This window comes from Salmo trutta, chromosome 18 (assembly GCF_901001165.1).
Source record: "Salmo trutta chromosome 18, fSalTru1.1, whole genome shotgun sequence".
NCBI lineage: Eukaryota > Metazoa > Chordata > Actinopteri > Salmoniformes > Salmonidae > Salmo > Salmo trutta.
Genome location: NC_042974.1, coordinates 34,151,159 through 34,436,003, shown reverse-complemented (window position 1 = coordinate 34,436,003; position 284,845 = coordinate 34,151,159). Strand labels below are relative to the sequence as shown.

The 284,845-nt window shown below is 42.1% G+C and overlaps 2 protein-coding genes and 1 pseudogene across 4 annotated transcripts; 2 read left to right on the top strand and 1 right to left on the bottom strand.

Annotated features, from left to right (window-relative positions):
- Positions 1-24,748: 24,748 nt before the first annotated feature.
- On the bottom strand, positions 24,749-56,604 carry LOC115153219 (phosphatidylinositol 3,4,5-trisphosphate 3-phosphatase and dual-specificity protein phosphatase PTEN). Of its 2 annotated transcripts, XM_029698428.1 has the most exons (11): positions 55,596-56,604; positions 39,007-39,091; positions 38,734-38,778; positions 38,592-38,635; positions 38,232-38,470; positions 37,857-37,998; positions 35,966-36,034; positions 35,312-35,478; positions 30,346-30,630; positions 29,754-30,212; positions 24,749-25,348 (listed from the first exon to the last, which is right to left on the bottom strand). In XM_029698428.1, exons 1-10 carry the CDS (start codon positions 55,672-55,674, stop codon positions 30,027-30,029), a joined length of 1,341 nt encoding a protein of 446 aa, XP_029554288.1. In that variant the 5' UTR covers positions 55,675-56,604; the 3' UTR covers positions 24,749-25,348; positions 29,754-30,026. The 2 variants fall into 2 exon arrangements, with proteins under 2 accessions (XP_029554288.1, XP_029554289.1); XM_029698429.1 differs by lacking the exon at positions 35,966-36,034.
- Positions 56,605-71,867: 15,263 nt separating this feature from the next.
- Positions 71,868-88,061, top strand: LOC115152668 (phosphatidylcholine:ceramide cholinephosphotransferase 1-like; annotated as a pseudogene).
- A 27,873-nt stretch (positions 88,062-115,934) lies between these two features.
- On the top strand, positions 115,935-283,299 carry LOC115153218 (cGMP-dependent protein kinase 1-like). 2 transcript variants are annotated; one of them, XM_029698427.1, is made up of 18 exons: positions 115,935-116,377; positions 139,413-139,579; positions 188,737-188,850; positions 243,076-243,181; positions 249,224-249,287; positions 254,264-254,341; positions 255,292-255,386; positions 273,339-273,404; positions 275,513-275,587; positions 279,248-279,344; positions 280,906-281,045; positions 281,166-281,255; positions 281,394-281,535; positions 281,651-281,814; positions 281,913-282,035; positions 282,129-282,191; positions 282,646-282,712; positions 282,801-283,299. In XM_029698427.1, exons 1-18 carry the CDS (start codon positions 116,118-116,120, stop codon positions 282,897-282,899), a joined length of 2,010 nt encoding a protein of 669 aa, XP_029554287.1. In that variant the 5' UTR covers positions 115,935-116,117; the 3' UTR covers positions 282,900-283,299. The 2 variants fall into 2 exon arrangements, with proteins under 2 accessions (XP_029554287.1, XP_029554286.1); XM_029698426.1 differs by lacking the exon at positions 115,935-116,377 and adding an exon at positions 133,541-134,237.
- The last annotated feature ends 1,546 nt before the right edge of the window (positions 283,300-284,845 follow it).

Genomic DNA, 284,845 nt, shown 5'->3' with positions numbered 1-284,845 from the left:
AAACAGAGAATTGCTAGGACCGTTACCCAGGTAAGGCTGGTTCTTCTGAGCCTGGCAGATACGGGACTCGATGTCCCAGGTGAATGGCACAATGGCTTCTGGCTCCGTACCCATGTTGTCGGTGGTGAACTGGCAACAGAGGGCATCAGGCTTGGTATTCTTAAACTGGGGCGAGAGAGGTTAAACAACCGGCTACTGGGGAGAGGATCTCCAGGCTGGAGTTCAATGGCGCAGTTGTACGGCCGATGAGGCGGCAGCGACGGAGCGTGGTGCTTGCTGAACACAGGCGCTAGATCGTGATACTCGGGAGGAAGTGATGACAGGTCCGGAGGTTCTGGAATGGACTGGCGCGCAGACAAGGCAGGAGCAAGGGCAGAATGTAGACAATTCGAGTGACAAAATGAACTCCAAGTGGTTACCCTTCTAGCGGTCCAGTCAATCTGTGGGTTGTGTAGCTTTAACCATGGATGGCCAAGAACCAGGAGAGAGTGACGACAGTCAATTATGTGGAAACTGATCTTTTTCTGGTGGTCTCCAGGTAGATGCAGGATGACAGGGATGGTTTTCACAAACACAGGCGAGGAGTTGTCCGTTGAGAGCACTGGCATCGAGAGGTGAATCGAGTGGGACAGTGTCCAGGCCCAACTGGGTAATGACACCTTGGTCCAGGAAGCTCTCGTCAGTGCCCGAATCGATGAGAACAGACAGAGGAAAAGCCTGGCTCTGCCACACAATGTGGCCTTCAAGCAGGGGTCTGGGGGAAGATGGGCCTGCGATTTGGCTCAACAGTATATCCCTTTTCTTTGCTGGACGCAGGGAACAAGTGGAGACATAGTGACCAACCTGGCCACAGTATAGGCAACTCCTAGTGCTGATTTGCCACTGCCTCTCCTCTGGAGAGAGACGGGCCCAGCCGAGCTGCATGGGTACCGGATCTGGGAGAGCTTTGGAAAGGGTTGCAGTCAGAGAAGGAGGACAAGCCACTGAAGCAGATGTTATGAGGCATGCAACCCTACCTACACTCTCCCTCCGATGCTCACGGAGACGATTGTCGATGCAGATAGCGAGAGAGATGAGTTCATCAAGTCCATCAGGCTCATCCCTGGACACCAACTCGTCCTTGAGGGTCTCAGTGAGCTCATTCCGAAATACTCACTGAAGGGCATCCTCATTCCAGCCGCTCTTAGTGGTGAGGGTGTGACACTCACATGCCATCTCAGCAGCACTATGGGAGCCTTGACAGAGGGACAGAAGTCGATTAGTGGCATCCTTACCGCAGACCGGGTGGTTGAAGATGTTTTTCATCTCCTCCGTGAATCTGGAGTAGGAGAAGCAGATGGGGGACTATCTCTTCCACACCGCCGTGGCCCAGGAAAGCGCTGGTCCACGGAGGCAGCCAATCAGGAAAGAAATCTTGGCCCATTTGCTATCATAAGAGTAGGGCTGTTGCTAAAATACTAGCGAACATTGTACCAAAAAGGCTCTGCAAGCTCTGAGGTTGCCATCGTAATGCTCGGGAGTCGGAAAACAAACGGCTCCCGGAGCAGAGAAGAAGGGCTTGGGACTGGTTGTGAGCTCTGGGTTAAGGTTCAGTCCTGTAGGTCAGACAGGTTTTGTGAAGACTCCTCAATGTGCTTCAGAAGGGTTTTCAGGGCTTGGTCATATTGAGGGCCACATGGTCGAGGGTTTGGTAGAGAGTATTTGAGTCTGCTGGGTTCATCTCCTTGGCCAGATCGTACTGTTACGTGGAGTGGAACAGGAGAACTCAAGAGTAGACTCAGATGAGGAGATTGGGATGAAGTAACCAAGGTATTTATTGAAACACAGGGGGAAGATGAGGTGCAGGCCAGGGGAAGCTTGGGTGGGTTGCAGGAAACCAGGTGCGGAGGCTGAGGCTGGAGCGAGAGGTGTTGGGACAGGGTAAGCATGTCCGGAGGGGAATCCAAGGGAGTAGTTGAGTGGGGAATCCAGGACAGAGTAGCAGGATGACGAGATGTGAAACTGGAGACAGGGACCAGAGTCAGAGCGGGCAGAATTGCAGCGGAGAGGAAAACAGCATCAGGCAAGGAAAACAGGCTCAACTGGATAACAGGCTCTAATAGTAACAACGGCTAGAAACGTAGACTGACTGAGCAGAGATTACGATCTGGGGGGGGGGGGGGGGGGGGCCTTAATCGACATCCACGTGGGTTAACTGCCTTGCTCAGTGGCAGAACAACAGATTTTGGGTTATCCTATTGGGACAGCTGGAGAACCCTTTTAAGTTCTAGATAGCACCTTGTTTGGTTCCAATGATTCAACAGAATGATAATTTTTTTCTCTTGCACTAGCTTTGCTATTCCACAGAGAGGGATTCATTATTTTAGCTTCGTTCTCTTTCAACTAAGCTATCAATGTTACCACATAATATTAATGTTAATACATGTGGTATTATGTTCACATTGAATATTCACATTGAATATCCATCATAATTTAGCAGCCTTTATTACTACACTGTACCATTACTACTAAAGCTCATTATCAACTTAAAACATCATTTTGTCAAATTTTTGCAAAACGTTATGCTTCAACCAATTGATGCATATGTCAACTGGCCATGCTCCCCGCAGGCCTTGCGGTGCCAATAGGAAAAGATGAGCATCAACCAATTGATGCTACTGTCAATATATTGCAGTCAATGGGAAAATATGAGTGACACAGGGTTGATGCTTATGTCAGTACATTGCATTCAATGGGAAAAGATGAGTATCACAAGGTTGATGCTTATGTCAATACATTGAAGTGAATGGGAAAAGAGAAACATCAACCAATTGACGGTTCTGTTAAGCAGCACTTGGGACATTGAAAAATTGCCTCCTTCAACTTAAAAATAGTCTAGAATGTATAAGATTTACTTTGAAGTCTATGTCATTATGCTTCTGTTATCATGAAGGCATACAAATGATAACACTTTTGAAATTTGATCCAGTGTATATTTTTTATATACAATTTTGAATGATTTATCTTGAGGACAAAAAATAACACTTTTAGGGATATTGTCCCAGTAAAAAAATCATGTAATTGTGAACATAAAGAAAGCCAATGGCTGTAAAGAGTCCTCATGTATAATTCAAAGGTGTCTTCGCAGGCAGAGAAATGAGAAAGGACGCGTCTGTCTGCATTACACGTGTTGCCTCATCATTGCATTATCCTCCTGTGTATTTGGTTTTCAGAACTTTAATAGGTTCCCTATCAGTTGTGTTGCTGCTCAGGCTCAGATACTTGCCATTGAGTTGCTTCAAAACCCTGTCTGGTCACATACTGTGTGTGGCCATTTTGTGTTAATTTATGGTTAAAATACATCTTTGAAGATTAGTGTAGTAAGGTTGTTGTGTGTTAGAATGTTAACATCTGACAGACTGAGTATGTACTGCTGCTTTACATGACTATTTTGTCTTTAAGTGGTATTCACACACACATGCACACACGTGATAGATAACACAAGGCCTCTACTCACTGTCATATCAACCCAACCCGAATCCCCCATACACACACACATGCACAACCGTCTCACTACACAAAGGAACCGTGCATGTGTGCAGTCTTTCCCACGCGCGCGCAAACGCACGCACACACACAGCTGGCTGCTGGTCTGTCTGACCTATTTAGTTGTGTGGGCTACTCTAATGGAGAGAGCTGGCCCTGGTGGATTATAGGGATGCAGCTGATTTGCATTTCTGCCCTGTAACTCGCATATGGCACAGGAGGTCGGCAGGAGAACTGGAGAGATCCCTCTTCACTCTACACACACTACACATACATATACTGTATATGTATAGCATATGTATGCAGGGTCCCTATGCACATACTACAATACTTCACTAAACCAGCACACACACATACATGCACAGAAGGGGTGGAAAGAGTTTACACCCTGTGCTCTTGCGCTATTCATGCTCAATAGGAAGGAAGTGAGGAATCACACTCATTTATTTGTGGTCGTGGGCGTTCAAGTGCAGGTCTTAAGAATTCCTCTCTTTCGCTAGTTCTTTTGTTCTCTCTCACGCTCTGCTAAAATCACAGAGGAAGTGAACAGATCTGAAACCTCAGCACATTGTCATGTACACCTAGTGTACAAAACATTAAGAACACGTGCTCTTTCCATGACATAAACTGACCAGGTGAATGCTATGATCACTTATTGATGTCACTTATTAAATCCACTTCTATCAATGTAGATTAGGGGTCAACAACCGGTCAAGTGGTCAATGTCTAAGGTATTCGTAGTTGACCACCAAATATTTCTGTAAAAAACAACAAAGTCTTGTTCCTTTTTTTGTTTTGTTTTTGTTGTTGTCGGTAGGTGACCTTGATTCAGCAGCCTTAGTGCCAGAAAGGCAAAGTGTTCCCATTTTGAACCATTTCATTTGTCTGAAGGTAGAACTCTGACTACCCAGCAGGCCCAGAGAGCAAATCAAGTGCACCTTTAGGCCTACCGCTGGCCAATCAGATAGCTTTGATCACCGTGTCTGTCACGACTTCAGCCAAAGTTGGTCCCTCTCCTTGTTCGGGCAGCGTTCGGCGGTCGACGTCACCGATCTTCTAGCCATCGCCGATCCACTTTTCATTTTCCATTGGTTTTGTCTTGTCTTCCATTGTTCCAATTCCATCAATTACATGTTGTATATTTAACCCTCTGTTCCCCCCCATGTCCTTGTCCGTAATAGTTTTTTTTGTAGTATATGCTGGTTTGTACCGGGTTTTGTTTGACCCATTTCATGTATTGTTCTGTTGACGGTGGTTTATTGTCTATTAAACGACACCGTTGTAAATCAGTTTTCGCTCTCCTGCGCCTGACTTCTCTGCCGCCAGTACGCACCTCACTACAGTGTCTGCACACCTCGAGCCATAGGCTGTAAAAAGAAGCCTCGAGCGCACAGCACAGTTGATACTTCTACTTCTACATATGCACTATTGAGAGCATTCTGTCTGGCTGCATCACCGGCAACTGCACTGCCCTCGACCACAAGGCTCTACAGAGGGTTGTGCGAATGGCCCAGTATACCCCCCCTCCCCAACTGTGGGTTGTCCTGGCGCAGCAAAAGCCCCCCCAAGGAGGCCAGTTTGGATTTGGCTTGACACCAATCAAATCACTTCCTAAGCAAAACGTACTGTTTAGAAAAACGTGTCTGTTTCTGGTCTGGTTGTGTTGATGTCCTGCAGTAGCTGACTTGCTAAATTCTCTGTACAGGCAAAATGATTATGATGGAGATTCTGATGTAACCGTGAATGAATATGTTGTGCCACTGGCCTGAGACAATTGAAGTTCAATATGTAGCCTAGATGTATTTAACCCAACCCCTCTGAATCAGGAAGTTAGGCTAGCAAGTATTTTAGCTAGATACCCTTTTACAACATAAACTAAAAGTGTACTGTATGATAGAGCATAGACCATTTTGCCAAGATGAAAGAGAGGAGGAAGGCATTGGTGTTCAACTAGTCTACAAGTAGGGTGAGTAATAATGTTTTGTTTTACTTGCAAGCACACACAGACAGAAATCAGTACCATGGATAGCCACATGATATTTAGCAACATTGATTGGACACATTTTTGGGGTATCTTTAAGTTTGTTTTCAGTTCATTAAACTGAGCATGTAGTGCATACACAGGGTGTACCGGTACAGAGTCAATGTGCAGGGGCACAGGTTAGTCGAGGATAATTTAGGTAATATGTACAGTTGAAGTCAGAAGTTTTCATACACCTTAGCCAAATACATTTAAACTCAGCTTTTCACAATTCCTGACATTTAATCCTAGTAAAAAGTCCCTGTCTTAGGTCAGTTAGGATCACCACTTTATTTTAAGAATGTGAAATGTCAGAATAATAGTACAGAGAATGATTTATTTCAGCTTTTATTTCTTTCATCACATTCCCAGTGGGTCAGAAGTTTACATACACTCAATTAGTATTTGGTAGTATTGCCTTTAAATTGTTTAACTTGGGCCAAATGTTTCAGGTAGCCTTCCACAAGCTTCTCACAATAAGTTGGGTAAATTTTGGCCCATTCCTCCTGACAGAGCTGGGGTAACAGGTTTGTAGGCCTCCTTGCTCACACACACCTTTTCAGTTCTGCCCACAGATTTTCTAGAGATGAGGTCAGGGCTTTGTGATGGCCACTCCAATACCTTACTTTGTTGTTCTTAAGCCATTTTGTTCACAATTTTGGAGGTATGCTTGGGGTCATTGTCCATTTGGAAAATCCATTTGCGATCAAGCTTTAACTTCCTGACTGATGTCTTGAGATGTTGCTTCAATATATCCACATAATTTTCCTCCCTCATGATGCCATCTATTTAGTGAAGTGCACCAGTCCCTCCTGCAGCAAAGCACCCCCACAACATGATGCTGCCACCCCCGTGCTTCAAGGTTGGGATGGTGTTCTTCAGCTTGCAAGCCTCCCCCCTTTTCCTCCAAACATAACGATGGTCATTATAGCCAAACAGTTCTAATTTTGTTTCATGAGCCCAGAGGACATTTCTCCACAAAGTACGATCTTTGTCCCCATGTGCAGTTGCAAACCGTAGTCTGGCTTTTTTATGGCAGCTTTGGAGCAGTGGCTTCTTCCTTGCTGAGCGGCCTTTCAGGTTGTTTTACTGTGGATATATGATACTTTTGTACCTGTTTCCTCCAGAATCTTCAAAAGGTCCTTTGCTGTTGTTCTGGAATTGATTTGCACTTTTCGCACCAAAGTACGTTCATCTCTAGGAGACAGAACGAGTCTCCTTCCTGAGCGGTATGACGGCTGCGTGGTCCCATGGTGTTTACTTGCGTACTATTGTTTGTACAGATGAACGTGGTACCTTCAGGCGTTTGGAAATTGCTCCCAAGGATGAACCAGACTTGTGGAGGTCTACAATTTTTTTCTGAGGTCTTGGCTGATTTCTTCTGATTTTCCCATGATGTCAAGCAAAGAGGCACTGAGTTTGAAGGTAGGCCTTGAACTACATCCACAGGTTTACCTCCAATTGACACAAATGATGTCAATTAGCCTATCAGAAGCTTCTAAAGCCATGACATCATTTTTTGGAATTTTCTAAGCTGTTTAAAGGCACAGTCAACTTAGTGTATGTAAACTTCTGACCCACTGGAATTGTGATACAGTGAATTATAAGTGAAATAATCTGTCTGTTAACAATTTTGGGAAGAATTACTTGTGTCATGCACAAAGTAGATGTCCTAACCGACTTGCCAAAACTATAGTTTGTTATCAAGAAATTTGTGGAGTGGTTGAAAAACAAGTTTTAATGACTCCAACCTAAGTGTAAACTTCCGACTTCAACTGTATATTGCACTGGTCATCCCCAAAGCCAACACTTACTTTGGCCACCTTTCCTTCCAGTTCTCTGCTGTCAATGACTGGAACGAATAGCAAAAATCTCTGAAGTTGGCGTCTTATATCTCCCTCTCTAACCATCAGCTGTCAGAGCAGCTTACCGATCACTGTACCTGTACACAGCCAATCTGTAAATAGCACATCCAACTACCTCATCCCCACATTATTACTTACCCTCTTGCTCTTTTGCACCCCAGTATCTCTACTTGCACATCATCATCTGCGCATCTATTACTCCAGTATTAATGCTAAAGTGTAATTATTTTGCCTCTATGGCATATTTATTGCCTACCTCCCTACTCTTCTACATTTGCACACACTGTACATTGATTTTCTATTTCTTTTATTTTGTGTTTATTGACTGTGCGTTTGTTTATGCGTAACTCTGTTGTTGTTTTTGTCACACTGCCTTGCTTTATCTTTGCCAGGTAACAGTTGCAAATGAGAACTTGTTCTCAACTGGCCTACCTGGTTAAATAAAGGTGAAAAAAATTAAATAAATTGGAACACAGGAGTGATGGTTGCTGATAATGGGCCTATGTAGATATTCCATAAAAAAAATCAGCCGTTTCCAGCTACAATAGTCATTTACAACATTAACAATGTCTACACTCTATTTCTGATCAATTTGATGTTATTTTAATGGGCGAAAAATTTGCTTTTCTTTCAAAAACAAGGCAATTTCTATGTAACCCCAAACTTTTGAACGGTAGTGTATATTTTATATTGTAGATTTTCCAAAGTAGCCACCCTTTGCCTTGATGACAGCTTTGTACACTCTTGGCATTCTCTCAACCAGCTTCATGAGGTAGTCACCTGGAATGCATTTCAACTAACAGGTGTGCCTTGTTACAAGTTAATTTGTGGAATTTCTTTCCTTCTTAATGCGTTTGAGCCAATCAATTGTGTTGTGACAAGGTAGGGGTGGTATACAGAAGATTGCCCTATTTGGTAAAAGACTGTAACGGCTGTCTGAAGAGAGAGTAGACTAAGGTGCAGCGGAGTTAGTGTTCATCTTCAGGAATTTATTAAACAACGTGAACACTATACAAAAACAAGAAAACCGACAGCCAAACAGTACTGTCAAGTGCAAACACGAAACAGAAACAATCCCCCACAAAACCCAAATGAAAAACAGGCTCCTTATGTGTGACTCCCAATCAGCAACAACGAACGACAGCTGTGCCTGATTGGGAGCCACACACGGTCCAAAACAAAGAAATACAAAACCATAGAAAAATGAACATAGAATGCCCACCCAATGTAACACCCTGGCCTAACCAAAAATAAAGACCAAACCCCTCTCTATGGCCAGGGCGTTACGGTACCCCCCCCCCCCCCCCAAAGGTGCGGACTCCGGCCGCAAAACATGACTCTGAAGGGGAGGGTCCGGGTGGGCCTTCTTACGGCGGCGGCTCAGGTGCGGGACGTGGCCTCCGCTCCACCCTCGGCGTCACCCACTTAGGTGGCGCCCCTGGCCGCGCCGGAGCACTGGTGGGTAAACCTGACTGCGCCCGGCTGGCGGGCGATTCTTGCTGTGCCCGGCTGGCGGGCGTCCTTGGCTGCGCCCGACTGGCGGGCGTCCCTGGCTGCGCCCGGCTGGCGGGCGACCCTGGCGGCTCTGGCGGCTCCGGGCTGGCGGGCGGCTCCGGGCTGGCGGGCGGCTCCGGGCTGGCGGGCGGCTCCGGGCTGGCGGGCGGCTCCGGGCTGGCGGGCGGCTCTGGTGGCTCCGGACTGGCGAGACCCACTGGAGGCCTGGTCCTAGGAGGAGGCACAGGACGGACCAGGATGGGGAGACCCACTGGAGGCCTGGTCCTAGGAGGAGGCACAGGATGGACCAGGATGGGGAGACCCACTGGAGGCCTGGTCCTAGGAGGAGGCACAGGACGGACCAGGATGGGGAGACCCACTGGAGGCCTGGACCGAGGAGGAGGCACAGGATGAACCAGGCTGTGGGGGAACACTGGAGTTCTGGTACTTAGGCTATTTACCCACACTCCAGGCTGAATGCCCACTTTGGCCCGGCACGGGTGGAGCGCAGGCATTGGGCAAACTGGACCCTCCCAGCGCCCTGGAGACACAGTGCGCAGAGCCGGTGCAGGATAACCTGGACCGAAAAGGCGCACTGGAGACCAGACGCGCTGATGCCTGCACTCGCATGGCACTTGCGGGGGGCTGGCCTATAGCGCACCGGGCTATGCACGCGCACTGGAGACACCGTGCGCTTCACAGCATAACACGGGGCCTTACCAGTACCACACTGCCTGCCGTAAGCACGGGGAGTTGGCTCAGATCTCCAAACTGACTCTGCCACACTCCTCGTGTGCCCCCCCCACATTTTTTGGGGGGGGCTGCCTCTCATGCCTGTTGCGCTCCCTTGCCTCATACCAGCGCCTCTCCACTCTCGCTGCCTCGATCTCCCACTGCGGGCGGCGATACTCCCCAGCTTGAGCCCATGGTCCTTTACCGTCCAGTATCTCCTCCCATGTCCACGAGTCCTGAACGCTCTTCTCCTGGTGCTGCTCCTTCCTCCACTGCTTGGTCCTTTTCTGGTGGGGGATTCTGTAACGATTGTCTGGAAGAGGGGACCAAGATGCAGCGTGGTAAGTGGTCATAATGATTTTTAATGAGACACTTCAAAAACAAACAGGGAAAACAAAAGCCAACAGTTCTGCCAGGTGAACACACACAAGACAGAAAACAACTACCCACAAAACCCCAAAGGAAAACAGGCTGCCTAAGTATGATTCCTAATCAGAGACAACGATAGACAGCTGCCTCTGATTAGGAACCCTACTCGGCCCAAAACAAAGAAACACAAAAACATAGAAAAAGGAACATAGAACGCTCACCCAATGTAACACCCTGGCCTAACCAAAAATAAAGAACAAAAACCCCTCTCTATGGCCAGTGCGTTACAAAGACCAAGTCCATATTATATCAAGAACAGCTCGAATAAGCAAAGAGGAATGACAGTCCATCATTACTTTAAGACATGAAGCTCTGTCAATGCGGAACATTTCAACAACGTTGAAAGTTTCTTCAAGTGCACACTATTAAGCGCTATGATGAATCTGGCTCTCATGAGGACCGCCACAGGAAAGGAAGACCCAGAGTTACCTCTGCTGCAGAGCATAAGTTCATTAGAGTTAACTGCACCTCAGATTGCAGCCCAAATAAATGCTTCATAGAGTTCAAGTAACAGACACATCTCAACATCAACTTTTCAAAGGAGACTGTGTTAATCAGGCCTTCATGGTCAAATTGCTGCAAAGAAACAACTACTAAAGGACACCAATAAGGACATCAATAAGAAGAAGACTTGCTTGGGCCAAGAAACAAGAGCAATGGACATTAGACCAGTGGGATTCTGTCCTTTAGACTGATGAGCCCAAATTTGATTTTGGTTCCAACTGCCATGTCTTTGTGAGATGCGGAGTAGGTGAACAGATGATCTCCGCATGTGTGGTTCCCACCGTGAAGCATGGAGGAGGTGTGATTTAATTTGTTCAATTACTCACTTTTTATAGCTACTGTTTACAGGCCTCCTGGGCCATATGCAGTGTTCCTTACTGAGTTCCCTGAATTCCTATCGGATCTTGTAGTCATAGCAGATAATATTCTAATTTTTGGTGACTTTAACATTCACATGGAAAAGTCCACAGACCCACTCCAAAAGGCTTTCGGAGCCATCATCGACTCAGTGGGTTTTGTCCAACATGTCTCTGGACCTACTCACTGCCACAGTCATACTCTGGACCTAGTTTTGTCCCATGGAATAAATGTTGTGGATCTTAATGTTTTTCCTCATAATCCTGGATTATCGGACCACCATTTTATTGCGTTTACAATTGCAACAAATAATCTGCTCAGACCCCAACCAAGGAAGATTAAAAGTCGTGCTATAAATTCTCAGACAACCCAAAGATTCCTTGATGCCCTTCCAGACTCCCTCTGCCTACCCAAGGACGTCAGAGGACAAGAATCCGTTAACCACCTAACCGAGGAACTCAATTCAACCTTGCGCAATACCCTAGATGCAGTTGCACCCCTAAAAATTAAAAACATCTGTCATAAGAAACTAGCTCCCTGGTATACAGAAAATACACGAGCTCTGAAGCAAGCTTCCAGAAAATTGGAACGGAAATGGCGCCACACTAAACTGGAAGTCTTCCGACTAGCTTGGAAAGACAGTACCGTGCAGTATCGAAGAGCCCTCACTGCTGCACGATCATCCTATTTTTCCAACTTAATTGAGGAAAATAAGAACAATCCGAAATGTCTTTTTGACACTGTCGCAAAGCTAACTAAAAAGCAGCATTCGCAAATGGAGGATGGCTTTCACTTCAGCAGTAATACATTTATGAACTTTTTTGAGGAAAAGATCATGATCATTAGAAAGCAAATTACGGACTCATCTTTAAATCTGGGTATTCCTCCAGGGCTTCATTGTCCAGAGTCTGCACAACTCTGCCAGGACCTTGGCTCAAGTGAGATACTAAAGTGTTTTAGTACTATATCTCTTGACACAATGATGAAAATAATCATGGCCTCCAAACCCTCAAGCTGCATACTGGACCCTATTCCAACTACTGAAAGAGCTGCTTCCTGTGCTTGGCCCTCCTATGTTGAACATAATAAACGGCTCTCTATCCACCGGATGTGTACCAAGCTCACTAAAAGTGGCAGTAATAAAGCCTCTCTTGAAAAAGCCGAATCTTGACCCAGAAATTATAAAAAACTATCGGCCTATATCGAATCTTCCATTCCTCTCAAAAATTTTAGAAAAAGTTGTTGCGCAGCAACTCACTGCCTTCCTGAAGACAAACAATGTATACGAAACGCTTCAGTCTGGTTTTAGACCCCATCATAGCACTGAGACTGCACTTGTGAAGGTGGTAAATGACCTTTTAATGACGTCAGACCGAGGCTCTGCATCTGTCCTTGTGCTCCTAGATCTTAGTGCCGCTTTTGATACCATCGATCACCACATTCTTTTGGAGAGATTGGAAACCCAAATTGGTCTACATGGACAAGTTCTGGCCTGGTTTAGATCTTATCTGTCGGAAAGATATCAGTTTGTCTCTGTGAATGGTTCGTCCTCTGACAAATCAATTGTAAATTTCGGTGTTCCTCAAGGTTCCGTTCTAGGACCACTATTGTTTTCACTATATATTTTACCTCTTGGGGATGTCATTCGAAAACATAATGTTAAATTTCACTGCTATGCGGACGACACACAGCTGTACATTTCAATGAAACATGGTGAAGCCCCAAAATTGCCCTCGCTAGAAGCCTGTGTTTCAGACATAAGGAAGTGGATGGCTGCAAATTTTCTACTTTTAAACTCGGACAAAACAGAGATGCTTGTCCTAGGTCCCAAGAAACAAAGAGATCTTCTGTTGAATCTGACAATTAATCTGGATGGTTGTACAGTCGTCTCAAATAAAACTGTGAAGGACCTCGGCGTTACTCTGGACCCTGATCTCTCTTTTGAAGAACATATCAAGACTGCTTCAAGGACAGCTTTTTTCCATCTACGTAACATTGCAAAAATCAGAAACTTTCTGTCCAAAAATGACGCAGAAAAATTAATCCATGCTTTTGTTACTTCTAGGCTCGACTACTGCAATGCTCTACTTTCCGGCTACCCGGATAAAGCACTAAACAAACTTCAGTTAGTGCTAAATACGGCTGCTAGAATCCTGACTAGAACCAAAAAATTTGATCATATTACTCCAGTGCTAGCTTCCCTACACTGGCTTCCTGTTAAGGCAAGGGCTGATTTCAAGGTTTTACTGCTAACCTACAAAGCATTACATGGGCTTGCTCCTACCTATCTTTCCGATTTGGTCCTGCCGTACATACCTACACGTACGCTACGGTCACAAGACGCAGGCCTCCTAATTGTCCCTAGAATTTCTAAGCAAACGGCTGGAGGTAGGGCTTTCTCCTATAGAGCTCCATTTTTATGGAATGGTCTGCCTACCCATGTGAGAGACGCAGACTCAGTCTCAACCTTTAAGTCTTTACTGAAGACTTATCTCTTCAGTAGGTCCTATGATTAAGTATAGTCTGGCCCAGGAGTGTGAAGGTGAACGGAAAGGCTGGAGCAACGAACCGCCCTTGCTGTCTCTGCCTTGTCGGTTCCCCTCTTCCCACTGGGATTCTCTGCCTCTAACCCTTTTACAGGGGCTGAGTCACTGACTTACTGGTGTTCTTCCATGCCGTCCATGGGAGGGGTGCGTCACTTGAGTAGGTTGAGCCACTGACGTGGTCTTCCTGTCTGGGTTGGCGCCCCCCCCTTGGGTTGTGCCGTGGCGGACATCTTTGTGGGCTATACTCGGCCTTGTCTTCGGACGGTAAGTTGGTGGTTGTAGATATCCCTCTAGTGGTGTGGGGGCTGTGCTTTGGCAAAGTGGGTGGGGTTATATCCTGCCTGTTTGGCCCTGTCCGGGGGTATCATCGGATGGGGCCACAGTGTCTTCTGATCCCTCCTGTCTCAGCCTCCAGTATTTATGCTGCAGTAGTTTATGTGTCGGGGGGCTAGGGTCAGTCTGTTACATCTGGAGTATTCTCTTGTCTTATCCAGTGTCCTGTGTGAATGTAAATATGCTCTCTCTAATTCTCTCTTTCTTTCTTTCTTTCTCTCGGAGGACCTGAGCCCTAGGACTACCTGGCATGATGACTCCTTGCTGTCCCCAGTCCACCTGGCCATGCTGCTGCTCCAGTTTCAACTGTTCTGCCTGCGGCTACGGAACCCTGACCTGTTCAGGGAACCCTGACCTGCTTGTTGCACCCTCGACAATTACTATGATTATTATTATTTGACCATGCTGGTCATTTACGAACATTTTAACATCTTGACCATGTTCTGTTATAATATCCACCCGGCACAGCCAGAAGAGGACTGGCCACCCCTCATAGCCTGGTTCCTCTCTAGGTTTCTTCCTAGGTTTTTGGCCTTTCTCAGGAGTTTTTCCTAGGGAGTTTTTCCCAGCCACCGTGCTTCTTTCACATGCATTGCTTGCTGTTTGGGGTTTTAGGCTGGGTTTCTGTACAGCACTTTGAGATTTCAGCTGATGTACGAAGGGCTATATAAATAAATTTGATTTGATTTAGATAACCTGGCCTCCACAATCACCTGACCTCAACCCAATTGAGATGGTTTGGGGTGAGTTGGACTGCAGAGTGAAGGAAAAGCAGACAACAATTGCTCAGCATATGTGGGAACTCCTTCAAGACTGCTGGAAAAACATTCCAGGGTAAGCTGGTTGAGAGAATGCCAAGAGTGTGCAAAGCTGTTATCAAGGCAAGGGTGGCTACTTTGAAGAATCTCAAAAATAAAATCTATTTTGATTTCTTACATTTCTTTTAGTTACTACATGATTCCATACAGTATGTGTTATTTCATAGTTTTGAGGTCTTTACTATTATTCTACAATGTAGAAAATAGTAAAAATAAAGAAAAACCTTTGAATGAGTAGGTGTGTCAAAACTTTTGACTGGTACTGTATATTCAGTGTATTTGACCCCTAGAAGAATCTATTGGAAAAAGCAACAATCATAGCAAAATATAAACTTACTTCTTATCAAAAAATCATTATATAAATAATGTTATCTGAAAAAAAAATTACCCAAACAGATTATTTTCCATATTCTGTGAAACTAAAATATAAAATGTCCCTCATAAATGTGAACTTTAAAAAAAATACTATCCACATTAGCATAAAAAAGTGGATTCAAATAATTATTCAAATTATTGTAGTATAACTTAGTTTTTTTAACTTTGAAGTAAATATAAATGTTGTCATATTTATTATGGTAAAAACTATTGCAATTTAAAGGGGGAGTACACAAAAATTGAAATAGTGACTCATCCATTGATCCTGAGAGACATTAACTAAAAGTTTGGTGTGGTTTTCATTACCTACTTACCCGATGGCCAGCATTAGCATCGCTGTTAGTGAAACAATGGGAGTGTTAGGGCCTATGGCAGGATGCTTCAAAGAGCATTCCCAAATCCTCAAAGTCAATTCAAACCAAGTGTTATACCACCCAAAATACTATAACAAGTTGCGCATTTAAAATATTGGAGGGTATTATAGGAATTCCGGTATTTATATAAAATATTTTGTTGAATACGTTTTTTATGGAGAAAACCCATCAATGCAGCACTATGTACATTCAAAGGGTCACAACTAAGCATATATCTAAGGTTACTTAGATTTTGTATACGGTCATACCTAGTTATAACCAGTTATAACCTCGGAGAGTGCATAAGGTGCTACATCTTTGCAGGTGATCTGAAGATTACTCCAACAAGCCCCACTCCACACCCTGAGGATATGTATACCCACAGAAACTTGGATTCAAATATACTTTTTTCAATTTTGGGATTTAGATTTGCCCTAGAATAACTCCTTTATGGAGGAAACACACCCCAATACAGCTCCCTTTGTAGATTCAGAGTATATCTGAATTCTGTATTGCAGTTCTATCAAGCATTTATACCATTTTCAGCCTTTGTATACAGCTTTCTTTTTTTATGCACAAAATAAGGTCATTTTGGTTTTGTACACAGCCATATAACACATGGTATAGAAAAGTACAATCTTAGTTGAATACATGGGGAGCTATATCTTTGCAGATGATCTGTCTATCTGGTCAAAATATGGTGGTTTGGATAACTTGTTATTATTTCTGCAGAGAAACCTAGATTTAAATAAAATGTCCTATCAACCAAACTACCATAGGCGGAAGTAGGTGTTTTTGGCTGAGGTCAAAATGACCCCAAAGGACTTTAATTTTTTTTAAAGTCCATACTGATAAAGAAACAGTAAACAATTATTTCGATTTATTCAAAACAAGTTCATTGACAAAGTCATGAAAATCAGACGAATTGAATAAATCACTTTTGGGCTATGATAAAAAAAAACATGACTCTTGGGTCAAAATTACCTGACAGTAGTTTGAGGGTTAAATGCATTGATGATTTGTCTTTGTCAGGGTTCATACTTGATTGAACAGAGTTATTGTCTAGAGAGAGCCATTAGAGCTGGTCTTGTCTATCAGGGTTCAGTGACTGAGAGTAGAATCGGCTGAATAGTTCTGTAACAGGTCTGTAATCAATAGAGGCGATATCTGTAACTGGTTTGTCTGGATCCAGGTCATGCTAGAGGGATGGTAGTTCTTCAGTCAGAGTAATTCAAGCCTATGTCTATCAGTCCATGTTATTCATACAGACGTCTGGGTCCTCAACCTCACCCTCTGCTTCATTGGCATTTTGGTACTTTACTGTTGAAATGTAGTCTCTTCAAATAATCAATGTGTTATTTGCTTCAAAACATATGAGAGAGTGTGTGTGTGTGTGTGTGTGTGTGTGTGTGTGTGTGTGTTTGGGGTTAGAAGTCCCGGTCTCTGTGGGTCTTAGTGTGGGTCATGTCGATCTGCTGCAAAGTAGTTTGAGAGGCAGGCAGCATAATCTGTAGGCTGGCTTTGTGCTGCTCTCGGATTAAAGACATTATGTTTCAAACCTTTCTCACGGCAGTAATATGCCTTCAACTCTCTCCCTGTCCCTCTACCTGTGTCTGTGTGCCTGTGTGCATGCCCATGTGTATGACAGTAGAATGTGTATGACAGTGGATTCACACAGCTGGGTTCAAGAAAAGGACACATTTCTCATTATTTATGAATCGGCTGGGTTTTAGCATTATCTGAGACGACACACGCATGTCCTATTCGTCTATTCATTTGCCGTCAGCAGCGCAGCGTAGACGTGGCGTATCGCCTCGGGTTTAAGGGGAAACAGCTGCTAATCCTAATCCCCCTTCCCCCCTCGGGATTCTGTCAAATCACAGGCCCATTAAAAAGCCCTGGCTGCCTAGCTGGCTGGCTCCAAATAAGAAGACACATGCACACTGTCGCGTGAGTGTCATGCATAGTACAGTATAGCCTATGCACACATGTAGCACCTTGAAGTTGTGGTATTTATGTAATACAACCACTCACATGCACAGACCCATAGTACTTTTCTTTTCAAATAAACACTTTTCAAAGAAACATAAGTAATATTACACAGAAACAAACATGAACAGTGCATTATTTCAAAGAAACATGAATGATAACAGAGAAATATGAACACTACCCACTAACGCACATTCACAAACATACCACCGCACGCATACAGTCACATGCACAATATCCTACCATAGACTTATTGATGTACGCCCACTAAAATTCTCAGATGCTTGGTACAGTATATCTTATTTAGAGGCCTCATGCTATTACCCATTCTCACACACATAACCCACTTCACTTCCCCCTATACATGTCCATGATTTAAATATCTAACAAACATCTATCTCTTTCCTATAACTCTCTGCATATCAACCATGTCAAATAGCGACACTCATATGTGGTCAGGACACCTTTATAGAGTGAGGGGAAGGATATACTGTAGCTATCGTATGAGCACACGCACACACTGCTGCTCTCCTCTCGGTATGGGGATGAGACTACAGCGGGTGGGTAACAATCAGTTATCAGTGTAAGGATTAGGGGCTGTCATCAGCAGCCATATGCCTCATATTACCTTCTGCTGACACTTGATAAAGAGGGAGAGGAGAGAGGGAAGATTACACCGGCTCTAAGATTTCAGAGTAAAAGTCAGGTAGAGGGACATGTCACAGTAAAGGCTGATAAATGTGGTCTTTATTCCCCTAGAGGGTGCAGGCCAACACAACTTAGCAGAAAGATGCTTTACCACCACACCCCTGAGCCAAGCCAAATGCAAGTTCCTGTGTGTGGTGACTATTTCTGTGTGAATAATTTATACTGTAATTGTACACTGTTTATGGACATGTACGTATGTACATGCCTTTCAATATGCAATGGGCACTGGACACCAGTCGACTCTACTTATAACACACTTTAGGGAATGGATGGGCACGCACTAGGCTAGTGTGTGTTGGGTAGGGCAGTGTTTTCCAACACACCTCATTCAACTAATTGAAGGCTTGATGATTAGTTGAAAAGTTGAATCAGGTGTGCTTGTTCAGGGTTACAACAAAAATGCGCTCCCACCCCTACACTGCGGTAGGGGGTTAGTGGTGGTGACAGCAGCAACTGTTTCCATGTGCTTCTCAAATGCATAGGCCTACATTGAAACACACGCAAACTACACACACATACACGATTTATACAACAGATGCACCTATGATGTATGTCACATGTCAAACTCATTCCACAGAGGGTCGAGTGTCTGCAGGTTTTCGCTCCACTCTTGTACTTGATTGATTAATTAAGGTCACTAATTAGTAAAGAACTCCCCTCACCTGGTTATCTAGGTCTTAATATAAAAGGAAAACCAAAATCACGAAGACACGAGGCCCTCCATGGAATGAGTTTGACACCCCTGGTTTATACAATAGATTAATGGAAAGAAAAGGCCCAACACCCTGAGATGTTGTCAGACCTGCCTTGGTGTTAAAAGGGAGGGTGGGGAACAGGACACATCACCACATATTTCTAGGGAAAGCAACCCATTTTAGGGTCAGTTTTTTGTTTAAATATACTTTTTTAAAGTATTTGTAAATTTATTGGACAGAGACAAAAGGAAGCATAGGGTGCTGAAAGAGCAGTGGGATGGATTTAAACCCAGGCTGGCAGCGGTACATCGTAAATGCACTCCAGAGGCAGTGGCTTAGACCGCTAGGCCACCCCAGGCCACTTAGGATAAGTTCTAAAGTTTTAATTTAACCTTTGTGACCTCTTATTAAACCCATGGCCTGCCTTTCCTAATATGGCATATCACAGGAGATTTCTGAAGGGAGGACGGCTCATAATAATGGCTGGAACGGAGTAAATGGAATGGCATCAAACACATTTTTTGATACCCTTCCACTAATTCCGCTCCAGCCATTACCACGAGCCCGTCCTCCCCAATTAAGGTGCCACCAACCTCCTGTGCGGTATATTGTGTATAAGCCTAATACATGTACACATGCATCTCCGACTTGTCACCTACCAAATGTCAACTCTAAAGCTCCCATTTGGTATTTTATTAGGATCCGCATTAGCTGTTGCAAAAGCAGCAGCTACTCTTCCTGGGGTCCACACAAAACATGAAACAATACAGAATGACATAATACAGAACATCATTAGACAAGAACAGCTCAAGGACAGAAATCAACTCAGCAAAAAAAGAAACGTCCCTTTTTCAGGACCCTGTTTTTTAAAGATAATTTGTAAAAATCCAAATAACTTCACAGATCTTCATTGTAAAGGGTTTAAACACTGTTTCCCATGCTTGTTCAATGAACCATAAACAATTAATGAACATGCACCTGTAGAACGATCGTTAATTAAGACACTAACAGCTTACAGACGGTAGGCAATTAAGGTCACAGTTCTGAAAACCTAGGACACTAGAGGCCTTTCTACTGACTCTGAAAAACACCAAAAGACGCTAAGACAGCACTCACAGTACGGACATTGCAATTTATTGCCCTGGCCACATCTGCAGTCCTCATGCCTCCTTGTAGCATGCCTAAGGCACATTCACGCAGATGAGCAGGGACCCTGGGCATCTTTCTTTTGGTGTTTAAAGTAGCTAAATTACACGTTTTGTATAAAAAAGAAAAACAAATGCATTACTTGAAGCTCTGAGCCTCTCTGTTAGGAAGAACATTCAGGGAGAGGAGAGTGATATTCCACAGATGTTTCTACCATTTATTATTTTGAGGATCTTTCAGCTGCAATACCCCTCATGAGCTACTACAATAAACGACCAAAAGGGGGGGGTGGGGGGGGGCAGTGAGGCACTTCGCATGTGGACCATACTGTATGGGGTGCATATAGGGGTGTGAAATGTGTCAGACTAAATGTATCTAATTGTGTTCACATTATGACTGAACATGACTTTCAATGTTCTTGAAATGTTCTGCATTGACAGAGCTTCATGTCTTAAATGAATGATGGCCTATTGTTTCACTTTGCTTATTTGAGCTGTTCTTGCCATAATATGGACTTGGTCTTTTACCAAATATGGCTATCTTCTGTATACCACCCCTACCTTGTTACAACACAACTGATTGGCTCAAACGCATTAAGAAGGAAATAAATTCCACAAATTAACTTTTAACACGGCACACCTGTTAATTTAAATGCATTCCAGGTGACTACCTCGTGAAGCTGGTTGAGAGAATGCCAAGAGTGTGAAAAGCTGTCATCAAAGCAAAGGGTGGCTACTTTGAAGAATGTCAAATATAAAATATACACTGCTCAAAAAAATAAAGGGAACACTTAAACAACCCAATGTAACTCCAAGTCAATCACACTTCTGTGAAATCAAACTGTCCACTTAGGAAGCAACACTGATTGACAATACATTTCACATGCTGTTGTGCAAATGGAATAGACAACAGGTGGAAATTATAGGCAATTAGCAAGACACCCCCAATAAAGGAGTGGTTCTGCAGGTGGTGACCACAGACCACTTCTCAGTTCCTATGCTTCCTGGCTGATGTTTTGGTCACTTTTGAATGCTGGCGGTGCTTTCACTCTAGTGGTAAAATGAGACGGAGTCTACCACCCACACAAGTGGCTCAGGTAGTGCAGCTCATCCAGGATGGCACACCAATGCGAGCTGTGGCAAGAAGGTTTGCTGTGTCTGTCAGCGTAGTGTCCAGAGCATGGAGGCGCTACCAGGAGACAGGCCAGTACATCAGGAGACGTGGAGGAGGCCGTAGGAGGGCAACAACCCAGCAGCAGGACCGCTACCTCCGCCTTTGTGCAAGAAGGAGCAGGAGGAGCACTGCCAGAGCCCTGCAAAATGACCTCCAGCAGGCCACAAATGTGCATGTGTCTGCTCAAATGGTCAGAAACAGACTCCATGAGGGTGGTATGAGGGCCCGACGTCCACAGGTGGGGGTTGTGCTTACAGCCCAACACCGTGCAGGACGTTTGGCATTTGCCAGAGAACACCAAGATTGGCAAATTCGCCACTGGCGCCCTGTGCTCTTCACAGATGAAAGCAGGTTCACACTGAGCACATGTGACAGACGTGACAGAGTCTGGAGACGCCGTGGAGAACGTTCTGCTGCCTGCAACATCCTCCAGCATGACCGGTTTGGCGGTGGGTCAGTCATGGTGTGGGGTGGCATTTCTTTGGGGGGCCGCACAGCCCTCCATGTGCTCGCCAGAGGTAGCCTGACTGCCATTAGGTACCGAGATGAGATCCTCAGACCCCTTGTGAGACCATATGCTGGTGCGGTTGGCCCTGGGTTCCTCCTAATGCAAGACAATGCTAGACCTCATGTGGCTGGAGTGTGTCAGCAGTTCCTGCAAGAGGAAGGCATTGATGCTATGGACTGGCCCACCCGTTCCCCAGACCTGAATCCAATTGAGCACATCTGGGACATCATGTCTCGCTCCATCCACCAACGCCACGTTGCACCACACTGTCCAGGAGTTGGCGGATGCTTTAGTCCAGGTCTGGGAGGAGATTCCTCAGGAGACCATCCGCCACCTCATCAGGAGCATGCCCAGGCGTTGTAGGGAGGTCATACAGGCACGTGGAGGCCACACACACTACTGAGCCTCATTTTGATTTGTTTTAAGGACATTACATCAAAGTTGGATCAGCCTGTAGTGTGGTTTTCCACTTTAATTTTGAGTGTGACTCCAAATCCAGACCTCCATGGGTTGATAAATTGGATTTCCATTGATTATTTTTGTGTGATTTTGTTGTCAGCACATTCAACTATGTAAAGAAACAAGTATTTCATAAGATTATTTCATTCATTCAGATCTAGGATGTGTTATTTTAGTGTTCCCTTTATTTTTTTGAGCAGTATATTTTGATTTCTTTAATATTTTTTGGTTACTACATGATTCCATATGTGTTATTTCATAGTTTTGTGGTCTTCACTATTATTCTACAATGTAGAAAATAGTACAAATAAAGAAAAACCCTGGAATGAGTAGGTGTCCAAACTTTTGACTGGAACTGCATATATTCTCAAATAAATAACTCATACAATTCTAAAACCTCACGTTTACAAGGCAATCATATCACAATAACGTATCTTCTGATCACAAAGGTCATCATTATGCATTCAGATAGGAAAATGGACATTTCTATAACTATGTGGGTGTCCTTGTGCAGCAATGTACAGTAATGGGTAAGTAGAGTGCAGGGCAGAAGGGTTGTGATCACTAGTGTAAAAGTTGGAGTTGACTGTGTGAGGGCGAGAGGCCGAAAGGACTGGAGCACTCCTATCAAGCAGGGCCCACATGTGGGTGCACTCGGAGAATCTCCATAGCTTGACCTGCATGTATTTATAGAACCCAAATTATATTGAGATCATTGCAAATGTTGGGCTTAACTCTCCTACAGCCCCAGTTGAATCACATGGAATATTCAACATATCAAACGTAAGGGTAAAGAGGACACTGCCTCGACAGACAAGGAAATTCTTGTTTGGATAAGTTACAATTGGTTACATGATTCCATGTGTGTTATTTTATAGTTTTGATGTCTTCACAATTATTCTACAATGTAGAAAAATTGTAAAATAAAGAAAAACCCTGGAATGAGTAGGTGTGTCCAAACTTTTGACTGGTACTGTATGTGCTTTCAATATGATACTGTAAATGTGTGTAGTGTTTATGTCTGTGCTCTTTTTCCACAGGCTGTCAGTTGTGCCGCTGAGTCTGGTAACTTTACAGCTCCTGTGTTTTTTTTAAAGCTTTTGTTTATTTTCGACTTTCTGATTTATTATTGGCCTAATCCAAACGCAACACAGCTGTTCAGCCAGGCAGAGGGGTGGGGGGAGGATTGCCAGGTCCTGCTGTGCTGAGCCATACTTTGCAACTACCCTATTTAATCATAATAGTGTGTTTGAATCTATATATTTGATGTATGCTCTACCCCTCACATTAACAGCTAGTGCTGTGAATGTATATAAGATGGTGAAGCCAGAGAGATACAAGGAAATACCATGAGAAACCCAGTATATTAGAAGAGCTATTCGCTATACCAACATCATGCTGCGTATTTATTTTATTTATCTATATATCACTGCGATTAAGGCCTAATTAAAAACAACATGTGGGTTGCCGGCTTGAATTGGAATCTTCCAGAGCCCAGTGTATTAAGCTTCAGTCTTTATTTGTCCATCGAAGGCTGAGGCATCTCTCCCAACCCAACTCATTCAGTAATAATCTAACATACTAGGGACTCTACACTCCACCACTCTAGCCAATTACAGTAAGGCCCTAGCGACTCCTGCCAGACTCTTTGAGACCAGGGGAGCAACTCTTAATAGAGCAGAGGGGGATTATGTGACTGACTGTCCCTGGGGTGGTAACACTTTAAAAAAAAACTTTATTCATATTCTATTTTGTTGTCAGAGGACAAGTGGTCTTGCTTTAGCCAGGGTCCTGCTTCCTATCAGTGACATGGTACTTAATCCTGTTCCTCTTTCATTTGGGGAGCCACAGAAGTGTGGGGAGCGGAGTAAGCTGCTTTACCCAGGCACAGGCAGCTCTCTCTCTCCAGGGCTGCATCTCAATTACCAAGAGTTTACTATGTTTCAGCTGCTGGGATGGAGAAAACCTGGAAAAGCAGACAGGCAGACAGCCCACTGGCATGATAATGATAGCTGGGTATGAAATCAACTGCTTATGGTTGAAAAAAATTGGCATTCACTACAAGACTATGATGCTTGCCTACAGAGCAGCAAGAGGAACTGCCCCTTCCTATCTTCAGGCTACCTATACTCAAACCCTACACCCCAACCCGAGCACTCCATTCTGCCACCTCTGGTCTCTTGACCTCCACCCCTTACGGGAGGGCAGCTCCCACTCAGCCCAGTCCAAGCTCTTCTCTGTCCTGGCACCCCAATGGTGGAACCAGCTTCCCCCTGAAGCTTGGAGAGCACAGTCCCTGCCTATCTTCCGAAAGCACCAAAAAAAACTACTTCTTCAAAGAGTATCTTAGATAATGCTTCCCTCCCCCCAAGAGGGATGTAAACAAATGTCTACACAACATTTGAGAGAAATAAGCTTTTGCATGTGGAACATTTCTGGGATCTTTTATTTTAGCTCATGAAACAACACTACATGTTGCCTTTATATTTTTGTTCAGTGTAGTTGCATGTGAGTTAGACCTCTATAATGGTAGCCCAGTGTGGGACAAGATCAAGGGATCCAAGAGCTCATGTCTGTCATCAGTGGTGGTCCACACTACATTGCAATTGGATGAGCTTTCATGTCATATTCTACTCTCCCCCCTCCATGATGCAATTCACCCCAAAAAGACCTGTCAATCCACAGGATAACCTGAGCGCTTAATACATTGGAAAATGTGTTTCTGCAAGAAAAGACAACATTGCATACATTTATTAGGGATGGACGCTAAATTCCAATACATGCACACTGCCACAGTCCTTTAAATGTATATAAAGTGTTGACATTGCAACGCTTGTCTCCCTGCTGTTTCGTGTATTATATTTTTTATTTTAGGATAAAAAAAACCATTGACAATTAAATGGGATGCCTTGTTCTGCATAATTTAAACATATACACAGTGGGAAAAGGAATGGCAATGCTTTAGACATTAGCCTCTTCATAACTCAACCACGCCCCCAACGCACCGCCTTCATGCAGCTTCAAAGGCCAAAAGTCCTCGTCGCGTGACAGCCTGCAAAGGGCACGAGAGGCATTCACAGTAAAGGAGGATGAGTGAAAAGGTGTGGTGGAGGGGGTAGGAGAAGGAAAAGGGGAGGGAGAAGACAGGAATAGAAACAAAGTGACTGCAGCACTGGCCTTGGTTTTGACAGAAGGAGCGTTGTCCTCCTGATTGTTACTCGTTTCCATTGTCTTTGACACAAAGTTTGTTTACACACACACACACACACACACACACACACACACACACACACACACACACACACACACACACACACACCTTAATTTGTAAATCGGGAGGTGCCGGAACAAAAACAGAGAGAGAGGGGGGTGACCTAGGGAGTTCAGAGGTTCTGGAACGCATGAGAAAAAGTGCCACAGAGCAGAGGCACTTACAGAAGTTGCACACATGGAGAACATTTTTAGTAGCCTAGGGTCTTAGAAAAATTTGGCCTTTCATAAACACATTTCATGCAATTCTAAGTAAATTTTACATGACTGCAGACTTTGGCATAATATTTTTTAATACCACACAAATGATAAAAATGGCAGGCTACTTGGACACCGACAAACTGAGCATCTGAGATCAATAAAAACGACCCTGCCTTAAATCCATCAATAGCCTAGACGTAGGTGTGTGGAGACACATATTGTAGGCTACAATACGAGGAAATTATAGTCCTAAAAATGCTTTCCAGTGTTACTGACTCACTCACCCAATGATGCACAGCTCACTCCCTGGTGATGGCTGAAGCACTCATGCCAAAAGCCTCTCTCCCCTTTTACTTTGTAAAACAATATTTGGAAGTTGATCAAATATTTTGGTAGCCTACAGCATAGTCTCCTATTTTCACCATGAGCCATTTGCTTTTCAACTTGTGTTTTCCCTCGATTGTATTTGAAATATTGTGAAAGGCCTGTTTTGTCTGCATGCGTTTTTTTCACTGACAGATTTGCTGCACGTTCCCGACTGTAGGCTATTTGTTGTTATTGGGCTACAATCCACAGCTAGGTTATTTTTTAAAAGAAGCTATTGATCCTCTGTAGCTAAATAATAGGCCTTCTCGTGGTGTAGTAGGCTGATCTGAATTATTTCATTTATTTCTGAACAGACAGCAGTAATTATATAACTTTGGCAAATATATTTAAATTTATCAAGGGTGCTGCAGTTGCTTCAGAGCCCTTCGTACAATTCTATAAGGAAATACATGATGAAGTGCAACACTGGAGAGATGAGTTGCAGGCTCACATCTATCAGAGCAGAGAGGGAGAGAGATCATATAAAGTTAATCTCATTGTAGTTATGTAAGAGACACTGGCCTGCTTCTCACGGAGCCACTGCCACGCGTTGGTCTCAAACATAGGTTACAATGTTGCACAAACCATAAACCCTGGCCGGCCCAAACCTTAGAATATTAGGCCGGAGCTGAAAATGTTCTTTTTCACATTACGTTTATTGTGGGGGCAGGATAATTAACGAATTGGCAACTCGGATGAACTTAGCGCTTTTGTTCGAATTTTAACATTGCAAAAATGTACAATTATTTGTCATGCAACTGAGAGTTACCGGATCCCGGCCAAATATTTCCAGAAACAAAACAGTCCAAAACAGAGTGGATCCAGCGCAAATTAAGCACGGCACACACAATATATACAAAAGTATGTGGACACACTTTCAAATTAGTGGATTCGGCTATTTTAGCAACGCTTGTTGCTGACAGGTGTATGAAATAGAGCACATGGCCATGCAATCTCCAGAGACAAACATTGGCATCATAATGGCCTTACTTTAGAGCTCAGTAACTTTCAACGTGGCCCAGTCATAGGATGCCACCTTTCCACCAAGTTAGTTAGTACAATTTTTGCCCTGCTAGAGCTGCCCGTCAACTGTAAGTGCTGTTATTGTGAAGTGGAAACGTCTAGGAGCAACGACGGCTCAGCCGCGAAGTGGTAAGCCACACAAGCTCACAGAACAGGACCGCTGAGTGCTGAAGCGTGTAAAAAGCGTCTGTCCTGGGTTGCAACATTCACTACAGAGTTCCAAACTGCCTCTGGAAGCAACATCAGCAGAAGAACTGTTCGTCGGGAGATTTATGAAATGGGTTTCCATGGCCGAGCAGCCGCACACAAGCCTAAGAATACCCTGCGCAATGCCAAACGTTGGCTGTGGGGTGGGGTAAAGCGCGGCACCATTGGATTCTGGAACAGTGGAAAAGCGTTCATCTGGCAGTCTGATGGACACATCTGTGTTTGGAGAATGCCAGGAGAACAGTAGCTGCCCCAATGCATATAGTGCCAACTGGTAAGTTATGTGGAGGAGGAATAACGGTCTGGGGCTGTTTTTCATGGTTCGTGCTAAGTCCCTTATTTCCAGTGAAGAGAATATTAATGCTACAGCATACAATGACATTCTAGATGATTCTGTGCTTCCAACCCCATCGAACACCTTTGGATGAACTGGAACGCCGACTGCGAGCCAGGCCTAATCGCCCAACATCAGTGCCTGACCTTACTAATGCTCGTGGCTGAATGGAAGCAAGTCCCCGCAGCAATATTCCAACATCTAGTAGAAAGCCTACCCAGAAGAGTGGAGGCTGTATTAGCAGCAAAGGGGGGACTAAATGTATATTAATGCCCATTATTTTGGAATGAGATGTTCGATGAGCACGTGTCCACATACTTTTGGTCATGAAGTGAGAGACATACAGTACCAGTCAAGTTTGGACACACCTACTTATTCAAGGATTTTCTTTATTTTTACTATTTTCTACATTGTAGAATAATAGTGAAGACATCAAAACTATGACATAACACATATGGAATCATGTAGTAACCAAAAAAAGTGTTAAACAAATCAAAATATATTTGAGATTCTTTAAAGTAGCCACCCTTTGCCTTGATGACAGCTTTGCACACTCTTGGCATTCTCTCAACCAGCTTCACCTGGAATGCTTTTCCAACAGTCTTGGAGTTCCCACCTACGCTGAGCACTTGTTGGCTGATTTTTTTCACTCTGCGGTCCAACTCATCCCAAACCATCGCAATTGGGTTAAGGTCAGGTGATTGTGGAGGCCAGGTCTTCTGATTTTTTTTTTTATTTAACCTTTATTTAACTAGGCAAGTCAGATAAGAACACATTTTTATTTACAATGATGGCCTAAGAACAGTAGGTTAACTGCCTTGTTCAGGGGAAAAATGACAGATTTCTACCTTGTCAGCTTGGGGATTCGATCTAGCAACCTTCCGGTTACTGGCCCAACGCACTGGACCAACTAGGCTACCTCTCCTTCTTGGGCAAATAGCCCTTTTTGACCTGGAGGTATGTTTTGGGTCATTGTCCTGTTGAAAAACAAATGATAGTCCCACTGAGCCCAAACCAGATGGGATGGCATATCGCTGCAGAATGCTTTTGTAGCCATGCTGGTTAAGTGTGCCTTGAATTCTAAATAAATCAGTGTCACCAGCAAAGCACCCCCACACCGTCACACCTTCTCCTCTATGCTTCACGGTGAGAACCACACATGCAGAGACCATCCGTTCACCTACTCTGCTTCTCACAAAGACACGGTGTCTGGAACCTAAAATCTCCAATTTGGACTCCAGACCAAAGGACAGATTTCCACCGGTCTACTGTCCATTGCCCGTGTTTCTTGGCCCAAGCAAGTCTCTTATTCTTATTGGTGTCCTTTAGTAGTGGTTTCTTTGCAGCAATTCGACCACAAAGGCCTGATTCAGTCTCCTCTGAACAGTTGATGTTGAGATGTCTGTTTATTTAACTTTTATTTAACTAGGCAAGTCAGTTAAGAACACATTCTGTTACTTGATCTCTGTGAAACATTTATTTTGTCTGCAATCTGAGGTGCAGTTAATTGTTGATTTCTGAGGCTGGTAACTCTAATGAACTTTTCCTCTGCAGTAGAGGTAACTCTGTCTTTCTTTCCTGTGGCGGTACTCATGAGAGCCAGTTTCATCATAGCGCTTGATGGTTTTTGCGACTGCACTTGAAGAAACTTTAAAAGTTCTTGAGATTTTCCAGATTGACTGACCTTCATGTCTTAAAGTAATGTCTTAAAGTAATGATGGACTGTCGTTTGAGCTGTTCTTGCCATCATACGGACTTGGTCTTTTACAAAATAGGGCTATCTTCCGTTTACCAACCCTACCTTGTAACAACACAACTGATTGGCTGAAACGCATTAAGGAGGAAAGCAATTCCAGAAATTAACTTTTAATTTCTTTAGCACTATTGGTTACTACATTATTTCATGTGTTATTTCATAGTTTGATGTCTTCACTATTATTCTACAATGTAGAAAACAGTAAAAGAAAAACCCTGGAATGAGCAGGTGTGTCCAAACTTTTTATATATATATATATATATATATATATATATATATATATATATATATATATGTGTGTGTGTGTGTGTGTGTGTGTGTGTGTGTGTATATATATATATACACATATACACACACACACACACACACACACACACACACATACATATATATATATATATATATATATATATATGTGTGTGTGTGTGTGTATATACACACACACACACACACACACACACACACACACACACACACACACACACACACACACACACACACACACACATATATATATATATATATATATATATATGTGTGTGTGTGTGTGTGTGTGTGTATATATACACACACACACACACACACACACACACAAGCACCTTTCCCCACGGGCCAACAGTGTCAATACTTTGTGCATGGAACACGGCCGCGCCAAAGAAAATAATAAAAACATATTGGTCAGGATAATAAATTTTTTTACAAAAATTGGCATTTGACATGATGATTCTCTATTGCCATTTTGGGGGAGGTAGGGGGACCAAGGTTCTTCTTTTGAGTTCATATTCAAGTTCTCTCCTGTTTTTCCTCTGGTGTACATCTTTTTTTCCCGATAAAAAAAGTTCACACTTTTGTGATTTGCGTGTGCTGTTCCTCGTCAAAAGGTTCATTTTCCGGATCAGAGTCAGTGGTGTCGGAATATCGATAATGGTCAGGCTCATTGTCGCTAACGTCCGGAGTGACTGATGTCGAAGTACTCACCTCGGAATTCAAAGAATCTTCCACGGTTTTTGTGAAATACAACTTCACCTAAAGCAGCATGAGAGAAAGGGTAAGCCATAATCAGAAAAGGGAACCTTGTAAAAGATTTAAAGATTTGTATTACCTTCCTCATTAATTAAACCACGATAATCCATTACAACCATTAGCTTGAATGGCTCACCTTGAAATTAGGTGAGAAGTAGCGGTTAGCTTTGTCTTTGTTGGCCTTGTCCAGGTCATTCTTGGTCAGCGCGAGGATGAGGTAGTCCCCCTCACTGTCTTTGCTGCTGTCCCTGCGCTTGGCGCTCTGGGGGGGCTGGGCATAGGGAGGGGGGCCGCCCGGGGGCTGGTTCTGGACCCCTTCCATGTCGTTCACCACCACCGACCCGTTCTCCACCTTCTCCATGCTCTCCTCCGATGGCCCGGGAATGAAGAAGGTGTTAACCCAGAAGTGGAACATCTTATCCTGAATAGTGGAGGGAGAGGGTGAAGTACTGACTAACTGTAATGGAGTCTGTCTGAAGATCATCGTGGTTATATTCACCACGCTAATGCCGGGTTTAGAAAAACTAAACAATTACAGTACATAGGTATAAAAATCCTCAATTATTCATAGTAAGATGATTCAACACATTTCCAGGTAAGCTAGCTAATTATAACTTCCGAGTGCTGTTTATAACTTTTGTTCATTAGGATGATCATCAGGACGATCATGTATGATACAATAGAAGACAAACAATAAAACACTAGGGATGGGCACGGTTATTCGAATATCTGAAAGGACGTTAGTATTACTTGAGTATTAATATACCAAAAAGTATATAAAAAAAACCGCCTATTTTAACAATAAAAAGAGTCTAAAATATATATATATATGTATGTGACATTGCTGCATAGCCTACAAGGATAGACATTTACATTAAACATTTTCGTAAAACAACAATTGAGAGTTTTTTTGAGTGCGCCCCATAAAAAAAAGAGGCACCACTAGCCTTCACACGTGTAGCTTGTTCGTCAGTCAATCAAAGCGGCGCTACAGTCAGAGGCTCCATGTGTAGCAAGTGGGAGACTTCGAATCAATTCATTACGTTAGATAAATGAGAAGAAGTAGGCTATAATGATCAACCAACTCAGGGGTTTGTCTGGGGCCAAGTTAACCTCCCTTTTCATGTAAGAAAGTCATGACCATCATGCCTTTAAAGATAGAGGATAATTTTGTACATTTATTAAACAGTGAGTTTGACAAATTACAGTCCCCTTGCTTAGGAGGTCCAGGACCCCGGATAATTTTTTATGTAGGACTGAGGTCAGTTCTGGTGACTTTAAAAACGGACATTCTACTCCCAAAATGTATGAAAATAAAATGCTGACACCATCTAAAATACAATTTCCACCTACAGAAATGGGCCCAATAACATATTGGTAAACATTTTAATATAATTTAACATATTGGACCATGCATATAGCCTATGCATGGTCTATATTATCAGATACACTATTAGCAATAAGCATGAGTAAGACATTTAAAATGTGTTAACCCTCGCAAGGCTGCTGTCCCAAACGGCATCCCTAGACGCGTTTACGGACATATTCAATCGCTCCCTATTCCAGTCTGCTGTCCCCACATGCTTTAAGATGGCCACCATTGCTCCTGTACTCAAGGCGGCAAAGATAACTGAACAAAATTACTATCGCACCATAGCACTCACTTCTGTCATCATGAAGTGCTTTGAGAGACTAGTCAAGGATCATATCACCTCCACCTTACCGGCCACCTTAGACCCACTTCAGTTTGCATACCGCCCCAACAGGTCCACAGACAACGCAATCACCATCACACTGCCCTATCCCATCTGGACAAGAGGAATACCTATGTAAAAATGCTGTTCATTGACTACAGCTCAGCATTCAACACCATAGTACCCTCCAAACTCATCATTAAGCTTGAGGCCCTGGGTCTCAACCCCACCCTGTGCAATTGGGTCCTGGACTTTGACGGGCCGCCCCCAGGTGGTGAAGGTAGGAAACAACATCTCCACTTCGCTGATCCTCAACACTGGGGCCCCACAAGGGTGCAGGCTCAGCTACCTCCTGTACTCCCTGTTCACCCATGACTGCGTGGCCATGCACGCCTCCAACTCAAATCATCAAGTTTGCAGATGACACAACAGTAGTGGGCTTGATTAACAACAACGACGAGGCAGCCTACAGGGAGGAGGTGAAGGCACTCGGAGTGTGGTGTCAAGAAAACAACAGCTCACTCAACATCAACAAAACAAAGGAGATGATCGTGGACTTCAGGAAACAGCAGAGGGAGCACCCAACTACCCACATCCACGGGACAGCAGTGGAGAAGGTGGAAAGTTAAGTTCCTCTGTGTACACATCACGGACAAACTGAAATGGTCCACCTACACAGACAGTGTGGTGAAGAAGGCGCAAAAGCACCTCTTCAACCTCAAGAGGTTGAATACATTTGGCTTGTCACCCAAAACCCTCAAACTTTTACAGATGCACAATTGAGAGCATCCTGTCAAGCTGTATCACCGCCTGGTACGGCAACTGCACCGTCCACAACCACAAGGCTCTCCAGAGGGTGGGGGGGTCTGCACAACACATCACCGGGGGCAAACTATCAGGGAGGTAAAAAAGATAATTAAGGACAACAACCACCTGAGCCACTCCATGTTCACCCCACTACCATCCAGAAGGCGAGGTCAGTACAGGTGCATCAAAGCTGGGACCGAGAGACTGAAAAACAACTTCTATCTCAAGGCCATCAGACTGTTAAACAGCCATCACTAACACAGTAGAAGCTGCTGCTTACATACAGACTTGAAATCATTGGCCACTTTAATAAATGGATAACTAGTCACTTTAAATAATGTCACTTTAATAATGTTTACATATCTTGCATTACTCATCCCATATGTATATACTGTATCTTATACCATCTATTGCATCTTGCCTATGCCGCTCGGTCATTGCTCATCCATATATTTATATGTACATATTCTTATTCCATCCCTTTAGATTTGTGAGTATTAGGTAGTTGTGGAATTGTTAGATTACTTGTTAGATTTTACTGCACTGTCGGAACCAGAAGTACGAGCATTATGCTACACTCACATTAACATCTGCTAACAATGTGTATGTGACCAATAAAAATTTATTTGATTTGATCCAACACCTGTAGCCCAACTGATGCAGAATAGTGACTGTAAATAAATATGCTGAACCATGGGGTTTATCCATCTGCATTTACCCCATTGGACACAACATCCGGATTGTTGTAATTATTATTAATTTAAATAATTATTCTTCACTCAAAACATTCCATTTTTTACAAAGTATGAAATTGCCCTTTTAAAATGACATTGCCCCTTTTAAGAGCTCTGTTGCGCAGCTGTGCCTAAACCATGCTTGTTACTCTGGTTGCAATATATATATACATAGTAGCAATGTAAAACTGGGATCCCATCTTAACAAATGCCAAACCTGCTTTCAAAATACATTTGCCAAAACTGCTTTTAATTTTTTTTCATACGACTGAATTAAGAATTGTTGTGTATTAACTGCTTGTCAGAATACATGTTTCCCTCCCTCCTGGCTCTCGCAACTTGAATGCGCCTCAAGGAATATTTATCACGCATAGAACACACCGACTAGGTAAATAGGTAAACTATTCTACTATGAGGTTGTCTGATTTTGTTTGAATAACATTACATGGCAAAAATCAGTGGTGTAAAGCACATAAGTAAAAATACTTGAAAGACTACTTAAGTAGTTTTTTGGGGGTATCTGTACTTTACTATTTATATTTTTGACAACTTTTACTTCACTACATTTCTAAAGAAAATGATGCCCTTTTTAACACCATACATTTTCCCTGACACCCAAAATAACCCATTACATTGTGAATGCTTAGTAGGACATGAAAATGGTCTAATTCACAAACTTATCAAGAGAACACCCCTGGTCATCCCTACTGCCTATCTTCTGGCTGACTCACTAAACACATGCTTCGTTTGTAAATGTCTGAGTGTTGGAGTGTGCCCCTGGCTATCCGTAAATTTGCTGTCTGGTTTGCTTAATATAAGGAATTTTTTATTATTTACACTTTTACTTTTGATACTTCAGTATAATTAAAACCAAATACTTTTAGACTTTTACTCAAGTAGGATTTTACTGGGTGACTTTCACTTTTCCTGAAGTCATTTTCTATTAAGGTATCTTCACTTTTACTCAAGTATGACAATTGGGTACTTTTTCCACCACTGGCAAAAATAGCAGCACTGGAAAGTTACACCATGAGTGATAAAGTATAGGCTTCGAATTACTTTGCCAGCAGCTACAGTAGGCTACATACATACTGCTGTTGGAGTTGAGCGCTGCTTTGGTGCGCATCAACAATCATTCATGTTAGTTCAGTTGACACAGAATAAGAGAAAATAAAATATTTGAGAATACAATTATTTGGGAACAGACATGCTTCTGTCTGTAGTAGGCTATGTCATCTCCAAACCAGACCCCTACCCCCCAGAGATTTTTATTGCGGCTGTACACTGATCTCAAAAACAACCTCTCCAGAATCCATATGATGGAAATCCGTAGCAGTTATGGGGAACTTTAACCCCTGGGTAGGCTGTTGTTTCATATGTTGTAGACAAGTATGGGGAGAACAGGGAAATAAGCCTCAATTAGCCTTGCCTCTTTAGCTAGCTAGCTGGCTAACTTAGCAGGCTATTGTAACTAGCTAACTTCAAGACAGGCCCTACCAGATAGTATGATAGATAACCTATGCCAGCAACAAGTTTGTCTAAGTAGCGCGAGTCGGTTTAGCTACTTTCTCTCTCACTCTGTGCCACACAGTCTGTCACACACACCCGCCCCTCCCGCTGATACAAGCAGAGCACCGGCTCTCTCGAGTCGCGGGATTAAAAAATATGTATACTTTCTTTAAAACATGTATTTCGACTCTGCGCATATCGGTAAAAATATGAAATATTATTAAAATAGTGAAATCATTTAAAATGCTCATCTCTATTAACCACAATTCATTGAAAAAACAGCAATTGAAAACGGCTGAAGCCAAGGAAATCCAGGGGGAAACTAGGGACACTCATGTGATGGGTGGAACAAACCAACCTTCTTCATCATTTTGTTTTGCTTGTGAAAGAACTCCACTTTGATGTCTCCACACACGGGCAGCGGTTGGGGAAACTCAAATAGCATGTGCTTTTCTTCCCTCCGTGTGTGAGCCGGGTTGGACGTGTGGATCTTGACTTTAAGTTGATACACCACAAACTGAGGATCTAGAGAGGCGTGAGTGTTTCAGAGACAAAAGGGTAACAGAGGTAGAGAAAGAACAAGACCGTATACAAATGTTAGTTTCTTGGAGTTGCTGCCATGTCCACATTAAAGAACAGTTGGACAGTTAAAGAAAACCCTAGTTGTGAGTTCTTGAAAACAGTGTAATCCCATAAAGGAGTGAGGGAAAGAACCAGACCACAAATAACACCCAAAAAGAACCAAAACCAAAGCCATGGGACCCTATTCTGATGACTGTTGCGATTCCGTCAATAACAAACGGACTGCATTACATTTGTGAGAGTTTTAAACTACTCATAAAGGGAGTAGGGTGGTTGGTTGGTCTTTATATGCCGCCACACTGCAATGTCTTAACACTACACCTTCTTCTAGCCTTCACTAGAAGAGCATCTACCTAGTTCTTGTTGGGACTGGGTCCAGATGAACAGTATATGAGGGAAGTACATCAAAATGGATGAAAGGCTCATTTACCCCAATGCCAATTCCCTTTCTTGAAACCCAGAGGGATCGGCTCGCTCCTGTTTTTAATGGTACTGTCCCCTTACAGAGAGAAAGAAGGAGATTAACACACAGCCTGGCTGGGCTGGCACTTTGCTGGGCCTTCAGAACACAGCAGGAACACTTCTATCAGTAAATATATAGGCAACTGCCAAAATAAGGGAAACACTTCAGTAAATGAGGGATACAAAGTATATTGAAAGCAGGTGCTTCCACACAGGTGTGGTTCCTGAGTCATGTATAAAAATGCTGGGCAGGCCATTATTTTGGTTACCATGGCTATACCTCCATAGAATGACAATTCCACCATCCACAGGGCACGAGTGGTCACTGAATAGTTTGATGAGCATGAAAACTATGTAAACCATGTCCTGGCCATCTCAGTCAACAGATCTCAACCCAATTGAACACTTATGGGAGATTCTGGAGCCGCACCTGAGTTTTCCACCAACAAAACATCAAATTATGGAATTTCTCGTGGAAGAAAGATGTAGCATCACTCCAATAAAGTTCCAAACACTTGTAGAATCTATGCCAAGATGTATCGAGGCTGTTCTGGCTCGTGGTGGCCCAACGCCGTATTGAGAAGACACTTTATATTGGAGTTTATTTTATTTTGGCAGTTACCTGTATATGCTAGATTATCAATTATGTACATACGCAGCCACACATCTAGAAACAACATACTTGGCATTCAAATGGAGATCACTCAAAACTAGTCAACAAGACACAGGACACATGGTGCGGTACATTAATAATTCACAGAAAGAAAAAAAACGTGGGAACTTCAGACTAACGTTAGATAGTCCAAGAACGTCTCAAATCCCCATTGCAGAAGGCTGCATCTAGCCTGTTTGTTTCTAAAATGTGCATTCACCAATGAGAAATGTCTTATATGTTAGTATTATATGCTAGTCCCATTGAAAGTCTAGTTTTCTCCAAATTAGCTTCTCACTCAATACACCTCAGCATTTAGCTGACACTTTAGATTGAGTGCTAACAAGTAACATGATGTAACTATCTAGGTCTACGTAAAAAGGGAACATCAAACTCAGAATAGGGCCCTCTTTAGGGAGTGTTAGAGGGAAAGAGAAGGGTGAGTGCAGAGCAGTTGAGCACATTCAGGTGTTAGATGAGAACATCACAGAGAACTCAAGGAGGAAACAAGTGACGCATTGATAAACACCAAAAGGAAAGATGATCTGTGACTCAGGCACATTAAACCAGAAATAGGACCAAAATGGAAAAATATTCAAATAATTGTTTCACAGAGTTTAGCCAAGCAAAATACATACAGTAGCTGCACATGCATAGCAATGCACATATTCAATTAGATGAAAGACATAGGATAGATCATTTGAGTTGTTTGACTAAAGATTGGTGGTGAAAATCTGTCTACTTGAGCTAGGAGTTGTGCGAACAAACTTGTGCAGTTTCTGAAAATCCTTGAACATCAATAATAAATGCAGTTCTTTTACAAGAAGAGCAAGTATTGAGAATAAAAAAACGATAAAAAATAATCTCTGTGAGAGGTCCTTGGTGACTTGTTATTTTGAAACAAATTGAGATGTACTGCATTCATCCTCTGAACTGCAGAAAATAACATACAATTCGGATACGCAGGTAAAACCCAGCCTTGATGAATGCAGCTGAGAGTAGAGATTGTCATCTATTTTGTCTCTCATTAATAACTAACCATCTTTCTTAAAGAGCACAAGCAACTGATCAAGAGCTTGGCTTCAATGTAAAGTATATAATGACTCTCTACTAACGTGGGTGACCGAATGCACACTCAGAGCCTGCCAATTCGTTTAAAGAGTTACGCCCTGGGTCAGAGGTGAAGTTAAACATGAAAGTGACTCACTGCAGGTGCCTCCGCTGAACATTGGCAGCGTCTCAAACACCATTTTATGGAAGAGCAGAGCCACTGGCTTGTAGTCCAGCTTGTTCTTCAGCAGGTGGCTGTAGTAGTACACATAGCGCCGTTGGCTCGGGATTGTCACTCCCTGAAAAGAAAAACAACAAAAAACAGTCAATGCTAGGGAATTAACTCATCATTTAATAATTACCACACAGTTGGATATACAGATTGTAAAAAATATAAAATATGTCTTGGAAATTAAGTATTGAGATCAAGGCAGGTCTAGGACAAAACAAAGAAGATCTAGACCTATTCTGCTTTTATGAGATTTCACGCACTGAGTACTAGCGTAGTCTCCAACCATGGCAAGTCACTGACCTTCTTGTCCCTTGTCCGCACTTCCCCATAGAAGTCGAGGGCCTCCTGGGGCTCTTGGAACTTGCTGCGGTGCAGGAGGTAGGCGCAGATCATCACCCCAGTGCGGCCCTTCCCTGCCTTGCAGTGGATGGCCGCCACATGATTGTCATCCTCGCTCAGCCACTGGTCCAGATCTTCACAGAATGGCTTGATGAGTTCTAGCTGAGGTGGATTGTGGTCTTCAAAGGGGTACTGTGCAACTGGAGGGTGGAGAGAGAAAAATAGAAATAAATACACAAAGTTCCCTTTCAGCCACCTGGCTCTAAAAACTTAAATGTGATAGGTGACAGTGAAGTGTCAGGGATGTTTTTGATGGCGTACCTCTGCAGTTAAATTTGGCAGCATCATAGTGTCGTTCTACACAACTGAAATGGGAAGGATTTCAGTCAGTGGTCATGAAGGAGCAATTCATTTGTAAACAAAACATTGAAATTAGCATGTAAGCGTTTTGTGGTATACTTACAGATTGTAAATCTTATAATGGCTTTTATGTTTTGAGTCAAGAAACCTGTTGAGGCGCAGTTACATTCAGAACATTATACAACTACAGAAATTGACAATGTAATGCATGTAATGACACGCTACAAAATAGACAACGGCGCAAAATATTTGACACTACACCTCAGGATACTTTATGAACTTGTATTGTTTTGTCTAATGTTAGTCACAAAATACATTCTAGACGCAATCATTACAGATTCCTCACCAGACGAGGTCATGAGCGGCCATTACTCACCGTACAACGTCGTCTATATTGTTTCTGTACACTCCTTCGAGTCGTTCTGCAGGAAAGCCCATAGCAATGATGTTTGGATAGATATCTGTGGTCACCAGTGGGTCAAGGACACATAAAACATACATAGAAGAAAATCCTATATATATACACACACACACACACACACACACACACACACACACACACACACACAGAACAAAAATATAAAACGCAACAATTTCACCAATTTACACTTCATAGAAGGAAATCAGTCTATTAAAATAAATTCAATAGGCCTTAATCTATGGATTTCACATGACTGGGAAGGAGCAGAGCCATGGGTGGGCCTGGGAGGGCATAAGGAAAGGGGCCCATCCACTTCAGAGCAATGCTCACCCACTGGGGAGCCAGGCCCAGCCAATAACAAGAGTTTTTCCCCACAAAAGGTCTTTATTACAGACAGAAATACTCCTCAGTTTCATCAACTGTCTGGGTGGCTGGTTTCAGACGATCCCCCAAGTGAAAAAGCCAGATGTGGAGGTCTTGGGCTGGTGTGGTCACACGTGGTCTGTGATTATGAGGCCAGTTGGACATACTGCCAAATTCCATAAAATGACTTAGTCAGATTATGGTAGAAAAATGAACATTACATTTTCTGGCAACAGCTCTGGAGAACATTCCTGCAATCAGCATGCCAATTGCACGATCCCTCAACTTGAGACATCTGTGGCATTGTGGTGTTTGACAAAACTGCACATTTTAGAGTGGCCTTTTGTCCCCAGCACAAGGTGCACCTGTGTAATGTTCATGCTGTTAAATCAGTTTCTTGATATGCCACACCCGTCAGGTGGATGGATTATCTAGGCAAAGGAGAAAAGCTCACTAACAGGGATGTAAACAATTTTGTGCACAAAATTGAGAAATAAGCTTTTTGTGCATATGGAACATTTCTTGGATCTTTTATTTCTGCTCATGAAACATGGGACCAACACTTTACATGTTGAGTACACACACACACACACACACACACACACACACACAACCAGTACCAGTCAAAAGTTGACACCTACTCATTCAACAGATTCTTAATTTTTTAAACAATTTTCTACATTCTAGAATAATATTGAAGACCTCAACTATGAAATAACACATATGGAATCATGTAGTAACCAAAAAAGTGTTAAACAAATCTTAATATAATTTACATTCTTCAAAAGAGCCACCCTTTGACTTGATGACAGCTTTGCACTCTTGGCACTCTCAACCAGCTTCACCTGGAATGTTTTCCAACAGTCGAGGGAGTTCCCACATATGCTGAGCAATTGTTGGCTGCTTTTCCTTCACTCTGCGGTCCAACTCAACCCAAACCATCTCAACTGGGTTGAGGTCGGGTGATTGTGGAGGACAGGTCATTTGATGCAGCAATCCACCACTCTCCTTCTTGGTCAAATAGCCCTTACATAGACTGGAGGTGTGTTTTGGGTAATTGTCCTGTTGAAAAACAAGTGATAGTCCCACTAAGTGCAAACCAGATGGGATGGTGTATCGCTGCAGAATGCTGTGGTAGCCATGATTTGCCTTGAATTATAAATAAAACACTGACAGTGTCACCAGCAAAGCACCCCAACGCTCACTGTGAGAACCACACATGCGGAGATCATCCGTTCACCTAATCTGCGTCTCACAAAGACACAGCGGTTGGAACCAAAAACCTCAAATTTGGACTCATCAGACCAAAGCACAGATTTCCACCAGTCTAATGTCCATTGCTCGTGTTTCTTGGCCCAAGCAAGTCTCTTATTCTTATTGGTGTCCTTTAGTAGTGGTTTCTTTGCAGCATTTGACCATGAAGGCCTGATTCACACAATCTCCTCAGAACAGTTGATGTTGAGATGTGTCTGTTACTTGAACTCTGAAGCATTTATTTGGGCTGCAATTTGTGAGGCTGGTAACGGTAATGAACTTATCCTCTGCAGCCGAAGAAACTCTGGGTCTTCCTTTCCTCTCGCGGTCCTCAAGAGAGCCAGTTTCATCATAGCGCTTGGTGGTTTTTGCAACTGCACTTGAATAAACTTTCACATTTCTTGATATTTTCCAGATTGACTGACCTTCATGTCTTTTTTATTTGAGCTGGTCTTGCCATCACATGGACCTGGTCTTTTACCAAATAGGGCTATATTCTGTTTACCAGCCCTACCTTGTAACAACACAACTGATTGGCCCAAATTCCAGAAATTAACTTTTAATGCACAACTGTTAATTGAAATGCATTCCAGATGACTACCTCATGAAGCTGGTTGAGAGAATGCAAAGAGTGTGCAAAGCTGTCATCAAGGCAAAGGGTGGCTACTTTGAAGAATCTCAAATATAAGATATATTTTGATTTCTTTGATGTGGCTTGTACACCATCACAATAAATCATTTATTTTAAGCAGGTCTAAAGAAGCATAATATGAAGAAAATGTAGCCCATTTCAGAAGAACATATTCTGAGTCGTATTTACTGTATTATTTAGTATATGTAAAAAAAACAGTAATACCAGTGCTTAATTTGGGGGGGGGGGGGGACGACCTGGGGAGCTCTGAGGGACCAGAACGCATGACAACAAAAAGAGAATAAAAACAACTTATAATATCGCAATTGCGTAGTGGCATTGAGCAGTAGAATTGAGGCACTTAAAGAAGTTGCACACATTTTTAGTAGCCTAGGATCCCGGAAAAATGTGTCCTTTTTATAAACACATTTCATGCAATTAACATGACTGGAGACTAGCAGAATCTTTTTTAATAAAGCACAAATGATATAAATGACGGAGTACTTTGACACTGAACTCAATAAAAACGACCTTGTCTTAAATCCATCAATGGCCTAGGCCAAGGTGTGCGTGCAGAGACACATTGTAGGCTACAATATGAGGAGGAAATTATTGTCCTAAAAATACTTTCCAGTTTCACTGACTCACCCAATGATACACAGCTCACTCGCCGGTGATGGCCAAAGCGTTCTTGCCAAAAGCTTATTTCTCTCTTATTTTACTTTGTAAAACAATATTTGGAAGTTCATAAAATATTCATTGTGCAATCGTGTGTGAAAACAGTTTGACTGCCTAATATATAAAAGCCGATCCCAGCTTTCTCCTGCCGCTACATTAAAAATCGATAAATTCTTTAAAAAAAGTAACTGCGCGGGCATCCCGAGAGACGCAGCGGTGTAAGGCACTGGAGGCGTTACCACAGACCCGGGTTCATTCCCCAGGCTGTGCCACAACCGGCCGTGGACGGGAATCGCATAGGACGGCGCACAATTGACCCAGCGTCGTTCGGGTTAGGCCGGTGGTGCTTTACTTTGCTCATTGCACTCTAGCGACTCGTTGCGGCGGGCCGGGTGCCTGAAGGCTGACCCCAGTCGAACAGTGTTTCCTCCGACATATTGGTGCAGCTGGCTTCAAGGTTAAGCTGGCGGGTGTTAAGGAGCACGGTTAGGCGGGTCATGTAGCCTACTGGTTAGGCGGGAGGCAGGTAGCCAAGTGGTTAGAGCATTGGACTTGTAACCGAAAGGTTGCAAGATCGAATCCCCCGACAAGGTAAAAATCTGTCATTCTGCCCCTGAACAAGGCAGTTTACCCCACTCTTCCTAAGCCTTCATTGAAAATAAGAATTTGTTCTTAACTAACTTGCCTAGTTAAATAAAGGTAAAATAAAACTGTTTCGGAGGACGCATAACTCAACCTTCACCTCTCCCGAGCCCGTTGGGGAGTTCCCAGCGATGAGACAAGATTAAGCAATCGCTTTCTTCTGGCCACTCTTCTGTAAAGCCCAGTTCTGTGGAGTATATGGCTTAAAGTGGTCCTATGGACAGATACTCCAATCTCCGCTGTGGAGCTTTGCAGCTCCTTCAGGGTTATCTTTGGTCTCTTCTGATTAATGCCCTCCTTGCCTGGTCCGTGAGTTTTGGTGGGCAGCCCTCTCTTGGCAGGTTTGTTGTGGTGCCATATTCTTTCCATTTTTTAATAATGGATTTAAAATTGTGCTCCGTGGGATGTTCAAAGTTTCTAATATTTTTTTTAATAACCTAACCCTGATCTGTACTTCTCCACAACTTTGTTTCTGACCTGTTTGGAGAGCTCATTAGTCTTCATGGTGCCACTATGGGGCCTTTCAGAACATAAACTGAGATCATGTGACACTTAAATAAAGTCCACCTGTGTGCAATCTAACAAATTATGTGACTTCTGAAGGTAATTGGTTGCACCTGATATTATTTAGCGGCTTCATAGCAAAGGTGGTGAATACATATGCACGCACCACTTTCGGTTTTAGATTTTTTTGAAACAAGTTATTTTTTTAATTTCACTACACCAATTTGGACTATTTTGTGTATGTCCATTACATGAAATCCAAATAAAAATCAATTTATATTACAGGTTGTAATGCCACAAAATGGGAAAAATGCCAAGGGGGGTGAAGACTTTTGCAAGGCACTGTATATAAAATAAAAAGTAACTGCACGTTACCTCCATTCGCTATTCAAGTGCAGGCTATGGATTACTTTTTTGTGGGCCATTTCTAAATCAAAAATAATTCCACACATACAGTATATTAGTAGGTCATATGTAAAGACAAGATTTAATATAGAATACTGCATCTTCATGGTCACTCTGGAGGAAACCAGGCACCGCTCATCACCTGGCCAACACCATCCCTACGGTGAAGCATGGTGGTGGCAGCATAATGCTGTGGGGATGTATTTCAGTGGCAGGGACTGAGAGACTAGTCAGGATCAAGGGAAAGATTAACAGAACAAAGTACAGAGAGCAGGAGCAGGTTCTCAGACTGGGGCAAAGGATCACCTTCCTACAGGACAAAGACCCTAAGTCACATCCAAGACAACACAGGAGTGGCTTCGGGACAAGTCTCTGAAAGTCCTTCAGTGGCCCAGACAGAGCCCGGACTTGAACCCGATCGAACATCTCTAGAGACCTGAAAATAGCTGTGCAGCGACGCTCTCCATCCAACCTGAGAGATTGAGAGGATCTGCAGAGAATGGGAGAAACTCCCCAAATACAGGTGTGCAAAGCCTGTAGCGTCAAACCCAAGAACACTCAAGCCTGTAATCGCTGCCAAAGGTGCTTCAACAAAGTCCTGAGTAAAGGGTCTGAATACTTATGCAAATTTGATATTTCAGTTTTACATTTTTTATAAAACAAAACCTGTTTTTGCTTTGTCATTTTAGGGTATTGTGTGTAGATTGATGAGGATTTATTTATTTAATATATATACACACACATACATACATACACACATACATTATAGCCTTATTTTAAAATGTAACAAAATGTAGAAACAGCCAAGGGGTCTGAATACACTGCTTGAGAAATTAGCTTTAATTTAGAATGGGCCATTGGCATGCACCTGTCGGAACAGGGGCAGGGTAAAAAAAGACATGTCAGCTGTAATGCACTTGAATAGCGAATGGAGGATGCTTTTCCCACGGTTCATTTTCATGCCAGCCAGGTGGGCTACTCTTGTTGTAAAGCGAAGCAATGTACTTAATATATAGAAAGTTCAGAAATAGTGGCCCTAGCCTATAGAAAGCTGATGGGATCCTATTTTTAATAGAGGCCATCAAAACACTGTTTTCTCATGCAATTGCATAGCCTATAGAAATATTGCGCAACAGGAACACATTTTATTCCATGCATCAATCAGCTATGAGGAGCTGGCATTTGCTGTGCAACAGCTGATCCTACTCCGCTCAAACTCTGAATGCCAGGGCTCTCACGAAGTGTTTGATTTGCGATTCTATTAGCATTGATGTCAGAGTGAGTGCAGAGTACCGGCCATTAGCAAGTTTGGTAGGCTACTACGACCATCAGAGGCATCAGAGCACAGTTTTGGAGAAGCATAGTTACCATGACTCATTCATGGAATTTGACTGTGGTCATTACTCCTGACTGCCGGTAATATGGTCACCGTTACCGGCCCAAGTACTGACTGCTACCTTTTCAAAATGAAATTGCATAATTTTTAAGGTATTAAATGTATTTCCCAACTCTCATTATTGACCGTTTGAGCACTGTTTTTAATCTAAGTATCTGGTAGCCTATACAGAGCGGAGCGTGACCCTAGGGGTCTTTCTCCATTCTGATTGTTTTATACTGTTCAATACAAAACTTAAACCAAAAATAATAATTTTCATCACTTTCTGCACTAATTTGAGATAATTTCCACACAGCCACGTAGAGCTGCACGATATTGGCAATAAATCTAGGCCTTATTTTTAACCAACTGTTGCAATTGCAATTTGACTTGCTACTCTCTGTTTATCATCTATGCATAGTCAATTTAACTATACATTCATGTACATATTACCTTAATTAGGCTGACTAACCGGTGGCCCCGCACATTGGCTACCCGGACTATTTTCATTGTGTCCCGCCAACCCCTCTTTTACACTGCTGCTACTCTCTGTTTATCATCTACGCAGAGTCAATTTAACTATACCTACATGTACATATTACCTCAATTAGCCCGACTAACCGGTGCCCCCGCACATTGACTCTATACCGATACCACCTGTATATAGCCTCGCTACTGTTATTTTCACTGTCATTTTACAGTTTTTTTATCTATTGTTTACCTAATACTTATTTTTTTACTTAAAAATTGCACTGTTGGTTAGGGGTTGTAAGTAAGCATTTCACTGTAGGGTCTACACCTGTTGTATTCGGCACACGTGACAAATAAACTTTGATTTGAAAACACTTGGGTGAAATGTTGGAATCATGGAAATAGATTGATTATTATAATTCCATAGTTAGAATATAATAGTGGGCACTTTGAAGAGAGTGAAAATGCAAGGGAGGCGTTATTGTGACAGTGTAGGAACCAAAGTATTGGTCAGTATTTCCTAGGGGACCCTATAATATTTGGCTACATTAAAATGTTCTCTCTTAGCTACTTCATGTTGGTAACATTCGTGCTTCGCCTAATCCTCTATGGTTTAGAAGATACTATTGCACAAAAGATGCTGATTTAGGCTTACACCATCACTGGTATCAGGTTGTATAGCTAGCTACGTTTGCTCTGACAGTACATTTATTAGCTAGCTAGCCAGATAACTAGGAATTAGCATTAGCCGCTAACACGATTTAGCCACAACTTGCTAAGAAAATAAACTAGTTGTTTGCAGATGTAAACAAATACAAATGAAGTGTAATTATATAACACTTGTGGATTTATATTAAGACGCAAAGTGGAAATAGCATCATTGTCATCAACATTGTTGCATATGCTGCATTGACCATGCAGACTGAAAGCAAGTGTCTTGTGGTCAAGCAACAACAAATGTGCTCCTTCAGTGACACAGGCGGGGTCTAGGTCTGTGTGGAAAGCAACATGGAGAGAGAGAGCGGAGAGCGATGACTCAAGTAGCAGAGCAAATGATAAAAATGGACCTTACACACGTCATATCACATTTAACAAACCAAACATTCAAATACCGTTATAGGTCAAGTAAAACCCAAACCGGTCCCTCCATCAATACCAGTATATCGTAAAATACAGTATACCGCCAAGCCCTAGAAAGTGCCATTTGCGGTGAATGCATAGGCCAATACAGACATGATTAGGCATGCTGCAAGGTTTTTAGGACATTACATTTACTATTAGATTAACCAATCTAACTAGCAGCATATTATATTTAGCGATCTAGCTAACATTTTTGTTTCCACTTCCTCACATGGTGAATTGGCCAGAAATGAATTAGCCTATGTGATAGCCTATTTGTAGCGTACACGCAAAATATATAAGCAAAGCTATTGAATAAAAGACAACTGCATTCTGGAGCCCTATTTTCAAAGTAAAATATAGCAAAAATATGGTAATTGTAACCCCAAGAATCATGACAATCACTGGTTTAGATTAAACATTTTCTTGAATCATACCATCTCAGTAGCACTGTGAATGTCTTTATAAGATGATGGCTTTTTTCCATTTTGTGATGTCGCAACAATTTTGGTGCGACCAAATAAACAGGCTGGTGCTACCAACTGAAAATGTCATGGGCTACAGTGCCACCAGGGGGAAAATGTGTCTGGAGTACTGCTAAACCAACACACTCCTTGAGTGCAACTGTCATTTTTGTTTTGTTGATGAAACAGAGCCAAAGAACGTCAGGCAGAGTGGTTGCAGTACATATTCTGCTGTTCTATTGCGCGTTCAATGATGTACATTTTTTAACATTTCTAAGTCGCTCTGGATAAGAGCGTCTGCTAAATGACTTAAATGTTAAATGTTAAAATAAATACTTTTTGTTGTTTGCAGTAACCTCTGTTGTAATATCACAAACGGCAGTTTGTGGCAGTTTCACCAAATAAGGATTTTAGCTTTTAAACTATTGAAACATATCTGTATCTGGATTAAAAATGTCATAACCATGAACAGTTGGAGTCGGAAGTTAACATACACTTACGTTGGAGTCATTAAAACGTGTTTTAATTTCACAAATTTCTTGTAAACAAACTATAGTTTTGCCAAGTTGGTTAGGACATCTACTTTGTGCATGACACAAGTAATTTTTCCAACAATTGTTTACAGACAGATTATTTCAATTATAATTCACTGTATCACAATTCCAGTGGGTCAGAAGTTTACATACACTAAGTTGACTGTGCCTTTAAACAGCTTAGAAAATTCCAGAAAATGAAGTCATGGCTTTAGAAGCTTCTGATAGGCTAATTGACATAATTTGAGTCAATTGGAGGTGTATCTGTGGATGTATTTCAAGGCCTACCTTCAAACGCAGTGCCTCTTTGCTTGACATCATGGGAAAATCAAAAGAAACCAGCCAAGAACTCCAATTGTAGACCTCCACAAGTCTGGTTCATCCTTGGGAGCAATTTCCAAACGCCTGAAGGTACCATGTTCATCTGTATGAACAATAGTACGCAAGTACTAACCTCTCTAGGGTAGGGGGCAGTATTTGCACGGCCGGATAAAAAACGTACCCGGTTTAATCTGGTTATTACTACTGCCCAGAAACTAGAATATGCATATAATTATTGGCTTTGGATAGAAAACACCCTAAAGTTTCTAAAACTGTTTGAATGGTGTCTGTGAGTATAACAGAACTCATATGGCAGGCAAAAACCTGAGAAGATTCCTTACAGGAAGTGGCCTGTCTGACCATTTCTTGGGCTTCTACACTCTCTTTATTGAAAACTGAGGATCTCTGCTGTAACGTGACACTTCCTACGGCTCCCATAGGCTCTCAGAAGGCGGCAAACCGGTGAATGATGTCTTTGCAGGTCCTGGCTGAAAAACACTAGCGCATTTGGATAATGGTCGATCAGAGAACAATGAGACTGAGGCGCATGCACGAGGCGACACCATGTTTTTATTTTTTCGTCTTTGAACTAAAACAGGGTTTCCTGGTCGGAATATTATCGGATTTTTTTACAAGAAAAATCGCATAAAAATGGATTGTAAACAGCGGTTGACATGCTTCGAGGTACGGTAATGGAATATTTAGATTTTTTTTGTCACGAAACGCGTCACCCTTCGGATAGTGTATTGAACGCACGAACAAAACAGAGGATATTTGAACATAACTATGGATTATTTTGAACCAAACCATCATTTGTTATTGAAGTAGAAGTCCTGGGAGTGCAGTCTGACGAAGGACAGCAAAGGTAATAACATTTTTCTTATAGTAAATCAAACTTTGGTGAGGGCTAAACTTGGTGCGTGTCTAAATAGCTAGCCCTATGATGCCGGGCTATCTACTTAGAATATTGCAAAATGTGCTTTCACCAAAAAGCTATTTTAAAATCGGACATAGCGAGTGCATAGAGGAGTTCTGTATCTATAATTCTTAAAATAATTATGTTTTTTGTGAACGTTTATCGTGAGTAATTTAGTAAATTCACCGGAAGTTTGCGGGGGGTATGCTAGTTCTGAACGTCACATGCTAATGTAAAAAGCTGTTTTTTGATATAAATATGAACTTGATTGAACAGACATGCATGTATTGTATAACATAATGTCCTAGGGGTGTCATCTGATGAAGATCATCAAAGGTTAGTGCTGCATTTAGCTGTGGTTTTGTTTTTTGTGACATTATATGCTAGCTTGAAAAATGGGTGTCTGATTATTTCTGGCTGGGTACTCTGCTGACATAATCTAATGTTTTGCTTTCGTTGTAAAGCCTTTTTGAAATCGGACAGTGTGGTTAGATTAACGAGAGTCTTGTCTTTAAAATGCTGTGAAATAGTCATATGTTTGAGAAATTGAAGTAATAGCATTTCTAAGGTATTTAAATAATGCGCCACAGGATTCCACTGGCTGTTACGTAGGTGGGACGATTTCGTCCCGCCGACCCTAGAGAGGTTAAATCAGGTACGTTTTTTTATCCGGCCGTGCAAATACTGCCCCCTATCCCCAACAGGTTAACAGTCTGATGGCCTTGAGATAGAAGCTGTTTTTCAGTCTCTCGCTCCCAGCTTTGATGCACCTGTCCTGACCTCGCCTTCTGGATGATTGTATTGTTGCGAATTGTTAGACACTACTGCACTGTTGGAGCTAGGAACACAAGCATTTCACTCCACCCGCAATAACATCTGCTAAATATGTGTGTGTCAGTATCAATGTGTGTACATATTGTGTGTGTTGAAGTGTGTAGAGTCCTGTGAGTGAGCCTAGAGACAGGCCAAAAATGTAAATAACATACAAGGATCAACTCAGTCTGTGTAGCCATTCTGTTAGACTCCAGCCACCTAAGCCTAACAATTTTTCCGGCCTTCCTTTCACACCCCGGATATAATGTCCGGGGTTACAACCTAAGTCTCGGGTCCTATGGGCAAAATCATTGCACTCTGACTAAGTGTTTAAAAAGCTCCCAGGGTAGTTACATCCCAGGGAGCAGGGGGCATGGCGTTCCGCAGCTGCGACGAAACTCACATGCGGAACCTCAGACGGAAACGCTCTGGCGTTTTCAGCGGTCTTGCCTCAGCTCTGCTCTAGTAGGGCCCTATAAAATCTCTTTTAATTTCTGTCGGATTACGTTTTAGTTTTTCGCCAACCAGCAAGAGACCGTTGTTTGGTTAGCAATTTTTCTGTTGTACTCATGTGACTGCAGAGTTTTCAAAACAAATGGACACTGTATTGATGCAAAAAATCATGATATCATTCTGCCAGGTAGGTATAGGCTACATTTAATTGAGAAAGTTTTTTGGAAAGCCTTTGCATGTTTACCAGAAGACCGATATCATTAGCATCATCGTTAACGGCTACACAAAGTGTAGACATGCGCACACATTCTGTGCAGTTTCAAAACTTTGCAGGAAAATACAAATCACTGATGCATTTTTTTAATGTCTTATGATAAAGCAAATTAATTCATTTTCTAATAAGGTCAATACATTTAGTTAATTACCTACAATACATATTGAATATTGTTGAATTTTATAGGGCCCTACTCTAGCCAACTCCACAGCTGGAAGCACCAGAAAAAGAGTGAGAGTAGATGGGGAGAGCGTGGAAAAGAGAGGAGCGGGAAAGAGAGCAAATGATATGGGAAGTATTAGGGTGGTTAAGAGAAGAGAATGCAGGAAAGAAAGGGTGCAATGGAAAATGGAAAGGTGGTGGGTTAGAGAGGAGCCCGCGCAGACAGCATTGCTGATACAAGATCACTGCTGCTTTAAGGATTGTTCCCAGAACTCTTATTCTGCATTACATAACTGCAAAACGCCTATATTGCTTTAAGACATCATGCCAAAACCGATAAAATGTTACAGCAACATGGTCTCTTTACATTTTAATACTACACTGCTTAAAAAAATAAAGGGAACACTTAAACAACACAATGTAACTCCAAGTCAATCACACTTCTGTGAAATAAAACTGTCCACTTAGGAAGCAACACTGATTGACAATAAATTGCACATGCTGTTGTGCAAATGGAATAGACAACAGGTGGAAATAATAGGCAATTAGCAAGACACCCCCAATAAAGGAGTGGTTCTGCAGGTGGGGACCACAGACCACTTCTCAGTTCCTATGCTTCCTGGCTGATGTTTTGGTCACTTTGAATGCTGCCGGTGCTTTCACTCTAGTGGTAGCATGAGACGGAGTCTACAACCCACACAAGTGGCTCAGGTAGTGCAGCTCATCCAGGACGGCACATCAATGCGAGCTGTGGCAAGGTTTGCTGTGTTTGTCAGCGTAGTGTCCAGAGCATGGAGAGCTACCAGGAGACAGACCAGTACATCAGGAGACGTGGAGGAGGCCGTAGGAGGGCAACAATCCAGCAGCAGGACCGCTACCTCCGCCTTTGTGCTAGGAGGAGCAGGAGGAGCACTGCCAGAGCCCTGCAAAATGACCTCCAGCAGGCCACAAATGTGCATGTGTCTGCTCAAACGGTCAGAAACAGACTCCATGAGGGTGGTATGAGGGCCCGACGTCCACAGGTGGGGGTTGTGCTTACAGCCCAACACCGTGCAGGACGTTTGGCATTTACCAGAGAACACCAAGATTGGCAAATTCGCCACTGGCGCCCTGTGCTCTTCACAGATGAAAGCAGGTTCACACTGAGCACATGTGACAGACGTGACAGAGTCTGGAGACGCCGTGGAAAACGTTCTGCTGTCTGCAACATCCTCCAGCATGACCGGTTTGGCGGTGGGTCAGTCATGGTGTGGGGTGGCATTTCTTTGGGGGGCCGCACAGCCCTTCATGTGCTCGCCAGAGGTAGCCTGACTGCCATTAGGTACCGAGATGAGATCCTCAGATGCCTTGTGAGACCATATGCTGGTGCAGTTGGCCCTGGGTTCCTCCTAATGCAAGACAATGCTAGACCTCATGTGGCTGGAGTGTGTCAGCAGTTCCTGCAAGAGGAAGGCATTGATGCTATGGACTGGCCCGCCCGTTCCCCAGACCTGAATCCAATTGAGCACATCTGGGACATCATGTCACGCTCCATCCACCAACGCCACGTTGCACCACAGACTGTCCAGGAGTTGGCGGATGCTTTAGTCCAGGTCTGGGAGGAGATCCCTCAGGAGACCATCCGCCACCTCATCAGGAGCATGCCCAGGCGTTGTAGGGAGGTCATACAGGCATGTGGAGGCCACACACACTACTGAGCCTCATTTTGACTTGTTTTAAGGACATTACATCAATGTTGGATCAGCCTGTAGTCTGGTTTTCCACTTTAATTTTGAGTGTGACTCCAAATCCAGACCTCCATGGGTTGATAAATTGGATTTCCATTGATTATTTTTGTGTGATTTTGTTGTCAGCACATTCGACTATGTAAAGAAAAAAGTATTTAATAAGATTATTTCATTCATTCAGATCTAGGATGTGTTATTTTAGTGTTCCCTTTATTTTTTGAGCAGTGTATAAAACGCAACATGAAACAATCTCAAAGATTTTACTGAGTTACAGTTCATAAGGAAATCAGTCAATTTAAATATTTTCATTAGGCCCTAATTCATGGATTTCATGTGACTAGGAATAGAGATACAGGTATCTGTTGGGCACAAATACCTAAAAAAAAAAAAGTAGGGGATAGATCAGAAAACAAGTCAGTGTCTGGTGTGACAACCATTTGCCTCATGCAGCACAACACATCTCCTTTGCATAGAGTTCATCATGCTGTTGATTGTGGCCGGTGGAATGTTGTCCCACTCTTCAATGACTGTGCGAAGTTGCTGGATATTGGTGGGAACACGAACACGGTGTTGTACATGTTCATCCAGAGCATCCCAAACTTGCTCAATGGGTGACCTGTCTGGTAAATATGCAGGCCATGGAGGAACTGGGACATTTTCAGCTTCCAGGAATTCTGTACAGATTCTTGCGACAGAGCCATGCATTATCATGCTGAAACATAAGGTGATGGCGGCAGATGAATGGCATGGCAATTGGCCTCAGGATCTCGTCACGGTATCTCTGTGCATTCATGTTGCCATCAATAAAATGCAAATCTGTTCATTGTCTGTAGCTTATGCCTGCCCATACCATAACCACATACCACATCACAACGTTGATATCAGCAAATACATGCCATACACGTGGTCTGTGGTTGTGAGACGGGTTGGATACACCGCCAAATTCTCTAAAACGATGTCTGATATGGCTTACGGTAGAGAAATGAACATTCTCTGGCAACAGCTTTGGTGGACATTCCTGCAGCCGGCATGGCAATTGCACACTCCCACAAAACTTGACACATCTGTGGCATTGTGTTGTGTGACAAAACTGCACATTTTAGTGGCCTTTTATTGTCCCCAGGACAAGGTGCACCTGTATAATGATCATGTTGTTTAATTAGCTTCTTGATATGCCACACCTGTCACGTGGGTGGATTATCTTGGCAAAGGAGAAATGCTCACTAACAGAGATGTAAAAAATTTGTGCACAACATTTTAGAGAAATAAGCCTTTTGTGCATATGGAACATTTCTGGGACCTTTTATTTCAGCTCATGAAACATCTAACACTTCACATGTTGCATTTATACTTTTGTCCAGCGTAAGTTGTTCTGAAAGGCATCACCATTGCATTGCAAATATTAAATTGCACAAAATTCTCCAAATAAACATTGTGCACATTATCCATGTCAACAGAGAAAACTATGAAATTAATGCAATACTTCAGTCGTTTGACCAGAGTTCAATCTGTGTCCTCCCTTCCCACCGTCTCACCCCCATTTGCCTGTCTCCCCTTCTGATTTCCAACATGAACTCAAGTGTCAAAACACATTAAAATTAAAAAAGCCAGGTAGGAGATGTCACAACTTGACCTTTGATGTCAGCTTGTAAGACAGTCTTCAGTCGTTGCTCCAGCATTTTCCTCTGCCAAGGTATTTTACCATACTGAGCAGATTCCAAGCACACACCCGTTCAGTGCACTCGCTTGAACTGGTCTTCAATATCAGGGCCAGGTTTGAGATGTGCTGCAAGGGACTACCATCCTATGGGTTAACAAAATGGATATAGGCCTAAATCACAAACTTCACTTGACAGTATATATGCGCATGTTCTGAAGTTAACCTCTAGAAATGATTAGTGTGAATGTGGGGTGGCAGGTAGCTTAGCGGTTAGAGGTGAGCCAGCAACCGGGATGTTGCCTATTGGATTCCGGGTCCGACTGGATCTTTTGTGAAGTGAGCTTGCAACCGGAGGTTTGCTAGTATCAAATCCTAGATGTCATTGCCTACTGTTGTGCCCTTGAGCAAGGCACTTAACCCCCCCCCACACACAGCCCCCCGCAACTCTCCAAAACCTGTATATGTAGGTGTGTCTTTTGGAGGGGGTTGGGTTGGGTTAATTTCCTAAAGATCTTTTCAATTATAACATTTGCATAAAGATAACTGCATTGAGGCCCTTTTGGAATTCACTAGTGTTCTTCAAATATTTTCTAACCAAGGATACATTACCATTACCCTAATTTAGATCACATTTGACAACTAGCAGCACATGGCACAAGATTGACCAATTCATGACACCATATTTTGTTTCTTTCAATCCGGATAGCAGGACATTTGAAAGGTGCATTGCACGGTCTTAAACATTCAATAGATTGCTTCCCAACATGCGCAATAATTAAATCCATGATAAAATTGGCCTCTGGGCCATAGTGCCAGAACTGTCAGGCTGCATTTACACACTAGCCAAAACCTGACCCATTGCCCATAATTGGACAAAATATCAAAATTGGGCTGCCTGTGTAAATGCAGCCTCTATGTGTTATTGATTAGCTGATCAATAGCTAGGTGCGCTAGTTAGTTGGATGCCTCATAGCTAGATAAGAAAACATGAATAACGCAGCCAACCATCTTCCCTGCACTGTCAAATAAGAAGCCACGTTTTACTTTAGCAAGCTACAGTAGCTACCTAATGGCAAAGTAGTCATGTCTTGAGATGGACTATTTGTAACCAATAAAGTTGTGTAATATTGACTGGCTGCTAATCGGAACCAAGCTCTTGAAAACCCTTCTCTGTATGTAGGGTTTTCTGCGGTTACATTCGCCCACGGTTGGCTCCATGGGAACTACAATTCCGACACTGTTTTAACGTTTAGATGAATCAATAATCATCGCTTTCTAAAAAGCTTTCGAAAGACGCTGATATGCCCCTTATCTTTCATGTGTGCGTGAAATAAAAAAATTCAAAACTGCTACAATAAGTGTTGCACAGATCCATACACTACGTGTGCCTCCAGTTGAGGAAATACACTTCCTTCCCAGTTTATCTTGCACACTAGATAGCTAACATAGCTAGCTAAATTAGAAAAGGTGACCGCCTAGGCTATGTCCGTCTGTCTAATGTAAACAAGTGCTGTAACATGGATATATGGCTGTGTGGGAACATTAACCCTATAAAGATGTGTAGTAACTTAACATCATGACATTTGACAGCTCCACACCACCTTTCAAACATGCTTTCTATTCTGTCGTATCAATAAATTAGCAAACATTAGCCAGCTAGCTACCTTAACGTTAGTTAGCAATCAACGATATTCCATTGACAACAGTAGGTATACTAACGTGGCTAGTTTACTGTATGATAAAATGTATGATAACGTTAGTTATTTAAGAAAAGGATACACGTTAAGTCCAAGTCGAACCCATCCTCCTGGTATCTCCTTTTGTTCCGGCTGACCATTTCTTTTATTATCGCAGCCATTGTAGCTAACTAGCTTGCTGGCTAGTGACAGGAGTCTGTGGGTTTCAAATTATGAAAAGTTAGCTAGTTGCCGTTGCTTTTGCTTCGGTTTGCAATGGCTTTGCTTCACGATCGCCCTTTGCTCTTTGATTTTGCAGCTCCTTCCTCGCAGTGAGACAAGCCAACAGTGGTCGTCGTCGTGAGTAGGATTAACGCGTTAGCTAGCTAGAATGGCTTTTTCTCTGGATCATAGAGACGGGCCTTGCTCTGCTCTTCCGCGCAGGCCAAACTTTCCCAATAATGGAATTTGTCTTGCAACTCCCCCTTGAAAAACACATACAATTATCCTCCCGCCTAACCATAAGGTATAAGACGGTCCGAATCTCTTGATCTACCGAAGCCGCCGTGATTGACCGACCAGCGAGGAGATAACTCTCCGGCGCTCGCTCGAATTTGAAGACTACCGGCCCTTGGAAAGCCCAGTAGTAATTAGTTACCGTATCCACTCAGACTTAGCTAGCCATCTAGCGAGCTGCAATAGCTACCCACTTTTTAAAAAATCCAAAAACCTCCTAGCGAATCAACATCTTCGCCGATGGATTGCCAAAATACACGCGAAAAAGTGTCCGGCTCCAACGTGCATGTATAATAGCTATACAAAGACCAAATATTTGCACAGACTCGTTTGACATATGTCCCGGGAAGCATCTTCTTTTTGCGTTTCTGTCAAGCTTCCATCATGGCTTCCAACGGAGGAAAAAAAAATATGTAGAGGTTTAAAATATATATATCCTACCGCCGCAAATATATAGATCTAGAAATAAAAAAGTCTCTATCAAATAAATACATGTGAATTCTTAGAATAGCTGTTTCCTTGCAGAAGATTTACAGTGTACGTTTTTCCGACTGACGTTTTTTGTAGTCGGCTAGCTAGTTCTTTTGTTGGCAGCGGAAGGACACATCAGAGCACATGCAAGTCTCTCCTCTGTCAAAGTGATCACGTGTTTTTTGTAATTATGAAAGTTTCCAACATGTCATTTTTTCGCTTCTAGTGTACCTTATTGCATTTATCCATGTGGGCCAATTGAGTCCTTGAATTGACAGGGGGATATCTCTGTTTGTGTGTGTGTGACTAGAGTGGGGTGTGGAAGTCTGTCAGTTGTATTCCTAGATACAAAAAACGGCAAACATATTATCTGCTCAATTCAAAGGCTTAGACCAACTCTCCCTGCCTGAAGTTTAGGATGAAAGGCCAATTGATAGGTAGAAAAACTGTTCTGATGGCTAAGACTTGAGGGGAAACGTCCTCCGCTTCCACTCAATCTCATGGGGGTGTCAGGACAAGACCGATAGGCCTACAGTGTAATTTTTATTTTTTCAAAACAACATATTGTCACTCACCAGAGTGTCTCAATTTGACTGGATCAAATGGAACAAACTGTTCACCTGATGTTTACAATGGGGATGATGATGACTTATATTTGATGTATACACTTTTTTAGACAGGGTTTGGTTCAGATTCTGGTGGTGTCTCAGAAGAAACGGTGCCCTTGAATTGAAATGTCTCCTCTTCTGAGGTGATAACTTTGACCCAGACATACTTTGCATAAGTTTTCCCCACATAGCCATTGACAAGACGTTACATTGCACATTTTATCCCGTTTTCCTTTTTGGACATAGACATACTTTTGAGTAAGGCACAGTGAATGTGTTCAGTTAGAATAAACTACACATGTTTTAGATTAAACCTATGAGGTTCTATTAACTGTAAATAATGCTTTTTCTCATGACACTCAATGCACTTCACATCTGGCTTCTTATTCTTCTGTATGTTAAAGAGAAGCAGATGGCAGAGGTGAGGATTTGGAATCTGAAAGTGAAATGAGGTTATCTATGGCAGTGTGTATTTTTGGATATATGTTTGGCCACCAGAAATGTGGCAAAGGAACAATGATTCACACTTCGAGAAGAAATCTGTAATACGTGTATGTGGGAATAAATGTTATCACAACTGTATTTGACTGTAGCAATTAGGCCACCTCACTTGGAAAGGCCACATCACTTTGGAAATGAAATGAGTCAATCTCAGGTGGTAGGCAAGTGGAAAATAATTGTGTTAATTGTTTTCTGCAGCGGCGTCATGCCCCCTCATATTTGTCCTTTTAATGTTTGTGTTGTTGTTGTTTCTCTCTAATACTGCTAGCTACCTAGCAATGTTATGAAGTTGGCTTTGACTAACCCAGACAGGTTCCCGATCTCCCAACCTCATAACTAGCTACCAATAAGCCATTTCAGGCTATCAATCAAGTTAGAGTAGCTAGCTTGTCTAACTATTTTAGCTGGCATGCCTGCTGGCAGGGTTGGTAAAATAGAAAAGCAAACAATAACAAAATGTACTGAATAAGACTCACATTCCTTTCAATCCTTTACCCAGAATTTAGCAGAGATGCAGAGAATCATATTTAGTTTCTTTAAAATAAGAACCACCAGTCAGGAGGATACAGACTAGAGGTCGACCGATTAATCGGAATGGCCGATTAATTGGGGCCGATTTCAAGTTTTCATAACAATCGGTAATCGGTATTTTTGGCCACCGATTTGCAGATTTTTTTACACCTTTATTTAACTAGGCAAGTCAAATTAAGAACACATTCTTATTTTCAATGACGGCCTAGGAACGGGGGTTAACTGCCTTGTTCCGGGGGGATTCGGGCATTCGTTTTTGCAACCTTCCGGTTACTAGTCCAACTCTCTAACCACCTGCCTTACATTGCACTCCACGAGGAGCCTGCATGGCAGGCTGACTACCTGTTACGTGAGGGCAGCAAGAAGCCAAGGTAAGTTGCTAGCTAGCATTAAACTTATCTTATAAAAAACCATCAATCTTAACATAATCACTAGTTAACTACACATGGTTGATGATATTACTATTTTATCTAACGTGTCCTGCGTTGCATATAATCGATGCAGTGCCTGTTAATTTCTCATCGAATCACAGCCTACTTCGACAAACGGGTTGTCATAAGTCTCGTCGTCTGAGGAGTAAGAAATATCGGACCAATACGCAGCGTGGTAAGTGTCCATACTTAACTTTTATTTTTTTAAACGTGAACACTAAACAAAACAAGAAAAACGAACGACAGTCCTGTAAGGCAACACAGCTATACAAAGAAACAACCACCCACAAACACAAGAGAAAATAAACCCACTTAAATATGGCCTCCAATTAGAAGCAACGAAAACCAGCTGCTTCTAATTGGAGGTCGTTCCCAAAACTAACATAGAAATAGACAAACTAGAAACCCCACATAGAAATAGAAAACATAGAACATAAACCAAATACCCCGAAACACCCAACAAACACACCCCTGCCACGTCCTGACCAACTACAATAACAAAATGACCCCTTACTGGTCAGGACTTGACAGTATCCCCCCCAAAGGTGCAGACCCCGAATGCACCTGAAACAAAAAATACCAAAACAATAAACCCAAACCAAAGGGAGGGTGGCCACCGTCACAGACGGTTCCTGTGATACACCCCCCTTCCCAAATCTCCCCCCACGGAGGTGGCTCTGGCTCTGGGCTTAATCCCCACTCTAACCTGTCCACCCCCGCTGAAGGATTAGGGGTGTAGCCCGTCGCTGGAGACCTCGGGCTGAGGTGCGTCTCTGGCTGCGCCGGACTGGCGGGCCGACTCTGGCTGCGCCGGACTGGCGGGCCGACTCTGGCTGCGCCGGACTGGCGGGCCGACTCTGGCTGCGCCGGACTGGCGGGCCGTCTCTGTCGGTTCCGGACTGGCGGGCCGTCACCGGAAGCACTGGACGGGACACTGTCACCGGAAGCTCTAGACGGGGCACTGTCGCCGGAAGCTCTAGACGGGGACTGCGCACTATAGGCCTGGTGTGTGGGGCTGGCTTTGGAGGCGCCAGACTAGGGACGCGCACCACAGGGCTAGTGCGAGGAGCAGGAACAGAACATACTGGACTGGGCAGGCGCACTAAAGGCCTGGTGCGTGGGGCTGGCTTTGGAAGTGCCAGACTAGTGACACGCACCTCAAGGCTAGTGCGAGGAGCAGGAACAGGACGTACTGGACTGGGCAGGCGCACTAGAGGCCTGATGCGTGGGGCTGGCTTTGGAGGCGCCAGACTAGGGACACGCATCTCAAGGCTAGTGCGAGGTGCAGGAACAGGATGTACTGGACTGGGCAGGCACACTAAAGGCCTGGTGCGTGGGGCTGGCTTTGGAGGTGCCAGACTGGTGACACGCACCTCAAGGCTAGTGCGAGGAACAGGAACTGGATACACAGGGCCTTGACTACACACTGGAGGTCTAGAGCGCACAACCAACACAACCCGTTCTGGCTGGATTGTTACCGTAGCCTGGCACGAACGGAATGCTGGCACAGGGCGAACTGGGCTGTGCTGCGGCATGATGGCTGCCATGCGTATTTCCGCATAGCTCGGTGCATTCATGATCCGTTGCTCCCCATAATAAGCACGGGAAGTTGGCTCAGGTCTACGACCTGACTTAGCCATACTACCCGTGTGCCCCCCCCAAAAAAAATATTTTGGGGTTCTGTCATAATTCTCGTCGTCTGAGGAGTAAGAAATATCGGACCAATACGCAGCATGGTAAGTGTCCATACTTAACTTTTATTTTTTCAACGTGAACACTAAACAAAACAAGAAAAACTAACAACAGTCCTGGCATGTATGTTCCTGTTTCCGGTCACAACTTGCAGACTTGTTTACGCTGTTGTGCGTTTTTGTTGCCGTTTTTACTTTGCTACCTGACGGTTTTTACTTTTTCATTACTGTATATTTTTACTTTTTCCCTCACTCAACTTTTTTTTCATTCAACTTTCCTATCCCGGAGGTTTTATCTGGACATGGTTCGTCAGGACTTCAAACAGCCGAAGCTAAGTAACATTAACATGATGCCTTCTAATTGCAGTCGTTGTACTCATAATATACAGGAGAACGATCGCCTTACGGCAAGGATAGCTGTGCTGCAAGCCCAGCTTCAGACGCAATCGTTAGGCAAGGGTCATTTCAGTGTAGGAAAGGATGAAACAGCGTCTGTGCCACCAGTAAGTACAGATAGTAACGTTAGTATAAACCCCCTCGCACGGTCCCCGCAGCCGGACATCTTTCTCATGGCTTCTGGAGGGAAACGCTGTAGGAATGCTCAACCGGTGTTGCTTATTCAGCCGACAGAAACTTTCAACCGGTTCTCCCCGTTAAGCGAGTCGGAGTCGGAGGCCGAGACTTCTCTGGTCTCTGCTCCTCCCGTTGTGGGGTCTGAGACGCCGACGGCTCCCACCATTAGCTCTGACAAATTGAAAACCCTAGTCATTGGCGACTCCATTACCCGCAGTATTAGACTTAAAACTAATCATCCAGCGATCATACACTGTTTACCAGGGGGCAGGGCTACCGACGTTAAGGCTAATCTAAAGACGGTGCTGGCTAAAGCTAAAACTGGCGAGTGTAGAGAATATAGGGATATTGTTATCCACGTCGGCACCAACGATGTTAGGATGAAACAGTCAGAGGTCACCAAGCGCAATATAGCTTCAGCGTTTAAATCAGCTAGAAAGATGTGTCGGCATCGAGTAATTGTCTCTGGCCCCCTCCCAGTTAGGGGGAGTGATGAGCTCTACAGCAGAGTCTCACAACTCAATCGCTGGATGAAAACTGTTTTCTGCCCCTCCCAAAAGATAGAATTTGTAGATAACTGGCCCTCTTTCTGGGATTCACCCACAAACAGGACCAAGCCTGGCCTGCTGAGGAGTGACGGACTCCATCCTAGCTGGACGGGTGCTCTCATCTTATCTACGAACATAGACAGGGCTCTAACTCCTCTAGCTCCACAATGAAATAGGGTGCAGGCCAGGCAACAGGCTGTTAGCCAGCCTGCCAGCTTAGTGGAGTCTGCCACTAGCACAGTTAGCGTAGTCAGCTCAGCTTTCCCCATTGAGACCGTGTCTGTGCCTCGATCTTGGTTGGGCAAAATTAAAAATGGCGGTGTTTGCTTCAGTAATCTTACTAGTATAAAGACCTCCTCCATTCCTGCCATTATTGAAAGAGATTGTGATACTTCACATCTCAAAATTGGGTTACTTAATGTTAGATCCCTCACTTCCAAGGCAGTTATAGTCAATGAACTAATCACTGATCATAATCTTGATGTGTTTGGCCTGACTGAAACATGGCTTAAGCCTGATGAATTTACTGTGTTAAATGAGGCCTCACCCCCTGGTTACACTAGTGACCAAACCCCCCGTGCATCCGGCAAAGGCGGAGGTGTTGCTAACATTTACGATAGCAAATTTCAATTTACAAAAAAAAAAACAATGACGTTTTCGTCTTTTGAGCTTCTAGTCATGAAATCTATGCAGCCTACTCAATCACTTTTTATAGCTACTGTTTACAGGCCTCCTGGGCCATATGCAGTGTTCCTTACTGAGTTCCCTGAATTCCTATCGGATCTTGTAGTCATAGCAGATAATATTCTAATTTTTGGTGACTTTAACATTCACATGGAAAAGTCCACAGACCCACTCCAAAAGGCTTTCGGAGCCATCATCGACTCAGTGGGTTTTGTCCAACATGTCTCTGGACCTACTCACTGCCACAGTCATACTCTGGACCTAGTTTTGTCCCATGGAATAAATGTTGTGGATCTTAATGTTTTTCCTCATAATCCTGGATTATCGGACCACCATTTTATTGCGTTTACAATTGCAACAAATAATCTGCTCAGACCCCAACCAAGGAAGATTAAAAGTCGTGCTATAAATTCTCAGACAACCCAAAGATTCCTTGATGCCCTTCCAGACTCCCTCTGCCTACCCAAGGACGTCAGAGGACAAGAATCAGTTAACCACCTAACCGAGGAACTCAATTCAACCTTGCGCAATACCCTAGATGCAGTTGCACCCCTAAAAATTAAAAACATCTGTCATAAGAAACTAGCTCCCTGGTATACAGAAAATACACGAGCTCTGAAGCAAGCTTCCAGAAAATTGGAACGGAAATGGCGCCACACTAAACTGGAAGTCTTCCGACTAGCTTGGAAAGACAGTACCGTGCAGTATCGAAGAGCCCTCACTGCTGCACGATCATCCTATTTTTCCAACTTAATTGAGGAAAATAAGAACAATCCGAAATTTCTTTTTGACACTGTCGCAAAGCTAACTAAAAAGCAGCATTCGCAAATGGAGGATGGCTTTCACTTCAGCAGTAATAAATTTATGAACTTTTTTGAGGAAAAGATCATGATCATTAGAAAGCAAATTACGGACTCCTCTTTAAATCTGGGTATTCCTCCAGGGCTTCATTGTCCAGAGTCTGCACAACTCTGCCAGGACCTTGGCTCAAGGGAGATACTAAAGTGTTTTAGTACTATATCTCTTGACACAATGATGAAAATAATCATGGCCTCCAAACCCTCAAGCTGCATACTGGACCCTATTCCAACTAAACTACTGAAAGAGCTGCTTCCTGTGCTTGGCCCTCCTATGTTGAACATAATAAACGGCTCTCTATCCACCGGATGTGTACCAAGCTCACTAAAAGTGGCAGTAATAAAGCCTCTCTTGAAAAAGCCGAATCTTGACCCAGAAATTATAAAAAACTATCGGCCTATATCGAATCTTCCATTCCTCTCAAAAATTTTAGAAAAAGTTGTTGCGCAGCAACTCACTGCCTTCCTGAAGACAAACAATGTATACGAAACGCTTCAGTCTGGTTTTAGACCCCATCATAGCACTGAGACTGCACTTGTGAAGGTGGTAAATGACCTTTTAATGACGTCAGACCGAGGCTCTGCATCTGTCCTCATGCTCCTAGATCTTAGTGCCGCTTTTGATACCATCGATCACCACATTCTTTTGGAGAGATTGGAAACCCAAATTGGTCTACATGGACAAGTTCTGGCCTGGTTTAGATCTTATCTGTCGGAAAGATATCAGTTTGTCTCTGTGAATGGTTCGTCCTCTGACAAATCAATTGTAAATTTCGGTGTTCCTCAAGGTTCCGTTCTAGGACCACTATTGTTTTCACTATATATTTTACCTCTTGGGGATGTCATTCGAAAACATAATGTTAAATTTCACTGCTATGCGGACGACACACAGCTGTACATTTCAATGAAACATGGTGAAGCCCCAAAATTGCTCTCGCTAGAAGCCTGTGTTTCAGACATAAGGAAGTGGATGGCTGCAAATTTTCTACTTTTAAACTCGGACAAAACAGAGATGCTTGTCCTAGGTCCCAAGAAACAAAGAGATCTTCTGTTGAATCTGACAATTAATCTGGATGGTTGTACAGTCGTCTCAAATAAAACTGTGAAGGACCTCGGCGTTACTCTGGACCCTGATCTCTCTTTTGAAGAACATATCAAGACTGCTTCAAGGACAGCTTTTTTCCATCTACGTAACATTGCAAAAATCAGAAACTTTCTGTCCAAAAATGACGCAGAAAAATTAATCCATGCTTTTGTTACTTCTAGGCTCGACTACTGCAATGCTCTACTTTCCGGCTACCCGGATAAAGCACTAAACAAACTTCAGTTAGTGCTAAATACGGCTGCTAGAATCCTGACTAGAACCAAAAAATTTGATCATATTACTCCAGTGCTAGCTTCCCTACACTGGCTTCCTGTTAAGGCAAGGGCTGATTTCAAGGTTTTACTGCTAACCTACAAAGCATTACATGGGCTTGCTCCTACCTATCTTTCCGATTTGGTCCTGCCGTACATACCTACACGTACGCTACGGTCACAAGACGCAGGCCTCCTAATTGTCCCTAGAATTTCTAAGCAAACGGCTGGAGGTAGGGCTTTCTCCTATAGAGCTCCATTTTTATGGAATGGTCTGCCTACCCATGTGAGAGACGCAGACTCAGTCTCAACCTTTAAGTCTTTACTGAAGACTTATCTCTTCAGTAGGTCCTATGATTAAGTATAGTCTGGCCCAGGAGTGTGAAGGTGAACGGAAAGGCTGGAGCAACAAACCGCCCTTGCTGTCTCTGCCTTGTCGGTTCCCCTCTTCCCACTGGGATTCTCTGCCTCTAACCCTTTTACAGGGGCTGAGTCACTGACTTACTGGTGTTCTTCCATGCCGTCCATGGGAGGGGTGCGTCACTTGAGTAGGTTGAGCCACTGACGTGGTCTTCCTGTCTGGGTTGGCGCCCCCCCCTTGGGTTGTGCCGTGGCGGACATCTTTGTGGGCTATACTCGGCCTTGTCTTCGGACGGTAAGTTGGTGGTTGTAGATATCCCTCTAGTGGTGTGGGGGCTGTGCTTTGGCAAAGTGGGTGGGGTTATATCCTGCCTGTTTGGCCCTGTCCGGGGGTATCATCGGATGGGGCCACAGTGTCTTCTGATCCCTCCTGTCTCAGCCTCCAGTATTTATGCTGCAGTAGTTTATGTGTCGGGGGGCTAGGGTCAGTCTGTTACATCTGGAGTATTCTCTTGTCTTATCCGGTGTCCTGTGTGAATGTAAATATGCTCTCTCTAATTCTCTCTTTCTTTCTTTCTTTCTTTCTTTCTTTCTTTCTCTCGGAGGACCTGAGCCCTAGGACTACCTGGCATGATGACTCCTTGCTGTCCCCAGTCCACCTGGCCATGCTGCTGCTCCAGTTTCAACTGTTCTGCCTGCGGCTACGGAACCCTGACCTGTTCACCGGACGTGCTTGTTGCACCCTCGACAATTACTATGATTATTATTATTTGACCATGCTGGTCATTTACGAACATTTTAACATCTTGACCATGTTCTGTTATAATATCCACCCGGCACAGCCAGAAGAGGACTGGCCACCCCTCATAGCCTGGTTCCTCTCTAGGTTTCTTCCTAGGTTTTTGGCCTTTCTCAGGAGTTTTTCCTAGGGAGTTTTTCCCAGCCACCGTGCTTCTTTCACATGCATTGCTTGCTGTTTGGGGTTTTAGGCTGGGTTTCTGTACAGCACTTTGAGATTTCAGCTGATGTACGAAGGGCTATATAAATAAATTTGATTTGATTTGATTTGATTCTGTAAGGCTACACAGCTATACAAAGAAACAACCACCCATAAACACAAGAGAAAATTCAACCACTTAAATATGGCCTCCAATTAGAAGCAACGACAACCAGCTGCTTCTAATTGGAGGTCGTTCCCAAAACTAACATAGAAATAGACAAACTAGAAATCCCACATAGAAATAGAAAACATAGAACATGAACCAAAAACCCCGAAACACACAAAACAACCACACCCCTGCCACGTCCTGACCAACTACAATAACAAAATGACCCCTTACTGGTCAGGACGTGACACGGGTGATGACTTAACAAGCGCATTTGCGAAAAAAGCAAGCCAATGTACCTAACCATAAACATCAATGCCTTTCTTTAAAATCAATACACAAGTATATATTTTTAAACCTGCATATTTAGTTAATATTGCCTGCTAACATGAATTTGTGTCACTTCTCTAGCGTTCTGTTCAAGCAGTCAGGGTATATACAGCAGTTTGGGCCGCCTGGCTCATTGCGGACTGTGTGAAGTCCATTTATTCCTAACAAAGGCCGTAATTACTTTGCCAGAATTGTACATAATTATGACATAACATTGAAGGTTGTGCAATGTAACAGGAATATTTAGACTTAGGGATGCCACCCATTAGATAAAATACGGAACGGTTCCGTATTTCACTGAAATAATAAACATTTCGTTTTCTAAATGATAGTTTCTGGATTCGACCATATTAATGACCAAAGGCTCGTATTTCTGTGTGTTATTATGTTATAATTAAGTCTATGATTTTATATTTGATAGAGCAGTCTGACTGAGCGATGGTAGGCAGCAGCAGGCTCGTAAGCATTCATTCAAACAGCACCTTTGTGCGTTTTGCCAGCAGCTCTTCGCAATTCTTCAAGCATTGCACTGTTTATGACTTCAAGCCCATCAACTCCCAAGATTAGGCTGGTGTAACCGATGTGAAATGGCTAGCTAGTTAGCGGGTGCGCACTAATAGCGTTTCAAATGTCACTCGCTCTGAGACTTGGAGTAGTTGTTCCCCTTGCTCTACATGGGTAACGCTGCTTCGAGGGTGGCTGTTGTCGATGTGTTCCTGGTTCGAGCCCAGGTAGGAGCGAGGAGAGGGACGGAAGCTATACTGTTACACTGGCAATACTAAAATGCCTATAAGAACATCCAATAGTCAAAGTTATATGAAATACAAATCAAATAGAGAGAAATAGTCCTATAATTCCTATAATAACTACAACCTAAAACTTATCTGGGAATATTGAAGACTCATGTTAAAAGGAACCACCAGCTTTCATATGTTCTGAGCAAGGAACTTAAACGTTAGCTTTTTTACATGGCACATTGCACTTTTACTTTTTTCTCCAACACTTTGTTTTTGCATTATTTAAACAAAATTGAACATGTTTCATTATTTATTTGAGGCTAAATTTATAGTATTTATGTATTATATTAAATTAAAATAAGTGTTCATTCAGTATTGTTGTAATTGTCATTATTACAAATTTTTTTTAAATTAAATCGGCCGATTAATCGGTATCGGCTTTTTTGGTCCTCCAATAACCGGTATTGGTATCGGCGTTGAAAAATCATAATCGGTCGACCTCTAATACAGACAGCTCAAGAGGTATGCTTAGATATGCAGAAAAATATACATATTTGGCATAGAATTAAGCATAATAATTATAGCTCTAGATTGCAGGAAAAAGCTGTTTCAGGTGTTTGAAAATGAAAAAATGAGCTTACATAGGCCCCTCTCCGGGCCACCCCCTAGCTATCCTTATGTATTTTGTGCCCCCTAAGACTTATGGGGTACATCACGCACTTGGTTTTCTGTATTTGAGATTATTCAGATTATTTTCACTGTTGTATTGTATTGATCATATACTGTGAAACATTTGTGAGCCCGGTGTGAGTAGGTGTCTGGTGTGAGTAGGAGCAGGTAGACACCGACACATGCTTTCCCATGGAAAGGGGAAAACGATATGTTAGCACTATTTTTAGTTGATAAGTTTAGGACTACTGTTTGATTTGAATACTACTGTTTCATGTGATTGAGAAACAACGATCCTTTGATTTCTGTCCTTTATTACAGTTTTATAACTATTTAACAGCTGATGTTTATAACGTTGTAGCAGGTGATGAAGGTCACTACCTTATTTGGATTTCCTCTAAGTCTCTATAACCATTTGTTGATGATAGAACAGCAGTGTTTTCAGGTTAGGATAAAAGGGCCTGCTTAGAGAAGGCTATTTGGCATTTTCTCTGATTCTGTGCTAGATGCTTTATCCCTGTTGCAACTTGTAAACTATATTTTCCCAAATTTGGATGCATTTTGGTGTTACACCCTTAAAACTGAAACTGTGGCTGATCAACCATCCTGATCAACTACCGGTAATCAAAAACCATTGTGGAACATTTGTCACGAACCGCCTCGAATTGCGTAACAAAAAGGGAGACAATGTGGCAGGGGCGAAAATCTGATATCAACTTTGGAGGGGACAATTACATGAAATTTTCTCAAGAGCAATTCCTGAGGGGGACACCAAAAGTAGTGCTGTAACACATAGCCTACATTGTAATATGGTAAATGTATATTGAGGAACCAAAGAAATAAGGTGTTTGCCGTACTCCTAACTACCGGTACCCAAAACTACACAACTAATCACAGCAGCAATACCATTGCCTTTAACAAATCTTAGTTCAGTCACCAGTTTAAGTTGAGAGTGGGGGTATCCATGGCATTTTCCAATTATGTTCCTATTTTACAAGTCCAAAAAATTGAGAACCTTTCATAATGTTGCCAAACAAAGACTCAACAAACTTACCTGAGACTCCCTGTCCCTGCATATCTGTCCCCAACTCTGCTGTCTGTGTGCCATCTGTTGCCTGCTCTGCCTAATGACATCATTGTGAAACATTTCCATTAGAATTTCATTTCTTTCTTATGAACATTTTATCAACTAGTCTTTGAGATATTAGGCTACTAGGGTTCTTACTTTGCATTTTGGTGTACTGAAAAATACTCTGATGTCCGTCTTTTATTTTTCTGCCATTTTTCTACCTGGCTGGCTGGCTACACACACACACAGTGTGTAGGTTATTTACAGTAGGAGATGGGCTTCTATCATCTTATCTTTTATCATTTTATTTGGGCTTCGATCTAAAAGGTAGCTAGCAAATGAGAAACGGATTAAAATGACAAGAGTAGACAGCTGTATGAGTTCACCATTTACACAACATATGCTGCAACCTTTTGTAATTTTAATAGTTTGTTTCATATTGGCTGGCTTCCAACAATAGCTGAATTTGCAAAGCTAGCGAGCACCAATTCCGTTTCAGTGGTGTTTGCTATAATCTTTGCTACCCGGGTTAAATAAAGGTGAAATAAAATAAAGAAATAAAAGTTCCCTTGCGACAATTTAGCTTTTGCAACGAGACCATTAAATATATTTAAGACAATGGTAGAAGAGAGTGTAGTTCTGTTCAGTTTGGACTTCAGTTTATCGCTAACCTTATCACAGGGACTTTGAAGCACTATTGAGTTCATTGAGTGCCTTCATTGAGTGCCGTTCATTGAGTGCCTTTCAGACAGTGGATACCACCCCTCTGTTACCTTGCCAAATAAGGAACTGGCAGTGGATCAAACCATTGTGAGGCAAAGGGTGGGGGGGGTCGCAATGTTTTGAAACTTAAAAACGCGCTATTAAGTGTCTATAATCAGCACAATTGCTTTCATTGCGCATTATTAATATTATTTAAATTACATAGTTATGTTTCAGTGATATATTGGGGGGGACAAATCATATTTTTCCCAGGATGGGGGGGTCGTGTCCCCCCCGTCCCCCCCGGGATTTCCGCCCCTGCAATGTGGAGATAAGGAATAACAAAAATATATTTATTAACTGAAGTAATTTAAATACAATTAACAATGGTGTGTGTAGTCAGTAATCAGTAGTATAAGTGAGTGGTTGCGTGCATACAGTAGATGTAATAATGAGGGGTGTTGAAAGGTGCCAACGCAGACCAACAAAACTAACACAAAAATGCCACAACCAAAATCTGACAGTGTGTCTGCATGGAGAGAGTCTCCTCAATGAATGGGGAAAATGTGTATTTATCCCGGGACACACCCGAGCCCAGGTGTGTCCCATTTCGCTGACAACCCTCCCAGCTCCGCCTACCGACATCCTATTAAGGAAAATATTCCAAATCCTTCTGGCTTGTGATCAAAACCATGCAGCATTGCATATTATAAGGGCTCAGGGCCTGACCCAGATGCAGACACTGGAGGCAGATGGTTTGAGTGTTTGATATTTATTAGTTCCAAAAGGGGTAGGCAAGAGAATAGTCGTGGCCAGGCAAAAGGTCAAAACCAGATCAGAGTCCAGGAGGTACTCAGGCAGGCTCGAGGTCAGGGCAGGCAGACTGGTCAAGCAGGCGGGTACAGAGTCAAAGAAAACAGGCAAGGGTCAAAACCGGGAGGACTAGAAAAAGAGAGAATAGCAAAAGCAGGAGCACTGTCACGACACCGACGGATGGTGGCGCCCCTCCTCGACCGGGCGGCGCTCGGCGGTCGTCGTTGCCGGCCTACTAGCTGCCATCGATCCTTTTGTTTCACTTTCTGTTGGTTAGGTCTAGGTAGGCACGCACCTGTTTTGGTTTAGTTATTAGTAGGGAGGTTATTTAGTCTAGCAAGGTATGTCTGTGTTTGTGCGTGATTATTTTTCGTCAGGTTGTAGTTCTGGGGAACAGGTGTTTTTTCCCTTCTGCCTGTGGGTTTTGTGGCAGTGTGTTTTGGGCTGCGTCCCTACGCTGTGTTCGGGCTGTTTATGGGTATTTGTTTTACCTTGCCCTGCCCTACCTGTTTTTGGCAAGTGTGGACTGTTTATTAAAAACGAGTGTTCACGGACTTGTGTCTCCTGCGCCTGACTTCAACCCTCCTGCTTCCTTGAGCATTCTGACAAGCACAGGAAAAACACATTGATTGACTTGAAACAAACAAGACGAACTGGCACAGAGAGACAGGAAACACAGGGATAAATACACTGGGGAAAATAAGCGACACCTGGAGGGGTGGAGACAATCACAAGGACGGGTGAAACAGATCAGGGCGTGACACACTATACAGGATTTCAACAAGCAACCCAATCATTGCTGACAGCTGGGCTATAGTTCTCATTTGGACTGGACATAATATATACATTTTGATGTGCAGTTCCCCTGTTGGAAGTCCTACAAAATACTGACGGTACAGTTAGCAGATCTAAAATGGAGATACCTGGGGCATAGCAGATGAAACAATCCGATCCACCTATAATGCTAACTGGAAATCCTCTTCTTATAGACTGGGCCTGCAGTACCAAAAAAACAGACATTATGTCCAGTCAAAGGTTTCTCAGTGGATTATGCTTGTCTAACCTCTACTGTTGCGATTAAGCTTTAGGGCCACCCTGGATTTGCCTGTTAATTGAAATGCATTCCAGGTGACTACCTCATGAAACTGGTTGAGAGAATGCCAAGAGTGTGCAAGCTGTAATCAAGGCAAAGGGTGGCTACTTTGAATAATCAAAAATCTAAAATGTATTTTGATTTGTTTCAAACTTTTTTTGGTTACTACATGATTCTATATGTGTTATTTCATAGTTTTGATGTCTTCGCTATTATTCTACTAGCAATAGCAAAAATAAAGAACAACCCTTGAATGAGTAGGTGTGTCCAAACCTTTGACTGGTACTGTATATTTCGTCAGTAGGATGCCAACTAGTTAAAATATTACATTTGGAATCTAGCTAATGATTAACACAATAGTGTAAATGCAGATAGGCTGTCACACCTGCTCCGGCCCAACATTACGCACACCTGTCACCATTGTTATGCGCATCAGTGCTTCATTGGACTCACCTGGACTCCATCACTTATTGATTGCCTCCCCTATACAGTATCTGTATATTCCTCAGTTTCATCCCCGTGTCAGCATTAATGTCATTTATGTTCCCCGTCCAGATGCTGTCCTTGTTTTGTTTCATGTCAGTTATTTATTAAATATTCACTCCCTGTACTTTCTTCTCGTCTCCCAGCGTCTGTCCTCACAGAATGCTGACACCACAATATCGGAAGCATCAGGGAGTTTTTTGTTGGTGACGTCGGATCCGGGTGCCTCTGCCGAAGGAACCGGGGATGCCTCAGCTGGCTCAAGAGGGCCTGCCTCGGTTGGCTCGGCAGGCTCCCGTCCCAAGTCATACCTCAGCCGTCTCATCGGGCGCCCACGCCTTAGCCGTCTCGTCGAGCTCCCAAGCCTCAGCCGTCTCGTCGGGCTTCCACGCCTCAGTCGGTTCGTCGGGCTCCCACGCCTCAGCTGGCTCATCGGGCTGGGACGTCGGGTGGTGCCCCTAGAGGAGGGGTACTGTCACGCCTGCTTTCACCTCTCTCTGGCTGTTGAGGGCGCCAGGCAGCCCATCGTTACGCACACCTGTCATCATCGTTATGCGCATCAGCGATTCATCGGACTCACCTGGACTCCATCACTTATTGATTGCCTCCCCTATATCTGTCTATTCCTCAGTTTCATCCCTGTGTCAGCATTAATGTTGATTTTGTTCCCCCTGTCCAGACGCTGTCCTTGTTTTGTTTCATATCGGTTATTTATTAAACATTCACTCCCTGTACTTGCTTCTCGTCTCCCAGTGTCTGTCCTCACAGAGGCAACCTCACCCTTATTTATTTATAGCAACTATGATGCATCAGTTGGGCTACATGTGATAATGCTTATTGACAATAGCATACCTGGTAATATGGACCATAGCCAGCCTATGGATGGGCTATATTTATGGTCCAATATGTATAAATAATTTTACTTATTTTGGGGTCATTTCTAGAGGTGGAAATTATATTTTCATTCATTTTGGAGTAGAAAGTCCTTTTGAAAAGTCACCAGAACTGAGCTTCTCAGTCCTTAAAAATACAAATGATCTGGGGGGTCCCTGGATCCCCTTCACCCCAAGAAATTTGGCATGCCACCCCGGGTCCTTCCAAATACTACCGCTGCACCATTGAGGGCGTCTTGACCGGTTGCATCAGCCTGGTATGGGAATTGCTCCATCCACAGCGGCAAGGCCCTCCAGCAGGTGGTGAAAATGGCCCAGTGCATCAGTGGGGACGTGTTCCCACCCATCTAGGATAACTTCTTGAAACGGTGCCTGAGGAAGTCCCGCACATCATCAAGGACTCCACACACTCCAGCCACGAGGTGTTCACTCCCTTACCATCGGACAGACAGTATCGGAGCATGAGGTCTGATGCCAACAGGCTCAGATACAGATTTTATCGACAAGCCATCAGACTGCTGAACACTTGAACTGGTCTGACCACCTGCAATGGAAAAACCAACTTAGCACACATGCACTCACTCACTCTCACACACACACACACACACACACACACACACACACACACACACACACACACACACACACACACACACACACACACACACACACACACACACACACACACAGTACATTCATGCTACACACATATCACAACTGCTTACTCTTATTATGATTGCTAAATACTGCACAATTTAAACACTTTCCCCCCCAATCCCCCGTCCCCAGAACTTGTAAATATTGGAATATAAAACTGTGCCTTCCTGTATTACCCATACAGTGCATTCGGAAAGTATTTAGACCCCCTGCCTTTTTCCACGTTTTGTTTCGTTACAGCCTTATTCTAAAATGTATTAAATTATACATTTTTCTGATCAATCTGCAGCATTGAAGGTCTCAAAGAACACAGTGGCCTCCAACATTCTTAAATGGAAGAAGTTTGGAACCACCAAGACTGAGCAATTGTGGGAGAAGGGCCTTGGTCAGGGAGGTGACCAAGAACCCAATGGTCACTCTGACAGAACTCCAGAGTTCCTCTGTGGAGATGGGAGAACCTTTCCAGAAGGACAACCATCTTTACAGAACGCCACCAATCAGGCTTTTATGGTAGAGTGGCCAGATGGAAGACATTCCCCAGTAAAAGGCACATGGCAGCCTGCTTGGAGTTTGCCAAGAGGCACCTTAAGAACTCCCAGACCATGAGAAACAAGATTCTCTGGTCTGATGAAATCAAGATTGAACTCTTTGGCCAGAATGTCAAATGTCACGTCTGGAGGAAGCCTGACACCATCCCTACCATCCCGCATGGCGGTGGCAGCATCATGCTGTTGGGATGTTTTTCAGTGGCAGAAACTGGGAGACTAGTCAGGATTGAGGGAAAGATGAATGGAGCAAAGTACAGAGATCCTTGATGAAACCTGCTCCAGAGTGCTCAGGACCTCAGACTGGGGCGAAGGTTCACATTCCAACATTACAATGACCCTAAGCATACAGCCAAGACAACACAGGAGTGGCTTCGGGACAAGTCTCTGAATGTCCTTGAGTGGCCCAGCCAGAGCCTAAATTTGAACCCAATCGAACATCTCTGGATAGACCCCATCCAACCTGACAGAGCTTGAGAGGATCTGCAGAGAAGAAAGGGAGAAACTCCCGAAACACAGGTGTGCCAAGCTTGTAACGTCATACCCAAGAAGACTCGAGGCTGTAATTGCTGCCAAAGGTGATTCAGTAAAATACTGAGTAAAGGGTCTAAATATTTATGTAAATGTGATATTACAGATGTTTTGTTTTCAATACATTTGGAAAACATTCAACAAACAATTTAATCAATTTTAGAATAAGGCTGTAACGTAACAAAATGTGGAAGAATTCAGGGGTCTAAATACTTTCCGAATGCTCTGTGTGTATACAGTTGAAGTCGGAAGTTTACAGACACCTTAGCCAAATACATTTAAACTCAGTTTTTCACAATTCCTGACATTTAATCCTAGTAATAATTCCCTGTCTTAGGTCAGTTAGGATCACCACTTCATTTAAAGAATATGAAATGTCGGAATAATAGTAGAGCGAATGATTTATTTCAGCTTTTATTTATTTCATCACATTCCCAGTGGATCAGAAGTTTACATACACTCAATTAGTGTTTGGTAGCATTGCCTTTAAATTGTTTAACATGTGGGTCAAATGTTTTGGGTAGCCTTCCGCAAGCTTCCCACAATAAGTTGGGTGAATTTTGGCCCATTCATCCTGACAGAGCTGGTGTAACTGAGTCAGGTTTGTAGGCCTCCATGCTTGCACACGTTTTTTCAGTTCTGCCCACAAATTGTCTGTAAGATTGAGGTCAGGGCTTTGTGATGACCACTCCAATACCTTGACTTTGTTATCCTTAAGCCATTTTTCCACAACTTTGGAAGTATGCTTGGGGTCATTGTCCATTTGGAAGACCCATTTGCGACCAAGCTTTAACTTCCTGACTGATGTCTTGAGATGTTGCTTCAATATGTCCACATAAGTTTCCTACCTCATGATGCCATCTATTTTGTGAAGTGCACCAGTCCCTCCTGCAGCATAGCACCCCCACAACATGATGCGGGTGGCAGCAAGCACGGTTGCTGCCACCCGCATCATGTTGTGGGGGTGCTATGCTGCAGGAGGGACTGGTGCACTTCACGGTTGGGATGGTGTTCTTCGGCTTGCAAGCCTCCCCCTTTTTCCTCAAAACATAATGATGGTCATTATGGCCAAGCAGTTCTATTTTTGTTTCATCACACCAGAGGACATTTCTTCACAAAGTATGATCTTTGTCCCCATGTGCAGTTGCAAACCGTAGTCTGGCTTTTTTATGGTGGTTTTGGAGCGGTGGCTTCTTCCTTGCTGAGCGGCCTTTCAGGTTATGTCGATATAGGACTCGTTTTGATATGTGGATACAGATTCTTTTGTATCCGTTTCCTCCAGCATCTTCACAAGGTCCTTTGCTGTTGTTCTGGGATTGATTTGCACTTTTCACACCAAAGCACGTTAATCAATCTCTAGGAGACAGAACTCGTCTCCTTCCTGAGTGGTATGACGGCTGCGTGGTCCCATGGTGTTCATACTTGCGTACTATTGTTTGTACAGATGAACGTGGTACCCTCAGGCATTTGGAAATTGCTCCCAAGGATGAACCAGACTTTTGGAGGTCTACAATTTTTTTCTGAGGTCTTGGCTGATTTCTTTTAGATTTTCCCATGATGTCAAGCTAATTGGCACTGAGTTTGAAGGTAGGCCTTGAAATACATCTGCAGGTACACCTCCAATTGTCTCAAATGATGTCAAGTAGCCTATCAGAAGCCTCTAAAGCCATGACATAATTTTCTGGAATTTTCCAAGCTGTTTAAAGGCACAGTCAACTTAGTGTATGTAAACTTCTGACCCACTGGAATTGTGAGACAGTGAATTATAAGTGAAATAATCTGTCTGTAATCAATTGTTGGAAAAATTACTTGTGTCATGCACAAAGTAGATGTCCTAACTGACTCGCCAAAACTATAGTTTGTTAAGAAGAAATGTGTGGAGTGGTGACTCCAACCTAAGTGTATGTAAACTTCCAACATCAACTGTATATATGCTGATCAAAAAAATAAACGCAACATGTAGCAATTTCAATGATTTTAATGAGTTACAGTTCATATAAGGAAACAAGTCAATTGAAATAAATAAATTAGGCCCTAATCTATGGATTTCACATGACTGGGCAGGGGCACAGCCATGGGTGGGCCTGGAAGGGCATAGGCCCATCCACTTGGGAGCCAGGCCCACCCACTGGGGAGCCAGGCCCAGACAATCAGAATGAGTTTTGCCCCTCAAAGGGGCTTTTTTTACAGACAGAAATAGTTCTCAATTTCACCAGTTGTCCGGGTGACTGGTGGACGGTTGGACGTACTGACAATTTCTCTAAAAAAATGTTGGAGACAGCTTATGGTAGAGAAATGAACATTCCATTCTGGTCACAGCTCTGGTGGACATTGCTGTGTTCAGCATGCCAATTGCACGCTCTCTCAAAACTTAAGACATCTGAGGCATTGTGTTGTATGACAAAACTGCACATTTTAGAGTGGCCTTTTGTCCCCAGCACAAGGTGCATCTGTGTAATGATCATGCTGTTTAATCAGCTTCTTGATATGCCACACCTGTTAAGTGGATGGATTATCTTGGCAAATGAGAAATGCTTACTAACACAAAATTGTGTGCACAACATTTGAGAGAAATTAGCTTTTTGTGAGTATGGAACATTTGTGGGATTTTTTATTTTGGCTCATGAAACATGGAAACCAACACTTTACATTTTGCGTTTATATTTTGTTCCGTATAATAGGCACATTACCTTTAGCTACAGAATATCTCACCACTGTGTGTTTCCATCTCCTCTCTCTCATTCATTCCTTTTTTAAGCGCACAGAGAAAGGGGCTGTCAACAGTTTAATTAAGACAAGATTAAATTGAGAAGAGTCTGATGGGTGAAAATATGATCACTTGATGAGAGAACAGTTGTGCATTCTGAGGCAAGGAACAGAGCGCAAGCTTTTTTTGCAACTTTTTCAAATCATCAGTAGTCTATAGCCGCATCATGCAGCCCATATATTTTTTGATTTCTAAGCCATTCTAAGGTTTGTATAATTCACAACTAAATTAGCCTAATAACTTTAAATCTAATGTATAGGACCTGTTTCAAATGATCACTTTTACGCTCAACATAGCCACTTCATATGCGCATGTTTATTCAGCTAAGTTCAATTATATTTTTCTTAATATAAAATCATATAAAATTATGGCATGGGACTTATAAGCATATCTTATCTGCTAAATACACTAGCCTATAGCCTATGGCATGGCGCATAGCCAGATAACATACAGTCGGCCACTCCTATTCGTTTCATTTTCTTGAGATCATAATGTTTCTTTAGACCTGCCTAAAATAAATAATGGATTTATTTTGGTGTGTATTAAATGGATTTATTAGACTATATTTTAAATGTATATGTTCCTAAGGCGTGCATCAGCTGCTTGTATGCGTAGAGGCCTGGAGATGCTAAACATGTTTCTTAATTAACGGTCAATTACTGTGAGACTGGCAGTGATTTGCAATGTCATGACCGCCACAGCCCTAGACATACCAATTAGTTTGTGTTTTTACTGATAACAATTTGGTTTCAAATCAAATTTTATTTGTCACATACACATGGTTAGATGTGAGTGTAGCGAAATGCTTGTGCTTCTGACAGTGCAGTAATATCTAACAGTAATCTAACAATTCCCCAACAACTACCTAATACACACCAATCTAAAAGGGGTGAATGAGAATATGTACATATAAATGTATGGATGAGCGATGGCCGAGCGGCATAGGCAAGGTGCAATAGATGGTTTAACTTCTATGAGCTAGGTGGGACGTTAGCGTCCCACTCTCTTCAACAGCCAGTGGAATCGTGTGGCGCGAAATACAAATACCTCAAAAATGCTATAACTTCAATTTCTCAAACATATGACTATTTTACACCATTTGAAAGATAATACTCTCGTTAATCCAACCACGTCCGATTTCAAAAAGGCTTTACAGCGAAAGCAAAACATTAGATTATGTCAGGAGAGTACCCAGCCAAAAATAATCACACAGACATTTTCAAAGCAAGCATATATGTCACAAAAACCAAAACCACAGCTAAATGCAGCACTAACCTTTGATGATCTTCATCAGATGACACTCCTAGGACATTATGTTATACAATACATGCATGTTTTGTTCAATCAAGTTCATATTTATATCAAAAACCAGCTTTTTACATTAGCATGTGATGTTCAGAACTAGCATACCCACCGAAAACATCCGGTGAATTTACTAAATTACTCATGATAAACGTTGACAAAATACATAACAATTATTTTAAGAACTATAGATACAGAACTCCTTTATGCAAATGCTATGTCAGATTTTAAAATAGCTTTTCGACGAAAGCACATTTTGCAATATTCTGAGTACATAGCTCGCCATCACGGCTAGCTAATTTGACACCCACCAAGTTTGGGGCAACCTAAACTCAGAATTACTATTAGAAAAATTGGATTACCTTTGCTGTTCTTCGTCAGAATGCACTCCCAGGACTTCTACTTCAACAACAAATGTTGTTTTGGTTCCAGATAATCCATAGTTATATCCAAATACCTCCGTTTTGTTTGTGTGTTCAGGTCACTATCCGAAGGGTAACGCGCCAGCGCATATCGTGACCAAAAAATTCAAAATATTCCATTACCGTGCTTAGAAGCATGTCAAACGCTGTTTAAAATAAATTTGTATGCTATTTTTCTCGTAAAATAGCGATAATATTCCAACCGAACAAGGTTGTATTCATTCAAAGAGTGAAAGAAAAAAATGGTGAGGTCTTGTGAACGCGCATCTCCAGAGACAGGAGACGCGTTATTCCGCTTTCTGAAGGCTTTAGAGAGCCAATGGAAGCCTTAGAAAGTGTCACGTAACAGCACAGATGCTGTAATTTCGATTGAGATGCAACAGAAGGACTACAAATTGTCAGACAGGCCACTTCCTGCATGGAATCTTCTCAGGTTTTTGCCTGCCATATGAGTTCTGTTATACTCACAGACACCATTCAAACAGTTTTAGAAACTTTAGAGTGTTTTCTATCCAAATCTACTAATTATATGCATAATCTTGTTTCTGGGCAAGAGTAGTAACCAGTTTAAATCGGGTACGTTTTTTTTCCGGCCGTGAAAATACTGCCCCCTAGTATGTAAGATATGTGAACATGATTAAAGTGGCATTATTTAAAATAGTATTGTTTAAAGTGACTAGTGATCATTTTGTTAAAGTGGCCAGTGATTGGTCTCCATGTAGGCGGCAGCCTCTCTGAGTTAGTGATTGCTGTTTAGCAGTCTGTTTGCCTTGAGAATGAAGAACAGCTTCTGTCTCTCAGTCCCAGCTTTGATGCACCTGTACTGACCTCACCTTCTGGGTGGTGGGGGTGTGAACAGGCAGTGGCTTGGGTGGTTATTGTCTTTGATCTTTTTTGCATTCCTGTGACATCGGGTGCTATAGGTGTCCTGGAGGGCAGGTAGTTTGCCCCCGATGATGCGTTGTGCAGACCGCACCACCCTCTGGAGAGCCTAGCCGTTGAGGGTGGAGCAGATGCCGTACCAGGCTGTTATACAGCCCGACAGGATGCTCTTGATTGTGGATCTGTAAAAGTTAGTCAGGGTTTTGGGTAACAAGCCAAATTTCTTCAGCCTCCTGAGATTGAAGAGGCCCCGACCTGCCTATAAAGGCAACATGCAACAATTTCAAAGATTTTTACTGAGTTACAATTCATATAATGAAATCAGTAAATTTAAATGAATGAATTAGGCCCCAATCCATGGATTTCACATGACTAGGAATACAGATATGCATCTGTTGGTCACAGTTACCTTAAATAAAAAAGTAGGGGCGTGGATCAGAAAACCAGTCAGTATCTGGTTTGACCACCATTTGCCTCATGCAACGGGACACATCTACTTTGCATAGAGTTGATCAGGCTGTTGATTGTGGCCTGTGGAATGTTGTCCCACTCCTCTTCAATGACTGTGCGAAGTTGCTGAATATTGGCAGGAGCTGGAACACGCTGTCGATCCAGAGCATCCCAAATATGATCAATGGGTGACATGTCTGGTGAGTATGTAGGCCATGGAATAACTGGTTAATATTCAGCTTCCAGCTTCTATTTTAATATCGAGAAGTATTTTCATTCTCTCTGATCATAGAAACAACATGAATTTGTACCTGTGCCACTCGAATTTCGGCATCCGGTGGAAGACTGTGTCCCTTCTCTCTGGTCAGTCTCACCGGAGGAAAGAAAGGAGAGAGCAGGGACCGTGAGTGGCTGACCCTCTGCTGCTCTCTCGCTCCCTTCGTTGAAACTAATGCCATCTTTAGAACAACTGGGAACTCGGAAATCTACGACTTCAGTGAGTTCAAGACAACTGGGAACTCAGGGAAAGAAACAAAATCCGACTGTTTTTTTTTTTGGGGGGGGGGGGGGGACTGTCACCCAACTCTGAAACTCGGACATCTTTCCAGAGCTCCGACTTTCCGACCTGATGTTCACTGACATCGGGATTTTACCTCGTTTTTCAGAGTTCCCAGTTGTCTTGAAAGCACCATGACCATCAGATGCAGGTACCATCAATCCAGTAAAATAAAAAAGCTAATTATTTGAATTTAGGCTCAGCTGTGCCTCACAAGTGCTACACCAACATATTCATGTTGTTCCTATGACAAGAGAAAGTGAAATACTCCTCGATATTAAAATAGACTTGACTAGCTCCTAATAATAATAAAAACACAAGGCTTTCGATACACTTGGCTACTCATTCATTGCAGCTGCAGCATGAGTGGAAGTGGAGAGAAGCGCATTTTGTAATAGTGTTGAAGTAAACTTAAATATGAACTCACTCATAAAAACAGCAGCAATTTGCTGTATTCTTTGACAGTCTCTCTCTGGTCATGGTTTTAAAAGTTAAGAAATCTCATGTAGGCTAGTAACAAATTTTGCTGTGGCCGGAGTCATGGAAGCTGTAGGTAGGCATGGTGATTTGAGCTTATCTGATTGGCCAGCACAGTAGGTGCACTCGATTTAGCCACAGATTTCCCTGTCCGCCGCGTAGTCCGAGTTCCTCTTTTCAAACAAATCAAATGGTTCAAATTGGTACAACTTTGCCTACCAGGTGCACAGGGCTTCTGAATCAAGTGCACCTACATGTACCGCCAACCTCGCAACACAGGGGGAAACAAAATAGAACAAGCCTTTATGCCTTTATCGTTGACTAGGAATGCCTTGAAGATAGACCGGTTGGTGACCACAGGCCTAGTCTCATCATGCAGCCCATATTTGTTATGATTTCTAAGACATTTTAAGGTTTGTATCATTCACAACTAAAGTTGCCAAATAATATATATTTTTTAATATATATATTTTTTAACCCCTTTTTCATCATATCCAATTGGTAGTTGCAGTCTTGTCCCATCGTTGCAACTCTCGTATGGACTCGGGAGAGGCACACTTAACCCGGAAGGCAGGCGCACCAATGTGTCAAAGGAAACACTGTACACCTGGCGACCGTGTCAGCGTACATGCGCCCGGCTCGCCACATGAGACACTAGAGCGCAATGGGACAAGGACATCCCGGCCGGCCGGCCAAACCCTCCTCTAACCCGGACGACGCTGGGCCAATTGTGCGGCGCCTTATGGGTCTCCCAGGTGCGGCCGGCTGCGACAAAGCCCAGTATCGAACCAGGATCTGTAGTAACGCAGCTGCGATGCAGTGCCTTAGACCGCTGCACCACTCGGGGGGCCCAAATAACTCTTAACCTAGTATTAATTCGGTGCCAGTATATTATATTATATGATTTTATAGTAATAAGAATATATGTTGAACAAAGAAATAAATGCAACGCATATAACGTGCTGGCCCCATGTTTCATGAGCTTAAATAAAAGATCCCAGAAATGTTCTATACTTAAAAAGCTTGTTTCTCTTCAATTTTGTGCACAAATGTGTATTTCATCCAGGTGTGGCATATCAAGAAGCTGATTAAACAGCATGATAATTACACAGGTACACCTTGTGCTGGGGACAATAAAATGCCACTCTAAATTTAGCAGTTTTGTCACAGAACACAATGCCACAGAGCTGTTGCCAGAGAATTTGACTGTTAATTTCTCTACTTTAAGCTACCTCCAATGTCGTTTTAGAGAATTTGGCAGTACGTCCAACCGGCCTCACAATCGCAGACCACGTGTATGGCGTTGTGTGGGCCAGCGTGTCACATGCGTCGTCAAGAATGGACCAAGGCGCAGCAGGTATGTGGATACTCATGTTTTTTAATTAAAAAAAAAGGAGTAAAGTATCCACTGGACAAAAACAATAAAGACAACAGCAACAGTCTTGCAGGCACATACAACGCAATGCAAGGACAACTACCCACAACCCCCCCAAAAAATACACACCACTATATAGGACTCCCAATCAAAGGCAACTCAACACACCTGCCTTCAATTGGGAGTCTAATCACCAACACAAACCCCTTAACATACAAAAAACCTGCCACATCCTGACCCAAAACTGATACCATACCTCCCTCTGCTGGTCAGGACGTGACAGTACCCCCCCCCCCTCAAGGTGCAGACCCCGGAATGCACCTAACAACAGAAAATACCAAAAAAATGTGACCCCAACTAAACCAATAAACAATAACCCCTAAACAATAAGGGAGGGAAGGGAGGGTGGCTGCCGTCAACGACGGCACTGTGCTACACCCTCCCTCCCCAACCCACCTATCCTGGAGGTGGCTCAGGTGCAGGACGTGGACCTCGCTCCACCTTCGGCGTCGCCCACTTCGGTGGCGCCGATAACTGCGCCGGGCAGACGGGCCACTCGGGCTGACCCTGGCAGACGGACCACTCGAGGTGGGCCGGAGGGCAGGCGGGCCACTCGGGCTGGGCCGGAGGACAGGAGGGCCACTCGGGCTGGGCTGGAGGACAGGCGGGCCACTCGGGCTGGGCCGGAGGACAGGCGGGCCACTCGGGCTGGGCCGGAGGACAGGAGGGCCACTCGGGCTGGGCCGGAGGACAGGAGGGCCACTCGGGCTGGGCCGGAGGACAGGCGGGCCACTCGGGCTGGGCCGGAGGACAGGCGGGCCACTCGGGCTGGGCCGGAGGACAGGAGGGCCACTCGGGCTGGGCCGGAGGACAGGAGGGCCACTCGGGCTGGGCCGGAGGACAGGAGGGCCACTCTGGCAGCTCCGGGCAGTCGGGCCACTCTGGCGGCTCCGGGCAGTCGGGCCACTCTGGCGGCTCCGGGCAGTCGGGCCACTCTGGCGGCTCCGGGCAGTCGGGCCACTCTGGCGGCTCCGGGCAGTCGGGCCACTCTGGCGGCTCCGGGCAGTCGGGCCACTCTGGCGGCTCCGGGCAGTCGGGCCACTCTGGCGGCTCTGGGCAGTCAGGCCACTCTGGCGGCTCCGGGCAGTCGGGCGGCTCTGGCGGCTCCTGACTAGCGGGCGGCTCTGGCGGCTTCTGACTGGCGGGCGGCTCTGGCGACTCCTGACTGGCGGGCGGCTCTGGCGACTCTTGACTGGCGGGCAGCTCTGGCGACTCTTGACTGGCGGACGGCTCTGGCGACTCTTGACTGGCGGACAGCTCTGGCGACTCTTGACTGGCGGGCAGCTCTGGCGACTCTTGACTGGCGGGCAGCTCTGGCGACTCTTGACTGGCGGGCAGCTCTGGCGACTTACGACTGGCGGGCAGCTCTGGCGACTTACGACTGGCGGGCAGCTCTGGCGACTTACGACTGGCGGGCAGCTCTGGCGACTCTTGACTGGCGGACAGCTCTGGCGACTCTTGACTGGCGGGCAGCTCTGGCGACTCTTGACTGGCGGGCAGCTCTGGCGACTTACGACTGGCGGGCAGCTCTGGCGACTTACGACTGGCGGGCAGCTCTGGCGACTTACGACTGGCGGGCAGCTCTGGCGACTCTTGACTGGCGGGCAGCTCTGGTGACTGTTGACTGGCGAGGCTGGGCTGACGCATTAGACTCCTGATGCGTGGGCCTGGTACTGGACGTGCCAGCCTGGAGACACGCACCTCCATGCTAGTGCGTTTAGCGGGAAACACCGGACCGTAGAGGCGCACTGGCGGTCTTGAGCGCAGGGTTGGCATCACCCCTTCCGGCTCGATGCCTACTTCGCCCTGGCACATGCGGGGCGCTGGTACTGTGCCTACCGGCCTGAAAATCCCAGGCCTCACCACAGCCCCAACCCCAAAGCACGGGACCTGTCCAGTCTGCCCTACAAGGGTACGGGGAGCTGGCCTGGGGCTCCAATCTCGCCCCGCCAAATAGCCCTTGTGCCCCCCCCCTAAAAAATTATTGGGGCTGCCTCTCGGGTTCTACCTGCCTCCCAGGCAGGTTGTCACAGTGGATCCGCAACTGCTCCCATGTCCAGTCAATCCTTTCCGTCAATACTTCCAGCGACCAGGAATCCATCACCTCCCGAGCGCGCTGCTTCCAACATTCCTCCCTCACTTGCCTCTGTCCTCTTCTCCGCTGCTTGGTCCTTTGGTGGTGGGTAGTTCTGTCACATGCGTCGTCAAGAATGGACCAAGGCGCAGCAGGTATGTGGATACTCATGTTTTTTAATAAAAAAAAGGAGTAAAGTATCCACTGGACAAAAACAATAAAGACAACAGCAACAGTCTTGCAGGCACATACAACGCAGTGCAAGGACAACTACCCACAACCCCAAAGAAAAACACACACCACTATATAGGACTCCCAATCAAAGGCAACTCAACACACCTGCCTTCAAATGGGAGTCTAATCACCAACATACAAAAACCTGCCACATCCTGACCCAAAACTGATACCATACCTCCCTCTGCTGGTCAGGATGTGACACAGCGGTTTGCTGATGTTGTGAACAGAGTGCCCCATGGTGGGTGTGGAGTTATGGTATGGGCAGGCATAAGCTACGACCAACGAACACAATTGCATTTTATCGATGGCAATTTGAATGCACAGAGATACCTTGACGAGGTCCTGAAGCCCATTGTCGTGCCATTCATCCACCGCCATCACCTCATGTTTCAGCATGATAATGCACAGCCCCATGTCGCAAGGATCTGTACAGAGTTCTGTACACAAAGCTGAAAGTGTCCCAGTTCTTCCATGGCCTGCATACTCACTAGATATATCACCCATTGAGCATGTTCGGGATGCTCTGGATCGAAGTGTACAACAGCGTGTTCCAGTTCCCGCCAATATCCAGCATCTTTGCACAGTTATTGAAGAGGAGTGGGACAACATTCCATAGGCCACAATCAATAGCCAGATCAACTCTATGCGAATGAGATGTCGCGTTGCATGAGACAAATTGTGGTCACACCAGATACTGACTGGTTTTCTGATCCATTTCTTTTTTTTTAAAGGTATCTGTGACCAACAGATACCTGTATTCCCAGTCATATGAAATCCATAGATTAGGGCCTAATGAATTTATTTCAATTGGCTGATTTCCCTATATGAACTGTACCTCAGTCAAATCTTTGAAATTATTGCATGTTGCGTTTTATATTTTTGTTCAGTGTGTTTTGAACTGGAATAAATGCTATATAGATCCAACCCAACTCTATTTGGGAGTGGTACAAAGGAGTGGTACAAATCTTGTGCCTGCCACGCACATGCACATGTGAATATGCTCCAACGCCTTACCGCACCAATGCTGATGACTGGACATTGGTCAATATTCTGAAGCATTGATGAGAACTTAACAAGAACTTGAAGGCACTGGGTTCCGAACAACAATGATCAAAAATGTGAAGAAAAAAAATTGCAAAATTTTCTGGTGGAAATTATAGGCCTACCACCACTGAGAAGGGCACTTTCTTGAGAGGGTGCCGGCCAAGGAGCACACCCCACCACTGCCCGATAAGTTCTTTGACCTTTTTGACCGGGTGGAGTGGGCCTTCTCTTACTGTGAGATCAATGGCATGCTGCTGGTGGGGCTGTGGCTGCTACAGTGGACCCTGCTCAAGTACAGGTGAGACACAATGATAGTGGACTGTTAAAGTAGACCGTGGAGCAATGTTTGCCTGTTTCAATTGTAACCTTAAACTTTGAACCTTGAACTACTTTTCCTGGGCTATCCAATGGCAGCATTCCAGACTGACTGCATTACAAACGTCTGCCAGATCTCACAATGCCTGGATATGTGTTTAACATATCAGCTAATCACAATGCCTGGATATGTGTTTAACAGATCAGCTAACCACATCATATGATATAGCAATCTAATGCTCGACTGTGCAGTCGATGACGTGGCATGCAACCATTGGTTGATGCAATGCAATATCTGCAAACAATATAGATGTCTGGAATGTGGCCAAAGTTAACTAACCAATACCCTGTATTATGGATGTGACAAATTTACAGTTTTGCTTAACGTTTAAACAGACATTTTTGGGGTTGGTTTTCCATTAAAACAATGACAAAAAAACATACAATTCCAAGTCTATTCACAATGGGCCTGGCAATGAAGTTATATCTACCACTTTAGATACCCTTGAAAGAGCCTCTGCTATGGCATGTTTGTTTGTCTAAGGGACACTACGACTTTTAAATGCCGACACAAAACCTTCCCTGGAGTTTCTAAGCACCACTGAACTTGCATTTTACTTATCTGTAAAGTAATGGTGTTTCTGAAGCGAAACTAACGTCCATAACTAGCCGAGCAGAACTGTCAATCAAATAATCTCGAGCTGCCTGCTTTCTCCTAAAAAAGTACTTTCACGTTTGTTAAATACCGTGACTTAGCAAGGAATTTAGTAGAAAGACAGCACATCTTCCGCTAGGAATTGACTCCTAGGATTCAGTATTTTTGGAATGGAGGAGTCTGATTAGTTGCCGTACTTCTGAGCATACAATCACCTGCATCTTTCATAGTGAGGGACGGAGGGACAGGGAGGGGTAGAGTATAGGCAGTTCAGCCACCAGGCAGATGGAGAACCGTGCACTAGGCCTATCTATCGGCAATCAAAAGCTGTATTTCGCAATGGTATGCTGTGTTTTGCAATTTCTTGGCTTGCAATGTCTTGCAACTTCAGTAAAGCAGGGCCTATCATCAATGAATAGGCTAGGATATTCTACATACAGCAGACCTAAGACTGAAAACACTTGCATCATTAGCAAAGAGAAAGAGCAGGCGAGCCAGCTGCACTGTGATTTACATTTTGTGGGGGAAAAACAGTTTTTCTGCTAGGGAATTTTGTTAAAGTTAAGGATCACAATTTAGTTTAAATGTTCACACTCCTACCCTGTATTTCTGTTTCCAGATCAATAATCATCCATCGGTTCTTCATTGTGGGCACCCACTACCTGTACAGGTGTGGCACAACGTACTGTACATCACCACTCTGCCTGTTTCAGGGATGCACTTCCAATTCTCTCCAACGGTTTCTTTCCTTCGAAATCCAAGCCATAATATGCTCCATTAACTCTTCGCTGTCTCAAGAGGTTTTGGTGGTACCACTGGTTTTGCTGGACTCTGAGTGCAGTGGGTTTCTTCTGCATCCTGCTGGCCCATGACCACTATACTGTGGATGTGGTGGTGGCCTACTATCTCACAATACGCCTCTTCTGGTGGTACCACACCCTGGCCAACCAGCAGGTAGGGGGCTAACACATACATCTTTTATAAAAAATCAAAAAAATCTGATGTTGATCTAATTTATTCCTTGAAGTTCCAATTAGTTCCATTTATTTTCCGTTTTGTTATCATTCAGGTGCTGAAAGAGACATCTCAGAGCAACCTGTTCCTCAGAGTCTGGCGGTATCGACTGTTTCAGTACTTTGAGGAGAACGTCGAGGGCATTGTCCTTTGGAATTATCAGCTGCCGTGGTCATCGTGGTGATCGTCTTCTTGGAGCTGGGGTGTGAAGTACAGCAGACTGGACACCCTGTGACCCAGGTCAAGTGACGGGTGGGAGAGCGCATGAGATTTCCTGAAGTTGTGATCTTCTGAAAGAAAAGATGGCGTCGCATCGTGTCACCAAGCTAGTGCTGTTCCCTTCACCTGTAGGACTCATATCAGTCAAATCCCAGTCCAACTGGCTAGGACTGTGACCCTAGTCTTACTTTAGCTATCTAAATCATTTTCTTCTGGAAAAGGTTTTTGAAAACGTAGAGCACTACTTTGATAATCAATTTTTTTCTTGGGACACTTTGCAATTGCTGCTTTGTCTGCAGCAGATCTGGCTAATATTTCAATATAATATTGAAATTATTTTGTTCGGTTTGACCATGGCTGTAAGAAGTAGTTTAGACTTTTTGTAATTCTGGTCCAATAAGGTCTACCAAATGCAAATCATGTCGCTGAAATGTTTTACTTGATAATCAAAATGCCATACGCTATCTTGGGGTGGCAGCGTAGCCTAGTGGTTAGAGTGTTGGACTAGTAACTGAAAGGTTGCAAGATCAAATCCCTGAGCTGACAAGGTACAAATCTGTTGTTCTGCCCCTGAACAAGGCACTTAACCCACTGTTCCTAGGCTGTCATTGAAAATAAGAATTTGTTCTTAACTGACTTGCCTAGTTAAAAAAAGGTAAAATATATCTTGAAGAGCTTTAGATGAAAATCATTATTTATTTTTTTATCAAACTTGGCAACGGTGCAATTTCTTGGGGACTTGTCTAACTATTTCAACAACTGTATTTTTCAAAACGAATGATGGCCCAAAAAACATCTTTAGATTTTTACCTTCTTCAAGATGGAACACTAAAAGCTGAAGAATCTGTGGAATTCAGAATTGTTCCAATGCCTACCTTAGATGGCAGTCCACAAGGTGGCTTGAGGCAGTTCCTAATGATCGTTCAAGTCTTGTTCGCATGAATGTAAGAATAATAATGCCAGTCTTATGTGATAATTGGTCTCCCCAAAACAAAAAACTGTGAGACGAGTGAAATGTCCTGTCTATTTATTTATGTTTTTATATGTAATAATTTTTTCCACAGCTGGTCAATGCTGTTATAGCAATTAACAAAGGACTGTTAAGTTGTTTGGTAATGTCCTAATAATTTCCTCATCCTTAGCCAACCTTGATTGTGTTCTAATCATGTTCCAATCCTATTCCAACCATGTCCCTGCAAGACTGTGGTGCATAACTGCGGTCCCAGAAAGTTTCAAGCCTTTGTAACATGTAATTAACACTTTAAAGCTCATTGGCTTGCTAATCACCTTGTATCAAAGGTGTAGATTACTTGCTAACTTTGACAGAATGATGAAAACCAGAAAACCCTCTGGCCCTCAAGGACTGGAGTTGTGCAGCACACATACAAATCTTTGTAAGATACTGTCAGAATGTCTTACTGATAAAAATAAACTTCTTGGGATTATTTATTGTCTCTTATCTACCTGCATATGCTATTTGTTCTAATAATGAATGTCTTGAACTCAATTTAAATTTTGCCTGTTAGCTTGAAGAGGCAGCGGTGGTTGTTGTCTTCGAATCAAAGTTTGTGACACCTTAGTTGAAGGGGTATAAGACCATCTGTCTATGACTATATTAAAAGTACATCAACATTAATGAGTTCAGCATGTACCCATGTGACGTCAAACTCTGGTCTCTCATTGACAGCTAAAGCATTGTCAGGAAAGTTTAGGAATATATATTTTACCTTTTTTTTAACTAGGCAAGTCAGTTAGGAACACATTCTTATTTACAATGACAGCTTAGGAACAGTGGGTTAACTGCCTTGTTCAGAACAACAGATTTTTACCTTGTCTATTCAGGGATTTGATCTAGCGACCTTTTGATTACTGGCCCAATGCTCTAACCACTAGGCTACCTGCTACTCCAGGATTATATATCTCTATGTATATATTGATGTAAACCAATCTAATGCCATCTACAGTGCCTTCAGAAAGTATTCACAACCTTTGATTTTTTTTCCAGATGTTGTGTTACGGCCTGAATTTAAAACGGATTAAATTGAGATTTTGTGTCACTGGCCTACACACAATACACCACAAAGTAAAAGTGGAATTATGTTTTTAGAAATCTTGACTTCGTTTTCAGTTAATAACAAGTCACATAAGTTGCATGGACTCACTCTGTGTGCAATAATAGTGTTTAACATGATTTTTGAATCTCATCTCTGTACCCCATACATACAATCATACAAGAGATGCATACAAGAGGATTATATCTGGGAGATAAAACAGTTTGCTATTCAGTATTTTAGCAGTGTCCTCGGTCCATTATTGGAAGCTGTGGCCGAAGACGGACCCCAGTAGAAGAAGATTGTTTTGGTCTTATGTCCCATCTGGACAAAGATTGGGGCGTAACAGACCTTGGGTGAAAATGTTGCAATGCACTGAAGGTGGTGCTATAGCACAAATATTCAGATAACTTTTCAACATGCAGTACTTCCACAACCTATGGGCTTTCCTCTTTAATGATTGTGTACATTTCTATGAATAATGGGTGTGGTCTTAAGAACAGATGGTATGGATTTGTTTGGGGATGAGATTTAGACCTTATTGCTGAGCAACCCTGTTCTTTGGGGTGATGATAAAATAACCCTGACCGTATGATGTATATGCCCATCAGACAGGGGCGGAAATCCCGGGGGGGACGGGGGACACACGACCCCCCCCATCCTTGGAAAAATATGATTTGTCCCCCCCGATATATCACTAAAACATAACTATGTAATTTAAATAATATTAATAATACGCAATGAAAGCAATTGTGCTGATTATAGACACTTAATAGTGCGTTTTTAAGTTTCAAAAGATTGCAACCCCCCCACCCTTTGCCTCACAATGGTTTGATCCACTGCCAGTTCCTTAGTTGTCAAGGTAACAGAGGGGTCGTATCTACTGCAACGCCAGGATTGTGGGTTCGATTCCCACGGGGGGCCAGCACAGAAAAAAAAATGTATGAAATTAAATGTATGCATTCACTACTGTAAGTCGCTCTGGATAAGAGCGTCTGCTAAATGACTAAAATGTAAATGTAAAAATGTACTGTCTGAAAGGCACTCAATGAACGTAATTGAAGTGAGGTTAATCCAGTCAATCGCGCACACACACTAGCTGAATATGCAGAGCTAGCGCGCAAATATTAACTATTAAGCTAGCTAGTACCTATTCCATTTATATGGACTCGTCAAAGATGGAATCTTTGCTATCGTCAATTTATTCCAAGAGCAGCATGCAGATGATGTAAGTTAGTGCTTCAAAGTCCCTGCGATAAGGTTAGCGATAAACTGAAGTCCAAACTGAACAGAACTACACTCTCTTCTACCATTGTCTTAAATATATTTAATGGTCTCGTTGCAAAAGCTAAATTGTCGCAAGGGAACTTTTATTTCTTTATTTTATTTCACCTTTATTTAACCCGGGTAGCAAAGATTATAGCAAACACCACTGAAATGGAATTGGTGCTCGCTAGCTTTGCAAATTCAGCTATTGTTGGAAGCCAGCCAATATGAAACAAACTATTAAAATTACAAAAGGTTGCAGCATATGTTGTGTAAATGGTGAACTCATACAGCTGTCAACTCTTGTCATTTTAATCCGTTTCACATTTGCTAGCTACCTTTTTAGATCGAAGCCCAAATAGAATGATAAAAGATAAGATGATAGAAGCCCATCTCCTACTGTAAATAACCTACACACTGTGTGTGTGTGTAGCCAGCCAGCCAGCCAGGTAGAAAAATGGCAGAAAAATAAAAGAGTATTTTTCAGTACACCAAAACGCAAAGTAAGAACCCTAGTAGCCTAATATCTCAAAGACTAGTTGATAAAATGTTCATAAGAAAGAAGTGAAATGCTAATGGAAATGTTTCACAATGATGTCATTAGGCAGAGCAGGCAACAGATGGCACACAGACAGCAGAGTTGGGGACAGATATGCAGGGACAGACTGGCAGAGACAGGGAGTCTCAGGTAAGTTTGTTGAGTCTTTGTTTGGCAACATTATGAAAGATTCTCCATTTTTTGGACTTGTAAAATAGGAACATAATTGGAAAATGCCATGGATACCCCCACTCTCAACTTAAACTGGTGACTGAACTAAGATTTGTTAAAGGCAATGGTATTGCTGTTGTGATTAGTTGTGTAGTTTTGGGTACCGGTAGTTAGGAGTACGGCAAACACCTTATTTCTTTGGTTCCTCAATATACATTTACCATATTACAATGTAGGCTATGTGTTACAGCACTACTTTTGGTGTCCCCCTCAGGAATTGCTCTTGAGAAAATTTTATGTAATTGTCCCCTCCAAAGTTGATAGCAGATTTTCGCCCCTGCCATCAGAGTGAAATAAATTGGTTTGCATAACCTCCAGTGTAGTTCTAATGGTTAGTGAAAAGCTGAAGAACTCTAAAGTGTAATTCGCTGAATGAAAAAAGCAGCAGATTATATTTATCTCAAGTGCTGGGTCCTCGGCTCACTCAGGCCAGAGTGACCATGGTCTTTGGGAGTGTTGGAGAGTGTTAATCTCTTTTAGAATGAAGGCTTGTACATTCATAAATGTCTGTGTGCTCTATTTACTATGAATCCTCTGCATGTATAAGCTGCAAGATGTGAAATATTAAGAGAAACTGTCCTTAAAGACATTGTGTATTTTCTGGCAGAATGGGCCAATCTGCCCTCCAATCTGCCCCTCTACTGTCCACTGTTGTCAAGTCATCTACCAAAATATACAGTAATTCTACACATATACTGTATATGGTAATTGAAGAATGTGTTGGATTCATACACAATGTTTACCATCTCAAAAGCTATGCTGTCTACACCCATAGTTGCAAATCATCTTGAATGATACAAAGATTGCTTAAAAGTGCTCTGTTACACAATGCTACAATCACAACATGATCAACAGGTGTCAAACTAACTACTAGAGAGTACAATTACATAACCTGACCCTAAAACTGTCTGATACTAACATAGCCATAATAAACCAATACTAAAAACAGGCTAGATGAAGCCATTACAGTGTGCTGTCAGATCTGCCCTTCCTTTCATCAAGATGCTGCCAAGGCAAACATCACTCTGATGGAGGAGTTCCCAAATACATTCTATTCCAAGTAGTGGTGCATTCTCAAGCCGTCATACCAAACATAGACTGGGACCATGTTCTTGGAGTGCTAATGGAGAGAGAAAACTATTCATGTATGACTGGAAAGAAGGCGTCATTTGTGGGTCAAAACTTCCATGGGGCTACTTTAGTGACCCCCTCCCCCCTCGCAAGGTGGGCCACACACACCTTGCGAGGAAAACATTTTAGCGGCCCCTTTTGACAGTGAAGAGAAAACAATTAAGAGTTCATTTCCTGCAATTCTACACATTTTACCAGGGCGTGTAGAGAAAATGTTGAAGTTTCACAGCAAGTTTGCTGCTATTCTACACATTTTGCCATGGGGTGGAAATAAGATTTAGCAATTTTATAACTAATTTCATGCAATTCTACTCTTGTTTCCATGAGGAGGAGAAAACAATGAGCAGTTCTACAGCCAATTTTCTGCAATAAAAAAAAACATAGGATGGAGACAAATGTTAGGCAGTTTTTAATATGATATCTGATGATCAATGGGGGGCAGGTCAATAATTAAACCATTATTAGATAGCTGGCCGCTAGACTAATTAACCAATCTAATTGAGTGACAGTCAGTAGCTTGGTTTCCATCCAATTGGCGACAGATGTTAATGCAAATATTCTAAAATCCGCATAAAAACAATAAGCATTTTCCCACCAGAGATGTGTTTCCATCACATTGACATGTTGCTGATAAATTGCTGTGCTTGATGACGTGGTGCACATAAAAATACCTTTTGCGATTAAATTCCCATGAAACCGACAAATAAAATACAAATTAAATGGGTTTCCATCACATTTTCAACTCTACTGATGGTTTTCTCTCAAAACATGTTTCCTTAAATAGCAAGTGTGCCCAGCGCGCTGGGCTACTGTATCTGCACGCTTATGACAAGAGCGCGCACATAAACATACATTATGAGATTATTATGGCCAAAAATTGAATTTGTCAAACGGCAGCCAATCATCGATGTCACCAGAATAAGACCCTCGATATTTATTGGAAAGGAGCATCAAGTTCATCACATTGCAAATTCACCACCCTGTGAAGTTCATCATCATTTATTTCATCTGTAGCCTAATAAACTGCATGCTTTCAACACCTGTTGTGCCAAAAAGCTCCCCCCTGCCAGAATCCCCCCCACTTTACACGTGAATGCACACGCACTCAATTCTTCATTGTTGTGACTTGCTTGCTAGTTGAGATTTCTGATCAGTTAGGCTGCGTTTCATTTTATTTTTTATGTCATTTTGATCTCAGGGGAGGCACTAGTAATGTCTGCAGTTTTCAGTTTGGCTATTTGTTTCAAGTGTATTTGTCGATGAAAAAACCTCTTGACAAAATCCGGCATCTCTCCCATGTCTTATTTGACTAGTAGTTGTTCTGAATTGTTTATTGTTTGCCTACATTTTATTCCCTCCTCTAAACTGCATGCTTTCAACACCTGTTGTGCCAAAAAGCTCCCCCCTGCCAGAATCCCCCCCACTTTACACGTGAATGCACACGCACTCAATTCTTCATTGTTGTGACTTGCTTGCTAGTTGAGATTTCTGATCAGTTAGGCTGCGTTTCATTTTATTTTTTATGTCATTTTGATCTCAGGGGAGGCACTAGTAATGTCTGCAGTTTTCAGTTTGGCTATTTGTTTCAAGTGTATTTGTCGATGAAAAAACCTCTTGACAAAATCCGGCATCTCTCCCATGTCTTATTTGACTAGTAGTTGTTCTGAATTGTTTATTGTTTGCCTACATTTTATTCCCTCCTCTAAACTGCATGCTTTCAACACCTGTTGTGCCAAAAAGCTCCCCCCTGCCAGAATCCCCCCCACTTTACACGTGAATGCACACGCACTCAATTCTTCATTGTTGTGACTTGCTTGCTAGTTGAGATTTCTGATCAGTTAGGTTGCGTTTCATTTTATTTTTTATGTCATTTTGATCTCAGGGGAGGCACTAGTAATGTCTGCAGTTTTCAGTTTGGCTATTTGTTTCAAGTGTATTTGTCGATGAAAAAACCTCTTGACAAAATCCGGCATCTCTCCCATGTCTTATTTGACTAGTAGTTGTTCTGAATTGTTTATTGTTTGCCTACATTTTATTCCCTCCTCTAAACTGCATGCTTTCAACACCTGTTGTGCCAAAAAGCTCCCCCCTGCCAGAATCCCCCCCACTTTACACGTGAATGCACACGCACTCAATTCTTCATTGTTGTGACTTGCTTGCTAGTTGAGATTTCTGATCAGTTAGGCTGCGTTTCATTTTATTTTTTATGTCATTTTGATCTCAGGGGAGGCACTAGTAATGTCTGCAGTTTTCAGTTTGGCTATTTGTTTCAAGTGTATTTGTCGATGAAAAAACCTCTTGACAAAATCCGGCATCTCTCCCATGTCTTATTTGACTAGTAGTTGTTCTGAATTGTTTATTGTTTGCCTACATTTTATTCCCTCCTCTATGTTTAATATGACACACATACATTAACCTCTTACATCTAGATGTTTCGCTAGCGGAACACCGCTCCAATATCCAATGATAGGGCGTGGCGCGAATTACAAACACGTCAGAAATCCAAAAACTTCAATTTTTCAAACATATGACTATTTTACACCATTTTAAAAACAAGACTCTCCTTTATCTAACCACACTGTCCGATTTCAAGAAGGCTTTACAACGAAAGCAAAACATTAGATTATCTCAGGATAGTACCCAGCCAGAAATAATCAGACACCCATTTTTGAAGCTAGCATATAATGTCACAAAAACCAAAACCAAAGCTAAATGCAGCACTAACCTTTGATGATCTTCATCAGATGACACTCCTAGGACATTATGTTATACAATACATGCATGTTTTGTTCAATCAAGTTCATATTTATATCAAAAATCAGCTTTTTACATTAGCATGTGACGTTCAGAACTAGCATTCCCACCGAACACTTCCGGTGAATTTACTAAATTACTCACGATAAACGTTCACAAAAAACATAACAATTATTTTAAGAATTATAGATACAGAACTCCTTTATGCAATCGCGGTGTCCGATTTTAAAATAGCTTTTCGGTGAAAGCAAATTTTGCAATATTCTGAGTAGATAGCCCGGCCATCACAGGCTAGCTATTTTGACACCCACCAAGTTTGGTACTCAGCAAACTCAGATTTACTATAAGAAAAATTGGATTACCTTTGCTGTTCTTCATCAGAATGCACTCCCAGGACTTCTACTTCAACAACAAATGTTGGTTTGGTTCCAAATAATCCATAGTTATATCCAAATAGCGGCGTTTTGTTAGTGCGTTCAAGACACTATCCGAAGGGTAACGAAGGGTGACGCGCCGGCGCGTATCGTGACAAAACATTTTAAAATATTCCATTACCGTACTTCGAAGCATGTCAAACGCTGTTTAAAATCAATTTTTATGCAATTTTTCTCGTAATAAAGCGATAATATTCAGACTGGGAGACGTTGTTTTCGTTCAAAGACTGAAAATGTAAAATGGACTCTTCACGTGCACGCGCGCACCCGTCTCATTGTTCTCAGATCGACCACTATCCAAATGCGCTACTGTTTTTCAGCCAGGGACTGCAGAGTCATCATTCAACGTTCTGCCGCCTTCTGAGAGCCTATGGGAGCCTTAGAAAGTGTCACGTTACAGCAGAGATCCTCTATTTTCAATTGGCGTGTAATGTTCAGAAATGTTTTGCCTCCCAAAACCTCCGGTGAATGAGCACATCAATTTACAGAAATACTCATCAAAATGTTGATAAAATATTAAACTGTTATTCAAAGAATTATAGATATACTTCTCCTTAATGCAACCGCTGTGTCAGATTTCAAAAAAACTTTACAGGGAAAGCACACTTTGCAATAATCTGAGTACAGCGTTCAGACACAAAACCAAACCCGCCATTTTGTGGAGTCAACAAAACTCTGAAATAATATTATAAATATTCACTTATCTTTGATGATCTTCGTCGGAATGCACTCCCAGGAATCCCAGTTCCCCAATAAATGTTCATTTGTTTCGATAAAGTCCATATATATGTCAAAATACCTCCTTTTTGTTTGCGCGTCTGGTCAAGTACTCCAAATGCCCTGTGCTCTCGCATTAAGTTCAGACGAAAAGTCAAAAAAGTTATATTACAGTTCGTAGAAACATGTCAAACGATGTATAGAATCAATCTTTAGGATGTTTTTATCATAAATCTTCCATAATATTCCAACCGGAGAAGACCTTTGTCTTCAAAAAAGAAAAGGAACACAGCTAACTCTCATGTGAGTGCGCACCACTGAGCTCAAGTCATTTTCTCACTCATCTACTTCCAGGAGCTCTTATTCTCTTCCCATTCACAGTAGAAGCATGAAACAACGTTCTAAAGACTGTTGACATCTAGTGGAAGCCTTAGGAAGTGCTAAATTAATCCTAAGTCACTGTATACTGTATAGGCAATCACTTGAAAAACTACAAACCTCAGATTTCCACACTTCCTGGTTGGATTTTCTCTCAGATTTTTGCCTGCACTTTGAGTTCTGTTATACTCACAGACATCATTCAAACAGGTTTAGAAACTTCACAGTGTTTTCTATCCAAATCTACTAATAATATGCATATCCTACCTTCTGAGCCTGAGTAGCAGGCAGTTTACTACGGGCACGCCTTTCATCCGAACGTCAAAATACTGCCCCCTACCCTAGAGAAGTTAATTATTAATTTTGGTTGCCGATCCTGACGTGAAGTTTGTTCTATAGAAAGTATTTGACTCTGATGTGTACCACAGAAAGTATTTGACTCTAGCCACAAAATTAAGGAAATTAGAAGGGGGAGAGGATTTACACAAGGCTGTTTTCTTGCCTGCTGTAATTCTCCCCCCCTTTTAACACTTTTTTGGTTCATAGTTTTGATGTATTTCATATGTTCTCCAATGTAGAAAATAGTAAAAATAAAGAAAAACCCTTGAATGAGTAGGTGCATCCATACTTTTGACTGGGATTGTATATATTACAATTTATGGGGAAATTGATCCACAGGCCTACAGTTGCCCATCCCTGGTCTAGAGTCTTGAGAGGCCTCCTGTCCTCGTCTCCTTCAATTTGTCTACACTGATCTGGAAACACAGTAGATTGGAAGCAATGTCAGCACAGTAGCCAATGGTGGAACTTGATTTGACCACTCCAATATAAGATCTGTGTCCATGAAGTAAAGGGACAGAGGAAAGGAAGCAAAACCATTTGGACATTTGCAACAGAATTTCTCACCCCCTTTCTTTCTCTCTCTAGTTCACCCATTATTGTTAGCACCTTTTATGAGTGGTTTTGGTGAACATGAGTATGATTGCATTCACTAAACAATATTTATTTTGATGGCCATTGTCCGGAGCTCAGTAGATGCTGTTGAAAGATGTGCTGTGCTGTTATGCGGTAGTGGCCTAATTTGCTACACGCAACAATGAATAGAAATGCTTAATAACATGAAAAACTCTAAAACCATGAAACGCTAAATAAAGACTTCACAGTAGTCAGAATATGTTACATTGTTTTTGACACTGAATTATTTAGAAAAGAGACAAATTCAAAAATAACACTTTCAGGATGTTAGAGGGCATGTCAAAGCAAGTCTTTCAATTTGAATATCCCTTTGGCTGAGACTAAGATACAGTAGTATGTATCAATGCGCTTCGGGCACTCACATGGAATTCAGCCAATGAATATGCTGTCTTCTCCACGCGATCATCAGTGGCAGTGCATCAGAGTGGGTGACCCTCAGGGAGCTGCAATCTAAAGATTGTGGAGCCAACTAGGGGTTAAATCACAAGACCATGATTGGCTCAATAATCATCACAGGCACCAGGGTCTGAGAGAGCCTAGAGTTAACGGTCACTGATCTTATGATGCTCTGTCAAGTCCACTATACTTTCCCTAGGGAGATTATTTGGTTTCATGATGCTTGTCATAATAGTTTATATAACACTACAGTAGTGGAGTTACTACTAAGTAGACCTGAGGTAAGTGTCCCCCCTGTAGTACTAGCTCGATAGTCATTTAGTTTAGTGGTTGGTGTTATGTAGGTATTATGACCACTTCAAGCACAACTTCAACACCAAACATTACAGTAGACTACAAGTGTTAGAGTTCGTAGGCTCTACAGTAGAGCCACTTTTACATTGCAGGTTCTCAGCATTAAATATCCTTCTGTCCTCCACAATTGTATGGTGCCAAGGAAAGTGACTTCTATACATCATCCTTTACCCAGAAATAATCTCTGGCTTTTAGTAGGTTTATTTTGGATGGGGTAGGGTGGAAATGGAACATGTTTCTGACAGTGTCTGAGCAGATGTTAGAATGTCTGACTGGTCTTTAGCGACGCCTGTCAGAGCATGTTTGTCAGTGAGTCACATGACATGCTCTTTAACTCAACTCATCATAGTAGCTCTTCTGTATGGATTAATCATGGTCATATGGATTTTAGTAGCAGCTACAGTTGACACCTGTCTGTCTCATACTGTATGTACTGTATGTATGTAGGCCCTCGAATAATAATAAAACACTTGTGACATAGCCTTGGACTAGTGAGGTCATGCAAGTAGAAACTACGCACAAGAAGGATAGAAATTCATTAAAATAGATGTAGGAGCCTATAACTGTTTATGATCATGAAGCTACCAGGTCCATTAAGCCAATGCTTAGAGGTTTTCAAATCTTGGTGAAACATCTGAATCCATATACCATTCCTTTGTACTAGTATTCCACATGCTGTATTCCACATGACTACTGTCAGACACCCCTATCTGACCTTTCAAGGCATCACAAGTGCCATTCCGGACAAATTCAGTATGATTGTATTAATCAATAATTTGCACATGCAGCTGCCCAAAGAGTCTCCCTCTTTCTTCTATCCCTCCCTTCCCTATGTCTTTATCTCATCTCTCATGGTATTTTTAATACTCTTTCTCACAGTCTTACCCATCTCTCTTCAAACGTTGAATAATTTTCAATTAACTATGAAATGTTCCCTTTTGTATTTTCAGTCATGTTTATAACTACTACCAGTTAGAGGTGGTAGTAAATGCTGAGGGGAAATAATTAACCCTGGGTAGTTAACTCCTGGGTTGTTGACACAGCTGGACACTGCTGAGTGTCCAGCTGACCCAGGAATGTGGAGCCCCTGTGGGTACGGGGTATCTGAGATCAACTTCACAGCCTGGGACAGGAAGGGTGAAGGAGGAGCATTACTAAAATACAGTGTTTACTTTACACACAGTGCATCCACACTTGGCACAGGAGCGAGACAAAAAAGGACAACCAAAGAAATATGGTAATGTGTATTATGTTCACTGTTTCCGGGTCCCACAAGTGACGTTCAATTCAGCTTTCAGCAATGCAAACAACATTTCAAAGTGCAAAAACAACGTTTTGACAGACATTGTCTTCATCAGGGAACTAGCCTATATAACTCAACAAACATAAATATAGGCAACCTACACTGTCCCTGTGGAATGAGCAGTCCAAGATGACATCAGTTCACTGGAGACAGAGGAACATTAAAGCAGAGTTATGACCTCTGTTCAGCAGTAGAATAGAGGTACACGTAAGCGGTTGAGGGTCAGAGGAACACTCTCTCCCCCATCAACGGGTACTACCTGGCAGCAGCAAGGCCCTAAGGCCATCTGATTTGTGGGTGTCCTTTTGACTGCCTGTGTCTATCTTTAGCCAGGCAAACTTTTATGAGAGTGTTTAAGTGAAGGCGTTCTGTGGCAATGAGGGTAGGCAGGCCAAAACCCAGCCACTCGTGACAGGTCCTTCGCCGTGACTGACGTTATTTCCTACCTTTGCATAAACATACCCGGGATGCCTGTCATGGTGAGCAAGTTTGGATGGCCGGAGGAAGGCGTGCTTGGAATGCCCGGTGCCAAAAGAGATCTGCATGTGCTGGAGAGGAACAGAAGTATTTTATATGTAATAGCTGTTGGTTTTACTAGCTAACTCATGTGGCACAGCTGCAAGGACTTTTCAGGTTTACTTATGAGAAATGCTTTTTAATTGTGCTGTTCTTTAAAGCCAATTTTGCTCACAGGACCTCCTGCAAATGATGTTTTTCTTTAGTCTTATGTTTGAACATACAAGATTACTTCCTGCTTTTGCAAGAATATTTGCAATTGACTACAACTGAAATGGAATTCTGCCTGCTGGAACCCAGGTGTTCAGTGATCATGTTGTTTACTCACATAAACAGTTGTTTGAAAGCACATGTTTCTGTATATCTTCCACACTTTTCAACAGAGATTCATAATTCAACCATAGCAAAGACACAGAACACAGCATGTTACCTAATGCTCCATGAGTCATCAGGTGTGTTCACGCCTTATTAAGTAAAAACATCTCTGGAGATAAGAAGTATTCGCCACCAGTGTTGCCAGACGTTTCCTTCTCCCAGTAAAATACACAGCAACTCATCTTCCCTGACAGCTTTGTTCTCTGTGACTAAATCAGTGTGGTATGGGTGGTGACCTTTTCAAACAGCTGCTTATCCTGTCTAGACAGACATTTACACATGTGCATGCACGCACGCACGCACGCACACACACACACACACACAGAGGTAAGGTGGCGATGTCAACGGGGTCAATGCATTTTGTACGTAACCCCAATTACATCCAGTTATCCTGTGTATGTCTGGCTGTGTGTCTGACAGTATCACTGCATTAGTTTGCTGTTATGCGGTCTGCTACAAACCCAGTGGATGAGAGAGCCTGTTTGTTGTCTTAAGCCATAGCTGGAGAAGAGGGATTGAGTCCTGCTTACATAACAAATCTTGTCATTTCAAATACATTGGACTCTGTCAGTCTACTCCATCAGTCCGTATCAGAATCATCTATCCGATTGGGTTGTTATTGAACGTTTTTTTTAAGCTGCCAAATAAGCAGAGTATTCAGATAGAATACCCAGACCTAGACACAGATTTAAGAAATAGTAATAGTACAACCATAGAGTTAGGATAACATTTCTATGAATAAATTCCCATGCATTAGGCCAATAGTGCAGTCTTAAAAGTCTACAACATAGCAATTTAAGAGTTCTGTTTCTGAGGGAACAACTTAGCAGAAACAGATGGACAAAGACCAATATTAGGGCCATAGTGTCACGTATACTCTCTCTCCGGCTCTCGAGATCACCAGGCTGCTCATTATTACGCACACCTGTCACCATCATTACGCGCACCAGCGCCTCATCAAACTGACCTGGACTCCAGCTGCCTGATTACCTTCCCTATATATGTCACTCCCTATGGTTATTTCCCTGTTTCAGTGTTTCATGTCTGTACGCTGCCTGTGTTTTCTTGTTTTGTTCTATGTTAATTTATTTATTAAATACACTCCCTGAACTTGCTTCCAGACTCCCAGCGTACACGTTACACATAGATAGAGCAGTCCAAGATGACTTTTTTTTACTGCCTCTACGACAGCATGGAAGAGATGGAGTAAAAGCTTGTTAGAAGCACACAGTAAAAGTACACTTAAAGGATGATTGTCCTGAAGAAACCTAGCAAATTGCCCTGAAAAGGACACAGAATCTTCCATTTCAGGGAAATGTTCCCTCAAAAACAGAACTCTTGAAATCACTGGTCACTTTAGTAATGAAACGCTAGTCACTTTAATAATGTCTACATATTTTTGCATTACTCATCTCATATGTATTTACTGTATTCTATTGTATCTTAGTCTATGCCGCTCTGACATTGCTCGTCCATAGATTTATATATTCTTATTTCCATTCCTTTACTTAGATTTGTGTGTATTGTGTGTATCGTTGTGAAATTGTTAGATATTACTTGTTAGATATTACTGCACTGTTGGAGCTAGAAACACAAGCATTTCGCTACACCCGCAATAACATCTTGTCACGGTTGTCGTTGGGAAAGGAGGACCAAAATGCAGCAGGATTGTGGATGCTCATCTTGACGTTTTATTTACTCCAAATATGAACACCAAAATAACAAACAACGAACTCACGATCAACACAACAGTCTTGTAAGGCTTACTCATGCTAAACAAGAAACAGGCAAAACAAGAAACAATCTCCCACAAAATACAAACACACCTTAATATATAGGACTCTCAATCAAAGGCAAAGAGACAACACATGCCTTCAATTGAGAGTCCCAACCCCAATTAACTAAACATAGAAACAGATTCAATAGACAAAACATAGAAATACATGAATATGACACAGTGCCCAAAAACCCCGGAATACATAAATCAAATGCCCTTCTACCCCTCCCCAACCCACCTATGCAGGTGGTGGTTCAGGCTCCGGCCTACTGTCCTCCAAAATGCAGACCGACCCGATCAGCCTCGGGCCGTAGGCAGACATCCCTCGTTCCGGATCGTAAGCTGACCTCCTCCTTTCCACACTGTCGGCAGACTCAATCATTAGACAGTTCATTATTATTAGTCCTATATTGTCAGGCTTACTCAGTTCCAGGTTGCTGCTAGACTCCCTTGGTTTCGGGTCATCGGCCGACTCTGGGCAGACGGGCCACTCTGGCTGATCCTGGCATACGGGCCGCTCTGGCTGATCCTGGCAGACGGGCCGCTCTGGCTGATCCTGGCAGACGGGCCGCTCTGGCTGATCCTGGCAGACGGGCCGCTCTGGCTGATCCTGGCATACGGGCCGCTCTGGCTGATCCTGGCATACGGGCCGCTCTGGCTGATCCTGGCATACGGGCCGCTCTGGCTGATCCTGGCATACGGGCCGCTCTGGCTGATCCTGGCATACGGGCCGCTCTGGCTGATCCTGGCATACGGGCCGCTCTGGCTGATCCTGGCATACGGCCGCTCTGGCTGATCCGGGCAGTCGGGTATTTTTAGGCCGGTACACACTATACCAGCGCCCCGCATTTACCAGGGGGTAGTGGGCATCCAGCCAGAAAAGGCGATGCCAGGTTTGAGCTGGTACCGGATGTGCAAGACTGAGAACACGCACCTCCAGGCTAGTGCGGGGAGCGGGAACAGGACGAGTCGGACTGGGCTGACGCACATGAAACCTGGTGCTGGTACTGGATGTGCCAGACTGGGAACACGCACCTCCGCTCTGGCTGATCCGGGCAGTCGGGCCGCTCTGGCATCTCCGGGCAGACGGGCCGCTCTGGCATCTCCGGGCAGACGGGCCGCTCTGGCATCTCCGGGCAGACGGGCCGCTCTGGTGGCTCCTGACTGACGGGCAGCTCTGGCGACTCCTGACTGACCGGCAGCTCTGGCAGCTCCTGACTGATGGGCAGCTCTGGCAGCTCCTGACTGTCGGGCAGCTCTGGCAGCTCCTGACTGACGGGCAGCTCTGGCAGCTCCTGACTGACGGGCAGCTCTGGCGACTCCTGACTGACGGGCAGCTCTGGCGACTCCTGACTGACGGGCAGCTCTGGCGACTCCTGACTGAGCCGACGCACTGGAAGCCTGGTGCGTGGTGCTGGTACCGGATGTGCAAGACTGAGAACACGCACCTCCAGGCTAGTGCGGGGAGCGGGAACAGGACGAGTCGGACTGGGCTGACGCACATGAAACCTGGTGCTGGATGTGCCAGACTGGGAACACGCACCTCCAGGCTAGTGCGGGGAGTGGGAACAGGATGAGTCGGACTGGGCTGACGCACTTGAGGCCTGGTGCGTGGTGCTGGTACTGGATGTGCCAGACTGGGAACACGCACCTCTAGGCTAGTGCGTGGAGCGGGAACAGGTTATAATGGACCATGGAGGCTTACTGGCGGTCTCGAGCTCAAACCTGGCATCGCCTTTTCTGGCTGGATGCCCACTACCCCCTGGTAAATGCGGGGCGCTGGTATAGTGTGTACCGGCCTAAAAATACTTGGCCTCGCCATAATACCCACTACCACGAAGCACGAGACCTGTCCATTAACTGGTTTCACAGAAAAGGTACGGGGATTTGGCCTGGGGCTCCAAACTTGCCCCGCCAAACTACCCATATGCCCCCCCCAAAAAAAATGATTGGGGCTTCCTCTCGGGTTTAATCGTCAGTCGTGTTCCTCGGTAGCGTTCCCGGTCTTTGCTCCATTTTTTCCATGGGCCCTCTCCGGCCATAACCTGCTCCCATGTCCATTTCTCCCGTTTGTCCAACTCAAATTCCCTCTGCTCCTTCCAGTCCAACTGTTGCTCCTTCCTCTGCTGCTTGGTCCGTTTGTGGTGGGAGATTCTGTCACGGTTGTTGTTGGGAAAGGAGGACCAAAATACAGCAGGATTGTGGATGCTCATCTTGACGTTTTATTTACTCCAAATATGAACACCAAAATAACAAACAACGAATTCACGATCAACACAACAGTCTTGTAAGGCTTACTCACGCTAAACAAGAAACAGGCAAAACAAGAAACAATCTCCCACAAAATACAAACCCAAACACACCCTAATATATAGGACTCTCAATCAAAGGCAAAGAGACAACACATGCCTTCAATTGAGAGTCCCAACCCCAATTAACTAAACATAGAAACAGATTCACTAGACAAAACATAGAAATACATGAATATGACACAGTGCTCAAAAACCCCGGAATACATAAATCAAATGCCCTTCTACCAAAACCACCACCCCGAACCACATACAACAAATACCCTCTGCCACGTCCTGACCAAACTACAATAACAATTAACCCTTATACTGGTCAGGACGTGACACATCTGCTTAACACGTGTATGTGACCAATAAAATGTCATTTGATTTGAATGACACTCTAGTGTACCATTTCCCTGATGGGGTAGCGACAAAAATGAATGTCCTTTCAACCCTAGCAACAGCATAGATATACTGATGCCCTAGATATACAGTATGCACAGAACATTTATCAGTGTGATAAAGTGCACAGTTAGGATCTATTCTACGATTGATTGATCTGCGTTGCCCAATGCACTGTTCCAGTCACAATCCTATCACATCCAGTTGGATCACAATTCATAAAAATTTGAACAAATTTGGAAAAAGTCAAGGGGTGTGAATACTTTCTGAAGGCACTGTATGATGGACTTGGGAAGGGGAGCAGGAAAACAGAGGCATAATACTATGAACACCACTTGCAAATTCTGGATCTCCTGGCTCTATTTTTAACAACCAAAGAATATCTTTCAATGAAAAAACAGAGAATGACACTCGCAGTGTACCATTGCTCTGATGGGGCCCCGTCAGACAGTTTGGGACAGGCGAGAAAAGCGATCCAGGAATAAATGGAGAAACAGGATCTAAAATAATCCTTTTTCAGCTCAGCAGACACAGAGGAAACTCACCTCTCCTCAAAAATAAGACGATATGTGACTAACCTGGTGCTGAGTGGGGAGAATGACAGGGCATAATCAGACTGATTTGGCTGTCACTTCATATGACCTCCTCTGAGGTTACGCTGAGGTGTCCTTGTCAGAGGAGGCTAGCATCAACACAGACTGACTACATACAGCAGTGGCAAAGTGAAATCAGAATTTAGGTTATTGACTTTTCCATGGCAATACATTGCTCCTTAATACTCACAAATGCCTCCTAAATATGATGTTTTTAAGCAGCTAACAGGCAGAGAGGCCATAACATTGCTTTATCTCAGCCTTACAGAGCATACGCTTAAAATTCCAAGAATTGCATAAGGACTATTTTAAAATAAGTATTTTTCGAAGTAATATTGCCATCACATATAACCCAACATGGTGAATTGGCCTGAAATAAACAGAGTATAGAGTAGAACATTTACTCTGTTGTCTTGTTTGTCCCCATCCCCCATCTGTCTGGATCCTGTTGGGCTTGCAGTCACATGATCTGGGTCACTTAGCCAGTCAACTCACATGGCACACCTGGATAGTGAGGGGAGGAGAACATTCCATCCTATGACCTCTGACCTGTTGCTAATCTCACATGCCTGTTCCCTGTGTGTGTCTCTCTACACACCCATCTAGTACAACTGTTCTGTAAATACTGTAAAAGGGGATCTGCCCAACCTCAAGCTGATTATGATGAAAAACATAATTTTGCCAACCCAATTTCCAATGTTAACAGACCAAAGAATTTCTAAGAGAGGAAAGCACTAAGGCACTATGCTCTCAAATTCCAGAGGAGGGAGAACACTGGTTCCACTTCCAATAATCAGTCCATTATTTTGTTGTTGCTGTGGTGTTATATGATGATGTGGGTATTGAGGCTCAGAGACAGGTGGTCCTCGTCCCCTCTTCAGACTCCTCTGAAGCAGACGCCCCAGGCCTGCAGCCAGCTGCTGGCATCACTGCATCACAGACACCAGAGGCACCAGCAGCAACTCTATCAACCACCACCCCAACCACCACCACCCTCTGAGTCGCAACCCCTCTAGGGTCTCCATATGGGCAGCAGGCAGCCATGAGGGTGTGTGTGTGTGAGGTTGTGTACTGTATTAGTGAACATTTGTAGTAGGGGGTGGATAAGAATTTATAGGGATGTGTGTGCCGGTATAAACCTGTGTGAGTTTGTATGGACGTGTAAAGTTGTGTCTATGTCTATATGCATCTGTGCATATCTGCATATGTGTATGCATCCGTGTGTGTGTCTGTGTGTGTGTTACAGGAAAGCTGTGACTAACGTCTGCCCCTGCTCGTCTGTAACCTGATCTGTCCCAGGGCTTAGTCTGCCCTGACGGTTTGGGAGCACTGCAAAAACATTGACTAATGCAATGGCTCGATGTGAAATCACTTCATAACAACGGAGCCACTCACATCCAGTCATGCTCTCTGAGCCAAACAATGAAAGTAAACCAGGGCTACTCAACACATTCAGAACTGATTTTCAATGCTTTAAATTACCACAACCAACACCCTGTTTCTCAATTACGCTGACCTGACCTCTCTGTGTCAGACACAGGCCTTTGTGCAAATGTCATTGGATAAATGTCCTTTCAACTCTAGAACAGTATAGATATACTGGTGCCCTAGATATACAGTACCCCTTGACTTTTTCCACATTTTGTTACGTTACAGCCTTATTCTCAAATTGATAAAATAGTTTTTTTCCCTTCATCAATCTTTAAAAAAATTATTTAACCTTTATTTAACTAAGCAAGTCAGTTAAAGAACAAATTCTTATTTACAATGACGGCCAAGGAACAGTGGGTTAACTGCCTTGTTCAGGGGCAAAACGACAGATTTTTCTAGGGATGGTTTTACAATTTTTTTGCAAAAAAAAAAAACTTTACTCTGTACTTTGTTGAAGCACCTTTGGCAGCAATTACAGGATCAACTGTGTGGAGTTTGAAGTTTGTGACAGCAACTATGTGATCTTATTACAGTAATAGAGTGCCTTTGGAAAGTATTCAGACCCCTTGACTTTTTCCACATTTTGTTAGGATATAGCCTTATTCTAAAATTGATTGAATTGTTTTTTTCCTTCATCAATCTGCACACAATACCCCATAATGACAAAGCAGAAACTGAAATATTACATAAGAAATCAGACCCTTTACTCAGTGCTTTGTTGAAACACCTTTGGCAGCGATTACAGTCTTGAGTCTTCTTGGGTATGACACTACAAGCTTGGCACACCTGTATTTGGGGAGTTTCTCCCATTCTTCTCTGCAGACCTTCTTAAGCTCTGTCAGGTTGAATGGGGAGCGTTGCTGCGCAGCTATTTTCAGGTCTCTCCAGAGATAGCCAATCGGGTTCAAATCTGGGCTCTGGCTGGGCACTCAAGGACATTCAGAGACTTGTCCCGAAGCCACTCCTGCATTGTCTTGGCTGTGTGCTTAGGGTTGTTGTCCTGTTGGAAGGTGTACGTTTGCCCCAATCTGAGGTCCTAAGCGCTCTGGAGCAGGTTTTCATCAAGAATCTCTCTGTACTTTGCTCCATTCATCTTTTCCTTGATCCTGACTAGTCTCCCAGTCCCTGCCACTGAAAAACATCCCCACAGCATGATGCTGCCACCACCATGCTTCACCGTAGGGATGGTGCCAGGTTTCCTCCAAACGTGACGCTTGGCATTTAGGCCAAAGAGTTATGTCTTTGTTTCATCAGACCAGAGAATCTTGTCGTTAGGTGCCTTTTGACAAACTCCAAGTGAGCTCTCATGTGCCTATTACTGTGGAGTGGCTTCCGTCTGGCCACTCTACCATAAAGGGCTGATTGGTGGAGTGTTGTAGAGATGGTTGTCCTTCTGGATGGTTCTCCCATCTCCACAGAGGATTTCTGGAGCTCTGTCAGAGTGACCATCGGGTTCTTGGTCACCTCCCTGACCGAGGCCCTTCTCCCCTGATTGCTCAGTTTGGCCGGGCGGCCAACTCTAGGAAGAGTCTTGGTGGTTCCAAACGTCTTCCATTTAAAAATAATGGAGGCCTATGTGTTCTTGGGGACCTTCAATGCTGCAGAATCTTTTGGTACCCTTCCCCAGATCTGTGCCTCGACACAATCCTGTCTTGGAGCTCTACGGAGAATTCCTTTGCTTTGGCTTTTGCTTTGACATGCACTTTCAACTGTGGGACCTTATGTAGACAGGTGTTTGCATTTCCAAGTCATGTCCAATCAATTGAATTTACCGCAGGTGGACTCCAATCAAGTTGTAGAAACATCTCAAGGATGATTAATGGAAACAAGATGCACCTGAGCACAAAGTCTCAACGCAAAAGGTCTGAATACTTATGTAAACAAGGTATTTCTGTTCAAATTTCTAAAAACCTGTGTTAGTTTTGTCATTATAAGGTATTATGTGTAGATTGTTGCGGAAAAAATGTAATTTAATCCATTTTAGAATAAGGCTGTAATGTAATAAAATGTGGAAAAAGTCAAGGGGTCTGAATACTTTCCTGAAGGCACTGTATGTAAAGAACATTTGTTAGTGGGATAGAGGATACAGTTAGGATCTAAGCTATGATTGATTGGTCTACGCTGCCCAAGGCACTGTTCCAGTCATGACCCTGTCACCAGGGCTGGCTGCAGGCATAAGCAATCATAAGTGGTCACTAGGGGTCCCCTGAACCAATTTCAGGAACTCCTTTGGGGTCTTAACTTACTCTTGAGAGTTAGAATAGTAGAATATACAAGGAGTAAGTTCAACATTTGGTTGTGCATCAGCAAATTTTAGCTATGTCAGCTAACAATTGCTTGAATAGTAAGTTTGTCTAGCCAGTTATCTAAACTTGTAGAAATTATGGCCAAAAACCGTCCGGGCATGCAGGGCACGTGCCCAGGGGCGCTGACCTCCAGGGGGCCCCTATTGATTTTGTAAGTCACTCTCACTCAGATATCATCAACATGGCATAAGTCATGGCACAATGTGTAGAATTGCAGGAAATAAGCTTTAAAACTGCTAAACTTTCTCTCCACCCCACGGCAAAATGGGTAGAATTGCAGGCAATTAGCTTTAAAATTGCAACATTTTCCCTCCGCCCCATGGCAAAATCTGTAAAACTGCAGAAAACTTGCTTTAAAACTGCTACATTTTCTCTATACCCCATGACACAATGTGTAGAACTGCAGGAAACGTGCTTTAAAACTGCAACATTTTCTCTATGCCCCAATGGCAAAACGTGTAGAATTGCAGGAAATGTACTTTTCCTTTTAATTTTCTCCCCCATCAAGAGGGTGGGCCACTAACCAAATCTCGCTTAGGGCCCTCAATAGGCTAGAGCCGGCCCTGCCTGCCACCCAGAAGCTGTCACATCCAGTTGGATATCACATTCCATAAACCATATCAAGTCTATTGAGACAGCTTTACCACATGTAGTGAAGGCTGGATGTCTGTAAAGATGTGACCCTCAAGCCAAGATAATTTCTCCTGTGGCCAAGGTCTCAAGCATGTCTCTAAGTGATCTCTTGCACAGCACATCAAAAGGTATTGATTATCTTCAAAGCTTAGCCTTTCCGTGTGAGTCATTTGAAAACGAAAATGGTAGGGATTCTAAATTGATGAGCAAATGTGGCTATGTATGTGGTAGTAGTCGGAAAGGCAGCTTACTTTTCAAATCAAATCAAATTGTATTTGTCACATACACATGGTTAGCAGATGTTAATGTGAGTGTAGTGAAATGCTTGTGCTTTTAGTTCCAACAGTGCAGTAATATCTAACAAGTAATCTAACAATTCCCCAACCACACCTAATACACACAATTCTAAAGGGGGGAATGAGAATATGTACATGTAAGTATATGGATGAGCGATGGGCAAGCAGCATAGGCAAGGTGCAATAGATGGTATAAAATACAGTATATACATGTGATATGAGTAATGTAAAATATGTAAACATTATTAAAGTGGCATTATTTAGAGTGCATTGTATAAAGTGACTAGTGACTTTATTGTATAAAGTGACTTTATTAAAAGTGGCCAGTGATTGGGTCTCAATGTAGGCAGCAGCCTCTCTGAGTTAGTGATTGCTGTTTAGCAGTCTGATGGCCTTGAGATAGAAGCTGTTTTTTTAGTCTCTTTTTCCCAGCTTTGATGCACCTGTACTGACCTCGCCTTCTGGATGATAGCGGGGTGAACAGGCAGTGGCTCGGGTGGTTGATGTCCTTGATGATCTTTTTGGCCTTCATGTGACATCGGGTGCTGTAGGTGTCATGGAGGGCAGGTAGTTTACACCCGGTGATGTGTTGTGCAGTCCGCACTACCCTCTGGAGAGCCCTGCAGTTGTGGGCGGTGCAGTTGCCGTACCAGGCAATGATACAGCCCGACAGCATGCTCTCGATTGTGCATCTGTAAAAGTTTGTCAGGGTTTTGGGTGACAAGCCAAATTTCTTCAGCGTCCTGAGGTTAAAGAGGAGCTGTTGCGCATTCTTCACCACACTGTCTGTGTGGTGGACCATTTCAGTTTGTCTGTGATGTGTACGCCGAGGGACTTAAAACTTTCCACCTTCTCCACTGCTGTCCCTTCGATGTGGACAGGGGGGTGGTCCCTCTGCTGTTTCCTGAAGTCCACGATCATCTCCTTTGTTTTGTTGACGTTGAGTGAGGTTTTTTTCCTGACACTTTTATTGATTTTGAGACACCCAGATATGATGGACTATTATGAACTCCACTTGCAAATGTTGGCTCTATTTTTATCTCAGAATCTTAATGAAACATTCCCCCGGCAGCCCAAGTTGCTCTTTCAATTAATTAATTGAGCTGAAATGGATTTAGTCAGAGGGCTCAATGTGTGTGTGGGTGTATGCCTGTGTGTATGACAACATTGGCCTCTCTTTACCTTTACCCAATGCAAACTCAACATACAGACGAAGGATTTCAATTTCAATTTGATCACTCTGTTGTAGGAGAACTTTCAAGCAATGCAGGAAATGTACAACCTGTAGTGTATTTGAGTTTTAAAAAGGGTTCTAAAGTTTGTAATTTCCACTTTGAAATTTCAGAATTGATTTTCCCTTATGAAAAATGTATCAACCCTTACAAAAATGTCCAATAATTATAATCCACATAATAATTCAAATTTCCTGTTGCTGCAGGAATATTTTCCTGCTGTAGAAAACTGGCTCAAATTAAGATCCTACATATGTAGCCTACTACTCAGCTACAGACCACCAAGGATTGAGATAGTGATGTGCTGCTTGAACAGTTTAGTTTATATATTACAGTTTTTTTTAATACGAAACATTGTTAGGTTGGTGGGACATCTCTAATGGAACCACAAGTTCCATGTGTAAAGTACAGGTAACTGCCAAAATAATGGAAACACTTGAGGGCTACAAAGTAGCTGCTTCAACATACGTATGATTCCTGAGTTAATTAAGCAATTAATATCCCATCATGCTTAGGTTCATGTATAAAAATGCTGGGCAGGCCATTATGTTGGCCTTTATTTTGGCTACCATCAGAGATCTGTATATAAGAATGAGATGCTCATGTACTCTACCGGTCAAAAGTTTTAGAACACCTACTCATTCAAGGCTTTTTCTTTATTTTTATGATTTTCTACATTGAAGAACAATAGTGAAGACATCAAAACTATGAAATAACACATATGGAATCATGTAGTAACCAAAAAAAGTGTTAAACAAATCAAAATGTATTTTATATATGAGATTATTCAAACAGCCACCCATTGCCTCGATGACAGATTTGCACACTCTTGGCATTCTCTCAACCAGCTTCATGAGGTAGTCACCTGGAATGCATTTCAGTTAACAGGTGTGCCTTCTTAAAAGTTAATTTGTGGAATTTCTTTCCTTCTTAATGCGTTTGAGCCAATAAGTTGTGTTGTGACAAGGTATGGTTGGTATACAGAAGATAGCCATATTTGGTGAAAGACCAAGTTCATATTATGGCAAGAACAGCTAAAATAAGCAAAGAGAAATGACTGTCCATCATTACTTTAAGACATGAAGGTCAGTCAATACGGAACATTTCAAGAACTTTGAACGTTTCTTTAAGTGCAGTCGCAAAAACCATCAAGCGCTATGATGAAACTGTCTCTCATGAGGACCACCACAGGAAAGGAAGACCCAGAGTTACCTATGCTGTAGAGGATAAGTTCAATTAGAGTTAGCAGCATCAGAAATTGCAGTCCAAATAAATGCTTCACAGAGTTCAAGTAAAAGACACATCTCAACATCAACTGTTCAGAGGAGACTGTGTGAATCAGGCCTTCATGGTTGAATTGCTGCAAAGAAACCAATACTAAAGGACACCAATAATAATAAGAGAGTTGCTTGGGCCAAGAAACATGAGCAATGGACATTAGACCGGTGGAAATTTGTCCTTTAGTCTGGAGTCCAAATTGGAGATTTTTGGTTCCAACCGCTGTGCCTTTGTGAGACGCGGTGTGGGTAAACGGATGATCTCCGCATGTGTATTTCCAACCGTAAAGCATGGAGGAGGTGTGATGGTGTGGGGGGGCTTTGCTGGTAAATCACACTGTCTGTGATTTATTTACAATTCAAGGCACACAACCAGCATGGCTACCACAGCATTCTGCAGCGATACACCATCCCATCTGGTCTGGGCTTAGTGGTACTATCATTTGTTTTTCAACAGGACAATTACCCAACACACCTCCAGGCTGTGTAAGGACTATTTGACCAAGAAGGAGATTGATGGAGTGCTGCATCAGATGACCTGGCCTCCACAATCCCCCGACCTCAACCAAACTGAGATGGTTTGAGATGAGCCGGACCTCAGAATGAAGGAAAAGAAGCCAACAAGTGCTCAGCATATGTGGGAAATCCTTCAAGACTGTTGAAAAAGCATTCCAGGTGAAGCTGGCTGAGAGATTGCTAAAAGTGTGCAAAGCTGTCATCAAGGCAAAGGGGGGCTATTTGAAGAATCTCAAATATAAAATGTTGTTTAACACTTTTTTTGGTTACTACATGATTCCATATGTGTTATTTCATAGTTTTGATGTCATCACTATTATTCTACAATGTAGAAAATTGTAAAAATAAGGAAAGACCCTTGAATGAATAGGTGTTCTAAAACTTTTGACCGGTAGTGTATATGCCCTAACAACCTGTTCTGGCTCGTGGTTGCCCAATGCCCTACTATGACACTTTATATTGGTGTTTCCTTTATTTTGTCAGTTACCTGTAATTGTTTGGGTTGTTATAGCCTAAATGAGTTTCATATAGTCTAATGAGACAACAATGGGGTGAGTGTTTCTGTCTAACAGGCTTGTGAATCAGTCCCTAGCCGGATCGAGTTTCACTGGGCTGCGTTAGCTGCTCGGATGAAAGGTTGTTCGCTGCCATTCCAGAAGCTTTGTGTTGATGATTTCAAGACGGTGAACATTTGTCAATGCAAAAACAATCTCCCTACATGGCTGCAGGAAGATGTTTTGGGGTGGGAGTGCTCTCACACAGGAGTAATAATAAAGGCCTAGTTCACTAATTTGGTGGGTTTTATTTATATTTATTTTAAAAATATTATTATTATTTATTTTTGATTTATCAGGGGATGCTGAGCAACCTCAGCACCCCTACGTCCTGCTTCTACGTCTCCCTAGCTTTGGGACACAACATCAGCAGTCTGTGTATTGGTTGGACTTCCTCAGTTGTGAATTAATGGTTTCTAGGTGAGTGGCTACAACAATATAGTAGGCTACACCAAACAAAAACGTTCCCTGTCAACAAAGGAATCATGTCTAGGAACTCTACTTGCTATATATAAAGTGAACTGTGACCCTCCCTATCAAATAAAGGTCTGAATCCAACTTTTTTTTGAACCGCACCATATTCCTGCTGTGTAGACAGTACATTTCATGGTAGGAAGTCTTGAGTAAAGTGCGTGGTCTAATTGGCAGCCCACAGTCTAACTCAACAGGAATATGCTGCTGTTCGGACAAAAGTTGGATTCAGACGTTTATTTGATAGCGAGGGACACTTTTCATTTTACATCTGGTAAGTAGTTTTTCTAGAGATTGTAAAAATGCATTTGTTGACAATAAACCTTTTTTTTTGTGAGAAGCCGGCTATATTGTGGAAGGTTTACTTTCTGTCGCCAGCCACCAGAACGATGCATAACTCATGGAGTCCAACCAATACACAGACTACTGATGATGTGTCCCAAAGCTACAATCTTCCACACTATGACAGTCTAGCATATGGCTTGCCTCCCCAAAGAGGAAGACTGCTGTATTAGTTTCTCAATGAAGGATCATCAATAGGTCCCTGGAGGGTCAGGGTATATGTTTGTGGACCAGCAGCCCAGCGGACCAGCGCTGCGGATCTATCAACCGCCCGCTCGGCTGTTTAAACACCGATTTAAATCCTCTCCTTTCAGTACCAAACGAAACAAACACGTGGATTGCAAAGGGATCCTTCTCAATACGCACGGTGGAGCCCGTGTATGCATTGGAAATAACGGAATTCTGACCACAAGAAACTGCTTAAATATAGGAGTTGTGTTTTTCGAGAGTAAACAACGGTGAAGTTTCCGCAGATTTCAAAATGAGTGACCTGGAGGAGGATTTTTCCAAGATTTTAATGTTGAAGGAGGAGAGGATACGAGACTTGGAGATGCGTCTGGCGGACAGGGAGGACGAGATCCAAGAACTGAAGAGGAAACTGCACAAATGTCAGTCCGTTTTGCCCAGCGCTCAACTTATTGGACCGAGGACCAGGACTCGGGCGCAAGGCATCTCGGCGGAGCCTCAAAACTACCAAGACCTGTCGAGGCAAGCCTTTCGGAAATATGACAAGTCCGACTGGTAAGAGTTTCAACCTGGTGTTATTGGTGTCGAATTATTTAGGGTTTTTATACAGCAAAATATGTTTGTTTATCCATCGTGTGCAGTTGACGAGGTAGGCTATAGAAAACATATAGAACAAAAATGTAGCCTAATGGTTTGAGTTGCATTTAGACTACTTTAAACAGATAGGTGTGATGTCAGGCCATTGAATGTCAATCATTCACAATGACAACAGGGCTGACCACTAGTTCTACTGTGGAGATGGAGACGTGCTTCCATGAATGGGGCAGTGCGAGCGCGTTCATTCTTGGGGCCGATGACGTAGCTCCAAGACAGGCTTCCAGGAGGAGTTTATGGATCCGATCCATCATTGCATTCCCACCGGAGGTAAAGTGGAGGAAGCACGAAGCATTATTGGCTTTTAGTAGCTGGATGCTAAGCGCCCGAAGTATAGTCTGAGGATATTTAATACTCCATTAGAAAAAGCTTTTTTGACCATATGCTCTCCTTATCACCTTCCGTTTCACCTTTGTAGCTTCAGTGTTGGATGTTCTAAATTATTAGGGTTCATTATTTGTAGGACCGACTCCCTTGGCCTGGTAACTGGATGAAATTTGATTACAGATGTCACATCATGAAAGCAAACACAGAGGAAATGAATGGATACAGAGTTGTTATTTTTTTAGGTAATGAATGCCTCATCTTTAGGCCTAATCAGATTGAGTCAATGGTATCCAGCCTAATGAGTTACTAAACATACACTTCTGAAAAAGTGTTTATCAAAAGATTCAAATATATTCCTGATGGTTTAACAATGGCAGTTCATCATACCAAAGTCATGCACAATAAACACCAAAACGGCCATTTGCAGTAGGTAGTGTGATCAATTAGGTTTCTTTTAACTCAACACAAGCCTATTCATAAAGTCTTCACTGTGGATTTCACTGTAATTTCCATTTTACTCTAAAGGTTTTTCCTGTGAGACTGACACAGCAACTCATCTTCCCTGACAGCTTTGTTCTCTGTGACTAAAACCGTATGGTATGGGTGGTGACCTTTTCAAACTGCTGCTTACCCTGTCTAGACAGACATTTACACACGTGCACGCACGCACACAAACACACACACACACACACACACACACACACACACACACACACGGTCTGAATTAGATTAGAAACTGTACCCACTGCACGTACAGTAAAAGGCCAATATGAGCTGATTGTCAGGTAACCAGATAGCACTAAAATAACTATACAAGGAGAAGATTATAAGAGTGTTATTAATAATTCAGTATTCTACTGTTATGTCAGGCCATAATGATCTGTCGGAAATTTAGAAATCTTTCAAATGATGTTTTCAGCCCTGCTGGTGTTCCATAGTGAGTCATGGGAGAGCGCAGTGATTTTCAGAAGTTAGGAACTAGTGTCACGTGAACGAACAAAATCTTAATTTTTAAAAATGAGTTCCAAGACAGCTGGCTCCTGGCAACATGTGTCGGTTTAGCATGACGCCATCTGTCGGAAGACAATGGTATTATCCATAAAGAGTAATGCCATTAAAGTGCAAAATAATTCCTTTCATGTCCTCTGGTATTTGTTCTCTTTCTATGGGAAATGATCCCTTTAGGGCTACTAGTACAGTGGTGGTCCAAGGCCACAGGCAGCTGATGAAAAGGATGGCATGTCTTGATTCCTGGTTAAAGAATGTGAAGCGTGTCGTTATTTAATGGATCTGGTTGTGCACTTGCTTGTGGCTCTGTTAGGGGTCAGAGACATTGAGACATAGTGACCTCAATTCGTGTCAGAACCAGGCACCAACGGACAGCCTCCTGATCATCGGATTACAGAACCATGGAGCAATGGATCCTGTTCCTATTGATCGCCATAGGAAAGGGCTGAGCTGGAAGTATAGCGAGGTGAAATTTAAGCCTGTCTCCAACACAGAGGTGGTTTAAAGGGCACAGGGAGGATGGGAGGGATGGAGGATAAGAAGGGGATGTACTTATCTGGTTGTTGAAAGTTGACCTATTGACTTTTATTTGGGAGTGGAAGTGTACCTAATGGTTCATTGTCAGTAGATTTAAGCAATGCCCAGGGCCAGGAGTTTATGTGATCAGTGCCCTACTCCCCACAAATGTAAAAGTATTGGTTTAAGCATGGGCTAGACTGAGTTTCCATCCACTACACTGTTTATACCAGTCCTTTTTAAATCCAGGAAAGGGAAGTATCGGGATGCAGGGCATGTTTTCCTGGTGAAATCACTTGGTCAGGAAAGAATCCTGGACCTAGAATGCCTCATTGGTCAGTAGGTTTGTGTAATGAGGTCTCCAGGAAAGTATTTTGTTTAATACTAATACCTTATCTCACGAATTACATCTCAAGCTAAAAGGGAAAAGAGTATAAACTTGCCTCTTAAACTGTTCTTCCCCTTGCAGAAGTGATTAGCATTCTCGTTTTAACAAATGTATTATGTCAGAGTTGTTTAAACTTTGTTGTCCCTAAAGCACCCATTAAAAGGTTCAGGGTCTTGATCTTCAAGCCAGCTCTCATTGCCACACTATTACAGCCAATATTATATATCACTGTCACCATATCATAGCCAGACTTACAGTGTGATAATAGAGCTGTAATAGCATTGTAAAAACAGCTGTTGAGTGGTTGGGCAACATAAACTCTCCTATCCAGACCTTTTGAAAACACATAGAAGGATCCTTCAGACAATGTTTTTGGTCACAGTTTGCTGTCCTCTGTAGCTTAGTTTATTATGGCGCTTGCAACACTAGGATAGTAGGTTAGATTCCCGGCACCACTTGTATGTAAAATGCATGCGCATGACTGTAAGTCGTTATAGATAAAAGCATCTGCTAAATGGCATATATTATTATTATTATGATATATATTACAGTTAAGCATGATTAAGGTCCAATAATGGGATTTCTCTAGATCACTGGTTTCTGAGTTTCATTGATCAAAAAGTGTGTGTGCACCAGACATTCTATTAGTCTTCAGATATTCTCCCTAACTGCTCAGTCACTGTTATCACATACCACAAGAGGGCAGTTTTGATCTTTTTTTCAAGTCATCATACTGTCTGGTGACTGGCTATGGACAGAGCTACAGCACTTTCTTACCACATGTGATTCTAACCACTAACCCTAACCTTGAACTTAGCCCTGACCCTACCTATACATTAAGAATAAAAAGCTCATGTAGGCTACTTGCTTGTCGTTAGTGACGTTAATTCCACTGGCGTTTCTAGTGACTACTGTCCTTTGATCTTACAATATCACACATCACTGCATTTTGATTTAACATAAAAGGTTATTAAAAACGGGCCGCGATAAGCGGCGAAGGTCTCAGACTTCAATTGGAGTAGGGCAGAAAAACACAAGGAGTTTTGCAAGATGCACGGTTCATGGTGCTCACTCCCGTGAGCGGTGTTGCTGGTTCGGCGCTCGAGGTGGCAAAATATTAGCTGAAGTCTTAAGCAGTCGCCGCGCATGGTTGCCCAATGAGCAGAGTTCATCTTGTCAACCAATCAAACATTGTTTTAATGACAATATTCGAGCTGACAACAACCGGGGAAAGAGGGTGGGAAGGGTAAACTGGTTATCTTTGAAGATGGAGGACAAGGGGAAAAAGGAAAAAACTGGAACATATTATGAATAAATATAAAGTGGGGGATTGTACAAACCTCAGGAAGACTTGGTGAAGGAGAAGATGGAGGACAAGGGAAACAGAAGAAAAGTGAAATATGTCCTGAGTGAATATGGAATGGAGGTTTGCACAGAACTTCTGGAAGAGCTAGAGAAAGACATTAAATATGACAAAAGTGAGGGTGAATAAATTGTGGTGGCAGGTGTAGTGATGACAGTCAAGAATGAGTTGAGTGTAGAGGGAAGTGTAAATTAGGGATATGTGATCTAGTAGCTCGGAGATGGAACCTTACAGGAGCCTGAAGTATCCGCGGTGAGGACTGCCGAGTTTTGGACTTGTTCCGAGGATGTAAAGGATGATTCTGGCCCAGTGGGAGGGAGATTGGTGGAGAGATTGGATCCTTGCAGTTTGGCTGAAGAGTGGAGGACTGTGATGAAGAAAAATTGAACAAAAAGTGCAAATGTTGTTAATGAGTATAAGTTTAAAAGGTCTCATCTCTGGTGTTGCGTTGGATGTGGAGGCCTTGTGATTTATGAGGAGCATACCAGGAGTAGTTGTAGCATGTCGGCTGAACCGTGTAGTGGATGGGGGAAAAGAAGAAAGCCTGTCGGTATTATTGATGTTTGATGAAGAGTTTCACCCTTCACATGTAAAAATGGGATATGTTAGATATGCGGTGAGAGCTTTTGTGTCCAAGCCGTTGTTTTGCCAGAATTACAAAAGGTATGGACATGTATGAAGTGTGTGCCGAAGGAATGTTGTTAAGGAATCTGAGGGTGTACGATGTTGTATTTGTGATGGCAACCACATTTCAAATTCCTTGGAGTGCCCGGTTAGGGTAAAGGTGTCACGTCCTGACCAGTAAAAGGGGTTGTTTGTTATTGTAGTTTGGTCAGGGCGTGGCAGGGGGTGGTTGTTTCCGGTTTAGTCTGTGCACCTTACTGGACTGTTATTGTTGTTATTTTGTTTAACCTCTCTGGCCTAGTCAACAGCCAGTGGAATCCCGTGGCGCGATATTCAAATACCTTAGAAATGCTATTACTTCAATTTCTCAAACATATGACTATTTTACACCATTTTAAAGACAAGACTCTCGTTAATCTAACCACACTGTCCGATTTCAAAAAGGCTTTACAACGAAAGCAAAACATTAGATTATGTCAGCAGAGTACCCAGCCAGAAATAATCAGACACCCATTTTTCAAGCTAGCATATAATGTCACAAAAACCAAAACCACAGCTAAATGCAGCACTAACCTTTGATGATCTTCATCAGATGACACTCCTAGGACATTATGTTATACAATACATGCATGTTTTGTTCAATCAAGTTCATATTTATATCAAAAATCTGCTTTTTACATTAGCATGTGACTAGCATGTGACTAGCATTCCCACCGAACACTTCCGGTGAATTTACTAAATTACTCACGATAAACGTTCACAAAAAACATAACAATTATTTTAAGAATTATAGATACAGAACTCCTTTATGAAATCGCGGTGTCCGATTTTAAAATAGCTTTTCGGTGAAAGCACATTTTGCAATATTCTGAGTAGGTAGCCCGGCCATCACAGGCTAGCTATTTTGACACCCACCAAGTTTGGTACTCACCAAACTCAGATTTACTATAAGAAAAATTGGATTACCTTTGCTGTTCTTCGTCAGAATGCACTCCTAGGACTTCTACTTAAACAACAAATGTTGGTTTGGTTCCAAATAATCCATAGTTATATCCAAATAGCGGCGTTTTGTTCGTGCATTCAAGACACTATCCGAAGTGTGAAGAAGGGTGACGCGCCCGGCGCGTTTCGTGACAAAAATTCAAAATATTCCATTACCATACTTCGAAGCATGTCAAACGCTGTTTAAAATCAATTTTTATGTGATTTTTCTCGCAAAAAAGCGATAATATTCCGACCGGGAGTCGTTGTTTTCTTTCAAAGACAGAGAAAGTAAAATGGACTCTTCACGTGCACGCCCACACCCATCTCATTGTTCTCAGATCGACCACTTACCAAATGCGCTACTGTTTTTCAGCCAGAGACTGGAGAGTCATCATTCAACATTCTGGCGCCTTCTGAGAGCCTATGGGAGCCTTAGAAAATGTCACGTTACAGCAGAGATCCTTTGTTTTGGATAGAGATGGCAAAGAAGGCCAAGAAATGGTCAGAGAGGGCGCTTCCTGTTTGGAATCTTCTCAGGTTTTGACCTGCCATATGAGTTCTGTTATACTCACAGACACCATTCAAACAGTTTTAGAAACTTTAGGGTGTTTTCTATCCAAATCAAACAATTATATGCATATTCTAGTTACTGGGCAGGAGTAGTAACCAGATTAAATCGGGTACGTTTTTTATCCGGCCGTGCAAATACTGCCCCCTATCCCCAACAGGCTAAGTGGGGATAGGGGCCAGTTGTCCTCTGAATCTTTCAGATGTTCATTGGCAAACTTCAGACGGGCATGTATATGTTCTTTCTTGAGCAGGGGGACCTTGCGGGCGCTGCAGGATTTCAGTCCTTCACGGCGTAGTGTGTTAGCAATTGTTTTCTTGGTGACTATGGTCCCAGCTGCCTTGAGATCATTGACAAGATCCTCCCGTGTAGTTCTGGGCTGATTCCTCACCGTTCTCATGATCATTGCAACTCCACGAGGTGAGATCTTGCATGGAGCCCCAGGCCGAGGGAGATTGACAGTTCTTTTGTGTTTCTTCCATTTGCAAATAATCGCTCCAACTGTTGTCACCTTCTCACCAAGCTGCTTGGCGATGGTCTTGTAGCCCATTCCAGCCTTGTGTAGGTCTACAATATTGTCCCTGACATCCTTGGAGAGCTCTTTGGTCTTGGCCATGGTGGAGAGTTTGGAATCTGATTGATTGATTGCTTCTGTGGACAGGTGTCTTTTATGCAGGTAACAAACTGAGATTAGGAGCATTCACTTTTAGAGTGTGCTCCTAATCTCAGCTCTTTACCTGTATAAAAGACACCTGGGAGCCAGAAATCTTTCTGATTGAGAGGGGGTCAAATACTTATTTCCCTCATTAAAATGCAAATCATTTTATAACATTTTTGACATGCGTTTTTCTGGGTTTTTTTGTTGTTATTCTGTCTCTCACTGTTCAAATAAACCTACCATTAAAATTATAGACTGATCATTTCTTTGTCAGTGGGCAAACGTACAAAATCAGCAGGGGATCAAATACTTTTTTCCCTCACTGTAGGCTGTCTCATCGTTGTCAATGATCACTGTTGTGTCATCGGCAAAGTTAATGATAGTGTTGGAGTCGTGCTAGGCCACACAGTCGTGGGTGAACAGGGCGTACAGGAGGGGACTAAGCACGCACCCCTGAGGATCAGCATGGCAGATGTGTTGTCGCCTACCCTTACCACCTGGGGGCGGCCCATCAGGAAGTCCACGATCTAGAGGGAGGTGTTTAGCCCCAGGGTCCTTAGCTTAGTGATGAGCTTTGTGGGAACTATGGTGTTGAATACTGAGCTGTAGTCAATGAACAGCATTCTCACATCGGTGTTCCTTTTTTTCAGGTGGGAAAGGGCTGTGTGGATCTGTTGGGGCGGTATGCGAATTGGAGTGGGTCTTGGGTTTCTGCAATGATGGTGTTGATGTGAGACATGACCAGCCTTTCAAAGCACTTCATTGTTACCGACGTGAGTGCTACAGGCAGTAATCATTTAGGCAGGTTACCTTCACTTCTTGGGCACAGGGAATATAGTTGTCTGTAGGTATTACAGACTCGGTCAGGGAGAGATTGAGAATGTCAGTGAAGACACTTGCCAGTTGGTCTGCGCATGCTTTGAGTACACATCCTGGTAATCCGTCTGGCCCCGTAGCTTTGTGAATGTTGACCTGTTTACATTTTAGTCATTAAGCAGACGCTCTTATCCAGAGCGACTTACAGTAGTGAATGCATACATTTCATTTTTTTCTCCATACTTAAAGGTCTTGATCACATTGGCTATGGAGAGTGTGATCACACAGTCGTCCGGAGCAGCTTGTGCTCTCATGCATGCTTTAGTGTTCCTATTTTGTTGTGTAACGCGGGTCGTATAAAGGAGACCAAGGTGCGGCATGTGAAGTGCTCATATTTACTTTTAATGAATATACTTTAACAAAACAGTTCCGTCAGGTGACATACACTAAACAGAAAACAACTACCCACAAAACCCAGGAAGAAAAACCCCTACTTAAATATGATCTCCAATCAGAGGCAACGAGGATCAGCTGCCTCCAATTAGAGATCAACCCAAACAATCCCAACATAGAATTAGAAAAACTAGAACTTAAACATAGAAATAGAAAACATAGAACAACCCAAAACACCCCCTGTCACGCCCTGACCTACTCTACTATAGAAAATTACATCTTACTAGGGTCAGGACGTGACATGTTGCCTTACAACCTGGAATTTAAATAGATTTTTGGGGGGTTTGTATCATTTGATTTACACAACATGCCTCCTACTTTGAAGATGCAAAATATTTTTTATTGCGAAACAAACAAGAAATAAGACAAAAAAACTGAAAACTTGAGCGTCCATAACTATTCACCCCCGCAAAGCCAATACTTTGTAGCGCCACCTTTTGCAGCAATTACAGCTGCAAGTCTCTTGGAGTACAGTGGTTTCTCCTTTAAATGTTGTGTCATACTGCGGACACCTTGCGTGCTGCTGCAGCATTCTGTGGCATGTCATTTAATTCTCAGCCATTTTTTGTTACTGCAAGTTATTGCTAGTTTGACCACCAGAGGGGATCTTTGAGAAGCATTTGATAGTATTCCGTATTGGCATTACCAGAGAATTTAAAACCTTTTTTTTAATAACATAGTATATGGGATTGATTGAAAGGAATTTGGCTTAATTAATTTGATTAATATTATGGTGTTTCTATTTAAAGGAAAAAAACTAAACCCTCAGGGTTTCCATTAGGATGGAATGGAAAATATGGCAATGTACAACATGACCGTCAGGAGTAGGCTACAGGATTGGAGGATTCTAAATTGTTTGCCTTCATTAGACAACTTTGTTTCATTATTTCTGTAAATCAGTGATATTTATTCCCATAGTAATTTGTGGGAATTAATAAATCAACATCTGCATTTTGAAAGAGTATTTTTCATCATTATTTTATTAACGAAATGTGTTTATTTGTTTATTAGGCTACTGTGCAGTCTACAATACATACTGTAGTAAACATGGGAAAGTGCCTAATTCCTTACATAAGGGAGAGCAGGCCATGTCTGTACTACAGAATGCAGGGCACGCTGGAGACCGGTGTTATTTCATAGTTGTGATGTCTTCATTATTATTCTACAATGTAGAAAATAGTAAAAATAAAGAAAAATCTTGCAATGAGTAGGTGTGTCCAAACTTTTGACTGGTAACGTTACTTGCTTAATTAATTTGATTAATATTATGGTTTTAATAATCCATGAAAAATGAAAAACCCTCTGGGTTTCCGTTAGGATGGAACAGAAAATATGGTGCTGTACAATGTGACGCTCATAAATTCAGAGCATTGTCAGTTTGTAAATTCAGACCATTTCGCTCTCGGAGCCCACACTGGACGTTCGGGCCGAGGAGTAGGGTTGATTTGAGTGTTCTGGCCTTACACCGGCAGGCAAGCACCCAAGCTAACATTGGCTAGCTTGCTAGCTACTTCCAGACACAAATGAGACAATTCTGACCATTTTACTCGCCCTAGCTGAGCTGGTAGGACAGTTTTCGTGTTAACCAGAGCGTTGGTGACTGTAAATGTGCTGCTGGATACAATTTAATTACGCTTTTTTTCCGACGTTTACTGACACCGGCCATATACAACGGGTGTTGAGTGCTCGTAAATTAATTATTCTGGGCTATGGTACACACGAGAGTGCTCTGAAATCTGTGTAGATAGTAGGCTGGACACATTACATTTTTAACAAAGTTATTTTCTGATAAAAACGAGTTCATTGCATCCGCCGTGGAGCCCAGCTTCATAATGACCATATTTCCCAGCTGCTTGCCGTCGTTTTGAAGTAATCGCGAAAAAACAGGCCTTATTTTAGTGCATTTTTCTTCATGCCAGCTCCTATTAGTTCTACTGAGCACCGTGGCACCAACTCGCCTTCCGAAAGTTCTATTCCCAGTTTATTGTTAAACGTCACAATGCCTGCTTCGCTATTGTTGGCAATGAGACGTGCTCACATTGTTTTATAGTAAACATCCCAAAAATGATATTGGAACTCTGCGGTCTTCCCATTGTTTCCTATGGGGGAAATATAGGCATGTCTGTCTATTTTGCCAAATATCTCGCAATGTGTATAATTAGATTTTCTTCAGGTCGGACGCCATTTTAATCATGAGAATCTCCTCTTTCTAATTATGTAAACCTGGGCAGCTAGCTCGGTTGTCATCAAATGCTAGCCCCAAAATACTTTTTGCCTTTGGGATGCTGTCCCCCCATTGTTGACCTATGGAGAGGCATGCCGTTCTATTTTGCCAAATTCGGGCACCATTTTAATCAGGAGAATCTCCTCTTTGTAATTATATAAGTCTGAGCAATGAGCTCGTTTGTCATCGATCGCTAAACCAGAAATAGTCATACATTTACATTTTTCCCCTACTTTCTCATTATGCAGACATAAGCACAGTTGACACCATCGAGGTGCGGATGTTTACTTTCTACACAAGTTGTTTTTTTCCAGTTTCGTCCGATGAACAGATTGTATTGGTAAAATAAAAAGGGCTCCATTTTTTGTGCCATTTAGAAATGGAATTCTAAGCATCACTCCAGTCAAAACACGCTCTGCGAACGTTCGATTCCATTTATTTGCTATGTGCTCGCGCTAGTGTTCCAGCTTAGCCAACATTCTTAAGCCATTTTTCAGCCTTGGGTGAATTTTGACTTGTTCTATTGTCCAGTTTATAGCCAGAGCGAATTTACGAAAGCCCCCGAACGTCCATTGAGAATGCACAACGACTATACCATTTAGCTAAGCTAAGAATGACTGGAATAATCAAGTCAATAAACGTTGGGTAGTTAGATAGCCTATAGTTAATATACTGGCAAGTTTGATGTATAACTACTAACGGTAGGTAGCTAGCTAACATACCGGTACATACTGCTGTAATGATATGCTATGTGGTTCGTAAGGACAGTGTAGCAAACAAATTGTCAGCCAACATAATGTGTAAGGTAACTTATTTGAAAAGTCATTACTTTATTACATTGAGTAGCAAGCTACCCCTTGGTCGTTAGGGCAAATCTGGTCTGTGATAGGAGGGGTGGTTTTCACACCGAGCTCGGGTATTAGATTATTCTTTTGCTCAGCTATTAGCCCCCCTCCCCAACTTGCAACAAATTGTTGTTGTTCCCATCTCGTTCCTTTCCCTCTTCCATGCTCTCTCTCTATCCATCTGTCTCTCGTGTGCAGGTATGTTTTGATGTGAGAGAGGAAGCCAGTCCCATCATCGTCACCTCACCCACTCTTAAGATAACCCTCGGGGCAACAGGGGGCCCAATGCTGGTTAGGAGACACTGCAATTGTGATGAACTGAGAGAATATTAGGGTAGCACTGTAATTCATTAATCATGTGCTGTCTGCCTCTGTTCTTACCTCTTTTCCTTTCTGTCTTCTACACCTCTCTCCCAAACTCGTCTTTCTTCCTTGTTTTATAATGCACACCATATGTGCATTGAAGTACAGATTGAACTTATATTTATAATATAATATTAAAATTATCATAATTATAATGCATGTATTATGTATTTATAACACCTGGATAATGAACTTCTGTCAATAAATCGTTTCACATTCTCCACTGGTTGAAATTAAGTATCTTATTGAAAACTGTCCTGTGTCCTCAGATTAATGCAGATGAAGGGAGTTATATATGCATCGATTTTGTTATGTTTATATGAATTACAAATCAGTCATGTTTCTAGTCTATTGCATAGGTACAATGTGTATTTGTAACAGTATAGCTTCCGTCCCTCTCCTCGCGCCTACCTGGGCACAAACCAGGGACCCTCTGCACACATCAACAACTGACACCCACGAAGCATCATTACCCATCACTCCACAAAAGCCGCGGCCCTTGCAGAGCAAGGGGAACAACTACTTCAAGGTCTCAGAGCAAGTGACGTCACCGATTGAAATGCTATTAGCGCACAACCCGCTAACTAGCTAGCCTTTTCACACCGGTTACATAATCATTGATGTCCCAGGAACAGGAGTGGTAAACACCGTTGAAGTGTATAATTGTAATACATACATGCAGACACAGCATCATTCAAATAATGGAGTTTGAAATGACTGAAAAAGAATGTCTCAGATATTCATACCTGAACCGCACCTTTATTTGCCAAGGAAGAGTACATGATTAGTGAATATATTCAATGTACAGGCTACAATGTGGGAATCTCATGCATGGTAATAACTACAGTACATGTATATAGGACTTGCATCCTTGGCACAATAAAGTTATTATATTCTAATCTATCCGTAGGCTTCATTAATGCCAATCAGACTTGAAGTTGATACAACAACTATGATAGCTGAGGTTTATAGAGAGGTTCTGAACTAATATTCATACCAAACGTTTTAGGGTCCATACACAGATCGGCTACATAGTGTAGGTAGTTACACATCCATAGGCATACAGTTATTTTTATCCTCCACTACACAATAAGCAAGTAAATAGTTAGTTAGCTATGTTACTTCAGCTGCATTGCAAGGCAAGCTTACACAATTGTACATTCAATTTGCAGTAAATGCTTTAGCTAGCTAGATTCTTTACATCCACTTTTTTCACAAGACGACAGCCTGGTTTACTGGTTTTTTAAGGAGTCCCTAAAACATTAAACAACACGAATTACAAAATTCTCTTAACACTAGCTAGCTGGCCAATGTTAGCTAGTCCGACAACTTGCTTAATAGCGATTTTCATAAATTAACTTTATGACAAAAAATATGCACAAACGTTTGTCTCTACATTAACTAACATATTCCTCTCAATTGTAATTGTTTTGCTTGACTTATGACGTTATAACTACTTACATTTGTTTTGTCAGCCATCTTTGTTGAAGAACACCACCAGGCACGGGTGGCTTGCATCAAAATTCATCATTGGAACCATTCGATATGATTGGTCATATAAAAACCTTTGGACCCAAATGCATAATGAGTGCTCTAACTCCACGTTGTGGTGGTCAGGAGCATTGAGGCCGTGACGCTGGGTACCTCTAAGTCCCGTGGTGCAAGCTCGCAACTTTTAACCTGTTGGGGATAGGGGGCAGTATTTGCACGGCCGGATAAAAAACGTACCCGATTTAATCTGGTTACTACTCCTGCCCAGTAACTAGAATATGCATATAATTGTTTGATTTGGATAGAAAACACCCTAAAGTTTCTAAAACTGTTTGAATGGTGTCTGTGAGTATAACAGAACTGATTTGGCAGGCCAAAACCTGAGAAGATTCTGTACAGGAAGTACCCTGTCTGACCATTTCTTGGCCTTCTTGATCATCTCTATCCAAAACAGGGGATCTCTGCTGTTACGTTTTTTTGTATAATTTTTTGAAACAAGTAATTTTTTTCATTTCACTTCACCAATTCGGACCATTTTGTGTATATCCATTACATGAAATCCAAATAAAAATCCATTCAAATTTCAGGTTGTAATGTAACAAAATAGGAAAAATGCCAAGGGGGATGAATACTTTTGCAAGGCACTGTAGCTCATCTGGTAGGCTCATGTCACTGGGCAGCTCGCGGCTGGGTTTCCCTTTGTTGTCCGTAATATTTTTCAAGCCCTGCCACATCTGTCGAGCATCAGAGCCGGTGTAGTAGGATTCAATTTTAGTCCTTATTAATGTTTGATGGTTCGTCTGAGGGCATAGCAGGATTTCTTATAAGCGTCTGGATTAGTGTCCCACCCCTTGAAAACGGCAGCTCTAGCCTTTAGCTCGGTGCAGGTTGACTGTAATCCATGGCTTCTGTTTGGGAAATGCACGTACTGTCACTGTGGGGACGACGTCATCCATGCACTTATTGATGAAGCCGGTGACTGAGGTGGTATACTCCTTAATGCCATTGGATGAATCCCGGAACATATTCCAGTCTGTGCTAGTGTAACAGTGTAGGTTCCGTCCCTCTCTTCACCCCAACCTGGGCTCGAACCAGGGACCCTTGCACACATCAACAACTGACACCCCACGAAGCATCGTTACCCATCGCGCCACAAAAACCGTGGCCCTTGCGACGCAAGGGGAACAACCACTTCAGGTCTCAGAGCGAGTGACGTCACCGATTGAAACGCTGTTAGCGTGCACCTCCGCTAACTAACTAGCCATTTCACATCGGTTACACTCGCAAAACAATCCTGTGGCGTAGCATCCGCATTATCTGACCAGTTTAATCTGAATAACTGAGTACATTGAGTTTTGTTTTGTTTAGCTTTACTTTGTTAATTATGTGGGCTAATATACAGCCAAAACAGTAGGTGGTGGCATGCACCTATGGCATTTGTTTGTGGATTGTAGTAATAGCAAAGAAGAAGACCCCGTACAGTAGGTGGCAGCAATACAACAATAGGTGTAGTGTGCCATAAAACTTGAAAGAAGAAGAAGAAGGCACCATCCGGGACCGCTGGTCTCTACACACAATAGGCAGATTTTCTTGCGGTTCAATTGCCTATTACCGTGGCCCGTCTGTAATGGAAGTCAATTGGGCACTAGAACAAGAAGCACATTACAAATATTTTCTAAGATCTGACATATTTAACTTATTCTTTGTAATATTGTGTCATTTTCAAATCGTGACATTACATACTTTTGAGGAAAATAAGCAGTTTCTTGACTTATACCCTGACTTTCTACAAAGAATTTGGTGATGATCAGCTTAGCAACCGCGTATTACAATGTAAGCTTACTTTTAATCAGTCTGTCTGCACATTTCAAGACATGGAATATGGGGGTGTAGTGATATACCCAATGGGCTGGACGATTCTCTTCTCATCACTCATCTTGAAAAAACGGATATTAAAAACATGGAAGTCAATCATTCTGCCATCATTAACACAATGTAAAAATCAAATTATTTATTAGTTAAATATTTAAATAGCATGGGCAACCGAGAAAAACAAATTGGTATAATTTAAGGCCATGTGGCTAACAATAATGCAGGCACTAGGAATGGGGGTGTGACCATGCGGGTCTGGACAGATGAGATGTTTCTGAGTGTCTTTGTTTGTGTCTGTAAGTTGCTGTTTGTGTATGTATGTATGTTGCTTAAGCATTACATTTAGCATTTTAATAATTTAGCTAGCCTGAGTGGGGTTTCTTTCGAGATAAAAAACTGTTGAGGAAGGTTATCTTTTGCACTGTTGAACCAATCCAGTAAATGTGAAGGATGATTTGATTTGATTTTGATTTGATTTATTAGGATCCCCATTAGCCGATGCCAATTGCGACAGCTAGAATTACTGGGGACGACACATAACAAAAAAGACATTACAGACAAAAGATTTTACAATTTACATACAGTACCAGTCAAAAGTTTAGACACACCTACTCATTCAAGGGTTTTTCTTTATTTTTACTATTTTCTACATCATGGGATAACAGTGGAGACATCAACATTATGAGATAACACATATGGAATTATGTAGTAACCAAAAAAGTGTTAAGTGTTAAACAAATCAAAATATATCTTATATTTGAGATTTTTCAAAGTAGCCACCTTTTGCCTTGATGACAGCTTGGCACACTCTTGGCATTCTCTCATCCAGCTTCACCTGGAATGCTTTTCCAACAGTCTTTAAGGAGTTCCCACATATGCTGAGCACTTGTTGGCTTATTTTCCTTCACTCTGCGGTCCAACTCACTCCAATTCATCTCATTTGGTCTTCTTCTTATTGGTATCCTTTAGTAGTGGTTTCTTTGCAGCAATTCAACCATGAAGGACTGATTCATGCAGTCTCCTCTGAACAGTTAATGTTGAGATGGGTCTGTTACTTGAACTCTGTGAAGCATTTATTTGGGCTGCTATCTGAGGTGCAGTTAATTGTTGATTTCTGAGGCTGGTAACTATAATGAACTTATCCTCTGTAGCAGAGGTAACTCTGGGTCTTCCTTTCCTGTGGTGGTCCTCATGAGAGCCAGTTTCATCATAGCGCTTGATGGTTTTTGCGACTGCACTTGAAGAAACTTTCAAAGTTCTTTAAATTTTCCGAATTGACTGACCTTCATGTCTTAGAGTAATGATGGACTGTCGTTTCTCTTTGCTTATTTGAGCTGTTCTTGCCATAATCTGGACCAAATAGGGCTATCTTCTGTATACCAACCCTAAATGTAACAACACAACTGATTGGCTCAAACGCATTAAGAAGAAAATAAATTCCACATATTAACTTTTAACAAGGCACACCTGTTAATTGAAATGCACTCCAGGTGACTACCTCATGAAGCTGGTTGAGAGAATGCCAAGAGTGTGCAAAGCTGTCATCAAGGCAAAGGGTAGCTACTTTGAAGAATCTCAAATATAAAATATATTTTGATTTGTTTAACACTATTTTGGTTACTTCATGATTCCACATGTGTTATTTCATAGTTTTAATGTTTTCACTATTATTCTACAATGTAGAAAATAGTAAAAATAAAGAAAACCCCCTGAATGAGTAGGTGTGTCCAAACTTTATATTGGTACTGTACATAAAATCATTAACATGTAGTGTGTGTGTGCATCTATCAGTTGCACATACATGTCAGTGCATACAACAAGTAGAGATTGAATATGGATTTGTTAACGTACAAAAGCAGAAATCGCTTCACAAGCTCTCTTTCCATTTACCCTGAACACCAGATGCATCTGGTTGTTTTCCAACCTGCATATCACAGTCATATTAAGTTCATTTTTAACTCAATAAGTAGCTATCAGCAAAGTCAGTGCTAGTAAGAAAAGACAAGTGTAAGTGTTAGTTCAGCAGAGCCTTCTGTTACAATAAAGGACACTGGGCTTGAGATGCAAAACCAATTTGTGTGCAAATAGTGAAGAAACTTTCTGTTATTTTACCTGGAGTGTAATTCCATTTTGGGTTTTGTAATAGCATTGATCCTGATATGCAGTTTGGTTTGCTTTGTTCATAAGCTATCCAAATCGGATTATAATGAAGTGCAAACATGATTGATGGTCTGTTTTGATGGTCTGATAGCCATTAAATAGTTGCAGTATTATGATCTGAATTATGCCATTAGAAAATGCTGTGCCACATAGCTTTGATCTTATCAACACACACACACACACACAGACACAGACCAATAAGACAAAAACCAAGACAAGCTTTTTTTTACCACGTATGCTGCATGGCCGTATGCAGTGGCTCATTACACCAATTTCAAAATATTGCCCTGTATTTTAAGGCCAATGCAACCTTAGCTAATCTCAACTTTGGTAATTTCTATTGTCAGTAGTGCCTGGGGTGCCTAGTCCAGTTGACCTGTGTTTTCTTCTCACAGGGTGGACGGCATTGTACCTCGGATTCCTGTAGTCACCCTTCTCCCCTCGCGCCCTCAGGGTCGTAGCCTGACGCACTCCGGGAGGACCGGCCTGCTTCACCACTGACACTTTCAGCCAGAGAGAGAAAGACAACTTTACATTTCCAGAGACTGCGGTGCTCCCGGGGGTTCACTTTGATAGTCATCTCATCCACTGTATTTGCTTATTTAGATATTCAGCACCGGTTGTCAACGGAGATCAAGCCGTTTGGAAATCAAGTAGGACTGGAGGGAGGATATCATGTTTAAAGCTGTAGATGCGGGATAAAGTTGTCAGTAAGGGCGGAAAAGGAATAGGCTACAGTATCGACTGGATAGCTTTGGTTAAAGGTTTGTTAAGTCCCCTTGGCGTCGAGATGAACATGGGTACCTTGCGCGACCTCCAATACGCGCTGCAGGAGAAGATTGAGGAGCTGCGGCAACGGGACGCGCTCATTGACGAGCTAGAACTGGAGCTTGACCAGAAAGACGAGCTAATACAAAAACTACAGAACGAGCTGGATAAGTACCGATCCGTTATCAAACCGGCCACCCAACAGGTCGTCAAACAAACTGAGCTGCACGAGCACCAGCGGACTAAGAGACAGGCGATTTCTGCGGAACCCACCGCCATCAACATCCAGGATCTTAGCCATGTCAGGCTGCCTTTCTACCCCAAAAGTCCACAGTAGGTGTACAGTTACAACAGGGGTGCCTGTTTCTGCATTACTGTGTTTCTGCATTACATGTTTAGATGTTATGTGATACAGCCCGTGGCTGTGTTTATCCATTGTGCATTATTCTTAGTGTGCGTAATTCCTCAATGGTGCATTTGGAGCATCAGGTGTGCGACCTCTTAGACTCATATTATCGATATTTCATCTAGGATCAGTCAGTATGCTAATATAATGTATTTTGCATTTTTTCAGCTTCTTCTGAATGTGATATCACACTTGGTATGCATCAATGATATGGATCTATGTAAAAACAGTATGGGTTATTACTGACATCATCATGTGAGGTGAATGTGTCACCTCAGTGACGCTAGAGACTAGTGTTGTTGAGGTGTAAAGGGTATGAATACAAGCCCGACTCTGTGTAATGTACCTGTGTTTGTTTAATCCAAACTGTGATAAAAGGCGGTGCCATGTTATCTCTCTACGAATTGTTCACATTCTGATGACACACACACACACACACACACACACACACACACACACACACACACACACACACACACACAGGGCTCTAAAGTTTGACCAACCTGGAGTAAAAATTTTGGAGCACAAATGTATTTTTTACATAATAATTGTTCTAATGATAATGCTTCGCTGTAGCGTTATTTGTCGAGTGCAGCTTCATTAGTGTCATGCTTGCACCATTAATACAGCAAAAACGGTTTGTTTCTAACCTAAACAGTTCAAAAGACACACACACCTCTTGCTCTCTTCACACATGCAATATGCACGAGTGGTGGTCGGTGCCGTTTAAGATTAGGGAGGATGATAATTTGTTTATTTCTATTGCAGCATATTTGATGACTGTCATTCATATTCCATTCACCCAGCTCAATATAAATTCGATAGGTTTAGGCTGCTACATGATACAGCATTTCCCCTATACCCATCACGAGGTTGCTACAAACTAGCCTAGGAATTAAAGTTTACAACGTCGGTGCACAGATCGAGAGAAAATTTGGAATAATCAAGGTCACAGACAGTGACACATTTAATTAATACCGCCTAGCACACTCTTGCGTGCATCTAGCTGATCTTGGGTGTAATCATTAGTCCAAACAGTTGCAAACAAGATTTTCTATTGGACAAATTGCGTTATGTTGATCCCGTTTCGATCCATTTGCTTCCGTTTAAGATTTTTTTTTCAACTGAATTGGCTGAATGAATACACCCCTGATCACCTGCAGACACAGTTCACTTTCATAGCAGCCACATACAAACGGCATGATCACTTTGCTCATTGTTTAATTCCTTCTCGAATCCACATGTTTTCCTCCTCTCATCTTTTCTCTTCACTTGTGGACTTTAGTGTACAACTCAACAGCTGTCTCTGACCAGGAAAAAAAAACTTTCCAAGCTAAACCTTCATACCATAACCGCTAACCGCTACACACAGCCTACATCACTGTCACCATAGCTAACATCATAGTCAACATAGCTACTAGAACTAACGCGTTAGTAAACCCGCTACAATCATGCATTACAGTGTACAGCAAGCAGTTTTACAGGGCCCCGGTGGCAATAAATCAATATTTCAAAATCTTACCACCCCTCGTATTTTTATAAGGTTTTACCGACTGGATGTCACTGCACCTTCATTGGCGCATACTGTCCTTAGTTTTTGAGCCTCTGAGGGATAATGCTGTTGGAACTACCCTGGCTTCAGAGAGCATGTCTGTGTTACAGGAGTTGGCCATATCCCATAAGTGACACAAAACGAATATTAGAAATAGAATTTTGGGTTACTAACGTTACCCCGGTTCTATGAGAACACGAGTGAGATGTTTTACCTCTTTTCCCTGCTAGCAAGAGCGCAACGAAGAGAGGCATGTTTGAGAATGACCTGTTGGCGGGCGAGTGGCTCCCTTTATGGAGGACAACGCAGACATATAATATATGGTTGTGAATGCTGAGGTCATTGACAACTATTTTGGGTACAGAGGAATGAGTTTCAATAGAGCTGCTCCTCTATCGATTAGAACAGAGGACTGTGATGTTTACTCAAATGCTTGGAGATCGATGCCTCTTCTCTGTTTGACCAACTTGTTTGTCAGTTTGGGTTTAGATATCTGAATAGAAAATGAGAAACCAGCACACTGTTCTTGCCAGTAGTACTGTTGATTAAGTTTATGTATTGGCCTATCAGCCTTCGTCAGAGGGTTTAGAAAATAGTTTAAAAAAAAAGATTTGGCCATTAAAATGTTCTTTCTTTCCCAGTTTTCCCCCTTTTATCTTTCTAACTGGATTAGTCCTCTGGAATGTGTCTATTGGTCTCTCTCATGTACAGTAGGACCTTAATTTGACTCACCCCATTGCAGGATAACTTTTCTGCGATGCAGAAAATGTATAACTTGCAGTGTATTTGAGATTTAAAATAGCTTCTAAATCTGTAATTACACTTTGACATTTCAGACATGATTTTGTCCAAAAATGTATCAACCCCTACAAATACATCCATTAATTATAATCCAGACAATAATTCACATTCCCTGTTGCTGCAGGATTATTTTCCTGCTGTAGCAAACTGGCTCCAATTAAGAGCCTACATCTGTATCTCTACTTTCACTTGCTCAGCCTCTCTCTCCCTTATTCCTCTAAAAGAGCATATTTTCTCCTTTTAAGGAAGACGGACCGCATTCGGTCCCCAAACCTGACTGAGTGTGTGTATCTTCCCTTCCAGCAGAGAGAAAGAGAAGGAGAGGGGGAGGGGAGGGTAGAGGGTTGTTGTGTACTGGGTTGGATGGCTAGAATCTAGAGGACATGAAACAGAGAAATGTCACAGGACTGCAGGCTCCTCCACTTTGGGGTCTGTAGTGTAGTACGCGAGGCCAGGGACCCTCACTCCTTTCCTGTATGTAAATCTGTCAAAGGGTCAGGGGTTAACCTCCCTGGGCGAGGTGGGACGCTTGTGTCCCACCCTAGTCAACAGCCAGTGGAATCGCGTGGCGCGAAATACAAATACCTCAAAAATGCTATAACTTCAATTTCTCAAATATATTACTATTTTACACCACTTTAAAGACAAGACTCTCGTTAATCTAACCACATTGTCCGATTTCAAAAAGGCTTTACAGCGAAAACAAAACATTAGATTATGTCAGGAGAGTACCCTGCCAAAAATAATCACAAAGCCATTTTCAAAGCAAGCATATATGTCACAAAAACCAAAACCACAGCTAAATGCAGCACTAACCTTTGATGATCTTCATCAGATGACACTCCTAGGACATTATGTTATACAATACATGCATGTTTTGTTCAATCAAGTTCATATTTATATCAAAAACCAGCTTTTTGCATTAGCATGTGATGTTCAGAACTAGCATACCCACCGAAAACTTCCGGTGAATTTACTAAATTACTCATGATAAACGTTCACAAAATACATAACAATTATTTTAAGAATTATAGATACAGTACTCCTTTATGCAATCGCAGTGTCAGATTTTAAAATAGCTTTTCGGCGAAAGCACATTTTGCAATATTCTGAGTACATAGCTCGGCCATCACGGCTAGCTATTTTGACACCCACCAAGTTTGGGGCTCACTAAACTCAGAATTACTATTAGAAAAATTGGATTACCTTTGCTGTTCTTTGTCAGAATGCACTCCCAGGACTTCTACTTCAACAACAAACGTTGTTTTGGTTCCAAATAATCCATAGTTATATTGAAATAGCTCCGTTTTGTTCGTGCGTTCAGGTCACTATCCGAAGGGTGACGCGCGAGCGTATTTCGTGACAAAACATTTCAAAATATTCCATTACCGTACTTAGAAGCATATCAAACGCTGTTTAAAATCAATTTTTATGCTATTTGTCTGCTAAATAGAGATAACATTCCAACCGGGCAATGTTGTATTCATTCAAAGGCTGAAAGAAAAAAATGGAGAATTCTCGTGAAGCGCATCTCAGTCTCACTGTCCCCAGGCTGACCACTCACAAACTCTCCTGCTGTTCTTCGCCCAGAGACAGCAGACACCCCATTCCACTTTCTGGCGGCTTTAGAGAGCCAATGGAAGCCTTAGAAAATGTCACATTACAGCACAGATGCTGTATTTTCGATAGAGATACAAGAGAAGGACAACAAATTGTCAGACAGGGCACTTCCTGTATGGATTCTTCTCAGGTTTTGGCCTGCCATATGAGTTCTGTTATACTCACAGACACCATTCAAACGATTTTAGAAACTTTAGATTGTTTTCTATCCAAATCTACTAATTATATGCATATTCTCGTTTCTGGGCAAGAGTAGTAACCAGTTTAAATCGGGTATGTTTTTTATCCGGCCGTGAAAATACTGCCCCCTAGCCCGGAGAGAAGCTTCCGGAGGTATGCAGATATTGCTCTTGGGAAACAGGGGAGTACTCTAACATTACCGCTCCCTGCTGTGCTTCTCTTTACTCTCTCATGGATAGGATTAAAGGATAGATTGAAAGATAATGTTGTTTTTAAAGTGTCCTCCTTTTATACCTTCATAACATCAACAAAGGATAGGCAGGCCATATGTTTTGGCACAAACTAAATATTGTAGACCTGTAAGTAAAATGTATGCACGCATGACTGTAAGTCGCTTTGAATAGAAGTGTCTGCTAAATTACATACTGTATATTATTATTATATTATGTCTATGTGGCTGTGTGTGGTCGCTCGTAAAAAGGAAGAGAGGGCTGTTTGGTGGTGTGTTGCCAGAGAATGCTGGACGGGACTTTAGAAGCTTGGGACACACTTCAAACCGTCTCCCTTTTGTGAGTTCTATTCCCAGCATCTGTTGAGGGGTAGAAACATTTCCTGTCCCTTTTTTATCCTTAATGACAGAGAAGCTTCTCTTTGAAGACACAAGTCCTTGTTACATGTGATTAGCCTCTTTTACAGTCGGGTGAATAAGCGCTAAATGACTGTCTGCTTCCTTGTGAAATGATTTCAATACAAAACAGACACAGAAAATCTTTGTATACAGCACTCATTACACCCAATATTGTCTAATCGAATTCTATGTTCTGGTCAAAAGTAGTGCACTAGGGAATAAGATATATTTTGTCTGTCTAATCTCCAATGAGTGTTTTACATGTCCTTATAATGACATATGAATCCCATTTATCTACCTCCTTCTCCTCTGTCCTCCCAGGTCCAAAGACCTGATCAAGGAGGCCATCTTAGACAATGACTTCATGAAGAACCTGGAGCTGTCTCAGATCCAGGAGATCGTGGACTGCATGTACCCTGTGGAGTATGGCAAAGACAGCTGTATCATCAAGGAGGGCGATGTTGGCTCACTGGTCTACGTCATGGAAGGTACATACAGTATCTTTACTCACTCCCTGCATCACACACTGTGATTTGTACGTCTGGCATTGGGGTTTTTGTGAGGTTGTGTGAATCTCTAAAATGTTCTTGTTGTTGTTTGAAACAGGATTGGATAACCATTAGTGGGAATAACCATTAGAGTTACAGTGCCTTGCAAAAGTGTTCATCCCCTTGGCGTTTTTCCTATTTTTATTTGGATTTAATGTAATGGACATACACAAAATAGTTTAAATTGGTGAAGTGAAATGAAAAAATTAACTTTAAAATATTCTAAAAAATAAAAAATGGAAAAGTGGTGCCTGCGTATGTATTCACCTCCAAGTCCACCTGTGTGCAATCAAAGTGTCATATGATCGCAGTATATATACACCTGTTCTGAAAGGCCCCAGAGTCTGCAACACCACTAAGCAAGGGGCACCACCAAGCAAGCTGCACCATGAAGACCAAGGAGCTCTCTAAACAGGTCAGGGACAAAGTTGTGGAGAAGTACAGATTAGGGTTGGGTTATAAAAAAATATCAGAAACTTTGAACATCCCACGGAGCACCATTAAATCCATGATTAAAAATGGAAAGAATATTGCACCACAACAAACCTGCCAAGAGAGGACCGCCCATAAAACTCACAGACCAGGCAAGGAGGGCATTAATCAGAGAGGCAACAAAGAGACCAAAGATAACCCTGAAGGAGCTACAAAGCTCCTCTGCGGAGATTGGAGTATCTGTCCATAGGACCACTTTAAACCATACACTCCACAGAGCTAGGCTTTAAGGAAGAGTGTCCCGAAAAAAGCCATTGCTTAAAGAAAAAAATAAGCAAACACGTTTGGTGTTCACCAAAAGGGAATGTGGGAGAGATATAGAAGAAGGTATTCTGGTCAGATGAGTCTAAAATTGAGCTTTTTGGCCATCAAGGAAAATGCTATTTCTGGCGCAAACCCAAGACCTCTCATCACACCAAGAACACCAATCCCATATTGAAATTTGATGGTGGCAGCATCATGCTGTGGGGATGTTTTTCATCAGCAGGGACTGGGAAACTGGTCAGAATTGAAGGAATGATGGATGGCGCTAAGTACAGGGAAAATCTTGAGGGAAAACCTTTTTCAGTCTTCCAGAGATTTGAGAATGGGATGGAGGTTCACCTTCCAGCGGGACAATAACCCTAAGCATACTGCTAAAGCAACACTCAAATTATTTAAGGGGAACCATTTAAATGTCTTGCAGTGGCCTCGTCAAAGCCCAGCCCAGACCTTGAGAATCTGTGGTATGATTTAAAGATTGCTGTACACCAGTGGAACCCATCCAACTTGAAGGAACTGGTGAATAGTTATCTTCTTTTAGCACTGATCCCGTAACCGGGATCAACATCCAGCCAAAAATCAGAGTGCCATATTCATATCCAAATCGAATAATTTCTGTTTCTCAAACATAGGACTATTTTACACCGTTTTATAGATACACTTCTCCTGAATCGAACCACGTTGTCCGATTTCAAAAAGGCTTTACAGCGAAAGCAGAACATTACATTATGTTAGGAGAGTACATCGTCAAAATAGCCACACCGCCATTTTCCGACCAACCACATGCATCAGAAATAACCAAAACACAGCTAAATGAAGCACTAACCTTTGACAATCTTCATCAGATGACACTCCTAGGACATCATGTTACACAATACATGCATTCTTTTGTTCGATAACGTTCATATTTATATATAAAAACAGCATTTTACATCGGCACGTGATGTTCAGAAAATATTTTCCCTCAAATGCATCCGGTGAATCAGCGCTACAATTTACTAAATTACTATTCGAAAACATTTATAAAATGTAATATTGTCATTCAAAGAATTATAGATTAACTTCTTGGGGCTATGTGGGACGCTAGCGTGCCACCCGTGGCGCACCCTATCAACAGCAGGTGCATTTCAAGAGCGGCAAATTTGAAACCAAATAAATGTCAAAATTCAAATTTCTCAAACATACAACTAACTTACACCCTTTGAAAGATAAACATCTCCTTAATCTAACCACGTTGTCCGATTTCAAAAAGGTTTTACGGCGAAAGCATAAAGTTAGGTTATGTTAGGAGAGTACATTGACAATATCTGTGTGTAATGTATTGTCAATTCAAAGACAGGCGTCACCAAAACCATAAAATCAGCTAAAATTATGCACTAACCTTTTACAATCTCCATCAGATGACACTCCTAGGACATTATGTTAGACAATGCATGCATTTTTAGTTCTATCAAGTTCATATTTATATCCAAAAACAGCGTTTTACTATGGCGTTGATGTTCAGGAAATCGTTTCCCTCCAATAACCGGCAGTCAAGTCATGACAACAAAATAATTAATTAATATTAGAAAACATTGGTAAAATATTATATTGTCATTCAAAGAATTATAGATTTACATCTCTTGAACGCAATCGACATGCCAGATTTAAAAATAACCTTACTGGGAAATCACACTTTGCAATAATCTGAGCACTGTGCCCAGAAAAATACGCTTTGCGATACAGACTAACCGCCATGTTGGAGAGATCTAAAATCGAAAATACTATGTAAATAATCCATTACCTTTTGATTGTCTTCATCAGATGTCACTTCCAGGTATCCCAGGTCCATAACGAATGTAGTTTTGTTCAAAAAAGCTCATCATTTATGTCCAAAAAGCTCCGTATTGTTAGCACATGATCTAAGCCAGCCGGACTTCACTTCACGAACGGAAAAAATATATTTACGTTCGTTCAAACATGTCAAACGTTGTATCGCATAAATCATTAGTGCCTTTTTTAACCAGAACATGAATAAAATTCAAGGCGGACGATTGCGTTCTCTTTTGAACCGTATTGGAACGAGAGTACCCAACATGAACTCGCACGCCAGGTGTCTAATGGGCCATCACCGTTCCATGGCTCTTGTTCGGTCAGATCTCACAGTATAAGACTCAAAACACTTTGTAAAGGCTGGTGACATCTAGTGGAAACAATAGGAAGTGCCAAAACATTCCTCAGCCCCTTTGTTTTTCAATGGCATAGGCTTAAAGTCAATTCAACACATCAGGAATCCACTTCCTGTCAGAATCTGTCTCAGGGTTTTGCCTGCCAAATGAGTTCTGTTATACTCACAGACACCATTCAAACAGTTTTAGAAACTTTAGGGTGTTTTCTATCCATATATAATAAGTATATGCATATTGTAGTTACTGGGTAGGATTAGTAACCAGATTAAATCGGGTACATTTTTTTATTCAGCCGTGAATATACTGCCCCCTATACCCTAACAGGTTAACATCTCGTGAATGCAACCGCATTGCCAGATTTAAAAATAACTTTACTGGGAAATCACACTTTGCAATAAATGAGGTGCTATGCTAAGAAAAATAGGCTAGGCGATACAAGTTAGCGCCATCTTGGAACCATCTAAAATCAAATATACTATTGTAAATATTCCCTTACCTTTGATTATCTTCATCAGAAGGCACTTCCAGGAATCCCAGGTCCACAGCAAATGTAGTTTTGTTCGAAAAAGTTAATAATTTATGTCCCAATAGCTCCTTCTTGTTAGCGTGTTCCGAAGGCTACTCAAAATGTACTGAAGCCCGCGGGACTTGTCGTCACGAATGTGCAAAAAAGATATATTTACGTTCGTTCAAACATGTCAAACGTTGTATAACATAAATCTTTAGGGCCTTTTCAACCAGAGCTTCAATAATATTCAATGGGGACGATTGCATTGTCTTACTAAACGTTTCGGAAGATGAGGCTATCCATGGGCGCCCGCCTCATTGTAGTAATGGCCCTCCCTCTATGACCAACTTTCCAAGCCTCTCTTTCCGTCAGTTTCTACCATAGAAGACTCAAACTACTTTGTAAAGACTGTTGACATCTAGTGGAAGCCTTAGGAAGTGCTCAATGAATCCTAACTCACGGTGTGTCTCATAGGCAAAGTGTTGAAGGTGATTCCACTTCCTGTTAGGATCTGTCTCGGGGTTTTGACTGCCATATGAGTTCTGTTATACTCACAGACACCATTCAAACAGTTTTAGAAACTTTAGGGTGTTTTCTATCCAAGTCTACTAATTATATGCATATCCTAGCTTCTGAGTTTGAGTAGGAGGCCGTTTAAAATGGGCACATATTTTTTTCAGAATTCGCTGTAGCACCCCCTATCCTTAAGGAGCTATAAGAGGTTATGCATGCTCAAGTTTTCAGGTTTTTTGTCTTATTTATCTATTTGTTTCACAATAAAAAATATTTTGCATCTTTCAAGTGGTAGGCATGTTGTGAAAATCAAATGACACAAACCCCCAACATTTTCATTCCAGGTTGTAAGGCAACAAAATAGGAAAATTGCAAGGGGGGTGAATACTTTCGCAAGCCACTGTAGGAGGACAGAGTCTGTCCAGACTGGATCTCAAGAGATTTTGGAATGGCCCGTTTAGTTAAAGTTAGATCTTTTCTGATCTTTTTAGACACAAAAAGTTGTCTAAATGGCTCCATTCCAGAATCCTAGAAGTTATGCCTGTGTCTATTCTGTAAAGGAAAAAGAACTCTGAAAGCTTTATTTGTCTAGGACTTTTTTATACAATGTCATTGTTGCAAAGCATTTAAGTGAGTTTAAGGGATCTTGACAATGACAAAGGCAATGTACTACACTATAAACCTCCACAGACCCATGGCAATAGTAATGGAAAAAATATAAAAGTTTTGTTTGGTGCTATATTCTCTGCTTCTCTGTGGGGGGATACTACTCAGAAATAAATGTGTGTGTGTGTGTGTGTGTAATAGTTACAGTGGCATTTCAAGTTAATTGAAGCGGTTATTGATTGACGCCACTGGAGGAGCATTGGTTTTATACAGGCCACTGATTTAAATTATGCAATCTGTAGCAGTTTTCCTAGAAAGACAAAACAGAAGTCTATTCGTTCTGCAAGAGAGAATTATTGAATACCAAGTTGTTTTGTGTATACAGTAAACATTGTGTGTTCTTGATTAAATGAACCCAAACAAGCTTTTGCTCTCTTTAGATCAGGACATAGGAGGAATCCCCGTCAATGCCAATGCTGACTGAATATATTTGTATTGATAATATAAACCACATAAAGCCCCAACATCACTGAAATAGCAGCACAAACTGTACAATGAAAAATTACCAATGTTGAGAATGATGGAAAAATGTCAGGGACACATTTGCATTGTGGTCGTCTAGCTGAGCTAATCCATGTAGGCTACTGAGCAGCGACATAGTGTTGAAGGAAGTACACTCTCTTGACTGATCTTTCTCATTGTCACTGACACAGTGTCACTGACACTGATGGCTCTTCAACAGGATGGCTACTAAAATAAACTCCTTCAAGATTAAATATTACTTTGAGTTTAGAGCAACAGCTCTGTTTTCTTTGCCTCTAGACCTAAAATACGAACAGTGGCATTTCAAGTTGATTGTGTTTGTGAGAAGGTTAGCATCAGTCAGATTGATTGACAGTTTGGGTGTGCAGAGGTTTTCAGATTGTATTGTTTATACAGTGCATTCAGAAAATATTCAGACCCATTCACTTTTGTTTCACATTTTGTTACGTTAGTTTTATTCTAAAATTGATTAAATAAATGTTTTTCCTCATCAATCTACACACAATACCATGTAATGACAAAACGAAAAAAACAGGTTTTTAGATTTTTTTCCATATCTAAAGAGAGCAAAAGCCTTATTTACATAAATATTCAGACCAATTGCTATGAGACTCGAAATTGAGCTGTTTCCATTGATCATCCTTGAGATGTTTCTACAACTTGATTGGAGTCCACCTGTGTTTTAAATTCATTTGATTGGGCATGATTTGGAAAGGCACACACCTGTCTATATAAGGTCACATAGTTGACAGTGCATGTCAGAGCATAAACCAAGCCATGAGGTCGAAGGAATTGTCCGTAGAGCTCTGAGACAGGATTGTGTCGAGGTACGGGGAAGGGTACCAAAAAAATGTCTGCAGCATTGAAGGTCCCCAAGAACACAGTGGTCTCCATCATTCTTAAATGGAAGAAGTTTGGAACCACCAAGACTCTTCCTAGAGCTGGCCACCTGTCTAAACTGAGCAATCGAGGTAGAAGGGCCTTGGTCAGGGAGGTGACCAAGAACCCGATGATCACTCTGTCAGAGCTCCAGAGTTCCTCTGTGGAGATGGGAGAACCTTCCAGAAGGACAACCATCTCTGCAGCACTCCACCAATCAGGACTTTATGGTAGAGTGGCCAGACAGAAGCCACTCCTCAAGGCACATGACAGCCCGCTTGGAGGTTGCCAAAAGGCACCTAAAGACTCTCAGACCATGAAACCAAGATTGAAGTCTTTGGCCTGAATGACATGTGCCACATCTGGAGGAAACCAGGCACCACTCATCACTTGGCCAGTACCATCCCTATGGTGAAGCATGGTGGTGGCAGCATCATGCTGTGGGGATGTTTTCAGTGGCAGAGACTGGGAAACTAGTCAGGATTGAGGGAAAGATGAACGGAGCGAAGTACAGAGAGATTCTTGATCAAAACCTGCTCCAGAGCGCTCAGGACCTCAGACAGGGGCAAAGGTTCACCTTCCAACAGGTCATCGACCCTAAGCACACAATCAAGACAACGCAGGAGTGGCTTCTGGGCCAGTCTCTGAATGTCCTTGAGTGGCCCAGGCAGAGCCCGGACTTGAACCCGATCTAACATCTCTGGAGAGATCTGAAAATAGCTGTGCAGCGATGCTCCCCATCCACCCTGACAGAGCTTGAGAGGATCTGCAGAGAAGAATGTGAGAATCCACAAATACAGGTTTGCCAAGCTTGTAGTCATACCCAAGAAGATTTGAAACTGTAATCGCTGCCAAAAGTGCTTCAACAAAGTACTGAGTAATGGGTCTGAATACTTATGTAAATGTGGCAAAATGTGGAAAAAGTGAAGAGGTCTGAATTATTTCCGAATCCACTGTACACAGGTAACTGACAAAATAAAGGAAACACTTGAGTAAACATGGGATACAAATTATAATGAAAGATGCTTCCACACAGGTGTGGTTCCTGAGTTAATTAAGCAAATAACATCCCATCATGCTCTGGGTCATGTATAAAAATGCCCAGTTGCCCATTATTCTGGCTACCATGGCTAGAAGAAGAGATCTCAGTTACTTTGGAAGAGGGGTCTCAAAGGAGCATAGGGGGTTTAACCTCTTGCGTATATCCTACCACTGGGGGCGCCACAGCGCATTTTGGAAAAAATTTGTTCCCATTTTCAACGGCCTACTAATCAAACTCAGAAGCCAGGACATGCATATACTTATTTTATATGGATAGAAAACACCCTAAAGTTTTTAAAACTGTTTGAATGGTGTCTGTGAGTATAACAGAACTCGTATGGCAGTCAAAACCCCGAGACCGATTGAACCAGGAAGTGGGATTCTGAATTGTGGACTCGACTTCACAGCCTTCCCTGTAATTCACAACGTGAAAAAATGATAATTGAGCACTTTCCAGTGCTTCCACTAGATGTCCCCAGTCTTTACAAAGTGTTTTGAAGCTTCTGCTGTCGAAACTCAGTGCAGGAGACGATGTGGCAATTGGTCACAGTAGGAGGGCCATCAGCATTGTGACGTCGGCGGCCGTGTCTGCCCCCACCTTTGGAAACGTTTTGAAACACAATGAAATCGTCCCACTCGAATCTGATTGGCTCTCTTGTTGAAACAGGCCCTGAAGATTAATGTTATACAACGTTTGACATGTTTGAACGAACCTACAGGAGGGAAAAAAGTCATTTTTTGTTAGCCAAGTCCCGCGCCCGTATCAACATTTGGATACAGCCTTCTGACGCGCTAACAACAGCAAGCTAATGGAACATAAAGGATGGACTTTTTTGACCGAAAATACATTTGTCGTGGACCTGGGATTCCTGGAAGTGCTTTCTGATGAAGACAACTAAAGGTGAGGGATTATTGGCAATATTGTGATGTGCGATTGTTCCAAGATGGCGACAAGCTAGGCTTTCTAGCTCATTTTCTGAGTATCGCATCCCCTTTTATCTCAAAGTGTGATTACCCTGTAAAGTTAATTTAAAATCTGTTATGACGGGTGTTTTCAAGAGATATTCATCTATAAATCTTAGATTGACAATATAAAAAAAAAAATCGTTTTCGAATAGTAATTTATAAAATTGTAGCACTGTTTCCCGGGACGCATTTTATGGGAAAATAGTTAGTCAACGTCAGGTGCCGATGTAAAATGCTGTTTTTATATAGAAATATGACCTTTATTGAACAAAAGATTGCATGCTGTGTGTAACATGATGTCCTAGGTGTGTCATCTGATGAAGTTTGTAAAAGGTTAGTGCTGCATTTAGCTGTTTTTTGGTTATATGTGATGCATGTGCTTGGTCGGAAAATTCATATGATGCTACTTTTACCATGTACTCCTCTAACATAATCTAATATTGTGCTTTTCCTGTAAAACCTTTTTGAAATCGGACAACGAGGGTCGATTCAAGAGAGGTGTATCTATAAAACACACACACACACACACACACAGAGAGAGAGAGAACAAGACCAGCCAGCCAACCCCTCAGGGCATTAGGGATAATATATATTTTTGATCCAGTAGTGTATCGCAATATTATTTTGGACAATATCATATCAATTATTAAATCCCCCCAAAAATTGTGCTCGTCGCTTGTACCTGTGACAAAAAAAATCTGCGCCAACATGTTTTCAGCACTTTTATTTCCATGACTAATCAATACTTGTTTTCTCATGTCTTTCTCTTGTCCCGCTGTAGCAGACATATAGTGAGCAATATGTTTGAAACATATAATCGCAATAAAATTGCAGTATTGAATCACAATACGTATAGAATCCTGATAAATCGTGATTTATTTCTATTATTTCTACTATTTATTTCTCGTAAGTGGAGATTTTCTATTTTTTCCCTCACTCATCTGTCCATCTCCTCATTTGAATTCCATTGTCACTGTCACTTGCCCACTCAAGCATGACATTGGTGTCATCTGTTGCCCACCAGGTGCCCTTAGAGAGTTCCTGAATGAGCTTGACACCTTGATAAGCTCATTTCCTGATGATGGCTCACCGCTCATCGAACTGGGCGACTTCAACCTCCCAACATCTGCATTAGATTATTTTCTTTCTACCTCTTTTTTCCCCTGTTTCCTTCTTTTGACCTCACCCGTTTTCAGTCCCCTCCCACTCAAAAGGCAGGCAATACGCTTGTCCTCATCTTTACTAGAGGCTGTTCACCTACTAATCTCACTGCAACTTCCCTCCAGGTCTCTGATCCCTACTTGGTTTGCTTTCCTGTCTCCCTCTTCTCCAACCCTTCCCACTCAGCCACTACACAGATGGTCATGCATCTTTGCAATCTTCGCTTTCTCTCTCCTACTACTCTCCTCTTCTTTGCTATCATCTCTCCCTTCTGCTAAATCCTTCTCCCTCATGTCTCCTGATTCTGCCCCCTTGACACTACTCTCCACCCTTTCCGCTACCTATTACTAGCACTGTCCCCTTTCCTTCTGGCCAGTTTGGCCCTCCCCTCCTGCTCTGCGGCTGAGTGATTGCGAGCTTACAGAACAGGGCTGCGGGCAGCTGAGTGAAAATGTATCCTTTCACTCCCTCTTCTCTACCTTCTCTTCCTCTGTATTCGCTGCTAAAGCTACTTTATATCACTCTAAATTTGAAGCTTCTGCCTCTACCCTTGGAATCTCTCCCTCCTTAATTCTCCACCTCCTTCCTCCCTCTCCGTGGACAACTTTGTCAACCACTTTGAAAATAAGGTTGATGTCATCCACTCCTCATTCACTCAGCCTATTGAGTCCACTGGTCCCACTCACACAGGAATACCCTTACGCCTTGACCTCTTTCTCCATTCTCTCTCCAGATGAAAACCTGCGACTAGTGAGATGTGACCGCTCGACAACCTGCCCGCTTGACCCCATCCCCTCCTCCCCTCTCCAGAGCATCTCTTCTTCGAGTCCTCACTTTCCTCATCATCTCAACCCTGACCCCTCTGACTTCAAACTGACCAGAGTCGCTCCCCTCCTCAAGAAACCAACACTCGACCCCTCTGATGTCAAACACTTATTTGTTTTCTTTCCAAAACTCTTGAGTGTGCTGTCTCGGACCAACTCTCTCGCTATCTCTCTCAGAACAATCTTCTTGATCCTAACCAGTCAGGCTTCAAGATGGGTCACTCAACTGAGACTGCCCTCCTCTGTGTCATGGAGGCTCTCTCTACTGCCAAAGCTGACTCTCTGATTTTATCCTCCTATCCACCCTCTCAGGGCTTTGTGTCTCAGGCTCTGCACACTCTTGGATTGTCATCTTACCTGGTAGACCGCTCCTACCAGGTGACCTGGGGAGGATCTGTGTCTGCACTATGTAATAACACTACTCGTGTTCCCCAGGGCTCAGTTTTAGGACCTCTCCTCTTTTTTCTATACACCAAGTCACTCAGCTCCGTCATATCCTCACATGGTGTCTCTTATCATTGCTATGCCGATGTCACTCAACTACTTTACTCCTTCCCCCCTTCTGACACCCAGGTGGCGACACACATCACTGCGTGCCTGGCAGATATCTCAGTTTGGATGTCGGCTCACTACCTCAAGCTTAACCTCGGCAAGATGGAGCTGCTCTTCCTCCCGGGAAGGCCTGCCTGCTCCAAGACCTCTCCATCTCGGTTGACAACTCCATGGTGTCCCCTTCCCAGAGTGCAAAGAACCTTTGTGTGACCCTGGATAACGCCCTGTTGTTTTTTTGCAAACATCAAAACATTGACTTGCTCCTGCAGGTTCATGCTCTGCAACATCCATATAGTACAACCCCACCTCACACAGGAAGTGGCGCAGGTCATAATCCAGGCACTTGTCATCTCCCGTCTGTACTACTGTAACTCACTGTTGGCTGGGCTTCCCTCTTGTGCCATCAAACCCCTGCAACTTATCCAGAACGTCGCAGCCCGCCTGGTCTTCAACCTTCCCAGTTCTCCCATGATACCCCGTTCCTCCGCACACTCCACTGGCTTCCAGTCGAAACTCGCATCCACTACAAGACCATGGTACTTGTCTACAGAGCAGCAAGGGGAACTGCCCCTCCCTACCTTCAGGCTATGCTCAAACCTTACACCCCACCTGAGTACTCCATTCTGCCTCCTTTAGTCTCTTGGCTAAAGGTGGCAGAATAACGCCAGCCCAGTCAAAGCTCTTCTCTGTCCTTGCACCCCAATTGTGGAACCAGCTTCCCCCTGAAGCTAGGACAGCAGAGTCCCTGCCCATCTTCTGAAAACATCTGAAACCCTACCTCTTTGAAGAGTATCTTAAATAATCTACAGCACACCTTCTGTCCTTACTTCCCCTCTAGGTCTCTTCCTACACACAATCTGCTTTTGTGGTAAACGTTAGTAGTTTCACCCTGAGGTCAAGAGCCTTGATTTAATTTGGAAAAAGTCCAGAGTCTTTGACCTTTAAAACGGGACTGTCGACAGGACTGCTGGCTTTGTCCTCCCAAAGCCTGTGACAGTCACCCAGCACCACAGTGCCAGCATCTTCTGGCCATTGTTTCTGATGTCATTGGTGTGACTCAATTGCATTGCTGTTTGTGATGAGCTGTTAGCCCCATGGTGGCCGCTCTTCTTCAGTGGATAGCTCTCCTTTAGGGGAGAGCTATACACTGTTAAATTTAAAGTTAAATTGACCTTTTTTTTATTAAATTGTTGCAGAACTTCTCAATTTGATAAGTAATGACCTAAGTGAACGGGTTTGAGTTACTGCTCTGTTCTAGTGTAGTTGACATGGAGCTGCTCTTGAACACTGATTACAGTTAAGGAATGAGACAGACGCCCATGTTTATTGGGGGTCCTGATTGGGTGTTTAAAATCTGAACACTTGCAGGTCGATGATGGGGATAATAATGGGGTTATTCAGATCCAATTACTATCAAATGTTTCATTCACTATACCGTTTACAAATCCCATTTTGTTATAAAGCTGTAGTAATCAAATTAATTCAGTCAGAAACATTTCCTGTTGGGTGCCTGTCTTGTACTGGATTCCCTGCTAACGTAGAAGCAGCTTTGTTGTGGGCCTCAGCTGAACTAGGCTTGGGCGGTATACCACATATACCGTATACCGAAATAGCCACAGGATGGTTTTTGAATACTGTCAATACCGTTGAAACTATTTCATTTAAGTTTTTCAATACATTTTAATATGTATTTTAATATATTTAATATAAGTAAATACCTGCAGTCAATTTGTGCAATGCGTTTGGAGATAAAGCAGATTGCGTTCTTATTTCAACTGTCACATTATTTTACATTATGAAGCTTACATAGTTCCCCAGAACAGTTGAGCCAGTCACGTGTTTGTTTGTAAATAGCAGAACGTGAGAAAGTGGGAGCAGGTGAATCCCAGCTGTATATTGACAGGGGTCACATTTTATATTAAATGTCAACAGTGTTTGTCACGTGTGCTCCCTCTCCGGCCTCTAGGTCACCAGGCTGCTCGTTATGGCACACACCTGTCACACCTGCGCGTCATCAGTTTCACCTGGACTCCATCACTTCCATGATTACCTTCCCTATATATGTCACTCCTTTTGGTTCCTTCCCCAGGCGTTATTGTTTCTGTTCCTGTGTCATGTCTGTGCGTTGTTCGTGTTTCTTATTTTGAATTATGTTGTGTTTATTTATTAAAACACTCACTCCCTGAACTTGCTTCCCGACTCTCAGCGAACATCGTTACAGAATAACGCCTCACTCACCTAAGGGAAGCATCAGGGAGTGTTTTTATTTAGAATTTTTTTTTTTTGGTGGGAATGACGTCGGTTCCAGGAGCCGCTACAGGCTCTCATGCCTCGGACAGATCGCCAGGCTCCCCTGCCTCAGCCGGTCTGTCAGGTTCCCACGCTCCAGTCGGCGACAGGTTCCCGCGCATCAGCAGAGGTGACCGGTCCGCTCTTGATCCCCGTGATCGTCATTTTGGTTGGCGTCCTTCGGCTGGAGCCACGCGTTGGGAGGGGGTACTGTCGCGTGTGCTCCCTCTCCGGCCTCTAGGTCACTAGGCTGCTTGTTATGGCGCACACCTGTCACCATCGTTACGCACACCTGCGCGTCATCAGACTCACCTGGACTCCATCACTTCCCTGATTACCTTCCCTATATATGTCATTCCCTTTGGTTCCTTCCGCAGGCGTTATTGTTTTTGTTCCTGTGTCATGTTTGTGCGTTGTTCATGTTTCTCATTTTTGTATTATGTTGTGTTTATTTATTAAAACACTCACTCCTTGAACTTGCTTCCCGACACTCAGCGCACATCGTTAGTGTTTTTCTTTCTTCAATAGTGATCAGGAACGTGTCACAATAGTTTTCCTTCACAGAAAATACATTAGTGCAAAACAATCGGCAGAAAATAGCTTCATTTTCATCAGATGACAACAGAAGTGCAACGCTATTTGGCTAGCAGCCAACACAAGTAAAAGAGCTAAACATGAAAAAGCAAGGTATTTTTAGTGAAAACGATGCATGGCCACCTACATTTCCCGATGTTTTGCTTAAAGTTAATCTTGCATTTTACATGAAAAAAGTTTGCTGGCTACACTGAGAAAAATACAGGAAAAAAGCAGCTACACATCAGACAGAGCACTGTCCGCTGATATAATGCTTGTTGGTGAATTCTCATCCGAGTTTAGAAGAGCAACTGAAGCACAATATTATTCTGATGCTGAGCATACATTACAATAAAAAGTATTTTAGATTTTTCTTATATGTTTTATATTTTTTTCCTGAGTGAAAACCCTTACGTTTAACTTGCTATCTAAGTCAGTGGCTGAATTAATAAGGTGACAGTCATCATATTGTTTTAGCTTTCTGCCGTGTTTAAGAAGTCAAAGCCCTTTGGATGAGTTATTTGTACACCTGCCTATCTTGGTTTCCTTGCGTTTTTTCTCCTCTCTGTTCTCGGCTGTCTGCTCCTCCCCCCTTTTCTCCGAGCAGGCCCTAGTGACTCCAGACTCCACACAGAATATAGCCATGCTGTTGGAGAGCCAGTATCTGCTTGTGTCAAAAATGTGTTCATTTGCACAATGTCTCGCGTTCACATTTGCTTGTAAATGTCCAAACTCACCAAAAATGACATTTGTTAGTTTTTACCTATATACAGTGCGTTCTGAAACTATTCCGACCCCTTGACTTCTTCCACATTTTGTTACCCTACAGCCCTTTTCTAAAATTGATTAAGTAAAACAATTTCCTAATCAATCTACACACAATACCCCATAATGACAAAGCAAAAGCAGGTTTTTAGATTTTTTGGCAAATTTATAAAAATGTAAAACTGAAATACCATATTTATATAAGTATTCACACCCTATGAGACTTGAAATTGAGCTCAGGTGCATCCTGTTTCCATTGATCATCCTTTAGATTTTTTCTACAACTTGATTGGAGTCCACCTGTGGTAAATTCAATTGATGACATGATTTGGTAAGGCACACACCTGTCTATATATGGTCCCACAGTTGACAGTGCATGTCAGAGTAAAAACCAAGCCATGAGGTCAAAAGAATTGTCCATAGAGCTTTGAGACAGGATTGTGTCGAGGTACAGATCTGAGGAAGGGTATCAAAAAATTCTGCAGCATTGAAGGTCCCCAAGAACACACTGGCCTCCATCATTCTTAAATGGAAGAAGTTTGGAACCACCAAGGCATTTCCTAGAGCTGGCCGCCCGGCCAAACTGGGCAATTGGGTGAGAAGGGCCTTGGTCAGGGAGTTGACCATGAACCCATGGTCACTCTGATAGAGTTCCTCAGTGGAGTTCGTCGGTATGTTTACAAAAATTTCGGAAACCTATTTTTGCTTTGTTGTTATGGGGTATTGTGTTTAGATTGATCAGGAGATGTTTTTATTTAATCCATTTTAGAATAAGGCTGTAACGTAATATGTTTTGAAAAAGTCAAGGGTTCTGAATACTTTCTGAATGCACTGTATGTATAACGTTATGAGCTGGATTGCCTGTCTTTGCAATTCGTTAATTTTAGTTTGCACTCATTAGCATATTTAGCTAGTAGCATCCATGTAAATTCGCTATTTCTTGTGGTAATTTTGTTAACATTCTGGTACTAGACACCCAATGGGCTTTTTTGCATTTTCTGGTGCTCCCTTTTGTACTAAACCAGTAATACCGTAAATCCTGGGGTGAAAGAAGGACAGTATGACAATATTAAAATCTGAATACCGCCAACTCTAAGCTGAACCCCCATCTTTTGATCCCAAGTTTGTTCAGACTTTCCCTTGTTCTATTCTCAGAACTTTTCTAAGAGTCTAGTTAATCCACACAATTGGATTCAGGGGATTTAAAGTTAAAAGGGTCATCCTGTGTGATTTAGTGCTTTGTTGACAAAAATTGGACACACTCAAATGGACACACTCCCCAATTATTTATTTCGACCACACTTAAGAAATGTTGTATTGTGATGTATTTGCTCCTATTAGAGCTCAGTTTGTTGGATTGAAGGCCGGGTTTAGATGTCACTACCATGTATAGAACCAGTCAGACAAAAACTAACACATTTTAGCAAACGATTCACACTGCCTGAGGCTTATGCAAATTCCCTCGAAAGACGTTGTTAGACCAACAGAGCATTTACATTTTTTTGTATCCATTTCCTGGTATGTTTCCAAAACTAACAATGGCCAACTTTGCGTGACGCTTGATTTTATTGTTAATGTTGTGAAATACCTTGACTTGTTTTTCTATGATACTCTAGTTGATATTGGCCAACTATACCCCCATTCAGATGTGCTCTGCATAACTGTTAATTTTCTAGTCTTTGTTTGCATATTAATCTAATATAAAAGCTTTCAGAAAATTATACAGGTGTTTACTTTTCATTCACTTTTCATTTCATTGTGGATATTTTATTAATGTGATGGGCTAATCCCCTAAATTTCCCTGCCATCCCCTTCCATCGTCATCTTGTAGGCTACTGGATCTCTAAGAATCATTGCAATAGATTTGAAATGCGGAGAGACAAATACTTGTTCCTGTACTCTATGTGACATTTGCTGTTTGAAATGATGTACTTGTGTAGATATCTTTTTGTTTGTTTATGATAATTGACGATATAGATTTTGCCGATGTTTGACATTGTGCTAATGTAATTTTTAATCTGTTACAATTAGGGCTGTGACGGTCATGGAATTTTGGATGACGGTAATTGGCCAGCCAAAGGACTGCGGTCACTGTAATAACTGTTTGAATAGCACCCCCCCAAAAAATGGACACAAATTTTCTCCTCTCCTCCACTCCTGATTGCATGTGCTACCATAGAAATATAATGAATAGAACGGGCATCCACATTCAAGTCAATGGTGTTATAATGGGTGGACTGGTGGCCATTGTGAGTGTACCCATAAGAGCAAAGCAGGAAGTAAAATAGATTATGTGATGTGATTTGTTGATTCAGCTCAACTAACAATACAAAACATACCTTCCATTGCATGAGGCACATCAGTTAATATCATTTGAATGAACATTCTACATTACCATGGAATTATTGCATCATAATATCAGGCAGCCATTGCGAGTGTACCCATGAGTTTACCAGTCAAATTGCCAGGGTTAGAGGTTCCAAGCCTGCTCTATTCATTGTATTTCTATGTGTGCTGCTGCTGCATTGTGGTGGTTCAGTCAGCTGTTCGTGACGGTCTTCACCCATAGCCGTTAGTTACATGGTCAGGAATCAGATTTGTATCTGAAGTCAAACCACCTACGAAGGTGGTTTGAAATGTGGATTGAAATATCCGTTACCCTTTTGGCTGTCCAGACTGCAGGAAAAAGAAGATTAGAATCGAATATACATTTATTCATTTTTTTGAGTCACTTCAAACTGCCAATGTGAACAAGGCTTTAGAGAGTTGGGCTTGGTGCTCACTGGCCAATGAGTCAAGGCAGTGAAGAAGCGCCATCTGGCTTGTCTTTCCCCTCGAGTGAACCTCAGAAGTGGGATCAATGATATGTCTGATGACACAGTGCCATAAAAGCAATTTATAAAGAGAGGCAATCAAAAGGAAATCAAAACTGGTTTAAATCGTTCTAGTGAGTGTAAATGGTAATGAAGGACTCATGTTTCACCAATCAAAAACATATTAAATGAAACGCTATCAAAGCAATGGAGTTATTTATGTATACTGAACAAAAATATAAATGCAACATGCAACAATTTCAAAGATTTTACTGAGTTCATTTCATATAAGGAAGTCACTGAATTGAAATTAATTAATTAGGCCCTAGTTTATAGATTTCACGACTGGGAATGCAGATAGTGTATGGATCTGTTGGTCACAGAAAATCAGAAAACCAGTAAGTGTCTGGTGTGACCATCATTTGCCTCATGCAGTGCGACACATCACCTTCACATAGAGTTGAACAGGCTGGGGATTGTGGCCTGTGGAATGTTGTCCCACTCCTCTTCAATGGCTGTGCGAAGTTGCTGGATATTGGCGGGAACTGGAACACGCTGTTGTATACGTCGATCCAGAGCATCCCAAACATGCTCAGTGGGTGACATGTCTGGTGAGTATGCAGGCCATGGAAGAACTGGGACATTTTCAGCTTCCAGGAATTGTGTACAGATCCTTGAGACATGGGCTGCGCCTTTTCATGGGGTTATGGGGGTGGATGAATGGAATGACAATGGGTCTCAGGATCTCGTCACGGTATCTCTGTACATTCAAATTACCATCGATAAAAGGCAATTGTGTTCGTTGTCTTTAACTTAGGCATAAGTTACCATAAGACCGCCATGGGGCACTCTGTTCACAACGTTGACATCAGCAAACCGTTCACCCACACAACACAATACAAGCTGTCTGCCATCTGCCCGGTACAGTTGAAACCGGGATTCATTTGTGAAGAGCACACTTCTCCAGCATGCCAGTGGCCATCAAAGGTGACCATTTGCCCACTGAAGTCGGTTACGATGCCGAACTGCAGTCAGGTCAAGACCCTGGTGAGGACGACGAGCATGCAGATGAGCTTCCTTGAAATGGTTTCTGACAGTTTGTGCAGAAATTCTTCGGTTGTGCAAACCAATAGTTTCATCAGTTGTCCAGGTGGCTAGTCTCAGATGATCCCGCAGGTAAGGAAACCAGATGTGGAGGTCCTGAGCAGGCATAGTTATACATGGTCTATGGTTGTGAGGCCGGTTGGATGTACTGCCAAATTCTCTAAAATGACTTTGGAGGCAGCTTATGGTAGAGATATTAACATTAAATTATCTGGCAACAGCTCTGGTGGGCATTCCTGCAGTCGGAGATGCCAACTGTACGTTCCTTCAAAACTTGAGACATCTGTAACATTGTATTTTGTGACTAAACTGCACATTTTATAGTGGCCTTTTATTGTCCCCAGCACAAGGTGCACCTGTGTAATGACCATGCTGTTTAATCAGCTTCTTGATATGCCACACCTGTCAGGTGGATGGATGCTGACTAACAGGGACATAAACAAATGGGTGTATAAAATTTGAGAGAAAAAAGCTTTTGTGCATATAGACATTTTCTGGGATCTTTTATTTCAGCTCATGAAACATGGGGCCAACACTTTACATGTTGCGTTTATATATTTGTTCAGTATATATTAAATGGCTGAATTAATTAATAAATATCGAATTGCATTCTAATTTACTTCAATTGATTAATTATTTTGTCATATTGAAAGCAGCACAAGTCAAAAATGTTCCTGCACTCAGAGCAACATCGAAGGAAACCTCCAGCTGTCAGGAAATGCACAAAATGGGGACACACACCTGATGGTTGCTAAGCAACTAAAATAATGGAAATCTCCGGTAGTAGTTATTTGTGTTTGGGACTCTGCAGTCAGTGAAGTAGAAGTAGAGATGATTGGAGGTCTTGACAGAAATGTGACATGTTTTCCTTCCATACTGCTTTGAATACAAAGGGATGGTAGGTAAATAAGGTTTGATTCAACCCACTGTTGAACACTGGTAGATTTGTCAATTCCTATTGAGAAAGTTAAAGAAGTGAAATGTCACACACTTTAACCCTTCTCAATGAAATATTGTAAATGGGCTGTGAAATATGTGCATGTCCATTTGTGTGTGTTGTATGTGTGTGTGTGTCTCATAGGCCCTTGCTAAGACCATCACCTTCCACACTGATTCTAATTAGTCCAGGAAGCTCAGTGGAGGTGTAATGGTGGCCCCTAGGGGGTCCAGGTGGGGGGGCTTTAATTGAGATGACATTTGCATGATTCCCCCTTGCAATCTCTTCCATGTTCTTTCTGACTGAGGATTAGCATGGGGTATTATTCTGTAAGCCCACAGGGTTAGCAGGCTGGGGAAACCCGTCAATAGTATTTAGTGTGTTTTTATGTGTGTGTCCTCTCCCAGAGATGATGGAATTTCTGATGGAATCAGGAAGTATGAAAAAGAAATCGTTCTGAAAAAAGACCAGTGAAAAAATCATATTTTTCCCTTCTTTCCCTTTTTTCTCTCATTTGATTTCTACCTGTCTATACCTGTCTATATATGGTCCCACAGTTGACAGTGCATGTCAGAGCATAAACCAAGCCATGAAGTCGAAGGAATTGTCCGTAGATTTCCGAGACAGGATTGTGTCGAGACACAGATCTGGAGAGGGGCACCCAAAAATGGCTGCAGCATTGAAGGTCCCCAAGAACACGATGGCCTCTATCATTCTAAAATCCAAGATGGCGTAGCAGTCAGACGTCTTTGCCCTTCGTCTTGTCGTGTCCCATGTATATATATATATTTACATCTTTTCTTTGCATATCTTTTTATATATATTTTTCTAAAAACTCAACCTCAAAACACTCTCCTGCAACCTGCCTCACCAATTTAAAAAAAAAAGTATTATTTACCTCAAATCTGAAATCCACAACAGAAGCTAGCCAGAGGTTAGACAGAGGTTGGCCAGTTCACTGGCTAACGTTGGAGTTCAGCTAGCCAGGGTTGGCGGTCATCAGCTATCCCTTAGCTCGAAAAGCTATCGGCAGTTTTGTACAGCGCGACTCAGACCAGAGCATACCGGACCTATTTTCTCTCCATATCCCCGGATTTCTACCGCAGGCTCTGGACATTTACACCTGGATCTTGCAGCTAGCTAGCTGCTACCCGAGTGTCTATTGGCTAACGTCGGTCCCGGAGCTAACATCAATTATTCCGGAGCTAGCCAGCTGAAGAGTTCCATCAGCCACTCCTGGGCTACAATCACCTATCCTGACCCATTTTACTGCCGATGCGGAGCCCCATCGGGCCTTCACGACTGGACTACCGATGTTAACTGCCCGAGGGAGTTATCCAACTGGCCCCTCCGTCGCGACGTAACCTGAACGCCCACCTGCGGCCTGCTAATCGTTAGCTGTCTTATCGGCTGCTATCTGAATAGGTCTATCGGACAATTTTCTTGGGCCACTATAACTATTTTGCCAATTGGACTGGTCCCCCCTACCATACGGAACCCCACTAATCTACAGACGGAAACGCACAAGGTGGCTAAAAACAGACCTCCCTCCATTTTCTGCCAGCTTGCTACCTATGGCCCGGCTAGCTGTCTGAATCTCACGGGACCCTTATGATCACTCGGCTAAGCATGCCTCTCTTTAATGTCAATATGCCTTGTCCATTGCTGTTCTGGTTAGTGTTTATTGGCTTATTTCACTGTAGAGCCTCTAGCCCTACTCATTATACCTTATCCAACCTTTCAGTTCCACCACCCACACATGCTATGACATCTTCTGGTTTCAATTATGTTTCTAGAGACAATATCTCTCTCATCATCGCTCAATGCCTAGGTTTACCTCCACTGTATTCACATCCTACCATACCTTTGTCTGTACATTATACCTTGAAGCTATTTTATCGCCCCCAGAAACCTGCTCCTTTTACTCTCTATTCTGGACGTCATAGACGACCAGTTCTCATAGCTTTTAGCCATACCCTTATCCTACTCCCCCTCTGTTCCTCTGGTGATGTAGAGGTGAATCCAGGCCCTGCAGTGCCTAGCTCCACTCCTATTCCACAGGCACCCCCTTTTGATGACTTCTGTAACCGTAATAGCCTTGGTTTCATGCATGTTAAGATTAGAAGCCTCCTCCCTAAGTTTGTTTTATTCACTGCTTTAGCACACTCTGCCAACCCGGATGTCCTAGCCGTGTCTGAATCCTGGCTTAGGAAGTCCACCAAAAACTCTGAAATCTTCATCCCTAACTACAACATTTTCAGACAAGATAGAACGTCCAAAGGGGGCGGTGTTGCAATCTACTGCAGAGATAGCCGCAGAGTTCTGTCCTACTATCCAGGTCTGTACCCAAACAATTTGAACTTCTACTTTTAAAAATCCACCTCTCTAAAAACAAGTCTCTCACCGTTGCCGCATGCTATAGACCACCCTCTGCCCCCAGCTGTGCTCTGGACACTATATGTGAACTGATTGCCCCCCATCTATCTTCAGAGCTCGTGCTGCTAGGTAACCTAAACTGGGACATGCTTCACACCCCGGTCATCCTACAATCTAAGATTGATGCCCTCAATCTCACACAAATTATCAATGAACCTACCAGGTACAACCCCAAAGCCGTAAACATGGGCACCCTCATAGATATCATCCTAACCAACTTGCCCTCTAAATACACCTCTGCTGTTTTAACCAAGATCTCAGCGATCACTGCCTCATTGCCTGCATCTGTAAATGGGTCAGCGGTCAAACGACCTCCACTCATCACTGTCAAACGTTCCCTGAAACATTTCAGCGAGCAAGCCTTTCTAATCGACCTGGCCCGGGTATCTTGGAAGGATATTGACCTCATCCCGTCAGTAGAGGATGCCTGGTTATTTAAAAAAAATGCCTTCCTCACCATCTTAAATAAGCATGCCCCATTCAAGAAATTTAGAACCAGGAACAGATATAGCCCTTGGTTCTCTCCAGACCTGACTGCCCTTAACCAACACAAAAACATCCTGTGGCATTCTGCATTAGCATCGAACCGTGATATGCAACTTTTCAGGGAAGTTAGAAACCAATATAGACAGGCAGTTAGAAAAGCCAAGGTTAGCTTTTTCAAGCAGAAATTTGCTTCCTGCAACACAAACTCAAAAAAGTTCTGGGACACTGTAAAGTCCATGTAGAATATGAACACCTCCTCCCAGCTGCCCATTGCACTGAGGATAGGAAACTCTGTCACCTCTGATAAATCCACTATAATTGAGAATTTCAATAAGCATTTCTCTACGGCTGGCCATGCTTTCCACCTGGCTACCCTACCGTGGTCAACAGCACTGCACCCCTCACAGCTACTCGCCCAAGCCTTCCCCATTCCTCCTTCTCCCAAATCCAGTCAGCTGATGTTCTCAAAGAGCTGCAAAATCGGGACCCCTACAAATCAGCCGGGCTAGACAATCTGGACCCTTTCTTTCTAAAATGATCTGCCGAAATTGTTGCAACCCCTATTACTAGCCTGTTCAACCTCTCTTTCGTGTCATCTGAGATTCCAAAAGATTGGAAAGCAGCTGCTGTCATCCCCCTCTTCAAAGGAGGGGACACTCTTGACCCAAACTGCTACAGACCTATATCTATCCTACCCTGCCTTTCTAAGGTCTTCGAAAGACAAGTCAACAAACAAATTACCGACTATTTCGAATCCCACAGAACTTTCTCCGCTATGCAATCTGGTTTCAGAGCTGGTCATGGGTGCACCTCAGCCATGCTCAAGGTCCTAAACGATATCGTAACCGCCATCGATAAGACAAAATACTGTGCTGCCGTATTCATTGACCTGGCCAAGGCTTTCGACTCTGTCAATCACCTCATCGGCAGACTCAAAAGCCTTGGATACTCAAATGATTGCCTCGCCTGGTTCACCAACTACTTCTCTGAGAGAGTTCAATGTGTCAAATCGGATGGCTTGTTGTCCGGGCCTCTGGTAGTCTCTATTGGGGTGCCACAGGGTTCAATTCTTGGGCCAACTCTTTTCTCTGTATACATCAATGATGTCGCTCTTGCTGCTGGTGAGTCTCTAATCCACCTCTACGCAGACGACACCATTCTGTATACTTCTGGCCCTTCTTTGGACACTGTGTTAACAACCCTCCAGACGAGCTTCAATGCCATACACCTCTCCTTCCGTGGCCTCCAACTGCTCTTAAATACAAGTAAAACTAAATGCATGCTCTTCAACCGATCGCTGTCGGACCTGCCCGCCCGTCCAGCATCACTACTCTGGACGGTTCTTACTTAGAATATGTGGACAACTACAAATACCTAGGTGTCTGGTTAGACTGTAAGCTCTCCTTCCAGACTCACATCAAACATCTCCAATCCAAAGTTAAATCTAGAATTGGCTTCCTATTTCGCAACAAAGCATCCTTCACTCATGCTGCCAAACATACCCTCGTAAAACTGACCATCCTGCCAATCCTCGACTTCGGCGATGTCATTTACAAAATAGCCTCCAATACCCTACTCAATAAACTGGATGCAGTCTATCACAGTGCCATCCGTTTTGTCACCAAAGCCCCATATACTACCCACCACTGCGACCTGTACTCTCTCGTTGGCTGGCCCTCGCTTCATGCTCGTCGCCAAACCCACTGGCTCCAGGTCATCTACAAGATCCTTCTAGGTAAAGTCCCCCCTTATCTCAGCTCACTGGTCACCATAGCAGCACCCACCTGTAGCACGCGCTCCAGCAGGTATATCTCTCTGTTCACCCCCAAAGCCAATTCCTCCTTTGGCTGTCTCTCCTTCCAGTTCTCTGCTGCCAATGACTGGAGCGAGCTACAAAAATCTCTGAAACTGGAAACACTTATCTCCCTCACTAGCTTTAAGCACCAGCTTTCAGAGCAGCTCAAAGATCACTGCACCTGTACATAGCCCACCTATAATTTAGCCCAAACAACTACCTCTTCCCCTACTGTATTTATGTATTTTGCTCCTTTGCACCCCATTATTTCTATTTCTACTTTGCACTTTCTTCCACTACAAATCTACCATTCCAGTGTTTTACGTGCTATATTGTATTTGCTTTGCCACCATGGCCTTTTTTGCCTTTACCTCCCTTATCTCACCTCATTTGCTCACATTGTATATAGACTTGTTTTTCTACTGTATTATTGACTGTACGTTTGTTTTACTCCATGTGTAACTGTGCTGTTGTATGTGTTGAACTGCTTTGCTTTATCTTGGCCAGGTCGCAATTGTAAATGAGAACTTGTTCTCAACTTGCCTACCTGGTTAAATAAAGGTGAAATAAAATAAATAAATACAAATTCTTAAATGGAAGAAGTTTGGAACCACCAAGAACCCGATGGTCACTCTGACAGAGCTCCAGAGTTCCTCTATGGAGATGGGAGAACTTCCAGAAGGACATCCATCTCTGTAGCACTCCACCAATCAGGCCTTTATGGTAAAGTGGCCAGACGGAAGCCACTCCTCTTTAAAAGGCACGACAGTCCACTTGGAGTGTGCCAAAAGTCACCTAAAGGACTCAGATCATGTCAAACACGATTCTCTGGTCTGGTGAAACCAAGATTGAACTCTTTGGCCTGAATGCCAAGCATCCCGTTTGGAGGAAACCTGGCACCATCCCTACGGTGAAGCATGGTGGTGGCAGCATCATACTGTGGGGATGTTTTTCAGTGGCAGGGACTGGGAAACTGTTCGGGATCGAGGGAAAGATGAACGGGGTACAAACAGATCCTTTATAAAAACCTGCTCCAGTGCGCTCAGAACCTCAGACTGGGATGAAGGTTCACCTTCCAACAGGACAACTACCCTAAGCACACAGCCAATACAAAGCAGAAATGAATTCGGCACAAGCCTCTGAATGTCCTTGAGTGGCCCAGCCAGAGCCTGGACTTGAACCCAATCAAACATCTCTGGAGAGACCTGAAAATAGCTGTGCAGTGACACTCCCCATCCAACCTGACAGCTTGAGAGGATCTGCAGAGAAGAATGGGAGGAACTCCTCAAATATAGGTGTGCCAAGCTTATAGCGTCATACCATAGAAGACTCAAGGCTGTAATTGCTGCCAAAGGTGCTTCAACAAAGTACTGAGTAAAGGGTCTGAATACTTATGTACTTATGTATTATTTCCGTCTTTTTATTTTTTTTATTTTTTTTTTAATGTAAAAACCTGTTTTTGCTTTGTCATTATGGGGTATTGTGTGTAGATTGTTGAGGATTTAAAAAAATTCTTTTTTTTGAATAAGGCTGTAACGTAACAACGTGGAAAAGAATCAAGGGGTCGGAATACTTTCCAAATGCACTGCACATAATATCTCTGCTCTGTTAAAATAATTATGTAATTTCAGAAATAGATAAATAAAAAAAATAAAAAGCTGTTTGCAAAGATAGAGTTTGTGGTTAAAGGACATGTAATAGAGACTAATACACACCAATCAGCATGTTATTATTGATTTGCTTGCAGAAGCAAACACACATTTACATGGCCAAACAGACTGTTATCCTTCTGGCACACACAAAATTAGCAAATGTGTAATTTATGTGCAAATAGCTCCTGGACATGGAGTGCAAACTAATCTAAACTCAATGTGGACATTCACTCTGTCTCTTTATCTGTCCACCTATTTCCCCTATCTTTGTCCTCCTGTCTTTCTCCGTCCCTCATCTAACCTTCTATTCCTCTCTATTTGACTACGGCCTATTCTAGTTTCACCTATCATTCCCAACATCTCTTTCTCACTCTCTGTCCTCCCTTCTTCACCCTGTTTCCTTCTCCTTATTAATTATCTTGTTCTCTATTTGTCCCACTTTTCCCTTTCTATCCACTTATTTTATTTTCTCTGTCAGTCCCCTCTTCTTTTTCTCTCTGTATGATTAGTATGTAAAGATTTTTTTTCTTCTATTCATCCCAGTTGAGAATATTGGTTATTTTACCCAGTCCATGGGTTAAATGAATATGCCTTAGAGAGAGCCTTAATGAGTCATTTGTGAGGGATCTCTGAGTCTTTAATTCTCACTCTGTATAAATCTGCTGTGAAGAGCTCCTCAACAATAAGGTCATACATTTATTCTTCATACAGTGGTTCCTCTTTTAAAAGTTGCGAGCTTACACCGCGGGACTTAGAGGTACCCAGCGTCACGGCTTCATTGCTCAAGACCATCACAAGGGGGAGGTAGAGCACTCATTATGCATTTGGGTCCCAAGGTTTTTATATGACCAGTCATATCGAGTGGTTCCAATGACGAATTTGACGCGGGCCACCCGTCCCTGGTGACTTCAGCAAAGATGTCTGACAAAACATTATGGGGAAGCAAATGTAAGTAGTTATAACGTCATAACGAGTCAAGCAAAAATCTACAATTGAGAGGAATATATTAGTTAATGTAGAGAAAAACATTTGTGCATATTTTTTTGTCATAAAGGTAATTTACGTAAATCACTATTTAGCAAGTTTTTTTTTTCAGCCAGTTTATCAAACTCATTCATTATACACTTCAGTGTTTACCACTCCTGCTCCTGGCTATTTGCTCTGAGACCGGCATAATAATGTAATGATGGCGTAGCAGTGCAGGCGTGTTTTGTTCGTCCTCTCGTGTACTTTTGTATTTTTCGTCTTTTTTTATATATTTCAGTTTTATTTTCAATCTCTTTTCCATTTTAATTGATTTATACCTTCTGGTAAGCTGCCTCACTCAATGTGATACGGAACCGCTATTATTTTAAATTTTTAGACCTTATAGCAAGAACCACCTAGCCATCAGAAGCTAACCTGCTAATTAGCTACAAGCTATTTAGTCATTATTAGCCACTGCTAGCGGCCTTTACCTTCTGCACAGATACCAGCCCTTTTTTTAACCTGGATAATACTCGCCAGCCTACGAGTATCGGACTGTCTCTCCACTACAACTCCGGATTCCTGCCGTAATCCCAGGACCATTACTCCTGATCTTCACAGCTAGCTAGCACCCACCGAGTTCCCTAGTACCGAGGCTATCCCAGAGGCCCACCTCTCGGCCTACTCAGTTGTTCACCCGGACTCCACCCAAACACGACTAGAACCCACTACTCCACCGGATCCTCGCTGTAAGCTCTGGACCTTGGCACCGGATCACCGCTGCTACCGAGTGGCTATAGTGGCTAATGCCCCTGCCCTGAAGCTAGCACCAGTTAGCCGTGAGCCAGGCGCATCTCCCGGCTAGCAAACTAAATTACTACAACTACAATACCTCTTTCGCCAGAAATTTGCATCCTGTAGCTCTAACTCCAAAAAGTTTTGGGACACTGTAAAGTCCAAGAACAAGAGAACAAGAGCACCTCCTCCCAGCTGCCCACTGCACTGAGGCTAGGTAACACGGTCACCACCGATAAATCCATGATAATCGAAGATTTCAATAAGCATTTCTCAACGGCTGGCCATGCCTTCCTCCTGGCTACTCCAACCCCGGATAACAGCCCCCCCCCCCCGCAGCTACTTGCCCAAGCCTCCCCAGCTTCTCCTTCACCCAAATCCAGATAGCAGATGTTCTGAAAGAGCTGCAAAACCTGGACCCGTACAAATCAGCTGGGCTAGACAATCTGGACCCTCTCCTTCTAAAACTATCCGCCGCCATTGTTGCAACCCCTATTACCAGCCTGTTTAACCTCTCTTTCGTATCGTCCGAGATCCCTAAAGATTGGAAAGCTGCCGCGGTCATCCCCCTCTTCAAAGGGGGTGACACCCTAGACCCAAACTGTTACAGACCTATTTCCATCCTGCCCTGCCTATCTAAAGTATTTTCGAAAGCCAAGTTAATAAACAGATCACTGACCATTTCGAATGCCACCGTACCTTCTCCGCTGTGCAATCCAGTTTCTGAGCCGGTCACGGGTGCACCTCAGCCACGCTCAAGGTACTAAACGATATGATAACCGCAATCGATAAAAGACAGTACTGTGCAGCCGTCTTCATCGACCTGGCCAAGGCTTTCGACTCTGTCAATCACTGTATTCTTACCGGCAGACTCAATAGCCTTGGTTTTTCTAATGACTGCCTCGCCTGGTTCACCAACTACTTTGCAGACAGAGTTCAGTGTGTCAAATCGGAGGGCATGTTGTCCGGACATCTGGCAGTTTCTATGGGGGTACCACAGGGTTCAAATCTCAAGCCGACTCTTTTTCATCAATGATGTCGCTCTTGCTGCGGGCTATTCCCTGATCCACCTCTACGCAGACAACACCGTTCTGTATACTTCTGTCCCTTCCTTGGACACTGTGCTAACAAACCTCCAAACATCCTTCAATGCCATACAACACTCCTTCCGTGGCCTCCAACTGCTCTTAAACGCTAGTAAAGCCAAATGCATGCTTTTCAACCGTTCGCTGCCCGCACCTGCCCGCCCGACTAGCATCACCACCCTGGACGGTTCCGACCTAGAATATGTGGACAGCTATAAATACCTAGGTGTCTGGTTAGACTGTAAACTCTCCTTCCAGACTCATATTAAACATCTCCAATCCAAAATCAAATCTAGAATCGGCTTTGTATTTCGCAAACAAAGCCTCCTTCACTCACGCCGCCAAACTTACCCTAGTAAAACTGACTATCCTACCGATCCTCGACTTCGGCGATGTCATCTACAAAATAGCTTCCATTATTCTACTCAGCAAACTGGATGCAGTCTATCACAGTGCCATCCATTTTGTTACCAAATCACCTTATACCAGCCGCCACTGCGACCTGTATGCTCTAGTCAGCTGGCCCTCGCTACATATTCGTCGCCAGACCCACTGGCTCCAGGTCATCTATAAGTCTATGCTAGGTAAAGCTCCGCCTTATCTCAGTTGACTGGTCACGATAACAACACCCACCCGTAGCACACATTCCAGCAGGTATATCTTATTGAGCATCCCCAAAGCCAACACCTCATTTGGCCGCCTTTCCTTCCAGTTCTCTGCTGCCAGTGACTGGAACGAATTGCAAAAATCGCTGAAATTAGAGTATTTTTTTGTTTCCCTCACCAACTTTAAACATCAGCTACCTGAGCTGCTAACCGATTGCTGCAGCTGTACATAGTCCATTTGTAAATTGCCAACCCAATCTACCTACCTCATCCCCATACTGTTTTTATTTTATTTACTTTTCTGCTCTTTTGCACACCAGTATTTCTACTTGCACATCATCATATGCTCATTTATCACTCCAGTGTTAATCTGCTAAATTGTAATTATTCGCTCCTATGGCCTATTTATTGCCTACCTCCTCATGCCTTTTGCACACACTGTATATAGACTTTCTTTTTTTCTACTGTGTCATTGACTTGTTTATTGTTTACTCCATGTGTAACTCTGTGTTGTTGTCTGTGTCACACTGCTTTGCTTTATCTTGGCCAGGTCGCAGTTGTAAATGAGAACTTGTTCTCAACTAGCCTACCTGTTTAAATAAAGGTGAAATAAAAAAAATAAAAAAACAAGCATGGAGCAGGTTTCGAAACCTCAACATTCTAACCTGAAGTCCAGCGGGCTATTGACTGTGCCCAAATGTATTAATTGGGGTTGGGGCCGATTGTGGCTAAAACACTTTACCAATTGGAATCTTTAACATGTGGAAAGGGGAAAAAGTATTATTATTAGTTTTTCACAAGCGTAGCAGGATGGGCTATTAGGTGAACAATAGACTATTCAACCTTTACTAAACAATTGTCTAATAGCCGAGCAAGGTGTGAACCCCCCTCCCCTCCCCAACTTGAGCTAGGTGTGAACCCCATCTCCCCAACCCACATATGCACATGTGCCACCCACATACAGGAAAACTTTTCCAAAAAAATTACATTATTACGTGCTCCACCATCCATGTTATCTACATTATTAAATGTTGATGTGGGCTGTGCTATGTAGGTAAAAGCTCTCGTTCTCGCAAACAGAGAATCGGTGAACATAAAAGTTCAATTAGGAGAAACGACCAGGATTATCCAGTCACAGTACATTTTAATGACCTAAAACATGACATTTCTACCTTTTAGATTTTGTGGCATAGAGAAAGTTAAGATATCAGACAGGGGAGGTGATATAAATAATACTCTGAGTAAAAGAGAATGTTTTGGGATTTTCACCCTCCAGACATTATTTCCTAAAGGTCTTAATGATGAAATGCCTATGTATGTTATGTTGTAAATTTGAACATGAATTATGCCCCTATTTCAGATTACTCTGACGTTTTTCTTACACTGTACCCAATCCTTTATGAAAACTTGCTTGGTAGGTCGATGTCCTCATTGCGGTTTTACAGATGTTTTTAATACGTTTTATGTACACACTTTATTTGAATATTTATGAAATGCATATTGTTATATTTGGTAGCACTTATTTGTTTTTCCTTCGCCTCCAACCCCGTTTGATGCGTGGAACAGATGTGGGTGTGGCTAGGTCTACATACTGTAATGGTGCTAATTTAAAAAAACTCACAAAAGCTCTGACGAAGGCCGTGAGGCCGATACGTAAAGCTTATTAAAGATCAGTGATACGATCAAGAGCAGTGTACAGGTTCCTTGTTCTCTTTCCTCGTCTTATCTAGCTGTTGCCATGCACCTGCAAAAAAGATAGCTAAGATGTGCGAGTGCCTTTTGAATTTTGAATTTGACTTTGCAAACAACAAGAGGGCTTAATTGGAGTCTATATTTCTTCGGAACAGCCTAATAGAAGTATGATTTTTTTTTTATTAGGCCTACTTACAATTGCAACTCGTCAAAAATGTAGCATCCTACATAAAATAATCATTAAAAAAAGTCTGCACATTCAAACTAAAACAATATAATTAAAAAGAAAGTGCACATTTGTAATTCCCAAACTAGAAAAGTAATTGGAAAGGTAGATACAAATGAAATGTGGCATTGTGGTTACAATAAAGCAGCCTTTCTTAAAGTATGGGTCGTCGCGAACCTGTTAATGGTGGGTCGCGATGTGTCAGAGTAAATTTATAATTATTTCGTTAATTATTGGAATTGATTTGGCAAGTGCGCTCTTTGCTTAGCAGCAGTCTCTGCTCAGTTTGGCTGCTGCGTGAGTGTGAGAGGCATATACCCGTGTACTTCGCGGTTTACCTGATCTTTTTTCTACAGTTTTCTTGAAGAGCCTCTCACTGTCAACTGTGTTTATTTTTAGCAAACTTAACATGTAAATATTTGTATGAACATAAGATTCAATAACTGAGACATAAACTGAACAAGTTCCACAGACATGTGACTAACATAAATGGAATAATGTGTCCCTGAACAAAGGGGTGGCCAAAATCAAAAGTAACAGTCAGTATCTGGTGTGGCCACCAGCTGCATTAAGTACTGCAGTGCATCTAATCCTCATGGACTGCACCAGATTTGCCAGTTCTTGCTGTGAGAATTTAGCCCACTCTTTCACCAAGGCACCTGCAAGTTCCCATACATTTCTGGGGGGAATTGCCCTAGTCCTCACCCTCCAATCCAACAGGTGCCAGATGTGCTCAATGGGATTGAGATCCGGGCTCTTCGCTGGCCATGGCAGAACACTGACATTCCTGTCTTGCAGGAAATCATGCACAGAACGAGCAATATGGCTGGTGGCATTGTCATGCTGGAGGGTCATGTCAGGATGAGCCTGCAGGAAAGGTACCACATGAGGGAGGAGGATGTCTTCCCTGTAACGCACAGCGTTGAGATTGCCTGCAATGACAAGGTCAGTCCGATGATGCTGTGACACACCACCCCAGATCATGATGGACCCTACACCTCCTAATCGATCCCGCTCCAGAGTACAGGCCTCAGTGTAACACTCATTCCTTCAACGATTAACGCAAATCTAACCATCAACCCGGGTGGGACAAAACCGCGACTCGTCAGTGAAGAGCACTTTTTGCCAGTCCTTTCTTGTCCAGCGACGATGGGTTTGTACCCGTAGGCGAAGTTGTTGCCGGTGATGTCTGGTGAGGACCTGCCTTACAACAGGCCTACGAGCCCTCAGTCCAGCCTCTCTCAGCCTATTGCGGACAGTCTGAGAACTGATGGAGGGATTGTGCGTTCCTGGTGTAACTCGGGCAGTTTTTGTTGCCATCCTGTACCTGTCCCGCAGGTATGATGTTCGGATATACCGATCCTGTGCAGGTGTTGTTACACGTGGTCTGCCACTGCGAGGACGATCAGCTGTCCGTCCTGTTTCCCTGTAGTGCTGTCTTAGGCGTCTCACAGTACGGACATTGCAATTTATTGCCCTGGTCACATCTGCAGTCCTCATGCCTCCTTGCAGCATGCCTAAGGCATGTTCACGCAGATGAGCAGGGACCGTGGGCATTTTTCTTTTGGTATTTTTCAGTCAGTAGAAAGGCCTCTTTAGTGTCCTATGTTTTCATAACTGTGACCTTAATTGCCTACCGTCTGTAAGCTGTTAGTGTCTTAACGACCGTTCGTCAGGTGCATGTTCATTAATTGTTTATGGTTCATTGAACAAGCATGGGAAACAGTGTTTATACCCTTTACAATGAAGATCTGTGAAGTTATTTGGATTTTTACGAATTATCTTTGAAAGACAGGGTCCTGAAAAAGGGACGTTTCTTTTTTTGCTGAGTTTATGTGGTGCCAAACTGGCCTGTGTGTGTGTTCTGTTATTCAGCTGTGTGATGTGATCAAACAGTTGATTCCAGTTCAGAATGAAAATTATTTGTTGTATTTTAACAGCAACAGTTCCAACCTAGACAGATATGTAAGAGTGTTTTTAATGAGGGAAAATAAACATTAATGTATATTTATATGGATCTTTAATTTCATTGTTATTTGTTTTTGTCTATACTGCATTTGTTTTATTTGTTTTAGGCATAAGGGCAAGAAATGTACCAATATTTATGTATAGTTGCATATTTTCCTAATGTTGGGTCCCAGGAAAACACAGAATTTCTCATTTGGGTCCCAGGCTGAAAAAGTTTAAGAACCCCTGCAATAAAGAATGTAGCCCATCATGCAAATGTTTCCTATTAGCAGGACAATATACTTTTTATAGCCCGGCTACTATTGTGAAAATCCCTCAACTTGCAATGTATTTCATGCTTAAGTACTCTAAAGTGTTACATTTCTAACTCAAAACAGCAGTACAGTGTTTCTTCATCAACATCTTTACGCTTTCGTTAATAAAATTAAATAACGAGAAAAAATTACATTCAAATGCGGATGTTTATATTATCTACATTTTAGTCGCACTTCCACCCAGCTTCACGACCACAGGTTAAACCTTGCTGAGATGATCTGTTATTAAGTATTTATTGCATTGTTGTATCGTCAATTTCTCTAGCCAGTCGTGTGGGCAGAGTTACGGATTAATGTTTTCAGTTGATGCCAAACAAGTTCGATCGGGTTTAAATCAGGAGACCTACATGTAGAGATGAAAAAAAAACATGGTTAATGTTCTGATCATTTAAAAAAATTATACACAGTTGAAGTCAGAAGTTTACATACACTTAGGTTGGAGTCATTAAAACTTGTTTTTCAACCACTCCACAAATGTATTGTTAACAAACTATAGTTTTGGCAAGTCGGTGAGGACATCTACTTCGTGCATGACACAAGTACATTTTCCAACAATTGTTTACAGACAGATTATTTCACTTATAATTCACTGCATCACAATTCCAGTGGGTCAGAAGTTTACATACACTAAGTTGACTGTGCCTTTAAACAGCTTGGAAAATTCCAGAAAATTATGTCATGGCTTTAGAAGCTTCGGATAGGCTAATTGACATCATTTGAGTCAATTGGAGGTGTACCTGTGGATGTATTTCAAGGCCTATCTTCAAACTCAGTGCCTCTTTGCTTGACATCATGGGAAAATCAAAAGAAATCAGCCAAGACCTCAGAAAAAAATTGTGGACCTCCACAAGTCTGGTTCATTCTTGGGAGCAATTTCCAAATGCCTGAAGGTACCACGTTATCTTTACAAGCAATAGTATGCAAGTATAAACACCATGGGACCACGCAGCCGTCATACCACTCAGGAAGGAGACGTGCTCTGTTTCCTAGAGATTAAGGTACTTTGGTGCGGAAAGGGCAAATCAATCCCAGAACAACATCAAAGGACACTGTGAAGATGCTGGAGGAAACACGTACAAAAGTATCTTTATCCAGAGTAAAACGAGTCCTATATCAACATAACCTGAAAGGCCACTCAGCAAGGAAGAAGCCACTTTTCCAAAACCACCATAAAAAATCCAGACAACGGTTTGCAACTGCACATGGGGACAAAGATCATACTTTTTTGAGAAATGTCCTCTGGTCTGATGGGTTAGGGTTAGAAATAGAAATAGAACTGTTTGGCCATAATGACAATTGTTATGTTTGGAGGAAAAAGGGGACGCTTGCAAGTCGAAGAACACCATCCCAACCGTGAAGCATGGGGGTGGCAGCATCATGTTTTGGGCGTGCTTTGCTGCAGGAGGGACTGGTGCACTTCACAAAATAGATGGCATCATGAGGTAGGAAAATTATGTGGATATATTGAAGCAACATCTCAAGACATGAGTCAGGAAGTTAAAGCTTGGTCGCAAATGGGTCTTCCAAATGGACAATGACCCCAAGCATACTTCCAAAATTGTGGCAAAATGACTTAAGGACAACAAAGTCAAGGTATTGGAGTGGCCATCGCAAAGCCCTGACCTCAATCCTATTGAAAATTTGTGGGCAGAACTGAAAAAGCTTGTGCGAGCAAGGAGACCTACAAACCTGATTCAGTTACACCAGCTCTGTCAGGAGGAATGGGCCAAAATTCACCCAATTTATTGTGGGAAGCTTGTGGAAGGCTACCCGAAACGTTTAACCCAAGTTAAACAATTTAAAGGCAATGCTACCAAATACTAATTGAGTGTATGTAAACTTCTGATCCACGGGAATGTGATGAAAGAAATAAAAGCTGAAATAAATCATTCTCTCTACTCTTATTCTGACATTTCACATTCTTAAAATAAAGTGGTGATCCTAACTGACCTAAGACAGGGAATTTTTACTAAGATTAAATGTCAGGAATTGTGAAAAACTGAGTTTAAATGTATTTGGCTAAGGTGTTTGTAAACTTCTGACTTCAACTGTGTATATATATAATATATATAAAACATTTCTTACCGAGCCTTTCCATAAGTCCACGCAAGTTTCTTCAATTGTCTTCTGACTGTAATTAGACTGATGTTGATGTCGTGCCATGATGCCAGCAGATTACAAATTGCCTTTGCCTATCGCTCATCATCTTCATGAATATAAGCAAGTGATGTCTGCTAAATAATCAAGTTAGGTTTCTCCAAAATTAAATAATTCTAAATAATTAACTGGCTTTATTTACAAATGTGTGAGAATATCTCACCCCATGTTCAACAATTGCCTTTTTCTCACTCACTCTAGGTTAAATTAAATGAAAACGAAATCTAAAAAATATTGTTACTTTTTAAACAAAGCGATTATTATTAATTATTTTAGAATTGTATAAAAGCCCCTTAGATATTCACACAGATCCTAACGGAAAATGCCTCTTAGATATTAATTTAGAGTCCTCTAATCCTTTAAATGTAATTATTGGCTGAGAGTCACGTCATTGACATTTTTTTTCTTCAATATACCGTAGGCCTACCATAGGCGAAATGAATCTCACTAGTGTTGAGTAATGTGCTGTTAAAAATGGTGTAGGTATTATTTATTTAAAGAGCGTAGAAAAGTTAGAAGCAAAAGCCTACAACTATTTTAGCACCATTTCGCGCTGCACTGAGGCAAGCATGGGGACTGGTCATGATAAATCAATGAGATTTTTATTTTCACTTAATCTCCATTTGGGTATTGGTTAGACAAGAATTAGAAAATGAGGGTTCAGAAATGTTATGCTCTTAGTGTAACCTTTATTTAACTAGGCAAGTCAGGAAATTAAAAAGAAATTCTCATTTACAAGGACAGCCTACTCCTTCCTCGTAAATAGTCCAGTACTGTACTGCCGACCGTTATTTTCCGTTCCAGAAAGTAAAGGTTTGGATGCACCTTCTCATTCCAGGATTTTTCTATATTTTTACTATTTTCTACATTGTAGAAGAATAGTGAAGACAACACATCTATGAAATAAAACATATGGATTCAGTTAAGAACAAATTCCTATTTACAAGGACAGCCTACTCCTTCCTCTCCAACAGAGATTTGAACTCTGGTCTCCCGCGTGCCCTGCACTCTGTGGTACAGGCATGGCCTGCTCTCCCTTATGTAAGAAATTAGGCACTTTCCCATGTTTACAACATTATGTATTGTAGACTGCACATTAGCCTAATAAACAAATAAACACATTTCGTTAATTAAATAATGATTAAAGAAATGCTCTTTCAAAATGCAGATGTTGATTTAGTTATGGATCCATAACGAATTACTATGGGAATAAATATCACTGATTTAAATAAATATTGGAAGAAAGTTGTCTAAGGAAGGCAAACAATTTAGAATCCTCCAATCCTGTAGCCTACTCCCAACCGTCATGTTGTGCAGCGCAATATTTTCCATTCCATCCTAACAGAAACCATGAGGGTTGCGTTTTTCGTTTTTCTCTGAATAGAAACACCATAATATTATTAAAATGAAATAAGCAAGTACCAGTCAAAAGTTTGGACACCTACTCATTCCAGGATTTTTCTATATTTTTACAATTTTCTACATTGTAGAATAATAGTGAAGACATCACAACTATGAAATAACACATATGGAGTCAGTTAAGAACTAATTCTTATTTACAAGGACAGATTACTACTTCCTCCCCATCAGGGGATTGAACCCCGGTCTCCCGTCCGTACGACACAGGGATTTGTTAGCTAAACAGCCCAGTACTGTACTGCCAACCGTCATGTTGTACAGTGCCATATTTTCCATTCCATTGTAACGGAAACGCAGAGGGTTTTTCATTTTTCATGGAATAGAAACAAAATAACATTAATCAAATTAATTATGCAAGTACCAGTCAAAGGTTTGGACACACCTACTCATTCCAGGTTTTTTCTTTAATTTTACTATTTAGAATAATAGTGAAGACATCACAACTATGAAATAACCCCGGTCTCCCACGTGCCCTGCATTCTGTAGTACAAACATGGCCTGCTCTCCCTTATGTAAGGAATTAGGCACTTTCCCATGTTTACTACAGTATGTATTGTAAACTGCACAGTAGCCTAATAAACAAATAAACACATTTCGTTAATAAAATAATGATACAAAAATACTTTTTCAAATTGCAGATGTTGATTTAGTTATGGATCAATAATGAATTACTATGGGAATAAATATCACTGACTTACAGAAATATTGGAACAAAGTTATCTGAAGGCAAACAATTTAGAATCCTCCAATCCTGTAGTCTACTCCCGACCGTCACGGTATAGGGCCATATTTTCCATTCCATCTTAACTGAAACCCTGAGGGTTTTGTTTTTTGTTTTTCTCTGAATAGAAACACCATAATATTAATCAAATGAATTAAGCCAGATTTCTTCAAATCAATCCCATATACTATGTTATTACAAAAAAGGTTTTAAATTCTCAGGTAATGCCAATACAGAATACTATCAAATACTTCTCAAAGATGCCCTCTGGTGGTCAAACTAGCAATAACTTGCAGTAACAGAAAAAAAGGCTGAGAATGAAATGACGTGCCACAGAATGCTGCTGCAGCATGCAAGGTGTACCGCATTATGACACAACTTTTAAAGGAGGAACCATTGTACAGTGTGTATGTGTGTCTGTATGTGGAGGGGCTGTGGGGGGGGGCTGTGGAATTATTTAAGATTCTCTTTGAAGAGGTAGGGTTTCAGAAGTTTTCAGAAGATGGGCAGGGACTCGGAGGGAAGCTTGTTCCGCCATTGGGGTGCCATTACGGAGAAGAGCTTGGACTGTGCTGAGTGGAAGCTGGGTGGGAGGGCCAAGAGACCGGAGGTGGCAGAACAGAGTACTCAGGTTGGGGTGTAGGGTTTGGACATGGGCTGTTCGTCTTGCTGCTCCATAGGCAAGTACCATGGTCTTGTAGTGGATGTGGATGCTTTGACTGAATGCCAGTGGATTGTGTGGAGGAGCGGGGTGACATGGGAAAACTTGGGAAGGTTGAACACCAGGCGGGCTGCAGCATTTTGGATAAGTTCCAGGGGTTTGATGGTACAAGTGGGGAGCCCAGCCAACAGTGAGTTTGTATTTGTATTTATTATGGATCCCCATTAGCTGCTGCCAAAGCAGCAGCTATCCTTCCTGGGGTCCAGCAAAATTAACCTGTTTGGGATAGGGGGCAGTATTTTTCACGGCCGGATGAAAAACGTACCCAAATTAAACTGGTTACTACTCTTGCCCAGAAACTAGAATATGCATATTATTAGTAGATATGGATAGAAAACACTCTGAAGTTTCTAAAATAGTTTGAATGGTGTCTGTGAGTATAACGGAATTCATATGGCAGGTAAAAACCTTAGAAAAATCCAACCAGGAAGTGGAAAGTCTGAGAATTGTAGTTCTTCTTTTGAATCTCTATCGAAACTACAGTGTCTGTGGGGTCACGTTGCACTTCCTAAGGCTTCCATTGGCTGTCAACAGCCTTCAGAAAGTTCTTTCAGCATTCTCCTGTCACTGGGCAGAGTATAGTAGCTCAGTCACTGAGTGGACTGCCTGGGGACAAAGCGATTGGATATGCGCGGTCCTGCGAGCGCACCGTTCCTTCTTTTTCTTCTTGAATGAATATGCTATTGTCCGGTTGGAATATTATCGCATTTTTACGTTAAAAATACCATAAAGATTGATTTTAAACAGCGTTTAACATGCTTCTAAGTACGGTAATGGAACATTTTGACTTTTCGTCTCTGGTACCGCGCTCGCGCGTTATGCCTTTGGATTGTGCTCTGTACGCACGAACAAAACAGAGGTATTTGGACATAAATATGGATTATTTTGAACAAAAACAACATTTCTTGTGGAAGTAGCAGTCCTGGGAGTGCATTCTGACAAAGATCAGCTAAGGTAAGAGAATATTTATAATACTAATTCTGAGTTTAGGTGACCCCGAACTTGGCGGGTGTCTGTATAGCTTGCTGTGATGGCGAGCTATGTACTCAGATTATTGATAAATGTGCTTTCTCTGTAATGCTATTTTAAAATCTGACACAGCGGTTGCATAAAGGAGTAATGTATCTATAATTCTTAAAATAATTTATGTATTTTGTCAACGTTTATGATGAGTATTTTTGTAAATTCACCGGAAGTTTTTGGTGGGAATACATAGCGGAACGCCTGTCCTGTTTACCTAAGACTGTTTACCTAATGAAACAGTGGAGACTGTGAAGCAACACACACACACACACACACACACACACACATTGGCACAGACACATGCATACACACACACACACACATACGATAACATATGCACTATACATACACATGGATTTAGTAATGTAGATATGTGGTAGTGGTGAGGTGAGGCCTGAGGGCACACAATGTGTTGTGAAATCTGTGAATGTATTGTAATATTTTAAAGTTGTATAAACTGCCTTAATTTTGTTGGACTCTAGGAAGAGTAGCTGCTGCTTTGGCAGAAGCTAATGGGGATCCATAATAAATAGAAATACAAATGCAAAATACAAATATCAGTGGGCTTTGTGATGAATGAGCCATCTGATTAAATGAATGAAGGAGCCGAGTTGTTTTTTTCCCCCCAAAATGTCATTTAAGGTGCACCAAAGCTTTTCACTATCATTCTTTATATCGTTTATCTTTGTATCATATTGTAGTTTATTTTTCTTTTTATTTAGTTTAGTCACATGATTTCTTAATTTGCAGTACGTTTGCCAATCAGTTGGGCTGCCAGACTTAATTGTCATACCCTTTGCCTCATCCCTCTCAACCATACAATTTTTCAATTCCTCATCAATCCAAGGGGATTTAATAGTTTTTACAGTCATTTTCTTAATGGGTGCGTGCTTATTAGTAACTGAAATAAGTAGTTTCATAAATGCGTCAAGTGCAGCGTCTGTTTGCTCCTCATGACACACCACAGACCAGCAAATATTCTTTACATCATCAACATATGAATCACTAGTTGCAGTAGTCCAGACATGAGATGACAAGTGCCTGGATTAGGACCTGCGCCACTTCCAGTGTATGGTAGGGTTGTAATCTACCGATGTTGTAGAACATGAACCTGCAGGAGCAAGTAACTGCTTTGATGTTTGCAGACAACGACAGGGTGTTGTCCAAGGTCACGCCAATGTTCTTTGCACTCTGGGAGGAGACACTGTGGAGTTGTCAACCATGATTGAGAGGTCTTGGAGCGGGCAGGCCTTCCCCGGGAGGAAGAGCAGCCCCGTCATGTCAAGGTTGAGCTTGAGGTGGTGGGCCGACATCCAAGCTGAGATATCTGCCAGGCACGCAGAGATGCGTGTTGCCACATGGGTGTCAGAGGAGGGGAAGGAGAAAAGTAGTTAAGTGTCATCCACATAGCAATGATAGGAGAGACCATGTGAGGATATGACTGAGCAGATGGTCTTGATGTATAGAGAGAAAAGGAGAGGGCCTAGAACTGAGCCCTGGGGGTGAGAGTATGTGGTGAAGACACAGATTCTCTCCACGTCACCTGGTAGGAGTGGCCTGCCAGGTATGATGCAATCCAAGAGTGTGCAAAGCCTGAGACGCCCAGCCCTGAGAGGGTGGATAGAATAATCTGATGGTTCGATCACATTTTAGGGAAGACCCAGATGTAGACAGCGTCGAAGTAGCAAAAGTTTATTACTAAATCAGAGGGCAGGCAAAATAACAGGTCAAGGGCAGGCAGAGGTGAGTAATCCAGATCAGAGTCCAAAAGGTACAGAATGGCAGGCAGTCTCTGGGTCAGGGCAGGCAGAGGTCAATAATCCAGTATGGTGCGGCAAGGTACAGGACGGCAGGCAGGCTCAGTGCAGGCAGAATGGTCAAAACCGGTTAATCTAGAAAACAGGAACTATGGAAAAGACAGGTGCAAGGGGAAAACTGCTGGGAGGCTTGACGAACAAATCGAACTGGCAACAGTAAACAGAGAACACAGCTATAAATACACAGGGGATAATGAGGGGAGATGTGAGACACCTGGTGGAGACAAGCACAAAGACAGGTGAAACAGATTAGGGTGTGACAGGTTCATGGTGTTGAAGGCAGATTATAGATCTAGAAGGATGAGAACAGAGGAGAGAGAGTCCTCTTTGGCAGTGAGAAGGGAAGTCTCGGTTGAGTGACCTGACTGGTTAGAGTCAAGAAGATTGTTCTGAGAGAGATAGTGAGAGAGTTGGTCAGAGATAGCACACTCAAGTGTTAAAAAAAAGAGATACTGGTCTGTAGTTTTTGATGTCAGAGGGGTCGAGTGTTGGTTTCTTGAGGAGGGGAGCAGATCTGACATTTTGAACTCAAAGGGGACGCAGCTAGTAGTCAGGGATGAGTTGGGTCTGGAGAAGGGAGGGGGTGGGGTCAAGCGGGTAGGTTGACGGGCTGCCAGAATTCACTAGTTGCAGGATTTCATCTGGAGAGAGAGGGGAGAAAGAGGTTAAGGTTTAGGGTAGTTTTGTGTGCGTTGGACCAGTGGACTCAATAGGCTGAGTGAATGAGGAGCGGATGATGTCAACCTTCTTTTCAAAGTGGTTGACAAAGTTGTCCGCAGAGAAGGAGGAGGGAGGGGTGGAGGATTAAGGAGGGAGGAGAAGGTGGAAAAGAGTTTCAGAAGCTTGAAATTTAAAGTGATAGAAAGTGTTTTTATCAGCGGATACAGAGGAATATGTGATGCTAACTACTAATGCCGTAGCACGTTACTTTTGTATGAAAACTGCTGCATCCTGGCCCTGACTCCTCCTATGAATGGAAAATAAGGGTTTACGGCTAGCCCCTACTTTCTCTGTCATTCACATTCTCTGTCATGCAAGAGAGAATCGCATTTGATGACTGGAGAAGTGGCAGAGATGATTAAGTTATGTTGTTGTAATGAAAAGGGAGCTTGTAACCTTCTAAAACCTTTCTTAACCCACCTGTTGTGTTCATTTCATGTTAATTAATTCTGTGTTCCCGGTCCAAAATGACCGCCCAATTATAGCTGACTATCAGTGCATAATAATACATATATTATCACCTAATGTTGTGTGACCTGTTTTATTTGACCATGCTGGTAATTTATGAATATTTGAACATCTTGGCCATGTTCTGTTATCATCTCCACCCGGCACAGCCAGAAGAGGACTGGCCACCCCTCATAGCCTGGTTCCTCTTGTCACGTCCTGACCAGTAAAGGGGTTATTTGTTATTATAGTTTGGTCAGGACGTGGCAAGGGGTATTTGTTTAGAGTGTTTCGGGGTTTGTTGGGCTATGTTGGGTGTTTGTTTAGAGTGTTCTGGGGTTTTTGGTTATGTTCTATGTTTGTATATTTCTATGTTCTGCTCTAGTCTTTCTAGTTCTATGTTTAGGGTTATTGGTTTGACCTTCAATTGCAGGCAGCTGTTTTTCGTTGCCTCTGATTGAAGGTCCTATATAGAGGGGTGTTTTTTGTAATGGGTTTTGTGGGAAGTTGTTTTTGCATAGCTGTATGTAGCCTGCATTACTGTTTGTTCGTTCGTTTTCTTGTTTTGTTTTTTCAGTGTTCAAATAAAAGTTAAAATGAGCACTCAATCCGCTGCGCCTTGGTCCACTTCATACGACGACCGTTACAAAACTTCCCACCACAGACGGACCAAGCAGCGGGGTAAGGAGCAGCAGAGGAATTATATGGACTATGGGGAATCATGGACATGGGAGGAAATTCTGGACGGGGCTGGACCATGGCACCAGGCTGGTGAATACCGTCGCCCACCGGAGGAAATAGAGGCAGCCAAGGCGGAGCGACGACATTATGAGGCATTATACGCGCCGAGGGGCAAGTACGAGAGGCACCCCCAATAAAAAAAATTGGGGGGGCACACGTGTAGTTTGGCTGGGCCAAGGGTGAGCCCTAAGCCAACTCCCCGTGCTTATTATGGGGAGCGTATGGAGTGGAGAGCGCTGGAGTATGCGGAAGTGCGCACGATCTCGCCCATGCACACGCACAGTCTGGTGCGAGTGACCCCAGCCCCTCGCAAGTGCCGTGCTAGAATGGGCATCCAGCCTGGAAGGAGGATGCCTGCGCATCGCATCTGGCCACCGGTGCGCCTCCAAGGCCCAGGCTACTCTACGCCTGCTCTACGCACGGCAATCATCAGGCCTCTGCACAGCCCAGTTCGCCCTGTGCCAGCACTCCGCTCGTGCAGGGCTGCTATTACCATCCAGCCAGGACGGGTTGTGCAGGAGGTGCGCTCCAGACCTCCAGTGTTTACCCATGGCCCGGTGTATCCAGTTCCTGCTCCTTGTATTAGCCCTGAGGTGCGTGTCTCTAGGCTGGTGCCTCTAAAACCAGCACCACGCATCAGGCCTTCAGTGCGTCAGCCCAGTCTAGTACGTCCTGTTCCCGCTCCTCGCACTAGCCTTGGGGTGCGTGTCACCAGTCTGGTACCTCCACTACCAGCCCCACGCACCAGACCTCCAGTGCGTCAGCCCAGTCCAGCTTGTCCTGCTCCTGCTCCTCACACTAGCCCTGTGGTGCGTGTCCTTAGTCTGGTGTGTCCTAAGCCAGCCCCAGCCTCAGGCCTTCAGTGCGCAGTCCCCGTCCAGAGCTTCCGGCAACAGTGCCCCGTCCAGAGTGTCCGGCGACAGTGCCCCGTCCAGAGCGTCCGGCGACAGTGCCCCGTCCAGAGCGTCCGACGACAGTGCCCCGTCCAGAGCGTCAGGCGACAGTGCCCCGTAGAGAGACGGCCCACAGTCCGGAGCCAGCAGAGACGGCCCACAGTTCGGAGCCAGCAGAGACGGCCCACAGTCCGGAGCCGAGAGAGACGGCCCACAGTCCGGAGCCGAGAGAGACGGCCCACAGTCCGGAGCCGAGAGAGACGGCCCACAGTTCGGAGCCAGCAGAGACGGCCCACAGTCCGGAGCCGAGAGAGACGGCCCACAGTCCGGAGCCGAGAGAGACGGCCCACAGTCCGGAGCCGAGAGAGACGGCCCACAGTCCGGAGCCGAGAGAAACGGCCCACAGTCCGGAGCCGAGAGAGACGGCCCACAGTCCGGAGCCGAGAGAGACGGCCCACAGTCCGGAGCCGAGAGAGACGGCCCACAGTCCGGAGCCGAGAGAGTCGCCCTACAGTCCGGAATCGGCGCAGCGAGAGTCGCCCTACAGTCCGGAATCGGCGCAGCGAGAGTCGCCCTACAGTCCGGAATCGGCGCAGCGAGAGTCGCCCTACAGTCCGGAATCGGCGCAGCGAGAGTCGCCCTACAGTCCGGAATCGGCGCAGCGAGAGTCGCCCTACAGTCCGGAATCGGCGCAGCGAGAGTCGCCCTACAGTCCGGAATCGGCGCAGCGAGAGTCGCCCTACAGTCCGGAATCGGCGCAGCGAGAGTCACCCTACAGTCCGGAATCGGCGCAGCGAGAGTCACCCTACAGTCCGGAATCGGCGCAGCCAGAGACGCGCTTCAGCCCGAGGTCTACAGCGAAGCGCTTCAGCCCGAGGTATTCAGCGGGGGTGGACAGGTTAGGTGGGGGACAGGCTAGAGCCTGAGCCACCTCCACAGTAGGAGGATTGGGGAGGGGGGGTGTAGCACGGGAACCGTCGGTGACGATAGCCACCCTCCCTTCCCTCCCTTTAGTTTGGGGGGTTTATTTTTGTGTTTATTTTTTGTGTGAGGTGCATCCGGGGTATGCACCTTTGGGGGGGGGTACTGTCACATCCTGACCAGTAAAGGGGTTATTTGTTATTATAGTTTGGTCAGGACGTGGCAGGGGGTATTTGTTTAGAGTGTTTCGGGGTTTGTTGGGCTATGTGTTTATGTAGAGGGGTGTTTGTTTAGAGTGTTCCGGGGTTTTGGGTTATGTTCTATGTTTGTATATTTTTATGTTCTGGTCTAGTCTTTCTAGTTCTATGTTTAGGGTTATTGGTTTAACCTTCAATTGGAGGCAGCTGTTCTTCATTGCCTCTGATTGAAGGTCCTATATAGAGGGGAGTATTTTGTAATGGGTTTTGTGGGCAGTTGTTTTTGCATAGCTGTGTGTAGCCTGCATTACTGTTCGTTCTTTTTCTTGTTTTTTCAGTGTTCAAATAAAAGTTAAAATGAGCACTCAACCCGCTGTGCCTTGGTCCACTTCATACGACAACCACCTCTCTAGGTTTCTTGCTAGGTTTTGGATTTTCTAGGGAGTTCTTCCAAGCCACTGTGCTTCTACACCTGCATTGCTTGCTGTTTGGGGTTTTAGGCTGGGTTTCTGTACAGCACTTTGATATATCAGCGGATGTAAGAATGGCTTTATAAATAAATTTATCAACTTAAGTTCTTGTGAACATTACATGTTTTTAACTTCTATTTGCTATTTATGGCCTGTAGGGCCATTAACGGCGCCATTGTTAAAATCATAGTCACACACCTCATGTAGCCAAACCGATAGGTCTATATGTTTTGATAAGATTTGTATCAAAACACTAAAGCAGACAATTAACTTAAAATGAAGCACATGAATCCCCTTTACAATGGGTATAGAGCCTAACTGGCATACAAATTGTGAATGAGAGACTGATGAAGTGTGTGCAGCCTGCATGAGAAACAAATCAGAGCTCATGCCTTTCATGCAACTTTTTTCAGATCACCATAAATAAATAACTCTAAATGTTTCTTTCTTACCCACTTAACACAGAATGACACTTCCTTGGAAATCGTTTGGAGGAAATATCCTTTTTATTTTATTAAGCTATGGTCAATTGTATTCTTCATACTATAAAATAATAAAAAATGTTTTTTGCTGAACAAAAGAGTGTAGCCCGCAGCCATATGGCATAGCCATACCAGGGCCTAACATAAGGACAACTCAGAGTATGCTATTCTATTCTTCTGAAATACACTACATTTTATTCATATCAAGTTTCTTTAGACCTGTCTAAAATAAATAATGGATTTATTGTGATGGTGTAGGCTATATTAAATGGATTTATTTGAGTTTTTATGGAGATGTGTAACGGCCGTCGCTCAAATGAGACCAAGGTGCAGCGGAGGACGTGTTCATCTTACAAGATTTTAATAACCGAATGAACACTATACAAAAAGAACCAAAAAACGACCAGCAACAGTTCTGTCAGGAACAAACTAAACAGAAAACATTCACCCACAAACCCCAAAGGAAAAACAGGCTGCCTATATATGACTCTCAATCAGCAACAACGATCTACACCTGTTCCTGACTGAGAGCCATACACGGCCGAAACAAAGAAAACCACCAACATAGAAAAATAAACCTAGAACGTCCACCCATGTCACACCCTGGCCTAACCAAAAATAGAGAACAAAAAACCCTCTCTATGGCCAGGGCGTTACAAGATGTTCCAAATGTCTGCATCAGTGGCTTGTAGGCTATGCATGGAAGCCTGAAGATGCTAATCGTGTTTATGTCAATTAACGGTCAATTTCCTGACAAAATATTATGACCGCCACAGCGTTACCCTTGGTCTGTAAGGACCACAGCTTTTGTGTATCGATAGGTAATGATTCTTCGTGGGTGACTTTTGTTAATGTGTGCAGAGGGTCCCTGGTTTGAGCCCAGGCTGGGGCAAGGAGAGGGACAGAAGCAATACTGTTACACACGCCAATGCTATGTGTGAACACTGTCCTTACCTTATGTTCTTGCTAAAGAATACAGAAGTAGTACGTTTTCAAACTCAATTAAAATGTAATTTTTTGCAAAGTGAAAGTCAATGTTTTTGGAAGTGGTGGGGTGTGCATCGCATATGCATGTCTGACACAATTGTATTATCACAAACTCTGACAGGAGGGTTTCTCCTTCAAGAAGTTAAAGTTTCTAATTACTTTTCTCCTCTCTTTTTCTCATGTCTTCTCTTCTCCTATATATACAAAAGTATGTGGACATCCCTTCAAATGAGTGGATTCCACTACAGACCCGTGTTCGATCCCGGGCTGTGTCACAGCTGGCCCCGACTGGTAGACCCATGAGGCGTCGCACATTTGGCCCAGCGTCACCCAGGTTAGGGGAGGGTTTGGCCGGCCGGGATGTCCTTGGGCCGGGCGCATGCACGCTGACTTCGGTTGCCAGCTGGTCAAAATGGTGCTGCTGGCTTCCGGGTTAAGCGAGCAGTGTGTCAAGAAGCAGTGTGGCTTGGCAGGGTCGTGTTTCGGAGGACGCATGGCTCTCGACCTTCGCCTCCGTTTGGGAGTTGCAGCGATTGGACAAGACTGTAACTACCAATTGGATATCACGAAATTCGGGAGAAAAAGCAGTAAAAAGTACAAAAAAAGTAAATATATAAATATATATATATATATATATATATATATATATATATATATATATATATATATATAAATTGTGGATTCGGTTATTTCAGCCACACCCGTTTCTGACAGGTGTATCAAATCTAGCACACCGCCATGCAATCTCCATAGACAAACATTGGCAGCAGAATGGACTTACTGAAGAGCTCAGTGGTTTTCAACGTCACACCGTCATAGGTAAAATTTCTGTCTTGCTAGAGCTGCCCCAGTCAACTGTAAGTGCTGCTATTGTGAAGTGGAAATGTCAAGGAGCAACAACGGCTGTCCTCGGTTGCAGCACTCAGTACCGAGTTCCAAACTGCCTCTGGAAGCAACATCAGCACAATAGCTGTCGGAAGCATCATGAAATGGATTTCCATGGCCTAGAATCCGTGCACAAGCCCAAGATCACCATGCACAATGCCAAGCATCGGCTGGAGTGGTGTAAAGCTCGCCGCCATTTGATCTGGAGCAGTGGAAACACATTCTCTGGAGTGATGAATCACCATCTGGCAGTCCGACGGACGAATCTGGGTTTGGCGGATGCCAGGAGAATGTTACATGTCCAAATGCATAGTGCCAACTGTAATGTTTTGGGGAAGAGGAATAATGGTCTGTGGCTGTTTTTCATGGTTTGGGCTAGGCCCCTTAGTTCAAGTGAAGGGAAATCTTAATGCTACAGCATACAATGACATTCTAGACAATTCTGTGCTTCCAACTTTGTGGCAACAGTTTGGGGAAGGCCCTTTCCTGTTTCAGCATGACAATGCCCCCGTGCACAAAGCGAGGTCAATACAGAAATGGTTTGTCGAGATGAGTGTGGTAGACATTACTGTCCTGCACAGAGCCCTGACCTCAACCCCATCGAACATCTTTGGGATGAATTGGAACGCCGACTGCAAGCCAGGCCTAGTCGCCCAACATCAGTGCCCAAACTCACTAATGCTCTTGTGGCTAAATGGAAGCAAGTTCCCGCAGCAATGTTCCAACATCTAGTGGAAAGCCTTCCTAGAAGAGTGGAGGCTGTTATAGCAGCAAAGGGGGGACCAACTACATATTAATGCCCGTCATTTTGGAATGACGAGCAGGTGTCCACATACTCTTGGTCATGTAGTGTATCTTCTGCTTCAGTTATTTTCATCAGATACCTACCCATCACTTTGTTTACTGCCACAGTATTTTTTCCAAGTCAACCTTTTCTTAAACATTCAGAGCTCTAGGTCCTCTGTAGTATGCATATGTACATGATGAGGCACATCCAAAACAAATTAGCTGCACTCGGCTCCAATCACAGACTAAAAGGCTTTGCAATCACACCCAACACCCTCCACAAGCCCCAATCACACAGAAAGGATGTCCTTAAACTTAACCAGTTCAGGACATAACTGTGTCTCTGTACCATTCCCTTGGTTTGGTTTTAATCTTTAATATTGACCTGTCTTACTGAGCCATTGCTAAGCCATTGTGAAATGTGTGATTTCACAGCCTACTCTATGCTGTATCATAGTGCTTAGCTAGTGCTTACTAGTTGAAAATAATGAATGATCCATACAGGGATTGAACCTACAGTCTATCAGTTTATTAGCATCATGCTCTGATGTACTTTGCTAGATGGGCCATGATGATGTGCAAAGCCAAGTACAGGTGTTATGTCACTTCTTTGTGTATTTTTCAGATACATTTAGGGTGTTTCTGTGTATTTTCCAGATACATTAAGATATTGTGTGTTTGTGTGCGTTTTTCAGATGGTAGGGTGGAGGTGACAAAGGAGAGTGTGAAGCTGTGCACAATGGGACCCGGGAAGGTGTTTGGAGAGCTGGCCATCCTCTACAACTGTACCAGGACAGCAACCATCAAGAGTGAGTCCACACACACACACACACACACACACACACACACACACACACACACACACACACACACACACACACACCAACCCAGTGACGTGCGGTGAGGTCGGTGGCTGGGTAAGCACTGGCTATTATCAAAGCCAGATTTACTCACAAATAAACCTTAATGAAGCCCAAGTTAACCATACAACAGATGGCTCCAACAACCAGAGTGACATAGGCTATTAACTGAGATTGACAAAAAAAATTCACCAAATGTAAATACCTATGTAGCCAAGATACTGTACACAAGTGTTAGCCTCCGATGGCGGTATATTTCATATCATTTCATACTCCATAGCCTTTTCCAATGCACCGGCGCTCACAAACACACACAATAGTTGTATTATGTGAAATATTATTACATACACATACACTGATTATACTAAACATTAGGTTACTTTTAGGAATCTCAAATATAAAATATATTTTGATTTGTTTAACACTTTTTTGGTTACTACATGATTCCATATGTGTTATTTCATAGTTTATATATATATGTCTTCACTATTATTCTACAATGTAGAAAAAGGTAAAATAATCTCAGTCAAGGTGAAACAGCCCTCTACCCAGTGGGCACACACTGGTTGAATTAATGCTGTTCCACATCATTTCAATGAAATGACGTTGAACCAACATCGAATAGATGTTGAATTGACGTCTGTGCCCAGTGGGTAGCCACAACATATTGGATTTTACTCTGGTTGAGTGGCTCAGTAGACAAAAGTAGTGCATGCAGCTCACCATTTTTGTTATTTCCTAATGGTTGTGCTTAAGTTTACACCTTAGGTGTTACCATCATAGGCCTACACACATTTCAGTGAGCCCGTTTGTGCTATTAAGAGTGTGTCTGGATGAGGGACGTGTTTATGTGACACAGAGGACATGGGTACAGGCTGGAGATGTAGGGTTGGATAGGAATAACACAGGAACAACACAGGGTGGCAGATAGCCTAGTGGTTAGAGTATTGGACTAGTAACCGTAAGGTTGCAAGATTGAATCCCTGAGCTGACCAGGTAAAAATCTGTTGTTGTGCTCCTGAACAAGGCAGTTAACCCACTGTTCCTAGGCTGTCTTTGAAAATATGAATTTGTTCTTAACTGACTTGCCTAGTTATATAAAAAACAGGAACAACATATCACTTTGTGTTAGGACATTTACAATGGATGTATGCAGATTCTGTACAGCTCAAGAATGTTGTATCTTAAACTTTATCAGTTTCATTGGCAGGTCCCTGTCAGATTCACATAATATGCCTTAACTTAACCACTACTGAGTCATTTAATAAATTACTCACATAAGAATGTGATGTATCAGTGGCCCAGGTGTGAAGGATATAGGGTCCCTGAGGAGGGGGGAAGAGGAGAGGGCATGAGGGAGAGGGTTATTTACCTTCCTCACCTATGATTAATAGAGGTGAGGAGGCTGTCAGTCAGCCACCTTCTACCTGTTCCTCTGGCCGGGGTGTTGAATCTCCTGGTTCCGTTGCCATGGTGTTGAGTCCTCAGAGAGGGTTGAGACTGGGTCTCTGGAGGATTCCCTACAGTTACGGAGTGTCTCACCCTTCACGGTCCCCTGCCTCCCTACACTCCCACTCACATGTCCCCCACTACCACTGCTTGTTGAATTACTCTGTGTGTGTTTTTGTGTGCGTGCGGGTGAGTTATTTAATAAACAAAATAGAATTTGCTGCCAGTATGAAGCATCTAGGAATAGATATGTGCAGTATATGTTCTTCCAGGTGAATTTTCAAGTGCGCAATCTTCAATGTATCATTTCAAATCAAATGTTATTGGTCACATACATATGGTTAGCAGATGTTATTGCGAGTGTAGCGAAATGCTTGTGCTTATAGTTCTGATAGTGCAGTAAAATCTAACAACTACCTAATACACACAAATCTAAGTAAAGGGATGGAATAAAAATATATACAGTTGAAGTCGGAAGTTTACGTACACCTTAGCCAAATACATTTAAACTCAGTTTTTCACATTCCCTGACATTTAATCCTAATAAAAAGTCCCTGTCTTAGGTCAGTTAGGATCACAACTTTATTTTAAGAATGTGAAAAGTCAGAATAATAGTTGAGAAAATGATTTATTTCAGCTTTTATTTCTTTCAATACATTCCCAGTGGGTCAGAAGTTTACATACACTCAATTAGTATTTGGTAGCATTGCCTTTAAATTGTTTTACTTGGGTCAAACGTTTTGGGTAGCCTTCCACAAGCCTCCCACAATAAGTTGGGTGAATTTTTGCCCATTACTCCTGACAGAGCTGGTGTAACTGAGTCAGGTTTGTAGGCCTCCTTGCTCGGACACGCTTTTTCAATTCTGCCCACATATTTTCTATAGGATTGAGGTCAGGGCTTTGTGATGGCCACTCCAAAACTTTTACTTTGTTGTCCTTAAGCCATTTTGCCACAGCTTTGGAAGTATGCTTAGGGTCATTGTCCATTTGGAAGACCCATTTGCGACCAAGCTCTAACTTCCTGACTGATGTCTTGAGATGTTGCTTCAATATATCCACATAATTTTCCTACCTCATGATTATTTTGTGAAGTACACCAGTCCCTCCTGCAGCAAAGCACCCGCACACATGATGCTGCCACCCCCATGCTTCACAGTTGGGATGGTGTTCTTCAGCTTGCAAGCCTCCCCCTTTTTCCTCCAAACATAACGATGGTCATTATGGCCAACAGTTATATTTTTGTTTCCTCAGACCAGAGGACATTTCTCCAAAAAGTATGTCGTTTTTTTCATGGCGGTTTTGGAGCAGTGGCTTCTTCCTTGCTGAGCGGCCTTTCAGGTTATGTCGATATAGGACTTGTTTTACAGTGGATATAGATACTTTTGTACCTGTTTCCTCCAGCATCTTCACAAGGTCCTTTACTGTTGTTCTGGGATTGATTTGCACTTTTCGCACCAAAGTACGTTCATCTCTAGGAGACAGAACGCGTCTCCTTCCTGACCGGTATGACGGCTGTGTGGTCCCATGGTGTTTATACTTGCATACTATTGTTTGTATAGATGAACGTGGTACCTTCAGATGTTTGGAAATTGTTCCCAAGGATGAACCAGACTTGTGGAGGTCTACCATTTGTTTTCTGAGGTCTTGGCTGATTTCTTTTGATTTTCCCATGATGTCAAGCAAAGAGGCACTGAGTTTGAAGGTAGGCCTTGAAATACATACACACGTACACCTCAAATTGACTCAAATGATGTCATTTAGCCTATCAGAAGCTTCTAAAGCCATGACATCATTTTCTGGAATTTTCCAAGCTGTTTAAAGGCACAGTCAACTTAGTGTATGTAAACTTCTGACCCACTGGAATTGTGATACAGTGAATTATAAGTGAAATAATCTGTCTGTAAACAATTGTTGGAAAAATTACTTGTGTCATGCACAAAGTAGATGTCCTAACCGACTTGCCAACACTATAGTTTGTTAACACGAAATTTGTGGAGTGGTTGAAAAACGAGTTTTAATGACTCCAACCTAAGTGTATTGACAGACAATTCTGTATAATGTCAAAGTGGAATTTAGTTTGTAGAAATAAAAAATAAAAAAATAAAAGCTGAAATATGTTGAGACAATATGTTTTCAACCCCTTTGTTATGGCAAGCCTTAATAAGTTCAGGAGTACAAATTTGCTATGCAAGTTTTTTGGATGACTACCCAATTTTTAAATCAGTGGAATTAGAGTATGATAGCTAAAGAGATGGAGAAAACACCTGTCTCCGGATTGCATCTTAAAACTAAGGGCAACTGTGGTATGGCGTTTGTGACAGAGAGACCCGTCTAAGATGCATGTCGATGTATACAGGCAAGATCGCTTGCTACATTTTTAGATATTACACATTTCTAATTTTGACAGAAAGTGATTTATTTTCAATCTAAGGTGTACTGTTAGCTAGCTAGCTAACGTTAGCTGGCTGGCTCCCTAGCTGACGTTATTATATGTTTCCCAGAGCCGTTTGCTTTTCTAGTTAGAGCTTAACGTTAGCTAGCTAACATTGGACCTGATTGGTTAGCTCCCAGCGCTGTGGCATTGTTGCCACTTTGTTCATTGTTGTTTAACTAGATAATGTTAGCTGGCTGGCTCATTAGCTAACGTTACGTGACATGTGTGATCTAAAACGTTGTTCACCTAGCTAGGTTCATTGCTTACCTAGCTATCTATCTAGCTATATGTCTTAAGCTAAAGTGTACTGTTAGCTAGCTAACTAATGTTAGCTGGCTCCCTAGCAGATGTTATTATTTGTTTCCCAGAGCTGCTTGCTTTTCTAGTTAGAGCCTGATATTAGGCATTGTTGGCACTTTGTTCATTGTTGCTTAACTAGCTATCGTTAGCTGGCTGGCTCGTCAGCTAACATTACGTGAGGTTTGTGCAACACCCGTTGAATATGGCCGGTGTCAGTAAATGTGTGCAAAAAAAGCGTAATGAAATTGTTGCCAGCAGAGCTGGTTCGGCTTTCTTCATGTTATCCAGAGGTAAACAAATCATCAGCCAGAGCGTCAAGTGTGCACTCCGAGAGCTCTATGAGATGGTTGGGGCTAAAGCTTAAGAGGTTGTGAACGGTGCTGAATGGGTGTAGACAAAGAGGAACTCTTCACTAGATACCAAAACATTCAAAGGCGATTTTCTAAAAAGTGAGTTTACAAGTTGATCAACTTTCAAAGCAGAATTACTTTCCCATTGTTCCTCAAATGCAGTGTATGTTATACAATTTTGTGGCTCTGAGTCTCTACTTTTTTCCAATGTAAAAAAACACGATTTCACATTTTGCTACATAAGACCGAATCCAGGTGGAGTTACAATTATATGTAAAGTTCCTCAATCGAGTTGTGAATTTCAAGAACAGATTAAACCACAAAGACCAGGAAGGTTTTAAATTCCTCGCAAAGAAGGGCACCGATTGGTAGATGCAGGGGCACAACTTTGGTTTTAGAAGTGGGGGGGACATAACTTTTTTTTTTCTTCTGATAAACACTCCAAACAGCCTACCCGACCATTTGGAGGCATCCGCATGGTCCTAAAGCACACTGTTTTATATCACATAACAATGAGAAAACTCGGGGGGGGGGGGGACATGTCCCCCCTGTCCCCAGTGAAAGTTGCGCCCCTGGGTAGAAAGAAACCATATGCTGCATATCACTTTGAGTGGTGGAGTTATTAATTAGGCTTTGGATGGTGTATCAATACACCCAGTCACTACTAAGATACAGGCGTCCTTCCTAACTCTTAGGGATTTCACCATGAGGCCACCAGTTACAGAGTTTATGGTTTTGATATGAGAAAACTGAGGATGGATCAACAACATTTTAGTTACTCCACAATACTAACCTAAATGACTGACTGAAAAGGAAGCATGTACAGAATACAAATATTCCAAAACATGCATCTTGATTGCAACAAGACACTAAAGTAATACTGCCCAAAAAATTGTCAAAACTATTTTATTTTTTGTCTTGAATACAAAGCTTTATATTTGGGGCAAACACAGCACATCACTGAGTACCACTCTTCATATTTTCAAGCATGTTGGTGGCTGCATCATGTTATGGATGTGCTTGTCATAGGTAAAAGTACTGTATATCTGCTGTTGTGAATGTTAGACTCCACTCTGATCTGCAGGTTGAACATGGTGCGATTGTAGACTCCTAAATTGATAGTGAGCATCCTGACCGGTTGCATCACCGCCTGGTATGGCAACTGCTCGGCATCTGACCGTAAGGCGCTACAGATGTTAGTGCGTACGGCCCAGTACATCACTGGGGCCAAGCTTCCTGCCATCCAGGAACCTACAGTCGTGGCCAAAAGTTTTGAGAATGACACAAATATTAATTTTCACAAAGTCTGCTGCCTCAGTTTGTATGATGGCAATTTGCATATACTCCAGAATGTTATGAAGAGTGATCAGATGAATTGCAATTAATTGCAAAGTCCCTCTTTGCCATGCAAATTAACTGAATCCCCCAAAAACTTTTCCACTGCATTTCGCCCAGCCACAAAAGGACCAGCTGACATCATGTCAGTGATTCTCTCGTTAACACAGGTGTGAGTGTTGACGAGGACAAGGCTGGAGATCACTCTGTCATGCTGATTGAGTTCGAATAATAGACTGGAAGCTTCAAAAGGAGGGTGGTGCTTGGAATCATTGTTCTTCCTCTGTCAGCCATGGTTACCTGCAAGGAAACACGTGCCGTCATCATTGCGTTGCACAAAAAGGGCTTCACAGGCAAGGATATTGCTGCCAGTAAGATTGCACCTAAATCAACCATTTATCAGATCATCAAGAACTTCAAGGAGAGCGGTTCAATTGTTGTGAAGAAGGCTTTAGTGTGGCCAAGAAAGTCCAGCAAGCGCCAGGAGCGTCTCCTAAAGTTGATTCAGCTGCGGGATCGGAGCACCACCAGTACAGAGCTTGCTCAGGAATGGCAGCAGGCAGGTGCGAGTGCATCTGCATGCACAGTGAGGCGAAGACTTTTGGAGGATGGCCTGGTGTCAAGAAGGGCAGCAAAGAAGCCACTTCTCTCCAGGAAAAACATCAGGGACAGACTGATATTCTACAAAAGGTACAGGGATTGGACTGCTGACGACTGGGGTGAAGTCATTTTCTCTGATGAATCCCCTTTCCAATTGTTTGGGGCATCCGGAAAAAAGCTTGTCCGGAGAAGACAAGGTGAGCGCTACCATCAGTCCTGTGTCATGCCAACAGTAAAGCATCCTGAGACCATTCATGTGTGGGGTTGCTTCTCAGCCAAGAGAGTAGGCTCACTCACAATTTGTCCTAAGAACACAGCCATAAATAAAGAATGGTACCAACACATCCTCCGAGAGCAACTTCTCCCAACCATCCAGGAACAGTTTGGTGACGAACAATGCCTTTTCCAGCATGATGGAGCACCTTGCCAAAAGGCAAAAGTGATAACTAAGTGGCTCGGGGAACAAAACATACATTTTTTGGGTCCATGGCCAGGAAACTCCCCAGACCTTAATCCCATTGAGAACTTGTGGTCAATCCTCAAGAGGCGGGTGGACAAACAAAACCCCACATGTTCTGACAAACTCCAAGCACTGATTATGCAAGAATGGGCTGACATCAGTCAGGATGTGGCCCAGAAGTTAATTGACAGCATGCCAGGGCGAATTGCAGAGGTCTTGAAAAAGAAGGGTCAACACTGCAAATATTGACTCTTTGCATCAACTTCATGTAATTGTCAATAAAAGCCTTTGACACTTATGAAATGCTTGCAATTATACTTCAGTATTCCATAGTAACATCTGACAAAAATATCTAAAGACACTGTAGCAGCAAACTTTGTGGAAATTAATATTTGTGTGATTCTCAAAACTTTTGGCCACGACTGTATATACTAGGCGGTCTCAGAGGAAAGCTAAATAAAATTGTCAAAGACTCCAGTCACCCAAGTCATAGACTTCTCTTCCTCTCTGAGGACTCACCACCATGGCAATGGAGCCAGGAGATTCAACACTCCAGCCAGAGGAACAGATAGAAGGTAGCAGGCTGACTGACAGCATGACGTCCTCTTCACCTCTCTCCTCTCGTCTTTCTCTCCCCCACCTGTTAATCATAGGTGAGGAAGGTAAACATGATTCCAGTAAAGATTAAATAAATACAAATTGAAAAAAGTGTTATTTCATAGTTTGTTTTCACTATTATTCTACAATGTAGAATATAGTAAAAATAAAGAAAAACCCTTGAATGAGTAGGTGTGTCCAAACTTTTGACTGGTACTGTATATACACAGTATATATTAAAATTAAAACTTATATTCGACTGTCAGTCCTTTCATGAATAGCTCTATGAATATGAGAGCGGTTTCATTTCTCCAGGATCATCCCTCAGCTTTTTACCAAAAGAGGCGGGGTCATGCTTTGGTATTGTTTCAACTGCGGATTGCCCATTTAAGCTAAAGCACGAGTGAGGGTGAAACAATTTAAAATCAACTGGTTTAAAGCAGACAACAACTGACTATGTGTCCTGCTCGATCACATTTCCACTAATATACTGTATATGGAAATGCTTGTGTGATTGGGGCTTGTCTTCTCCCTGATGTATTTTACTTTCAAATAATAGTATAGGAAGTAATAGTGCTATTTAAAATGAATAGAACAAATGTTTTTTGACTGAACAGGGACTAGTCTTTAGACAGGGACTGTCTATGGAGATGAGGGCACTCAGAACAGAGGGAGGCAGTGAGAGGAGAGCACTTGTACTCTCAGGAGGAGGTGTGCTGTGTATTTGTGTCTCCACTTGTCACACACATCTCATATCACCACAAACAGGAGTCTTTATAGAGTTGGAGTGTCTGCCCTTGAAAGAGAGAGAAAAGGAAATAGAGGGGGCGGAGAGCTGCAGGCATACAGAAAGCGATAGAGGTCAATTCAAATGAGAGAAGAGAGAGGGATGCAAACAGAGAACGAGATGAAAAGTGAGGAAGGTGAAGAGAGAGAAATAGAAAGCTCCAGGAATTCAGTGTGAGAATAGCCCTGCATCTTAACAAAAAATGTTTTAATGGACATTTTTATGGTAATATCTGTCAATACAGACATAGGCATGGTAAAAGAAAACTATTGAAAATAACATAAGTGATCATTAAGATTCATCTTTAGACAAAATCATTTCTGACATTTTTGTAGGCTATTGTTAGTCAACTTGTCTGTAATTAGATACATGCAGCTTCTCTTATGTCATTATATGTTGCCATAGAAGACCTAGTAAACCCTTTGTCACCAGAATAATGTCATAAATCGATATAATAAATGCTTAAACTTAGTTTACATTTGTAAATCTCTGTCATCTTTCACGGAGCAAAGACATTAGGGACCAGGGAGAAAATGCAAAAATAGAAAGCTGTGAAAACGACCCAACATGTTCCTGATAAGATTTCAGTTCGGCTTGGATGCATATTTTATGTCGTTGAAATACTATCAGCTTTTATTATGCTTATAAAGATAGCACCTCTACAGATGGTATCTAACTGAGCTTTCACATTCTCTAAAGATGCTGAAGAAAATCATATTTCTCCACTCCTGTTCCCGAGACTAAATTTTGCCTACATTTGGTGTATCGTTTTACTGCAAGAAATGCTTAATTTTGCAGGAGTTAATATTAAGGCTGTGTGAGAGGCTATAGACCTACAGTCAGTGTTCCGATTTCAGTTTCCATTTAACCCATCTGAAAAGTAGGGTACAGTTCCCTTGATGGGCCATAGGCCTATTTGAAGTCCCAGTCGTGACTATCGAATTTGCATTGTGCCTCAATCATCACATATAACGTGTCACTGCTATCATCCTCCTTTACCACTTCACAAAATCTTCCCCAAAACATTACTTTCCTGGTCCTCCTTTCTCTTTATTTTCAATTCTCATATTGCAGCTTTTCTCTTATTGAATTAAACTCCAACATTATCCTTTTTGCCTCCGTGGATTGAGTAACTTTTTTTTGCCAGTTCCCAAAAGCATTTGGCCCTTTATTTAACTAGGCAAGTCAGTTAAGAACAAATTCTTATTTGCAATGATGGCCTACCGGAGAACAGTGAATTAACTGCTTTGTACAGATTTTTACCTTGTCAGCTCGAGGATTCGATTCAGAAACCTTTCAGTTACTTCTTGCACAACACGCTAACCACTAGGCTACCTGCCATCCTGAAGCTTAGGCACTAATGCTAAGCCTCTCAATGTAGCCTATATAAATAAATTGCACAAGAATGATACATTTATGGATGTTTTCTCTTTATTCAAGCCACCCACCTGCCCTTCATCCACACAATATTCAATGATCCTAAACTCGTCCGCCTTACGGACATAACTATGGGGACTGCGGGTTATGAGTCAACCCGCGCATCACTAGTGTGTGCGTGACTGTGTGTGGGTATCCTTTTTTAGACTAAACTGTCAGTATCCCACGAGAACAGCTAAACCGAATGGACAATGTATTTAGAGTCAAACCCTTGAAACAAGAGTCAATGCAAAGTTCCAACAAAAATTATTCTTATTTGGCTTTTTTTCACAGTGATTTTGAACCATGGTTGGTTGCTTTTCTTAATGAGCTATTTCTCACATGGGCTTACAGATGTGTAGCTGAACGCTGGGCCCCTGCTGAGATAGGAAGCTTTTTAGTCAGAGTAATTGGTGTTTCTGTAAAGAGAAGGATGCCCTCTCTGACCCAACTGTACTAAGGGCTCTATTTTCGACTGGCGCTAAGGAGGCGCAAGTGTCAAACGCACATTAGTTTGTAATTTTGCCATGTAAATACTGGCGCACTGGCATTTTCCAGCCCTAACGCCAAGTTCGGTAATTTACCTGTCTAACATCAGCTCACTTATGCTAAGATGGGAGGGGTGGCAATATTTGAGGTGTGTACTTAAAGACAAGTGCAAAGGGATAAATTCGCACTAATGTGACTTAATAAGACCCACAGAAAGCAGGTCCTAACGTTAACAGTTGATAATGGCATTGAATTTGACTGCGGAAGCGCAGCCTATCCAGCCGTGATACACAGTGCCCGTGGGAGAGAGATGTGCTTTTTGTGCCAGCGAATCTTGCATTTAGAAGCATAAAACTATTGCCCCCCCGCCCACTATGTTTAATTTGAATAAAAACCAAGCACAGCCTACCCTCCCTTTAATCAAGGCTGGTTTATCAGCAACGCATAGGTGTGTAACTTTATCCTGGCCATTAGCCAAGTAGCCTATGAATAAAGGGTTTTTAAATGGTCTACTGAGTGTACTTTGAAATATTTGTGTTTTTTGCCATCATGCTTTTTCATTATTCTTAATTCACATACTTCATTATGCTTGTTCAAGAAGGCTGTCCATCCCGATTTTTAAAGAGCGCATTTTGTTGGATTACCAAAAACACGCTCCTCCACAACCTTTGTCCTCCTATAATGCCATATCAACTGCAGATTGTTTTGAGAATCTACCTCACACATTACCAACGATTCAATTGACAGGAGCCTAGTAAATGTATAGACGTGTGAATGTTATGTGTAAGGACATTTAGGCTTACATGTGCACACAGTGCATTGAATGAGAGAAGAGATTTATGATACCTCCATAGGCTACTCTTAGACCTAGGCTAGGCTGGTTCAACAGCAATGCGCAGTCTTTTTTATCCTGGCCTTGCAAAGTAGTCTATCCATAAAAGTTGTTTAAAATGGTCTATTCGCCAGAGTGCCTTGAATTGAAAAAAACCCCACACATATGTCTACCTGGATACTTCATTTCAGTTGAAGTATCCATCCCCATCTCCAAAGAGCACCTCTCATCTGGTTACCAAAGACGTGCTCCTCCAAACATATTTCAATGAATGTACTATAATGCATCAATGGTAGGCCTAGGCTATATTTTGCTTATTGAGAATGTGCGAATATTGAAAATATTCCCTGCCCCGAGCCAAATTGGATGCAATTTGTCAATAACAAAATGACCGTCAGTAACCTACAGAACTTTAGGCGGGGGGGGGGGGGGGTGCAGTGGGATTATATAATATACTCTTTGAAGAGGTAGGGTTCAAATGTTTTCGGAAGATGGGCAGGGACTATGCTGTCCTAGCTTCAGGAGGAAGCTGGTTCCACCATAAGAGTGCCAGGACAGAGAAGAGCTTGGACTGGGCTGAGTGCTACCTGCCCTCCCATAAGAGTGGGAGGGCCAAGAGACCATAGGTGGCAGAACGGAGTACTCAGGTTGGTGTGTAGGGTTTGAGCATAGCCTGAAGGTAGGGAGGGGCAGTTCCTCTTGCTGCTCTGTAGGCAAGTACCATGGTCTTGTAGTGGATGCAGGCGGGTTGCAGCATTCTGGATAAGTTGCAAGGGTTTGATGTTACTGTCGTGTATTGATGTGACGTACTGATGTGGTGTTCCTAAAGGAATGTGAGGGGATTACACGGATAGTGATGAGTAAAGACATGAAGTTTACCTCTGAGGCTGGTTGATTTAATTGTATATAATATCTTAACTTAGCACGAGTTATAAGTATAGAATTGAACAATGGCCATGAGAATGTTTGAAAACGATAGTTAAATCTTAAAAGTGAGTTAGTGTTGTCGAAATGGAAAACACTGTGGCAAAGTTTGACTGCTACAATGAGCCCACTACACTAGGTCCACGCTGGACCTTGTGGTTGATGGCGTTTGAGCTGTTCACGTATGGTAAAGGATTAATACTGTCCGGTGACGTTGATGCAGTTACAAAACAACCGGAGGAGAGCTTTGCTTTTACATCATGCTGGGACAGATGTGCAGGACATTTTCTCCATACTCGCAGACACCGGAGAACCAATGGACTACGTCAGGGCTGTGGCAGCGGGATAGTGGGCAGTATTTTCACAGCCGGGTGAAAAACGTACCCAAATTAAACTGCCTGCTACTCAGGCCCAGAAACTAGGATATGTATATTATTAGTGGATTTGGAAGAAAAAACTCTGAAGTTTCTAAAACTGTTTGAATGATGTCTGTGAGTATAACATAACTCATATGGCAGGCAAAAACCTGAGAAAAATCCAACCAGGAAGTGGGATATCTGAAACTTGTAGTCTTTCAAACCATTGCCTATTGAAACTACAGTATCTGTGGGGTCATATTGCACTCCCTAAGGCTTCCACTAGATGTCAACAGTCTTTAGAAAGTTGTTTGAGGCTTCTATGGTGAATTTTGAGGGAATAACAGCCGGTTCAAGCAGTGGACTAGCTGAGGTCATGTAGTTACTTCATGCGCATTCACGCATGGCTAGCATTTTTTCTTTTTTCTTCTGTATTGAATACGCTATTGTCCGGTTGGAATATTATCGATTATTTATGTTAAAAACACCCCAAGGACTGATTGTAAACATCGTTTGATATGTTTCTACAAACGGTAAGGGAACTTTTTGTCTATGGATTTGCGCTCCCGCATCGTGCATTTGGAATAGTGTTCTGGACGCTCCAACAAAATTGAGTTATTTGGACGTAAATGATGGACTTTATCGAACAAATGAACATTTCTGTGGAAGTGGGAGGCCTGCGAGTGCATTCCGCCGAAGATCAGCAAAGGAAAGATTTATAACACTAATTTAGAGTTTTGTTGATGCCATGACTTGGCGGGTAGCTGTATAGCTTGCATTGATGGCTGAGCTCTGTACTCAGAATATTGAACAATGTGCTTTCTCCGTAAATTTCTTTTGAAATCTAAGACAGCGGTTGCATTAAGGAGTAGTCTATCTATAATTCTTTAAATAATTGTTATATATTTTATCAACGTTTATGATGAGTATTTCTGTAATATGTGTGCTCATTGTGCTCATTCACCGGGAGTTTTGAAGGCAAAACATTTCTGAACATTATGCGCCAATGTAAAATTGGGTTTTTGGATATAAATATGAACTTTATCAAGCAAAACATACATGTATTGTGTAACATGAAGTCCTATGAGTGCCATCTGATGAAGATTATTAAAGGTTAGTGCTTAATTTTAGCTGTATTTCTGGTTTTTGTGACGCTTCTCCTTGCTTGGAAAATGGCTGTGTGGCTTTTCTTGTTTAGGTGTCCTAACATAATCTAATGTTTTGCTTTCGCCGTAAAGCCTTTTTGAAATCGGACAATGTGGTTGAATTAAGGAGAATCTTATCTTTAAAATGGTGTATAATACTTGTATGTGTGAGAAATTTAAATTATGAGATTTTTGTTGTTTTGAATTTGGCACTCTGATTTTTCACTGGCTGTTGTCAAATCGATCCCGCTAACGGAATTCGAGTGTTAAGGGGTCACTAAAAGGTTAAACACGTATTTCGTGCCACAGGTGAACACAACGTTCGCGGGACAGACATTTTATCAACTGACACAGAAAACTGGTGAGACAGTTTAGCAATTTGTTACTCGTCTTAGACAAGCAGCTAAAGACTGACTTTGCTGGAGATGAGGACAATCAGATTAGAGATGCCATAATGAGCAAATGTAAAACTGAATGTGCGACGAAAACTATTGGAGGGCCCTGGGCTAACATTAGGCTGTCACTCGAGCAAGCCGCACAATGTGAAAGAATTGAAGTGCAAATGACCGCCATGCATGTGAGTACAGGGGCAGCAGGTAGCCTAGTGGTTAGAGTGTTGGGCCAGTAACCGGAAGGTTGCTGGATCAAATCCCTGAGCTAACAAGGTAAAAATCTGTCGTTCTACCCCTGAGCAAGTCAGTTCACCGGGCACCGTGGATGTTGATTAAGGCAGCCCCCTGCACCTCTCTGATTCAGAGGGGTTGGGTTAAATGCGGAAGACACGGTTCAGTTGAAAACATTCAGTTGGACAACTGACTAGGTATCCCCTTCCCCACATAATGCAAGATATGCTGACTGTAACCAAAAACATTAATAATACAGATGCTAAATATGAGACGGTGCATTATGGTTTCATACAGATGTAAAAAGACTCATATTTGGAGTTACATCGGTGAGCAGAAAGGGAAATCCAAGACATATGCAGACAACTGTTGTAAAGCCAAACGTGGATGTCGGCGATCAGGTTCTCCTAAAACAGGACAAAACAGACAAGTTCACAACAAGATACCATACACTGATCAATAAAGAGGGAAACAATGTGATTGTTCAATCTCCAACTGGAGCCAGGTATTCAAGGAATACAACAGTCGTGAAGAGGTATATATTTGAGGAGCCGGATCCATAATCAAAGGACAACACACAACTGAAAGAGACTGGAACAGAGTCCTAATCTGAGACGTACATAGAATCCAAACCAGAGACCTTATGAGAGGGATCACCACAGACACCCAAGCCAGTCAGGCCTCAGACAAATTAAACTGCCACAGAAGTTAACCGACTTTGTCATTAAATAATTATCCTGTACTTAAAGGCGTGAAAACCAGTACAAACTGAAAAATCTGAAATATAAAAGGAGTAATGCGAAGACTCTGAATGTTTGAGTTGTTGTGGAAAAGTGCAGAAGGTTTTGTTGCAAGAAAAGGAAAGTCCATTAGAACAGAAATAAAACAAACAGATTTCAGTTGTTTATTGATAACATAAAGGTTGCTATACCGATAAAGAATAAGTGCCGTTGTGTATGTGAGGTTGACATTGAAGTTCATATCCAAGTAAAGGGGGGATGTCGTGTATTGATGTGACGTACTGAGATACGACGTCACAATGGGAATGTGAGGGGATTACATGGAGAGTGATGGAGTAAAGACATGTTTAAGTTTACCTCAGTCTGGTTGAGTTAATTCAATATAATATCTTAACTTAGCACAAATTGTAAGTATAGGATTGAACAGGTACATGTGGGTGCCCAGCCAATGGCGAGTTGCAGTAGTCCAGAAGGGTGATGACAAGTGCCTGGATGAAGACCTGCACCGCTTCCTGTGTGAGCTAGGGTCTTATTTTACTGAGAACAGGGTGTTGTCCAAAGTCATTCCAAGGTTCTTTGCACTCTGGGATGGGGACACTGCAGTTGTCAACCGTGATGGAGGTCTTGGAGCAGGCAGGCCTTCCTCGGGAAGAAGAGCAGCTCTGTATTGTCTTGGTTGAGCTTGAGGTGGTGAGCCGACATCCAAGCTGAGAAATCTGCCAGGCATGCAGCGATGCATGTCGCCACCTTGGTGTCAGAATGGGGGGAGAAGAAAAGTAGTTGAGTGTCATCCGCATAGCAATGATAGGAGAGACCATGTGAGGATATGATGGAGCTGAGTGACTTGGTGTATAGAGACAAGAGGGCCTAGAACCAAGCCCTGGGGGACACCAGTAGTGAGAGTAAGTGGTGCAGACACAGATCCTCTCCCGGTCACCTGCTAGGAGCGGCCTGCCATGTAGGATTCAATCCAAGAGTGTGCAGAGCTTGAGACACCCAGCCCTGAGAGTGTGGATACGAGGATCTGATGGTTCATGTGTCGTAGGCAGCGGATAGAGAATTGTGGAGGATCAAGGAGAAGATGGAAAATAGTTTCCTAGGGTTAGAAAGTGGCTATAGCAGCAGAAGTTTAGTTTGCCTTCATTTTCTCTCAGCCCCGTTCTGTAAGCTCGCAATGAGTTACTCAGCCACGGAGCAGTAGGGGAGAACTGAGCCAGCCAGTGAGAGTCATAGGATGCGGAAAGGGAGGAGAGTATGGTCGAAGAGGCAGAATCAGGGGACAGGAGGGAGAAGGATTTAGCAAAAGGGAGAGATGATAGTTTAGAAGAGGAGAGAGAAGTGGGAAGATTGTGTATTGTCTGACTTGTGAGTGGGAGGGGACTGGGAAAGAATGAGATCGAAAGAGGCAAGTAGGGGAAATAAATAGTTGGAGAAAAAACATTATCGAAGTCAGACATTGGGAGGTTGAAGCGGCCCGGTATGTAGAGGGGTGAGCCATCATCAGGAAATTTGCTTATCAAGGTGTCAATCACATTGAGGAACTCTGATGTACGTTGTCGGCGATAGATGACAACAATGTCATGAATTAGTGGACAAGTGACAGTGACAGCATGTAATTCAAATGAGGAGATGGACAGGCGAGGGAGTAAAGAGAAAAACTCCACTTAGGAGAAATGAAGAGCCCTGTGCCACCACCGCGGCGACCTTATGTATTCGGACTATGAGAGAACACGTAGTCAAATGAAGAGAGAGCAGATGGACTAGCAGTCTTCTCTGGGGTGATCAATTTCTCCATCAGGGCCAAAAAGTCTAGGGACTGAAGGGCAGGATAGGCTGAGATGAACTCAGAGTTCTTCACTGCAGATCGGCATTTCCAAATGTTGCCAGAGACCAGAATTTCCACATTGATTGTGTGTGCAAGGTACACTAAATTTGAAGGGTAGCAGCCAAGTGGTGGGGAGCGTCTGTAAAGCCTACAGGGAGAAGAGCAAACAGGTATCGAAAACACACATAGTTAACAAAGCTACAAAAGAGCAAAATGAGATTTAAAGTGAGAGAGAGTGGAGTATTCCTCTCTTTTCTTTCTCTAATAACTTGGCAGAACCATCTTTATTTCAGCGACACGACTGCCTCTTACAGCTGCTGCTGAGAAAACAAGGGAGACTGAAGTACTAACACTAATTGCTAATTGCCTAGCAGAGGTGAGGGGTACGTCTCACGATACTAATTGCTGAATACCTAGGAGAGAAGAAACCACTCTCCTTCCAATACAGCCACTGATTACGAAAACAACAACAGTCACAAATTGCCCTGCCCCTTAATCCTGATTGATGTGTCAACAATCATCTGCAAGTTATGAGCAGTCAGCTGTTTACACACCAACTAGGCTTCTGGGAAGACAGTCAACACTTAAAGTAGATGGCCCTGGCTAGTAAAAAGACAGTACTAGACAACAACAGCTTAAGACAAAAAGTGTATTTATCAAACCTGGAGAAATAAGGAGTCCTCTAGCTATAGATTGTCGCATAGAGCAGTGTTTTGATGTTTGTTCCATTTTCCCTCAGCAGGAAGTGCCATCCCTGAGCTGTTAGGGAACACATGTATGACATTTAGCTACAGTGTTCTACACAGACACAGCAGCTAATTTGTTGTTATGGTTATCAGAGGTGAAAGAGGAAGGAGAAATTATGCATATTGTTAAGAATCAAAGACATTACATCTAGAGCCAGAGTGGTCAAAACAATTCTGCAGTAGGCTCCATGTATATCTGCCTCTGAAATGTTTGGTACATTTTGAGGCTATTTCAGGAAGGTGCTGGTACCTTGATGTGGTTCCAAAGTGCAACTCAGGAATTAAATATTCCTGGGCAACAGAGATGCATAAACCTGTTGTGGTAGCAATGGTAAAAAGCTTTCAGGAAAAAAAGTAATCTTTGTCAATAAATAAATAGTTGTATTCATCATCTGATGTTCTAATGTTGAAGCAGTTTGACCTCTTAAGCTGATGGACAGACAGACAGTCCAGACAGTCTCCTGCTTCAAGGACTTCCCTTACAGAAAAAACTCATACATTTCACGTGATAATATGTGAAGTGTTCCAAAAACATGTTTTCATTTGATCATATGTGATATTATGTGAAGTTAATGTGATAACGTGTAAAGCAACATGTGATAACAATAAACTACACGTGAAAACGTGATCACATGTGAAGTGTTCCAAAAACATGTTTTCATATGCTTTCACGTGAAATTTCACATGAAATTATGCAATTTTGCATTTGAAATCATGTGGTTTTTCTGTAAGGACTTGGAAACAATGTCCCTTTCATTTCTTCAGCCCTGCTCTGTGACACAGGCTATCAACAATGTGACAAAACTAAGTCAATTGTGACAGACTATAGAATGAGTTAGAGAGATGTGTAAGCAGATATGAGCAGGCTGTAGCTCCCGAGTGGCGCAGCAGTCTAAGGCATCTCATTGCTAGAGGCATCACTACAGACCCTGGTTTGATTCCAGGCTGTATCACCACCGGCCGTGATTTGGAGCTCCATTGGGCCAATTTTGCGCCGCCCTGCGTCGTCTGGGTTCGGGTTTGAACGGGGGTAGGCCGTCATTGTAAATGTTCTTAACGGACTTTCCTAGTTACATAAAGGTTAAATAATAAAAAATAAAAAATGTACTCACCTATTGATGAATAGAGGAGAACATTCATTTCTTCTATAGAATTTTCTCAGAATGACCAGACTGAAATGTATCAGGCCACGCCAATAGTAATTTCCTCAGTGGAGAATGATTTTCTGGGTGGTTTTATGTAATGATGTGGAAAATAAGCAATTAACATTTATCTTCGAAGGAAACAGTCTATGGTGGAAGGACGATATTGTCTCTGCATTCTACACTAGCGGGAAGCAGAATCATAACAGCAACAAAGCTTTGTCATTGTCCTCTGTTTCAATGGAGAATTGAAAAGGTAATTTTTATTAACACAATTTTTCCTGACCATTGAACTCACAATTTAGGGCTTTGTAAAGCAGCAGCATTAAATAGAAATATAGCAGAGAGAAGAGAAGACTGAAACTGTCTGAAAAGGCTGTTTAATTTTAAACTCTCAGATCAAAGTTAAGGAGATCGTTTAAAGTAAAAGTATCAATCAATCTATTTAAAAAATATAATAACGTTTATTCTAGGAACAACATTCTTCTAGGAGCAGACTTAATTTAAAAAAGTATTCATTTTCTCTCCACATCGTTCCCTATTATTTCCTGTTTTCTTTTGATTTGAAAGCCTCCTCTTGAACCACACACACACCACAGGAGGTTGGTGGCACCTTAATTGGGGAGAACGGGCTTGTGGTCATGACTGGAGCGGAATGGGTGGAATGGTATCAAATACATCAAACACAGGGTTTCCAGGTGTTTGATGCCATTCCATTTAAAATCAAAATCAAATCAAAATACAAATTATTTGTCACATGCGCCGAATACAACAGGTGTAAACCTTACAGTGAAATGCTTACTTACAAGCCCTTTAACCAACAATGCTTTGAGATGTTTTAAGAAAAAATAACTCTTCAGTAAAAAATAAATAAGTAAAAAAATGGAAAATAAAAGTAACAAATAATCAAACAGAAGCAGTAAAATAACAATAACGAGGCTATATACAGGGGGTACTGGTACAGTCAATGTGCGGGGGCACCGGTTAGTCAAGGTAATTTTTAACCAGGTAGGCCAGTTGAGAACAAGTTCTTATTTACATCTGCGACCTGGCCAAGATAAAGCAAAGCAGTGCGACAAAAACAACACAGAGTTACACATGGGATAAACAATCGTACAGTCAATAACACAATAGACAAATCTGTGTACAGTGTGTGCAAATGAAGTAAGGAGGTAAGACAATAAATAGGCCAATAGTGGCGAAGTAATTACAATTTAACAATTTACACTGGAGTGATATATGTGCAGATGAGGATGTGCAAGTAGAAATACTGGTGTGCAAAAGAGCAGTAAAACAAATATGTGGATGAGGTAGGTAGTTGGTTGGTTGGATGGGCTATTTACAGATGGGCTGTGTACAGCTGCAGCGATCGGTAAGCTGCTCTGACAGCTGACGCTTAAAGTTAGTGAGGGAGATATAAGTCTCCAACTTCAGTGATTTTTGCAATTCGTTCCAGTCATTGGCAGCAGAGAACTGGAAGGAAAGACAGACAAAGGAGGTGTTGGCTTCTGGGGATGACCAGTGAAATATACCTGCTGGAACGCGTGCTAGGGTGGGTGTTGCTCGGGTGACCAGTGAGCTGAGATAAGGCGGAGCTTTACCTAACAAAGACTTATAGATGACAGTTGTATGAGGGTATGTTTGGCAGCATGAGTGAAGGAGGCTTTGTTGCGAAATAGGAAGCCGATTCTAGATTTAACTTTGGATTGGAGATGCTTAATATGTGTCTGGAAGGAGAGTTTACAGTCTAGCCAGACACCTAGGTATTTATAGTTGTACACATAATCTAAGTCGGAACCATCCAGAGTAGTGATGCTAATCGTGCGGGCAGGTGCGGGCAGCGATCGGTTGAAGAGGATGCATTTCATTTTACTAGCATTTAAGAGCAGTTGGAGACCATGTAAGGAGTGTTGTATGGCGTTGAAACTCATTTGGAGGGTTGTTAACAAAGTGTCCAAAGAAGGGCCAGATGTATACAGAATGGTGTTGTCTGCTTGGAGGTGGATCAAAGAATCACCTGCAGCAAGAGCGGCATCATTGATTTATACAGAGAAAATTGAGGTAATATGTACATGTAGGTAGAGTTAAGGTTACTATGCATTTGTGCCGTTCTGGCCATTATTATGAGCCGTTGTCCCTCAGCAGCCTCCTGACTTGACCTGTTAACATATGACCCTAGTGTATTCCTACACACAATGCATTTCCCAAAAATTCATCAGACATTGACTTTACTCTCATTTACACTGAATCATCCATTTGAGAGAATTCAGGTGATGTCTATTTCAAGTTGTGAGTAATCACGAAAAGGCCTGTAGTCTCACCAATGTCACTGGAGACAAGGATTATACATTATTTTATTGCAGTTTTCCATCCCTGACAGGACTCTGCTGTAATGCTCCTTTTCCTGGAGAAGGGCCATATGTTCATGGGGTTTGCAATCATACACCTTCCACCGCCATGCTGAAAACTCCTCAATGAGTTTGAGAAATTAGGAAAATGGTGGGAGATAGAGCATTGTAAACCTGGGATGGTCATCAAACCAGTTGCGGAACTGAGTAGCCCGATGGAAACTCACATTGTCCCAAATTAGAACACACATTTGCTGCTCAGGATTACCTGGACCTCTCTGCTCTGGCTGAAAAAAATGTGTTCAGGAAAATAAGGAGATGGGCAGTGTTGTATGGTCCAAGGGTGGCATGGCGGTGGAGGACCCCATTGTGGCTCATAGCTGTGCATATGGTGACATCAAATCAAATCAAATGTATTTATATAGCCCTTCTTACATCAGCTGATATCTCAAAGTGCTGTACAGGAACCCAGCCCAAAATCCCAAACAGCAAGTAATGCAGGTGTAGAAGCACGGTGGCTAGGAAAAACTCCCTAGAAAGGACAAAACCTAGGAAGAAACCTAGAGAGGAACCAGGCTATGAGGGGTGGCCTCTTCTGGCTGTGCCGGGTGGAGATCATAACAGAACATGGCCAAGATGTTCAAATGTTCATAAATGACCAGCATGGTCAAATAATAATAATCACAGTAGTTGTCGAGGGTGCAACAAGTCAGCACCTCAAGAGTAAATGTCAGTTGGCTTTTCATAGCCGATCATTGAGAGTATCTCTACCGCTCCTGCTGTCTCTAGAGAGTTGAAAACAGCAGGTCTGGGACAGGTAGCACGTCCGGTGAACAGGTCAGGGTTCCATAGCCACAGGCAGAACAGTTGAAACAGGAGCAGCATCATGGCCAGGTGGACTGGGGACAGCAAGTAGTCATCATGCTAGGTAGTCCTGAGGCATGGTCCTAGGCCTCAGGTCCTCCTAGAGAGAGAAAGAAAGAAAGAAAGAAAGAAAGAGAAAGAAAGAAAGAAAGAGAGAAAGAGAGAATTAGAGAGAGCATACTTAAATTCACAGGACACTGGATAAGACAGGAGAAATACTCCAGATATAACAGACTGACCCTAGCCCCCCGACACATAAACTACTGCAGCATAAATACTGGAGGCTGAGACAGGAGGGGTCAGGAGACACTGTGGCCCCATCCGATGATACCCCTGGACAGGGCCAAACAGGCAGGATATAACCCCACCCACTTTGCCAAAGCACAGCCCCCACACCACTAGAGGTATATACCTTCAACCACCAACTTACCATCCTGAGACAAGGCTGAGTATAGCCCACAAAGATCTCCGCCACGGCACAACCCATGGGGGGGTGCCAACCCAGACAGGAAGACCACGTCAGTGACTCAACCCACTCAAGTGACGCACCCCTCCTAGGGACGGCATGGAAGAACAACAGTAAGCCAGTGACTCAGCCCCTGTAATATGGTTAGAGGCAGAGAATCCCAGTGGAGAGAGGGGAACCGGTCAGGCGGAGACAGCAAGAGCGGTTTGTTGCATCAGAGCATTTCCGTTCACCTTCACACTCCTGGGCCAGACTGCACTCAATCATAGGACCTACTGAAGAGATGAGTCTTCAGTAAAGACTTAAAGGTTGAGACCGAGTCTGCGTCTCTCACATGGGTAGGCAGACCATTCCATAAAAATGGAGCTCTATAGGAGAAAGCCCTGCCTCCAGCTGTTTGCTTAGAAATTCTAGGGACAATTAGGAGGCCTGCGTCTTGTGACCGTAACGTACGTGTAGGTATGTACGGCAGGACCAAATCGGAAAGAAATGTAGGAGCAAGCCCATGTAATCCTTTGTAGGTTAGCAGTAAAACCTTGAAATCAGCCCTTGCCTTAACAGGAAGCCAGTGTAGGGAGGCTAGCACTGGAGTAATATGATAACATTTTTGGGTTCTAGTCAGGATTCTAGCAGCCGTATTTAGCACTAACTGAAGTTTATTTAGTGCTTTATCCGGGTAGCCGGAAAGTAGACCATTGCAGTAGTCCAACCTAGAAGTAACAAAAGCATGGATTAATTTTTCTGCATCATTTTTGGACAGAAAGTTTCTGATATTTGCAATGTTACGTAGATGGAAAAAAGCTGTCCTTGAGTCTTGATATGTTCTTCAAAAGAGAGATCAGTGCCCAGAGTAACGCCGAGGTCCTTCAGTTTTATTTGAGACGATAGTACAACCATCAAGATTGTCAGATTCAACAGAAGATCTCTTTGTTTCTTGGGACCTAGAACAAGCATCTCTGTTTTGTCCGAGTTTAAAAGTAGAAAGTTTGCAGCCATCCACTTCCTTATGTCTGAAACACAGGCTTCTAGCGAGGGCAATTTTGGGGCTTCACCATGATTCATTGAAATGTACATGTCACGTCCTGACCAGCAGATGGAGCTATTGTTTTAGTTTTGGGGTCAGGACGTGGCAGTTTTGTGTATGGGAATGTTTGTATTGTTGATTGGGACTTCCAATTGAAGGCAGGTGTGTTGAGTTGCCTTTGATTGGAAGTCCTATATAGGTGTGTGTGTTTTTTTGGGGGGTTGTGGGTGGTTGTTTTTGCACTGCGTTTATAGCCTGCAGAACTGTAGCCGTTGTCACCTTTATTGTGTTGTTAAGTGGATGCTTTACTCTTTTTTTTGTATTAAACTAAGTATTGTCTCAGGGGTGTGAATTATTATGTAAATTAGATATTTCTGTATCATTTTCAATAAATGTGCAAAAAAATATATAACACGTTTTCACTTTGTCATTATGAGGTATTGTGTGTAGATGTGTGAGAAAAAAATATAAATTTAATCAATTTTGAATTCAGGCTGTAACACAACAAGATGTGGAATAAGGGGTATGAATATTTTCTGAAGGCAATGTATAGAGGGTCAGTTCCAATACCATATTTACAATGTGCAGGGATACTGCATTGATGGAGGCAGATATGTACTGTATATCGGTAAGGTGACTAGGCATCAAGATATAAGATAAACAGAGTAGAAGCAGCTTATATGATGATTGTGTGTGTGTGTGTGTGTGTGTGTTTGTATGTGTGCGCGTAGAGTCAGTATAAATGTGGGTGCATGTAATTTGTGTGAGCAAATTAAGTGAGTGTGTGTGTGTGTGTGTGTTTGTGTGTGTGTGTGTGTGTTGGTATGTCAGTGTGAGTGAGTGTGTAAAGTCCTGTGAGTGTGCATAGAGACAGTGCAAAAATAACACATACAATAGAAGGGTCAACTCAGATAGTCCGTGTAGGCATTTTGTAGCTATTTAGCAGTCTTATGGCTTGGGGATAGAAGCTGTTCAGGAGCCTGTTGGTGTCAGACTTAATGCACTAGTACTGCTTGCCTTGCGGAAGCAGAAAGAACAGTCTATGGCTTAGGTGGCTGGAGTCTTTCACAATTGTCCCCGCCTTCCTGATATAGAGGTCCTGGATGGCAGGGAGCTCGGCCCCAGTGATGTACTGTGCCTTGCAAGAGTATTCACCCACCTTGGCATTTTTCCTATTTTGTTGCATTACAACCTGTCATTTAAATTGATTTTTATTTGGATTACAGGTAATGGACATACACAAAACAGTCCAAATTGGTGAAGTGAAATGAAAAAAATAACTTGTTTAAAAAAAATCTAAAAATAAATAAACAGAAATGTGGTGTGTGCATATGTATTAACCCCCTTTGCTATGAAGCCCCTAAATAAGATCTGGTGCAACCAATTACCTTCAGAAGTCACATAATTAGTTCAATAAAGTTCACCTGTGTACAATCTAAGTGTCACATGATCTGTCACATGATCTCAGTATATATACACCTGTTCTGAAAGGCCCCAGAGTCCACAACACCACTAATCAAGGGGCACCACCAAGCAAGTGGCACTATGAAAACCAAGGAGCTCTCCAAATAGGTCAGGGACAAGGTTGTGGAGAAGTACAGATCAGGTTTGGGTTATAAAAAAATATCAGAAACTTTGAACATCCCACGGAGCACCATTAAATCCATTATTAAAAAATGGAAAGAATATGGCACCACACAAACCTGCCAAGAGAGGGCCGCCCACCATATCTCACGGACCAGGCACGGAGGGCATTAATCAGAGAGATAACAAAGAGACCAAAGATAACCCTGAAGGAGCTGTAAAGCTCCACAGCGGAGATTGGAGTATCTGTCCATAGGACCACTTTAAGCTGTACACTCCACAGAGCTGGGCTTTACGGAGGAGTGGCCAGAAAAAAGCCATTGCTTAAATAAAAAAAAGCACACACGTTTGGTGTTGGCCAATAGGCATGTGGGAGACTCCCCAAACATATGGAAGAAGGTACTCAGGTCAGATGAGACTAAAATTGAGCCTTTTGGAAATCAAGGAAAACGCAATGTCTGGCACAAACCCAACACCTCTCATCACCCCAAGAACATCATCCCTGGTGGTGGCAGCATCATGCTGTGGGGAGGTTTTTTTATCAGCAGGGACTGGGAAACTGGTCAGAATTGAAGGAATGATGGATGGCGCTAAATACAGGGAAATTCTTGAGGGAAACCTGTTTCAGTCTTCCAGAGATTTGAGACTGAGACGGAGGTTCACCTTCCAGCAGGACGATGACCCTATGCATACTGCTAAAGCAACACTTGAGTGGTTTAAGGGGAGACATTTAAATGTATTTGAATGGCCTAGTCAAAGCCCATACCTCAATCCAATTTAGAATCTATGGTATGACGTAAAGATTGCTGTACACCAGCGGAACCCATCCAACTTGAAGGAGCTGGAGCAGTTTTGCCTTGAAGAATGGGCAAACATCTAAGTGGCTAGATGTGTCAAGCTCATAGAGACTTGCAGCTGTAATTGCTGCAAAAGGTGGTTCTATAAGTATTGACTTTTTTTTGGGGGGGGGGGTGAAAAGGTATGCACGCTCAAGTTTTCAGTTTATTTGTCCTATTTCTTGTTTGTTTCACAATAAAAAATGTTTAGCATCTTCAAAGTGGTAGGCATGTTGTGTAAATGAAATGAATATTTAAATTCCAGTTTGTAAGGCAACAAAATAGGAAAAATGCCAAGGGGGGTGAATACTTTCGCAAGCCACTGTACTGGGCTTTCCGCACCACCCTCGGTAGCACCATGTGATCAAGGGCGGTGCTGTTGCCATACCAAGCAGTGATGCAGCCAGTCAAGATGCTCTCAATGGTACAGCTGTCGAACTTTTTGAGGATTTGAGGGTCAATGCCAAACCTTTTCCACCTCATGAGGAGGAAGAGGCGCTGTCACGCCTTCTTCACGACTATGCACATGTGTGGACCATTTTAAGTCCTTACTGATTTGGACACAGAAGAACTTGAAGCTCTGGACCCACTCGACTGTAGCACCGTCAAAGTGGATGAGGGCATGCTCGTCCCTCCGTTTCCTGTAGTCCAAGATTAGCTCCTTGGTCTTACTGATGCTGAGGGAGAGGTTGTTGTCCCAGCACCACACTGCCAGGTCACTGACTTCCTCCCTGTAGGCTGTCTCATCGTCGCCAGTGATAAGGCCTACCATCGTTGTGTCGTCAGCAAACTTGATGATAGTGTATGAGTCGTGCATGGCCATGTAGTCGTGGGTGAACAGGGAGTATAGGAGGGAACTAAGTACATTACACTGTGGGGCCCCCGTGTTGAGGGTCAGCGTGGCGGAGGTGATGTTTCCTACCCTCAACACCTGGGGTTGGCCTGTTAGGAAGTCCAGGATCCAGTTGCAGAGGGAGGTGTTCAGTCCCAGGGTCCTAAGCTTGGTGATGAGTTTGGAGAGGACAATGGTGTTGAACGCTGAGGTGGAGTCAATGAACAACATTCTCACATAGGTATTCCTCTTATTTTGGTGGTTGAGGGCAGTATGGCATGCAATTGAGACTCCATCATCTATGATTTGGTGGGGCGGTATGCAATTTGGAGTGGGTCTAGGGTTTCTGGGATGATGGAGTTGATGTGTGCCATAACCAGCACTTCATGATTACAGATGAGTGCTACAGGCCGGTAGTCATTGTGGCATGAAGCCTTAGAGTTGTTGGGAGCAGGAATGATGGTGGTCAGTTTAGGACATGTGGGGATTACAGAGTGAGACAAGGAGAGGTTGAAAATGACAGTGAATACTGGTGTCAGCTGTTCTGCGCATGCTCTGAGAAAGCACCTTGGAATAGCGTCCGGACCTGCGGCCTTGCAAATTTTGACCTGATTAAAGACCTTACTCACGCTGGCCTCAGAGAGCGAGATCACCCAGTCCTCTGGGTCAGCGCCGGCCCTCACGCGCGGCACTGTGTTGTTATTGTCGAGGCATGCATAAAAAGCATTGAGTTCGTCTGGTAGAGAGGCATCATTGGGCAGATCACGGCTGGGTCTTCCTTTGTAATCCGTAATGGACTGTAGCCCCTGTCACATGCGGCGGGCATCAGAGCCTATGTAATATGAATCCACCTTATTCCTATATTGTCCTTTTGCTTGTTTGATGTCTCTTTTGAGGTCGTAGCGGGACTTCTTGTACATGTTCCAGTCTTTAGCCGTAGGCTCAGGGTTGTCTGCAATAGCCTTGTGTGTGGTAACCATGACCTCTATGTTAATCCAGGGCATTTAATTGGGGATGCAGCGAACCTTCACTGTGGCGACAACATCGCTGAAGCATTTCCTAATGAAGCCAGTGACTGAGGTGGTTAGCTCGTCAATGTTATCGGCGGAGTCTCGGGAACATATTCCAATCAATGCTAGCAAAGCAGTCCTGTTGCATAATCTCTGATTCTGATGACCATTTCTCAACGGAGCGAGTCACGGGTAGTTCCTGTTTGAGCTTCGATTTGTAAACAGGAACCAGGAGTATAGATTTATGATGTGATTTGCCTAATGGGGGACAATGGAGGGCCTTGTGTGCTTGCTTGTGGGTAGAGTAACAGTGACTGAAGTCAAGCGTGAATGAGGATACACATATAACAACAGTGACACTAAGTATACAACACATTAGGAACACCTTCCTTATATCGAGTTGTCAGGATTTGGCATAAGCAGCATAAGTCCATGGCCCCATCCTGCCAGGTGTCAACAGTACAGGCTGGTGGCGGTGGTGTAATGGTGTAGCGAATGTTTTCCTGGCACACGTTAGGTCCCTTGATACCAATTGAGCAATGTTTCCAAGAACTCTGTTCTAGAGGGAAAGGGTGGTCCGACCCGGTATTAGATTGGTGTACCTAATAAACTGAGTATATACTGTACGTGTGTTTGAATCTCTTCAATGTCACACACTACAATAGTACAACAGCATGTCACTTCTCACTGTGAATGTTCAGAACAAATTTTGTGCTCAGCAGCAGCAGCAGTCGAGACAGACAAGCCCCCAGTCCTCTCAGAGCTACCTAACTAACCCCAGGTTAATTATAGAGAGAGCTTCATAATAATTCTCAGAGTAGCTAATACCCTAATAACCACCGCTGAGAAAGTTTAGATAAAGACAGGTGTTAATTAACATTCCTTCAGTATTCCAACACATTTGCCTTTCCATGCGACAGTGATATAATTATAGAGTATGATGAGGGGAAATGGGCCTCCAGAGAGAGGGATGGAGAGAGAGAGAAACATTTGGAAGAGAGAGAGAGGGGAGGAGGGGTAGAGAGGTACGAAAGGAGCTAGAACCTTAGAATCTTCAAGGGTTCTTCGACTCTCCCAATAGGATAACTCTTTGAAGGACCCTTTTGGGTTCCATGTAGAACCCTTTCTACAGATAGTTCTGTGGGAAGCCAGGCTTCCCCAAAAATACATAATAATAAATAAATATTGTCTCTTGTGTCTCTCTGTGTTTTAATAATTTTCTGTCTATTCACTGTGCCCCTCTGTCTCAGTATGTGTAGCCCATGTATCTGATGCTGTCTGGAACAAAAGAGTAGGACATGTTGCCACCCTAGCATTTGATTGATTGATGCCAGCAAGCATTTGGCGTCCCTTGATAAAAGGATTAGCTGAGCTCAACTGTGGGTTTTCCATGCGCAGCAAAACTCTCCCCAAGGGAGGCCAGTTTGAATTTGGGTTAACAACAATCAAATCACATCCTAAGCAAAATGTCATCATTGTTAGAAAAATGTGTCCATTTCTGGTCTGCTTGTGTTGACGTCCTGCAATAGCTAGCTTGCTAAATCGGCCCTTTCCTAAGCCATGGATGGAGATTTGGACTTGGTTTTGACTTAATTCTCTATAATGGTTATGACGGCGATTCTGATCTAACCATTAATTCATCAATTGTGGCACTGGCCTGAAACGATTGAAGTTCAATATGTAGCCTAGGTGTAGCCTAGTAGGCTCACGTTAACTAGCTAGCTAACTTAGCTGGTTCATTGTTACCCATGCGAGGAAGTTAGGCTAGCAAGCATTTTAGCTAGGTAGCCTTTAACAACAAAAACGTAAAGCGTACTGTACGACTGAGCCATAGATAGTTTTCCCAACATGAAAGAGAGGAGGATTGCATTGGTGTTCAACTAGTCTACAAGTAGGGTGAGTCAAAAAAAAAAAGTTGACCTGCGTACACACACACACACACACACACACACACACACACACACACACACACACACACAGAAATCATTACCATGGAAGGCCACATAATATTTTACAATGCTGATTGGACTAAATTGTTTTGAATATCTTTAAATTTGTCTTCAGTATATTAAACTAAGATGAGAAAAAATAAGAAACCCGCACACTGCTCTTGCTAGTGTCACTGCTTTTATTAAGCTTTACGTATCGGCCTTCAGCAGAGAATTGTTTTTGATATCTTTACATTTGCTTTGAATGTATTAAACTAAGCATACAGTATATAGCTTTGTAGATTTGATGATGTTCAAATGTTTAAGTTGAAATGGTGCTGGAATAGCAAAGGCAGTGCTCCGCAGACTTGTGGTAACTCTGTGGTTCTAAATCAGTAGTTGTTTAGTAAACTGTTGAAACCTTGATTGACTATGCAGCAGGTCATATAACTATTTGTTACATGCATTTGCTTTGTGGACTTCACTGGATAGATGTTGCTCCGTTTTGTGATGAAGCAAACATATGTGAGGTTGAATTTATTCTGCCACTTTGGGACTGTTTTCTTTTTGTTGTCAAAGCCTTAATGTATAGTATATCACGGTGGCATATGAACAAATGGGTTATAGAGCAAACACGCAAATTTCACAACATAAGTTGTAATATGGCTTTTTTACTGACTTGGCTTCCTTAGTGATATTATACACATACCGCTGCTGTCTACAGAGGGTTCTATGTGGAAGCCAAAATGGTTCTAGCTGTAACCAAATATGGTTATCATATAGGGACAGCCAAATAACCTTTTTGGAACTTTTCGTTCGAAGAGTGTTAAATCAGAGAAACATAGTAAGAGAAATAGTCATTCTATCCTCCATTATAATAGTGGGGTACGGCTGATGTAGAAAACCCTGAGCCCTCTTACAAAGTGTGACTTTCTAACTTTCCCTTTCTTCTTCAGAAAGCAGCGCCTATGAGTCTAGGCTCATAAACTCTGTGGCCTCTCTATAACCAGGAACTCTGGTCTTTTTTTCCTAATGAGACCGGTAAAAGGTGGCACTTTTTTTCATGGTCCTTCGAGACAGATATGAACAATTGTCATCCACCCTTTGTAGGAGCTCTTTTTCAAATGTGTTTTTCAGATGCAATTGTATCCTGTGTGTCTCTTTTCACTGCTATTGTATTGTTCTCCCTCCATTGGATAGTACAGGATTATGGGACTTGACCTGTGTAAGGAAATTCACAAAGTACCTTATTTATGTCTTTTCTTGTGGTTGTCTTTGTTCCCGTGAAACTGAAATGAGGGGCATTTGTCACAACTCATTATAATGCTGGTGCCATGCAGCTTCTCAAAGCCAAGCTGAGCCATACGGGACCAGAAAGGGACTGTGTATAAAAGATACTAGAGTTATTTTCAACTTCATTACACTTCGTAGCACACCAGAGAATATTTGACAATAGATGAATAGTTCAAGGGACTCCCACCCAATATGTTTTGTTCCGTGACCCAGAAAACAGAACTGCAAATTTTCAGCAACACTATGTTGATAATGTGTGATTTAAAACGTGCAAAAATTGTATGTTCATATTTTATCTTTAAAAGGGCCAGACCATATTTTATTGGGGTGGGTTGGTTGAAATTTACAAAATATATATTCAACCTCTTATGGCAAGCATAAATAAGTTCAGGAGTAAAAATTAGCTTAACAAGTCACATAATACAGTAATTTGTGCACGCTATCACACACACACACACACACACACACACACACACACACACACACACAAATCAGTACCATGGACAGCCCCATGATATTTACAGTGACTTCGGAAAGTATTCAGACCCCTTGACTTTTTGCACATTTTCTTACGTTACAGTGTCATTCTGAAATTGATTACATCTTTTTTTTATTCAGCAATCTACACACAGTACCCCATCATAACAAAGTGAAAACAGTTTTTTTTAAATTGTTGCAAATGTATTAAAAATAAAAAACAGAAATACATTTGTAACATAAGTATTCAGACCCTTTACTATGAGACTCGGAATTGAGCTCAGGGGCATCCTGTTTCCATTGATCATCCTTGAGATGTTTACAACTTGATTGGAGTCCGTCTGTGGTAAATACAATTGATGGGATATGATTTGGAAAGGCACACAACTGTCTATATAAGGTTCCACAGTTGACTGTGCATGTCAGAGCAAAAACCAAGCCATGAGGTCGACGGAATCGTCTGTAGAGCTCCAAGGATTGTGTCGAGGCAGAGATCTGGGGTGGGGTACTAAAACATTTCTGCAGCATTGAAGGTCTCCAAGAACACAGTGGCCTCCATCATTCTTAAATGGAAGAAGTTTGGATCCACCAAGACTATTTCTAGAGCTGGCCGCCCGGCCAAACTGAGCAATCGGAGAGAAGGACCTTGGTCAGGGAGGTGACCAAGAACATGATGGTCACTGACAAATTCCTCTGTAGAGATGGGAGAACCTTCCAGAAGGACAATCATCTCTGCAGCACTCCACCAATCAGTTCTTTATGGTAGAGTGGCCAGACGAAGCCACTCCTCAATAAAAGGCACATAACAGCCTGCTTGGAGTTTGCCAAAAGGCACCTAAAGACTCTCAGACCATGAGAATCAAGATTTTCTGGGCTCCCGAGTGGTGCAGCGGTCTAAGGCACTGCATCTCAGTGCTAGAGGCATCACTACAGACCCTGGTTTGATCTCGGGCTGTATCACAACCGGCCGTGATTGGGAGTCCCATAGTGCGGTGCACAATTGGCCAAGCGTCGTCCGGGTTATGGGAGGGTTTGGCCGGGATAGACGTCATTGTAAAATAACATTTTGTTCTTAACTGACTTGCCTAGCTAAATAAAGGTTAAATATATATTGTTTTTTATAAGATTGATCACTTTGACCGGAATGTCACGTCTAGAGGAAACCTGGCACCATCCCTACGGTGAACCATGATGGTGTAAACATCGTGCTGTGGGGATGTTTTTTAGCGGCAGGGATTGGGAGACTAGTCAGGATCGTGGCAAAATACAGAGAGATCCTTCATGAAAACCTTCTCCAGAGTGCTCAGGACCTCAGACTGGGGCGAAGGTTCACCTTCCAACAGGACAATGGCCCTAAGCACACAGCCAAGACAACGCAGTAGTGGCTTCGGGACATTTCAGGTCTCTGAATGTCCTTGAGTGGCCCAGCCAGAACCCAGACTTCAACTTAATCAAACAACTCTGGAGAGACCTGAAAATAGCTGTGCAGCGACTCTCCCCATCCAACCTGACAGAGCTTGAGAGGATCTGCAAAGAAGAATGGGAGTAACTCCCAAATACAGGCTGTAATCGCTGCCAAAGGTGCTTCAACAAAGTACTGAGTAAAGGTGTATGTATGGTCTACATCTGTTGTATTCGGCTCATATTACAAATACAATTTGATTTAAAGGGCCTGAATACTTATGTAAATGTGATATTTCAGTTTGAAATGTTTTATACATTTGCTAAAACTTCTAAAAAACGCTTTTTGCCTTGTCGTTATGGGTTATTTTGTGTAGCTAATTTTAAAAGATATTTAATCCATTTTAGAATAAGGCTGTAACGTAACAAAATGTGGAAAAAGTCAAGGGGTCTGAATACTTTCCGAATGCACTATATAGGCTACTGTATCAATCAATTAATCATTCATTCATTCATGTAATCACACAGCATACATCTCATTTATTCTTTGAAATGCAATCGGGCATTTTAGTATAAAAATAAAATAACAAAGGCAGCTTTGAATAATTAGCCTAAACAACAAACCATAATTTACGAATGTATGCAGCAGTTTTTAGTCTTTGCTGTAATAAAGGCTCTCTGGTATACTTATAATTTCTTTGTTTACACTTTTTCAAATGGTCAGAAAACACAATAACAGCACCTGTTTGGCACACATAATGCTCCAGCAACTCTTGCTCTTATACCTCCTTTTTGATCTCCATTAGTTTCCACAAGTCATATGTACACAGATCTGACTTCCTCTTTCCCTCCTGAGCAACCAGTAAAGACTTGCCCATTTCGAGTTTCTTATTCACATCCTCCACATCCATTTTGCTGTCACATGTGTTACGGTGTTCTGAGTTTGATAGAACCACTGAATTGATGTGATTAGGATAGGCTATAAGTCAGGCCCTATTGGCCACATGTATGTAATGCATACGTGTTTCATGTGTAGAGAGCAAGGGTTGAGGGAATAGGGAATGTTTTTCCTAAATAAATGAGGGATTTTGTTAACAGAACTTTGCAGTCAGAGAAACAAGTAAGAAATGAATGGCTAAAATTACGTTGCAGCTTCAGCAAGGACAACGCAATAAACACTGGCCTTTTTGCTGCAGAAGGGAGGAGAGAGACAACGTGTGGAGGCACTCCCTATCTTTTTAACACAACGTGGCCCTAGTCCAAACACACCAAGCCAGTCGTAAAAAGGGCACAACAATGCCTCTTGTCCCTCAGGAGGCTGAAAAGATTTGGCATGGGCCCACAGATCCTCAAAAAGTTCTACAGCTGTGTCATTGAGAGCATCATGACTGGCTGCATCACCGCTTAGTATGGCAAGTGCTTGACATCCGACCGCAAGGCGCTACAGAGGGTAGTGCATCATTACTGGGGCTGAGCTTCCTGCTCTCTAGGACCTCTATTCCAGGCGGTGTCAGAGGAAGGCCCTAAAAATTGTCAGACTCCAGCCACCCTAGTCATAGACTGAGTCAGGAAGCAAGTTCAGGGAGTAATTGTTTTAATAAATAAACGTAACGTAATACAAAACAAGAAACCACGAACAACGCACAGACATGACACTGGAACAGAAACAATAACGCCTTGGGAAGGAACCAAAGGGAGTGACATATATAGGGAAGGTAATCAGGGAGGTGATGGAGTCCAGGTGAGTCTGATGAAATGCAGCTGCTCGTAATGATAGTGACAGGTGTGCGCCATAACGAGCAGCCTGGGGACCTCGAGGCCGGGGAGGGAGCACATGTGACAGTGCTCCTTTTCATGTACATACTACCTCAATTGGCCTGACCAACCAGTGCTCCCGCACATTGGCTAACCGGGCTATCGGCATTGTGTCCTGCCACCCACCACCTGCCAACCCCTCTTTTACGCTACTGCTACTCTCTGTTCATCATATATGCATAGTCACTTTAACGATATCTACATGTACATACTACCTCAATCAGCCTGATTAACCGGTGTCTGTATGTAGCCTCGCTACTTTTATAGCCTCACTACTGTATATAGCCTCGCTACTCTTTTTCACTGTCTTTTTACTGTTGCTTTTATTTCTATACTTATCTATTGTTCACCTAATACCTTTTTTGCACTATTGGTTAGCGCCTGTAAGTAAGCATTTCACTGTAAGGTCTACACCTGTTGTATTCGGCGCACGTGACAAATAAACTTTGATTTGATTTGTCCAGGTGGGAAAGGGCAGTGTGGAGTGCAATAGAGATTGCATCATCTATGGATCTGTTAGGGTGATATGCAAATTGGAGTGGGTCTAAGGTTTCTGGAATAATGATGTTGTTGTGAGCCATTTCAAAGCACTTCATGGCTACAGACTTGAGTGCTACGGGTCGGTAGTCATTTAGGCAGGTTACCTTAGTGTTCTTGGGCACAGGGCTATGGTGGTCTGCTTAAAACATGTTGGTATTACAGACTCAGACAGGGAGAGGTTGAAAATATCAGTGAAGACAGTTGCCAGTTCGTCAGCGCATGCTCACAGTACACGTCCTGGTAATCCATCTGGCCCTGCAGCCTTGTGAATGTTGACCTGTTTAAAGGTCTTACTCACATCGGCTGCGAAGAGCATGATCACACATTCATCTGGAACAGCTGGTGCTCTCATGCATGTTTCAGTGTTTTTTTCCTCGAAGTGAGCATAGAAGTAGTTTAGTTCATCTGGTAGGCTTGTGTCACTGGGCAGCTCTCGGCTGTGCTTCCCTTTGTAGTATGTAATGGTTTGTAAGCCCTGCCACATCCGACTAGCGTTGGAGCCGGTGTAGTACAATTCCATCTTAGTCCTGTATTGACACTTTGCCTGTTTGATGGTTCATCGGAGGGCATAGTGGTATTTCTTCAAGCTTGAAAGCAGCAGCTCTAACCTATATATCAGTGCGGATGTTGCCTGTAATCCATGGCTTCTTGTTGGGGTATGTACGTACGGTCACTGTGGGGACAACGTCATCCAAGCAGTTACATTTTTGCTTGCAAGCAGGAATCAGGAGGATAGAATTATGGTCAGATTTACGAAATGGAGGGCGAGGGAGTGCTTTGTACGCGTCTCTGTGTGTGGAGTAAAGGTGGTCTACAGTTTTTTTCCCACTGGTTGCACATTTAACATGCTGATGGAAGTTTGGCAAAACAGATTTAAGTTTCCCTGCATTAAAGTTCCTGGCCACTAGGAGCGTTTTCCTGTTTACTTATGGCGGAATACAGCTCAGTGCGGTCTTTGTGCCAGCATTGGTCTGTGGTGGTATGTAGACAGCTACGAAAAATAAAGATGAAAACTCTCTAGGTAGATGGTGTGGTCTACAGCTAATCATGAAATACTCTACCTCAGGCGAGCAAAGCCTCGAGACTTCCTTAGATAATGTGCACCAGCTGTTGTTTACATATATGCGTAGTCCGCCACCCCTTGTATTACCAGACGGTGATGTTCTATCCTGCCGATACAGCGTATAACCAGCCAGCTGTATTTTGATAATGTCGTCATTCAACCACGACTCGATGACGCATAAGATATTACAGTTTTTAATGTCCCGTTGGTATTTACATCTTCCTCCTTGATTTTATTTTCCAATGATTGCACGTTAGCTAGTAGAACGGAAGGCTTTATTCAATCGCCTACAAATTCTCAGAAGGCAGCCCGACCTCGTCTTCTTTTTCTCCGTCGTCTCTTCACGCAAATGACGGGGATTTGGGCCATTTCCCGGGAAAGCAGTATGTCGTTCACATCGCGCACGTCAGACTCGTTAAAGGAAAAAAAGCATCTGCCACTTCGTGGTGAGTAATCTCTGTTCTGATGACCGGAAGTTATTTTAGTAGCAACATTATGTATAAAATAAGTAAAAAAATGTGTTACAAACAACGCAAATAAACGAACATAAACAAACATAAAACACAATCCGTTAGGAGCACATAAAATGTCAGCCATCTTCTCCGGCGACATTAGCTTGCAGGTGCCTTGCCCACCACAAGGAGTCACTAGCACAATTTTTCCTTTGCCAAGATAATCCATCCAGGTGTGGCATATAAAGAAACTGATTAAACGGCATCATCATTACACAGGTGCACCTTGTGCTGGGGACAATAAAAGGCCACTCTAAAATGTGCAGTTTTGTCACACAACACAATGCCACAGATGTGTCAAGTTTTGAGGGAGCATGCAATTGGCATACTGACTGCAGGAAGGTCCACCAGAGCTGCTGCCAGAGAATTGAACGCTCATTTCTCTATCCTAAGCCGCCTCCAACTTCATTTTAGACAATTTAGTAATACGTCAAACTGGCCTCACAACTGCAGAACACGTGTAACCACGCCAGCCCAGGACTTCCACATCTGGCTTCTTCACCTGCAGGATTGTGTGAGACCAGCCACCCAGACAGCTGATGAAACTGTGGTTTTGCACAACCGAAGAATTTCTGCACAAACTGTTAGGAACCCTCTCAGGGAAGCTCATCTGCGTGCTCGTCGTCCTCATCAGAGTCTTGACCTGTCTGCAGTTCGGCGTCGTAACTGACTTTAGTGGGCAAATGCTCACCTTCGATGGCCCCTGGGACACTGGAGAAGTGTGCCCTTCACGGATGAATCCCGGATAGAACTGTACCGGGCAGATGTATGGGTAAGTGGTTTGCTGATGTCAATGTTTTGAACAGAGTGCCCCATGGTGGCGGTGGGGTTATGGTATGGACAGGCATAAGCTACGGACAATCAACACAATTGCATTTTATCAATGGCAATTTGAATGCACAGAGATACCGTGACGAGATCTTGAGACCCATTGTTATGCCATTGTCTGCTGCCATCGCCTCGTGTTTCAGCATGATAGTGCAGGGCCCTATGTCGCAAGGATCTGTACACAATTTCTGGAAGCTGAAAATGTTCCATTTCTCCCATGGCCTGCATACTCACCAGACAAGTTACCCATTGGGCATGTTTGGGATGCTCTGGATCAACGTGTATGACAGCGTGTTCCAATTCCTGCCAATATACAGCAACCTCAAAAGCCATTGAAGAGGAGTGGGACAACATTCCACAGGCCACAATCAACAGCCTGATCAATTCTATGCGAAGGAGGCAAATGGTGGTCACACCAGATACTGACTGGGTTTCTGATCCACGATTTGAGTCTTATGTAGCAACATTTGAAATGGTGTTTTTACTTTGGATAAAAGTAGAGACTAGAAAATGGTATATAATACACTGCAGTTGAGGAACAATGGTGAAGTAATTCTGCTTTGAAAGTTTAGCAACATGTAACCCCACTTTTGAGAAAATGGTCCTTGAATGTTTTGATATTCCTATTGGAGAGATTCTCTTTGTCTACACCCATTCAGTATCATTCACACCCTCTTAAGCCTTAGCCCCACCAATCTCTTTAAGGATTCACATTTGAGGCCATGTGGTAAACATAGTTTTTAGTTTAGTAAACAACCAAATATTTCAAGACTAAAGGTGGTAAAAGTTGTAGCCTACAATAAGGAAAAACTCCAGGTAAAATACACTTTATCTAGTCCTCGGCCTGTATCCTAATCTGACTTTGGCGCAGGTCATGTTGTTCTTCACATTACCGTCTCTGGTAAACACACACTACATCAAATAAAATCGGAGTTTATTTGTCGCATGCACAGGATACAGAAGGCGTAAACGGTACAGTGAAATGGTTACTTGCAAATGTAGCAATATCAAAAACAGAATGTGTCCAGATAAAAATATTTTATAAATATTAGATGATGCTTACCCGATGTACTTGTCTAAATTGATGGGTCATGTGAAGGAAATGCTATAACCACCCCCCACCTCTAGCTAAGTGGATGGGCCACTATTGTCTAGACATATACACATGTTCATGAAATTCAATAGATGTCCATAATCACCCCCAGCCTCACCTGGTTTACTTGATGGGTCATGTAATCATCTGGCGAAGTGGAGTCTTTTGTTTCGACATGTTGCTAGCTAAACAATGAACCGGGATAATCCCAACTCATATTACTACCAATACAAACATTGTCATAGCTGTAGTATGAATCTGCAGGTAGCTAAAGCTAACAACTAGGTTCAACGTTAGCTAGCTAACATTAGGCTATAACAAGCAATGCAAATGGATTTCTGATTTGAATAATATTACAAAACATACACGTAACATTACCTAGTGAGCTAGCAAGCTAACGTTTGCTAGCTAGCGAAAAGTACACTTTAACTTGCAATGAAAAGGACTTTCTGACAAAATTTGAAACTTCTAACATCTGAAAATGAAGCTAGACTCTAACCCCTATACACTGACCATGGCCTGTGCAGAAAGTAGCCCATCACTTTGTTTAACTGATCTGTCGATAGTGCTTGCAAAATTCAGGGCATCAATGTTGTTCAGAAAAGTAGCACAACTTTTGTAGTTCTCGATGGCGAACATTATTTATTTCAAAAATGGTGTGGTAGAAACAACGATCAACACATTCTGAGCAGCTCACGTTATAGACAGAAGCAGGCTACATGGCAGACCAATCCAAACTCATCTCCTGGCATGTCCAGCCCATCCATTATCTCAGCCAATCATGGCTAGCGGCAAGGTTCCTGTCTTTTTCCATGGCTAAACTAATTAGGCTCATAATTTAACAATTTTCTGCTCATTTCTGCCAATAAATGCATTATGATAAAAAATACATGTTTATGTTCAAATGCCTCTCCTGCGAAGTAGTGACGTGCAACATACACCTAGTTTCCTGAAATGAGTCACATATGAACTGTAACTCAGTAAAATCTTTTGAAATTGTTGCATGATGCGTTTATATTTTTGTTCAGTGTACGTAATGATGTTGAAACTTTGTAGATTTGTTTCCTGAGTCATGGAATACCCTTTCTGAAGCCTTTTTTGGTGGGTGGCCCTTGGACTACAACATTGGTGTGATGATTAAACATTTGCCTGCTTGTAACAATATCAGTACACAAACTGAAACTTTAAGTAATTAATTGGTGACTTCTATATAACAAAGTTGTTGTTTGTTTGACATTATTCTATTCTATTTAATTATATTACAATTAATTTTGGCAGTAGCCCCACCTAGGGCTGTGGTGGTCATGAAATATTGTCAGCCGGTTATTGTCATGCAAATGAGTGCCCGTCTCACGGTAATTGACCGTAATTAACATAAACATGTTTACCATCTCCAGGTCTCCACGCATACAAGCCGCTGATGCACGCCTTTGGAACATCTACAAATGTCTGGGTTTTAAAAACACTTATTTCACTTCCTGCATCAACCACTGCTTGAGGAGCATGCAGCCTATCGCTGTGCGACAGGTGATATTCCACACAATCTGTATGAAATGGGCTCTCCAACTATGTTCCTGCATCTACCCAGTGCTTAATTTGGGAAACCAACCAATCTTTGGGAACATTCATAATAACATGTTTTTACAACAAAACATATATAAATAATTAAGCTCAAAGTGAAAAATCATTAAACTAAATAATGAGGATTTCTATCATCCTAATCAAGGTGTAGATTAGGCTAGATATGACATTCCAGTGGATTATGGCTCTAGGCAGAATTTTTGCTTCGGCGTTAATCTACAATTCAAACATGGAGATTATCCAAAACTCCTGTTCCGTCTACACCGAAAGACATGCATGGAAATATTCACTTTCATAGTGTTAGCAGTTGAAGTTACTCTTCAATAACATAGACCCCAAAGCAAATCTGGAAGATAAAAATGAGTTTATTCAAAAAGGAAAAATCATAGATGTTATGCTGAGAGGTACAGTTGAAGTTGGAAGTTTACATACAGTTAGGTTGGAGTCATTAAAACTCGCTTTTCAGCCACTCCACAAATTTCATATTAACAAACTATAGTTTTGGTTAGTCGGTTAGGACATCTAATTTGTGCATGGCACAAATAATTTTTCCAACAATTGTTTACGGACAGATTATTTCACTTATAATTCACTGTATCACAATTCCAGTGGGTCAGAAGTTTACATACACTAAGTTGACTCTGCCTTTAAACAGCTTAGAAAATTCCAGAAAATGGTGTCATGGCTTTAGAAGCTTCTGATAGGGTAATTGACATAATTTGAGTCAATTGGATGTGTACCTGTGGATGTATTTCAAGGCCTACCTTCAAACTCAGTGCCTCTTTGCTTGACATCATTGGAAAATCAAAAGAAATCAGCCAAGACTTCAGAAAATAAATTATGGTTCATCCTTGGGAGCAATTTCCAAACGTCTGAAGGTACCACGTTAATTTGTACAAACAATAGTATGCAAGTATAAACACCATGGGACCACGCAGCCGTCATACCGCTCAGGATGGAGACGCGTTCTGTTTCCTAGAGATGAACGTACTTTGGTGCGAAAAGTGCAAATCAATCCCAGAACAACAGCAAAGGACCTTGTGAAGACGCTGGAGGAAACAGGTACAAAAGTATCTATATCTACAGTAAAACGAGTCCTATATTGACATAACCTGAAAGGCCGCTCAGCAAGGAAGACGCCACTGCTCCAAAACCGCCATAAAAACCAGACTATGGTTTGCAACTGTACATGGGGACAAAGATCGTACTTTTTGGAGAAATGTCCTCTGGTCTGATGAAACAAAAATGGAACTGTTTGGCCATAATGATCATCGTTATGTTTGGAGGAAAAAGGGGGAGGCTTGCAAGCCGAAGAACACCATCCCAACCGTGAAGCATGGGGGTGGCAGCATCATGTTGTGGGGGTGCTTTGCTGCAGGAGGGATTGGTGCACTTCATAAGATAGATGGCATCATGAGGCAGGAAAAATAAGTGGATTTATTGAAGTAACATTTCAAGACATCAGTCAGGAAGTTAAATCTTGGTCGTAAATGGGTATTCCAAATGGACAATGACCCCAAGCATGCGTCCAAAGTTGTGGCAAAATGGCTTAAACCTCTTACGAGCTGTAAGAGTATAAGGGGCAGTATTGACAATTTCAGAAAAAATATGTGCCCATATTAAACTGCCTCCTACTCAAACTCAGAAGCTAGGATATGCATATTATTAGATTTGGATAGAAAACACTCTGAAGTTTCTATGTTTGAATGGTGTCTGTGAGTATAACAGAACTCATATGGCAAGCAAAAACCTGAGAGAAATCCTACCAGGAAGTGGAAATCTGGATGCATGGGCTCTCTTCAAGTCGTTTCCTATTGAATACACAGTGACGTAGTAATAATTGTGCACTTCCTACGGCTTCCACTAGATGTCGATAGTCTTTACAAAGTTGTTTGAAGCTTCTACGATGAACAGAGCCCGAATGACAAGGAGGGGAAGTTGTTGAGGCAGGGGGTGACATCACTTCTTGGAGCGCGTTCACGAGGGTGGATCCTCCGGTTCCAAAACCTTTTTCTTAGACACAGGAACCGTCCGGTTGAAATATTTTTGAATCTTCACGTTCTGAAGGCCCTAAAGATTGATGTTTTACAACGTTTGACATGTTTGAACGAGCGTAAATACAACTTTTTTTTTGCGACATCGTCCGCGCGCTTTCTACACTTGGAGTAGCTTACTGGACGCACGAACAACAAGGAGTTATTTGGACATAAATTATGGACTTTATCGAACAAAACAACATTTGCTGTGGACCTGGGATTCCTGGAAGTGCCTTCTGATGAAGATGATCAAAGGTAAGGGAATATTTCTAATGCAATGTATGATTTTAGATGACTCCAAGATGGCGGCTATCTGTATAGCCTAGTGTATTTTTCTGAGCTCAGTACTCAGATTATTGCAAAGAGTGCTTTCCTCGTGAAGCTTTTTTGAAATCTTTCATAGCGTTTGCATAAAGGAGATGTTCATCTATAATTCTTTGAATGACACAAAATTAAACTGTCAATGTTTATGACAAGTATTTTGGTTAATTGTGGCGCTGATTCACCGCCGATGTAAAATGCTGTTTTTATATATAAATATGAACTTTATCGAACAAAAAATGCATGTATTGTGTAACATGATGTCCTAGGAGTGTCATCTGATGAAGATCGTCAAAGGTTAGTGCTGCATTTAGCTGTGTTTTGGGTATTTGTGATGCATGCTAGTTGCTAGGAAAATGGCTGTGTGGTTGTTTTTGTCAATGTACTCTCCTAACATAATCTAATGTTTTGCTTTTGCTGTAAAGCCTTTTTGAAATCGGACAACGTGGTTCGATTCAGGAGAAGTGTATCTATAAAATGGTGTAAAATAGTCCTATGTTTAAGAAACAGAAATTATTAGATTTGGTTTTGAATGTGGCGCTCTGATTTTTTCGCTGGCTGTTGATCCCGGTTACGGGATCCGAGCGGCGGACAACAAAGTCAAGGTATTGGATTGGCCATCACAAAGCCCCGGCCTCAATCCTATAGAAAATTGTGGGCAGAACTGAAAAAGCGTGTGCGAGCAAGGAGGCCTACAAACCTGACTCAGTTACACCAGCTCTGTCAGGAGAAATGGGCCAAAATTCACCGAACTACTTGTGGGAAGCTTGTGGAAGGCTACTCGAAAGGTTTGACCCAAGTTAAACAATTTAAAGGCAATGCTACCAAATACTAATTGAGTGTATGTAAACTTCTGACTCACTGGGAATGTGATGAAAGAAATAAAAGCTGAAATAAATCATTCTCTTTAGTATTATTCTGACATTTCATATTTTTTAAATAAAGTGTTGATCCTAACTGACCTAAGACCGGGAATTTTTATTAGGATTAAATGTCAGGAATTGTGAAAAACTGAGTTTAAATGTATTTGGCTAAGCTGTATGTAAACTTCCGACTTCAACTGTAGATGTTCATTCTCCCCTGTCCTCAGTGATTCTCTCCACAGAACAAAGAGACAGGATGTACTTTTATACCCCCAACCCTAGCCTGTGGTTGACCAATTTGAATTCCTGGCAATAAAATTGGGCCAGTGGCCAGATAAGTACCCCATTTCAGGCTCAATGTATAGACAATTTGGACCAATGAGAACTTGCCATGTAGCTATTCCTCCAATGTCTCTGACCCATTAATCATTAATTCCCTATTACAGAAAAACAACTATTTCCATTGATAATTAATTCCCTATTACAGAAAAACACTATTTCCCATTTATCGTTAATTCCCTCTTGACCTCTAATCCTCTGCATTGTGTATTTATCTTTTCGAAATATTCTTACACTCACCCTAGACCATTTTAAAAAGAAATATACTCCATGAGACATGGCTCGATGGGTCAGTTGATGACAATGAGGTTGAGATACCGGGTTATAGCATTCATAGAATTCACTGAAACTGAAACAGTGGCAGCGTGTGTGTTTTTATGAGGAATGATGTTCATTTTAACCCTCATTCAGATCTGAAATGGATGGTCTTGAGATTGCATGGGTAGATATACTTCTTCCTAAATGTCGTCTTATACTTGTTGGTGTGTGCTATCCGCCTCCTAAGCAGAATCATTTATATGATTTACTTGAATCGAGTTGCTGCGCTCACAATGTATTGGCTGAAAGGGAATGTATTCTGCTTGGCGATTTTAATACAAATGTGCACTTATCACCCAAGAAAAGTACACTAGTAAATGCCCAGTGTCGTGACTTCACTTTCATTAATCTTATCTAATCAACTAACTATGTTTAATTGTTACACTATTAAATTAATCATGTAACAATTAACTTGTTAGAATTTGGGGCACCACGAGAGCGGTTGTTTAAAGAGTTACCATCTCCCGAATTAAACTAAAGGTCTTTACTTATCACATCCATAAAACAGTCAACGTATTAATCATAACTACCTATGATATCATTATTCTGAACAGTCGTAACCTCCTGCATCTGCAAAACCCCCAGCCTTACTTATGATTCAGTACTACACAAATTGATTTATTTACTAGCTAACTAAATGATAACACAGGATCAACATACACACTTTATACATTAGAAAAACGTCCCTAGCCAACTGCTTGTGACAAAGGAGATGGAGAAGGAGGGACAGAAAGAGAGAAAAAGAGACACTGATACATTGTAGAAACTACTCTCACAGTAATCATGTACTTTGCACACGGACCACCACCCGTTTGGAGTAAGAAATCATTCATGTATTTACGTTTAAATGCCTTCGTTCACCGTGTATCTGTGTCGGAACCAGGCCTTCTTAGGAAGGGTGTTGGGCCTTTCCGCGGCATGCTTGTAAGGCTCTGATTGTCTACTGTTCTTCACTCTTGAAGATGCTGTGACTACTCACTTGTACAAAATTCTAGAAACAATTTCCTCTTATAGTTTCTACGATCACATCCCTCTCTTAACAAAAACATAATTTTTCATATTTCATACACGATGTAGAGAATGGACACTTCACATATAGTGTGTATACTTTTCAAGTTACAGTATTTCCTTTATAACATTTTTAATGACATCACAAGATAACAACTCATATGACATTGTCGCCTCTGACCATTCCCCACGTTCTATTGTTCCAGTATTCACTTTAGAACGGGTTAAGAGTTTCAGTGGGAGAATGTCTCTTTAGACAAAGCACATTCCTTTGTGAATTTGGAGAGGGAGACCCTCAATCTCCTCTCCTTTAATTTACAACAGGTCTTGAGGTTTCAACCCCTCACACCAATTCCCTCCTCCCTCCTCCTGCGGGTCAGAGGGGGTCTGGTTGAAGTTTATTCATTGCAAACCTGATCTGACCCATTTGGATCCTCACAGGACATTCATGACACCTGTATAACTTTAATCAGTTATTTGGAGTAAAACAACTGATTGTTGAGCCAACCCGGGTGTGTATTGAGAGTAAATCAACTTTGGATTTGATCATTGTATCAGACCAAGAGAACGTCTGTCAGTCAGGAGTCTTAAATATTGGTTTTAGTGATCATATGCGACCCATTTCAGGAAATTAGGCATATGTCGCAAGTCACTACTTCACAGGAGAGCCGTTTGAACGTATTTAAAAAAAAATCTAAATGCGTTTTTTTGGCAGAAATGCCTTCTCAAACATGTGAACTTTCATGTGCCTTAATAACAAACGTGTATGTTATCTGTAAATACAAATAAAATGGTTAAATCACAAGCCTAGTTGGTTTAGCCACAGAAAAAGTCAGCAACCTTCCTGCTAGCCATGATTGGCTGAGATAATGAGTGGGCTGGACATGCCGAGAAATGAGCTTTGATTGGTCTGCCATATAGCACGCTTCTGTCTATTTGAGCTCGTCAGTATGTCTAGGTAATCCTGTGTAACGCAGCTTTTGTTATGTATTGTGTAGTAAAACTGCATAAGTATTGCTCTCCACTATCTGGAGGACTGAGTTTTGAAATCAGTGGAATTAGAGTATGATGACTAAGGAGATTGAGAAATCTTCAAACTAAGGGCAACCATGGCATCCGACAGGAGATGTGTCTATCCATGAATGATGTATACAGCTAAGATAGTCTAGCTAGCTACATTTTCAGATATTACACATTTCTAATTTTGACAGGAAGTGGTTTCATTTAAAGTTATAGTGTACTGTTAGCTAGCTAGCTAGTGTTAGCTGACTGGCTCGCTAACTAACTTGCTTGGCTAGCTATAGCCTAATGTTAGCTAGGAATCTAGCCAATGTTAGTTAATTAGATTGGGTGCTTGACTGCCGTTGTGAGGTCAGAACGTTCGGATCAACCCTACTCATCGGCCAGAGCGTCCAGTGTGCGCTCTGAGCGCTCTGAGTGCGAAACACTCTGAATTTACGAACGGGCAATCTGACAGTACAGTTGCAGTCACCAACACTCTGGATAACATAACAACCTAACCAGCTCTGCTAAGGCGAGTGATGTTCAGTGAGCTGTTCTCTTATTTGTGTCTGGAAGTAGCTAGCAAGTTAGCTCGGATCAACCCTTAAAGAGGGTGTGAACAAAGTATTTAATCAACTTGAGCGATATCTTCTCAAGCTCAAACTTCTTCTTTATGAACTCCAATCTGGCTTTAGAACAGATAATTCCACTGATACTTGCCTTATCCACCTTTTTGACCAAATTGAGCAGGGAAGTGAGAAGGGGAACTATACAGGCATGGTCATGTTAGACTTGCAGAAAGCTTTTGACACTGTGGACCATGATATTCTCCTGATGAAACTGACATTTTTGGGTCTTAATGATGTAGCAGTGAATTGGTTTAGGCCTTATCTGACCAACAGAACACAAGTATGTAATGTTGGTGATGTTCTGTCAGAGGCCAAAGAAATTTAATGTGGAGTACTGCCAAGATCAACTTATATACGTTAATGATATGCCAGATACAGTAAAGTGCAACTCCTTCTTTATGCTGATGATTCAGCCATACTGGTATCAGGGAAGGATACAGTTTACATAGAGGAGACCCAGAGTAAGGAATTGCATTTTGTTAGAGATTGGTTGACTGACAACAAATTGTCGCTACAACTGAATCGATTTCGTTTGGAACCAAAACGTAGATTCCTTTGGGCTGACAAGATAAAGGTAAACTATGCAGGCAAGGAGATTGAATCTAAAACATGTGTAATTTATCTTGGTGTGTCCCTAGATTCATCTCTTTCTGGAGAGCTGATTGCTGCTAAAATTTGTTCTAAAATGGCAAACAAATTGACACTTTTATGTCGTAATACTAGATATTTTAACATCAAAGTTAAGAAACTGCTTGTCTCAACCTTGAATCAGTGTCATTTTGATTATGCCTGTTCTGCTTGGTATAGTGGGTTATCAAAAAAGCTGAAAAAGAGAATGCAGGTCATACAAAATAATGTTATTAGGTATATGCTGAATGTCCCCCCTAGGACCCACAGAGGAATACAGGAGTTCCGGGAGGTGGGCTTGTTGCCTTTGGAGTCCAGAGTGGACCAACTTAAAAGTAATCCTATGTTTGACATCTTAAATGATCGTGCCCCAGGTTATACAAAAAACCACATTGATATGGTCTATAACCAACAAAGTTACAATACCAGAGCTAGTGTTATGTCTTGTAAAATCCCAAGATTAAACAATACTGCAAGGAGCACATTTGTCTATACAGGCATTTGTCTATGGAATAGCCTCCCCTTGGAGATCAAGCAAATATAAAGTAAAAATGTATTTAAAAAGCAGGCAAAGGTTTTCATTTGGACAAGGTTGTCTAAGTAAGACAAATCACTCCACTGCCCTTTGTGCCCTTCACTATTGGTCAGGTATATTTATTTCAAGGATAGGTATGACGTGCAATTAATAGATTTTTTAATGTGAAATTAACATTGTTGATTTTTTTAGATTAGGGAAAAGTGCAGTGAATAGTGCCACTTTAGGATGTCAATATAAATGAATGTATTTATGGTTATTTGTAATTTGGTCTTGCCTTTTAATCATTATATGTGTTATTGTTTTTACCATCGAGGATCACTATGGATCAAGCATTTTAATTCATACTTTCAAGTGATATCCTCTGGGTCCACATTGAACATTTTGTTGTATATATCTGTTACCCAAAATAAATTAAATGTAACATATTTAATTAAACTGTTGACAGCTAGCCCCTATCTCTGCGCGTTTGAGAAAGGAATGAAGGAGAGAGAGGTAATGTGTCAGCGGTAACACTTTCTTTGACACCTAGTATCATAACAAGTTAAGACACGGTCATAACTAAGGCATAATATTTCATAAGAGCTGACATAACCTGTCATAACATTGTCACAACACTGTGATGAGACATATATTTACACGTATTGTGACATATATAGCAACATGTTATGTTTTCTTATGACACCAACATAGGCGTGTCAAAGCTCACAAATCCTACCACACAAGGCAAACCATTTCATTCTACTTGTAAATAGTATATTATATAACATTTCCTAAAATTGGCAATTTTATTAGCATTGTAATTGTACACACATTGATATCAAACATGTGCCTAGCCCAATACTCATTCATACTGGGATGAATGCAGGAGCATGATAAAACACCCTCTTAGGGACTTATGACTGGCATATGGTAATGTACTGATAGGCCTATATGGCTTATATTATTACCCTTACAACAACAAAAAATGTCCCATGATTGATTCTGTAAGTTTCCGTATTTTGGAATCAAAGTTTGTTTGTTCACAACATTATTATTGTAGTTCTACATTGTTTTGCTTTAATATAGCTAGATGTATACTTAGCGCTAGCAATAGGGGAAGACATTATAACTGTTAGCTGCAGGTGTGCGCCTCGTATGTTGAAAGAATGAATCAGGATGAGAAGCCCAGAGGAAAAATATAAATTGTCTGTCTCCTTATTCCTCCTGTTTTCAAGTTTGTAACATTTATAAGCATGGTTTAGTTTTTGAAATCTAGAGACAACATGTTTATCTAAACTGTGATTATTTTTGTTGTCATTTTCATGTATAATTTAATTGTTTTGACCGAGTAAAAACTAGTGCGATTCTCCCCTTCATATGAGTGTAGCCAAGCAAAGCTAGCTAACTTAGTATGTATGTCAATGAGACAAATGGTGTCTCGGATTAAATGTATTTTCGTAAAGCTGCAATATGTAACTTTTTGTGCAACCTGACCAAATTCACATAGAAATGTGACATAGATCTGTCGTTCTCATTGACAGCAAGTCTAAGAAGTGGTAGATCTGTTCTATGTGCACTATTTCTATGCTTCCCATGCTTAACTTTTGTGTTTGCGTCTTTTATTTTCAGTTTTGTACACCAGCTTCAAACAGCCGAAAATACAATATTTTTGGTTATGGAAAATATGTTTCACAGCGGTTTAGATGATACAATGATTCTCTACACTATACTTGCTTGTTTGGTCACATAACCGGAGCAATTTCTGCATAGTGCATCTTTATTTTAATTTTTTTACAAATGATGGCTCGTATTAACTGTATTTACATGAGTACATATGCATCACTCTAATGATAATTATTTTAGACGGTACATTTTTATGGAATGTGTTTCAAACAGTCGGATGCTAACTGCTAACATTAAAGTTAGCCAGCTCAGCATTAGGCGCTAGCTAGCCTACCATAGCTAGCTAGTTCTTGTTATTGGTTTTTGTTACATATAATACATAGTCCTCTTCTATAATACATTTTTACAATTAGCACTGTATATATAGAGTGAATCAGATGTACTGTTGTTGCCTCAACAAGGAATGGGTGTATTTAGTTGTTTTGCAGAACACCATTTTAAGTGCTAGTGTAGCTAATGTTAGCTAAACAAACACCAACTAGACAGTACCTAACTGTTAGATAGCTAGCTACAATACATTAATAGTTGAGAGCTAGCTTTAGCTATGTTATGAAAACATTGAGAAAATGGGATTGTAATGTGTTTGAGTGTGTGAAAATGTTTGCTATTGCCATAAAGTATTTGGTATGAAGTTTTAGTTTTCAGCTTTCTTTAGCAGTTTCAAACAAAATGAAAGGAAACTTCTTGGCAGGGAAAAACACATTTGAATAATAATATGATTTAGAGTTAAATCCTTTTTTGTTGTTGTTGTAATGAATTATTTACAGTCATGTTTGAATAACTTGTGGAAAATACACTATATGACACTGTCATGAAGCATTATGACCATCCTGTGTCACTTTACTTGGACTAAGAAAATACACTTTATGACACTGTCAAGAAACATTATGACCATCATAATCATATAAGTCAGATAGGTCTATCACGTACATGCCCTTATGTCAGTCATCAGTCACAAAGAGGGTGTCTTGTCCTGCTCCTGAAATCTGTTCCTGCATTCATCCCAGTCATCAGCAACAGAGCACTGGGGTAGGTACATGTCTGACATCAATGTGTGCACAATTACAATGACAATTTAATATGGTCAGTTACATAACATGTTATGTACTCATGGATAGAAAGTTTGGAGCATAGCATAAGGTAACCAGTGTTTTTTTCGGGCTTGGTATGAGTAAGCTCTAATATGCGTATGGGTGTTCTACATGAAATGTCTTAGATACCTTGAATTATTCATCACCTTAGAAAGTACCGTCCATTTCGTTGGGTTTGGCTTACAAAAAACATCCGCAATGACTATGTTTTTCACTCAGATTCAACCTGTTGTTGAATTTCTTTCTTCAAATTGATCATCAAAAAATTAAGCCTAACGGTGAGTTGGGCACCACCAATGCATGTCCAGAGTGCATAAGAGGAGATTACTGTGACTCAATTCATAACTGCTGGTGTGGCGTTAATACGGTCACCGCAACAGCCCTAGTCCCACCTGAAAATGTAATGTTGTGACATACATTCAGAAGTAAAGATATTCAAATACTTTTTTTCTGGTGACTTTAGGTGTAGTAACTTGTTCAATCCTTTCTCTTTTGCTCTGTGATATATTCTCTCCAGCCCCTGACAAGCAGAGCTCTGGACTTAGCTGCTGTACAAGGGATTTAACAAAGCCTTTCTCTCGCTGAGTGACACGAGTCAAATCAACTGATCCTTGATTACTCACAGACTGAGGTGATCACAATCAACAGCTCAATCGATCAATAGCTTTAAATATTAGTGTTGGCTGGACGAGAGAGGAGGGCTGCATAGTAATGGCAGGGCCCGGAGAGCCCATCACACTTGGGCAGGAGAGACTCTTCCAACCGATGGGAATTTCATGGGTTTTTACCGTGATTGATATGTCAGTGTTTCTCGTTGTTAATAGTTGGAGCACAAAGGCTCCTGAAGCAATGACCATCACTGCCAACACCCTTTTTATGTGACACAATTCCATTGAACAAAAAATATGGGTCTGAGACAGATAATGTTAGATAGTCTTATATGACTCACAGATGTCCTCTGAACAGGTGCTTTTGAGTGATGGTTGCATCACTGCACTTTTACCTGCTAGGATAATAACAAGAACCTACCCAAGAGCTAGTGGGACAGTTCAAGAAGGGGAAACAACTACAGACTATCAGGGCTAATCTACTGCCGCTTTTGGATAAGGGAAGTGGGGAAGAAATGTATGGGCGAGTGGAAGGATTTTGGAAGTGCAAGTATTGGACAGACAGGCAGAGCTTTTCTGTCAAGGACAAGGTAGAAGCAGAGACTGTTAATGACACCATATTGAGGTGAGATCATACTCAGTCTGCTGTGGGAACATAAATACTGATGTGACTTGTCCTTTGTACGATGAAGACAGTAGCAGACATGATCACACACCTTTTTTGTGTTAGCAATAGTGTTGTTCCAATTTCTATAAGGGATTAAGATATCCCAGGTGTGTGTGCGTGACTGTGTGTGTGCCTGTGTGCTTGTGTGTGTGTGTGTGTGTCTGTGTACTTAGAGATCAACACACGTTTATGTGTGTGCTGATTTAGGTGGGGTACTTCATATGCAGTATGCATCATGCATGTATTCTCAGTCCACTTCAATATAATTCCCTCACTACCAGACTCCCACACTTCTCAAGCCCCTTACCATTCCACCTCCTTCCCTGCCTGTTTGTCTACCCAGGGCCTGGAGTGGCTTTAATTTGCCCCTGTGTTAAGCTGTCAAGCTAATGGCCAACGGCTCACAAGCATTAAGACATTAATCTACACACACTGCAGGCTAACTAGCTCCCTAAGTCTCACTGCAATTTAGTCAAGTCTCCAAATAACTCACTTTTTACCTCACTGCAATGCCCTCCAGGCCTCTCAATATCTGATTTCCCCATAACCTGTGAATTGTCCACTTACCGACGTAGCACTCTGTTGGGTCTGTGTTTATACCACCACGTCTCTCCTCTTTAATGGTTTTTGCTTTAGGGCCTAACAGGACTGTTACTCCAAAAGCTTTTCTAGCCCTCTTCCCTGAGGCTTGGGTCTTAGAGGTCTGGAATGGCAGTCTCTAACCTACCAATCATAGGTTGGATCCCTTTACAAAAACATGCACCCTTCTCACTGGGCACACACTGGTTGAATCAATAATTTCAATTAAATTACGTTGAACCAACGTGTAATAGACATTGAATTGATGTCTTTGCCCAGTGGGTTTCATCTGCCTTTGATTTCATGCACTAGACAGCCTGATAGCACTGGAAAGCTGAAAGCAATATTGTGACGAGGTCATTTCACTAAGCCCTTTTGCTAGGCTGTGAAATCTCTATCTGCTATATTGCGTCCATTTAACCAGTGTTTCAGCTCCATGTGTGTGAGTTATCCAGGCCCAAGAGAAGTAGGTTTTTGGAATGGGACCCAGCCTCAGTGTTTTAGTTATTTAGTGCTGAAAGAAGGATGCAGAGTGTTTGTTGCGGTCTCCTTCCTCATTAATTGGTACAAGGGCTGCAGACAGTTTCAGACTGTTAATAGAAATACTCTAACTGGGACTAAAAAGAGCCTGAATGTCTAATGACAAAATCTCTCCTGTGCTCTCCTGTGTTAGAATACACAGCTAACACTGGGCTCAAGTTTTGCTCCTGGGAGGTGTGTGGGTGTGCTCATGGGTGGGTTTGTGTGTCTGTTATCTTGCCTGCCCACAAGTGTATGTTTGTCCATGAATTTGTGGTTTGTTCTCGTGTGTCTGTGTGTGTGTGTGTGTGTGTGTGTGTGTGTGTGTGTGTGTGTGTGTGTGTGTGTGTGTGTGTGTGTGTGTGTGTGTTTGAAAACCTACTGTATGATATTTGGCGTGGATGATTCAGTGTCACAGTGTCACAGACAACCAAGTAGACCTGTCTTAACCAAAACAAACAAATAAAGCAAAAAACAGATAAACATGCACGGACAAGCTCAGCCCCAAAAAAGGTTTTACATTTTATTGAACCTTTATTTAACTAGGCAAGTCAGTTAAGAGCAAATACTTATTTACAATGATGGCCTACCAAAAGGCAAAAGGCCTCCTGCGGGGACGGGGGCTGGGATTAAAAATAATAATAAAAAAATAAAATAAATATAGGACAAAACATACATCTCGACAAAAGAGACAACACATCACTACATAAAGAGAGACCTAAGACAACAGCATAGCAAGGCAGCAACACATGACAACGCAGCAGGGTAGCAACACAACATGGTAGCAGCACAAAAGATGGTACAAACATTATTGGGCACAGACAACAGCACAAAGGGCAAGAAGATAGAGACAACAATACATCACGCAAAGCAGCCACAACTGTCAGTAAGAGTGTCCATGGTTGAGTCTTTGAATGAAGAGATTGAGATAGAACTGTCCAGGTTGAGTGTTTGTTACAGCTCGTTCCAGTCATTATCTGCAGCAAACTTAAAAGACGAGCGACCCAGGGATGTTTGTGCTTTTGGGACCTTTAACAGAATTTGATACATTGGAATGGATCCATTCATCATTGATGAACGTCATGCTAATGATTCTCCTGTTATACTATGGAGCCTTTCTGCTGTGGGGTTCTTAGGGGATAGCCTGGGCTGGTTAAGGGTCTGACAGTAGATTCTCTTTCTCTCCTCATCTCTCCAAAACTCACCCATGTTGTCCAAGTAGATACCTGGTTAATAATTATAACTCATTGTATTGTGAAAATGCCCTGCTATCCATGTTTCTCCCTGGCTATTCTAATCACTCCTCTCTTCTCCCTCTCCAGCTCTCACCAATGTGAAGTTATGGGCCATCGACCGACAATGCTTTCAGACTATTATGATGAGGACGGGCCTAATCAAGCACACTGAATACATGGAGTTTTTAAAAAGGTGAGGAACAGAAAGACTATGCTTGTAGATACTACTACAGTACAAGGGTTGGCTATATTGTAGTGATTTACCATTGAAATCCCACGCAAAGTAAGTAAGCACCCACCGTACTGGAAAAAATAGACATCCCTTCTTCCTGCTCTCTTTCTTCTCTCCATCTGATGTTGACATTAGCATAGGGTTTGCAGAGGAAAGGAGCTGAATATGGGGAAGCCTATTATCATATTAAAGGCAGATAGAATTATATTGTTGCACCCACACACAGCGTGGAATAAAACAAGTCCTCTTCAAAAGATGGAGGGAGAAGAGAGTGTTATATATATCATACAGGAGGTATGAGATGCCTTGGAAGTGTACTGCCTTCACCGCTTTCCCTCTATGTCCCTCTGTCTGTCCCTCTGTCTGTCCCTCTGATTGTCCCCCTGTTCTGTCTTTTACTATCTGACATCTTTCTTTCTTTCGCTCTGCTTTTGATTTGATATTTTTTGAAAATGGAATGACATCACATATCCTTTCGATGTGTTTTATTCATGAGGAGTTAATCTGTTTCCCGTAGTTCAAATGTGTTATTGCATAAATATTTTTAATCCATTGAGAGGTTCTCAGAAATACCCTGCAGGGCCCACTACCACTCAGAGGTTTACAGATTTTATTTACTCAGAACAAAGGCCTCATGAATCACACAGTATTCTCTCTCACTCGCTCCTGTCTGAGTTCTAGTGGCAGCCAGGTGAAAGTGAAAGCAGGAAAACAGTCAGCCTTTCACTGTAAAAGGAGATGCCCTCAATAGGTGACATTGCAAGGGCAGCCAAGGAAGGTAGAGAGCCTCCTCAGCTCTTTCTATACTGCCATCATTATGGAGATATACTGTAGTGTACTGTACCAGAGATACCTTTCTGACCAGATAAAGTAGTTTGGAGGTATATTTTGTTCTCAATCTAAAGTCATTTTTGAGACTGAGACTGAGTGGAGCGTGTATGATGGCAGGTAGGGCAGCTGTGTGTTTGAAGCAGATATTTCTGAAAGCAGGATTGATAGGTCAACAAGCTAACTTTCATACATGTTCAGATACAAATCCATATTTCTTGGTTCAAAATGAGAGTTAAACTTACAGCTGGTTCTTTATTACGGACTTCCTACTTTTCTTGTAATTATTGTTGAAGTTAGCTTGCTATGTTATTGATCTTTATACCCCGGGAGGGCAAGTGATTTTATAATTGTTGTAGTTCACTCTATGGATTTTAGATCCCAAGAAGCTCTGCTTGTAGACAGTTCAGCTAATAAAATATTATTAAAGAGCAGTCAGATTATGGTAAACCAACTGTCTCCATGAGTCAACCTTTCTGCATTTTTTTATCTGCTATGAAATTAGACATTCGTCCTCCCTGGAAATAAAAGAGGGATATTAATTTAAAACTTCTGCTAGGAGAGGGATATAAAGAGGGGGAGTGTGTGTGTGTGTGTCTCTGTGTGTGTTATCTGGAAGGTATTTTTCTTAGCTCTGTTTAATTACACTCTGGAGCTTAGGAGAAACCGAGACCCTAGCCAATCCCCCTGCCTTCATGAGCTGTGTTGCCTGCAAAGTGTCACTTGGATGGCAAGAGAGCTATTGCTGATCCCCTATCTCACCAGGAACAGCTTTTAGATAGTCCAGGCGCCTACAGCTATCAGAGTTGAGATAGCTAAGAATGTGAAATGATTGATCATGTTAAAGTTTTTTTAGATAGACTGCGGTGATATGTAGCTCTGGGCCTGGTTTCCCAAAAGCATCTTAAGGCTAAGTTCAACATTAAATCCTTTGTAGGAGCATCATTAAATGTCTGAGCTGTTTCCCAAAACCATTGTTACTAAAGTTGCACCTGAAAGCGTTCATAATTTAAAGAGATTATTTCTGTCCCCGAAAATAGCATACTACAGATGTAGGATCTTAATTTGGGCCAGTTTGCTACAGCAGGAAAATAATCCTCCAGCAGCAGGAAAATAATCCTCCAGCAACAGGAAATGTGAAATTATTATATGGATTATAATTAATGAACATTTTTGGGGGGGAGGTTATACTTTTGTTAGTGCAAATCAAGTCTGACCTTTTAAAGTGGAAATTACAGACTTTAGAAGCCTTTTTGTAACCCTTGAATACATTACAAGTTTGCATTTCCTGCTGTACAGCAAAATTCTCAGCAACAAAAAGTTATCAAATTAAGATCCGACATCTCTAAGTCACATACAGTATGTGCACCACAACATTGCTTTCTCTCTCACTCTGATGTGTGTGCATCTTGCTAGCTGTCACTCAAATGGTAAGGGGCTGAAGCTCATTGGCTAGAACTCAAATTGCAAGGGGGCTGGCCCAGCACAGCTTCCAGAAAAACAGTTGCTTTCAAACTAGGGATTTCGTGACTATTTGAGGTAAGACAGTAATTCTGCTAATAGATTATATGCATGTATGACCTACACATTGACATATCCAGCCCAAAGTGGGAGGTTTTAAAAATTCTTAGTAGTCGCCAAAGTTCCAGAGCATATCTTTAACAACTGACTCATAGAACAGCTAAATGAGTCGTCAGATAATTTTTGTCCCTTTCCACATCACTTAACACACAGACGATCTCTGCTAAACTTAATATCAACATGTGTATCAGTCTCTCTGAAACTTCAGAACAATGTTTGCAATGTGTTTATAATTGTTACAAATAAACAAAGGATAAAAAGATGTTTCAAGTTAAACCTGAGATCACTGCATTTAAATATAAATTCAGTATAGGCAACATCCCGGTAAGCAAAATAGGTATAAAATAGATATTTTCCGGACGTTGAAATCAGGTTCATTTTCGGTTCTGAATTAAAGTTGAAAAGACATAATGTACAGATGTTAAAAATATATGTATTTTTTTGGTAATTGATTTTATGGCCAAATTTCAACCGCACATACATTCTCAATTAAGCATTAATATATTTTTTATCCATTTAATATAGGAAAGAGGAGCCAACTGAAGATTGCAGCATATGCTATGTATTATTACTCCCATCTGTCACACAAGCAATTTATGTTAGCTCTTTCAAAAGCTTTTAAACTAGCAGCAATGATATTCAAAGTAGTCCAATTATCATGACTCAGGATATGACCCAGATGCAGACACAGGAGGCGGACAGTTTGGTTCTCAGAATATTTATTATAACAAAGGAGCAGGCAAAGGGCAGGTCGAGGGCAAGCATAGGTTCATAATCCAAGGCAGAGTCAATCAGGGACAGAATGGCAGGCAGGCTCAGGACAGGCAAAAATGTCAGAACCGGGAAGACTAGAAAACAAAAACTTGGGAACAGGAGAAACAGGAAACACGCTGGTAAGACCTGACAAAATAAGACGAACTGGCAACAGACAAACAGAAAACGCAGGTATAAATACACAGGGGATAATGGGGAAAGTAAAAGACACCTGGTGGGAGGTGATGACAATCACAAGACAGGTGAAACAGATCAGGGTGTGACACTAATCAACAAGATAAACCAACAGACCACTTCAACTACAATAATATTCTCAGTAACAATTGCATATACCTTTTTTCTTGTTATTACCTTGATATGTTGATCTAACTTAGTTGAATGCACTGACTGTAAGTCTCTCTGGATAAGAGCATCTGCTGAAAGACCAAAATGTAAATGTAAAAAAACAAACATTTGCAAAATATGCTGGGTATTATTCTAATGAGCTCCGTCCCTCAAAAGGTACAAATTTGAACAAAATTTGATTGGACTAAAAATCTAAAAATCTAAAAAAATCTCAAAATCTATGTCCGTGGATGTTGAAATCAAGGCTGATCCAGACCACATTAAAAAAAAGACAGCCGGTCCGGACAGGACCAAAAAAAGACGTCCAAAAGATATCTGCTTTGGTCCGTGCTTAGTGAAATAGGCCTATATAGTTAAATCATATTGAAATTAATTTCATGTTCAATCAATTAAATGACATTTTGTCAATTGTGGGCTACTTTCCATAATTTTTGCCTCAAAGTATTTCATAATGTGTAACAACATGTGTGCAATGATGTGCCAAGCCGCCTCAATATTTGTAGCCATATAGGTGATAAATGCTATCTCTCTAGGAGCGGATCCGTCGGCAGTTTTGTGGAATAATTCTAATATAAAGGTAAGGTCAGAGAGCAGCGCTGCCTTTCTTTTGATCCTATCAGTATTGACCCATTCTCCAATGACGCAATTACCAAACGTTCTCAATGGTTGGTATTTTGGGAATTTGCATTGTTAACACTCATAAGCTTAAAGTAATTGCCCAGTGTTTCCAGATTTCTATGAAATATGACCTGTAATTACTTACAATATGAGTGAAATAGTTTTCCTTCAAAAAAAGTATAATATTAAAGGTGCACTATGCAGAAATCGCTCTGCCATTTCCTGGTTTCTAAAATTCTAATAGTTCACCTAATTTCAGTTTATGTGACAAAACAAGCAAGTATAGTGTAGAGAATCATTTTAGCATCTAAACTGCTGTGAAATATATTTTCCATAACCCAAAATATTGTATTTTCAGCTGTTTGAAGCTGGTGTACAAAACGAAAGTTAAAGACGTAAAAACTAAACTTGAGCGGGAAGCATAGTAATAGCACCAATAGAACAGATCTACCGCTTCTTAGACTTGCTTTCAATGAGAATGACAGATCTATAACTCACATTTCTATGTGAATTTGATCAGGTCGCCCAAAAAGTTACATATTGCAGCTTTAAGTATGTTAAAAAACAGCTTCTCTGTGTTGGAATGGTGTGGGCATACCCCAACAACAGAATGGTGTGGGCGTATATCGGTCATAAAAAATGGCCAGCCCATCCTTCTTTAGACCGCTGATAGGCCAGCCCATCCTCCTCAGGGAATGACATCATGTTCTATGAGGAAATAGCAAGCATTTTTGAAACAGACTGTTTGAGAAACAAATTTGTGTGTTTTTTGTTGTTGCTTTGGCTACAAATATGAGTATAGGACGAGTCAATAACATTATATGGATTTGGGTTAACAGAATATGAACTTTTAAAAGTGAGATTTTCACTGGGCAGTTACTTTAAGTGCCATCACTATCGGCAAACCTGGCCCTGGCGTGTCGGTTGCTTTTCATCATTGCCATTCAATTAGAGATTGATTACACCTCGGTAACCCAGATATCCATCCAAGAAATTACCTTAATTTATCAATTAAGGGCTGGGAGGAGTGAAAATCAGCACCACTCAAGATCAGACGGTTCACATTCACATCTAAGAAGACTGGAGGCTAAGCTATGTGCATGTACATCTTCACATACACACCATCCTATTCCACTGTAACAGTTTTTAACCTAACATGCAAAGAACATGATAGAATTAAACATTTTATTACAACCCAATTAAGTTGTTAGATACAGAACTATCCATAACACATGCTTTTTGTTTGCGCTGACTGTTTCATGGCTCTGTCACGTGGTAATGAACCATCTGACCAGCCATTTTCTGGCCGGGGTCCATGGAGGAAATTCAGCACCATGAGTCTGTGCTGAGGCGAGATGGTTCAGATTACTGTAATAAAGCATGGGAAATGAGAGGGAGGGGAAGATGGAGAAACAGAGAGATGATATCGGGAGATAAAGGCCTTTGTTCCGATGCCTGGGTTATTTGCTTTCTCCTCTGATAAGCATTGGTCCATTTTCTTTAGTCCATGTCGATAACGAGCAAATAGGATTCAGAGGACTGCCAGGAAACGCACAGAACAAACATCCTTTTCAACGTCAGTCAGTCTGTGTGTGTGCATGTATATACTGTACATATTGAATACCAGTGTATTTATATAAAGTTTATTTCTGGAATATACATTATCCAAAATTATGTAAACTGAGACACCGTGATGAACAGAAACTCTATTCTGGTTAACCTATTGACTGTAGCTGCCGATATATCATTACGTTTAGATCAATGTGTCTATTAGCGTCAACACCCTGTAATATCCAAGACATTGTGAATCTCTATTCTTCCTTCTACACTGACTTTCTGTCTATTTTCTTCCTGCAGCGTTCCAACGTTTCATGAACTTCCGGAGGAGATTCTAAGCAAGCTAGCTGATGTCCTTGAAGAGGTAGGTCCTCTGTGGAAAGACTGTGATGTACACAAAGGTGTTTGCCAAGGCTACACATTTCTATGGAGACAACAGTGTGTTACTTGAATGGAGAATAAATAACTATAGTTGGGGATGATGTTCTCACTATGCTGGAGGCAGGTTTGAGAGTTCTGAACAACTAGGTATTCTGGATGCATGATATGATGTTGATATACTGCATACAATAAAATGTACTTTATTGTCCATTTACATGGAAAATCCTTCTGTGATGTCAACATACAAATACCAAACACAATACAATAAATTACATGCAGTACGGAAAACTGGAAAGTTAGTACACAAGTCACACATTTACATTTCCACATATTCAGTCTCTGCAGCCTATTGTCCGACCATGTATTGGGCCTGCATCTGTCCTATGTCCCACTGTTCAGCAGCCCGATGGCTGATGTGATGAAACTTGCCTTGCTCCTATCCTTACTGAACAATCTCCTTCCAGAGGGCAGCAGCTGAAAACATTGGGCAAGATTGTGTGTGGGGTCCTCTATGATGCATTTGGCCTTGTCCCTTGCCTGTTTATCATAGAGGCACAGAAGCCCCCTGCACTGCAGCCCGCAGAGCTTGGACCCCAGGTTCACAGTCCGCCTGAGGATATCCTTATTAGCCACTGACAGCCCACAGTAGCAGACCAGGAAACAGAACGTCAGCACACTCTCTATATGGCAGGTGTAGTAGTTGGAGAGTATCTGGGTGTTGACATTCAGTTGTCTCAGTCTGTGCAGGAGTTAGAGTCGTTGTTGGCATGTTTTATTGATGTTGTGAGTGTTGGCATTAAAAGAGAGTGTGCTGTCCATAATGGTTCCCAGGTACTTAAAACTCCCCACTCTCTATGGCTGTTCACCCCCCAGGACTAGGTGGCTCACTGGGTCTGCCTTCCTCCAGAAATCAATGAGCAGATATTTTGTTTTGTTAATGTTGAGTATGAGGTAGATGTTATTGCACCAGTCATGAACCCTGTTTACTTCTGTTTGAAAATACAGTGTGTCAGGGCCTCCCGAGTGGCGCAGAGGTCTAAGGCATTGCAGTGCATGAGGTGTCACTACAGACCCATGAGGCGGTGCACAATTGGCCCAGCATCATCTGGGTTAGAGGAGGGTTTGGGATTTCCTTGTCCCATCGCGCTCTAACAACTCTTTGTGGCAGGCCGGGCGCCTGCAAGCTGACACATTGGTGCGGCTGGCTTCTGGGTTAAGCGAGCAGTGTGTCAAGAAGCAGTGCGGCTTGGCAGGGTCGTGTTTCGGAGGACGCATGACTCTCAACCTTCGCCTCTCCTGAGTCCGTAGGGGAGTTGCAGTGATGGGACAAGACTGTAACTACCAATTGGATATAATGAAATTGGGGAGAAAAAAGCAGTAAAAGTACACCCAAAAAATATGCATTGTGTCATAACACGACACTAGCCATATCGACCCGCCCACCGCCTAGTGCTGCCTCTCAGGGACCTTGTTGCATTACTCTCTTTGCACTCTTCACGGTACTACTGGACTCTGATATTGCTTTGCAAAGTCTGATTGAGTACATTATTCAGTTATACATGTCTACCTCGGTAACCTCATTGCTGCTATCCCTGTATTTCAGTTGCATGCCTCATTGCACTTTCAATTTGCCCATTTGTACTTGCCATTTGCCTTCATTGCACATGTATACATCCCACTTAATAATATACATTGTACTTAATTGTGTCTCTGGTAAATGTTTTGTACTCTTTTATATGCACTTCTGGTCTAATGCTAACTGCATTTTGTTGTACTGTACTTGTACTTGTTCAATGACAATAACGTTTAACCTAATCTAATAATGCAACAACACATACAATTGAAATGGAATTCAAATTCTTGAAGGAGTCATTTAAATTCTTGAAGGATTCTCATTGTTCAAATACTTCAGATCATCACTTCTTCGTCAGAGTGATTTTTATACCTGTTCTCTGGCTTTATCTGTATTGCTCATATTATCACAAACAAATTACTAGGGTAGTGAAATGATGACAGCTTCAGCTGTAAGCTAGCAAGGAAAGCAACCGGTATCTTCTTGCATTGTAAAGTGTTCTAGCCTGTAATGGAGATTGTTTTGCAAACAGTAATTAACAGCTGCAACATTTCAACATGCCGTGTTGTGTTATTCAAGCGTGTTAACTTCTGTGCAGCATGAGTGGTGAGCTAACATGATGCAGCCCAGACTCCCAGTGAGTGAAGTGTTTCCTCAGGACAGGCTTGAGCTAGCAATGAGTAAGTGGGGCAGGCATGGTGCTCTCGTGCTATAAGGGGACATCAGATATGCTGATAGGCAGACTTGATCCTCTCTCAATCAGTAGATAACGTGAGGCACATTTTATAGAAGTTCCGAAAGTAAAAAAAAATACTAGTACCGAACTGTTTTTCATGTTCTAGTATAAAAAAATTACCAAAGTGTTGGTATATCATGCAACGCCAGTTCATTTTAGCTATAATCTTTTTGTAACACTTTATTTGGATAGTCCATCTGTAGATGCTTTAGTAGCATTTAAACTAACTATCTACTAACTCTAGCTCTAACCTTAACCCTTATCCTAACCCTAAACTTAATCCTTACTCTAACACTAACCCTAACCTTAACTCTTACCATAACCCTTATTCTAAACCTGACCCTAACTCTAAACGTAACCTTAGTAAGCAGTTACTTATCAACAGATAATTTGTTGATAGTATGACCATCTGTAGAGCATCTGTGAGCAAACTTTTTTAGCATGCTATTCCTAGTAAAAAGACTTTAAAGTACTATCTGTACTTTACTTTACTATGTATATTTTGGACAACTTTTACTTTTACTTCACTACCTTCCTAAAGAAAAGAATTTACTTTTTACTCCAAACATTTTATCTGACACCCAAATGTACTCGTTAGCTTTTGAGTACGTAGCGGGACGAAAAAATTGTCCAATTCACACACTTATCAAGAGAACATCCCTGGTCATCTCTACTGCCTCTGATCTGGCGGAATCACGAAACACAATTTCTGTAAATTGCCTGCCATGCCATAGAAAAAAGAGAACCATTCTGACTACAGTGGTAAAATAAAACAATGGGCTAAAAAAGAACAGAATGTCTGTCTGTCTGTCTGTCTGTCTGTCTGTCTGTCTGTCTGTCTGTCTGTCTGTCTGTCTGTCTGTCTGTCTCGTTCCACTCTGACTCCCTCATATAGATAACATACAGAATCACTGCCATGGATTAAAGTACATAAAATAGTATAATTTGAAAGAGGAAATACACAGGGGTATTGTATATTATGTGACTGAGGAAAATGTTCAGTCTCCTGAGGGGGAATAGGTTTTGTCATGCCCTCTTCACGACTGTCTTGGTGTGCATGGACCATGCTAATTTGTTGGTGATGTGGACACCAACGAACTTGAAGCTCTCAACCTGCTCCACTACAGCCCTGTCAAAGAGAATGGGGTGGGCTCAGTCCTCCATTTCCTGTAGTCCACAATAATCTCCTTTGTCTTGATTACATTGAAGGAGAGGTTGTTGTCCTGGCACCACACGGCCAGGTCTCTGACGTACTCCCGATAGGCTGTCTAGTCATTGTCGGTGATCAGGCCTACCACTGTTGTGTCATCTGCAAACTTATCGATGGTGTTGGAGTCGTGCCTGGCTGTGTGTGAATGGGGAGCACAGGGGGGGACTGAGCACGCTGGAGGGGACTGAGCACGCACCCCTGAGGGGTCCATGTGTTTAGGATCAGCGTGGCGGATGTGTTGTTACCTACCCTTACCACCTGGGGGAGGCACATCATGAAGTCCAGGATCCATTTGCAGAGGGAGGTGTTTAGTCCCAGGGTCCTTAGCTTACTGATGAGCTTTGAGGGCACGATGGTGTTGAGCTGTAGTCAATGAATAGCATTCTCACGTAGGTGTTCCTTTTGTCCTGGTGGGAAAGGGCAGTGTGGAGTGCAATAGAGATCGCATCATCTGTGGATCTGTTAGGGCGGAATGCAAATTGGAGTGGGTCTAGGGTATCTAGTATAATGGTGTTGATGTGAGCCATGACCAGCATTTCAAAGCACTTCATGGCTACAGATGTGAGTGCTATGGGTCGGTAGATATTTAGGCAGGGAATAGTGCCCCCCAATGTTCTTCCAACATTGGGGGGCACTAAAACTAAAGAAGGATTTACATAAATTGGTCGAGACCAGGGGGACCTCAAGAGTTAGCCAACCCTGCAAGCGGGTTTGGTAGCTCATTATTTTATACTTTAGCAACGAAGTTAGGTAAGTTGGAAGCTTGTGTTGTAGAGCTTTGTACACAAAAAGGGAGTAATGAAGTTATCTATGGGACTTCAATGAGGACCAGCCAACCTTTTGATGCAGTAATGAGTATTAAAACTGTCACCTGTGATATAGCGAAGGGCGCTATGATAGACGGCATCTAATGTTTTAAGAGTAGTGGCTGTTGCAATCTGGTAAATGGTGTCACCATTGTCAAGGACTGGCAGGAAAGTTGACTGTACAATCTGCTTCCTGCTATTTCTAAGAAAGAAGCCCACTTTAAGTTTTTGCTTTTTAACTAGCACATCCGTATGTTTCTTAAACATGACATTTTTGTCAATCCAAATGCCCAGATATATATAGGCTGGAACCCGATCGATGGGAGAACCATCCAATTAATAAATATATAGTCCATCTGAAACATTTTGGTGAGAATTAGAGAACAATGTATTTAGTGTTGCCCGCAAGTACAAGTTTTAAACCAACCTAGGCTTTCTGTAAGGCAACAAGGTCAGATTGAAGCTCTAACATAACTAAGATCCATTCCAGAGGGAAAAACATTTTCACCAAGGCTGGGGTGACCAGAGTCTCACCCATGGGGTGATAGGGTGTATTAGACAGAGGGAGTTGAGAGAGGTGTCTCGGTGACTCATCCTTCTCATTTCTCTTCCCCTCTCACCTCTTTTATTACAGACACACTATGAGGATGGAGAGTACATCATCAGACAGGGAGCCACAGGAGACACCTTCTTTATCATCAGTAAGGGAATGGTGAGACCATCATCATCCTCATTGTTATCATTGTCATTATTATTAAGACCATCTTTCATGAAAAACATGGATTGTCACTGCTACGATCATCATCATCATTAACATAATTAGAAAGCAAATCATCAGACACCGTCATATTGATCAACCAGTCAGGTGTTGTGTGGTCTGGTGCAGTACTGAAAGTGGTTAGAGATGGTGGTAGAGATCCAGAGCTCTCAGCAAGACATGTCACCTTCTGTCCCAGCCAAGGAACCAAATAAGGTCAACAACTCACCCTATTCAAATTATCAAGATGTACTGTATCTGTCTCAACTAGTAGAACAAACATCTCTCTCTCTCTCTCTCCCCCCATTATCCTTCCCTGTCCACATTCGTCTATCCTTTTCTCTCAATCTCTCTGTTTCTTTTCCTGGCTCTTCCTTTCCCTTTCTGTCCTCCAGATTATATTACAAGTTGAATTATCGCTCTGTCCTTTAGATTTATTCAGAGTGATTATGTATTTCTGGAGGATGTGGTGTCATACCTGAATACAACAGGCTAATGAATAAAGATAGAAGCCTTAATTAAGCCAAACGACCTTCTATATATCTTTACTGCTGGACCTCCATTGCTCAGTTGTCAGCTAGCTAATGACCTGGTCAGTGGCTCCTCACAGACCATAGCACCAAGATGTCCATATAAAATGTAGAAGGATTTAGCATGCACAGAGATGTCCATCGCCCCTGCTCTACATCAGCCTCACTCTGATGTTTAATAATGTAGTGATTAGTGAGCTGTACCGTTACAGAAATGTACATTACAGAAGGGTTTTATGTACAGTGTAGCGCACGGCTTATCACATTACAGTGATGGCTGAGATTGAGTCTGTCCCATAGGTTCCTTCTCTCAGAATGTGTGATTGCTCACTCCCCCTCATGGATTTAAACTGGTACCCCCACCCCTGTGTCCAGGTGAATGTGACCAGGGAAGACAAGTCCAACGGGGATCCTGTCTACCTCCGCAGCATGGGGAAAGGAGACTGGTTTGGAGAGAAGGCCCTGCAGGGGTAAGACTGATAAACCCTTTACCCACACCTCTCTCTCCCTCTCCTTGCCCTCCTCTCTTCTCTATCTTTCTCTTTACCTCCCTCCCTCTCTTTACTTAATCTATCTTTCTTTCTTTCTCTCTCTACCTCTACCCTCTGTTGCTCTCTTTCAATCTCTTTCTCTCTTCCTCTTTCTCCTTGACAGCTGCTCTGTGGCAATGAATGCTAAGAGATGCATTATTTCAGAATTGTGACCAGAATGCATGTTGTGTGCATACCCCCCATTAACCACATGCATCTCATGGATCTCCCTCCTGACACAATGTGAAGTCCCTTGAGAACCAAATCTATTGGCACCCTTGCACTTTTGGCACCCTGTGTTGTTTTTCAGAATGTTCTCTTTTTTCTTTTCAAAACTAGTTGAATGGCATTTTTACTCTAGGCACATGTAACTTACCACAGCTAAGGTAAATGAGAATCATTGCCTCCAACCAAATTAATTTCAATTTTGAATATGTTTTTCTTGATCCTGTACAGTTGTAAATCAAACAAATACATGTGTAAACACCAAAAGTGTTCAATTTAATCTTATTTTAGAATAAATATATAGTGAAATAGTGAAATTGTGAATAGCAAAGAAAATTGCACCGACTCTTTTGCACTGCTTCTATGCACACTCACTGGACTCTACCCACACACTCAAATATCCTACACTGACACTCCAGCACACACACACACACACACACACACACACACACACACACACACACACACACACACACACACACACACACACACACACACACACACACACACACACACACACACACACACACACACTACATATGCTCTCACACACAAGACTTTGCCTTAATGACAGCTTTGCACACTCTTGGAATTTTCTCAACCAGCTTCATGAAGTAGTCACCTGGATGCGTTTGAGCCAGTCATTTGTGTTGTGACTAAGTCCATATATTATGGCAAGAATAGCTCAAATAAGGAAAGAGAAACGACAATCAATCATTACTTTAAGACATGAAGATCAGTCAATCCAAAAAATGTCAAGAACTTCAAATGTTTCTCAAAGTGCAGTCACAAAAACCATCAAGCTTTATGATGAAACAGGCTCTCATGAGGACTGCCACAGGAAATGAAGACCCAGAGTTACCTCTGCTGCAGAGGATAAGTTCATTAGAGTTACCAGCCTCAGAAATAGGCAATTAACTACACCTCAGATTGCAGCCCAAATAAATGCTTCACAGAGTTCAAGTAACAGACACATCTCAACATCAACTGTTCAGAGGAGACTGTGTGAAACCACTACTAAAGGACACCAATAAGAAGAAGAGACTTGCTTGGGCCAAGAAACATGAGCAATGGACATTAGACCGTTGAAAATCTGTCCTTGGGTCTGATGAGTCCAAATTTGCGATTTTTGGTCCCAACCGTTGTGTCTTTGTGAGACGCAGAGTAGGTGAACGGATGATCTCCACATGTGTGGTTCCCACCATGAAGCATGGAGGAGGACTGATGGTGTGGGGGTGCTTAGCTGGTGACACTGTCAGTGATTTATTTAGAATTCAAGGCACACTTGACCAACATGGCTACCACAGCATTCTGCAGCGATATGCCATCTCATATGGTTTGCGCTTAGTCGGACTATCATTTGTTTTTCAACAGCACAATGACCCAAAACACACCTCCAGGCTGTGTAAAGGCTATTTGAGCAAGAAGGAGAGTGCTGAGTGCTGCATCAGATGACCTGACATCCACAATCACCCAACCTCAACCCAATTGAGATGTTTGGGATGAGTTGGATCACAGAGTGAAGGAAAAGCAGCCAACAAGTGCTCAACATATGTGGAAACTCCTTCATGACTATTGGAAAAGCATTCCAGGTGACTACCTCATCAAGCTGGTTGAGAGAATGTCAAGAGTGTGCAAAGCTGTCATCAAGTCAAAGGGTGGCTACTTTGAAGAATCTCAAATCTAAATTATATTTTGATTTGTTTAACTCTTTTGGTTACTGCATGATTCATATGTGTTATTTCATAGTTTCGATGTCTTCACTATTATTCTGCAAGGTAGAAAATAGTCAAAATAAAGAAAAGCCATTGAATGAGTACTTGTGTCTAAACTTTTGACTGGTATTGTATATTTGACCTTACTGCTATTAGCCAATACAAATGCATTGAATAGTAGATTCACAACAGATAGTCCCCCCCAAAAATCTAAACGAAGTTTGTTCTGTAGTGTGTGTCCTATATCTGAGAGATATTAGAAAGATTGTGGTTGTTCATTTCTTTACTTTCAAATTAGGAGAGACAAACTTATCAAACAAGTCAGAGTTATACATTTATGAACTTATTACTAAGGGAGCAGGTCACTACAACACACACATATAAAGTGAATCGATTGAGAGCTCTATGATATTGATGGCTGGTTGTCGAATCACCCTCAGAGGATTTGTTGAGAGCCCTGAGACAAAGGTACAAAGGTCTTTTATATCCAAGATACACCTCCTTCAGTCTTCATGACAAACAACAGATGTATGGAATGGGTCCCAAGGTTAAGATTTGTATAAAAGATACTTATAATTCACAGCAGACAGTTCTGCTGTAAAAACTGTTCTCATTGTGTAGAGACCAGGGTCTGGGCCCCGGATTCATCTCTTCCTGGTACCTTATAGAACAGAAACATTAACTCATGCTATGGAATGCCGTCTCTTTAGGTTTATCACTAAAATACATCATAAATCTTCTGTCAGTGTTAACTTTACTAGGGTAGCAGCATTCGGAATTTTGGATGAAAAGTGTGCCCAAAGTAAACTGTCTGCTACTCAGGCCCAGAAGCTAGGATATGCATATAATTGGTTGATTCCGATAGAAGACACTCTAAAGGTTCCAAAACTGTTCTAATAACGTCTGTGAGTATAACAGAACTGATATGGCAGGCGAAAAAACCAGAGGTAAATCCATCCAGGAAGTACTATTATTTTGAAAGGCTGTTTTTCCATTGAAAGCCTATCCACCATACAAAGACTTAGGACCCAGTTCACGATCTCTATGGCTTCTTCTACATGTGGCCAGTCTTTAGGCATTGTGTCAGGCTTTTACTCTGAAAAATGAGGGAGATACATCACTTTCAATGAGTGGACAGTGGACATTTCCAGACATGAGTCCAGTGCGTGATCGGGAGTGTGCCTTTATTGTTTCTCCTTTTCTATTGACGAAGCTTTTGTTCGGTTGAAATATTATTTATTATTTATGACAAAAACAACCTGAGGATTGATTTTAAACATCGTTTGACATGTTTCTACGACTTTTATTTTACTTTTTGACTTTTCGTCTGGATGTTGAGAGTGAGATTTGTGCCTTTCGATTACTGAACTAAACGCACCAACAAAACTGAGGTTTTTGGACATAAAGAGGGACATTATCGAACAAAACAAACATTTATTGTGTAACATGGAGTCCTGGGAGTGCCACCAGATGAAGATCATCAAAGGTAAGTGATTAATTTAATTGCTATTTCTGACTTTTGTGAGTGCTCTCCTTGGCTGGAAAATGTCTGTATGGTTTCTTGTGGCTAGGCGCTGTCCTAACATAATCGCATGGTGTGCTTTCGCCGTTAAGCCTTTTTGAAATCGGACTCTGTGGTTGGATTAATCTCTCTGGGCCAGTGGGACGCTTGCGTCCCACCTACTCAACAGCCAGTGGAATCCCGTGGCGCAATATTCAAATACCTTAGAAATGCTATTACTTCAATTTCTCAAACATATGACTATTTTACACCATTTTAAAGACTCTCGTTAATCTAACCACACTGTCCGATTTCAAAAAGGCTTTACAACGAAAGCAAAACATTAGATTATGTCAGCAGAGTACCTAGCCAGAAATAATCAGACACCCATTTTTCAAGCTAGCATATAATGTCACATAAACCCAAACCACAGCTAAATGCAGCACTAACCTTTGATGATCGTCATCAGATGACACTCCTAGGACATTATGTTATACAATACATGCATGTTTTGTTCAATCAAGTTCATATTTATATAAAAAAAAAGCTTTTTACATTAGCATGTGACTAGCATGTGACTAGCATTCCCACCGAACACTTCCGGTGAATTTACTAAATTACTCACGATAAACGTTCACAAAAAACATAACAATTATTTTAAGAATTATAGATACAGAACTCCTTTATGCAATCGCAGGTGTCCGATTTTAAAATAGCTTTTCGGTGAAAGCACATTTTGCAATATTCTGAGTAGATAGCCCGGCCATCACGGGCTAGCTATTTTGACACCCACCAAGTGTGGTACTCACCAAACTCAGATTTACTATTAGAAAAAATGGATTACCTTTGCTGTTCTTCGTCAGAATGCACTCCCAGGACTTCTAGTTTACACCCAATGTTGTTTTGGTTCCAAATAATCCATAGTTATATCCAAATAGCGGCGCTTTGTTCTTGCGTTCAAGACACTATCCGAAGGGTGATGCGCCGGCACCCTTCGTGACAAAAAATTTCAAAATATTCCATTACCGTACTTCGAAGCATGTCAAATGCTGTTTAAAATCGCTGTGTCAAACGCTGTAAAAATAATTTGATGCGATTTTTCTCGTAAAATAGCGATAATATTCCGACCGGGAGACGTCGTTTTCTTTAAAGACTGAAAATGTAAAATAGACTCTTCACGTGCACGCGCGTGCCCGTTTCATTGTTCTCAGATCGACCACTATCCAAATGCGCTACTGTTTTTCAGCCAGGGACTGCAGAGTCATCATTCCCCATTCTGGCGCCTTCTGAGAGCCTATGGGAGCCTTAGAAAATGTCACGTTACAGCAGAGATCCTCTATTTTCCATAAAGAGGCTATAGAAGGCCAAGAAATGGTCAGAGAGGGCACTTCCTGTATGCAATCTTCTCAGGTTTTGGCCTGCCATATGAGTTCTGTTATACTCACAGACACCATTCAAACAGTTTTAGAAACTTTAGGGTGTTTTCTATCCAAATCAAACAATTATATGCATATTCTAGTTTCTGGGCAGGAGTAATAACCAGATTAAATCGGGTACGTTTTTTATCCGGCCGTGAAAATACTGCCCCCTATCCTAAACAGGTTAATTCACATGTAGAAAATACATACATTCTTCATAAAACAAGAAGCATAAAAGCAATAATTCCTTGCATGGGTTCCTGCAAGTGACCGGCTGCTATAGCACTGTCTCAGCCTCCTCCCAAGAAACTTAGCACTGTCTCCCATTTCAACCTCCAACACATATTCTAAGCATTCTACCAACTTGTCTGGGGAGGTCATGATAAACAGTCACCTGCACAAGCCCATGAAGAAAAACAAAAGATGCATACAGTTTATATGATTCAAGGCAATATCTTCATAGACGGTGAAAATCAAATATTTAATGCATAATGCAGTGCATTCCACAATGGAGTTTAATAAAAAAATAAGTTTTGGTTATCTATCACACTCCAATGGATCAGTATGGTGGAAATACTATTTCCATCCCAGAAACTAAAATTAGCATATCATGTTGGACAAATCCAGGTAGTGACTCCTGGTTTAAGTAAAATGTATTCTCTTGGTGCCTAATGAACATGACCCAAGACAAGCATCATGATTCTACTATTTACAAGTCAATGCCTATAGATCAAATATATTAGGATCAGTTTCACTCTCCGGATCAGAGTTCCCCTCTCCATTCACCAGGGCATGCTGAGAATAGTGTCAACATCTTTAGTTCCAACAGCAATCAAAACAATCAATCCATAATACATTAATTGCTTCACTCATATAGTTATTAACATACTAAACTCAAATCAATCCTTCAGTTTTAAAAATCATTCAGTTTCCAAATCATAATCAAAATCCAGTTAATTATCCTACCAAAATTTAGAATGACATTGCTCGGTGATAGGTCCAATTACTCAAAACCCTCAATTTAACACACATCGACATTGGCAGAATGTACATTTATATTCACATACAGTATAATTATCCTATAATTCCGGTATTAACTTTCTTATGATGATTATAATTACAGATCAGTATCCTAATGCATTCTTAATCTAAATTACTATAATTTTAGCAGTGTGTAGACCTCTACAATCAACCTGATACCCCAAAATAAACCATTTGACCAAACCCCCCCACAACACAACGTGCCATTGGAACACAGGAGTGATGGTTGCTGATAATGGGCCTCTGTACGCCTATGCAGATATTCCATAAAAAATCTGCCGTTTCCAGCGACAATAGTCATTTACAACATTAACAATGTCTACACTGTATTTCTGATCAATTTTATGTTATTTTAATGGACAAAAAATGGCCTATTCTTTCAAAAACAAGGACATTTCTAAGTGACCCCAAACTTTTGAACGGTAGTGTATGTGCATGCAAAGAGCAAACAACAAGCTGCACAAGAACTCACTACTGTAATGGTCCAGTTTACAAAGTGGCTCAGTGACTCAAGTTTGCATCTCAATGTGAAAAAAACTGTCTGCATGTTCCTCACAAAGAGGGCAACTGATGCCACTGAGCCAGATGTTTATGTGTCAGGGGAGAAGTTCCAGGTGGTATCCGATTTTAAGTATCTTGCCATCATACTTGATTTCAACCTCTTAAAAAGCAGGTGAAAAAGGTAACTCAAATAACATTTTACATTTTAGTAATTTAGCAGACGCTCTTATCCAGAGCGACTTACAGTAGTGAATGCATACATTTCATACATTCTTTTTTTTCCTGTGCTGGCCCCCTGTGGGGGATATATACAAATGTGTTTGACTACAGAGGTAGCAAAACTGTACTTCAAATCTATGATACTCCCCCACTTAACATACTGCTTGACTAGTTGGGCCCAAGCTTGCTGTACAACATTAACATCCATTCAGTCTGTCTACAAATAGTGCTTGATAGCCCAATAGCTATCATCACTGTTACATCCTCAGGAAGCATGAGCTCCTGAGTTGGAAAAATATTGTGTAATACACTGACGCATGTCTTGTATTCAAGATCCTAAATGGCATGGCTCCCCCTCCACTCAGCACTTTTGTTAAACAGAAAACACAAACCTATGGCAGATTGAATAAAGGTGATTTTCCATAAGGGAACTATACAGTCACCTCCCATGGCAGATCCACAAGGTCTGCCATGGGAGGTGACTGTATAGTTCCCTTATGGAAAATCACCTTTATTCAATCTGCTTTCTCTGTGAGAGCTTCCCATGTCTGGAAAACCCTGCCATCAGACACACACAACTGTAAAACCTATCACACCTTAAAAAAAACATGAAGATATGGCTAGAGGCCAATCAGACTAGTGAAAATAATCCCTAGCTGTGTATTGCTACTTTCCATGTTGTCTGTAGCTGGAGAGGTGTGGAAACACTTTGTTGCTTTTATGTATTTTGTTTTGTTGCTTTTTGCGTGCTATGTGTTGCTTGTTCTATGTTGCTCTGCGTGTGCTTACTGCTCATTGATTGTCTGCATTGCTATTGTAATTATTTTTAATAACCTGCCCAGGGACTGCGGTTGAAAATTAGCTGGCTGGCTAAAACCGGCACTTTTACTGAAACGTTGATTAATGTGCACTGTCCCTGTAAAAATAAAAATAAACTCAACTCAAACTGCAATCCACTTGAATGACCGGACATTGTTCCACGTAATGGAACCAGATTATAATGTTAGAATACATTAACTTCCTGCTCAAATTCACTGGTGTTACCTAAACTATAAAACCCAGCAACAGTAATCAGAAATTATTGAAGAACGTTTCCGATTGAATGATTCAGACCTCTACTACAAATGTCCCATTGCATCCCTTACAGCCCGATATAGCCCAGCGAGCATGACTTGTTCACCAACTCTTGTATTCTTGCCAGTAGGAAAAAATATATTTAACCCATTGTCAACAACGTTCAGCGCTTACCTCTCTCGTAAGGTTAAAATCAAACTTGACAACTTTCTCTTCTCTTTCGGCTTCACACTTATGAAATGTCCAAGACTTTAAAAGTAACATGTAATGCGGCAAATGTCTAAAATACATCAGTCAATTCTCAAAGAAAAATACATTTTGGTGGGTACAATACTACAGCCATTTACTACCCACAATTTCAGTTCATTGCAGTTGTATCCTGCAATAAGTAATACCCATGTTTAGATATCAGTTATGATCATGGTCACAGCTCAATTGCAATTACCTATCCGCTATTATTAGAATTCATTAGACGTAGATAACTGTCCCTTATTTGATTCAGTTATTTAAATACGACTCCATTCTCAATATGTTATGCCATCAGACCATTTAGGCAACCGACAACATATTACATCGAAATCACCTCGCCATTTATGTTGCATGAATTAGCCTTTCAATTTGAACTAAGCAAGCTGTTAAAATGTTCAGTTTATATCTTAAACAAATACTGGCGGTAGTATCTGTCCAGGCAAAACATACCAATACTTGAATTACAATCAGAAACCCATATTTTAGTGAATACCAAAGACACAATGCTATTGAAATGATGGAGAAATCCCACACATAACCCTATTACAATGGTTTGTAGTTATAACATCATGCACATAATAACGACACAATTCCCAACAAATAGCCCGGCAGGTCCACGCGTTTCTCCGCAGAGATTGTCACATGCGCAAAAGGAATAGATTAGCAGTCAACGAGTTCATTGACTAGGAAAGAGATCTTGCACTTTTTAATAAAAGCGGATTATGTTTTCTTATGCAACACATTTCAATTACTTTACTACATCACATTAACTCCGCAATGATAAGTAGTTTGATGGATAACCTAGGCTTTGTACGACATTAGAAGTTAGGTCGAGATTCCATCTAAATTCGCTCTAACTTTAAGGAAAAAGGTTTATTCAATAAATATAGCAACTCCTCTCATACTGGGCCTTAAGGGCAGTTTTATTTCAAATATAGTACCCGGACTGAGAAAATCCAAAAAGCGTTTTATAGCTACATCGTTAGGGTAAGTTAACCAAAACTGGACACACTCCATTCAGTTTCTGAGACAATTGCCTAGACTTTGTAGACAGTTTAATAATGCTTAAACCTCATCTTTATCAAATGATCCATTAAAGGGACCAACACAAAACCTACATACGTCTACGTATGGGTTGTTTAAGTTGCATCTCATCCCAGTATTACTTTATCAAATCTCTAGTAATCTCCCAGCGGAAAAATCCCGGATGGTTCCCAGACACTGCCTTGCTGGTCATAGGAAAAATGTTCTTCATAGACTTCCAGAAATTATAGACTTGCCTCTACTTTCTAAAATAGCATCCCTCTCTCAATACCACCCCACACATTATATGATGGGCAGTGATGGATGGAATCCCAAAATAACATTTTATCAACACTTATTAACCAACTTATTACCACAGTCACACAGTTTTCATATCACATTCACACAGTACTGTTCCCAAACACACTTAAAACATCTTAGGGATAGCCCCCTTTTTTAAATTTTCGCCTAAATGACATACTCAAATCTAACTGCCTGTAGCTCAGGCTCTGAAGCAAGGATATGTATATTATTGGTACCATTTGAAAGGAAACACTTTGAAGTTTGTGGAAATGTAAATTGAATATAGGAGAATATAACACAATAGATCTGGTAGAAGAAAATACAAAGAAGAAACCAACCAGTCTTTTTCTATCACCATCTTTGAAATGCAAGAGAAAGGTCATAGTTCTAGCCATCAGTCTGGTTTTAGTGTCCACAAGATGGCAGCTGTGTATGTGCAAAGTTTCAGATGGGTAATTTGAAGAATGACTGACCTACAAGACTTTAGTGTGAAGTCCCCAGGGACATTTGGGCAAATCGTGAAGGAGGCATTCACATTCATATTCTATTTTTCTACAAGAATATCATCAAATCCGTATACTTGGACCTTGATTTAGCTTTCCAAGTATTCGTAGCCATACTATAAGTTTAAGATTTGCAAACAACCAGTTTTCATAACTCTGAATATCCTTATAATCATTGTCCAAAATGAAAATCATGCTGTCGTACAAGATTAGTACCTGCATTTTACGACATATACATGGTTGCCCAGCTCATTGGCTATCTAGCTAGCTTTGTTTGACCCTGATTGGTGCAAATTTGACAAAGAAAGTGATGGCCGCCCGCGTCATCGGCGTGCCATGTAGATGTCGCTCTCTGACCAAATATGGTGTCTTATAGGATATACTACACCCCTAATGAAATAGTGAAGTCTTGTTACATTCTAGGATCTCTGAGGAATAGATACGAAAGTGATTTGACTTGTTCAAACAACGTTTAGGGTGAGATTTTCACAGATTCCTTTCTTTGGAAATTGAACGAGTGGAAATACAAAATCGATCGTGCGTGCTATATGGACATTTTTAGGATATGAAAAAGGATTTTATCTAACAAAACGACACTTCATGTTATCTCTGGGACTGTTTGGACGATGAATCAGAGCAATATTTTAGAATGTAAGTACACATTTCACCTTCAGAGGTGAATTTATCAAACCTATCGTGTTGAAAAAAGTATTTTGTTGTTAGGAGCTCTCCTCAAACAATAGCATGGCATTTTTTCGCAGTAATAGCTACTGTAAATTGGACAGTGTGGTTATATTAACCTCTCTGGGGTATGTAGGACGCTAGCGTCCCACCCGCGGGACACACTATTCAACAGCCAGTGAAATAGCAGGGCGGCAAATTCAAAACAACAAAAATCTCATAATTCAAATTTCTCAAACATACAACTATTATATTCCATTTTAAAGATACACTTCTCGTTAATCCAACCACATTGTCCCATTTCAAAAAGGCTTTACGGCGAAAGCATAGCATTAGATTATGTTAGGACAGCGCTGAGACAAGAAAAACCACATAGCCATTTTCCAAGCAAGGAGAGGCGTCACAAAAAAACAGAAATACAGCTAAAATGAATCACTAACCTTTGACGATCTTCATCAGATGACACTCCCAGGACTCAATGTTACACAATACATGCATGTTTTGTTCGATAAAGTTCATATTTATATCCAAAAACCCCATTTTACATTGGCGTGTGATGTTCAGAAAATGTTTTGCCTCCAAAACTTCCAGTGAATGAGCACATCAATTTCCAAAAATACTCATCATAAACGTTGATAAAATTTACAACAGTTATTAAAATAATTACAGATACACTTCTCCTTAAAATCAATTTTTATGCGATTTTTCTCGTAAAAAAGCGATAATATTCCGACCGGGAAACCCTGTTTTCGTTCAAAGACGAAAAAATTAAAACATGGTGTCGGCTCGTGCACGCGCCCCCAGTCTCATTGTTCTCTGATCGACCACTATCCAAATGCGCTACTGCTTTTCAGCCATGGCCTGCAAAGGCATCATTCAACGTTTTGCCGCCTTCTGAGAGCCTATGGGAGCCGTAGGAAGTGTCACGTTACAGCAGAGATCCTCAGTTTTCAATAAAGAGAGTGTGGAAGGCCAAGAAATGGTCAGAGAGGGCACTTCCTGTAAGGAATCTTCTCAGGTTTTGGCCTGCCATATGAGTTCTGTTATACTCACAGACACCATTCAAACAGTTTTAGAAACTTTAGGGTGTTTTCTATCCAAATCAAACAATTATATGCATATTCTAGTTTCTGGGCAGTAGTAATAACCAGATTAAATCGGGTACGTTTTTTATCCGGCCATGCAAATACTGCCCCCTACCCTAGAGAGGTTAATGCAACCGCTGTGTCAGATTTCAAAATAGCTTTACGGCAAAAGCACATTGTTCAGTATTCTGAGTACAGAGCTCAGCCATCAAAGCAAGCTATACAGTTATCCGCCAAGTTCTGGAGTCAACAAAACTCAGAAATAGTATTATAAATCTTCACTTACCTTTGCTGGTCTTCGTTGGAATGCACTCCCAAGACTCCCACAAGAAATGTTCGTTTTGTTCTATAAACTCCATATTTATGTCCAAATACCTCCGTTTTGTTCGCACGTTCAGATCGCTAAATGCGCGAGTGCAAAACCAGAGACGAAAAGTCAAAAAGTTCCAATACCATTCGTTGAAACATGTCAAACGATGTTTACAATCAATCCTTAGGGTCTTTTTATCATAAATATTCGATAATATTCCAACCGGACATTGTAAGACATTGTCCGGTTGGAATATTATCGAATATTTATGATAAAAAGACCCTAAGAATTGTAAGACCATTTTTCTTATAGGAAATGTGATTTTGGTGAAGGCTAAACTGGGTGGGTGTCTAAATAGCTAGCCAGTGATGGCTGGGCTATGTACTTAGAATATTGCAAAATGTGCTTCATCCGAAAAGCTATTTTAAAATCGGACATATCGAGTGCATAGAGGAGTTCTGTATCTATAATTCTTAAAATAATTGTTATGCTTTTTGTGAACGTTTATCGTGAGTAATTTAGGAAATTGTTAGTAAATTCCCCAGAAGTTTGCGGGGGGTATGCTAGTTCTGAACGTCACATGCTAATGTAAAAAGCAGTTTTTTGATATAAATATGAACTTGATTGAACAGACATGCATGTATTGTATAACATAATGTCCTAGGTGTGTCATCTGATGAAGATCATCAAAGGTTAGTGCTGCATTTAGCTGTGGTTTTGTTTTTTTTGACATTATATGCTAGCTTGAAAAATGGGTGTCTGATTATTTCTGGCTGGGTACTCTGCTGACATAATCTAATGTTTTGCTTTCGTTGTAAAGCCTTTTTGAAATTGGACAGTGTGGTTAGATTAACGAGAGTCTTGTCTTTAAATAGCTGTAAAATAGTCATATGTTTGAAAAATGGAAGTTTTTGGATTTTAGAGGAATTTGTATTTCGCGCCACGCCCATCATTGGATATTGGAGCAGACGCCCATCATTGGATATTGGAGCAGACATCTAGATGTAAGAGGTTAAGTGTTCCCTTTATTTTTTTGAGCAGTATATTTAGTTGAAATAAAACTCTGACTTGTGTGACAAGTTTGTCTCTCCTCATGGCGACGGGGATGGGGATGTGAATCTTCACATGGTGAGCGCTCCTGACGACCTGGGTAAATGGTGCACGAGTGGTCCCTCAAACTTGGGATCTCAGGGAGACCACACTTCGGGAACGGGAGCAGATGGACCCACCTTTGATCTGAGAGGCAGCGAGCCGAGTGGATACCACATCCCAAACTACGTTTTTTTTTAAAGAAAGAGTTTGAGTAATGTATTTATTCCCTCATTAATAAGAGAGCAGGTCAATACAAAACACACATATAAAGTGAATCGATTGACTGCGCTACGATAATAATGGCTGGTCGACGAATCACCCTCAAATGATTCGTTGAGAGCCCCGAAACAAAGGTACAAAGGTATTTTATAGCAAAGATAGACCCCCTTCAGTCTACATGACAAACAACAGATGTATGGAATGGGTCCCATGGTTAAGATTTGTATGAAAGATAGTTATAATTCACAGCAGACAGTATCTGCTGTAAAAACTGTTCTCATTGTGTAGAGACCAGAGTCTAACCCCGGAGTCATCTCTCCCTGGTACCTTATAGAACAGAAACTCATGCTATGGAATACGTTCTCTTTAGGTTTATCACCCAAAGACATCGTAAATCTTCTGTCAGTGTTAACTTCTTGGGGCTATGTGGGACATTAGCATGCCACCCGTGGCGCACCCTATCAACAGCAGGTGCATTTCAAGAGCGGCAAATTTGAAACCAAATAAATGTCAAAATTCAAATTTCTCAAACATACAACTAACTTACAGCCTTTGAAAGATAAACATCTTCTTAATCTAACCACGTTTACCGATTTCAAAAAGGTTTTACGGGGAAAGCATAAAGTTAGGTTATGTTAGGAGAGTACATTGACAATAGCTGTGTGTAGTGTATTGTCGATTCAAAGACAGGCGTCACCAAAACCATAAAATCAGCTAAAATTATGCACTAACCTTTTACAATCTCCATCAGATGACACTCCTAGGACATTATGTTAGACAATGCATGCATTTTTAGTTCTATCAAGTTCATATTTATATCTAAAAACAGCGTTTTACTATGGCGTTGATGTTCAGGAAATCGTTTCCCTCCAATACCGGCAGTCAAGTCATGACAACAAAATAATTAATTAATATTAGAAAACATTGGTAAAATATTATATTGTCATTCAAAGAATTATAGATTTACATCTCTTGAACGCAATGGACTTGCCAGATTTAAAATTAACCTTACTGGGAAATCACACTTTGCAATAATCTGAGCACTGCGCCAGAAAAATACGCATTGCGATACAGACTAACCGCCATGTTGGAGAGATCTAAAATCGAAAATACTATGTAAATAATCCATTACCTTTGATTCTCTTCATCAGATGTCACTTCCAAAGAATCCCAGGTCCATAACGAATGTAGTTTTGTTCAAAAAAGCTCATCATTTATGTCCAAAAACCTCCGTGTTGTAGCACATGATGTAAGCCAGCCGGACTTCACTTCACTTCCCGAACGGAAAAAATATATTTTCGTTCGTTCAAACATGTCAAACGTTGTATCGCATAAATCATTAGGGCCTTTTTTTAACCAGAACATGAATAAAATTCAAGGCGGACCATTGGGTTCTCTTTTAAAACGTTTCGGAATGAGAGTACCCACCATCAAATCGCACGCCAGGTGTCTAATGGGCCATCGCCGTTCCAACGCTCTTCTTCAGTCAGATCTCACTGTAGAAGACTCAAAACACTTTGTAAACGCTGGGGACATCTTGTGGAAGCAATAGGAAGTGCCAAAATATTCCTCCTTCCCTTTGTTTTTCAATGGTATAGGCTTAAAGTCAATTCAACACATCAGGTATCCACTTCCTGTCAGAATCTGTCTCAGGGTTTTGCCTGCCAAATGAGTTCTGTTATACTCACAGACACCATTCAAACAGTTTTTGAAACTTTAGGGTGTTTTCTATCCATATATAATAAGTATATGCATATTGTAGTTACTGGGTAGGATTAGTAACCAGATTAAATCGGGTACATTTTTTTATCCAGACGTGAAAATACTGCCCCCTATACCCTAACAGGTTAAATCTCCCAGTGGCCTATCCTCAGTAGAACATTCACAGATGAGTGTTCTAACAACCCCTTATTCTGTTGCATAAAACAACCATTTGATGTAATAACAGTATTATAAAAAGTATTGTAATTTCTCTCAGAAGATCAGGAGTTATTTTTTATTTTTGAAACCCTTTTTTTAACTAAGTCTCCATATATACTTCCATTCACTTGTACCGGGGGACCTTCAGATGACTCGTATGAGGCCTGTGGGCGTCCTAGAGCAAAGCAACTGACATGTACGTGTTCGTGAGAGTCTCACCTTTCCACATATTAGTGTGTTGCCAAAACTGTTTGGATGCTACAGACAGAAGTTGGCAGATTGACTACTGGCTTCAGATGAGTCCCAAGACGTAGAGACACGGAGAACACCATCGTGTTCGTGAGAGTCTCATCTTTCCATAGAGAGGTCATAATAGTTTTTAGGCCAAACCGTTCGGACGCTACAGATGATTTTGTGAGAAGACACATTTTCTGGATGTTTCATGATCTGAAAAACACAGCTTTAGTTCTGTCACCTTTCACCGCAGAGTGCAACATTGGCGGATGCGGTGGATTGAGTGAAAAATACATTTGATTTTATACTATAATCTAGGAAGAGAGTGTATAATGTACATTCATCTCATTGTTAGATGTTCTAGGAAAAGGGAAAACTTTTTTCCCCCCCAATAGGTCAGCACAATATCTGATGTCATATTCTTCCTACCATTGTGAGGTATGAGCTCCCATTTGAGGTGTAGATTCATCAACAGTTCAGACAATGTGATCTATGCTGCACCATTCTGTCCTTCCTTCGGGGGAGTGTGTGTGTGTGTGTGTGTGTGTGTGTGTGTGTGTGTGTGTGTGTGTGTGCGTGCGTGCGTGCATGTGTGTGGGTTGATTGGAGGGTCAGTAGAGGATGAGAGATTTTTAAATAGTGTGATGTCGTTGACAGAAAATGGAAACAATTTGATTGTTGCTGGTCTCAGACCTCACTCCAGTCTGTATTTCCATAAACCCCTCCTTGGGACACCAGAGCACCATCCAATTACCAGTTGAATTAAAACGTTCAAATGTAAATGAACACCGCTCATTTGCTGTGCTGCTCTGAAGGACATTTCAGGAACATGCAGCTGCTCTCTCTCTCTGTCTCTCTCTTTCTCTCTCTCTCCCGCTCTCAGTCTGTCTCTCTTGCTCTTTGTTTAGAAGCAAATGTGAAGGTGCAAATAAATTATTTGCAGAGGTTAACAGACAGCAGAAATTGTTTTACAACTACTATTGTCAGCATCAACAATTTGACAGCAACAAAATAAATTAACGTGATCCACTAAGGTCCACGATTTCCATCCCACCCACCGGGTTGTATTGGGTTGTTGGTGTCTTAATGAAAGGGATTCACCATGGTGTGTAAATAATACATTTTTATGAGGCAAATTAGCGCAGCTGGCAGCTTAGTCTCTGTGTGAATGTAGTAGTTAGGGTAAAGGGCTCTGTTCATTGTCTGAGATAGAAAGCAATAAGGAACTCACAGGGATATAATGTGTGTGTGTGCATGTGTGTGTGTTTGTGTGCATGTTTTTCAACATGGAAAAGGAAAAATAAACATACCCTGTCCTCTTGAGACAGGTGTATCTGCCAAAACACTGTTGACAACAGTAGCACAATGGCATAGGGGCTACATTTGGCACATAGTCACAATTCACACTGAGCAGGTGTTTACGATGGCGTACTAGTATGTACCACTCAGGGACTGGACTTAGTTCACTTAATACCCCCCTCCTACCCCTTCAGCCTCCCTCCTCCACATGCCTTGTGCGTGCCCATGCGAGAAAAGCCCCCCTCTCTTTACCCCATATTTACCCCAGCACTCCGAACGGATTGGCTCTTCTCTTTTCTTCTCCTCTCCTCTCCTCTCTTTTCCACTGGAGAAACCCTTTCGTTTCCAGCAGCTGTGACCTTTTCAGATTGGGAGCGTGTGTGTGTGTGTATGCGTGCGTGCCTGCGTGCACGCGTATCTGTATGTTTGGAAAGTGGGTGGTGGTGGGGGGTGTGTAAGGAGGCTGGATGGCATGAGAAGGACTTGTCACCTTGGTCCATGTGAAATAAGTTGCGTAGCTGTGAATACATATGGGTCATTCCTCCCCTGCTTTGACACCAGAGTGTAACTTCACTGACATGTCAACAGCTCTAATGGTGATATGGATTCTCACCGTTCTGGAGTAAAGCTTGATTACGTTCTTGTTTAGTACTGTATTTAGTGTATGCTTGTCTTTTGGCAACAGAGTTTTCCTGTATGAATTTGGATAAAGTAGAATAGGTTTCAATGTGTCTTTGAGTGGTATCACTTGACTCTGAGATCTGCAAGTGTGTGTAGACAGCTTGCATGGACTCGCCTGCCCAGCTACAACTGTAGATTTGACTGTGCACAGTGATACAGTCTGTGTGTAAGGACCAGTCGTGCGAGTTAGACTAGAGGACTATAGAGTCCGGGGATGACTCAGACTCTGAGAGCGACTGGGCAGACGAACCCTCGGAAGAAGAGGATATTGATGATACAGAGTAAAGCTGGTTATACTTTTGTTACCATTACCTGTCGCTAATGTCCATGTATTTGTCAAAACAAAATTTTATAATCCTATGATGAAATGATTCTATGGGAAAGGCTGTGTTTTTTTATGTATCAAATGTCTTTCTATGGAATATTATTATACTGATTGTAAAGCAGTGTTGATTTATCAAAATTAGGAACAAACATGTTTTTATTGTGTAATAACAATTTTTCATTTTAAGCACAAACCTAGTCATTAATGTTTGATAAAATAAAGTGCTGCTGTATTCTGTGTAATGTGTGTTACTAATGATGTATGTGTGTTCCAGGGAGGACATCAGGACAGCAAACGTCATCGCTGCAGAGACCGTTACATGTCTGGTCATTGACAGAGAGTGAGTGTTCAAAACATTCTCAGTACCTACTTTTGTTTTCTGAAATGGTTTTGATAATTTGGTCTACAATATCACACAACAAATGCTATTTAGCAGACACTGTTATCCAAAGCGACTTACAGTCATGCGTGCATAATTTTTTTGTATCAGTGCACCTGGGAATCAAACCCACAATCCTGACATTGCCAACGCCATGCTCTACCAACTGAGCCATACAGGACAACTTATTGATTTAATTACATTATTTCAAAATAAATGAATGTTGATCTACAAGATATGTACAGTAAGTGACACTATTCCTTTAGAGTTTAAGCTGTGGGGGTTCTACTAAGCGAACATATGGTATTGTTTTAGATGGCCATACCATTTAACTATTTTTTCTTTAATTTTAGGATCCCTTTAGGTATCATTTTTTTTATAATTAAAACATTATTTGATGAAACATTGAATTTGGCCTTACTGCTATTATCCCATAGATACGCATTGCATAACAGATTCATCCATGGAAAAGCATATAGTCAACGTTTATTTAGTGTCCTATATCTGAGAGATATAAGAAAGATCAGGATCTTTCTTTTTTTTACCCATATAAAAAAAAATAATTGAGACACTAAACTACATCCATGTATACTGTACTTCTATCAATTTTTTAAAACTGGAACCAGGCTACCATCAGACGAGTCTTATGAGGCTTGTTGGCGCCCTAGGGCAAAACATGTACGTGTTCGTGAGAGTCTCACCTTTCCATAGAGGGGTCATTTTAGTGTTTAGCCCAAACTTCTCGGACGCTACAGGCGTTTTTGTGAAAAGACAGTTTCTCTGGATGTCTCATGGTCTGATAAACAATGCAATAGCTTGGCCATCTTCCATGCAGATGCGGAAGGCCGCCATTAGCGGATGTGGCAGATTGAGATGCAGCCCATGTAAAAAATCATCTTTATTTAAACAGATAGATTTTGATGGGGATTTTTTTATGATGCTAATTACATTTTTCCGCGGGTGAGCAGGCATCGACTTTAAGTTAAACAAGGTCTCATTATTAAATCATGGTCTGTCATTGTGTCACCACTAACATCATGCAGTATATAAGTTAGCTGTAATGCAAGAGCAAGGCTGGGTGGTATCAGTTGAGCCCCTGTTATGGAGCAGGGCTCTCATGGGCAACCCTGTGTCTTAGTGAGTGAGTTATCTGAATGAGAGTGGTGATTATTATGGTCTGTCTCTCTGTCTGTCACACAGACTCCAAATGCTCTCTCACCTCACATAGCCAGCTTAGCATATATGTTACCCAGAACTGGTTGGGTTTGGAGCCAGGGTGAGAGAGAGGTTAGGGGTGGCAGGCAGCCTGCTATTTGTCTGGAAAGAAGGAGAGGGAAGAGAGGGAAGAAAAGAGAAAGAGAATGAGAGTCAGGGGATAATGGTGAGAAGGAAATTCCAGCACAGATGTGCGTGCTTGCATGCGTGTGCGCTCGTGTGTGTATTTTGGGAAGGGGATTTAACCTTGTCAGCCAGGGTTGTCAGCTGGTATTTCAGCTGTAAACATCTCAATTTAAATACATTTTTATCACTATTATGCATAATTTTCATATTTGCTTAATGATTTATGGGTCTAGGGTTCAAGCACATCCAAATAGAGATGATATGTGTAGGGAATCTGGGTATTATAAAGTAAACAGATGGTCTTGGGGTCTTGTAAAGTGAGACCAAGTGGTTATCACTTCAAACAACAATATTATAAAGGTTTATTAAACATTTATAAAGTTTTCATATGTACTATAAATATGCAGTACACTGTCTCATCTATGTCTCATCTAGTGCAGACTAGATGAGACATATGGAGAATAAGTGTCTAGGGATATCTATAGAGACCTGCTTATTAAGTATGTACTATGAATTAAAAATATCAAGGGGCTGTTATGCCACAGTTAATGAACCAAAACACCAATTAGCAATGTTTTTTGTCATTTAGACAACTGGCGTGAGTACTTAAAGAGACAACAATACATACAGTATATATCAAGATAAACAGCTTCTTCAATGGAATGGGGTCAATGTTTTGAACTCATATAACATTTCTCACAAACACTGTTTCAATTCCTGTGCTGCAGCTCGTTCAAGCACCTGATTGGAGGGTTGGAGGAGGTGTCCAGTAAAGGCTGTGAGGATGCTGAGGTCAAGGCTAGGTAAATCGCATTTATTTACTAATTTTGATAGCTGGCTTTACTTGGCTTTGAGTTTTGGTCAACCTAAGGTCTGTTACGTAACAACGCAATTCTCTGGTGACAGACCAGGAAGTGAAAGTTGTGACCTCTACCGCACCCCTTGGAGGAACCAATATGTAATCTGTAACCGTGGAAGCAGGAGCATAGCACCAGACACCAGGCACCCTGGTAAAGGGGCACCTTGGTGCTGTGGTGTGTTGTTGTTGGCATAAAGGGATGCCAGCTCAGAACAGGGTAACCTTGTGAGACAAGTTTAGGAGAAACTAAAACCGTGGTTTAAACCATAAACTGTGGCTTAAACATGGTTTCATGACAGCTTTGGGAACTCTTTTAGTAGTATTTGGTTCTTTGTTGAAAGCCAGTATGGCATATTTAAACCTGTTGTTGTAAACCTTACATACAGTTCTTTCAGGACACATGGCTTTGTGTACCTCATAGTGTATGGTACATTTGAAATGTCAGCCTCTCAAACTGAAATTTAGTTTTTTGTGAAGTATAAATAAAAAATAACGCTTCACTGTTATGCTTACTTCCTGGAAAAAGGATGAGAATGGAGAGAGAGACTTGTGTTGGTCACTGTCATGAGGCCTCTGTCTGAGACAGACAGTGAATGGAGTCTGTCCTGGAACCTACTGCACAATATGCTGTGTCTTCCCCAATATGATACATTGTTAATGTCTTTCAGAATAATTCCATCCCAGGTTGTGCAGTTGGACTGAAGGTTGTTGTATACAATACAAAATGTTGTGTTCTATTGTTGTATCTCATAAAGGATCTCATCTTTCAAAATGAATTTGGCTAGATTTGCAAGAAACAGGAGGGTGTATGTATTTGTTTCATCACACTTGTATAGAATAACTAATTGTTTTTCAGAATATCTGCAATTCTCTGCAATTCTACACATTTGAATGAATTTATTCTTACTTTCATTCTCAACTACAGAAATAATAGTTTGGTTTAGCTGTTGCGGTCTTTTACCTGTGATGATAATGGTACAAGTTTGCCATCTAGTGGCCATTAACTAGTCTTACAACGTCAAATGAGCCAATGACTGAGGTAGGGCTGAATTGAGCTGTAACGCATCCCTCCTCAGGGCACTTGGTCAGGAAAAACTCCTGGCCTCAACCATCACCCCTTGACTTGTGACACTCTTGACAGGGAGAGGGGACAACTGGGTAGTTCTACCTCAAAAAACACAAGGAAGAGGATTTTGACAACCACCATCTCAGATTGTTCTGAAATAGCTTGCTGCAACATTCTTTTGTTGAAATATAATTTGATCTCTGGAAAATAAAGCTCCTTGATTGCATCCAAATTGGCCATTTTAATTTATAGGATTCATAGCATATTCAATAAATTTAGTACCTAACATCCGATTTGGACCAAACTTTTTTCTAATTAAAAGGAATGGTCAAAAGCAACCACAAACCGCCCACACCAACAACGATTATATACTGTCAGTTCTCTGTGTATGACAATAAAAATACAAATAAAATATTCAACCTTTCTTTAACTAGGCAAGTCAGTTAAAAACAAATTCTTATTTACAATGACAGCCTACCCCGGCCAAACCCTCCCTTAATTAACCCGGACAACGCTGGGCCGATTGTGCCCTGTCCTATGCGACTCCCAATCACGGGAGGTTGTGATACAGCCCAGGATCAAACACGTGTCTGTTGTGACGTCTCTAGCACTGTGATGCAGTGCCTTAGACTGCTACGACACTCAGGATCCATACAAGTAGTATGGAGCTGCAGCTCAGAGTATTGTTTCAGCATCCTATGTAATGTATTCCCAGTGAATTTGGTGATGTTTTTTTCCCCTGTTCAGAGAAATTAGTAATTCAAGTTCTTGGGTTTATATCCTATCCAACATCCTGATATTACCAGGTTTGTCTGACCACTAGATGGTGCTGTTCCTGCTATTAAGTGAAAGAAGTTTGAAGAATCCCCCCCACCCCCCTCAATGTTAAAGGGATAGTTCACCCAAATTACAAAATTATATTACAAAGCATAGGTATGACAGCAACCTATGCTTTGGTTTTGTTGGTCACTATTTCAGATGCTAACTTTTTAGCACTTGTGGCACAAATCCAATGAAAGTCAATGGTACCTACTGTATATTAGCATTTTCACGCTTCATGTTCAAATCATCCTAAAGTATCTTAAAATGCATTTTGTAACTCAATGTTACTTATAGATGATTTGGATATGAAGCCTGAAAATGTGGTAGTCACCTGGATTGCAGGCCAAATAAAGGCTTCACAGAGTTCAAGTAACAGACATCTCAACATCAACTGTTCAGAGGAGACTGCGTGAATCAGGCCTTCATGGTCTAATTGCTGCAAAGAAACCACTACTAAAGGACGCCAATAAGAACAAGAGACTTGCTTGGGCCAAGAAACACGAGCAATGGATGTAAGACAGGTGGAAATCTGTCCTTTGGTCTGATCAATCCAAATTTGAGATTTTTGATTCCAAACGCCATGTCTTTGTGAGACGCAGAGTAGGTGAACAGATGATCTCTGCATGTGTGGTTCCCACCGTGAAGCATGGAGGAGGAGGTGTGATTGTGTTGGGGTAATATGCTGGTGACACTGTCAGTGAGTTATTTAGAATTCAAGGCACACTTAACCAGCATGGCTACCACAGAATTCTGCAGCGATACGCCATCCTATCTGGTTTGAGCTTAGTGGGTCTATCATTTGTTTTTCAACATCACAGTGGCCCAAAACACACCACCAGGTTGTGTAAGGGCTATTTGACCAAGAAGGAGAGTGCTGAGTGCTGTATCAAATGACCTGGCCTCCACAGTTACCCAACCTCAACCCAATTGAGATGGTTTGGGATGAGTTGGACCACAGAGTGAAGGAAAAGCAAACAACAAGTGCTCATGGGAACTCCTTCAAGACTGTTAGAAAAGCATTCCAGGTTATGCTGGTTGAGAGAATGCCAAGAATGTGCAAAGCTGTCATCAAGGCAAAGTGTGGCTACTTTGAAGAATCTAAAATCTAAAATAAATGTATTCTTTACTACGTGATTCCATTAGTGTTTTTTCATAGTTTTGATGTCTTCACTATTATTCTGCAATGTTGAAAATAATACAAAATAAAGAAAATCCCTTGAATGACTAGGTGTGTCCAAACTTTTGACTGGTACTGTAGGATGAAGAGAACTGATACTGTGTACTGGTTGTTGGTTTGGGATTGGTATTGGGTTTGGGGGCTTTTGACCATTTCTTTGGATTCCTAATGTCTTACTCATTGTTCGAAAAAAGTTTGGTCCAAATAGGATGTTAGGTACTATCTTTATTGAATATTATATGAATCCTATAAATTCAAAAGACAATTTTGTGTGCAATCAATTAACTTAATTTCTACGGGAACAGAGACTGAAGGTGGCTTGGTTGACCCAGAAACCTTTTATCCTGAGGGCTCAGGCCTCTATCTGCACTGATTCTCCCAATCACACCATTGAGCTGATAAGGCCCACTGGATTAAACAAAAAACAAGAGAAGACACTGGGAGTTGGGGATTTCGGCGACTGGGCATGTGGAAAATGGCAAGGACGAGGGGAGGGTGACAGTTCAATTGAATTAACATGTCCTTGTCTTTCCCTGCAGGTACGAAGCAGAGAATTCTTTCTTCTCCAACATCAGCCTGGTTGACTTCAACATCATCGACACACTGGGGGTTGGTGGCTTTGGCCGTGTAGAGCTGGTAGGAACCACAGCTGCCACTTGCCGGTCTCCTGACCTAATATAAAGCTATAGCTTTACGAAAGGTGCCTTGTATAGACTTGTGTTGAATGTTGAATAAACTGTCATTTGAACTTCCTCTGCCGGTTGTCCAGTTGGGTGATCCTTACTCAAAAAATATTAGACAAAATATCCGCAGAAAAGTATCATTAAACCAACTTTTTTAAATGCTGCCATTGAGATTTCTATTACCTGGCACATGTGCAAAACCGTGCAAACACCTGCATGAGCTTGATTAGTATACATGCATCGCAAGCATGTATTTACAATGTGTGTGCCTACCTCAGGTGAACAAACAAACCGTGGGAGATTTGTATTTAGAAGTCGGTTTAATTAACTTTCCTGTGGATATTTTGTTTCAACTTTCCAACGGCATAACAACGGATTTCGTGGACAAATGGCAAAGTAAAAATTAAGTTTATTTAACATTCTGACTTGTAAAGGGATTGTTCACTCTTCTGGAATCTACATTAGTGATGAGTGTGGGACGTCCAGACTCGGAAGCGTAAGAGGCTAAGCTGCCACTTACAGTGCCTTTGGAAAGTATTCAGACACCTTGACTTTTTCCACATTTTGTTACGTTACAGCCTTATTCTAAAATTGATTACATTGCATTTTTTCCCTCATCAATCTACACAATACCCCATAATGACAAAGCAAAAACAGGGTTTTAGAAATGTTTGCTAGTTTATAAAATATAAAAAACTGAAATATGACATTTACAGAAGTATTCAGACCCTTTACTCAGTACTTTATTGAAGCACCTTTGGCAGCGATTACAGCATCGAATCTTCTTGGGTATGACGCTATAAGCTTGGCACACCTATATTTGGGGTGAGTTTCTAGAGCTCTGTCAGAGTGACCATCTGGTTCTTGGTCACCTCCCTGACCAAGGCCCTTCTCCCCCAATTGAACAGTTTGGTCGGGCGGCCAGCTCTAGGAAGGGTCTTGGTGGTTCCAAACTTCTTCCATTTAAGAACGATGGAGGGCACTGTGTTCTTGTGGACCTTCAATGCTGCATTATTTTTTGGCCGTCCCTTCCCCAGATCTGTGCCTCAACACAATCCTGTCTCTATGGACAATTCCTTCGACCTCATGGCTTGGTTTTTGATATGACATGAGCTGTCAACTGTGGGACCTTATATAGGCAGGTGTGTGCCTTTCAAAATCATGTTCAATCAATTGAATTTACCACAGGTGGACTACAATGAAGTTGTAGAATCATCTCAAGGATGATCAATGGAAACAGGATGCACTTGAGCTCAACTTAGAGTCTGAATACTTTTGTAAATAAGGCATTTCTAACAACCTGTTTTCACTTTGTCATTATGGGGTATTGTGTGTAAATTGCTGAGGAAAACATATATTTAATCCATTGTAGAATAAGGCTGTAACATAACAAAATGTGGAAAAAGTCAAGGGGTCTGAATACTTTCCGAAGGCCCTGTACATTGTATTGCATAGATGTTTAATTTAACCGCTGCTTAGAGTTGACAGAGCTCTCCTTTCTCCTGTGTCGACAGGTTCAGCTGAAAAGTGATGAGGTGAAGACGTTTGCCATGAAGATCCTGAAGAAGCGTCACATTGTGGACACGCGACAGCAAGAGCATATCCGCTCTGAGAAACTCATCATGCAGGAGGCCCACTCTGACTTCATTGTCAGGTAGAGACATGCATGCAACGCCTTTCCACATACACTTTTAATTCACAGTAAATCCTACAGAGGACACATCCTCCCCCCGCCACTGTCTTGATATCTTTGCACTCTGTGTTTTGTATTCAGACTGTACAGGACGTTTAAGGATAGTAAGTACCTCTACATGCTGATGGAGGCTTGTCTGGGAGGAGAGCTGTGGACCATTCTTAGAGACCGGTGAGTCTTAGATGGTCAATATTTCAACTAACGTCATTGTGCCCACCTGTGTTTCAGTGAGACTGGAAGATCTGGCCGATGTGTGCCTGTTTAAAATGTTACTTATTTTAAAGAGGGTATTGTCACTTCCTTCTCCAGGGGTTCGTTTGAGGATTCAACCACCAGGTTCTACACAGCATGTGTTGTGGAAGCATTCGCTTACCTGCATTCCAAAGGCATCATCTACAGAGACCTTAAACCAGAGAACCTTATACTGGACCACAGGGGCTATGCCAAGCTAGTAAGAGACACACAACATTGTGGATTCAAAGCTTGATGACCTAAACCGCTAACCCTTTGAACTATTAACACTGCAGGTTACCTCTAAGAATGTGTTTCACATGTCCTTTTTATAGGTGGACTTTGGCTTTGCCAAGAAGATCGGGTTTGGGAAGAAAACGTGGACGTTCTGTGGAACACCAGAATACGTGGCACCGGAGATCATTCTGAACAAAGGCCACGACATCTCAGCTGACTACTGGTCTCTAGGAATCCTCATGTTTGAGCTCCTCACCGGCAGGTACAGACAAACCTGATAATCTTAAATGAAAGTGTAAGGCCAGATGTTAACTGAGATAGGTATACATTTGAGTGTCTATCTCCACCCCTGTCTTCCAGCCCTCCCTTCTCTGGCCCTGATCCCATGAAGACATATAACATCATCCTGAGGGGCATTGACATGATCGAATTTCCAAAGAAGATCACCAAAAACGCTGCCAACTTAATAAAAAAACTATGCAGGTCAGTCCCAAACCATTTTGTCCACCCTCAACAATTACTGTTTAATGTAATTTAGTGCTAACGAGAGTATTAATGATGATATGTCCATTTTAGGGACAATCCTTCAGAAAGACTAGGCAACTTGAAAAATGGTGTCAAAGACATCCAAAAGCACAAGTAAGTTCATGGATAGCCATATTATTCTACTCATCTTCCCACATTTATATATTTAAAGTAACTGTTCAGTGTTTCCAGATTTCTATGAGATATGACCTGTAATTAATTACAAGATGAGTTAAATAGTTTTCTTTCCAAAAAATAGAAACTAGGTATGTTAAAAAGCAATTTTTCTTTGTTGGAATGGTGTGGGCGTACCCCAAAAAACAGAATGGTGTGGGCGTATACCAGTTGTTAGAAATATCAATGCAAGAAGACGGCTCTTTGGCCAGCTCATCCTCCTCAGGAGAATGACATCATCCTCTATGAGTAAATAGAAAGCATTTTTTAAACGGTCTGTTTGAGATAGAAGTTTGAGGTAGGATTTTATTTATTTATGCTTTGTCAGCAACATTATTTTAAAAGGAGAGATTTTCACTGGACAGTTTCTTTAACAATTTCTATACATTTCCAGATGGTTTGAGGGCTTTAACTGGGAAGGTCTAAGGAAAGGAACGCTGACACCCCCTATCATCCCTAATGTAAGTCACAAACCAACATTTCAGCAGCAAGCTGCTTTCATCAGGGATTCAAGTGGCTCAGTACTGTCTGTCTTTTTCTGTCAATCAGGTGATATCCCCAATGGACACGAGTAACTTTGACAACTTCCCAGAGGACAAGGAAGACCCGCCCCCAGATGACAATTCTGGCTGGGACAACAATTTTTAAAATGTCACCCTCACCCCCAAAACCAAATTAGCTTATGTCATTGGCCTGGGGGCCTACTTCAGGATATAGCTAAATTCTAAAGACTGCGATACAGAGGAAGTGGAGGGGAGGAGAGGAGAGGAAGAGGACAAGAAAACACTCTGGGTCAGCAATATGTCTTCGCTACATGTGGCTCTGGGACTAGCATGTAATGACCGTAGTACTTCCTCAGGGTTCTCACACATATGCACATGCAAGCAAATACACAAGCACACACGCACACACACCACACACACACACACACAAACACACGAGGCAAGTCCTGGAGCTAAAAGAATGCCTATTTATTTAGCAGAGAGAGTGTGTGAGAATGAGAGTATGTACAATATACAGCCCAAAATAAAGGAAACACCAACATAAAGTGTCTTAATAGGGTGTTGGTCCACAACAAGTCAGAACAGCTTCAATGCACCTTGGCATTGATTCCACAAGTGTCTGTTGGAGGAATGTGACATCATTCTTCTACGAAAAATTCCATAATAAGAGGTTTTGTTGATGATGGTGGGAAATGCTCCAGAATCCCACATAAGTGTTCAATTGGGTTGAGATCTGGTGACTGAGACAACCATGTCCCGAGTGGCACAGCGGTCTAAGGCACTGCATCTCAGTGCTAGAGGTGTCACTACAGACACCCTGGTTAGAATCCAGGCTGTATCACAACCGGCCGTGATTGGGAGTGTCATAGGGTGATGCACAATTGGCCGAGCGTCGTCAATGTTTTGGCCGGTGTAGGCCGTCATTGTAAATAAGAATTTGTTCTTAGCTGTCTTGCCTAGCTAAATAAAAATAAATAAATATGGTTTACATCATTTTCATGCTTATCAAACCAGTCAAGGACCACTCATGCCCTGTGGATGGGGGCATTGTCATGCTATGGGGGCATAGCCATGGTCTGCAAAATAATGGCCTCCCCAGCATTTTTATACATGACCCTAAGCATGATGGGATGTTAATTGCTTAATTATATCAGGGACCACACCTGTGTGGAAGCACCTGGTTTCAATATACTTTGCATCCTTCATTTACTCAAGTGTTTCCATTATTTTGGCAGTAACTTGTATATGAGAGTATGTGAGTGTAAGAACACTACAAGGACCGATAAAACAAGTCAAATTTAGTATAGGGTGGAAGATTAGTTTTCTGTTGCTGACACATAGCTGCACTGCTCCTAAAAGGTTGGACACAGACTGGCTGGGCAGCCTGGGTCCATGTTTGGAAGGCTTTCTCTCTGCACCCTGTTTTCACGAAAGACTCCTATTACTGTAACTGGTCCCTAAGGTTTGGCTTACCTACAGTACAACACTGGTATGTGGGCCTCCTCAATAGGGAAACAGGATCTTACCACTGAGTCTGACAAGTCAAACAGGTATCAAGTGCTCATGATGTACGTGAATGTTACTGTTCTTAATATTACTTTTAGACACACACAAAGTATAGTGCCTTGCAAAAGTATTCATCCCCTTGGCGTTTTTCCTATTTTGTTGCATTACAACCTGTGGATTTTTATTTGGATTTCATGTAATGGACATACACAAAATAGTCCAAATCGGTGAAGTGAAATGAAAAAAATAACTTCTTTAAAAAAAAAAAAAAATTATGGAAAGGTGGTGCATGCATATGTATTCACTCCCTTACCTATGAAGCCCCTAAATAAGATCTGGTGCAACCAATTAACTTCAAAAGTTACATAATTAGTTAAATAAAGTCCACCTGTGTGCAATCTAATCTATACACACCTGTTCTGAAAGGCCCCAGAGTCCACAACACCACAAAGCAAGGGGCACCACCAAGCAAGCGGCACCATGAAGACCAAAGAGCTCTCCAAACAGGTCAGGGACAAGGTTGCGAAGAAGTACAGATCAGGGTTGGGTTATAAAAAAAATATCAGAAACTTTGAATATCCCACG

What these genes read in the sequence shown, in the direction of transcription:
- LOC115153219 (XM_029698428.1), bottom strand. Translation starts at nt 55,674, where the DNA reads ATGGCTGCGATAATAAAAGAAATGGTCAGCCGGAACAAAAGGAGATAC. An exon ending in TGCCAAATTTAACTGCAGAG is followed by an intron (nt 38,471 to 38,591) that starts GTACGCCATCAA and finishes TCCACCCTCCAG; the next exon opens with TTGCACAGTACCCCTTTGAA. An exon ending in GAAAGGGAATTGGCATTGGG is followed by an intron (nt 35,479 to 35,965) that starts GTAAATGAGCCT and finishes ACGCCTCTCTAG; the next exon opens with ATCCTCAGTTTGTGGTGTAT.
- LOC115153218 (XM_029698426.1), top strand. Translation starts at nt 133,828, where the DNA reads ATGCGGGATAAAGTTGTCAGTAAGGGCGGAAAAGGAATAGGCTACAGT. An exon ending in CACTCTGACTTCATTGTCAG is followed by an intron (nt 281,046 to 281,165) that starts GTAGAGACATGC and finishes TTTTGTATTCAG; the next exon opens with ACTGTACAGGACGTTTAAGG. An exon ending in AAAGACATCCAAAAGCACAA is followed by an intron (nt 282,192 to 282,645) that starts GTAAGTTCATGG and finishes ATACATTTCCAG; the next exon opens with ATGGTTTGAGGGCTTTAACT.